Source organism: Notolepis coatsorum (assembly GCF_963971535.1).
Source record: "Notolepis coatsorum genome assembly, chromosome: 5".
NCBI lineage: Eukaryota > Metazoa > Chordata > Actinopteri > Aulopiformes > Paralepididae > Notolepis > Notolepis coatsorum.
The window spans coordinates 182,151,710-182,437,581 of NC_140169.1; the positions used below are offsets into that span (position 1 = coordinate 182,151,710).

The window sequence follows — 285,872 nt, forward strand, 5'->3', positions numbered from 1 at the left end:
AGCGAGCTAGCACTATACGTGCGTCGGGACACACCCACATCAATGAACAGGCTATTTAGACCTGTCATTGAATCCCCAAGGCGCCCAGGCGAACGACAAGAGGGGTGTGACACTTCCTAACTCCAACTCTTTTTTAATAGAAAAGAAGGAAGCACCAACAGTATGTATCCCAGTCTACACAGCCGGGGGTAAACATTTTTCACATTTTTACATCCCACCACCCTCCCATAGGAAGGAGACGGGAATCCCCAGAGAGACTTCCCACGCGAGCTGTACAGATCGAAAAGAATATATTGCACCTTGAGCCATGTAAAAAATTGGTTTTAGGGCTCTCCGGGGAAGAGGCACTGAACCCATACACACTCAATAATCGAATTGAATCGAATACATACACAATAGAATAGGACACCTTCTAGAGCGTCCACTCACCTTGACAATCTGAGGAGGAGGCTCTGTCCTCTGAAGGAGGCTCCCTCACATGGAAGGAGGAGTCCGAACTCACAGAAGGCCCGAATAGGCGCTTGGTGAGGAGGAGCCCTGACCACCCCCCGAAAACAGATCCATCACATGGACCTGAACAGCACACGGAAGTCCTACCAACAGAGACGCGCACGGTGACGTACTCTATGGCGGGGGAATTTCTGCGGTGCACACGCCCAATATTCCAGGCCGTGGGACCAGGAAACTCCCCCCCCCCCCCCTCGCCCCATAACGTGCCGAACCGCAACGTGACAGGAACCTTGAAGGACAGGGGGTGTACCCCTGACCAACAGAAAAAAGGGGGAGAGGAAAGGTTACCAGTTCACCCCTTTACGACCCCACACCCATGATACGATGTAATGACAAAAAGAGAGTATGACACAGTCATAGTCAGCTCTATGAAGCGTTTGACAGCTTCACACAGCGCATGAGCTAACCTGCTATCTGATTTTTACTAAGGAAAAAACACAGAATAGAGAGGGCTCTCTAAGAGCCCCGGTCCAAACTTACACATGTGCTTCTGTGGCCAGTCCAACCCAGTTGCAGGTCACATGACACACACAACCCATCATCACCTATAAAAAATGGCAAAAACACTCTACAGAGGAACGCCGTTTTTCATAATGAGAGAATACATAATTCTCGATTAGTATCGGCCACAGGCCTTGCTAAGCACACACGAAAGCGACCAAACAATCTTTTCTTTTAGGAAAATAAAGTTTCTCCAGCAGTCTTAGCACAACCTCAGCAATCAAGCTAAGGGTTACATCGCATCCCTACCACACAAAGACACAATGTAATGCAACAACATGTCTGATAGGAGGATGAAGAAGTCCCCAGGGAACCGGGGGGAAACACAATCCTCCTACTTTACCCTTAATACGGCCAGTTAAAACAGGAAAACCTGTTAATATGTGAACACACTGTTCATTGTCATTACAGGCTGAGAAAAGAATATTCTTTACTCATTTGTCACTAAGCATAGCTTTATAGGTTAGTTAACCCCCTTAGTTGTGAGTACACGGTACATATAAACACACATGATGTTTCTCAACACAACAAACCAGATCATTTTCACATCTGAAACAACAACCCGATTTGCACGGAGAAGCTAAATACCCAGTGACAAGACAATTCACACACAACTCGCGTCGTATCCTAAATGTAGTGCAGTAACACTCGTTTTGGAAAACATCGTTATTTACAAAACGTCGCCGCTCCAACCCGTCGCTACGGTCCCCTTTGTTGACGCAGGCTTTGCCGTCCTGGCCCAGGGCAGGTTCGACGAACATCCTCTGTCAAAGATGACGTCGTAGTCAAGAGTGTTTAAGGCGAGACACTGCAGGTGAATAGTCAAATATACTTTTTTTGTTGATTTTGAGATTTTGTTATATTTTGCTTCCTAAACATGTCTTCTATGAAACTAGTGACAATAAAACGTCAATAACACACATTTAGTTTGTTTATTTTACATCATTTTGCCTTATTGCATCCATAAATGTGCACATATTTAATGGGGAAGTGCCTCATTTGCATATATAAACATAAATTTCAGAAAACTTGCAATATATTTTTTCTTAATTTATATGTACATAACAAATTGGGAAAGTTTCATAGTGATATCTATTCAAATATTTGTTGCCTATTAGGGGGTACTACACTGTACTACACTGTTTGTAGCCTGTGTGTAGTTCTGTTCAGTTCAATAACATCATTATTATTATTATTATTATTATTATTATTATTATTATTATTATTATTATTCAGTTATCAGTCATGTGTTTAGGTTGTCTATTACTAATGGTTTGATTAGGTATTGTGTTTGTAAATATCTGTTTAAAAAAAAAAGTATGGCATTTTACAATACAGAACTTTGAAGGCGTTTTCCCAAAAAAAAATTTTAAGAGTTTTTCCTCATACTCTGAGCCAGAAATCTCCACTTCAGTAGCACTCACATACACCAAACCTTCCAGTTCTATTCATATCTATGTTCTGAAGGTATTTACAGAAGGGTTTGTTGATATCGCATTCATACCCTGATTTATATCACATTTTATTCCTAAAAACATGGCGAAATATGGAATTTTACCATAAAAATGGACTGAATGGAGTATTTTCTGATTTATGGAGTGATAAAAAGAGATATCCAAAATCCCCTCTGTAATAACCTTTGGCTCTAATATGTCAACAAAATGAAACTATAATTTTGAAAATGGCTTTATCCAATGTTCAGATTTCTGTCCTGGAATTATATGCAAATTAGTGCATATTTAAGTAGATCATGCCTCATTTGCATATTTAAACATACAATTTCAGAAAACTTGTAATACAAAAAAGTCTTGTCTTAATATAAGTAATCAACTGGGGAAGTTTCATTGTGATATCTATTAGTTAATTTTTTTACCCTATTCACCTGCAGTGTCTCCCCTTAAAACATGTTATAATCAAAGCACGTTCAACAGAGTAGCATTAAGCTAACGGCCGCTCCAACCGTCGGTCGCTACTGCCCCTGCCCGCGAGACGCAGAGCGAACGGCGCACGCGACCAGAGGGGAGCTCGCGGCGGCGCGCGAGGAGCCGGAGCTACCCCGCGCTGGGCCTTGGCCGATAGCAGCAAGCTAACGTTTCCTAGTGATCACAGCAGGCTAGCGCCGCAGCTAACAGCTGACTGGCTAACAGTAGGCCCAACCTATGTAGGCCACGCAGTGATCACAGCAGGCTAACGCCGCAGCTAACAGCTGACTGGCTAACCGTAAGCTAAGCAGCTATCACCTGAACTTGTACACAATGATATAACACTCACCCAGACAGGCCGCCGTTCTGAAACCCTCCTCACTTTTTAAGAGAAAAGAGAAACAAGATGTTAACACAGTTTTACAACGGTGATTTTACCCACACCCGATGGAGCCAGCACAATACCAACTGGCCTGTGTAGCTGACTTGAACACAGATCTTCCGCTATCGAACATCTATGCCCATATCTCCTCGTGAAGGAATACTCTCATTTGGATATGAAAGAAGGGGCATATTTAACCTGTCCTTAGAACAGGCTGTCATCCCCACCTGCCTGAAGAAGTCCACTATTATCCCTGTACCCAAAAAATCCAAGCCTGCTTGCCTCAACGACTACCGCCCTGTAGCTCTCACCTCCATAGCCATGAAGTTCTTTGAGAAGCTAGTAAAGGGCTACATCTGCTCCTCCCTCCCCATCAACATGGACCCCCTGCAATTTGCATACCGCCCCAACAGGTCCACGGAGGACGCCATATCCCATGTGCTGCACACAGCAGCATCACACCTGGACAAGAGGCAGGGGAACTATGTGAGAATGCTATTCATCGACTACAGCTCGGCATTCAATACCATAGTCCCCTCCATACTCATAGCCAAGCTCAGGGACCTGGGCTTGGGCTATGACCTCTGCCAGTGGGTCTTGGACTTCCTGACTGGCAGACCCCAGGTGGTGAGAGCAGGCAACTGCACCTCCTCATCCATCACCCTCAACATAGGGGCCCCCCAGGGCTGTGTTCTGAGTCCCCTCCTCTACTCCCTGTACACACACGACTGTGTGGCTCAGCGGAGTAGCAATACAATCGTCAAATTTGCTGACGACACAGTGGTGGTGGGCCTGATCTCTGCCAACGACGAGAGGGCCTACCTGGAAGAGGTCAAGGTCCTGGCGGGATGGTGCCAGGAAAACAGCCTCTCCCTGAACGTCAGCAAAACAAAGGAGATGATTGTGGACTTCAGGAGGTCGGGGGTCAAGGACTACAGCCCCCTCAGCATCGACGGGGCACCGGTTGAGAGAGTCAACAGCTTTAAGTACCTCAGAGCCTACATATCCGAGGACTTGACATGGACCACACACATTAACAGTGTTGTGAAGAAGGCACGACAACGCCTCTACTTCCTCAGGCGCCTAAGGAAGTTCCAAGTCAGCCAGAAGATCCTTAAGAACTTCTACTCATGTACAATAGAGAGCATCTTGACCGGCAACATCACCTCCTGGTTTGGGAATAGCACTGCACAAGACCAAAGCAGACTACAAAGAGTGACACGTTCAGCCGAACGCACAATTAATAATAATAATAATAAATCAAATTTATATAGCGCCTTTCATAGAACCCAAGGTCGCTTTACAATCAGGTCAAAAAAAAAATTGGAGGGGGGCTCCCCACCCTCCAGAACATTTACTACAAGCGTTGCAAGGGCAAGGCTAAGAGAATCATTAAAGACTCCAGCCACCCGAACAACTGCCTCTTTGAACTGCTGCGGTCAGGCAAGCGATACAGGAGTCTCAAGGCGAGCACAGAAAGACTCAGAAGAAGCTTCTATCCCCAGGCCATCAGGCTGCTAAACGAACAATGAATGAACACTACACAACAACAACCACCAAACGCACATAGCACACACATCCACACGCACACACTCACTTTAAACAAACACACTGTAGCACCCACTCCACACACTTATAGCACACACCCACTTTAAACAAACACACTGTAGCACCCACTCCCCACACTTTATATTTATGGATGAAGGATTGCACTACAACTCGTACACCTTACTGTAAATTGTACCTAAAATTGTACCTCATCCCATTTCTGCTTTGCACTAGATAGTACTGTACATTAGTACACTGCATAGTATTGTGTATTGTATATTATATGGTAACTCAGAACATTGTACATATGTCTATACCGAACACTGTGACCTCATTTTCTTCTTCTAAATTCATGCTATATTATGTTATTATGTTATTTGATACTATCTTGTCTAGCACAGTCTCTGGAGCGTAACAGTAAGAAGCATTTTGTATGAAAGTATTCTGTACTTCTGTATGACAACTATTAAAGAACTTGAACTTGCTACACGGTGACAGAGAGATATCCACTCGTCCAGAAAACACAGGGATCACCAGTGTTAATGGTCGCGGCCCACTAGTTAAAACTAAAATGGGCTTCAGACCAAGGTCTTCTGTCGCCTAAGAGGCTGAATAAAGGACCCTAGCCTGGGGCCGGTTTTCATAAACATTGTCAATTAGCCCCCATAGCACTAACAGACAAGTGGAGCCTGCCAGCCAAACATAACTCACCAACCCAGGAACCCACCGCTTCTCACAACAGCGGCGCGTCCTACAGCCCAGCTGTGCCTTTACCGCAACCAGCACACAGCAAGGACTGCAGTTGGAAAAGCATGTAGCGGCGCGAACTCCCAATACGAAAACCGGTGGAGGATTTTTAGAATGATCATCATCTTCCAGACACTCCAGTACGAAGACAATATCGCCGTATTTTCTCGAAAATAGTGAGAGAGAAAATAAAGATATGATGTCAACGTATCCTTGCTTTCCAACTCTTCTCCTACCATCACATCACTTCAAGTGTGGGGATCTACCGAGGCACTTCCTTGTGGTGAAAGCGAGAAGGAGGCGAGTGGGTGGCCCCACCCCTGCTTATATGGGTAAGCTGATAGGGGTGTGGTCAGACAAATATTGGGATTAAAGGTACATTGTGGTCTTTATTCAGTGCGTGTGCACGTGTGCGAGGACAGTGCAGAGAGTGACGCCGAGCGAGAGCTAATACGATACAGAACCACTGCCCTTTGCTGTTCCTCAGCAGGTCCTAATATACTCCTCAGTGAGATGCAAGGCATCCCTGCATCCAGTACTGCAGTGAACAGCACACTCCTCTTCGATGTGTGATTGATTGATTGATTGATTGATTGATTGATTGATTGGTTGATTGATTGCTTGATTGATTGATTGATTGAAAACGTTATTAACAGATTGCAGATGGGTAGGGTACAGTACAGTACAGCTCAATACATACAATTGTTAAGGGGATGCAGACCAGAGAAAGACTTTCGTCTTGTTTACATCAGGGTCCCCCATTTTCAATTAATCATAACATATATGACATACACAACATACAGACTGATAGACAGTAAAAAAAAAAGTGTCCAGAAAAGAGAGTATACATTTGACGTAGAAACTGTAGGCATTGGAGGAGGTTGGGTAGGATGGGGTGGGGTTGGGTGGGTGGGGGGGCGGGGGTTGGGTAGGGGATGGGTGGGGGACACTGTACATTGGAATATTGACAAAGCCATACTTGGTCATTTACTGTACATTGGAGGGGGTTGGGTTAGGACATTTGCAGGGGCCAGTTTCGAATTGCAGTCTCCCGTAGGTGTTCTTTGAGAGTGCTTTTGAAAGTGGGTAGTGATTCACATTTCTTTACAGCTTTGGGTAGGGCGTTCCACATTGATGTGGCATAATTGCGAAACGTGTTTAGTCCCTTGTTTGAGCCGAATCTGGGTTTAACCTTATTTGTGGAGCTCCCTCTGGTGTTGTGATCGTGGTATTCATTGACCTTTGGGAAGTATTTTGACATGTACATGGGTACCTTGGTCGTGTAGTGTATCTTGTAGACCAGGCCCATTGCAAGTTGCTGTACTCTGTCGTCTACTCTAAGCCATCCTAGGTGTATTTGGCACATTCCATAAACACATGTTGCACACCGTTTCTTCTGCCCCACATTCACACAGTCCATTCCATGCTTCCCAATGCGAGCCAGTCCCCCTGCTAGTCCACAGTGTCCAAACCTCAACCTTGTCATTATCACCTGTTCCCTTCTGCTGTTCCCCAGAGGGACGTTCCCTCCCCTAACATTATTCTGTAAACTGTAATAAAACCTTCCTCTCTTTTCTCCCTCCCATTCCTTCTGCCACCTCCTGGTAATCTCCTCCTTTATTTTACTGCGGTATTCTGATACCCCCAAGGCTAAGCCCACATCCGCCACCTCCTCCCTCCTCACTCCTCAGGGCCTCTTTGGCTGCCAAATCTGCAGCCTCGTTGCCCTCCACCCCCACATGGGCTGGAACCCATATGAACCCCACTTCGATTCCTGCCCGTTCTGCTCTATACAATGCAGTCAGCAGTTCGCAGATGAGATTCGGCCTGACCCGTGACCTCCCACCCTGCAGAGCCATCAGCGCAGCCGCAGAGTCCGAGCAGATAATCACCTGCTGTGGCCTCACCCAATTTACTGCACATAATAAGGCCACTACTTCTGATGGACGTCAGAGCGTCTGGGGCTTTTGTTTATTTTGGTTCCAGAAATTACATGTAATCAAAATGGGGGGGGGGGATTCTAGACTCTCCTATCTCCTAGTCAAGATGATTGCCTAAATTAAATAGTTATCTCACTGCTTGGGATAGATAGCTAGGTTATCAGCTTTATAGTTGGTCCGGAAATGTTCGTTTGTTAGAGAAAAATAGAGTATGCTTCCAAGCAACACCCAAAAATAAGCCTTCAATCAAAAATGGGAGTTGCGCTTCAGATAGTCTAGTGTAGTTCCCTCAGCTCTCCCTGGTCATTGTCGAAAGTGTGTACGCTTCAGTTTAGATCAGATTCGGTGTTGATGAATGATTTGCGGATTTGATTGAAAACTGAAAATTGTCCTGGTCTCCACCAGTAGATGGTGGTAGAGATACATTATTCCACCACTGTTGCCACTTGCCAGATAAGGTCCCACAATCTAATCATCAATGTAGTTAGACCAGGCTTGTTAAGGCCATGTGGTCTTCCCTGAAACTTTTGTGATTAAACGAAAATGACTAATAATATAATCTGATAATTATATTGAAATAAAAAAAAAGGCCTTCCAACAGCTTGGTTGAAGCCACTGTGCACGTCACTCTTTCATACAATCAAAATCCATAATGTGAAAGACCCTTTTCATGTATTCAAAATGTTGGGGTCAATAGAAATATCTATCCATGGGGTCACCTGCAAGAAAAGGATGGGGAACCCAAGGGGAGAAACTGACTATAGGAGCCTATGTGTCCCAGAGCTTCTGATTGTAGTCCAGCAACATTCATCATTTTGGCTGGGAGAAATTATGGATTAGTTTGTAAAGTCAAAATTAGCCATCCCGGGGGTGTGTCTTTTAAACAGTATTTATCAGGTAACTATATTAACTCTTTTTTCATGAAACCAACTGACCATGATGAACTATTCAACATTATCATGAAGATGAAGGACACTTGCACAGCCGGTGCTGATGGAATATGCAGCAAAATCCTAATAGCCATAGCCAATATTATAGTCAGACCACTCGCTCACTGTATTAATTTGTCCTTACTACATGGTGTGGTGCCAAAAAACATCAAAATTGGGAGAATAATACCCATATATAAATCAGGTGACAAAAATAGTATTAATAATTACCGTCCAATATCCGTGTTACCAGCTCTATCCAAAGTGTATGAGAGAGTTGTGTACAATAGATTAAGCGAATACACTACCAAGCTAAATATACTCACCAATTCACAATACGGCTTTAGGAAAAAGAGAACAACATACATGGCAATATTAGACCTCATTGAAAAAATACATGATGCCATTGATCAGGGTGATTGTGGGGTGGGCGTTTTCTTGGATTTATCAAAGGCCTTTGACACCATTGACTTCACTATTCTACTTGGGAAACTACACCATTATGGCATAAGGGGTCTGGCTCTCAACTGGTTCAGTAGCTATTTACATGGTAGGCAACAGTACATCGATATAAACAATCACAAATCAATAAAAATGGACATCAAATATGGGGTCCCCCAGGGGTCAATTCTAGGGCCTTTACTATTTATTCTCTATATAAATGACTTTGTCAACTCATCTGAACTTCTGCACAAAGTAATATTCGCTGATGACACTAATTTGTTTCTGTCACATAAAAATCCACTCGAGCTACAAGATCTACTCAACACAGAACTACAAAAAGTGGACACCTGGTTTAAATGCAACAAATTATCACTTAATCTTAGCAAAACAAACTTTATTGTCTTCCACTCAAATGGATGTGCACACATCACATGTGCATAAAAATAAATGGAAAGGAGCTGTCAAGAGTGGTGTCCACAAAATTCCTGGGGGTCGGCATCGATGAGTCACTCAAATTCAAATGCCACATAAAATATCTACAAACAAAACTGTCCAAATATGTTGGCTTATTCTGCAAAATACGTAATTTTCTTCCCTTGCCTGTCCTTCTCACTTTATACAAAACCTTGTATGAACCCCTCATTAATTACTGTAATGGCATATGGTGCAACACATACCCCAGCCATCTCAAGAAACTAGAAAGCTTACAAAAGAGGGTACTACGAGTGCTGTCATGGTCCGGGTATAGAGCGCCCTCAAAGCCTAGAGGCTAGCTGAATTTAACATTCATCAAAATGCATCAATTATGTATCAAGTTGTCAACAACATGAATCACAGACTGTCTGAGCTTGTCCCAGTCTGCCAACCACTGCACATCCACAACACAAGAAATAAGCATCTTATATTTGGCAAGAGGAGAAGGCTCAATTGTGCTAGCCTAAGCATAGCATGCAGGGGTCCACAGATCTGGAACAGGCTTGACGAAAATCTGAAAATGACAAAAACCTTTAAAACATTTAAAAAATCACTGAAAGAGGAACTGCTTAAATCATATCTCTAATTAAAATTATAACTTAGGAATACAATTGTCTGTATTATGTATCTCTGTTATATGTCAGTTAGTAGGTAGGTGTGTAAACCTACCCACGTTGTATGTTTTGTTTTGTTTTGTTTTGTTTTTTGTTTATTGTTTTGTTGTTTATATTCTGTTTATATCTGTGTTCAGGCTCCCTCCAAAAGCTTTAAATAGCTTCTTGGGAGACCTGGCACATGCACACAATTGCGACATTGTTATATCACATGAGGATACTTACATGTAATGTATCGTGTGTGTGTGTGAATAAATTCATTCATTCATTCACAAAATGTATTATTTACTAGTACAACCCTTACTTACGTACTTATTGTACTTATGGTATGCCTATTCTTATGTTTGCATGTTCTATGTTGCACTACTTTTATTGTCTTTTATACCTGTTCTTATGTCTGCATAAATACATTGTTTTTATTCTGTCGACTGTGCTGATTTTATGTTCATTTTGTGCTACTTGCTGTGGGGCACTTTGGGCTGCGGTCCATGTGTGAAGGGTGCTACAGTATATAGATGGAGTTGTTATTGTTTATTATTATTATATTATAAAGAATGTATGCATTGAAATGTCTGTAAGTCTCGAAGACATTGAAAATGAGGGTGACCTCAATTGTCCTTTTTGAGAATAAACAAAGTTTTGAATTAATTAATGAATAATACTTCTACTGCAAGCCAATATTTAGGCAACTATTTGCAGGACTTGCTTCTTATGTTTTTGTTGTGTATAGGGCTACAAGATGGAGTGAAACAGTTAAATCCATAGATATTATGTCATACTGTGTCATTCAAGGGCAAACATAGGCCACAGAATTAACAAACAATAGAGGCCTTGCATGAAATGTTTATGTAGTGCTCTGTCTTCCAGCATGGCTACCTGTAACATAGCAACCATTGTTTTGTACATGGCAGTGGAAGAGACAACGCTTGCTATCTGCACAACAACGGTTGCTATGTGTTGATATGATAAATATATCAACAGTTGCAGTCAGAGGAATTGTATGCATGTCCAAAACCATTCCACAGGTGCAGGATACAAAATGTTAAAGCTGCATAAGAATATCTGCACACTGTATATTATGCTCCCATATTGATTTTACGCTTAATGCACCTGACGAAGACCTTTCAGGTGGCAACGTGTGATTACATTATTCTTGAATGCAAATATATCAACATAAACATACTATTTTGGTGTCTTATTACTGGATCTTGTAAACAGGTCACGGTGGAACAGTAATGCCATGCTTTTCCAGTGTTTTACCTACTCTACCTGCAGCAGAGAAATTAGGTGTTTTCTTTTGAAAGTAAGTTCTATTTCATTATGGCTCCGCTCAGCATCAGTTGCATATATCTCGCTTCAGTGGATATACACTGAATAAATTTCAAAATGTCCCTTTACATACCAACATACCATGATCATTCTGTGTAACCTCCACCGGCTTTTCGTATTAGGGGCTCGCGCCGCTGACATGCTCCCCAACTGCAGTCCTCCTGTGCTGCGGCTGGATGGGTTTGGCCCTCCGGCCATGCAGCTGGACTGTGGGAAGCACCGACTGTTGTGAGGAAGCGGTGGCTTCCAGGGTGGGGTACGTACTGTTTGCTTGCGAGCTCTGGTTGTCTGTTGATGCTGTGGGGGTTAGCTGACAATTTTACGAACGCCGGCCCCAGATTGGGGTCCTCTGCTCGGCTTCTTAAACGGCGGATCTTGGTCTGAAGCCCATGATGGTCAACTAGTGGGCCGCGACAGAGGCCTGGTTAAAACCCGGGATTCTCTGAACAAGCGGATGCTTCTCTGTCCCGTGCAGGCCCCATCTTTCACTTGAGTGGAAGTACACCCTAAACGAGGAAATGTGGGCATGGATGTTCGTTATCGGAAGATCCATGTTCAAGTCGGCTGCAGCCCAGATGGGAATTGTGCTGGCTTCGCTGTATGTCTGGTAAAATCACTGTTGTAAACTGTGTTGACATTTCTTTTTCTCTTCTCTCTTAAAGATGAGGAGGGTTTCAGATGACGGCCTGTCTGGAGTGTGGCTTGTTATGTCGTTGTGTACAGTTCAGGTGATAGCTGCTTAGCTTGCGTGCTAGTTGTGGCCTACCTGTTAGCCAGTCAGCTGTTAGCTGCGGCGCTAGCCCGTTGTGTCACTAGGCTAGGAAACGTTAGCTTGTTGCTATCAGTCGAGAGCGGCTGTTAGCTTAATGCTACACTGATGAACGTTGCTATGACTATAACATGCCTTAAACACTCTGACTACGACGTCATTTTTGACAGAGGATGTTAGTCGAACCTACACCGGGAGCCCTGCCAGCGAGGACTGCGTCAACATGGAGAAACGTAGCGGCTGGGTGGCGCAGCGTCGCCAACACGGGAGATGCCGTGTTCGACTTCAGTGTCCCGTTAACCAGATTGCAGTTCTCTCGGCCTGCGCTCAGGGTAGGAGTCCCGACCGGACTTTAAACACTTCTTCTTTCCTTCCCTTCTAAATGTTTTGTAATAACGATGTTTTCCAAAACATGTGTTGCTGCAATACATTGAGGATACGACGCGTGTTGTGTGTGAATTGTCTTGTCACTGGTATAGCTTCTCTCTCCATAGAAATCGGCGTTGTTGTTTACATGTGTAAAAATGATCTGGTTAGTTGTGACGAGAACATGTGTGTTCATGTAACGTTTGTAACGTGGGTGAACTCACAACTAAGGGGGTTAATTAACCTGTGAAGCTATGCTTAGTGACATGTGATTGAGGAATGAATTCTTTCTCAGCCTGTGATGACAATGAACAGTGTGTTCACATATTAACAGGGTTACCTGTTCAACTTGGTTGTATCAAGGGCAAGGTAGGAGAGGTGATCCCCCCGGTTTCCCTGGGGCTTCCCCCCCTCCTCTCAGACATGTTGGTTACAATATATTGTGTCACTGTGTTTGTGGGGATACGATGTATCCCTCAGCTTAATTGCTGGGGTTGTGCTTTCCGCTTGAGAAACAATTTTTTCCTAAAGAAAAGATTGTTTGGTCACTTATCATGTGTGCTTAGCAAGGCCTGTGGCCAATACATAATAGAGGATTCTGTCTTCTCTCGTTATGAAAAACGGCGTTCCTCTGTAGTAGGAGTGTACTGTGCCATTTTTTGTTGTGATGAAGGGTTGTGTGTGTCTTTGTGATCTACAACTGAGTTAGGTTTGGTCCACAGAAGCACATATGTAAGTCTGGACCGGGGCTCTTAAAGGGGCCCTCTCTGTTCTATGTTTTTTCCTTGGTAAAACTCAGGTAGCAGGATTAGTACATGAGCTATGTGAGGCTGTTAGATGCCTCATGTAGCATGCTATGACTGTGTCATGCTCTATTTGTCATTACATCGTATCATGGGTGAGGGGTCGTAAAGGGGTGAACTGGTAATCCTTTCCTCCCCTTTTCTGATTGGTCAGGGGTTAAAACCTCCTGTCCTTCAAGGTTCCTGTCACGTTGCTGTTCGGCACGTTACAGGGTAAGAGGGGGGGGGGGGGAGTTTCCTGGTCCCACGCCCTGGAAGATTGGGCGTGTGCACCGCGGAAATTCCCCCGCCATAGAGTACGTCACTGAGCACGTCTCTAGTGGTAAGACTTCCGTGGGTTGTTCAGGTCCATGTTATGGATCTGTTTCAGGGAGTTGTCAGAGCTCCTCCTCACGAAGCTCCTCCTCAAAGAGAAGTGCCTTCTGTGAGTTCGGACTCTCCTTCCCAGTGAGGGAGCCTCCTCAGAGATCAGAGCCTCCTCCTCAGATTGTCAAGGTGAGTAGAACTTCAAAAAGGAGTTCTGCTCTATTGTGTGTGTATTCGTTTCAATTCGATTATTGAGTGTGTATTGGTTCAGTGCCTCCTCCTCGGAGAACCCTAACCCAAGTGTTACATAGCTCAATGTTGCAATATATCTTTTCAATCTGTACAGCTCGCATGGGAAGTCTCTCTGGGGATTCCCGTCTCCTCCCTGTAGAGAGGGTGGTGGGATGTAGAAATGAAAATAATTTTTACCCTCAGCCGCATCACATGGGATTCATGTCAATCTGTGTTTCTTTCTTTTTTAATAAAAAGAGGGAAGAACATGAAGCACGACGGCTCCATGTCGTTCTCCCAGGCGACTTGGAGGAACAATGTCTGGTGTCTTGTTAGACTATCCATTGATGTGTTTGGGTCTCGACGCGTACATAAGTGCTGGCTCTGGGTGTTTCTTTTTTTTTTGTGACCAACTTTTTATTTTGTCTTTTTTTAAAACAAGTTCAGAGGAAAGACATTCACATCAGCATTTCATATTAATTCACACAGTGGCATAAAAAGTGTCTTTTCAGTATAGATTGTCCGTCAGTATATTCATATACTGTGTAGCCTGCCTGTTGCAGTTGTGACAGTCTTTTCCTCCCTTCTGGCGGTCCTGTGGCTGCGAGACAGCCCATGTCACTTCTTAACCCCACTCCCAGCCGCCCGGGTTTGCATAGACATTTTAGGAGAGGGGGAAACCTTGATGCATACATGAATAGGATACTCTTAATTAGAAAATAAATCATAATTATGTTTGTTAGATAACCAAGTAATAGGGAAAAATACAATACAATTTAGAAACAACCACAACAAATTATAGCAGTAAACAGAAAAGGAAAAGATAAATGGAAAAGATAAATGGAAACAACAGCAACATGATTTTTGTTCATTCTCTGGTGTCAAGGTACAAGTGTTCAACCTAGTGGAGTACTGATTTTACCTTCTGGGCCGCAGTAAGTAATATTTGGATCGATTCTGTCCTTGCTCCCTGTGCTCTAGCACTGGATGCCTCTAATCTCAATACTTCGTAGCTCTGGGTGTTTCTGATGGGAATCACGCATGAGGCTGGTGCGCCTTGGTTGCTTGTTATTAAAACAGCGTTTTTATAGAGCAACTGGGATGGAGTTTTGTCTCTTCCGAGCGCCAGTTTACTAGGTTGTCTCGACGAATTCTCGTTCATATCTGGGGGATGTTAACGGAATAGATCTGAACATAGGTAGAGGGGTCTCACGCCCTTGGGGTGGGCCACTGAGCACGGTCCAAATGGGACCGTCTGGGTGGCGCCCTCTTTTCATGTTTTAGATCAACATGCATACCTACCCCCTCTCCTGGAGTGGGCATGTCGGCGTGGTTAGGGCACGGGACTGGTTCTGGTTGCGCTGGTCCAGGTCAGTTAACCCGTTGTCTGCCGGGGACGCAGATCTGCTGTTCTGGTACCCTGAGGGACTTGTGCTTTTTTCGGGGGGAAAAATGCCGGGTCGGCCCGGGTGTCACAGGGTTAGGCGTTATGGAGACCCTTTGTTGGGTACATGTTGTACTCTGCGCTATTGTAATGGCTTACGGCCATACCAACCTGAACACGCCCGATCTCGTCCAATCTCGGAAGCTAAGCAGGTTCGGTCCTGGTTAGTACCTGGTTGGGAGACCGCCTGGGAACACCAAGTGCAGTACGCTTAGGGCTGGTTCTCCATTCTTTTCGCTCCTCTCTCACGCATGGCGAAGAGGGGGCTGTTGGGGTGGTCTTTTGGACCTCCTCTGGTAACCCTGTGTGCTTCCCGAGCCGCCGGGCCCGGTCCGAAGTAATGTTTGGTAGACCCGTAGGCCTGAAATAACCCCTTTTTGAAAACTGAAACACTTGTACTGCGGTATAGCCAGTGTATACTCGCAGGTGTGTTTTGGAGTTTTTTCTTGATGGGTTATAGGAACAACCACCGCATGTGGTACCAAGAGGGTGGTTGATTCCCTGGTGTGTTGGAGCAGAGTTACCCGGTTGAGTGTGCCCCTGCATGTTCATGACGTCTGCCAATCGTGTCAGCCTTCTCTGCCTCGACCCCTCTGGGTCGGGGTTTTTTGGTGGAGGCTTTGTCATGGTGTGCAACAATGCCAGCATACGCCCCTTTCGCCGGGGGGGCTGTTTTCAGTTGACCCCTTTGGCGCCTGTCTCGTCCGCAGTGCTCCAGGCTCAAGTTACAGCCTGCTGCCTGGTTTCCCCGGTGCGCTGCCTGCTTCCGTTGGTTAACCTTTTTTGAGTGCTTTACGGCCATGCTGACTGCCTGTGTTACAGGGTCAGTGTGCCAGGCGGTGTACTATTGGGGGGAAAGGGCCCGCTCTTGGAGGGGCCCTATCCGAATACGCTGGCGATGTGGGGGGCGGTGTCACTAAGTGACCGCCTGGTGGGGTCTTGATGCCTGGCATCATTGACCTCTCCGGGCCCCCCTTTTTTCCAGGGGATCCAGTCCCTTCAGTGGGTCTGGGTCTTCCTTCGTGCTCCGCTGCTACGGCCTTGCCACGGGGTCGAGTTTGCTCTTGACCCCGTGATTTTGGGGGCAGTAACGAGGGTTGTTCCTTCCGTTTGTTCCCTGGTGGCATGCGGGTTGTGCGTGTGCGTAGTCGTGGGGTCAAGCCACGATCTGCTCACCCTGTGCATTGAGTTGCTTGAGTTCCTCTTCGCACGGTCGGATCCGTCTCCTTCCCGTAAGCCTCCAATAGGGAGGGTATCCTCCATTAGGGAGGGTCGGAGGGCTCGGTCCTCCCCGGTCTGATGGTTGTGGGGGGCCTCAGCGGGGTACATTTGTCGAGCTTTGGCTCCCGCTCAGCTCCTGTTATGCAACTGATGCTGAGCGGAGCCATAATGAAATAGAACGTAAGGTTATGTATATAACCAAGTTCTATGAATTATGGTGACGCTCAGCATCAGGACGCCGCTGCGGCCCTTGATCTTTCATTGTGGTGAAATTTGTTGGGAAGGAGATCAGTGTGTGGCCCCACCCCTGCTTATGTAGGCAGCAGATGGGGGTGTGGTCAGACGGATGTTGGTATGTAAAGGGTCATTTTGAAATGTATTCAGTGTATATCCACTGAAGCGAGATATATGCAACTGATGCTGAGCGTCACCATAATTCATAGAACTTGGTTATATACATAACCTTACATTACCAATGATTACGGGCAGCCATGCTGGACAAAATATAACTACATAAACATTCTGTGCAAGGCCTCTATTCCCCAACGTTTAATTCAAACCACCAGGAGGTGATTTAATATGAAAATGAGAATGCAACTAAATGAAAGGGCCAAACTGTGATGTTTCTGACCATATCAAAAAGCTTTTTTGAACTGTTACAAACATTACCAACAGAACACATTTTACAGCCAAAAAAATAAATAAAAATAAAAATGTCCCCCACATTTTTTTGTATCTAGTGTACAGTCCACATATCAAGAGCCCAATCAACTAGAGCATGGAAACCATTGCTCCATTGCTACTTATTATCTTTGTTTATGTTTGGATCACTGATTAGGTCTTTAAGCGGCTCAAAATGACTGCAGGCTAACCTAGTTCATACAACACACAATGAGGGCAATAGTTTATGTTTCATTTGTTGTGCTTTTCGTTATGTGACACTTGCACAAGCAGTGCAAGAGTTCAGGTCATCCACCCCTGTTCCACGTTGCAAACAGAGCAACACCAGAAGCGGGCCACTGCTGAACAACCTTTTTCTTGTTCCCCCCTGCACACCCAGATCACTGAGACCTGGATTCACAGGGCTTACGTAACACTTCCAGTCTATCAGAATGTGTCTCAAAGCTGTTAGTCATGAGCGTGACTTGGCTGGCTGTTTGCTCTGTAGTCTAGGAAACCACATGAATGTAAATGTGGCTTATCTTCAGTTGCATATCTTCATATTTCATTGCTCAGTCTGACTCTCTATGCAGTGCACCGGTTTTGGGGAATACGGTAGTTCAACTACTGTACAATGTTCTTGAACTATTAGTTGAACTACATTTTAATGAGACTATTATATCATAATTAACCTTATTATGAATACTTTTTAACATGTCTTTTTTACTGACCAGACACTTACAGTATCATGACAGTTTTTAACCTCTGTACTTGATTCTATATATTTCTTACTCTGTTGTGTTTTTAGCAGTGGCGGAAGAAGTACACCATTCCTTTACTTAAGTAAAAGATAAATGAGTACTCTGATAAAAGTAAAAGTCCTCCATTCAAATTCTACTTAAATAGGTGGCTGGGTGGCGCAGCGGACTAGGCGCTCGTCACCAACGCGAGAGGTATCGAATCCGGCTGTCAGCGTTTCAATTGGCAGAGTCAGTGGGAGAGAAGCCGGTGGGTGGTAATCTGATCGTTGTAAACAGCGACTCCTACAGGTCGGTCAGGGCGCCTGCACAGCAACAACCAGAAAGTGGAGGTGGGAATTGGCATGACGACTAAATTGGGATGGGAGAAAAACACAGAAAAACAGGAGGAGAAAAAGTGGATAAAAAAAATCTACTTAAATAAAAGTAGAGATGTATTTGCTATTGAATGTATTTAAGTATCTAAAGTAAAAGTATGCATTCCACAGTACATGACGTTTGTGTATTCCAGTGCTTGGGAGCATTCAATTATTGATCCATTGACCTCTAAAGGTCATTTTAAAGTGCTATGTGGTCCGGTTATGCTGCTCTGATTAAAGGTTAGGTTAAAGTGGTACAGTATGTGGTCCGGTTATGCTGCTCTGATTAAAAGTTAGGTTAAAGTGGTATGTGGTCCAGTTATGCTGCTCTGATGAAAGGTTATGTTATATTATCATACTTGGCCATCGCGTCCCGCTCTTTAAGCCTATCGAGATATACCTCATCTCATGTACCTATTGTACTCCATCAACGGAAAAAAAAAGTACACCTACACCTGCCGGGTCCCGCCCCTATGGAGGCGTAGCCTATAAGACAGTAGGCATGGTCACCAAACACTCTTCCTCTATTTTCGTTTCCATCATAACGGTTGCAGTGCACCTTATGTAAACTAGTTGTTATGAAAAGATTAGAGAAATTGCGTAATGTTGAATGCTTACCGGAGGTTTGCTTACCCCTGGCATCTTCGAGGCATGTTTCAGCGACACGTCGGGCCTGTGTTGATGTTTCCTCCTCTGACGGCAGCAGACCAAGGGGCAGCGTACAAGTTTTGGCTATCGAGCCGGCTTGTACAAAGGTAGGCCCTGTGTCATCAGGCATTAATGTTGGTATTGGTAATGCTGTGGAGTATGTTTCGGAGCCAGGGCCGGGGTGGCTTGGTGAACGTTCCACTGCAGTGGAAGATTTCCTGGCGATCCTGGAGCACGCTGCTAAGGCTAATGCTACTAATGCTACTGCTAATGCTAATGTTGATGCTGAAATGGGTTGTTGTTCTAATAATCCCCGCCGCGGGACATTGCCGCTTTTCCCTCCTCTTGCCCGCTTTATTGATGAAGGTCAGTCGGTTGCTAATGTGGGGGGTTTCGCTGAGTCCTATTTACCTTTTTTACGGGTAAACGGGCTAACAACAGGGTGCAGGCCGGGTGTACCGTGGCTACGTAGCCAGGTAGCTTTGTTCCTGTGCCCCGGCGGGGATGAACGATGTCCCACCCGGCCGATGCTTGAGAGCGAATCGGCTCGGAGGGTGGCAGTATGGACGGATGAGTGGTATACTGCTGCAGGATGGTTTGTAGCGGCGGCCAGTGTTATGGCTCAGCTGGCTAGTTTCCTAACCACATTGGCGTCGGGTCCAGCCGACATTGTAAACATGTTGCATGTTTGTGGTGTTATAGAGATCTTGACTCAGTCGCAAGCTATAAATGCGGGGAGGATTAGGATGCTATCAACGTTTGTTGTTAGGCATGTTTGGTTGGAGCACTCTCCTCTTGGGGAAGAGGATAGGTTTTCACTCCTAACGACTCCTTTTTCCACGGAAAGACTTTTTGGTCGTTCTGTGGAGGCGCAGGCGGTTGTTGATCTGGGTCCTACACCGCCTCACGCTGTGCAGCCAGAGGTGGGAGCACGGTCTCGTCAACGACTGTGGCGAGGCCCTCGACAGGCGGCCATGTTTCCCCCGCCAGTGGTGCCCTGGGCGGAGAGTCAACAGGGTTCCACAAGGCCGACAGCCTTGGCGACCGAGGGATCGGCCATTTTGGGTGAATTCGGCTTGGATAAAACAAGCCGTCGTCACTTTGCCGTGAGCAGCCCGCTCCCCGTTCAATCCTCTCTCTGTTACCCACGGAAGCGGGGCTCTGATCGTTTTCCTTTGGCTGCGGGCCGCGAACCTTCTTTGAAGCGCATGCAGCCCCATTCTTCACTTCTCATGGGGACAGGGGCTGACACCCAGTTGATGGCTGAGCCTGGGTCTGTCCGTGAGAATGTTGTGCTGCCGCGTGGCTCCTGCACCACACGTTGTGTGATGGATGAGCCTGGTGTTACAGCTGCCACTAGCTACAGTGGTCAGCAGGGGGACTCGAGGCCTCTTCTGTTGAATGCACAGCAAGGGTTACCCCGGCCTCGCCTTCGCCAGGCGGGGTATCACGCTGATGTCTCCCACTCCCGTGAGAGCGGCAGTGGTCTGCAAAGAAGAGGCGAGCGTGATTTGGGTGGTAGCAATATCACTGCAGGGCTTCGGCGTGTAGGAGCCCATGGGGTCCTCATGCCTTGCGTGTCTAGCTGCGGAACAACTCCTCAGCATGCGCTAGAGGGGTGTTCAGGGGGGGGTGTGTGTCAACCAGTTTGATGACAGCTTCTCCCGTATCAAACCGGCCCTTTCTGTCGGGGTCCCCCCTTGGGTGCGTCGCACAGCGGGAGGGACCGGGCCAACTATCTACTGTTCCTTGCGGCCCAGCGTCAGTTGACGGCGGGTGCGCTGTGGGATTATTTTCACATATGGCGACAAGAATGCCGTTTGGAGGGGTGGATAGAGAGAACGTTGAGGGAGGGGCTTGTTTTGCAGTTCGCACAACCCCACCCTCCGTTCTCAGGTTTGGTGCCGACCCTATTGTCAGGGTCAGAAGCAGTGACAGCCCTGGCCGACGAGATCCAATCTCTGTTGGCGAAGCAGGCTGTCGTCGTGGTTCCGAGAGAGGATGCGATGTCAGGCGTCTACTCCCGTTAGTTTACCCAGGAAAACAGGGGGGGCAGACCTATACTGGATCTGTCCGCGTTCAATCGGTTGATTGTAGCGAGACCGTTCAGGATGTTGACCGTCAAACTCCTTCTGCTTGCTGTCAGAAGGGGAGACTGGTTCACCTCCATAGACCTGAAGGATGCGTATTTTCACATCCCGTTTTTCCCTCCTCACAGGAAGTTCCTACGGTTCCTGTTTCAGGGCGTAGCGTACGAGTACCAGAGGCTGCCGTTTGGCTATTCTCTGGCTCCCCGCACATTCACCAAGTGCGTGGCGACTGCGCTGGAGCCTCTACGTCGTCGGGGGATACGGGTTCTATTCTATCTCGACGACATTCTACTCCTCAGTCGTTCGGAGGAGGTTGCCAGGTCTCATACCAGGCTGGTGGTGGAATTCCTCACCAGGCTGGGTTTTGCTGTGAATTGGAAGAAGAGTACACCTCTTCCCAGTCAACAGGTGGAGTACTTGGGCTTGACGTTGAGGTCGAGGCCCATGATTGTAACCCTCTCGGAGCAGCGCCGGGTGTCTATCATTCGCACGCTCTGGGGTTTCCGTCTGGGAGGGACGGTCACGGCGCTGCAAGTGATGCGTCTGCTCGGTATGATGGCATCTGCTCACATGGTGGTTCCTTTTGGCCTCCTCTTCATGAGGAGGATACAGAGGTGGTTTTTCTCTATGAGAATAGATCCAGTGAGGGACAAATGGAAACGGTTGACGGTTCCTTTGTCGATATGGGGAGATCTCGCCCATTGGAAGAGGCTGGGTATCCTCACCATTGGGGTCCCCATGGGCAGCAGGCGCTCACACGTCACGGTCTTCACCGACGCATCTCTCACGGGTTGGGGAGGGACGTGTCGGACCCACCCAGTGGGGGGCAGCTGGACGGAGGTTCATGCTGGCCCGTCTACCCCGCACATCAATGTGTTGGAATTGAAGGCGGTCCTTCTGGTCCTCAAACGGTTCGACCACCTGGTGGTAGGCGAGCACGTTTTGGTCAGGACAGACAGTATGACGGCAGCGGCGTATATCAACAGGCAGGGTGGGACTCGTTCCATCCGCCTGCTCCGGGCGGCGGTCGAACTTTGGCTATGGGCATCTCGCAGGCTGCGCAGTCTGAGGGCGCTCCACATCCCTGGTGCAGAGAATATAGGCGCGGATATGATGTCTCGGGGTGGTCCTCGTTACGACGAGTGGGAACTCCGCCCCGACATAGTCAGACAGATCTGGGATCGGTTCGGGAAGGCCTCGGTAGATCTGTTTGCGAGCCGACGCTCTCACAAGTGCCCCTTGTGGTTCTCGGTCAGTCGAGCAGATCATCCCCCCTTGGGGGTGGATGCCTTCTCGACCTTTCCATGGCCGCCCGGTCTTCTGTACGCCTTTCCTCCTGTACAGCTGTTGGGTCAGCTGTTGGAGCGGATACGGAGGGAGCGCAGGACGGTGATCCTGGTCGCGCCGGACCGGGGCACGGCAGTGTGGTTCCCGGTCTTGATCCAGCTTCTGGTCGCTCCTCCTTGGGTTATTCCTTGGTCGGCGACGGCCCTCTCGCAGCACAACGGGTCACTGTTCCAGTACCCGATGTTGGGCCAACGCCTGTTGGTGTGGCTGGTGGGAGGGTAAGTCTGGAGAGGATGGACCCTTCTGTGGTTGATACCATCCGGAATGCACATGCTCCCTCCACTGTCGCGCTTTACGCGGGCAGATGGCGTATGTTCCAAGAGTGGTGTAAGGCGGGGGGCCGGGACCCAATCTCCTGCCCCCTGGATGCTGTCCTGGGTTATCTCCAGTCTCTCCTTGGTAGACTGTCGGCTTCGACGGTGAGGGTATATGCGGCGGCTATATCCTCCTATCATGAGGGGTTTGAGGGGAATGTCTTGTTCAGCCACCCTCTTGTGAAGCATTTCCTGCTTGGCGCTCGACGCGTTAAGCCGGTGCAACGCTCTTTGGCTCCGACTTGGGATCTTCAATTGGTCCTCGGTCGGTTGTCCTTGGCCCCGTTTGAGCCGCTCGAGCAGGCGCCGTTGGGACAGCTGTCTTTCAAGACCACGTTCCTGCTGGCTGTCACCTCCGCTAAACGCGTGAGTGAGCTCTGTGCTCTTTCGGTACGTCCAGAGTGCCTGTCTTTTCGGGCCGATTGCGGTGCCACTCTGTGACCTAATCCTGCTTTCATGCCTAAGAATATCCGGGGTTCCTTCCGCTCCAGGGATATTGTGGTTCAGGCGTTTCGTCCTCTTCCTCACACTAGTGAGTTAGATACGGGCCTTCACCTGTCATGTCCGGTCCGTGCTTTGGGAATTTACCTCAGCCGTACTCAGGACTTCAGGGTTACCGATCAGCTTTTTGTCTGTCACGGTGGTTCTCGTGCCGGTAAGGCACTGTCGAAACAGCGCCTGTCCCATTGGTTGTGCGAGGGCATTGCCCTCTGCTACACGTTGGCTGGGCAGGATCACCCTGGGGGCGTCAGGGTGCACTCCACTCGTGGGGTGGCTGCCTCTGCCACTCTCCTGGGTGGGGCCTCGGTGGAGGACATCTGTGCTGCAGCTTCATGGTCCTCCCCGGGTCCCTTTGTAAGGTTTTACCTCATGGACATGACCGGGGGTTCTGTCTCCCAGGCGGTTCTGGGGTCTGTGGCCTTTCCTGCTTCCCGTCCTTTGGTAGGGTAGCAGGAGTGTGTGGGTATGGGCCATAGTGTGTTAGGTCACACGTGGTTCCGCCTGTGCTGTGTGTTCAAGGGGTTCTAGTTCCCTCTTGCTCACACTCAGGTGGAGTTGACTGCGCCCCCCCCTTCATTAGGAAGGATGGGGTGACGGGGCTCCCCAAACCCCTTGATGTGGGCTTACGGGTCCTCAGGCGGTGCATCTGTCGGGCCTCGCGTCCGCTCTAACCCATATCTCGATAGGCTTAAAGAGCGGGACACGATGGCCAAGTACGATAATATAACGTAATTATATGAGTACTGGCTAAGCGTCCCGGAGTTCCCTTTTGAGGGATCTTTTACTGGAAACGGGATTTTTGGCGAGGAAGAGTGTTTGGTGACCATGCCTACTGTCTTATAGGCTACGCCTCCATAGGGGCGGGACCCGGCAGGTGTAGGTGTACTTTTTTTTTTCGTTGATGGAGTACAATAGGTACATGAGATGAGGTATATCTCGATAGGCTTAAAGAGCGGGACGCTTAGCCAGTACTCATATAACTAGGTTATATACATAACCTTACGTTATAGAGTGGTATGTGGTCCGGTTATGCTGCTCTGGTTAAAGATCATGTTAAAGTGGTATATGGTCCAGTTATGCTGCTCTGACAGGCTTCAAATGTGAAAGTATATAATCTTCATAGATTTATGCCATGTTTTCTATGCAAAATATTTTTCTTCAAAGTAACCAGTAACTGATGGGTTCAAATAAATGTAGTGGAGTAAAAAGTACAATATTTCCTTTGAAATGTAGTGGAGTAAAAGTATAAAGTTCCCTAAAATGAATATACTCACGTAAAGTACAAGTAGCTCGAAACTTTACTTAAGTACAGTACTTAGTTAAGTAAAAATACTTAGTTACTTTCCACCACTGGTTTTTAGACCATTTTTAGCAGCAGACGGGATATCTATATTTTCATTTCTAATACTTGGCCTATATGTATGCGTCTTTTATTTGTTTTGTTTATGTCTTGTTCTTTCTTTTGTGGTATTGTGAGAGGTACTTTATGTCACACTGATAAGTCAAATTCCATTATGTCCATTATGATGCATTTGGCGAATAAAATTGATTCTGACTCTGATTTAGCAGTTGTTAAGGAATTTTACCCATTTACCCAGCATTTACCAAAAACTATGCTGATTTATTTTGCACATAATCTCACACACATCCAACAAATAGAGAGTAAATTAGTTTAGTGAATAATGGCCACCAGTGATGTGACAATCAGGGACATTGAATCCTTGTGTTGTATTAATTACAGCTCAAGTAAATTAAGATATCAGTACCTATAAAATAAGGTATTGCTATTAATTAATCTATATTGTGTAATGGTGCTGTAATTAACACAATACAATAACTGTCAAACTAAATTAATGTGTGCAAAACTGTTTTATCTTTGGTGAAGTGCCCCTTTAAGAATGTAATTTAATATGTTCTTCCTGTGCCCCAGGTGTGAGGGTTCGGTGTGGTATAAAAGAGGAGACCCCAAATGCAAGAACATGAGCAGAGAGAGAAGATGCTGAGACGACGGGATGAAGTGAACAGGCTTTTACTGAGCAGTTTGCAAGCAACAATGGTTTACAAAACAAAACGGTTACGAACTGCAAAAACAATACTCAGCAATGCTGGAAAAATAAGGACTAAGAGAGGAACAGACTCACGGGGAAATACAGGTGACAAAGTGAGTATGTGACCGAACACAACTGTGGTAAACAAATCAATGGCACGACAATGAATGTGAGGAACGGGCAGCTCTATATACTGCCCGTGATTACCAATAAGTGCCAGCTGGTATAAGGTCTGGCATGGCCAAGGCTGGAGAACACAAGGCATAGTAAAACAAAACTCACATCATTAATAAAAGCATGTGTAAAGGAATATCTAAAAGGAAAACATATGTAAAAGAACAACCCTTAAAGGAAACATATGTAAAGATGTTAACACTAATAAAAACATGTGTAAAGGGATGAGCCTTAAAGGAAACACATGTAAAGTATCAACACTTACAGAAAACATATGTAAAAGAGATGAACCTTTAAAGGAAACATATGAAAAGACCAAACGGGGCCAAGGACAACCGACCGAGGACCAATTGAAGATCCCAAGTCGGAGCCAAAGAGCGTTGCACCGGCTTAACGCGTCGAGCGCCAAGCAGGAAACGCTTCACAAGTGTTATGGTTTGTAACCGACCCCAATCGCACAACACAAGACAGGTATGAGAGTAAGCCAAAACAGGGCAAATATTTATTAAAGAACAAAAAGCGGCACAGTCCCTTTAAGGGAAAACACAAAAACACTAGAGTCAAGGAAATATGGAAAATGCGGCACTGTGCCTTTAAGAGGCGAACAGGCTAAGGGACTAAGGCTAAGGGCCAGGGCTAAGGACCAGGGCTAAGTGTCAGGGCCAGGACCAGGGGCACTGGAGAGGGGGACAGGGACAGAGGCCCGGAGAGGCGGGCTGGAGACAGGGACAGAGAACAGGGTTAAGGCCTTGGACAGGGCGAGGGCCAGAGCTGCTTACAGGGATGAGGACAGGGTTCCGACGGCGGAGGCCTGGCACGGGAACAGGGGCCCGACGGTGGAGGCCTGGCACGGGAACAGGGGCCCGACGGCGGAGGCCTGGCACAGGGACAGGGGCCCGACGGCGGGGGCCTGGCACGGGAATCCTCCTCCTCCTCTTCGGATGCTGCAGACGGGCAGCGCAGAACAAAGGGGGTCCCAGGGAACCGGGATGGGAACACGCCGTCCTCCCGTGGAATACTAGGGAGCGACGACGAGCCTCACCCCCAGGAACGAGGATCACGAAGAGACGCCTTCCTCCCGTGGAATCGGGAGCGATGACGAGCCGGCTTGACGTCTGGAGTGGGAACACTGGAAAACCTCCCGTAGAGAATTAGAGAGCGAAGACGGTGTCCCACTCCAGGCAAACGGCAACAGGTGGTGATGGCTGGCACGTCGTCTCACGCCGGAGACGCGGCAGGTGATGGTAACGTACAGGATGGTAACGTACAGAACTCCATGAACACAGAGTGTACACAGATACAGATACAGAACGAACACAGAGTCCAGAACACAGAACGACCCGACCAGGACTGGAGGGGAGTCTGCAACCTATGTACTCTCCCGAGGTGATTGCAAACTCCCAACAGGTGCGTGAAGGTAGAGGATCAAGGATGTCCAAGGGTGGGGGCTGGTGAAGAGTAGAGGAGAGTAAATCATCGCAAGGGTGGGGGCTGATGAGGAGAGTAGACAGGGAAAACACAGGAAAAGGTCCAGGGACAGGCGAATCCTCACAACAAGAGGGTGGCTGAACAAGTCCAATATCTGGAGCTGCTGCGTTTGGCCACCAGAGGGTGGCAGAAAACCACTGTTCATATTGTTTGGACAGGATCCCTGGCTGGGACCAAGACACCAGGACTGTCCGATCAGTAGGTATGAACATTATAAGATGGATAAGACAAGATGAGATGGATCTTTAACCGGAGAAGCATGCAACAGGAAAAGGACAGGTACAGGCAGGATGATAAGAATACATAATAATACTATAAGAATAATAATATAGTAATAATAATAATAAAGATGACTTCTTTGCTGCTGCTACAGTATATGGGGTAGGCGGCTCATTTTCACGCTCCAGGGACCCCTCAACAGCTGTGCCTGGCTGCTTGTCATTTTCCTGACCCCCACACCTCTCTGGCCTTCCTTTGAGTTTGTCCTTGTAGCTGTCCATGGCTGCTCTAAGTTCCTTATTGAGCTCATTTTGGACAGCTTTAGTCCCTGCAGTGTCCCTTCATGAAAGCCCTCACAGTCATGCATGAGTCTGGTCTCTTTTGAATGGAAACATTCTGAACTTTCTTCCACAACAGGAGAATACTCACTCTGAGTGCTAATGTAATAGAGTTAGAGGTTTGAACACACTAAAATAAAAGTTTTGGTTACTCACGTTTTGTTTACTTGTTGCCAGATGCCTGTTTTTGAGTTCCAGCTGAGAGGTATAGGAGCTGGAAAACATAACGGTTCCATAGAGTCTTATCTACAGTACAGATCCAAGGTTTATAACAATCCCATGTGAAATTTGTGTTTTACAGATGTTATTGTAATCCTTGTAGGCCTATCGGTAATAATTTGTCCAAAATGGCAGACCGCTCATTCATTTGGACGGCGAGTGAGAAATTCTTCTCTCCTTTTACCATAGGAATCTGCCATCATGTAAGATACCATTAGCTCCAGAATTGCATTGGCTACAAAAACATTTATTGAATCGTTTATTGATTAGAATGGATAACACATATACATTTGAACAGGTATACATATCGGCCCACCATTTACCAATAGGATTAAAAACAAACACAATAAAGCCATAGGCTTGTTTCCATTGCGGTCCTTCATCATTGGTGTCCGTGGAGTTATGTACTGGTGTGTGGACATGGGTGTTTGTAGTGTCTGTGTGTCAGGATGTGTAAAAAGAGAAACCATGGTCAGAGTCTGTGGATATGCATGGGTGGGCCCGCCACGCCAATAATACATGCATACATACATTAATATTCCATTTTATAAACAATAAAAGAACAAAAAGGAAGGACACATATTAGAAACCCTTTGTTCACTACTCCCAGCTTCTGCTACTTATGATCTACCTCTTTATAGCTGATTTAAAAGTGGAGAAGGGGCTTATGGACTTCAACTCCATTGGTAGGCTATTCCATAGTACTGATGCTGAATATAGAAATGAGTTTTGGCCTATTTTTCTATTACATGTTACTGGGACGATGTCTGTAGGGCTCCCCCTGGTGGCATGTCCGTGTACACCCCTAACCCTATTAAAATATCCACTAAGGTACTGAGGAACAGTATTCCCGAGTATCTTGTGTACCATGTTGAGTTTTAATTGAGAGACCCTCTCCTCAACCCTCATGGTGACTTTTCCGTTCAGCAGCCGAAACCGGACTTGGTCACTTGTCCGAAACCGACGCTCGTCGGCCTTGTAACCCGAGATTGGAAGCATGTAATAGGTTGAGTAGGGAGTCAATCGAACGGTGGCCATTTTAGCTTTCCAACGATGTGTAGTTTGATCTGCAAAAATACAGCGCTAGGCCGACAGACGAAGGCAAAATGCAGCGGAAAAGGGCTTATTATTGGGAAAGCAGCATACCTTTTTACAGAGGAGTCCATCGATGTCCTCACCATGAACCCTTGAACCCCCGTTGTTCTGAAGCACCACATATCTGGTTGTGGCTGGCTGCCTCCTGATAACAGGCCTGTATGTTGGTACAAGCTTGATTAGGTTGTGGTCTGATGTGGAGCTGTATATGCATCATTAAAGGTGACATGTACTGCTATTCCTAGCACTATTTGGGGAACTTTACACAATTCCTGTTAGTCTATTGAAGACATCTGTTTTTTTTTCAAAAAAATTCATTGTTTTATATTTCTAATCAAGTACTCAAAACCATCATTTTCCAGCTTCAAGATTTCAGGCTGTTATGGCCTGGCTCCGCCCATAAGCACTTTGAGTGACAGTCAGCCCACACAGCGACTGGTAGACAGAGAGAGATAGAGAGAGAGAGAAAGAGAGAGGGGGGGTGGGAGAGAGAGAGAGAGAGAGAGAGAGAGAGAGAGAGAGAGAGAGAGAGAGGGGGGGGTGGGAGAGAGGGAGAGAGAGAGAGAGAGAGAGAGAGAGAGAGAGAGAGAGAGAGAGAGAGAGAGAGCTTCTTCCAGAGCGAAACCCGACACCTCTGCACACACTCCGGAGGGAAAGAGAGAGAGAGAGAGAGAGAGAGAGAGAGAGAGAGAGAGAGAGAGAGAGAGAGAGAGAGAGAGAGAGAGAGAGAGAGAGAGAGAGAGAGAGAGAAGAGAGAGAGAGAGAGAGAGAGAGGGAGAGAGAGAGAGGGGGGGGTGGGAGAGAGAGAGAGAGAAAGAGAGAGAGAGAGAGAGAGAGAGAGAGAGAGAGAGAGAGAGAGAGAGAGAGAGAGAGAGAGCTTCTTCCAGAGCGAAACCCGACACCTCAACTTGTGGGCCTCCCTTCCTCCCCCCCAAGTGCTCCCTCTCTCTCCATCTCTCTCTCCCTCTCTCCCTCCAGAGCGCACGCAGAGGCGTCGGGCCCCACTCCGCCTCGCAGCATGAGGAAGTGGCTTCCACTCGCTGTCTAGTCTAGGTAGAATGGGGGCGGGCATTAGCTCCAACCACAGAGCCAATCGCATCACTGTGCGCTACCCAGCGTCCGAATGACGTGACTCAGTCGTTCAAATCAAAATGGCCTGATTTACTGGAGGAGGAAAGGGGCTGAGCTGAATCAGAGCAATCCGCCAATATGGTATTTAGACACGAAAACACATTGATACGAACTCCTATTACTATAATACAATGCTAGAGACTGAAAAATTACATTTATAGTACATGTCACCTTTAACGTTTGCATACAGCAGGTCCATCACTTGGATGTAAACTCTGGGGCTGTTACACTGTATTTGATAAATACTATTCCTTTTTTTTAGCACCAGTTTTTTTCCCCAGTTGTTCTCTTCCTCCTCATCCTCCTCATCATCTAGCCAGTTATGCACTGAGTAATTGCTTGCTTTCAAGCTGTTGGACCAGATGCCACTCGGGATGGAAGTAGTTTAAAGACATAATGAGTAGTTTCAGCCTAGTTTCAGCCTCTAGATGTCACTAGAGCACCACCAAAAACAATGGCTAAAATGTAATTATTTTACGTTTTATTATTTGATGATAAAACTTTCAAACTAGGAATTGCATGTCAAATATGACTCAGGATCTAGCAATAGAACAAGCCGCCATTTTCTTTTTGAAAACAGGAGCAGAGGACCACGGACTGCCCACTACTAGCAGCGTGTTTATCCAATCAGCACTGCATTCCATGTAGGGGAATAGCAAGTAGAGAGGAGGTAGTGCACTTTCAAACAGGCTGAAACACAATTTTTTGATGTTTACTAATAAAACTTTCAAACAGGCTGAAACATAATTATTTGATGAGTGCACACACAAGTAAGTACACTTGCTGCGCAAAGGTTGAAGCCCAGAAACATCCCAACATAATAGAAAGGGAAAAAATCCAGGCAGAGGGAGGGGTTTCTGCAGGTAAACACACCATCACACACTTGTAGTTGGTCTTAAGTGATGATTGAGCGGGATTAATGGGTTTTAAGTGACGATTGAGAGGGATTAGTGGGTTTTAAGTGACGATTGAGAGGGATTATGTTTGTATGAGTCTATACATTGTTTATTTGGATGACCTTACCAAACCTCACCTCAACCTCACTCACGTCCTTGCTTAGACCTCACATCAACCCCCACTCATGTCCTCACTAAGACCTCAACCTCGCTCATGTCCTAACTTGGACATGCATACTAAATAATTCGAAAATGAAACATTGTAAGTGTAACCATGGCCTTAGACCTCACATCAACCCCGCTCACACCCTCGTTTAGACCTCACCTCAACCCTGCTCGTATTCCTCACTTAGACCTCAACCCGCTTGTATTCCTCACTTAGACCTCAACCTCACTCGTGTCCTCACTTACAAGATACAAGATACAAGATTCCTTTATTGCCACACAACCAGGTTGGTGGTATTCTTGATCGGTACAGAGTGTAATAGCTCTACAATACATGAAACTGGAACATAGATACAAATGGATACAAGACACAATAAATACATAAATACAGCACAGCACGACACAGTACAACATAAACACACAGAAGAATCTAGTCCATCAGGTCAGGAGCTTGGTTAGTGTAGGGGTGGGAGGGGGAGAGGGGGGCCAAGGGAGTTCAGGGTCCGAATGGCGGTTGGGAAGAAGCTATCCTTGAAGCGGGTGGTTTTTGAAAAGATGGACTTGAAGCGCCTACCTGAGGGCAGGGGCTGAAACTGTTATGGTTTGAAACCGACCCCAAACGCGAACGGCACAGAGAGAGTTGTTTCAGAGTTAGCCAAAATCAAGGGCGTGTTTATTTACTGAGTAACAAGAATGAATTAGGTGGTGAACAGAACAAACTGGGAAACAGGCATGTGAGGAATGTTTGCTGCTCTGCAGCTTCTCCCAGAAGGTGATGTTGTGGAATTTGTCCGTGACGTCTGAGCCGCTCTGCAGATCCTCCCAGCATATACTCCGGATGGAAGCGGAGAGGGAGAGAGAGAATCCGAGTTAGCTCAGCGCACAATTGAAACTGACAGGTGACTGGTGAGGTGAATTGTCCAAACAAATAATCCAAGTGACAGATCTTCGGTGTGAAACACACAGTGAGCAGCAGGGACGTGCACAAGACTTTAGAAAGGCAGGTGCCTGAAATCATAAGAGGGCATTAATTAGTAAATGTAATGCGAGCGCGCGCAGCGCGCGAGCCCGATTTTTGGGGTTAATACAAGTATATCATGGTACATTCAGTTTCACCGATAGATGTCACCAAAACTACAGTGTCCCTTTAATAACACAATATGCGCTCCAGACCAACAGCTGCGAGAGAGAGAGAGAGAGAGAGAGAGAGAGAGAGAGAGAGAGAGAGAGAGAGAGAGAGAGAGAGCTGCGTGATTTTCCTGCAGCAGCAGACAGGGAGGGGCTGGCGACGTGTTTCACGAAAATATACAGTGCACTGCAAACCCGACATTTTATTTTGTTGGGCAAATACCTTACCTGATGTGTACTCTTGCTTTGTTTTAGTTGAAATAGTAACTGTAAAAAAAGAGGTCTCGACTCGAGTGTGAGGGCACTGTGAGCTCAACAACAGCTGGATATCAATTTCCTGTTCAGTGCACTGCTGGCCCTGCGCGGTTTACATGTTGGCTGGAAGGACCTATTATTTACGAGAGGGGTGGCATTTCTCTCTCTTTCTTTACCTAATATTTAGATTCTATCGTGACATCTTTCATTTGGAAGGGCAGGGCAGTATATATATATATGTGCAACTGTAAAAAAAAAAAAAAGAGGGTGGCATAAAAAGGGCACTTTCTAATGAGAAATGAAAAAGGCAGGTGCCCGGGCACCCCTTCACCCCTATGTATGCACGTGCCTGGTGAGCAGTGTCCAGAGTGAAAACAATTAGGTAATCCAAACGTGTAATTCCAACTGACAAAAAGGTGAGAACAGTATGAACAAAAACAGGATCTCTTCGGTGCTTTACAAACACACAAAAAACGATAGATCCAAAAGACTGTTTACAAAAACTCACCAGAGCGCAACGCGTAAAGCGGGCAGATCAAACGAGGCGGCCGCTTCGTAACGGGGAAGCAGGTTCTCCAAACGGAATATTTCTCGAGAGTCCTGGGAAGCAACAGAACAGGGAAAGCAGCGACGGGAAGGAACAGGCAAATGCAGGGAATGTTTCAAAACGATCCAACATCAATATTAGGGAGATCAGGGTATTTAAAGCCACGGGGCGCTTAATGACAAGCTGTGACAGCTGCGGGATGAAATTGATCATTGCTCCAGAAGCGTGTGGTTGGGAGAGCACCAATCAAACGGCATCTTACAGGAAAGAAGCGTGAGGCGCGGAATGCAATTAATTTAATAAAATACCTTAAAGGAACAGAGCGAGTGGGTGGGCAGCGGACAAAACCTCACAGAAACAGGGGGTGTGAGGGGTCCTTAGCAATTTTTTCTGGACCGGGTGGTTGTGCGTGAGGTGAAGATGGACTCCAGGGAAGGGAAGGTCACATCCTATGATTTTGGAGGCCTTGTTGATGATGCGCTGAAGTTTTTTAATGGAGAGTTTTTGTGCAGAACCGTACCAGACTGTCAAGTCAAGTCAAGTCAAGAGTTTTAATTGTCACGGCATACAGGTATACAATGAAATGCGGGTGGTCTTGCCCGCAACGATGTGCAATACAGTGGTACATATAATAGAATCATAAGAAGGAAACAACATTGTGCAGTAACAGGTAGCAGGTAACATGGAGTGACATCTCGGTATCTGTACATAGTTATTTACAGAGCATGTGGGACATGCTAGTTAGCTTTGGTAGTGCAATACACTGTTCCTGTTATTCTAATTTAAAGTGTCCTTTCCTTTGGCCATAAGTGTGCGTGTGTGCGACATGAGTGGTGTGATTGAAGAGGTAAGTATGCTTTCTATGATGGTAGTATAGAATTGGACCAGCAGGTGGCGTTTGACCCTGTACTTCCTCAGTTGCCTGAGGAAGTACAGGCACTGCTGGGCCTTTTTTGTGATGGAGGTGAAGTTGGTGTCCTATTTTAAGTTATTGTTGATGAGGGTGCCGAGGAATTTGAGTGAGTCCATCAGAGTTATGGATTGGTCAGAGATTGATAGTGGGAGTTTGTGTGTTTTGTTGGTAGATCTGAAATCGATGGCTATTTCTGTAGTTTTGGAGGTGTTGAGCAGGAGGTTGTTGATGGAGCACCATCTCGCTGCTCTGTCCACCTCTCGCCGGTATGAGGTCTCGTCGTTGTCTGTGATCAGGCCGAGGATGGTGGTGTCGTCTGCATATTTAATGATTTTTACTGAGCTGTCCAGGGAGATGAGTTGGTTGGTGTAGATGGAGAAGAGCCAGGGGGAAAGGATTCAGCCCTGTGGGGCACCAGTGCTGAGTGTCAGGGAGCGGGATGTGAGATTGTTCACCTTGACTTTTTGGGTTCTCTTGTTGAGGAAGTCAAGAATCCAGTAGTTTACGGCCGGGTTGATGTTCATGTCCTGAAGCTTGGAGAAGAGTTTATTGGGGGAGATGGTGTTAAAGGCTGAACTAAAGTCGATAAACAGGATGTGTGCGTATGTGTTGGGGGTTTCTAGGTGTAGGAGTGTGTGGTGGAGTACTAGGCTAATGGCGTCCTCTACTGACCTGTTGGCACTGTAGGCGAATTGATATGGGTCTAGTTGAGATGATATGGCGTTTTTACGTAATCTAGGACCAGGTGCTCAAATGATTTCATTGCCGTAGATGTGAGTGCTATGGGTCTGTAGTCATTGTGGCAGGTTATTTTGGTGGATTTTGGGACTGGAATGATAGTGGACTGTTTAAAACACTGCAGGACTGAACATTGGCTTAGTGATGTGTTGTAGATGTCGGTGAATACAGGGGCTAGCTGGTCAGCACAGTAGCTAAGTACTGCAGGGGACAGATGGTCAGGCCCGGCTGCTTTCCTTTTATTACTTTTTTTGAAGACCGGCCTCAATTTGTCCTCCTGGATGGTGAAAGGGGGAGAGAGGAGGGGGGGCCGAGGTGGGGGGCAGGGGGGGTGGTGCTGTGAGTGACATTATCGAACCTTGCATAGAATTGATTGAGTTTGTCAGGGAGGTCAGGGTCTTCATCTGCTGCTAGGGGGGGGGGGCGTGCTTTGTAGTTTGTCATCTGTTGGAGATTTTTCCAGACTGCTTTGGGGTTATTGTCATTGAATATGTTTTCCAGTTTTGTTGAGTGGTTTGATTTTGCCTTCCTGATAGCAGACTGGAGTTCATATTTGGCTGATTTATATGCTTCCTTGTCACCACTGAGAAATGCAATGTTTTTCTTTTTGCAGAGTGCTGCTAAATCCTTGTTGAACCAAGGTTTGCTGTTGCCGAATGACCTAACGGTTTTGGTAGGGATACACAGCTCCACACAAAACCAGATGTATGACGTCACTGTTGTTGTGAATTCGTCCAGTGAGCTACACGTGGATCTGAAGGTGTCCCACAGAGTACACTAGAAAAACAGCCTCTGAAGGTTTCGACTGCTTCGGGGGAGCAGTTTTCACGAGTTTTTACCACGGATTTAATGGTTTTAAGTTGTTGTCTGTATGATGGGATGAAGAGCAACATGGCATGGTCAGATTTTCCCAGCGGAGCTCTCGGGAATGCACTTAAACCTCATTTCAACCTCCCTCACGTCCTCACTTAGACCTCAACCTCGCTCACGTCCTCACTTAGACCTCACCTCAACCTCATTCATGTCCTCACTTAGACCTTAACCACGCTTGTGTCCTCACTTAGACTTCAACCTCACTCACATCCTTGTTTAGACAAGTCAAGAGTCAAGAGTTTTAATTGTCACGGCATACAAGTATACAATGAAATGCGTGTGGTCTTGCCCGCGACGATGTGCAATACAGTGGTACAACATATAATAGAATCCAATAAAAAAACAACATTGTGCAATAAACAGGTAACATGGTGTGACATCTCTGTATCTGTACATAGTATTTACAGAGCATATAGGACATGCTAGGTAGCTTTAGTAGTGCAATACACTGTTCCTGTTGTTATACTAATTTAAAGTGGCCTTTCCTCTTGGCCATAAGTGTGCGTGTGTGCGGCGTGAGTGTGTGCCCGCTCGTGTTAAAGTGGCTGCTAGTGTGTGAGCGTGCACAGCGTGCGTGTCGTGTGTGTGCTCGTGTGTGCTTGTGTGTGGATAGTTCAGTGTTCTGTGGCACTCAATGTTCATTGTTCAAGGCTCAGATGGCCTGGGGGAAGAAGCTGAGCCTAAGCCTCTCCGTCCTAGTAGCTGGGGTTCGCAGGCGTCTGCCTGACCTCAGCAGCTGGAACAGGCTGTTATTGGGGTGGTGGGGGTCTTTCATTATTCTGCAGGCTCTGGATTTGCACCTCTTGTTGTATAGAACCTGCAGGGGAGGTAGCGCAATACCCGTGGTACGCTCGGCTGAGCGCACCACTCTCTGTAGGGCCTTCTTGTCCTGTGCCGTGCTGTTTCCATACCAGGCAGTGATGTTTCCGGTCAAGATGCTCTCTACAGCTCCTGAGTAGAAGGACTGGAGTATCTTCCCCGATACTCTGAACTTCCTTAACTGTCTCAGGTGGTAGAGGCGCTGCTTCGCTTTCTTTACTACTGTGTCTATGTGTGTTGACCATGTCAGATCCTCTGAGATGTGGACCCCCAGGTACTTAAAGCTGCTCACCCTGTCCACGGTAGCCCCGTTAATCATCAGTGGTGTGTGTGTCTCCTGCTGTCCTCTCCTATAATCCACGATCAGCTCCTTGGTTTTACCAATGTTCAGGAGCAGGCTGTTGTCCTGGCACCAGCGTTCCAGTACCTCAACCTCCTCCCGGTAGGCCTTCTCGTCGTTGTCCGAGATCAGCCCCACCACCACCGTGTCGTCTGCGAACTTCACTATGGAGTTGGAGCTGAACTTGGCCACACAATCGTGTGTGTAGAGTGAGTACAGCAGGGGGCTTAGAACACAGCCCTGGGGGGACCCGATGCTCAGGGTGATGGTGTTGGAGGTCTGACCCCCCACCCTGACCGCCTGGGGTCTTTTACTCAGAAAGTCCAGTACCCAGGCGCTCAGGGCGGAGCTCAGACCCAGCTCGATCAGCTTGTCCACCAGTCTGGTGGGGACTATGGTGTTGAACGCTGAGCTGTAGTCAATGAACAACAGTCTCACATAGCCCCCCTTCTGACGGTCAAGGTGGGAGAGAGTGCTGTGCAGTACCTGGGAGACCGCGTCGTCAGTGGACCTGTTTGTCCTGTATGCAAATTGCATAGGGTCCATATCACTGGGGAGGGAGGCACAAATGTGGTCCTTGACCAGCCTCTCGAAACATTTCATGACCACAGAGGTGAGTGCCACCGGTCTGTAGTCATTTGGACATGTTGGGGAGGGTTTCTTCGGTACAGGGATGATGGTAGACATCTTGAAGCAGGCAGGGACCACTGACTCCGCCAGGGATTGATTAAATATGGCGGTGAACACCGGGGCAAGCTGGTTGGCACAGGACTTAAGTATGCGTCCTGTTATACCATCTGGGCCAGCAGCCTTCCTGGTGTTCACCTGCATAAATGCTCTTCTCACACTGTGTTCCGACAACGAGAGAGCGCCCCCGCCCCCCCGCGGTTGCCCCCCCCCCCCCTCCACAACAGCCGGCTCGCCAGTGACGTCACTAGCCAGAGGGCTAGCGGCGACACTGTCTACACCGAACCGAGCGTAGAAGGAGTTGAGTTTGTCCGCCATTGAGGGGGCGCTGACTTTGTAGTCAGTTATTGTCTTCAGTCCCCACCACAAGCCTCTTGTGTCGTTTTGTGCCATTTGTGTCTCCAGTTTATCAGCATATGTCCTCTTAGCAAGTTTAACAGCCTTGCGCAGAGTGTAGACTGAAGCCTTGTACTCTTCCATATTTCCTGACTCTCTGCCCAGGTTATAAGCCGTGGTGCGAGAGTTCAGGGCTGCTCTAATAGTACAGTCCACCCAAGGTTTCTGGTTTGGGAAAACCTGCACCTTTTTCGTGAGGACAATACTGTCAGCTACTGTTGTTATGTAGCTCACAACGGTATCAGCGTACTCGCTGACGTCACTGGCGCTTCCTTGAAACATATCCCAGTCCGTGTCTGTGAGCGCATCCTGGAGCGTGGCCTCTGATTTTTGTCTCACGTGACACGACGGCGTCACGTGATCTTTGTTTGTATGCAGGGATTAAAAAAATGGAGTCGTGATCGCTCGCGCTTGCAGCACCCATCAATGGCGGAGCCGCTACAGCTTCGTAGCCGGCTCTGAACGGGGTGTAACAATGGTCGAGTGTGTTCCTCCCCCTCGTGGAGCAGGCGATGTGCTGAAAAAAGGACGGCATCACTTTCTTCAGATTCGCGTGGTTGAAATCACCAGCCACTATCATCGCGGTGTCCGGATGTTTGATCTGTTGTCTGTTGAGGTGGTTGTGTAATTCCACCAGCGCTTTGCCAGTATTTGCCTGTGGGGGTATATATACGACGGACAGGATGACCGCGGTAAACTCACGGGTAGGTGGAACGGACGGCACAGGATTGAGAGATGTTCCATATCTGGGGAGCATGAACTTGAGAGGACATGTACTTCTTAGACCTCACCTCAACCCCGCTCGCATCCTCACTTAGATCTCAACCTCGCTCACGTCCTCAGTTAGACCTTAACCTCACTCACGTCCTCCCTTAGACCTCAACCTCACTCACGTCCTCACTTAAATCTTAACCTCACTCACGTCCTCCCTTAGACCTCAACCTCACTCACGTCCTCACTTAGATCTTAACCTCACTCACGTCCTCCCTTAGACCTCAACCTCACTCACGTCCTCACTTAGACCTCAACCTCACTCACGTCCTCACTTAGACCTCAACCTCACTCACGTCCTCCCTTAGACCTCAACCTCACTCACGTCCTCACTTAGATCTTAACCTCACTCACGTTCTCCCTTAGACCTCAACCTCACTCACGTCCTCACTTAGATCTTAACCTCACTCACGTCCTCCCTTAGACCTCAACCTCACTCACGTCCTCACTTAGACCTCAACCTCACTCATGTCCTCACTTAGACCTCAACCTCACTCACGTCCTCACTTAGACCTCAACCTCACTCACGTCCTCACTTAGACCTCAACCTCACTCACGTCCTCACTTAGACCTCAACCTCACTCACGTCCTCACTTAGACCTCAACCTCCCTCATGTCCTCACTTAGACCTCAACCTCACTCACGTCCTCACTTAGACCTCAACCTCACTCATGTCCTCACTTAGACCTCAACCTCACTCACGTCCTCACTTAGACCTCAACCTCACTCACGTCCTCACTTAGACCTCAACCTCACTCATGTCCTCACTTAGACCTCAACCTCACTCATGTCCTCACTTAGACCTCAACCTCACTCACGTCCTCACTTAAGGCGCTCCCATAGTCCAGCAGACTGTACACAGAGCAGACTCCGCGGAGGTCCGCGCGGACTCTTGAGCTTTGATCTCAGCGGACAGCAGACCCACAGGTGGGAAGCTCCTATTTTCTGACGCGCGGACATCCGCGCCGCTGACTTGGTGTCACACAAAACGCTGCTCGGCGTTTTGGTTGACATCGAACTGCATTTAATGTGACGCCGATCTGCATTTTACTCTGAACACTCGCTCTGTGCCAAGAGAGATGTTTGAATGGCTTTTCTAAATGAAGTGTGTAAAATTGCCAGTTTTATTTCGAAATATTGGAAACGGAGATAACATAGAATGTTATCTCCGTTTCCAATATTTTGAAATAAAACTGGTGCTTTTATTTCATGCAATGCGTGTCTTTTCAGCACCACGCGCTGTCCACCTCAAGCCTATACGGTACATTGCATCTCGCTGCCTATATACCTGTTATTCAAGTGCGTAAAACTGCCCGTTTTATTATCGAAATATTGGAAACGGAGATAACATACTCTTTATTTTGACATCGGATGACGACGACATGACAGAAGTTGAACAGCGTGGGGACAATTGTGTAAACTGCCGCGTGACATGTAGGAAATTGGTCCGCGGAGGTCCGCTCGACTATGAAGGCTCAAAGAGTCCGCGCGGACCTCCGCGGGGTCTGCTCTGTGTACAGTCTGCTGGACTATGGGAGCGCCTTTAGACCTCAACCTCACTCATGTCCTCACTTAGACCTCAACCTCACTCATGTCCTCACTTAGACCTCAACCTCACTCATGTCCTCACTTAGACCTCAACCTCACTCATGTCCTCACTTAGACCTCAACCTCACTCATGTCTTCACTTAGACCGCAACCTCACTCACGCCCTCGTTTAGACCTCAACCTCACTCACGTCCTCACTTAGACCTCAACCTCACTCACGTCCTCACTTAGACCTCAACCTCACTCACGTCCTCACTTAGTGTCCCTCAGTGGGAAATGTAACCATCTCGGTCATGAGTATTATATTACTATAGTACTATGAAAATCTTTCAATTGTGCAGGTCCTTGGCTAATTGTCAACCGAGTATCCACCAACTGTGTGCCAAATCAGATGAGAAATGTGTGGGTTATCACGGTTACAGACATACGTACATTTCACACACAGACACTAGTGATTACAATATAGGCGTAAATTACATAGAAAGAAAGTTTCACAAGCCTTGCAAAGGTATGAATTGTCACAAAACGGTGACGCCCTATGCATACTATAAGCATTTATATGCATTCTCTTCTCTCTCTCTCTCTCTCTCTCTCTCTCTCTCTCTCTCTCTCTCTCTCTCTCTCTCTCTCTCTCTCTCTCTCTCTCTCTCTCTCTCTCTCTCTCTCTCTCTCTCTCTCTCTCTCTCACACACATAAACACACCCACACAAATTGACAGTACACACACACATACTTGCAGACATGCGTGCACACACACGGACAGGAACCAAAGTAATTAGTGAATAATGTACAGTCCAGTAAAATAACAATACACCACATTCATGGTCTCACGATTGAAGCCCCGCAAGGCCAGTCCAGGGATTTGGCAAATATGTTCCTGCCAAATTTTCCCTGGTTTTTATGGCAGGTTTATGTTACTTTTCTACAGCTATGAGCAGCTTTAACCGTGCCAATGGGGAGGCAATTTGCCTGCTTTGTTTATCATTAAAACAACTTGAAAACCATAGTAACAAAAATTGGTTTTCTGGTCGGGTACTACTCTACCCCTACATCTTAAAATCACAAGTGAGGCTTCTGAAATAATGTGCTTAATTTTGATCTTGTACGGTAACAAAGAAACATGTTTGCATATTTATTTGAGTTTTTTTTGGCGGATGGAATCGTAATCTATTCTTTATTTTCTGCTAATGTACTACATTGTTCATTTTTACACACTTGTTATGATGACGTCGTATATCTTTCTACAAACGCTCATCTAGAAGAAAGACGTGGGGAGATGTCAATACTCCCTCAGCCCTCAGCCCTCAGCCCTGACCGCGATCACGGTTTCCTCCCCTCCCCACACAGAAGCAATTGCCACGGTTAGCAAATAACACCAGCCCTTCAACTCACCGACCGCAGCAGTGCAAATGAACAGAAACCATGAGCCTCGCGGGGACAGTTAATACGACCCGATGTTAATGGAGCAGCGGTTGGCTGGCTGTATAACGGGCCCAAGTGTTGCATCTCAAACTGCTATAAAACTGCCTTTCCATCCGTCTCACACCGCGGCCGTCCCGTGGGACAGGTATGTCGCCTTCTCTCTGGCCGCGGCCGACCGTCCGCTTGCTTAGAAGCCGGTCTGCATTCCAGACTGGGACAAATTCTGGGTGACATCACTTGGGCGAGATGACTGAATACCTGGTGAAAATACCTGGAGATGACTGAATACCCAGGTCATCAGGATACTCAATGACTCTATGCAATACTAAGCCACCCATCTACATTCATCATTGCACATCCACATGCACACACTCACTTTAAACACTCACCTTTAACATTTACTTTACTTTAAACACTTTTTAACACTACACCATATTGTTGTCTGTTTATTACAAAAAGATATGTAGGCCTACTTACATCCGTCTCATTTTTGCATTAAAAAAACGTTTGCATCTTGTAACTCATTGTCTGTATTTTGTACTTTAGGTTGTACTTTAGTTTATTGTATATATTGTATATTTTGTATTGTGTTTATATTTGATTATTTTGACCTTTTTACTGTATGAAGCACATTCTCAATGGGCTCATAAAGAACCAAGCATTTAACTGTAATGTACATGTACTTTATACATGACAAATAAAACAACAGTGTCAGGAATATTATGGGTTGGATTCCCCATGCAGAACAGATCGCTAAATGCTGTCGCGTCCCTGGCGAAGACGGACAGGAGCACCTGGATTGGTCCCCGGGCGCGGCCCACGCCGTGTCTGCTCCTGGCTGCCCTTGGGAGGAAGGACGACGGGATGGGAAAAGTGACATTTCATCGGCGACTCAGTGCATGTGTGTGTTCCTGCGGGTCACCCATCTCGCATGTGTGTGTTAATCTGCATGACAAATAAAGACTTCTTCTTCATCATACCCAAGCGGCTCTGCATGGACAACAAATTTGCCATGAGCATCTATCAAGTCTGCGATCATTTACAGCATTTAATTATGCATCTTTTCGTACTCCTCCTAAGTTGTTGATCCGATTCTCACAAAACCTGCTGTGTGGCATCTAAGTCCTCAAATGTGTCATTTAGATATAGATATAGATATAGATATTTACTTATATGGTTCCGTGGATTCAGCCTGCTGCAGGAATAAAGGACCACACTGTAAAAAAACATAATCCTGTCAAAGTGATGAAACGGCAGCGGCAGAAAGCAGTGTTTTATTCAATCAGCTGGAGGAAGAGGAGGTGCAATAAAGCCTCACAAGGTCGCCTGTGTCTTGGCCGTAAACTCCTGCCAGGTCGAATAAACCCCATGCTTCGAATCCAGACAGAATCTGTAAAGAAAGACAATGAACTATGGTGTTGATAGCCATGCACCGGTGGCTGTCACGCAGGAATGTACCATGGCTATATAAACAAACGTGTAATGAATGAAACCCATGGGAACAGCTGCGCTGAGCTCCACTGCAACCTCACGGCAAATTTCTGAGGGCAGGCCAGGCAGCCGCCATGTTTCCATGCTCCCCCGCACTGTCAGAGGAACACACTTTGTGGCTGTGTTGTTGCTCTGTTACACGTGGGAAGCCTAGTCATCATGAGCAGGGGGTTGGGGAGTAAGGGATTACTGTACATTACTTCGATTACAGTAATCAGATTACAAGAAAATATAATTATTATATTATATCAATCATTATTATATTAATTAAAGAATAAATTAGTTACTGTAAAAAGAAAAGAAAAAAGAAGAAGAATAATAAACATCACAGAGGAAAAAAAAGGTGATCCTCTCGAACAGAGCATGTTTCTGTGATGCTTCTGTCTCGTGTGAGTGAACAAATCATTGTCACAAAGCCTTTGTAACGGTTTTAATGATTGTATTTGGTGTCCATGTACTGTGTTTGTCCATGTACTATAATTCCATGTCTGTAAAGTGCTTTGAGATACCTTATGTAAGGCACTATATAAAATAAATGTATTATTATTATTATTAAACCATAACTGACAACTGACCATACCAAATAAAAAATTGTGAAATCGTGTTTTTTGAAGACGTTTGCCATCAGTTCCATGTTTACATGGATTCATTGTAACAACTGACAATTGTTTAACATCTCCTATCCAGTCTCCGCTGGATATATATTTATATATATATATCATATATATTATTATTAAAAATGTTATATACACCAAGAACAATTTTTTTTATTTTTTTTATTATTATTATTATTATTATTATTATTATTATTATTATTATTATTATTATTATTATTATTATTATTATTATTATTATTATTATTATTATTATTATTATTATTATTATTATTATTATTATTATTATTATTATTATTATTATTATTATTATTATTATTATTATTATTATTATTATTATTATTATTATTATTATTATTATTATTATTATTATTATTATTATTATTATTATTATTATTATTATTATTATTATTATTATTATTATTATTATTATTATTATTATTATTATTATTATTATTATTATTATTATTATTATATATTTTTTCCAATTGTCTTTTGCATTTTTGTTATTTATTTGAATGTCTACTTTCTTGATTTTAATATTATTTTTCTAAATGTATATGTTGTATGTCCTCTCCAACAGTAACTCCATGTTCATGTTATTATGCCTCTGCAGAATTCTGTATCTGGTATTGTATGCAAGGCCAAGTTCATTATCTACATTGGCCTATATTACAGTAATTGGAATACAATTATTGTTCAACTGGATCTTCTATAGATTTACATACAACATAACTGAGAGTGATCCAATTAGATTACTTAATTTGACTATTCCAGCTGATTACATTACTGATTACTGTAATGTAGTGGATTAGAGTTTGAAACCTTCCCAACATTGGACATCGGACTGGCACGTGTGTGAGAGGACTGGTAGCTGACTCATTGGGGAATGGGTGATGGTTAGCAAGGTCCTGGCAACATGAACTGGGCAAAGAACATTACACTTGTAGATAATACACTCACACGCAACCTCATAAACAAACATATTAGATTAGATTAAAATGTATTGTCATTACAGTACAAGTACAGTACAACGAAAAGAGGTTTGGCATCCAACCAGAGTGCAATTGTAACAGTAAAGTGCAATAGTAATATACAATGTACAGGTGATTAAACTGGGTGTAAAATATATAAATTAGTATTACTGAGTAATAGTGCTAATCAGATGTATGTACAGTATATAGTTGTAGTATTCATATGTACATTAATATGTACATGTAATGTGCACACACACACTGAGATGTATACACATACACATTCATATGCATACATACACTACAGTACACACACACATACATGAATAATTCAGTTATTTCCACACACTATTTCCTTGCCTTTCCCCATTGAAAGATGCTTTTTAAAAGGTTACTGCAAATAGCCTCTACAGGTAGTAGAGGTGCCATACCTGAAAAACAGGAGACTGTGGAGTGTTGCAATATTGAACACGTCCTCAGAATCAGTCTCTCTTTCTTCTCTTGCACTATTTATTCTGCTGATAGTTGATATACGTGACCCAAGGGCAGAATGCATGGTTTCACAGCGGCAGAGGCAAGGCACGGCTGTCGGCTTCCATGTATAGGATTAGATCTTGACAACCTCTCAATCAGCCAACAATCATATTTCCAGGCTGGAAGAGGACTGGTTTATGAGATCATCTGGATCTTGTGCAACATTGGTCTGTCGTGAGAGCGCGGGGACATGATAGACAGTTGCTATGAGAAAGTGGCAGTGCACTGTGCTCTAGATAAACACTGATGTTCACAGAGGAGAGAAGGGAATGCTGGGAGTGTGAATGGTATCTATGTCTACAATAGGCGACACCTATTGTGGTATGGTGTGGTGTGATATGGTGTGATGTGGTGTGGTGTGATGTGGTGTGGTGTGGCGTGATGTGGTGTGGTGATGGTGAGGTGAGGTGTGGTGTGGTGAGGTGAGGTGATGTGTGGTGTGGTGTGGTGTGGTGTGGTGAGGTGAGGTGAGGTGTGGTGTGGTGAGGTGAGGTGAGGTGTGGTGTGGTGTGGTGTGGTGAGGTGAGGTGAGGTGAGGTGAGGTGAGGTGTGGTGAGGTGTGGTGTGGTGAGGTGTGGTGTGGTGAGGTGTATTGTGGTGTGGTGAGGTGTGGTGTGGTGTGGTGAGGTGTGGTGTGGTGAGGTGTATTGTGGTGTGGTGAGGTGTGGTGTGGTGTGGTGAGGTGTGGTGTGGTGAGGTGTATTGTGGTGTGGTGAGGTGTGGTGTGGTGAGGTGTGGTGTGGTGTGGTGAGGTGTGGTGTGGTGAGGTGTGGTGTGAGGTGGTGTGGTGTGGTGTGGTGAGGTGTGGTGTGGTGTGGTGAGGTGTATTGTGGTGTGGTGTGGTGTGGTGTGATATGGTGTGGTGTGGTGAGGTGTGGTGTGGTGAGGTGTGGTGTGGTGTGGTGTGGTGAGGTGTGGTGTGGTGAGGTGTGGTGTGGTGTGATGTGGTGTGGTGTGGTGTGGCGTGATGTGGTGTGGTGAGGTGAGGTGTGGTGTGGTGAGGTGAGGTGTGGTGTGGTGTGGTGTGGTGAGGTGAGGTGAGGTGTGGTGAGGTGAGGTGTGGTGAGGTGTGGTGTGAGGTGGTGTGGTGTGGTGTGGTGTGGTGAGGTGAGGTGTGGTGTGGTGTGGTGAGGTGTATTGTGGTGTGGTGTGGTGGTGTGGTGTGGTGTGATATGGTGTGGTGTGGTGAGGTGAGGTGTGGTGTGGTGTGGTGAGGTGTGGTGTGGTGTGGTGTGGTGTGGCGTGATGTGGTGTGGTGATGGTGAGGGGAGGTGTGGTGTGGTGAGGTGAGGTGAGGTGTGGTGAGGTGAGGTGAGGTGAGGTGAGGTGAGGTGAGGTGAGGTGTGGTGAGGTGAGGTGAGGTGTGGTGTGGTGAGGTGAGGTGAGGTGTGGTGAGGTGAGGTGAGGTGAGGTGAGGTGAGGTGAGGTGTGGTGTGGTGAGGTGAGGTGAGGTGAGGTGTGGTGAGGTGAGGTGAGGTGTGGTGAGGTGAGGTGTGGTGTGGTGTGAGGTGTGGTGTGGTGAGGTGAGGTGAGGTGTGGTGTGGTGAGGTGAGGTGTGGTGAGGTGAGGTGTGGTGTGGTGTGAGGTGAGGTGTGGTGAGGTGAGGTGAGGTGTGGTGTGGTGAGGTGAGGTGAGGTGAGGTGTGGTGAGGTGAGGTGAGGTGTGGTGAGGTGAGGTGTGGTGTGGTGTGAGGTGTGGTGTGGTGAGGTGTGGTGAGGTGAGGTGAGGTGTGGTGTGGTGTGGTATGGTGAGGTGTGGTGTGGTGTGGTGAGGTGAGGTGTGGTGTGGTGTGGTGAGGTGTGGTGAGGTGTGGTGTGGTGAGGTGAGGTGTGGTGTGGTGTGGTGAGGTGTGGTGTGGTGAGGTGAGGTGTGGTGTGGTGGTGTGGTGTGTGGTGTGAGGTGGTGAGGTGAGGTGTATTGTGGTGTGGTGTGGTGAGGTGTGGTGTGGTGTGGTGTGGTGAGGTGTGGTGAGGTGTGGTGTGGTATGGTGTGGTGTGGTGAGGTGTGGTGTGGTGTGGTGAGGTGTATTGTGGTGTGGTGAGGTGAGGTGAGGTGAGGTGAGGTGTGGTGTGGTGTGGTGAGGTGAGGTGTGGTGAGGTGTGGTGTGGTGTGGTGAGGTGTGGTGTGGTGTGGTGGTGTGGTGTGGTGAGGTGTATTGTGGTGTGGTGTGGTGTGGTGTGATGTGGTGTGGTGTGGTGTGGTGTGGCGTGATGTGGTGAGGTGAGGTGTGGGGTGGTGAGGTGAGGTGTGGTGTGGTGTGGTGTGGTGTGGTGTGGTGAGGTGAGGTGAGGTGAGGTGAGGTGGGGTGTGGTGAGGTGTGGTGTGGTGTGGTGAGGTGAGGTGTGGTGAGGTGTGGTGTGGTGAGGTGTATTGTGGTGTGGTGTGGTGGTGTGGTGAGGTGTGGTGTGGTGAGGGGAGGTGGGATGTGGTGAGGTGTGGTGTGGTGTGGTGAGGTGTGGTGAGGTGAGGTGTGGTGTATTGTGGTGTGGTGAGGTGAGGTGTGGTGAGGTGTGGTGTGGTGTGGTGTTGTGTGGTGAGGTGAGGTGTGGTGTGGTGTGGTGAGGTGAGGTGAGGTGTGGTGTGGTGAGGTGTGGTGAGGTGAGGTGTGGTGTGGTGTGGTATGGTGAGGTGTGGTGTGGTGTGGTGTGGTGAGGTGAGGTGAGGTGAGGTGTGGTGTGGTGAGGTGTGGTGTGGTGTGGTGAGGTGTGGTGTGGTGAGGTGAGGTGTGGTGTGGTGTGGTGGTGTGGTGTGTGGTGTGAGGTGGTGAGGTGAGGTGTATTGTGGTGGTGTGGTGTGGTGAGGTGTGGTGTGGTGGTGTGGTGTGTGGTGTGGTGTGGTGTGGTGGTGTGGTGTGTGGTGTGAGGTGGTGAGGTGAGGTGTATTGTGGTGGTGTGGTGTGTGGTGTGGTGTGGTGTGGTGTGGTGAGGTGTGGTGTGGTGGTGTGGTGTGGTGTGTGGTGTGGTGTGGTGAGGTGTGGTGGTGTGTGGTGTGGTGAGGTGTGGTGAGGTGTATTGTGATATGGTGTGGTGTGGTGAGGTGTGGTGTGGTGAGGTGAGGTGTGGTGTGGTGAGGTGTGGTGTGGTGAGCTGTATTGTGGTGTGGTGAGGTGTGGTGAGGTGAGGTGTGGTGTATTGTGGTGAGGTCAGGTGTGGTGTGGTGTGGTGTGGTGTGGTGAGGTGAGGTGTGGTGAGGTGAGGTGTGGTGAGGTGAGCTGTATTGTGGTGTGGTGTGGTGTGGTGAGGTGAGCTGTATTGTATTGTGGTGTGGTGTGGTGAGGTGAGGTGTATTGTGGTGTGGTGGGGTGGGGTGTGGTAAGGTGAGGTGTATTGTGGTGTGGTGTGGTGTGGTGTGGTGTGGTGGGGTGTGGTGTGGTGAGGTGAGGTGTATTGTGGTGTGGTGTGATAAGGCCGCAGCATGCCTATAGATTATATCACCATAGTCCAAGACTGATAAGTAAACTGCTTCCACAATTCTTGTCTCATCACATTCATTTCTATCCAAACCAATACTAGCTAATCCTTTTAAGAGCAAGTGATGATCGACTGTATCAAAAGCTTTTGACAGATCAATAAAGAGGTCAGCACAGTGTTTCCTCTTTTCTGTACAGTATGCTGATATTATATCATTAGTAACTATGAGATGGCTGATAATGTGCTATGGTTGGCTCTGAATCCAGATTGGTGTGGGCTTAGTATTAAGTGATTTGAAAGAAAGGACTTCAATTGATTATTCACTCAAGATTCCGGACTAAGCAGGGTAACTTAGAGATAAGACAGTAATTATTTAAATAATCTCTAACACCACCTTTATGCAACAGAATCACATGGGCATTTCCAAACACTAGGAAATCGTCCCATTGAAATATAAATGTAAAAAATATGCGTCAATTGCTCAGTAATTAAAGCAGCCAGTTTTAGAAAAAAAAATAGTCCAAATGATCCTCACCGGTAGAGGTCCTGGGATCTATGGATTGGAGTGTCTAATACTTCATCATGTGAAAAGGGACAAAGTGAGAATTGCGGGGTGTGATCCACAGGACTCACACAATCAGTGTCTATATCAATATTAACATCAACAGAAAGAAGTCCGATATTATTCTCTATCAAAACAGCTGCCCAGCAACTGCAAAGTGCTTATCAATTGCAAGACCAATTTAATTCTGTCTAGAAATAACACAACCGTCAACACTAATATGAGCGGATAGTGAATTAGAGGTCTTGTTTTTCTTTAAGTTAACTGCTTTTTCAAAACTGAGCCGGGTTTGTGTCGAAACTTGTAATTAGATCTAAATAGTAAACAGATTTAGCTTTTCTCATAGCTGTGGTCCATCTGTTTCTGAGCTGTTTGAAGGCAACCAGTGATGGGGATCACCTGAGCATCTAGCATGCAACCAGGCCTTATTCCTGTCATTAAACAGAGCTATCAGCGCATGTGAGAACCAGGGTGTTATTCGATCTTTAATTCTGAGTCTCAGGAGCATGTTTATCGAGGTCACGGGTCACTTTAACAACGGTGGACTCCGCTGTGCAGTGGATATTGCTATGGATAATATCATTCATGAAAGCTTGTTCATTCAAATATTTTTAAATCTGAGCTCATGAAAATTGAATGTGGGGTATCGCAAAGTTCGGTTTTGGGGCCCAAACTCGTTATTTTATATATTAATGATATTTGTGATGTTTCAAAACTATTACAGTTTGTCTTGTTTGTTGATGATACCAATCTTTTTGCCTCTGGAAATAATTTAAAGGAACTAGCTGAATATATTGTGTATGAAATGACAAAGGTAAAGAAATGGTTTGATGTAAATAAGCTATCACTGAATCTGAAAAAAATGAAATTTATGATTTTTGGCAATCGAAAACTAGATGAAAATATAGTACTGACCATAGATGGAGTTGATATAGAGAGAGTTAATGAATTTCGTTTTCTTGGTGTGATTATGGATGATAAATTAACATGGAAATCGCACATAGCACACGTTAAAAAAAAGATGTCCAAGAGTATTTTTGTTATGAATAAAGTAAAGGATGTGTTAGAGTATGAGGCAATGAGAACACTCTACTGTTCACTCATCTCACCTTATATCAGTTATTGTGTTGAAGTATGGGGGAATACTTATGAGACCAATATAAAACCATTATACTACAGAAGAGGGCTGTAAGAATCACACAAAGTGAGTTATCGAGAAAACACAAATACATTATTTATTAAATCTAGAATAATTTAACTTGAAGACATGGTTAAGTTTCAAACAATGTTAATTATGTTTAGGGCAAGAAATAATATGCTGCCAGAAAAACTACAAAATCTTTTTCATTTAGAAAGTGAGTTTAGTAGGAGAAAATACAATTTTAAACATCAGTTTGCACGTACCACACTTAAACAGATGTGTCCTTCAGTTATTGGTGTAAAGTTGTGGAATTCTCTCCATAGCGAGCTTAAGGGATGTAATAGTGTTTATCAATTCAATTATAAAAAAAAAAATGTAGTCAGTATGAAAATCAAATGTGATCTTAATAGTGAGATTTTTATTATTTTTTTTCTCTTTCTTTTATTCATTATTCTTTATTATTATTATTATTATTATTATTATTATTATTATTATTATTATTATTATTATTATTATTATTATTATTATTATTATTATTATTATTATTATTATTATTATTATTATTATTATTATTATTATTATTATTATTATTATTATTATTATTATTATTATTATTAAAATTGTTCTTGTTTAACTGTGGATTGTGTGTTTTTTGTATAATGGTATAAATTATTATTTGTGTAAATTAGGTTGTACGCCGACCATTAAGTAAATACTTGTTTAGTTTAGGAATAAGGGGCAGGTAACTATAAGATTTATTCTTCTTCCTGCTCCTTTTGTCCATGGAATGATATTTATGATTGTGTAATGAAGAAACTCTGATTGTATGATTCCATGTGGCAAATAAAAACTCTGAACTGAACTGAAATTGTGTGACCTAGTTGTTTTTTTCCGCACTCCACACATGCAGTATAGGACAGTGATCACAGTGGCTCAGGAGGTAGAGTAGTTGTCTGGTAGTTGGAAGGTTCCCGCTCCTCCCGGGCAGCGTGTCGAAGTTTCCTTGAGCAAGACACTTAACCCCTAATTGCTCCAGATGAGCAGGTTGGCACCTTGCATGGTTGCCTCCACCATCGGTGTGTGAATGTGTAAGTGAATGGGTGAATGTGAGGAACAAAATTGTAAAGCGCTTTAGATAAAAGCGCTATGTAAATGCACTATTTACGATTACTTTTTACTAGTGCTGTCAGGCGATAAAAAAAATGTATCTAATTAATTACAGGATTTGTAATTAATTAATCTAATTAATCGCATTTTAATCACATAACCATTTTAGGCCTGATATTCTATAATCATATTTCAAATTGCATGTGTCCGGATGGCAGAATTCACTACTGTATCTACAAAACCTTCTGTTTAATCATCTTCCATTTATTCATTTGCTTAGATTTTTCAGGTCTGGTCAATTTTAGCATGGTGTTATTCACAGTCAAAGATAAAAAAAAATTGAATTGATATTCTCATTTGGTTCATTACAATTTACTCAAGCCTAGTAACAGACACAGTATTTCTGACACTGGGAATACATTCCCTGAGATCCATAGATGTCCCTAGAATCAGATACCAAGAACATGCAAATGGACCATATTAAAAAAAAGTCTGTAAATGTATGTTAACAGAATTCGGCTATAGGGCGACAATAATGTGGTCAATAGGCATGGTTTCTATCTTGAGCCTGAACTGGCGTGGTTTCTTTTTATTCACATGGAAAGAGCAGCAGTAACGTACATGTTCTTCTCTCACTGAGAGACATTGGGGGAGAGAACGAAGTGGGAGTATACCTTTGCTTTTATACTCGCCACAAGGTGGAGTACCTGGGTGGCTCCGCCTAGAGCGCCCTCTAGTGGGAACAGATATATATGCAACTAGACAGTCACTGGTGGAGACAATTATATATGCAGGTAAACAGTCACTAGTGTAAACAGCCATATGTACAGTTAGACAGTTACTAACAATCCTACACAGAGCCTCTGATCTCAACACTCCCACTTAGGTTGCATTAGCATACTGGCTGACTTCTGGGAAAAATATTTAACAAAGGAAATAATATAATCCCAAAAACATCCATAGGGTATGACAGTCAATATCTTCACATTAAACATGACGTTTGCAAATCCCTTAAATTTGTATTTGAAACAGGCTCTCTCATAGTATCTATTACTCTGTCGTCCATTGGACAGTAAACCGGTGTCATTCTTTCTTATCTGATGACATACCTGATGAGATGATATTATTTATAATGACATGTTTACATCTATATTGACATATTGGGTTCCTAGTAATCACAATGGTCCCCTGGTTGTCCTCATAAACAACAGTCTCCATATATACACAATGTTCATAATTTTAAACGGTTTTGACAGAACGCCCATTCTTCAAAAACACCATATTCGGTATAGAGGATACATTTCAATTACCTACTGCATTTTAAGCAATACCTTCATAACCTTATCTTCATCACTTCGAGCAGTTGCTCTAGATAAACACATTTTGCATTGTCATAGCTAGAAACATATACTCAACTCCACAGGCTGATAGTATCACTGTAGGGCTACATCTGCTCCTCCCTCCCCATCAACCTGGACCCCCTGCAATTTGCATACCGCCCCAACAGGTCCACAGAGGACGCCATAGCCCATGTGCTGCACACAGCAGCATCACACCTGGACAAGAGGAAGGGGAACTATGTGAGAATGCTATTCATCGACTACAGCTCGGCATTCAATACCATAGTCCCCTCCAAACTCATAGCCAAGCTCAGGGACCTGGGCTTGAACTATGACCTCTGCCAGTGGGTCTTGGACTTCCTGACGGGCAGACCCCAGGTGGTGAGAGCAGGCAACTGCACCTCCTCATCCATCACCCTCAACATAGGGGCCCCCCAGGGCTGTGTTCTGAGTCCCCTCCTCTACTCCCTGTACACACACGACTGTGTGGCTCAGCGGAGTAACAACACAATCATCAAATTAGCTGACGACACAGTAGTGGTGGGCCTGATCTCTGCAAACGACGAGAGGGCCTACCTGGAAGAGGTCAAGGTCCTGGCGGGATGGTGCCAGGAGAACAGCCTCTCCCTGAACGTCAGCAAAACAAAGGAGATGATTGTGGACTTTAGGAGGTCGGGGGTCAAGGACTACAGCCCCCTCAGCATCGACGGGGCACCGGTTGAGAGAGTGAACAGTTTTAAGTACCTCGGAGCCCACATATCCGAGGACTTGACATGGACCACACACATTGACAGTGTTGTGAAGAAGGCACGACAACGCCTCTACTTCCTCAGGCGCCTAAGGAAGTTCCAAGTCAGTCAGAAGATCCTTAAGAACTTCTACTCATGTACAATAGAGAGCATCCTGACTGGCAACATCACCTCCTGGTTTGGGAATAGCACTGCACAAGACCGAAGCAGACTACAAAGAGTGACACATTCAGCCAAACGGACAATTGGAGGGGGGCTCCCCACCAGGGGTAAGGCTAAGACAATCATCAAGGACTCCAGCCACCCGAACAACTGCCTCTTTGAACTGCTGCGGTCAGGCAAGCGATACCGGAGTCTCAAGGCGAGCACAGAAAGACTCAGAAGAAGCTTCTATCCCCAGGCCATCAGGCTGCTCAACGAACAATAAACACTATACAACAACCATCAAATGCACACATCCACACGCACACACATCCACACGCACACACTCACTTTAAACAAACAACACACTGCAGCACCCACTCTCCACACTTTAGATCACCTAAACACACTTTATATTTATTGGTAAAGGATTTGCACTACAACTCGTACACCTTACTGTAAATTGTACCTAAATTGTACCTCATCCCATTTCTGCTTTGCACTATATAGTATTGTATATTAGTACACTGCATAGTATATTGTATATTATATGGTAACTCAGTTACTTCTATTCTGCATCGAACATTGTACATATGTCTGTACTGAACACTGTGACGTCTATTTTTTACTTCTATTTTACATGCTACTATTTTATTTCATACTTATCTTGTCTAGCACAGTCTCTGGAGCGTAACAGTAAGAAGCATTTTTGTACTTCTGTATGACAACTATTAAAGAACTTGAACTTGAACTTGGCTCTAAGCCCTTAAACCTTTGTTGTCTTTTCTGAAACACCGCTGTCCGTCTGCAGCACCTCTGGGATAACGAAAAACATATTTTTGACATAGTTCAATGATTCTCTGTGGGGTCAACAAAAATACTATGACACTCTTACTCACTACAGAACATAGGTCAGGGTGAGTACAGGTTGTCCAACAGAATGAAGCTACCCACAGTTTATCTATACATTTCTTTCTTCAGTCAAAAACATCTCAGGACCTTTTCCCACATATCTCATCTGGGATATTTTTACACAGTTGGCAGACTGTTCGAAGTCCATACCTATAAAATGGTTTAACCTGCCTAGGTCTTTCTTTTGTGGTCTGGAGCGATGATCAAATCCTCCACTTCTGTATTTTAAACATAGATCTTCTTTTGTATTTAAACATTGAATCACCTCTGTACTTTAACATTGTAAACCACCCACCTCTGTACTTAAACATGGGGTTAAACATAAGATCCATTTCAGTATTTTAAACCTGGTAACTCATCCACCTCTGTACTTAAACATGGGACCAAACATATGGCTCATTTCTTCAGCATTTAATACATTTTCTATGAACCATTCTTTGTATTTACCGTGGTCTTCAGTACCCTCCTGGATCGAATACAACCATTTCCCTCCCACTGTCTGTCTGTCCTCTGGTAACTTGGTTGAATACACCCATTTTCCTCCCACTGTATGTCTGCCCTCTTCGGGGGACAATGTGGCCTCCTTAAAGGTCGGGTTTACCCCACTGACTACCCTGTAGTAGTACTCAACGGGGGTAGGTGTATTGTCCTCCTCGTCACTCCCTTTCCTGGCATAGTCTGGCAGATATTCTGGGGGTTTGTGTTCCCTTGGGGAATACCTCCCACTGCTTGGGGCACTTGACGTCACCCTCAGGTGCTCCTCGTCATCGCCCTCTGGGGGTTGTTGATTTGATTTTGATTTTTTGATTTTATTACGGATCCCCATTAGCTGGTGCCATGGCAACCAGCTAATCTTCCTGGGGTCCACACAAAAAACATACAAAAACAATTATTGCAAAACAGAATTATTAAAAGCCAGTACTCAACATACAATACACAATGAAACTAACAATTAAGATAGCTAAAATTACATGCAAGCAAAGAAACAGAAAACAAAAAAAACAAAACAAAACAAAATACAAAATACAGTGTTAAATACAATTTAAGATTGTTTTTTAAATTGAGTATTTTTAAGAATTGCTTTTAGAATGCTCATCAATGTTACTAATTATTAAAAGCCAGTACTCAACATACAATACACAATGAAACTAACTGTCTGTCTGCACAACTGTACTAAGTACACTGGGGTGATGTGTTTCTGTTTCTACACACCTTGCTCTGGAGTCCAGCTCTGGCTCCTCTGTCTGTGTCTCGCTCTCACAGGTTGTCTTTGTGACAAACTTGACTAGCATGTGTTTCTGCACTCTCCCGTTACCGGGGTGATAAACTAGGAAAGCAGGACTTCCTCTGTCGTGTCCTACAAAAAATCCTTTTACATCCTTGGACTTGGGTTTTCCCCTGTCCTGCAGGTACGCATAACACACTGATCCAAATCGGTGCATTCTGGCTAGATTACACTTCTTTCCTGTCAACGCTGTATACGGGGTGAATGAATGAATGAATTAATGAATGAATTAATGAATTAATGAATTAATGAATGAATGAAAACTTTATTTAACAGATTGCAGAATGGGTACAATACAGTACGGCTCAATACATACAATTGTTAAGGGGATGCAGACCTGAGAAAGACGTTTGTCTTGTTTCCATCAGGGTCCCCCATTTTCAATTCATATAGGGTGGTGCCCGAGTGCTTATTAAAGCACCTGTTTCTGGTGTAAGCGGCTTCTTGCACAGCATAATGCCACAGGCTCTTTGGTAAGTTACTATCTGCTAGCTTACACCTAGCCATTTCGAAAAGGGTGTGCCATTCCCTCTCTGCCACCCCGCTCTGGTGTGTGGGATATGGACGTGACGTCTCGTGTCTTATCTTATACCTTCTCAACAGTGATTGGAACTCTCTGTTTGTGAACTCGGTTTCGTGGTCGGACCTCAAACATCTTACTGTACCATAAGGGGCTACGTCTGCCAGGAATTTTTCTGTGGCCTGGAGTGTGTCACTCTTTTCTTTGATAAAGTAAACAAACACTGCCCCTGTACACACGTCTGTAAAAGACTGTACATATCTAAAACATCCTATGGACTCGTTGCTTACTGGGCCTGCTAGGTCCATGTCAACTAGTGCAAGTGGTACCCTTACTCTGTCTGTGGGATTTCTGTATCTCGGTTGGGTAAACTTCCCCATTTTGCACATTGCACAATTTTTGTCAGGTCTACGCTTCTCCCCTTCAATGTGCATGCCCTCTGACACTCCTTGCAGTTTCAGTAAATCCTCGTAATTACAATGACCCATAATCTCGTGCCATGTCTGAATATTGTGACGGGCCGTCCCGCTACACACATCATCATTATCATTACACTGGTCGTTGTCATTACACTCCGTTTTCAGATCAAATATTCTCTGGTACATCTTTATGTCAAACCGGGTACCGTCAGGTTCTACAAGAAAATGTTTACCTTTATCGAAGAATACCTTGGCGCTGCTTGCAGTAGCAGCTATTACAGAGAATAGTCCTTGTGGGAACGATGGTACGTATAGAGCAGACCTGGGCATTGTACGGCTCGCGGGCCGGATACGGGCCGCGGGATGATTCTGACCGGCCCGCGAAAGATTACATGATAATATATATATATATATATATATATATATATATATATATTTTTTTTCATGTCAACGTTCACACGCACAATATACGCTTACCTAGGATTTGACTTGATTCAACAACAAAGCAGTCGGGGCAAGCCGAAAACGGTCGAAAGTGTGGTTATTTGAAGTTTGGATTTCTTTTTTCACAACTGAGGTAGGTAGATAAAAAATTTTGAGACTAAAGTACAGAAAAAAGGTACCGTTGGGTACCGATATCGATTCACAGGCACCGGTACCGTATCGCTTCAAATGTGAACGGTACCCATCCCTACTGAACACACAACTGCAAGGCAAGGGCATTTTTGCTCATGAAATGCATAGCCATGTGAAAGCCTTCATGACAAAGTTGCAATTAATTTCAAGGCAACTAGGCAGCAACAATCTCAAACACATGAAAACCCTGAAAGAAGTCAAACCATCAGCTGATCACCGGCACAGGTACTCATCCATGTTGGGAGCACTGCATGATGAATTTTCAAGGCGTTTTCAAGATTTCAAAAAGGTTGAGGATGAAATGCAGCTGGTTTCCTCTCCCTTTACCTGCAGTGTTGATAGTGCACCCACTGATTGACCTCATTGACCTGCAGTCTGATTCACTACTGAAAGAGCACTTTAAGTCAGCATCACTGCTAGAGTTCTACTCTGCTCTCAAGGAGGAGAACTTTCCAAACATGAGGAGACATGCTCAGAAGATGTTGGTTCTCTTTGGATCCACCTGTGAACAGACATTCTCAGTCATGACGTTTACCAAGTCCAGGTACAGATCCTCTCTCACTGATGAACATCTGGCAGCTGTGCTTCGCATCTCCACCTCAGACATGCAACCTGACTTTGATGGACTTGTTAAAGCTCAACAGAGACTGGATTTATCACACTGAATAAAAAAAAAAAGAGCTGAAGAACACTAAAATGTGGAAATATAACAAGTGAAATGGGACACTTGATATTTTTTTTTCTTTTTTTTGCACAGTTCTGAAAACATTAAATGTTTAATATAGGCATGTAAAGTAAAAAAGGCTACTGAGACACTTTTCTTTACACAGTTCAGTGACATGTCTTGTTTATTTTGGCTATAAGATGATGTGATGTCTTTAGAAAGCTAAGAAAATCCTTGTTTCAATAGTATATGAAACTCAAAATAATAACTTTATTTGTATAGCACTTTTTCACACATGCCCGTTGTTATTAATGTTTCACATTTTGTTTATCATTTTGGAAATAAATTCTATTTGAATAAATGATATTTTTGAAAGCTAACCTCACCTTTTAATAGCCAAATAATAACATACACTCTTACCAGGGGTCAAAACAATGCCATTTACTGCTTTTTATATAGAAATAAAATGTATATTATGCATAATTGAGTTTGGAATTTTGGCCCGGCCCTCCAACATATTTTCAGTTGCTCATTCGGCCCCCCGGGAAAAATAATTGCCCACCCCTGGTATAGAGCGTTCTTTAGCGTCACCGTACGCCGGCGCCCCTTGCTGTCCGTGAGGCATACCTGTGCGTCTCCCCTCTCTTGTGCCAATCCGTAAATGCGTCTACTGTCCGCCAGCTCCATGCAGTGCCTCTCCGGGTGGAAAGTGTTGTCAAAGTTTTTGAACCGACCCCTGTCGTTGATGACATGGGACGACACTCCAAAAGCGCAGTCTTCTTGTCCCGTTATCCTCCGGGCATCGTCTCGACTCGCCTCACGTCGATCGTCGCCGCCATCGATTCTCCGGGCGTCGTCTCGATTCATCTCACGACGATAGTCGCCGCCGTCGTGTCCGCTGTCGTCATCCTGTCCACAGCCGTTATCTTGTCCGTAGTCGCCATTTTGTCCGTGGCCTCCGTCTCATCTGTAGTCGCCATTTTGTCCGTGGCCTTCGTTTCGTCTGTAGCCGCCATTTTGTCCGTGGCCTTCGCCTCGTCTGTAGCTGCCATTTTGTCCGTGGCCTCCGTCTCATTCATGGCCGTCGTCTCGTCCGTAGCCGCCATCTTGTCCATGCGCGTATCGCACGCTCTGGTTGTGTTTCTTCATGCACGCTCTGTCTGTGTGCCCCGTGGATTTGCAGAAGCTACACCAGACAGTCTTTGTGCATTCGCTTCTCCGATGGCCTTTATCTCCGCATCGCCAACGCGCCAGTTCCGTCGTGGTCCTGGTTCTCTCTCTTGCCGTCGCTCGGGCCTTTAGCACCCTCTCCCCCTCCTCCGCGGCGGCTGGGTGGGTGTCTTCTGAGGCCTCAAAGTTCCTTAACTTAGCCTTGAATTGTCCCAACGTAATGTCCGTTGAACCGTGTGTTACCAGGAGTGTGAACGGTTTGTACAGCTCCGGTAGTCCTCTCATTATCATCGCCATCATTAGCCCATCGCTTGGTGCTTCTACGGCACTCCTCAGTGGCGTCGTGATTTGCTCTGCTCTGTTGACGTATTCGGTCACGGTTTCGGTGGTCCCCTTCCTCAGGCCCGTTAGTGCTGTGTAGAGGGCCACGACTCTGGGTCTTCCTTGCCCGATGAAATGCTCTCTCAATACCGCCAGGCTTTCTCGGCCTCTGTCTTTAGTGTCGCGGAATATCAGCCCCAGGCTGGTGTCGTCGAGCATCGGCGCTAACTCACAGTACGCGCTTGCGTTCCGCTGGTCGTCCAGGGCTTGCTCTTCCGCTGTCAGTTCTCCGGTGGGGGCCCCCAGGATCGTCTCCTTCAGCCCCGCCCCGTGCATGCAGCACAGCATGTGCTCTTCCCAGAGCTCGTAGTTCTCTGCTTTTCCATTGAATGTCGGCCATTTGCCTCTTCTCTTGTTTTCCATCCTCTTCGTTAATGGTATGCTTAGCTTTCGCTCTTGTTGGCCTATCCACGCGGTGCTCCCAGCACTATCCTAGCCTATACTTCAGCTAAGCTTGCTACAGTACCTCCACTATTTCGCACCAGCGTTATCTGGGCCCATAACCTGTTAACAGAATTCGGCTATAGGGCGACAATAATGTGGTCAAGAGGCATGGTTTCTATCTTGAGCCTGAACTGGCGTGGTTTCTTTTTATTCACATGGAAAGAGCAGCAGTAACGTACATGTTCTTCTCTCACTGAGAGACATTGGGGGAGAGAACGAAATGGGAGTATACCTTTGCTTTTATACTTGCCTCAAGGTAGAGTACCTGGTGGGAACAGATATATATGCAACTAGACAGTCACTGGTGGAGACAATTATATATGCAGGTAAACAGTTACTAGTGTAAACAGCCATATGTACAGTTAGACAGTTACTAACAATCCTACACAGAGCCTCTGATCTCAACAATGTATATTCTATGTTATTATGGAATGAATGATTTAAAAAATAAAAATAAAATTTAAAATTCTTATTAATTTTGAGTTAATTTTCATAACGTGATAATTTGCTGTGTCATTAATTAATCTAATTCACACGATAAACTGACAGCCCTACTTTTTACTATTCAGTATAGACCTGTCAGTGTTCCCATTATATCTAAAGTGGTAGAGAAAGTGGTTGTCAATTTTCCACTTGAACATTGGTCATCATCCCCTTCATCCAATATAGTTTGGATATATTATTCAAAGGAAACTTTTATTTTGTAGAGGAAATTAAAACATGCTGGACAAAGGATGGTTATAGCCCTATGCATTGATCTGAAGAAAGCTTTTAATGTAGTCTACCATAGTGTTTTATCTAAAATGATCAACTCTATCATAACACATCAGCAAATACAATGAATAATACTTGAATAATAGACAACACTGTACTAATCAATGGACATCTATCCTCATTTTCAGAGTGCTCTATTGGGGTTTCACAAGGTTCTATCTTAGGCCCACTTTTGTTCAGCGTATGTAGATGACACTGTCATCTATGATACGCTAAATCAAACTACATCCTTACTCACGTTATTAACAATGGAAGAAATAGTGGACTGGCTGAATCATTCTTGTCCGACACTTGTATCCAAAACTGTTCGTATGTTTTTCTCCATCTGAAGTAAAAGTGACACTATTTGAAATCAAATGAGTACAGATGCAGCACTGTTGTACATGCACTCTGATACTCTCACATATCTGTCATACTGTGTCACACCTTGGTCTCAGGCAAATAATACAACAATACAACCAATTCATAATTTATATAAACAAACACTAAAGGTAACGGATCATACAAAATTGTATTCCTACCACCATTGCAATATTATTCCGAAATATAATACAGTTTGTAACAACTTGCAATATTGGCACAAGGCCAACAAGAGCTTCCGCTAGAGGGGACTGTTACGTCAAATCTCAGCCCACAAAGTTTAGCCAGACTGCCTTCTCACGTTGTGGAACACCTCGCCGACTACTATCAGAGAGTGCAGCACATTAAGAAACTTCTAAATCTTGCTTAAAAGAAACTGTCTGAAAGAAAACCAGTATTGCAGTCATTAGAGTTCTGTATCATAATGGCTCCGCTCGGCATCACTACTGCACTGTACCTCGCACGTGCACGCGCACTGAATAAAGACCACAATGCACCTTTATATCCCAATATTCGTCTGACTACACCCCTATCAGCTTACCTACATAAGCAGGGGTGGGGCCACATACTCGCCTCCTTCTTCGCTTTCACCACAAGGAAGTGCCTTCGGTAGATCCCCACTTGACGATGTTGTTAGTAGGAGAAAGTTGGAAAACAAGAGATACGTTGACATCATCATTCTCTCACTATTTTTCGAGAAAATACGGCGATATTGTCTTCGTACTGGAGTGTCTGGAAGATGATGATCATTCTACACCTCTGCCGGTTTTTTCGTATTGGGAGTTCACGCAGCTACATGCCTCCCAACTGCAGTCCTCCTTGCTGCGGCTGGATGGGGTAAAACCCTCCAGCGACACAGCTGGACTGTAGGACGCACCGCTGTTGTGAGAAGCGGTGGGTTCCAGGTTTGGTGAGTAATGTTTGCTTGCGAGCACCACTTGTCTGTTAGTGCTATGGGGGCTAGCTGACAATGTTTACGAAAACTGGCCCCAGATTAGGGTCCTTTGTTCAGCCTTTTTAGGCGACGGCGGAGGATCTTGGTTTGAAGCCCATTATAGTAACTAGTGGGCCACGACCAGTAGAACTGGTGATCCCAGGATCTCTGGACGCGTGGGTACTTCTCTGTCACCGTATAGGCCCGTCTTTCATATGCAAATGAGAGTATACCCTAAACGAGGAAATGTGGGCATGGATGATCGTTATCGGAAAATCCATGTTCAAGTCGGCTACAGCCCAGATGGGACTTGTGCTGGCTCCGCCGGATGTATGGTAAAATCACTGTTGTAAAACTGTGTTAACATCTCGTTTCTCTTCTCTCTTAAAAGGTGAGGAGGGTTTCAGAACGGCGGCCTGTCTGAGTGTGGCTTGTTATATCGTTGTGTACAAGTTCAGGTGATAGCTGCTTAGCTTGCGTGCTAGTTGTGGCCTACCTGTTAGCCAGTCAGCTGTTAGCTGCAGGCGCTAGCCTGTTGTGTCACTAGGCTAGGTAACGTTAGCTTGCTGCTATCGGCCGAGAGCGGCCGTTAGCTTAATGCTACACTGTTGAACATTCTGAGACTATAACATGCTTTAAACACTCTGACTACGACGTCATCTTTGACAGAGGATGTTAGTCGAACCTACCCTGAGGCCGGCCGGCGGGATGGAGCGGCGACGCTGCCCATGTCGACAACACAGGAATGCTGTGTTTACTATCGGTGCCTTGTTAGAGACTGCAGTTTCGCTTGATCTGCGCTCACGGTAGGAAGGGTCTTGACCAGACCTTGAACACTTCTTCTTTCTTTCCCTTCTAAATGTTTTGTAAATAACGATGTTTTCCAAAACGAGTGTTGCTGCACTACATTTAGGATACGATGCGAGTTATGTGTGAATTGTCTTGTCACTGGTATTTAGCTTCTCCATGCAAATCGGGTTGTTTGTTACAGATGTGAAAATTATCTGGTTTGTTGTGTTGAGAAACATCATGTGTGTTTATGTACCGTGTACTCACAACTAAGGGGGTTAAACTAACCTATAAAGCTATGCTTAGTGACATATGAGTGAAGAATGAATTCTTTTCTCAGCCTGTAATGACAATGAACAGTGTGTTCACATATTAACAGGTTACCTGTTCGACAGGCCGTATTAAGGGTAAAGTAGGAGGGGTGTTTTCCCCCCGGTTCCCTGGGGACTTCCTCACCCTCCTCTCAGACATGTTGTTACAATATATTGTGTCACTGTGTGGTGGGATACGATGTAACCCTTAGCTTGATTGCTGAGGTTGTGCTAAAACTGGTTGAGGAACTGTATTTTCCTAAAAGAAAAGATTGTTTGGTCACTTTTCGTGTGTGCTTAGCAAGGCCTGTGGCCGATACTAATCGAGAATTATGTATTCTCTCATTATGAAAAACGGCGTTCCTCTGTAGCGTGTTTTTGCCATTTTTTGTAGGTGATAATGGGTTGTGTGTGTCGTGTGACCTACAACTGGTTTGGGTTGGCCACAGAAGCACATGTGTAAGTCTGGTACCGGGGCTCTTGAGAGGGCCCTCTCTATTCTGTGTTTTTTCCTTAGTAAAAATCAGATAGCAGGTTAGCACATGCGCTGTGTGAAGCTGTTAGACGCTTCATGGAGCTGACTATGACTGCCTCATACTCTTTTTTGTCATTACATGGGTGTGGGGTCGTAAAGGGGTGAACTGGTAATCCTTTTCTCCCCTTCTTTGATGGGCAGGGGTTAAAACCTCCTGTCCTTCAAGGTTCCTGTCACGTTGCTGTTCGGCACGTTACAGGGTAAGAGGGGGGGGGGGTTTCCTGCTCCCACGCCCTGGAATATTGGGCGTGTGCACCGCAGAAATTCCCCCGCCATAGAGTACGTCACTGTGCGCGTCTCTGTTGGTAGGACTTCCGTGAGCTGTTCGGGTCCATATGATGGATCTGCTTCGGGGGGTGGTCAGGGCTCCTCCTCACGAAGCTCCTGTTCGGGCCTTCTGTGAGTTAGGACTCTCCTTCCATGTGAGGGAGCCTCCTCAGAGTGCAGAGCCTCCTCCTCAGATTGTCAAGGTGAGTGGAACCTCAAAAAGGAGTCCTACTCTATTGTGTGTGTATTCGATTCGATTCGATTGAGTGTAAGGGTTCAGTGCCTCCTCCCCGGAGAGCCCTAAAACCAAAATGTTACATGGCTCAAGGTTGCAATATGTTCTTTTCAATCTGTACAGCTCGCGTGGGAAGTCTCTCTGGGGATTTGCGTCTCCTCCCTATGGGAGGGTGGTGGGATGTAAAAATGTAAAAAAAAATTACCCCCGGCTGTGTAGACTGGGATACATGCTGTTGGTGCTTCCTTCTTTTCTATTAAAAAGAGTTGGAGTTAGGAAGCATCACACCCCTCTTGTCGTTCCCCTGGGCACCTTGGGGATTCAATGACAGGTCTAAATAGCCTGTTCATTGATGTGGTTGTGTCCCGACGCACGCATAGTGCTAGCTCGGGGTGTTCTGTTGAAGACCAGGCGAATGACTGGCACGCCTTGGTTTCTTGAGGTTAAAACAGCGTTTTTATAAAGCAACTGGGATGGAGGTTTTTCCTCTTCCGACGACCTGTGTTGGTTGTCGACGGATTCTCGTTCATATCTGGGGGATGATGACGGAATGGATCTGAACATATGTAGAGGGGTCTCACGCCCTGGGGGTGGGCCACCGGGCGCGGTTTGCACCGAACGTCTGGGTGGCGCCTTCTTTTCATGTTTAAGATCAACACGCATATCTGCCCCTTCTCCTGGAGTAGGCATGTCGGCGTGGTTAGGGCACAGGACTGGTTCTGGTCACGCTGGTCCGGATCAGTTAAACCCGTTGTCCACCGGGGATGCAGATCTGCTGTTCTGGTACCCTGAGGGACTTGGGCTTTTTTCAGGGGGAAAAATGCCAGGTCGGTCCGGGTGTCACAGGGTTAAGCGCTATGGAGACCCTGGTTGGGTACATTTTGTACTCTGCACTGTCGTATTGGCTTACGGCCATGCCAACCTGTACACGCTCGATCTCGTCAGATCTCGGCCGCTACGCAGGTTGGTCTTGGTTAGTACTTGGTTGGGAGACCGCCTGGGAATACCAAGTACGGTGTGCTTGGGGCTGGTTCTCCATTCTTTTCGCTCCTCTCTCACGCATGGCGAAGAGGGGCCTGTTGGGGTGGTCTTTGACCTCCTCTGGTGACCCTGTGCTTCCCGTATCGCCAGGCCCGGTCCGAAGTAATGTTTCGTCGACCCGTAGGCCTGGGATAACCCTTTTTTGAAAACTGAAACACTTGTACTGCGGTATAGCCAGTGTGTACCCGCAGGTGTGTTTTGGAGTTTTTTCTTGAGGGGTTATAGGAATAACCACCGCATTGGGTAACGACAAGGTGGTTGATTCCCTGGTGTGTTGGAGCAGTGTCAACTCCCGGGTTACCCGGTTGAGGGTTCCCCTGCACGTTCATGACGTCTGCCAATCATGTCAGCCTTCTCTGCCTCAACCCCTCTGGGTGGGTTTTTTTTAAATGGAGGCTTGGTCATGCAACAACGCCAGCATACGCCCCTTCCGCCGGGGGGGCTGTTCTCAGCTAACTCCTTTGGCGCCTGTCTCGTCCGCAGTGCTCCAGGCTCAGGTTACAGCCTGTTGCCTGGTTTTCCCCGGTGCGCTGCCTGCTTCCGTTGGTTAACCTTTTTTGTGTGCTTACGGCCATGCTGACTGCCTGTTCTGCAGGGTCAGTGTGCCAGGCGGTGTGCTATTGGGGGGAAAGGGCCGCTCTTGGAGGGGCCTTATCCGAATACGCTGGCGATGTGGGGGGCGGTGTCACTAAGTGACCGCCTGGTGGGGTCTTGATGCCTGGCGTCATTGACCTCTCCGGGCCCCCGTTTTCCAGGGGATCCAGTCCCTTCAGTGGGTCTGGGTCTTCCTTCGCGCTCCGCTGCTACGGCCTTGCCACGGGGTTGGGTTTGCTCTTGACCCCGTGATTCTGGGGGCAGTAACGAGGTTGTTCCCTCCGTTCGTTCCCGAGTGGCATGCGGGTTGTGCGTGTGTGTAGTCGTGGGGTCAGGCCACTGTCTGCTCACCCTGTGCGTTGAGTTGCTTGAGTGCCTCTTCGCACGGTCGGGTCCGTCGCCCTCCCGGGAACCTCCAATAGGGGGGGTGCCCTCCATTAGGGGGGGTCGGGGGGGCTCGGTTCTCCCTGATCTGATGGTTGTGGGGGGCCTCAGCGGGGTGTATTTGTCGGCCGATGGCTCTCGCTCTGCCTCCCTTGTGCAGTAGTGATGCCGAGCGGAGCCATTATGATACAGAACGATAGGTTATGACTATAACCAAGTTCTGTTAATAATGGTGACGCTCGGCATCAGACGCCGCTGCTGCCCTTGATCTCACCTTTTGGTGAAAGCTTGGGAAGGAGGCGAGTATGTGGCCCCACCCCTGCTTATGTAGGTAAGCTGATAGGGGTGTGGCGTGTGGTCAGACGAATATTGGGATATAAAGGTGCATTGTGGTCTTTATTCAGTGCGCGTGCACGTGCGAGGTACAGTGCAGTAGTGATGCCGAGCGTCACCATTATTAACAGAACTTGGTTATAGTCGTAAAACGTATAATCGTTTTCTGTAGGCCTGCCAAAATTATATGGCTTAGGCCTATTTATGTTGGATTACTTTGTAATGTTTTGATACTATGTAGGCCTACTGAAATGACATGGCTCAGACCTATTTGTTTGTTTTACGTATCTTCACCCTACGGGTTTAATTGTGTAATATTTTGTATTGTATTTTGATTATGCATTATTGCCCCGCAATGTAATGTCACTATAGCCTGTTCGTTTTCATTCTGTTCCAAATCGTGTGACACTGATGCCTCCTGTCCAGGAATTACAGATGGAAATGAGCTTATACTGTAGCTATATCTGGTGCAATATCTTTATTGTGCATTGTCCCGGTTAAATAAACAAATAAAATACATAAGATAAGGAGTAGCTCGGTATCCAGCATGAGGCACTGAGGAAGGACTCTACCCTTCGACAACATCATCAATGAGCAGGAAATAGAGTTTAAAGTGTACCATTTAAACCATTGTGATGCTTAGTTTACTGTGACCTATTGTAATGTCATGGCCTAAAGATCCTGATTGTGATAGGATTCCGTGACGTCAAGGTACAAGACAATCAGGTGACATGTTTCTCTCTCTTAAAGGCCAACCTTCACGTTGTATTTTTGTTCAATAAACAATGTGGACTAGGCCAACGGTGACTTTCATGAAGAAGGGAAAAAAAAGTATTGAAATTGACCCAGTTTTAGCGTTTTTATCAAACATTTTGTCTGCCCAACACAATCACCACGCACATGGATATTTTAATCAATGGTTCATAACGTGCATGTGTAATCGAAATGATCTCGTCACAACAGGTGCAGGGCACCAGGGGGCTCACCAGGGGGCACTGAAAGTCACACACAGCTAGTGGCAGGCACTGCAGGCAGAGAGCCTTGCTACCATAGATATATGCTTGCTACTACTAGCCGAATGAAAATGTATCTGTTTCACCTAACACTATTGCTCCGTGATTATAGCCATCCATCTCTAAAGCTAACCACTATTTGTAAAAGCCACAACCACGTTACCATATTTGTAATAATGTAAATCATTGTGTCGTTGTACACATATTGTGTTTATAACGTTAGTAGCTAACATAGCTTAGCTTGGTAGCTATTGTGCTAACAACATATCCCGACATCCGGCTCGCTGGCCGGCATGAACGGCCGACCCAAAATGGTTCTCTCCTCTCTGTACACCCCGTCCCCACGGGTACCCTGCCGGGGGGCCCATGGACGCGACAACGGCGGCAGCCGTAGGGTGCTCGAGCCCGTAAAGGCTAGTGGTACACGATAGCTATGAGCTAACTAACGCTACAGGCTCAAACACCCTACGGCCGCCGCTGTTGTCGCGTCCACAAGCTCCTCCGCAGGACACCCGCGAGGACGGGGGCACACAAAGAGGAGAGAACCACCCGCAGGGACGGCGGAGCTGTAGTGGTCCCGACTGTAGCAGGGACGGCGGAGCTATAGGCTAACTGTGATGCACCGAGTGGGCCACCATTGATCTAGTACTATGACCCGGACGGGCAAGGCATACGTTTCCTGAAGTGACGTCACGGCCGTGCTAGCGTCTGATAAGCTTTTAGATTCGGCTCATTAATATGCACCTGTAGTGACGTCGGCGTTTGATAAGCTTTTTTGATTTGCGCGTGTGTAACGGGTGTAAAACTCACTCCCCAGAGGCATCCAAACTGAGCGCTTAGGAGGGAATTCCTTTCTTGGCGCAGCGGTTTGTGATGTCGCCCGCAGTGCGGACGCCTGGGGTTCGACTCCCACTCAAGGCATGGTCGAATTCGTGGCAGGGGCGAGTTGTCTCTGTTACACGTGCATGTTATTCGTGCGTGGACCTTTTTAACTCTTTCGAAGTGGCATTGTCCGGTGTCAAATGGAAAAAAATAAATAATGAAATTATATACCAATGATGTAAACTACCCATAATTGATCAGTAGGGTTTAACCTGGATGTTGGGCTTTAAAGGAGAGTGGGCAGCCAGAGGGATACAGAGCAGCCAAGACATACATCAGACCCTGTCAGGGTTCCATCCCAGGGGTACATGGTCTTAACCTCAGTGGTTCTCAACCTGTGGTACGCGTACCACCAGTGGTACTGGGGCCCCCTGCTGGTGGCACTTGAAAAAATATATATATTAAATGTTTTGCAGTCAGGCAGTGTTAATTTTGGCAGCTATTTTCATTTTAGTTTTAGTCTTAGTCATGTGTCAAGTGCTCCTTTTTCGTTTTCATCATATTTAGTCATCTTCATTTATTTTTCGTTTAGTCAGTTTTAGTCAACTAAATGTCTGACTGAGCATTTTAGTCTTAGTCAGTTTTTGTCTCAATTTTGTCTTTTTTGTTTTAGTCTAGATTTAGTCGACGAAAATGACATTTTTGTCTATTTTTAGTTAATGGAAAAAAACTTGTCAGAAGTCAGAAATAGTCAACATGGAACATTTTCTAATTTAAATTGCGTATTTATTTTTTAACCTAGGGGAATCTGAGTCGGCGGCACAAGTGATACACAGGAATATGTTGGTGTAGACATGGTCCAATGTATTGTTGCTCCTACAGTATATGTTGGTGTAGACATGGTCCAATGTATTGTTGCTCCTACAGTATAATGTTGGTGTAGACATGGTCCAATGTATGCATCAAAGAGAGCATTACGGATGTAGTGACGTTGTTTCTGACCAGAGAGACGACGCTGAACTCTGTCTGTCTTCTGTTTGCTGTGTCTTTCCTTTCTCTCTGCCATGTCTGTCCTCTCTCTGCTGTGTCTGTCCTCTCTGTCATGTCTGTCCTCTCTCTCTGTTCATGCAAAACCCTACCACCTCCCTACCTCATCTTCTCAAAGTAATAGATGATTTTGGCAATCTATCAGGATTTAAGATAAACTGGCCAAAATCGGCCTTCCTTCCACTTAATGTGACTGCGAAGGCTACCACCCTCCCAGCAAATATACCCATGGTAGAACACTTTAGATGTCTTGGAGTTGAAATATTCCCCACTATAAGCCAAACGGTGAAGTATAATTATTCCGGATTGCTAGATAGGATCACAAATGACTTTGGCAGGTGGTCAATAAGATGAATGTTTTACCCAGAATTAACTTCTTCAGCTCGATGTTGCCGTTACCCCCCCCCCCCCCCCTGTTGGTTACTGGCAAAAATTACACTCCGCAGCATATATACATTTATTTAGAACAACAAACGTCCACGAATAAAAAGATCCACTGCACAGAGAAATAAAGCCGACGTGGGTTTAGCCTTTCCAGACTTCAACTATTACTTTAAAGCGTTCTCTTTAAGACCACTGATCACCTGGTTTGATTCTCAAGCATCGGTATCCTGGAGACCATTAGAGGAGAACATAGTGGCACCACATAGACTGCAGGATATAGTGTACACCAACTTATCAATTAAGCAATGCAACTTGAGATTTGGCCCTCTTATTACACATGTGATCCGGATATGGCGTGACACACAAAAAGTGTACTAACCACCATAAATTGCACAGTCATTCTCCCCTATTTAATAACAATTTACTCCTTATTGCACAACAACCTATCAGATATCCTAGATGGGAAAAGAAAGGCATACATTGGGGGATATCTTCAATGACCATGGTTTCTGCAGTTATCAAGATATATTTAACAAATTTAACCTCACCAGTTCCAAATTTTTTCTATCTACAATTAAGAGCAGCTTTGAGGGCTCACGGAGTCCCATTAAATATTCCACTTGAGCACCACAGATTTCACAAATTATTTTATGACAAGGAGACATCGAGAGGCTTCGTCTCTGACTTTTATCGTCACTTACTTACGTCCTCATATGAGGTCCTTCCCCTAGACTCGGTTTGGAGGAAGGATATCCCAAACTTGGAAGTAGATTTTGATTGGGATGCAGTCTGGGCAAACGTTCGGCTATCATCACGCAACCCAGATCACCAACAGATGAATCTCAATTTTGTTCATAGGACTTACCTGACTCCTAGACGTTTGCACCTAATGGGTCTCAGACAAGACTCTTGATGCTCATTGTGTTCAAACGGTGCTCTTGGTACATATATGCATATGTATTGGGAATGCCGTCCTGTTAAGATTTTCTGGGAAAAAGTAACCACTCAATTATCAGAATTTTTATCTCTGACCATACCTACACTGCCTTCTGTATTGTTGTTGAATGATGTTTCTCAGTTATCAACCTCTGTACATGTAAAGAGACTAATTTTGGCCGGTCTTACGGCTGCGTCACGCTGGATTCAACCGGATAAAATGTGCCGGAAGGTATGGGTTTTTACTAGGGATGCTCGATATTGGCTTTTTTACCGATACCAATATACCGATATTGTCCAAGTCTTAATTTCCGATACCGATATCAACCGATACCGATATATGCAGGGTTCCCCCCCCCCCCCCCCCCCCAAAAATTAATAATTTCAGGTAATTAACATTACATATCTCTTGTTGTGGAATTAACACAACATTATGCATACTTTTGACAATAAATAAAATCAGAATTTGTTCTTACTTGCTCGCCTGGGTAAATAAAGGTTATAGAAATGTAAAAAAATAAATAAAAAACAGTTATTTTGAAAACCGATACAGATATTTTCCGATATCACATTTTAATGCCGATATCGGACATCCCTAGTTTTTACCTATCTTGATGTGATTTATCTAGAGATATCCACTGCGCGAATTTTAGGTGTTAATGAAGCCAGTATAGCAGTCTGGGTAGCTGTGGTGGAGAAGATAAAGGGCAGCATATAAACTTGTAATTTTCTGATGTTAAATGAAATAGTGGATGTATAGTCCAAGTGGGGGTCCTGAGGGGGGGGGGGGGGGGGGGGGAAGGAAAGAGCGAGGAAGAGCGAGCAAGAGCACATGTATTGTATTTATTATTTTTATGTCTTTTAATCTACATTCATTTTGATTTAATTACGGGACTGTCATTGTTGATATTATTATTTCTGTCATTGTCCTGTGATTTATCATTGATTATTACTGTTACTGTATTGTTTGTCTAGTTTCATGTTAAAAAAGGGAAAATTAAAAACATTTGTTAAAAAAAAAACATTCTCTTTTGAGACTCCGCCTCAGACTCTTATCATTTGGCACTAAAAGCTAAACATTGTCACCGGTATGGCTGTCTGCATTATGTCATTAATTGTGTGCGAGAGGTCGATCAGTTAGCCACATTAGCGTGAGCTAGCTTAGCCACTAGCTAACGCAAGCTAGATGGAAATACAAACAATGTAACGTTACTGGTGAATAAGTGATTTACCTTGGAATACTCCTTTGCCAACTTGATGTACTTTGCTTGCAGGTCTGCAGCTGGATTATGAATAGTCCCAACTTTAGCCAAGGTAATGTTCAGCTAAAACTAGCTTTTCAAATAGCTCCAGCTAATGCTAATAACATAGCTCCCCGTCACACTGCTCTACTCGGGACGATGGCATTAAGAAAAGTTATAATAATTTTGTCTCGTCTTGTTTTAGTCAACAATATCAACATACATGAAGAGAAATTTCGTCCTGGTTTTTGTAAATTACATTTTTGTGTCCTCAGTGGTCAACAATATTTAATAAACTATTTAGTCTCGTTAGCGTGACATGGTCTTCAATAACGTGACGTCACGTCTCGTTGTCGTCATGAAAAAAACCTTCGTTGACGAACATCTTTCGTCATCAATTTAGTCAACAAAATTAACACTGCAGTCAGGCCACTGAACTTAGAAGCGGGCCAGGCCAGTGTTTCTAGTTGCGGCGGTGCAATAGTTATATAAGTGTTGAACAACCAGGAGATCGCTGTGACAGAGAGTAATGCAGTCTAAACAGTCATAAATCTTTTATTCAACTTCAGCCCCAGATTTCAATTTTTTTTTGTAATGTCAGATAATTAATTAAATACTCCCCCTTTTCTGAAAATAGTTGTTAAATCTGACATTACGGACTTCCGGTTTGCGACGTTCTGGTGAGCAGCCACATGGAAGAGCTCCCGGTCAATGAATATCAAAAAAAGGAAGTAAAACAATTCAAAATGAAATAAAAAGTGAAGATTCGAGGACAAAAGAAAGAAGGAAGAATGAACACGAGGACAAATGAAAGAAAAGCAACCCCAGATGAAGTAAATACACTGATGGAAAAAACTCAACACGAGGCAATGATGCAACAGGTAGAACAAGCTAGCGGGACGCTGAATGTCAATGCAGAGAAGCTACAGGCTAACATACAAACTAGCTTACAAGCTAACATAGAGGCTAACCAGGCCACCACGCAGTTTGGATTAGGAGCAATGCGGAGCATACAATGTAACACTGAAAAATCCAACGGAGGTGGCAATGAAGCGTCGGAGCTATGTAGAAATAAAGAAAATTTTGAAAAAGAAAGGAACCAGGTCCCGACAACGTGCAGGAGGCGTGAGGGACACGGCGCGGAGAGGATGGAAGGTGCCGGGAGGGGAAGGAGAGAGGCCTACGGCCTAGGGCGGCCTACGCTGACGCAGAGGATGGAGAGGGCGTGCAGGTGGACCAGAACCGAGAGATGAGGACGAGGAGAGGAGGACGGGAGGAGGAAAAGAGGGGACCTGAACCGATTCAAAGCAGATCAACTATGAAGAACAACAAAGGGACACGAGAAAAGGGGCATGAAGGGACACAGTGATCCAAGGAAAGACTAAATCAACGTGGAAGAGTACCCAATACAAACATACACACGGGGGACCTGGGGATGAGAATAGACACAACAGAGGAAAGATAATTGAACAGTTACCCCAAGTAGTATAAAACTATAACACCAGAATTTAGAATAATTAACACTATGATTTACAATACACACGTTATAGACAAATGATTTGAAATGTATTTTAAAAAAAAGGGACACGCTGATTAGGAAACATATTGAGGAATAATACACGATGGACTGGTATGAAGGAACTACAGGATTACACGTGACACACAATACAAATGAACATGTGCATAAGAAAGACAAATTCAGATCATTGACCGGGAGCTCTGAGGCCATCCACAGAACGAATGTTGGACTTATATAGTGCGCACTTCGCCACTAGGGGGAGCCCTCTCACTAGGAGAGCCACTACTCCTCACCGTTCCAATGGGAAACAGAGGGATACGACTAAGATCCTCTAACACCATGGGAGTGCCAAATGTTGTATTTTTTCTTTGAGTTATGTTAGAATTTGAGTTATGATAGAATAGCAGTTACTTTAAATGTGCACATGGACATTTGTGAAGAACAAGAATTCAAAAATGTTGGACATGAAGAGAGGCTTGGAGAATCTCCATTGGGGGGTATCTCCGTCACTAGGGGGAGGGGCTTCTCCAATAGGAGAGCTGATTCCCCTCCAAACCGCCAACGGGGACAAAAAGTGCTAACCATATAGCTTATTTTATTTTCATTACATTTTTTCTTATGGTGTTGTCAGTTTTATTTTTTTTAAGTCATGTCAGCATAAATGTATATAGTGATATCGGTGACATGGGAGGTACAGAGGTGGGCAGGCTGAGTTCAGTGGGGGGGAATGTCGAGGGGAGGGGCCATCGTTCCGGCGTGTTATGGGTTCGGTATGGGTGGGGTGGGGTTTCCTGGGGCCCTCGACCGCCGTGGCCTGGGCAGTCTGGTCGCCGGGCTGGGGGGACACCGGGCTTGGGGTTGCGGGGGGTCGGGGGCCCATTGAGGCGTGGTGCTTTGGCCTTCTGCGGGCCGGGGCTTGGGGTTCTCGTGGGCCGGGGACCTGGGGGTCGGGCGGGGCGGGTGGGGGCTCTGGGTGCTCGGCTCCGCGCATGGTGGACCAGAATATGGGGGTGCTCTGTTTCTCGGGGAGGAGGGCGGGAGGGAGGGGTTTCTCTTATGGGGGTCAGAGCGGCTGAGCTTTGCCCGGTGGGGTCTTGTGTGTTGCGGGGTCGGTGTGCGGGGGGTGGGGCTCTCGGTGAAATGGGAGGTATAGTGGGCTTGGCTCAGTGGGGGGGAGTCTCGGTCCCTCCCCTCTACTGGGCCTGGCCCAATTACAGTTTTTCTCAATTGCTTTGGTGCATTTCTCTGATCAGAATTAAAGTTCTCATAACTGTTAGTTCAACCTCCACAACATTTTGTCATTTGTGCACATCATAGTAGCAGTTTCTCATTCCTCCGAACAAATTGCAAATGCTTTTGGACATGCATCAATTGCTTTCATACAATTCTCTGCTGTTTTATAACATTATCATTTGCTTATGTCATGTCAGTCAAAATGAACTATACTCATGACTGCTGAATAGTCATTCCCTATAAAACTAATAGTCCTCATTTCATTGATTGAGTCATTACATACAACATTTTTGAACTAGTTGTCAAAATCTATCAATCCCGGCCTCACAATGGCTGAGGCTGGTCAAATGGTGCAGCCAAATGTTGAGAGAACCACTGTAAATTAAATTACTGTATTCAAACATTTCGTTGGGAGAGCAGGTGTGTATACTCGACAGTAATTCAGCACTAAACAATCTGCACTGCACTACTGCCATTGTGTCATACATGAAGCTTGCAGTGGGACAAGAACTTGTCACTTTTTACATTTTACATTTAGACAGCTTTACTGCAGCACAGATTTACTGTATTGTAGTGTACAGTAGTGTTACAGTAAATATTTGCCATATTTACAGTATGGTACTGTACTGCATTATTTTACAAGTGGGAAGCACTGTTATTGTACACTACAGTAATATGGGTTACTGTAAAGCAGTATATCTCATGTTTGCTGTACATTACTGTAATTTTATTCTGCACCACATAGGATTGCAAGACAACCTCACAGAGGTGGAAGAGGGCCCCTTTTTAAACACAGACACTGATAAGAGGGGTAGGTGGAGACTGAATACCTCAACCAGTGCTGTACAACACAAGACTAGTCTAGGGATGCTCGATATTGGCTTTTTTACCGATATACCGATACCGATATATGCAGGGTTTCCCCCCCAAAAATGGAATAATTTCAGGTAATTAACATTACATATCTCTTGTTGTGGAATTAACACAACATTATGCATACTTTTGACAATAAATAAAATTTGAATTTGTTCTTACTTGCTTGCCTGGGTAAATAAATGTTATAGAAATGTAAAAAAATAAATAAAAAACAGTTATTTTGAAAACCGATACTGTAACTGAGGGGTACAATTCCCTGACTGTATTGATAAGTATGGTATCATTAAACCACTACCGCTTTATGTACTTTAACTACTGGCCATACAGTACACGATATCTAAATATGATGAACACTTTCCACAATGAAATCGGTTCCAGTCAAAGGTAATAATCAAATATTTAATGGAGCAAAAGTTACATAGAATATTTATCTTACATTTATCATTTGAATGCACTTGTAAGGCAAATGAGTACTCGTAGGCAAATCAACACTGAATGTCCAATCTCTGGTTACGCAGGAAGCAAGTATACAACCTGGCTCTTAGGGAATTATATCTATGGTACACTTAATGATATAGCGGGATATTCTGGAGGGGATCCTCCCGGTTGTAAGCCGGTAGGGGGGTAGGAGAGCCGTCGGTAGTAGACCGTCTGGTCAACGATATCTATGGAGACTTCAAGTACAGAAGACAGTGCAATAGACTCTTGATCCGCAGATGAATACACCTTGGTTCTCTTGTAGGCTGTAGCTCCACAATGAAGAAGAAGCTAGGCGACCTCAGTCTCTCTGAGCGCCGACTCAACTTGACTCCTCTCGGGGGTAAATCCAACACTCACAGGCGTCGGCGATTATCCGCTCCACAAATCACAGTACCAAAGCAAATATATATTCCAGCCGCATAGGGCTCAGCAGTCGTCGGGTAGGTAATCCAGTGTACATGTCCCTCGGTCCTCGCCTAGATCTCCTCGGATGAAAGCGCCATGTGGTCGGCCCAACCTGGATAAGACTCTAGATAACACGAGGAAGCGTTGGAGATGCTGGTCACTTTAGAACTCTAACCGCACGATGCACCATACACGATAGACTATTATTACTTGATAGAAATACGTCGCACTCGACGGTACAGTGCCAAACTCTGACAATTCAGTTATTAATTCGCACGAGGTCTCAATGCTATTCTAAGGCCAAACAGGCCATACTTCACCGCACGTCGTATCGTGGGTGAGGCTTCACGTTCTGTTACTAAGTTGGGAAGAAGGGTAAGGGACTTCTACATTTACTTGCGCCATATTTATATGCACGGTGAACAAATAGTGCCACTCTCATTTCGGTAGCCGTATCCCTGAGCGGAGCCGGGGCTAGTACGGACATGTCTCGTCGGTACCTTTGAACTTGACGCCAGGGGCTGGTCCCCTGGCGCCTGGTCCTTTGTCCAATAAGAGAATGAACTATTATGGGCTATAGTAGGCTAAAGGGATATTCCGTGCATATGTACAAGGAATATACAAGGGATATCAAACGACATACAAATACTATTCAATATATATCCATAAATAAATATATATATTCGGTTTAATCTGATCCTTCGTAACAGATACAGATATTTTCCGATATCACATTTTAATGCCGATATCGGACATCCCTAGTTTTTACCTATCTTGATGTGATTTATCTAGAGATATCCACTGCACGAATTTTAGGTGTTAATGAAGCCAGTATAGCAGTCTGGGTAGCTGTGGTGGAGAAGATAAAGGGCAGCATATAAACTTGTAATTTTCTGATGTTAAATGAAATAGTGGATGTATAGTCCAAGTGGGGGTCCTGAGGGGGGGAGGGGGGGGGGGGGGGGGGGGAGGAAAGAGCGAGGAAGAGCGAGCAAGAGCACATGTATTGTATTTATTATTTTTATGTCTTTTAATCTACATTCATTTTGATTTAATTACGGGACTGTCATTATTGATATTATTATTTCTGTCATTGTCCTGTGATTTATCATTGATTATTACTGTTACTGTATTGTTTGTCTAGTTTCATGTTAAAAAAGGGAAAATTAAAAACATTTGTTAAAAAAAAAACATTCTCTTTTGAGACTCCGCCTCAGACTCTTATCATTTGGCACTAAAAGCTAAACATTGTCACCGGTATGGCTGTCTGCATTATGTCATTAATTGTGTGCGAGAGGTCGATCAGTTAGCCACATTAGCGTGAGCTAGCTTAGCCACTAGCTAACGCAAGCTAGATGGAAATACAAACAATGTAACGTTACTGGTGAATAAGTGATTTACCTTGGAATACTCCTTTGCCAACTTGATGTACTTTGCTTGCAGGTCTGCAGCTGGATTATGAATAGTCCCAACTTTAGCCAAGGTAACGTTCAGCTAAAACTAGCTTTTCAAATAGCTCCAGCTAATGCTAATAACATAGCTCCCCGTCACACTGCTCTACTCGGGACGATGGCATTAAGAAAAGTTATAATTATTTTGTCTCGTCTTGTTTTAGTCAACAATATCAACATACATGAAGAGAAATTTCGTCCTGGTTTTTGTAAATTACATTTTTGTGTCCTCAGTTGTGGTCAACAATATTTAATAAACTATTTAGTCTCGTTAGCGTGACATGGTCTTCAATAACGTGACGTCACGTCTCGTTGTCGTCATGAAAAAAACCTTTGTTGACGAACATCTTTCGTCATCAATTTAGTCAACAAAATTAACACTGCAGTCCAGGCCACTGAACTTAGAAGCGGGCCAGGCCAGTGTTTCTAGTTGCGGCGGTGCAATAGTTATATAAGTGTTGAACAACCAGGAGATTGCTGTGACAGAGAGTAATGCAGTCTAAACAGTCATAAATCTTTTATTCAACTTCAGCCCCAGATTTCAATTTTTTTTTGTAATGTCAGATAATTAATTAAATACTCCCCCTTTTCTGAAAATAGTTGTTAAATCTGACATTACGGACTTCCGGTTTGCGACGTTCTGGTGAGCAGCCACATGGAAGAGCTCCCGGTCAATGAATATCAAAAAAAGGAAGTAAAACAATTCAAAATGAAATAAAAAGTGAAGATTCGAGGACAAAAGAAAGAAGGAAGAATGAACACGAGGACAAATGAAAGAAAAGCAACCCCAGATGAAGTAAATACACTGATGGAAAAAACTCAACACGAGGCAATGATGCAACAGGTAGAACAAGCTAGCGGGACGCTGAATGTCAATGCAGAGAAGCTACAGGCTAACATACAAACTAGCTTACAAGCTAACATAGAGGCTAACCAGGCCACCACGCAGTTTGGATTAGGAGCAATGCAGAGCATACAATGTAACACTGAAAAATCCAACGGAGGTGGCAATGAAGCGTCGGAGCTATGTAGAAATAAAGACAATTTTGAAAAAGAAAGGAACCAGGTCCCGACAACGTGCAGGAGGCGTGAGGGACACGGCGCGGAGAGGATGGAAGGTGCCGGGAGGGGAAGGAGAGAGGCCTACGGCCTAGGGCGGCCTACGCTGACGCAGAGGATGGAGAGGGCGTGCAGGTGGACCAGAACCGAGAGATGAGGACGAGGAGAGGAGGACGGGAGGAGGAAAAGAGGGGACCTGAACCGATTCAAAGCAGATCAACTATGAAGAACAACAAAGGGACACGAGAAAAGGGGCATGAAGGGACACAGTGATCCAAGGAAAGACTAAATCAACGTGGAAGAGTACCCAATACAAACATACACACGGGGGACCTGGGGATGAGAATAGACACAACAGAGGAAAGATAATTGAACAGTTACCCCAAGTAGTATAAAACTATAACACCAGAATTTAGAATAATTAACACTATGATTTACAATACACACGTTATAGACAAATGATTTGAAATGTATTTAAAAAAAAAAGGGACACGCTGATTAGGAAACATATTGAGGAATAATACACGATGGACTGGTATGAAGGAACTACAGGATTACACGTGACACACAATACAAATGAACATGTGCATAAGAAAGACAAATTCAGATCATTGACCGGGAGCTCTGAGGCCATCCACAGAACGAATGTTGGACTTATATAGTGCGCACTTCGTCACTAGGGGGAGCCCTCTCACTAGGAGAGCCACTACTCCTCACCGTTCCAATGGGAAACAGAGGGATACGACTAAGATCCTCTAACACCATGGGAGTGCCAAATGTTGTATTTTTTCTTTGAGTTATGTTAGAATTTGAGTTATGATAGAATAGCAGTTACTTTAAATGTGCACATGGACATTTGTGAAGAACAAGAATTCAAAAATGTTGGACATGAAGAGAGGCTTGGAGAATCTCCATTGGGGGGTATCTCCGTCACTAGGGGGAGGGGCTTCTCCAATAGGAGAGCTGATTCCCCTCCAAACCGCCAACGGGGACAAAAAGTGCTAACCATATAGCTTATTTTATTTTCATTACATTTTTTCTTATGGTGTTGTCAGTTTTATTTTTTTTAAGTCATGTCAGCATAAATGTATATAGTGATATCGGTGACATGGGAGGTACAGAGGTGGGCAGGCTGAGTTCAGTGGGGGGGAATGTCGAGGGGAGGGGCCATCGTTCCGGCGTGTTATGGGTTCGGTATGGGTGGGGTGGGGTTTCCTGGGGCCCTCGACCGCCGTGGCCTGGGCAGTCTGGTCGCCGGGCTGGGGGGACACCGGGCTTGGGGTTGCGGGGGGTCGGGGGCCCATTGAGGCGTGGTGCTTTGGCCTTCTGCGGGCCGGGGCTTGGGGTTCTCGTGGGCCGGGGACCTGGGGGTCGGGCGGGGCGGGTGGGGGCTCTGGGTGCTCGGCTCCGCGCATGGTGGACCAGAATATGGGGGTGCTCTGTTTCTCGGGGAGGAGGGCGGGAGGGAGGGGTTTCTCTTATGGGGGTCAGAGCGGCTGAGCTTTGCCCGGTGGGGTCTTGTGTGTTGCGGGGTCGGTGTGCGGGGGGTGGGGCTCTCGGTGAAATGGGAGGTATAGTGGGCTTGGCTCAGTGGGGGGGAGTCTCGGTCCCTCCCCTCTACTGGGCCTGGCCCAATTACAGTTTTTCTCAATTGCTTTGGTGCATTTCTCTGATCAGAATTAAAGTTCTCATAACTGTTAGTTCAACCTCCACAACATTTTGTCATTTGTGCACATCATAGTAGCAGTTTCTCATTCCTCCGAACAAATTGCAAATGCTTTTGGACATGCATCAATTGCTTTCATACAATTCTCTGCTGTTTTATAACATTATCATTTGCTTATGTCATGTCAGTCAAAATGAACTATACTCATGACTGCTGAATAGTCATTCCCTATAAAACTAATAGTCCTCATTTCATTGATTGAGTCATTACATACAACATTTTTGAACTAGTTGTCAAAATCTATCAATCCCGGCCTCACAATGGCTGAGGCTGGTCAAATGGTGCAGCCAAATGTTGAGAGAACCACTGTAAATTAAATTACTGTATTCAAACATTTCGTTGGGAGAGCAGGTGTGTATACTCGACAGTAATTCAGCACTAAACAATCTGCACTGCACTACTGCCATTGTGTCATACATGAAGCTTGCAGTGGGACAAGAACTTGTCACTTTTTACATTTTACATTTAGACAGCTTTACTGCAGCACAGATTTACTGTATTGTAGTGTACAGTAGTGTTACAGTAAATATTTGCCATATTTACAGTATGGTACTGTACTGCATTATTTTACAAGTGGGAAGCACTGTTATTGTACACTACAGTAATATGGGTTACTGTAAAGCAGTATATCTCATGTTTGCTGTACATTACTGTAATTTTATTCTGCACCACATAGGATTGCAAGACAACCTCACAGAGGTGGAAGAGGGCCCCTTTTTAAACACAGACACTGATAAGAGGGGTAGGTGGAGACTGAATACCTCAACCAGTGCTGTACAACACAAGACTAGTCTAGGGATGCTCGATATTGGCTTTTTTACCGATATACCGATACCGATATATGCAGGGTTTCCCCCCCCAAAAATGGAATAATTTCAGGTAATTAACATTACATATCTCTTGTTGTGGAATTAACACAACATTATGCATACTTTTGACAATAAATAAAATGCGTAGTTCATACATATATTCCACAGTTGGGTCCTTTTCTCTTTTATAATGTGGCTGGGACAAGTATTCTCAGATGTATGACTGGAATAGGTAAGGTCAGCATAACATGAGATAATAAATGAGATAAAATAGTAAAATTATAAACTTGTTGTGACCTATTTTGGTCATAGGGTCAATAAATGAAAAGAAATATAAAATAGTAAACACATGAGATACACAATTTAAAGGAATGAATAAATGAGATAATTTGGTGAAATATAAAATAAACAATTAAAGGAATGAAAGTAAATATAAAATGAATTAATAAATGAGATTGAATATGGTGAAATATAAAATAAACAAAGTAAATATAAAATGAATGTAATATAAAATACATAATTAAAGATAAAATGAGTTATTATTTGAATGTCAGTATTTATACAGTGTGGGTTAAGATCTATGTGTATTTTTAGGGTTGTGAATATCGCCCCTTTTACTTTTTACTTGATGGCAACACCTTTTACTTTAGTATATACACTGTCATCTGGCTATGACCATCAGGTCAATGGTAAAATATAAAAGCATTTAAAGGTTGGCAAACAGATATAAACGTGAATGAAAGAAATGAAAAGAAATATAAAATGAATTAAAATAGTAAACAATGAGATAAAATGGTAAAATATACATCATTTAAAGGTTGGATAAAGAAATGAAAAGAAATATAAAATGAATTAGAATAGTAAACAATGAGATAAAACGGTAAAAACATGAATGGAATAGGACTTAATGCAAATATGACCATCAGCTCAGTGAATGACACAATTTACAGGAATGTTAAAGAGAAATATAAAATGAATTAAAATAGTAAACAATGAGATAAAACGGTAAAATATACATCATTTAAAGGTTGGATAAAGAAATGAAAAGAAATATAAAATGAATTAGAATAGTAAACAATGAGATAAAACGGTAAAAACATGAATGGAATAGGACTTAATGCAAATATGACCATCAGCTCAGTGAATGACACAATTTACAGGAATGTTAAAGAGAAATATAAAATGAATTAAAATAGTAAACATTAGAGGTTCTGCATTGTGGATTCTAGTGCGTATCTGTGGAAGTATGGTGCAAGGGGGTTGGTGGGTTCGTTTTGCGTTTCTTCTCTCATGGTCGTGGCGATCATCATGGTTATCGGGGGGGGTTGGCTTGTGCAGAGTACTTTTGTGATGTATCCAACTCCGAATTTTATAGTATGCACACACACTACTAGGATAACAAATATTATTATTGCATACATAATGTACCGAACTACCACTGCTCCTATTGTACCAAGTTTCTCGGTCATCCAATCGGACATGGTATACGTTGGCGGGATGTGTGCGGCTCTGGAGATGTTGTGCAGGTGTTCAATGATGCTTGGTATAGTCATGTTGTCGTTTGCAGGTATGTAGACACAGCATTCTTGACCGATTAGTTTACATGTTCCTCCAGTACTAGATAGCAGGAAGTCCAGTGCTGCTCTGTTCTGCAATGTCATCAATCTGATTGATGTCAGTTCGTTGCTGACGAGTGACAGTCCTTCAGCATCTGTGTTGGCTAAGTCTTCTATCAGTGTGGATAGGTCTGCGATTTGATCTAGGGCTGACATCACACCATAGGAGGGGATTAGTGCTCTGAAAAAGTCGCATGTCTTGCAGGCCCGGTCATGTGTGTGGAAGTGATTTGCGTGGCGTGTCTTTCTAGTCAGTGGGTGTTGTGGTAGGGTCGGTGTCACTCTCATGGCTGGCACTAAATATCCTAATGCACATGTGCCTTTCCATCCGGGTGGAAGGGACGGGTAAGCTTGTGCGCCACATATCCAGTAGGTCCCAGGCGGTGCTGGTGTTGTCGTTCGTTGGGTGGTGGGGGTTTCTTTGGTTGTGGGTTTCAGTGGTGTCTTTACAGGGTGGATGTTGTCCCAGGGTGGTGTTAATCTTGGTTGGCGGATGGGGTAGATATTGTCTCTGGTCCGGGGGGATATCGTTCTTCGTTTGCGGGTCGCCTGGGGCACTTCACAATGTTCCAACACCCCGACATTCTTTCCCCAACCCTTTTGAGATACACATTCTGTAAACTTCACTGGGGTAATAGAAACTGGTATTCCATTTGTATCATGACTTTGTCGAATCTTCATGTTTGATTTTGTGCAGCTTTCAGCTGTCCCTGTGGACTTGTTTAGAGAGGCTTTGTGGCATTCTGTTAGTGGGAGGCCCATTAACGGAAAACCATCTTCGGTAGAATGGGGTATTAAGCCGCATACATAGCAATTTGATTGGTTAGCAAAATGTGCGACTGCTTGGCTTAGCTTTAAATATAGGTTGTTGCGGTGACTGTTAACATATCTTTTGGTGCGTTCAACTGCTTTCCCCTTACCGCCCTTAAACCCATTGATCCATGATTGAGGTTCGTCCAGTGTCGCCCACACAATGCATCCCGCTATGCCACATGCGATGATTAAGCAGTTCCAGTTGGTGGTCATTTTTCCTATTGTTATTGGTCTCATGGTAGATTTGCCCTTTTGCAGTGGGATGCGTGGATCCAGGATGCTTTTCCGTCGCACTTTACTGCCGTGTCCGTTACTAGCAGCACCTGAAATGGACCAGACCATCTGGGGTTTAGTTAACTTTTTCTTTTGAACACCATTATATATACATAGTCACCTGGGTTCAATCCATGACATGGTGTTGTTGGTGGTTGTGGTTGTGCCTGCCTCACTAAGGGGTGGAGCCTCTTCATCTGGGCACATAAAGCTTTGTAATAGTTAATAGCAATTTCGTCTGCTAGCAATAACTGGACTTGTGATAACGGGGGAAGCATTGTGGTTGGTGTCGACATTGGACGTCCAAATAATATCTCGTGAGGTGACAATCCTGTTCCTCTGTTTGGCATTGATCTCATTTGCATTAATACTAAGGGGAGGGCGTCGGGCCATTTAAGGCCTGTCTCTGTACATGTCTTAGCTAGACGGTTCTTGATGGTTGAGTTTTGTCTTTCTACCGCACCTGCACTTTCAGGGTGGTAGGGTGTGTGCAGGTGTATTTTCATGCCTAATGCGGTAGATAAGTTGTTTATCAGTTGTGCCGTAAAGTGCGTACCTCTGTCTGAATTTATGGAGTGTGGACACCCGAATCTTGGAATTATTTCTCTGACTAATACCTTAGCTACTGCTTGAGCGTCGTTGCGTCTGCATGGGAAGACTTCGACCCATTTAGAGAACATATCTACTAAGACTAGCGCGTACTGGTATCCCATGCTTTTTTCTAATTGGATGAAATCCATTTGGATGTTAACAAATGGTCCCCAAGGTGGTGGGTGGGCGCCACGTCTAGTCTTTATAGCTTTACCTATATTGTGTTGATTGCATACAACACATCTTGAGCAGTATTGGTGAGCTAAACTGGTGATACCTGGCGCGTGCCACTGTGAAGTGATACTGCCCACCATTGCGAATTTTGACACGTGGCTAAGTCCATGTGCTAATCTTACTAACAGGGGGAGGAGTTGTTTTGGAGCTACAACTCTACCGTCAGCATGTTTCCACATGCCGTCTGGCATTTTGGAACAACCTGCTGACGTCCATACTGGCCACTCAGATGTCGCCTCTGCCTGTAATGAAACGACATGATCAAAAGTGGGAGTATTATCATTGGCGATTGTGATAGCCATTTGTTTTACCAACAGGGAGGGGACGGTCGCTGCCCTTTTGGCACAGTGATCCGCTCTGGCGTTTCCCTTTGCAACCAGAGAAGGAGAAGAAGAATGTGCAACACATTTTACAACAGCCAATAGCTTAGGAAGTAAACACGCCTCTAGTAGGTTAGTGACTAATACAGCATGTTTGATGGGAATGCCTGATGTCTTAATGAACCCTCTGTGTTTCCATATTAATCCCACATTGTGCACTACATTGAACGCATAACTTGAGTCGGTGAAAATTGTAGCAGACTTACCCCTGGCCAACACGCACGCTCTCGTCAAAGGGAAGATCTCCGCTGCCTGTGCTGAACAATTATTAGGTAGTTTTGCACTTTCAATCATCACATGGTCATCAACAACAGCGTATCCAGCATTCAAATCACATCCATTAGTGTGTCTTGACGCGCTACCGTCAACATAATATACTAGATCACTGTTAACTAGTGGTGTTTGTTGTAAGTCGGCTCTGGGTGAGGTGACAGCTGAGATTGTATCAATACAGTTATGTGACATTTCGTTATCCTCATATAGGGGAACAAAATTTGCTGGGTTTATTGGCGGTGCACGTTTTATGGTCAAGTTTGGGTTTGCCAATAGGATCGCTGTGTATGTAGTGTGTCTGGATGCTGATAAGTGTTGTGTAGCTGCGTTTTGTAAAATAATACACACAGAATGTGGGACGTAGACTGTTACTGGATGTTCTAGAGTAATGTTGGCGCTTCTCGATACGCAGAACGCGGCTGCAGCAACTGACCGTAGACACGGAGCATACCCCAAGGCTACACTATCAAGTCTTTGTGAATAGTATGCTATTGGTCTCATCTTGTCGCAATTTCTCTGGGCTAGGATCCCTGTCGCATAGCCTTCTCTTTCTGCGGCAAAAAGTGAGAATTCCATACTGTAGTCTGGCATGCCAAGGCCGGGCGCTGTGGTTAAAGCTTCTTTCATTGCTTGGAACGCAAGTTGTAGTGTCGGAGTCCATGCGATCTGTTTGGGTTGGTCAGATAACGTTAGTGCACGAAGAGGCTGGTCTAATGCGGCGTAGTTGAACACGTGTTGGCGACAAAAATTAGCTGCTCCCAAAAATGATAGCATTTCTGTCTTTGATTTTGGATTGGGGCAGTTTTGCAGAGCTTGTACTCGGGTGTGGGATATTACCCGTTTCGAACCGTCGAGTGTGTGTCCCAGGTATTTTACTCTGGTTTTGCAAAACTGTAGTTTTGGCAATGACGCTTTGTGTCCTTTGTTTGCAAGGGCAGTCAATAGTATGACAGAGTCTGTGTGGCATGCTGCTTCACTTGGGGATGACAACAATAGGTCATCTATGAACATTAACAGTGTACTTCCGCCGGGGAACTGTATATCTTTTAGGTCGTCGTGCAAAGCTTGACTATACAATGTTCCTGATTCTGTGTATCCTTGTGGTGCTCTCGTCCACGTCAGTTGTTTACCATTAAATTCGAAAGCGAAAAGATATTGTGAGTCGGCATGGATTGGGAAACTAAAATATGCACTGGATAAATCCACTACTGTGTAATGTGTTGTTGTTGTGGGGATTAATGCCATTACTGTAGATGAATCAGAAACCAATGGGGTGATGGGGATCACGCATTGATTTATGGCTCTCAAGTCTTGTATAAATCGCCAATCACGTTTGTTAGCCTTTATAATGGGACAAATTGGTGTGTTGCAAGGACTTTCGCAGTGTTTTAAAATGCCTTGTGATAGCAGTGATTCTATTACTGGTGTTATTCCATCGATGGCTTCCTGTTTCAGCGGATACTGCTCAAGTTTGGGAGGGGTACAATCTGGTTTCAGTGTGACTCTGTGGGGGACTGCAGATGTCATTAGCCCGACTTCAGTGGAGTGTGATGCCCACAGTTTATGGGGTACCTTAGACAATGAAGTTTCAGGAAGGAAAACAGCGTGTGGGGGCTCTGGTATGCATATCAATGGCCCTTCAATCATGAATGGGGGTGTGGCTATTATGTATCCATCTTTCAATCTAGTTAAATTCCACCCATTTTTCATCTTAACAGTGTGGGAGGTAGCTGTTCTTTTGTCTGTCTGTAGTCTCTTCATCATGGGGGACAAGTCCTGTTCTCCTTCCGCCGTGTCGAATGCGATTGCTATGTGTGGGGTATAATCAGAGTCATGAATTGCCACTCTTTGAACTTCTGATAAGATTACTGTGGCTGCAATGCCCTCATGGGAGATGTATATTTCTGAGAATGCTGGAAACAGTGTGGTCTTACCAATGGATGATTTTACCTTTTCTATATATACTTTTGGTACGTCTGTATCCCATTTGGACGCTGTTACGTGGTGTTCGGCCAGGAACTTCATCTGTAAACACCTCGCGTTCACTCCTGTGTCGGCTTCTGTTATTTCTTTCAATGCTGTGGAAACAAACTCATTGATAGGATCATTATTTAATTTCCATCTGTATTCTATCACATTTCCCACTCGTTGTGACATCATCTGTTGCATTTCAATTCTTTCTCCCTTCTCTGGTAGCTGTAAAAAGACTCCATCTTGTGAGCAGTAAATGTTAGCGTTCATTTTACAAAGCAAATCTCGTCCACAAAGGTTAACTGCTACTTTAGATGTTAATAACAAAGAGTGTTCAGTTGAAAAAGAATCGCTAGTTGATTCTATTTTAACTGGTATAGACAAAGGGATTGTCTGTGGGACACCGCTTATCCCGACTGTTAATACAGACTGTCCAGACAAGGGTAATGCCATTGTGCTCTCATCAATTGATGATTGTGTGGCTCCGGTGTCTATCATGAAAGTAACTTCTTTGTTATTTATCATTAAGTTAATTTTGGGTTCCTCTTCGGGATTTGCTGTTAATATTTGCATAACATTCTCCAGACAGATCTTTTTTTCCTGTTGGCACCTCTATGCGACATTCGTCGCCTCGTCTCCTTTGAACGGATCCGCCATAGTGTAATCTGCATATGGTGGGGCGCTAGGATGGGGTTTGTGGGGCCTGCGTGAGTCTCTTTGCATATATTCCCCTTTGTTCCCATTGTTTCTATTCTCCTTTGGACAATAGAACGCCACATGGCCCTTTTGTTGGCAAATATGACATGTTACATGGGGACACTCCTGTATTCGGTGTCCTGGTTGATTGCAGTGGTAACATGTTTGTACCCCGTTCCTCTGTGGAGGCCCGTTTCGCGTGTTCCCACCCCCACCCCTTTGGTTGTTTCCCTGGGGGTAATAATTTCTAGCTGGATAGCAGTGTATTGTTTCCTCTTTTACCACCTCTGGTCGAGATACAAAGACTCCGATGTCTTTGATGACACGTTTCTTGTCGTGATGCTGTCGTTCTATATTGATGGCTGCGTTCTTAACGTTTGTAATAGGAGAGCTCTCCCAATCTAACTGGACGGCTTTCAAATGTTTTCCAACGTGTGGTAGGAGGCCGTTAACTAAATAGGATACCTGGATTGCGAGTCCCTCGTCTGCCGTTAATCCGCTGTTCGCGGCCCAAGCCGCTTTGAATTTACTGTAAAACGCATCGACTGTTTCAGACTCGTTTTGAACGCAAGCTGTGATATTTGACATGCATGCATTTCGCCTTGCCAAACCTTGTACCGCGGCTGTTATCGCAGTAATACACTGTTCTCTAGTGTTGTTTTCACTCCAGACATCACTGCTTGGAATAGCCATTTGCGTTGAGACGCTGTGATATTTATTTCCTAGACATCCCAACATTAGCTGTTTCATGTCCCTAGGGGTCGGGCTATAGCAATGGCATATTAAATCCAATTGTTCGATAAAACCCATTGGGTCTCTGTCGGGTTTGGGAAATTGTTCAACGAGTCCTTTTAATTCTGTCGGTGACCATGGTCGGTAAACTGTAGCGTTTACATTTTCGCCTAGTGGGACAATCCTCATAGGATATGTGCTGGTCGGTTTCTCGGATCTAGTGACCATTTGTGATGGTTCCGGAGGCGTTTTAACCTTTTCTATTTTATTCGCTGGTGGTGACGGCGGTTGCACTGTTGGTGAACTGTCCTGTGTTCTAGCAGGTCTATTGTTCCTTGATGGTCCTGCTTCTACATTTTCTCTTTCGTCTGGGTTCCTATCTAAAACCACATGTGCGTCTCTGTTAAACGTCACTCTTGTGGATATGTCATCGTCTGAATCGTCTTCTACCACGCTTGCGGTCAGGCTTGGATATAGGCCTTTAACATTTTTGATATTGGGCCTTGTGTTACTTTCTCTGTCTTTTCCGTTGTCAAGCGTTTTAGTTTGAGACTGCGTTATAATACTTTTTTCCGCCTCTTCTTTTAAACGTGTCATATTTCTCAAATCAATTTCACATTGCCACAAAACCAATGCATGTTCGATACGACTTTGTTTTCTCACGGTAAACGATCTGGCACGTTCACGGAAACTTTCGCGTACGCCTCTAAGTTTCCCGTTATGAAAACACCCTAGGACTGGCCAGTTGTTTTTTGTCCATTTTGACCACAATCCCAAATATTTTACAGCTATAGGTCCATATTTTGTTAGCATGAAGTCGCACGGAGAGTTGCCGGTAACGTCATTTTTGCTTAGTGAACGCCCCATGATACCAGCTATATGCCCCGCGTTGCCCTCGATGTAACGTCCCTGATATGATCAGACTGGTAAACAGTGAGGAGGAAAGAGAGAGAGAGAAATAGACAGACAGAGATAGACAGACAAAAAAACTAGAACATATGCCCTATTTTTAGTTATAACTAAATAATTGTATATAAGGTGGAGACCAGACACTCAATCTTATATATTTGGTATCTTAATTATAACTTATTTTATATACTTGGTATCTTAATTATAGCTTATTAACTGTAGCAATCTATATTGTTCTAGAGAACCAATTTAGGTATTCATTCAAGTCAAAGTTAATTTTTCAGGTCTGATTCTAAGATATATGTATTTCAGTTGTATACTGCTATACCTAATTTAGATGTTGAATCCTTATACATATTATTCCAATTACTTTATGTATCGTTATCACTATGTAATTTATAGCGCCGTTATCATTACCTATCGTGAAACCGGAAGTGGAACCAAAACTACAATTCCCAACCGGAAATCACTACCGGAAATCACTTTCCTGGCTTCCTTGTATAACGTATAACGTATAACGTTAACTCAATGCTTTGCGATATCAGCCGGTTCGTTCTTAACTCAATAAACACCTCAGCGGGTTATAATACTGTGCACACACAAACAAGACTCAAACAGACAAACAAACGAAAATACATAAAAGTTAACGTGTGTATATACCTGGTCTGTATTGGATCGCTGTTCGTTTAATCGCCCAGCACCCTGCTGCGATAAGGCATTTATACCCTTGATATACACTATACACCGTTATTAAAGCATAACGACCGAATCCTGAACTTCGAAATTTAATAGCGATATATTAGATTATATATACCTTTTAATCATAGTCTCGGTCCCTTCAACCAGCGATTAATGTCCCGTTAAATGTACATTTACGTACTGTCGAGGCACCGCCGGTTTCCTTCCCGCTCTCTGTATGATTAATTGATTAATTCAATCCAAATATATCGTTTTCAGGAATGGAAGAGGTTGTGAGCTTATTTTAAGGTTGTATCTATGAATATATATCGTTACTCTGTTAAATCTAATTAGATTATAACAGCTTCTCGGTCCTAGCGTCCCGCCTCTTTGCCACAAGAATCATAGAATAGTTTCTAAGAGAGTCGCGTTTTCCAATGATATCACTCTAATAAGCTCACGTATCTTCTTTTGTTGACAACCTTACTGTGTGCCTTAGCTTTTGGTCGGCTCCGACTCGACCAGGAATAGCACTTCAACCTATAGCAAATCCTACCAGAACCTCCTGATATAGGACCGGAGTACACGCGTTTCCCCCGTAACGAATCCCAATACAGCCCAGATATTCAACACACTTTATTCTATTGTCCAGCCATAGTCTCGAATATTAAAACACACAGTAAATGCTCACCTTGTGCAGAGAGAAGTGGGGATCACACCAATGTGTTCCAGATACCGGCCGGCCTAAACTAATCCTTTTCTCTCTACACCTGAGAACAGATCAGTCTGCACAAAATTCGAAATTCGCGACGCCAAATTGTAGGATAATAATAGTATTCAAATAGGAATAGAGTCAAATGACTTGCTCACTCAGAGGGTCCAGATAATAAGGTTTATTAACCAGATCAAATCAAATCATTACAACAATAGAGAATATGGCTGGAGATCTTACCTAAACAGACCAGCTCCGTCAGTCAGGTAAAAAGATCTAGTTCCCCAGTTGGGGGAGCAGTTAAGTACCAGGTGAACAATGGGGGGAGTGGGGGAAGGGGAGGGGAGGAAGGGGGCGTAGTTCATACATATGTAGCAGGGTGGATTATCCCTGCTTCGTGGGAACGGTTGCTGGCAGTCAGGAGGTAGCTGGACACAGCAGAACTCTGTCTGGCTGCACCCTCGTCTTTGGACCTGGGGCATCGACTGGAGGCTGGTAGTGTGAGTGGATGGGGCCCGGGATTTACCAACCTGGTCTGGTACTCTGGTCTTCCTTCCCTGTCGCAGGGCGGTCAGCAGTACTCCCCAACACGCTCCCACTCCTCCCAGTCGCTCCTTAGACCCTCCCACACCTCGTGACTGAATTGTAATCAAATACTCTGAGTTCCCCCCGCAAGCAGTACCCTCCCTCAATTACCCTAGAAACCTTACAATGAAAAGGGGAGAGTTGGGTAGGAAGGGGTTAACCATATATATACGTTACCCACACCAAAAGAGTTAATGCAGGGCACAGGAATGGACACGCACACAGAACCCCATTCAAGTCTTTATGTTAATTGTACTGTTCAGTTACAATTATTTAGTACTAGTGGCCAATTGGGCTGAAGTCCTACTATAGCCCCTGCTGTTCAACTCAATACCTCATAAACACGTATATTATGCACCCACCTCTGGGTTACTATCAAGGATAATATACTTCACTGTGTTTGACTCATCACCCACGTCTGGGTCTTCACCCTGTATAATACCTCAACAGGCTTTAATTATACGGCCAGAATAATACCTCAAAAGGCTTTAATTATAATGCACCAGGTCTGTAACTTCCCCCCCCAGGGAAGGGTTAATTGAATGGGAAAATATTAATACACACACATTGTATCACGCTCAAAGAAAAGGAAATAAAACCAAAAGTGTGGGCCCACAATTACCAAAACAAAAGCCCTATGCTAATGCCGGCATGTAATGTAATGTTTGGGGTCTGCAGTTAGCAACGTTAACTTCACCCGCAGGCCGCTCCACACTGTGTAAGGTGCAATAGATCCTGGGCGCCGAAGCCCTAATGTTTACTCTACCAAAATGGCGGCCGCGCCGCTCCACCACCGTCCTGGTGGCAAGATGGCGTCGAACACTCGCGTCGCAGGTGCTAGCAGGCGGAGCTATAGCAGAGAGGCAGTGCTGGCTGAGCTGGTGCTGGGCGAACTCTGCTGGTGGTAAAGAACTCCCCGTGTCCTGCAGGCAGCCTGGAGCAGGTGTGCTGCTGCTCTCCGGTGCAGACAGCTGTTGACGCCCGGGCAGACTGCTTGGATGTCCCGTACGTCTCTGGCACGCAGACTATACCGTCACTGTAACTAGGTATAACACGAGCAATGCTACTGTGATCCTTAGCCGCACGCTACCTATACCGCTCACTGTAACTAGGTATAACTCGACTCTTAGTGCCTGACTCTGCACTTAATGTTCATAATATCATAACACTGGTACTGCTAGGATATCGTATCCACTAGCCAGTACTTCCTATCACCCGTCACTGTTCCACGGGGCACTCCGGCATAAAGTCAGCAACGGGGCTATCCAGAGCCCCCCCGTTAGACGTGACTTCTCGTTGTCAAGTTCACTGCCGAAGAGAACGACTTCCGCTCGCCTCCTCCCTTTATCATCTCTCAGCTCTCTCCGCCACTCTCTGCCTGCTACTGCCCCCTGCTGGTCCCGCCTGCCAGTCACAAGGGGAGACGCACTGTAAAATATGAATCAATACTGTCATTTATGATCCGTATTCACACGCTCTTTGGACGGGGACTTTTGTGTCATTGTTCGTGTGAATCAATGACACTAGTTAGAATGTCTTTGTGTACAAAAAGGGATATAAACACAGTCAGCAGTTCTGAATAATATACCATATTTTCCAGACTGCTACACATATATTCCACAGAAGCCACAGAAGTTTAGACATTTTGAAAAATTGGAATCTGAAATTAGGAGATGGAATTGTCAGAAAATTGCTTAGATAATTTACATGTAATTTGGGACCGTTTTTTATGAAGGGGTGAGAAAACAGAACAACAACTTGCTAGAAAAGATAATAAACAAAAGTCCTGTGATGTAATGTGGCTCGGGAGGTAGAGCAGTCGTCTGGTAATCCGGCTCCTCCTGGGCAGCATGTCGAAGTGTTCTTGAGCAAGACACTTAACCCCTAATTTCTCCCGATGAACAGGTTGGCTCATTGCGTGGTTGCCTCCACCTTCAGTGTGAATGTGTAAAATGTGAGGCACAAATTGTAAAGTGCTTTGGATAAAAGCATTATATAAATGCAGCCATTTACCATTTAATGGTATTTAAGAAAAGTGAAACAATGGTTTCCTAAGCAAATTTTATAAACAAGGTCTGACAACCATTTTATAAAGAGCTATACACATCATCCTCCAATCTTTATAAAAAGCTATACACATCATCATCCAATTGTTATAAATAGCTATACACATTGTAGAGCATTGTGTTAGTCCGATACACAAGCTTGATACGTGACGGCCTCCGTACTACTCTGACGTCACTCAGGAAGTAAACACCGGTCAGGATAGCAGCAATACGACTAGGCTGTATCGTGTCATTCCCCTGTAAGCTGTCAGGATGGAGATAGGTGAGTTCCAATTGTTGTAGGCAATCACAGAGACGGAGAAGGTATACTCTTGAACAGGTTCGACTTTAATAGTAAAGAACACAAAGAGTAATACTAGGATACTATGCCAAGGCAAGAGAACGAGAGAAATAGATAAGGGAGCTTAGTGGTGGTCCAGAACAGGAACCGCCCGCGTTATCTCCGAACACCTAAAGTGAAGACCTGACAAATGACAAGCAGAGGAAAGGAATGTTATATAGCCACCAAATACCAACATTCCACACACACCCCTGTGACAGCCAATCAGAAGCCAACCCCTAATTGACAGCACTAAATGACAGGGAAAACAAGTGACAGTAACCAAGTGACAGATGACAGAGAAGGTGGGAGGTTCCCGACCGTAGTCAAGAACCAGAATCGTAACAGTACCCTCCCCCGACGAACGGCACCAGACGTTCACCTGGGGGCCTCGGGATTCAGCCGCCGGAAATCATCGATCAGGCTGGGATCTAAAATATCCCTTTGAGGCACCCAAGAACGCTCTTCTATCCCGTACCCCTGCCAATCCACCAAGAACTGAAACCCCCTACCCCTCCGCCTACAACCCAGTATCCTCTGCACCGTGTAAATGGGCTGACCACCCATAAACCGAGGCGGAGGAACCGTAGGCAGTGGCGGGGCCAAGGGCGATGAGAGGAACGGCTTCAACAGGGACACATGAAACGTCGGATGAACCCTCATAGAACTCGGAAGCCGTAGCCTGTAAGCCACAGGATTCACCCGACGTACCACCTTAAAGGGTCCTATAAAGCGAGGAGCCAGCTTCCTGGATCCCGGGTGGAAAGCCAAACCCGCTGCCCAGGACGGTAAACCGGAGCCGGACGACGCTTGCGGTTAGCCTGCCGCTGGGTACTAACCGAAACCTTCTGCAGCGCCGCCCGGACCCGCTTCCACGTCCTGCGGCAGCGAGCCACATGTGCCTGGGCCGAGGGCACCTCCGCCTCCTGCTCCTGCTCGGGAAACAAAGGAGGTTGAAAACCATACTGACACTGAAAGGGAGACATACCGGTAGAGGAGGAGAGGAGGGTATTATGCGCGTACTCAGCCCATGCCAACCTCCTACTCCACGTCAACGTAACATCTCCAGGTCCTGGTTGACGCGCTCCGTCTGCCCGTTCGACTGCGGATGAAACCCAGACGAAAGGCTGACGGAGGCGCCGAGACCGGCGGCAAACGCCTTCTAGAACCTGGAAGCGAACTGAGGACCCCGGTCCGACACGATATCCACCGGAAGCCCGTGGACCCGAAAGACATGCTGTATCACCAGATCAGCAGTCTCCTGGGCCGATGGAAGCTTGGGGAGAGGAACAAAATGAGCCGCCTTCGAGAACCGGTCCATCACCACCAAAATGGCGGTGAACCCGTCTGAAAGGGGGATATGTGCGACCAGGGCCGTTTAGGAATAGGAAGTGTAGGCAGGAACGCGTATCCCCCTCCACTGTCGGCCACCAGAACCTCCTACGGATAAATTCCAGCGTCCTGGTGGCCACAGGGTGGCTGGTGAGGGATGAGGCATGTGCCCACTGCAGCCCCCGGAGGGCCCCCGCCAGGATCGGGCTCCCGCGTCAGCGCCGACCTTACCACCTTATCTATGCCCCAAGACACGGGTGCCAAAATCAAGGCCGGTGGAATAATGGGATGGGGCTGCTCCTCCCGGCCAGGAAGATCAAACTGGCGCGATAACGCGTCAGGTTTGATATTCTTGGACCCGGGTCTATAGGAGATGGTAAATCGAAATCGTGTGAAGAATAATGCCCACCTGGCCTGGCGAGCGTTAAGGCGTTTAGCCCCTTGGATGTAAGCCAAGTTCTTATGATCGGTCCAAACAATGAAAGGATGTGCCGCCCCCTCCAACCAATGTCTCCATTCCTCCAGTGCCAATTTGATAGCCAACAACTCCCGATTACCCACGTCGTAGTTGCGCTCGGCTGATGACAGACGGCGAGAAAAAAAAGCACACGGGTGCACTTTCCCATCCTTTAAGCACCTCTGAGAGAGCACCCCCCCCCCCCCACAGCGATGTCAGAGGCATCCACCTCCACAATGAACGGAACCTCTGCATCGTGGCGGATCAATACAGGAGCGGATGTAAACCGACGCTTGAGATCGCAGAAGGCCGACTCTGCCCTAGGCGACCATTCAAAGCCAGGGAGAGAGGCCTTAGTGAGAGCTGTTAACGGATTGGCTAAGGCGCTAAAGTTGCGAATAAAGCGCCTGTAAAAATTTGCAAAGCCCAAAAAACGTTGTAACCCCTTGAGCGACGAAGGCCGTGGCCAGTCCAAGACTGCACTCACCTTGGCCGAATCCATGCGTAGATCACCCTTCATCAACACAAAGCCCAGGAAGGAAACGGTATCAGTGTGAAACACACACTTCTCAGCCTTAACGAATAGTTGATGCTTGAGGAGACGTCTAGCACCTCCCGAACATGCAGTTGGTGTTGCACCATATCGCGAGAAAAAATTAGGATATCATCTAGGTAAACAAACACCGACACCCCAATCAAGTCTTGCAGCACGTCGTTAACCAGGGCTTGGAAGACTGCCGGAGCATTAGCCAAACAAAAGGGCATGACCAAATACTCATAGTGACCATTGGGTGTATTAAATGCAGTCTTCCACTCGTCTCCTTCTCTAATCCTGACCAGATTGTATGCATTACGTAAGTCAAGTTTAGAAAAGACCTGTGCCCCCTGTAAGCACTCAAAGGCCGTGTCCATGAGAGGTAAAGGATATCGGTTCTTGATGGAAACGTCATTCAATCCCCTATAATCAATGCACGGGCGCTGATCCCCATCTTTTTTGTCAACAAAGAAGAAACCAGCGCCGGCCGGGGATGTGGAAGGACGTATGTGCCCCGCAAGCAATGCCTCCTCAATGTAGGTGTTCATGGCCAAGGTCTCGGGGCGTGAGAGAGAGAACATTCGCCCGCGAGGCGGGGAGGTACCGGGTAGAAGATTAATGGGACAGTCGTATGATCTATGAGGCGGTAGTGCTTTAGCACGCGTCTTGCTAAAAACGTCCGCCAGGTCCCAATAGATCTCAGGAACCCCTATCAAATCGGGATTAGAGGGTGGAACAGAATCTGCGACGCTCCCCACCACCCTGGAGAGAGAAGAAGGAGAAAAAAGAGAAGAGGGGAAGGGAGACAAGGGAGTGGACAAACTCTCGCCGACGACCGACTTCACGTCGACCTCCGTTGAGAGCTTGCCCGTGCTCCAATTAATATTCCGTATACATGAAGACAACCACGGATGACCCAACACCATAACAGAATAGGGGGAGACAATAACAAATAATTGAACCCACTCCCACCCCCCACCCGCCACCCGGATGTGCATAGGGACAGTACGTTGTGTGACGCTCCCACTGCCCAGGGGCTGACCGTCCAGGGCGTAGACAGGAATGGGAACCCCCAACTCTTCTACCGGGATTCCCCATTCTCTCACCAACCCCAAGTGAATGAAATTGCCCGCCGCCCCTGAGTCAATGAGAGCCTTCGTTCCCCTAACGTTACCCCCACAGTTAACCGCCACCTCCAGAAATGTACGTGAGTCAGATGGTAGTGCTGGGGTGAGCCCACCTGCTGGCGCCCTCTCGAGGCCCGGCGGAGCACCTCCCCTTCCCGACTGGCGCCGAGTTGAGCCAGCCTGTTCCCGACAGCTGCCGAAACGATGACCGGTGCGGCCGCACCGGAAGCAGCGTCGCTCCTCGATGAAGCGCCGCCGCTCATCGTCTGAGAGCGACAGCGCCCCAAGCTGCATGGATTCATCACCCAGTGGCCCACTCGTGTAATGCGGGAAGATGTCAACAACGGGAGGAGAAAGGACACGTACCTGGGTAGTATCTTCACGCTCCCTCTCTCTCTCCCGATGTCGGTTGTCCATCCGTATGGCGGTGTTGATGAGCGTTTCCAGCTGCTCAGGGATCTCACGCACGGAGAACTCGTCTCGCATCCGTGCGGAGAGTCCCTTGAGAAATAGGACCACACAAGGAATTTCCGGCCAAGCCGCCTCCCGAGCCACAATCCGAAATTCAATGGCGTATTCTAAGACCGTGCGGGAGCCCTGCCGGCAAGCGAGAAGCCGCCCACCGGCCTCGAAGACCGAGAGTACTCTGGAAGTGTCGAATACCCTTCTCAACTCCCTAATTTGGCCGTAGCCCAGGAGAGTGCTTGACCGGTGAGGAGGGTGATAATATATGCGACTTGTGCTCTGGAAGAGGGGAATGAGCGTGGCTGCAGCTGGAACACGAGTGAGCACTGGGTGATGAACTCCCTGCATCCCTCCGGTGCTCCCGCGTAGCGGCCTGGTGCAGGTAGCCGTGGCTCCTGGTTCCGATCCTGGTGCCCAAGAGCTCCCTGACTCTCCTCGGTGTTGAACGTGGTGTTGAACGCCGCCTCTCCTGCCGCCGTCTCACCCACCGTCGTCCTTACCCCCGCCACCTCGACTTGTGCCTGCCGGGCTGTGCTGAGCGCCGACTGCGCCGTCTCCTGCGACTCGCTGACGATCCCGCCCAGCCGAACCAACTCGGCGCTGACCAGATGTTGGTGTTCCTCCATGCGCTCCTGTGCACTCTTCTGTGCCTGGAGCATCTCAATGATTGCCTCCATGGAACTCTGATGGTCAGGTCTTCTGTCAGGATGGAGATAGGTGAGTTCCAATTGTTGTAGGCAATCACAGAGACGGAGAAGGTATACTCTTGAACAGGTTTGACTTTAACATTTACATTTACATTTAGTCATTTAGCTGACGCTTTTATCCAAAGCGACTTACAAGTTCTGTACGACAAGCCATCAGGAAGGGCACAACTCTATCAGCTGAGCAACAATGTTCATCAAAGTGTTGAGTGCTACAGTGTAGGTTAGTTTATTAGGACAAGTGCATGACAGTACGGTTAGTTAGGGTTAGATTTTTTTTTTTTTTTTTTTTTTTTTTAATTCAGATAATGGTTGAAGAAGTGCGTCTTTAGTCGACGGCGAAAGATTGGACGTGATTCGGCTGTCCTAACTGGGGTGGGTAGTTCATTCCACCATTGTGGGGCAAGGACTGAGAATAGGCGACTTCTCTTTGATGACCCTCCCGGAGCTTGGATAGGAGTAGGTCTGAGGCGGCCAGAAGATGCAGAGCGTAGGGGTCTTGAGGGTGTGTAGTTAGAGACCATTGACCGGAGGTAGGCGGGAGCGGTTCCCTTTGCCGCACGGTATGCTAGGTCGAGGGCCTTGAAGCGGATTCGTGCAGCAATGGGGAGCCAGTGCAGGTCCCTAAGAAGTGGGGTGACATGGGCCGACTTTGGTAGGTTTGAGATCAGGCGGGCCGCTGCGTTCTGAATGAGTTGAAGAGGCTTAGTGGCAGTGGCCGGGAGGCCAGCGAGCAGTGCATTGCAGTAGTCGAGGCGGGAGATGACTGTTGATTGGACGAGGAGTTGGGTGGCTTCTTTTGTCAGGAAGGGGCGTATCCTTCTGACGTTGCTCAGGAGGAATCGGCAGGTTCTGGTCGTCGCTGCGATGTGAGCAGAGAAGTTCAACTGGTCGTCGAGGACAACACCAAGGTTCTTGGCGGTCGGGGACGCAGTCACAGCTGCATTCTCGACTGTGATTGAAAGGTCGGTTAGGGGGGAGGATTTGGCCGGCAGGTGGAGCAATTCTGTTTTGCTTAGGTTCAGTTTGAGGTGGTTGGACGTCATCCAGGCTGAGATGTCGGACAGACAGGCCGAGATCCGCACAGAGACGTGGATATCTGAGGGAGGGAAGGAGAGGAAGAGTTGAGTATCGTCGGCATAACAATGGTATTTGGTACTATTTACTTTAATAGTAAAGAACACAAAGAGTAATACTAGGATACTATGCCAAGGCAAGAGAATGAGAGAAATAGATAATGGAGCTTAGTGGTGGTCCAGAACAGGAACCGCCCGCGTTATCTCCGAACGCCTAAAGTGAAGACCTGACAAATGACAAGCAGAGGAAAGGAATGTTATATAGCCACCAAATACCAACATTCCACACACACACCCGTGACAGCCAATCAGAAGCCAACCCCTAATTGACAGCACTAAATGACAGGGAAAACAAGTGACAGTAACCAAGTGACAGATGACAGAGAAGGTGGGAGGTTCCCGACCGTAGTCAAGAACCAGAATCGTAACAGTAAGCTATATATTAAATCACCATCTATGCTCACCTGCCTACCTCTCGTCTTTTCTACATGGTGTCAGACGTTGTGGACACAGTCGTCAACCCGCGTCCGAAAGTGAAAAGTGAAGGTTTAGGAGGTAGCCTATAACTAGGCTATATAACGTGCGAGAGACTCCCGCCAACCGGAGACTCACATTCAGCATGGCGGAAGGATTCCGCAAACCGGGTCCACTCGTGTTTGATAGCCACGTTGCAGAGAACTGGAGAATATTCAAGCAAGAGTATGATATATTCATTGCTGCCGCACACTATGACAAGCCGCCTCGCTCTTAAGCTTTCATCTTTCTAAACCTGACTGGCTCGGAAGCCATAGAGCGGGAACGGGCATTCGTATATGCAGCAGCCGGGCTCGATGGAGAAGAAATTGTTCCCGCACAATCAAGAGAAGACCCGGAGTGAGTTATGTAATCCACAAACAAACATCACAATGGAAAGGCACAAGTTTAATACAAGGAGCCAGAAACAAGATGAGACAATTGAAGCCTATGTCAGCGATTTAAAAATCAAAGCAAAGAGCTGTCGATTCGGAGATTTGCGCGAATAACTAATCAAAGATAGACTTGTGTGTGGCATAATGAATGATGGCATGAGAAAGCTACTACTCCGTCACAGCAAACTAACTTTAACCAAAGCAGTTGAGATATGTCAGATCCACGAAATGACAGAACAACACACTAAGACACTGGCTGCACCAAAGCAAAGCACAACCAACGTAGATAGCCTACGGCACAGGATGAAAGAATGTGTTTACAAGAAAAAGCCAAATACAGAGCATTCAACTCGGTCCATAGCCAGCTGCAGCAACTGTGGAGGCAGCCACGAGGCCAGACAAGAAAGGTGCCCTGCATTCGGCAAACAGTGTCACGGATGTGAGAAAATGAATCAGTTCAAGCAATACTGCAAATCCACTCCAGGAAGTCACAGAGACAATCAACAGCACCCATACAGAAAAAAGCACGCTGTGAACCAGATTGACAGAACAGTATCGTCAGGCGACAGCGACGATTCGTTCTACTGTGATGGGGTCACAGTAGCGACGGACACAGTCAATACTCTGGGATCACCAGCGACACAGAAGAGTGAAATATTCTGCAGAGTCCAGGTCCACGGAATCCCCGTCGAGCTCAAAGTGGACACCGGAGCCAAGTGCAACGTGATATCTCGCAAAACGTTCAACCAAGTGAAATACAAGGAGAGAGTGGATCGCTCCAGAACAGCGAGGCTGATTGCTTACGGAGGAAATTAAATATGCACCTTGGGGACAGCAACCCTAGCATGCTACTGTGGGATATTTGTGGATATCCTGATGAAGAATGTCTCAGTCAACCGAGGCTTGGATAATAACAAGGTTTATTAACCAAACAGATAGAATACATAGAGAGAATGGCTGAGGCTCTCGCCCCAGGTGATCAGCTGAAATTACCCAGGTAAGAAGCCTTGATTGTGGTCGGGAGGAGCCCTTTATAGTTCAACAAAGGGGGTGTGTGGTCCCATTTGATAGGTCAGATGGGGGGGAGGGGGTACAGGTTTGGGGACACAGGGGAGGGGGGTGATTCCACAGAGAGGGGGGGGGGGCACAGGTAAGGGGAACATATTTACATGAGGACATATTATACCACAATACTCACTTTTCTTTCTTATAATGTGGGTGAGATTAATGTATAATATACCAGGATTGTTTGGAACAGGTAAAAGTGGGGACCGATGTAATCCATCGGTTATCAGATAATGAAAAAAATAGAAAATAATTAAAATAATGAAAATGTTGGCCAATGTGTTCTGTTGGTTGGCCTAATAATTTAAACTAGTATTATTTATATACATGATTCATGACATGATCGACTGGACTGCGGTCTGTGTTATTTTGATATCAGAGATGTGGGAATAGATGTCACCCTTTTCTTTTATTAATCTCTCAAAATACCTATATCAATGAGTGGTCCTCATCTCTGATATCAAACAACAATTAACATAATCATTTGAAGCTATCGCTGTGCAAATATCTTGGCATATCTTCAGTCGTTCATGTCGTGACTCTGGGGAGCTAATGTGATCGTTGTGCATACAGGCATCGTAATAAACCAATTAAATACATGCACTGTCTGTGTGGTCAGAGTGCACAGGGTGAAAAAACAAAATTGTGTGCATAATTATTAGGAATAGGATTTACACATAAGGCTAATGTGTACAAAAACATTTTAACAACCGTTAACCTGGTGGTTAATAAAACTAACATGATTGATTATGGGAAACTGTTCAAAAATATATATATATATTTTTGCACGTTTTATGAAGATTCTTGATGAAATTACTTAGGATCCAGTTGTATTTACCCTGAGTTTGAGTGTCACTTTCATCTGTGATTGCCTCAGTTTTGTTGGTCTTTACTTAGAATCAGGCAATTTTCTCCATTTCTTCTCTATAAATGAGGAGATAAAACGTCTTATGCATCGCTTCTGTATGTAATTCTAGTGCATATACTATCAATGGTTCACCATACAAGTGCAAAACAACGTTACATGTCCTCTTCTATGAGAGAATAAAACAACTGATTCTTTCTTGTCTGACAATACAATTTTGTAACCTAAGTAATTCAAATGTGATGTAATGTGATCATGTGGTCACTTCTTCCTTCAGCAAAACATTTAGCTCATTATTACTAACCATTGTTAATGCTTTCTCATTGATTTCTTTTCATCACATCCCTAGTTCATCGTTTTGCAGATACATACAATTGTGTGAAAAGTTTCCTTCTTGTGAAGGTATTAATCTGAATGATGTTGCGTCGTTGTTGACAAGGTGTTCTCTGTCGGTCGTGTGGCAGGGCCAAACAGTAACACATACAAATTAAATAAATACATACAATAGACATTACCTTAGTGGCTAATGTGTCAAAATAAAATTGAAACCCGTTAACCTAGTGGTTAATATAAAAGGTGATTATGATAATCGTTATGCATTGTTCTGTGGTGCATACTATCAATGGTCAAAACAAACTTGGTGTCTTGGAACAATCCAACTGGTTCTGCCCTGTTTAACAATACCATTTTGCAATGTGACTCTGTGATCATTTCTCATTGTCATTATAAAATTGGTTAATGCAATCTTACTGATTGTATTTCATCATATTCCTAGTCAATAATTTTCCAGATACATATGAACTCTGTGAAACAGTTCTTGTTTGTGAATCTGACAGTTGCTGTGAAGTGTTGATCATCTGTTCTCGGTCTGTCGTGTGGCAGGGCCAATACATACATAACAATGTGGACAATGTGTGTTCAGAAGTATCTTGTTCCACAGGTCTCTGATGATGTCTCTTCTTGACGATGCAGTCGGGAACATTCACTGGTCGTCGTTCATTCAGAGGGGGCCTACAGGAGGTCGCCGTCCGCTCCCTGTGTACCTTGTCAAGGGTCACCGGTAGCAGTCAACTATAGTGGTCTTTTCCTGCAGCCTATGTTGTTCTCCACCACCATCACATGTCTGCCACTGTGCTCACGCTTGGCCCCTATCAGGCCTAGAGACATGGTGGTCAGGGCGTTCTTGAACGTGCTGTGTGGTGGTTGGTCCCCCCCGTTCCTCGTCATCGCGGTACTAGAGGGGCGAGGGGGCGGGCGTTTTTGAATGTGTTGTGCTGGTTTCGCTGTCCTCTCCTCGTCATTGCGGTACCACTTGATGGAGGGCGAGGGCCCGCCGGTGTAGTGGCTAGTCAGTAGGACGCTCTCTCTCACACGGATGACAATCTTGTCATGGGAATCCACCTTGATGGTCGGGGCTTGTGCAGGTGATGGGTTTGGTCTGCAGTGCCGGGGTGGAGGCCGTCAAAGGTTGATCTCCTCTTCGTCAGTGTCTCCTTGGTCAGTCTCCTTCGTGGTCCTCTGCTCCACTTTCTTGGGGATGTCTGTGGGCTGGGTTGGATGGTTCTCCCACGGTTGTTGTCGTCGCCTCTGGTTGTGTCCGCAGCTCCTTGGCGGCGTCCCTGGTAGTATGCTGTCGTGGGTCGCTCAGGTCACTGGGTTGTGTTCCTCTCTGTCTGGTCCTGCCGTCGTTCGTGGTTCAGGTCACGCGTCGTCTCACTCGTCCTGTCCTCTCACCAATTCGTGATCTGAGGGTGATAAACACTGCCTTAGAAAACTCCTCACATAAATGATTCAACGCCTTTCTGCTAAAGTGGAAAATCATTTTGGGATTAATTCAATTCATTGTAAATAAAATCACTTAATTGACAATAGGAAATGCAAACCAATTGCATTAGCAGTGATAAAATCACTTAATTGACAATAGGAAATGCAAGCCAATTGCATTAGCAGTGATTCCTTACGTCAAGAAGGTCACATTCACTACAATTTTATCAGATATTGTATCTAACTAGATCTTACAGCATTAGGCTTTAAATAAAATTGTAAATGAATGGCCAAGTCTTGAATCAGATAAAATAGCTATTTTTCTTCATAGTCTGTGATGTCAAATTTTAATTTGATCTTACCTCAGGATGCGTTGGCTGTACCTCAGGATACTTACCTCGCCACGACTTCTCTGGCGTTCTTCACATCTCAGTGTGGCTCATCATGGCATAGGGGGGAAAAAAACATAAAATCTAGACAGCCAGTTAATTTTGCATGAAAAGCAATCATTCGTTTTGTCATCTAACCCTAACTAACCTTACTGTCATGCATTTGTCCTAATAAACTAACCTACACTGTAGCACTCAACACGAATAAAACTAACCTACACTGTGGCACTCAACACTTTGATGAACATTGTTACTCAGCTGATAGAGTTGTGCCCTTTTTGATGTCTTGTCATACAGTGTCAGCTAAATGATCAATGTACGTGTATACCTTGTACATTTAGATAATTGTGTTTCAATTTTGTGGTTGATATTTTGCAGTCATGGAAATGTATTAGTTGTTAAAAGAATAGTCTAAGGAATAGTCATGCATGTTATTGGTTATAAACAGAGAATAGAAGGAGGGGATTGTAAGTAGTTGTTTTCATCATTAATCTTTCATCTCGGGCACTTCTCTAATTCATGTGCCTCTTGAAAAGAGATGATGAAAACGACTGGTTAGTTATTGTTAGTATGGGAGTTAGGTAGATTTTCATAACTGCAAATTCATCACCGGTGTCTAATTCATGTTAATTAAGTGGTTCTCTGTTGCCATCCACCGCCAGGTGAGTTCATCAAGTCTGTGGTCACGAGTGTAGGCATTTGCATTGCTTTGTCTCCCAAGTGTAAATCTGCATCTAAAGCAATACTTCTTACTATACTAAGTGGAGATACTAAGTTGAGTCTCTATAGGTGTGGTCAGACTGGCTATTTGCATTGTCTTTCACTCCACATCGTCCTCAGCTGGTTTGAGTGTTCAAATGTAGATTACTTTGGGGTCTCAATTTAAATGATTGTAGCTGGTCTCACTTTGTGTCTTGTCTGTGTTCAGATGCAAATCACTGGAGTTTCAACTTTTGTGATACAATGTGTTTACACCCATTCTGCATCTTGACCCAGAGCCAGATCTCTTGGTTGTCTGTAAATACAAACACATGTTAATTTCCCACTCTTTTCTTTTATTTTGGGTGAATCCTCTTTGACTGTCTGTGTGCTCAACTGTTTTGCATCTCGCCTCAGAGCCAGATCTGTAAATACAAACACATGTTAATTTTCCACTCTTTTCTAAGACCATCTGAGTGGGTTCTCCTTGATTGTCTGTGAGCTTAACAAAACATCAGCTATTTCTCATCCATCCCGTCCTAGGATGTAATGATAGTGTTATCATTTATCAATCATATCGCATATGTACACAAGCATCATATGAATGTGGAACCACACATTTTGAATCATGTTTAAAAATGTCTTACAATTGAAAGGGCTAGTTATCTTTCATTGGTTCTTTAGATAAACACATTAACTCAAATGAATATAACCTAAACATCTTACTTTTAAACATGATCTATGTTGTTTGTGCCCAAGTTAGTTAATGTGGACTATAATTCCTGTACTGCCGTATACTGGAAACCGGGAGTGTTTGTTTAACTCTCCGTTTTGGTCAGTATGGCCGGTACGCCCACAGATGTATTATAATTCTGAAACAGACATTGTAATTAGCTTTATGTGACTTATAATGTGTAAATTAAAGCAACATAAACACTCAAGTGATCTGAGATAGTTGTAATTTGCTTTAACTGATAGTTGTGTATATATACAGTTTCTACGTCAAATGACTCCCTTTTCTTGACTCCTTTTGTATCACAAAAAGTACTGAATTTGCAAATCTGGTATGTCATAAATGTACAGATGTAGCAGTACTGACTATCTGTCTGTCATGTATGTCATAATATGTTCTGATAAATTGAAAATGGGGGACCCTGATGTAAACAAATCTGGTATTGAAAATGGGGGACCCTGATGTAATTAAGCATTACATCACACGCAGGAGTGGTTTGTGACCAATAAACCATGCCTAGGGGTGGTTGTTAGGCCCGAGGCGCAGCCGAGGGTCGTTAGACCCCCCTAGGCATGGTTTATTGGTCACAAATCACGACTGCACGTGGTGTAAAGCTTTTATACAACTGCCAGATTCATCCAACCTTATTTCTATACAATAAACACACATTAATCGAAGATTTATTGAAAAAACCATCCGCCAGAAAAAGTAGTTCCCACAACTCCATGTGGAAGCAGCTTGAAGTGCATCCAACCAAACTAACACATCCAACTGTGTATTATTGGAATGATTGAGAGAAGTTGCCTCATGTGGAAGCAGCTTGAAGTGCATCCAACCAACTAACACATCCAACTGTGTATTATTGGAATGATTGATTGAAAATGTTATTACCAGATGCAGAATATAAAGTAGGTAAAACAAATTAAAACGTTTTCTTTGCCCTATAGGAAAAAAACGTTTTCTTCGCCCTATTTTTTTATTTATTTCTTTTAGCCTAAACTTAACCAGTTGGAAACCAGGGGTACAGTAATAAAATTAGCAATCAACCAATCAATCAATTCAATAGACCATGCTCACTTAAAACAGCGCTGCTTCTCTCTCAGTCTGACTCCCCCGCTGTTGCAGACAGGAGTGTGTGTGTGTGTGTGTGTGTGTGTGTGTGTGTGTGCGTGTGTGTGTGTGTGTGTCACAGTGTGTGTGTGTGTGTGTGTGTGTGTGTGTGTGTATGTGTGTGTGTGTGTGTGTGTGTGTGTGTATGTGTGTGTGTGTGTTTGTGGGTACGCCAGTGTCGGACAGTGAGAGTGAACGCTGCAGTGCAGTCAGTGGGGAGGAAGTAGAAATTTAAATCTATCAATTAATCAATCAAACAATCCGCGATTTTTCTTTTGTTCTAGATAGACTCAAGACCCATCAATTACATCATCCAACATTGTTTAAAGGGCTAACACATTCCCCTTGACAGAATCGCTTGATATTTAGTCGTTTAGTCGCCATTAACATATCCATTTGTAAAGATTATTGGCCACCTTCTTGTGATCCGGCGGAGTGATGTGATGTGGGTCGGTTGTGGGCGGGTCCTGGGCCAGCAGCGTGGATTGTTGCCAATAAAGACGTGTGAATGGCCAATCAGAATCGAGAAATTTGCATGCCGTTGTATAAACAAGACTAAAGTCTCTCTCTGGTCTGCATCCCCTTAACAATTGTGTATTGAGCTGTGCTGTATTGTACCCATTCTGTAATCTGTTAATAAAGTTTTCAATCAATCAATGCATCTATATTTATGATTTTCATACTCACCGGGGACAGCTGTTGGATCCGTTACGTGTCGTCAGCAACCCGCATCTCGCCACCGCAACTCAACATTTTCCAATAGCAGCGCGCACATACATATACAAATAAAACATATACTACACGTGGATTTCACGCACCCTTGGCCTTGGGCACATTACACTTTACGTTCGCTTATGGATAGTTTAATATAAAATAATAACTTCACGGCGCGCATAGCGTGACGTCATCGCTCCATGCGACGTTCGTGCGTTCTCATTCGCCTCGGAAATAACGCTTTGCAATTCATACAGTATTTTTCCCACGAGCTCTCAATAGCCTGGAATTCCTATACCAGCGTTTTGTTACCGAATGAACGCGCCTGTGCATATGTGAAACGTAAACAAACTGAAACGATAAAACTATACTTCCCCAAATGGCCGTTCCCGTGGGCCGGTGTTCTGCGGAATCCGGAAATTACTATCCTAGTTTGTTCCCGTGAACTGCACTTCAATGTTATTCTTTGTATAACGGTAACTCGTCTCTCAATGCTCGTCGCGCTATCCGCAGCCGGTTCTTGACTCAATAAAGCAACGCGACGGGTCCTATAATACTTGTGCACATACGAACGAGACTTAAACAGACAAACAAACAATAATACATATAAGTTAACGTGTGTGTATATCTGACTGTATTGGATCGCTGTACGTTTAGTCGGCCAACATCTGTTGCGACAAGGCATTTATACCCTTGATATATAACTACACATCGTTATTAAAATCATAACGACCGAACCTGACTTCGAAATTTACCAGCGATATATTAGATTATATATACCTTTTAATCATACTCTCGGCCTCTTAACCCGCGACTAACGTCCTGTTTAATGTACTTTCCGCGACTGATGTCCCGTTTAATGTACATTTACGTACTCCCGGGACATCGCGTAATCATGTACTAACTAGGACATCGCGTGATCATCTTCCCGCTATCTGTATTGATCAATTGGTTAATTTAATCCAAAATACATCGTTTTCAGGAATGGAAGAGATTGTGAGCTTAGTTTGAGGTTGAAACAATGAATATTATGACGCTACTCTGGTAATTTCTAATTATGATTCCATCAGCTTCTCGGTCCTACTTCCCGCCTCTTTGCAAAGGAATCACAGAACGTTTTTAACAGAGTAGCGTTTTCAAGGATATCACATCATAATAAGCTCACGTATCTTCTTTTGTTGCCTATATTTTTTAGTCTGCATCAGCTAGACTAGGGGTAGCAATCCAACACCCTGTACTGTGTGCCTTAGCTTTTGGTCGGCTCCGACTCGACCTGGAATAGCACTTCAACCTTTGTGCCTAAACTTTTGGGACTAGCACATATAACCCATCCTTTCAGAACCGCCTGATAAGGACCCAGGTGCACGCGCGCCCTGGTAACGATTCTCAATACAGATCAGATATATTAATGCACATTATTCTTACTCAGCCATGATCTCAATATTTGACAACATTCTGTAATATTCACCTGGCACAGAGAAAAGCGGGAAAGTTTTAATTCCTTTCCATAAATTTTTGGTCGACCAGTCTATATACTCACTTTTCTCTGTATAGATGAAACGATACAGCATGCCGGGAGGACGCAAAAAGTCCGTCACAAGTTCGTAGACGCCAATTGTGGGATATTTGTGGATATCCTGATGAAGAATGTCTCAGTCAACCGAGGCTTGGATAATAACAAGGTTTATTAACCAAACAGATAGAATACATAGAGAGAATGGCTGAGGCTCTCGCCCCAGGTGATCAGCTGAAATTACCCAGGTAAGAAGCCTTGATTGTGGTCGGGAGGAGCCCTTTATAGTTCAACAAAGGGGGTGTGTGGTCCCATTTGATAGGTCAGATGGGGGGGAGGGGGTACAGGTTTGGGGACACAGGGGAGGGGGGTGATTCCACAGAGAGGGGGGGGGGGCACAGGTAAGGGGAACATATTTACATGAGGACATATTATACCACACTACATAACAGATAAGTCCCACTCCCTACAGTTCCACATGGTGCAACAAGACGTTCAGACGCTGCTGGGTTTACAAGACAGCCTTAGCATGGGACTGGTCACACTCAGTAAGGAGATACACCAGCTACATCTGACAGACGAGGAACGTTTTTCACACAAGATGTTTTCGGACTATTCAGACCTCTTCAAAGACGAGGTGGGTAGGCTCCCCTACACCTACTCCATGAAAATTTACCGAGAGGCCACGCCTGTCGTCAGGCCACGCCTGTCGTCAGGCCACACCTGTCGTCAGGCCAGCATGCCGGATCCCAGTCGCTATGCGAGAGAAGGTCAAGATGGAACTGGACAGAATGGCACGCACAGGCATCATAACCCCAGTCTCAGAACCCACTGAGTGGGTATCTTCTATGGTAGCAACCCACAAGAAAAACTCAGACGACATACGCCTCTGCATTGATCCACGAGACCTAAACAAGGCGCTCAAACGCCCACATCACCCAATGCGCACTGTGGAGGAAGTAGCAGCGCATATGCCAAACTCAACCGTGTTCTCAACACTGGATGCCAAGATTTCCTTTTGGCAAATACCACTGGATCACAAATCATCGCTACTGACCACATTCAGCTCGCCATTCGGACAATTCCGTTTCCTCAGAATGCCCTTTGGTATAAGCAGCGGCAGTGAAGTCTTCCAACACACAATGGAGCAAATCTTCGCAGGATACCCCTGTGCAGTGATAGTCGATGACATCATCGTTGGAGGAAGCAGAGAGAAAGAGCATGACAAAAATCTCAAGAAAGTCCTCGACAGAGCATGTGAAGTCAACCTACGGCTCAACTCCAAGAAATGCAGGTTCAGACTGAAGGAAGTCGGGTATGTTGGACACCTGTTCACAAGTCAGGGTCTAAAGCCAGACCCATCAAAGACGCAAGCGATCAGCGAACTGCCTGCGCCAGAAGATGTAATGGCTCTGCAGTGGTTCCTCGGCATGGTAAACTACTTGGCCAGGTTCGTCCCAAACTTCAGTGAAATCTCAGCCCCCTTGCGACACCTAACGCACCATGACACGGAATGGTGTTGGTACAAGCAACACCAAGATGCATTCGACGCGCTGAAACAGTGTCTCTCAAACCCACCCACGCTGATGTACTAGGACGTCCGCAAGCCTGTCACACTCACGTGCGACGCTTCCCAGTATGGCCTAGGCGCGGCATGTCTACAGGACGGTGTCCCAATTGCTTATGCATCACCACCTTGACGGAGACGGAAAGGCGATACGCGCAGATTGAGAAGGAGCTTCTCGCAGTGGTGTTTGCGTGCTCCAAGTTAAACGACTATATATACGGAAAGCACATCCAAATCGAAACGGATCATCAACCGCTGGTCACCATCCTGTCAAAGCCCCTACACACGGCTCCAGCCAGACTGCAGCGTATAATGCTTAGACTCCAAAAGTACGATTTCGAGCTGAGGTACAAGAAGAGAAAGGACATGTATCTTGCGGACACGTTGTCACATGCTCCCAGACAAACCACAGACCGGCTTAGTGGTGAAAAGACAGACTTTGAGGTCATGGCAGTGAGACACATTTCCTCATCACGCCTGAACGAGCTCAAAGAACACACAGAAAGGGACCCAACCCTGCAGAAAATATGCAACATCATCAACCACGGATGGCCTGCGAGGGAGTCGACGCTGCCTGCAGAGGCTCGCCAATACTTTGCATTCAGAGATGAGCTCACAATCGACAATGGCGTCATCATGAAGGGCTCAAGAGCCGTCATTCCCAAATCACTGCAAATGGACTACATCACGATCCTGCACAGAGGCCACCCTGGCACAGAGTCAACCAAGCACAGGGCGAGGGACATTGTGTTTTGGCCTGCCATGGCAAAGGATATCGCGGAGAAAACGGCATCATGCCACGTCTGCAACAGCACAAAACAACACCAACAAAGGGAGCCACTCAAGCTGCATCCCATTCCAGACTTACCGTGGTCAACCGTGGCGACCGACATCTTCGAGTGGAATGGACGTCACGAGTGGAATGGACGTCACCACCTGGTGCTGGTCGACTCATACAGAGGTTGGTTCGAGGTGGACCTGCTGCGTGACATCACATCCAACACAGTGATAACAAAACTGAAAAGACACTTCGCTGTGCATGGAACTCCACACAAAGTGATATCGGACAACGGGGCCCAGTTCACAAACCAGCGCTTCAAGGAGTTCGCCTCGGCCTGGGACTTCGACCATGTGACCAGTAGCCCGGAGTTCCCGCAGGCGAATGGATTAGCGGAGAGAGCTGTGCGCAGCGCGAAGCAACTCATGGAGAGGTCCAGACGGGACGGAACAGACGTCTTCCTAAATCTGCTCAACCTCCGTAACGTTCCACGTGACCAGTCACTTGGGTCACCGGTTGAGCGGCTCATGTCAAGACAGACACGTACCACCCTACCCATCTGCAAGACACTACTGGTTCCTAAGGTGAAGGACAACAAGATGATCAAAGCACAGCTCGAGAAGAAACGCAGCGTTCAGCAGTCGTGCTATGACAGATCAAGCAGGCCCCTCCAGCCACTGGCCCAGGGACATGTAGTGAGGTTGCAGACTCCACATGGATTCGACCGGATGGGCACAATCAAGAGCATCTGTAAGGAACCAAGGTCCTATGTCGTGGAGTCAGAAGGAGGAGAGTACAGAAGGAACCGGAGACACCTTCTTCCCGTCTCGGAACCGGAACCGCCACAGGGTGACCTCAGCGACCCCTGCGACCCCAACATCACTCTCCAACCTCCGACTGGCCAACCCGAAGGCAACAGTCACCCCGTCACCGAGGAGGCAGACGCTCAACAACACGCCCGAATACAAGAGACTGTTCAAAAGACTCACCCGCACACTCAGTCTCCGCACATCTCACGGGCAGGCCGCGTCTGCAGGCCAAACAGTAGATATGTGTAGTGTTTGTCATAAGGACTGTTCAGAAAAAAAAATAGTAATGATGTTCATACTATACACCTGTTGTGTATTACCACTTGAAGTACAGTTAACATGTGGTTTGTTCAAATAGCCACATGCTAGATATTAGTAGTAATCACTTTCATTGCTTAATTTGTTATAGCCTACTAGCCTGTAGAGCATTGTTAGTATTTGCATTGGAGCACAACTTAAGAGGAAGGATGTAGAGCATTGTGTTAGTCCGATACACAAGCTTGATACGTGACGGCCTCCGTACTACTCTGACGTCACTCAGGAAGTAAACACCGGTCAGGATAGCAGCAATACGACTAGGCTGTATCGTGTCATTCCCCTGTAAGCTATATATTAAATCACCATCTATGCTCACCTGCCTACCTCTCATCTTTTCTACACACATCATCATCCAATTTTTATAAAGAGCTATACACGTCATCCTCCAATTTGTATAAAGAGCTGTACACATCCTCCTCCAATCTTTATGAAGCTGTACACAATCTTTATTCAGGATTATCTATCTTCTACTATCAATTTGTGAAATCGGGCCCTACTCAATCTGAATTCTAACTAAAGGTGTGTTGCAAGGTTCACTGTTGGGTCCTGTCCTTTTTACTATTTATATTAATGATATTGTTTCTTCTTTGAATGACTGTCATGTCCATTTGTATGTGGACAATACTATTGTGAACTATATCGCTGACACTGTTCAGTTGGCCATTAAGAACTTTCTTTTAATGCTCTTCAGGAAGGTTTTATCAATCTTAAATTAGTCCCCAATGCTAGTAAAACTAAATATATGCTGTTATCCAGAGCCAGAAATGTTGATTACGATGAAGTACATAAAGCAGTTCTATTATAAGCAGTTCTAACATTGAGAGAATCACTGAGTATAAATATCTTGGCAATGTTCATGTTCATGTTCCATGTGGATATTCTTGTTTCCAAGCTGCAACAGAAAATTGGCTTCCTGTACAGAAATACATCACGCTTTCCCATGATTAGTAGGAAGAGGATTGTTGAAGCTAATTTCTTATCAATTTTGGACTATGGTGATTTATAGGCATGCTGCATGCTGATTCAACTTTTTGAACCTCTGGACTCAGTCTATCATTCTGCCCTCAGATTTATTACTGTTGACAGATATGATACCCACCACTGTGTCCTTTATGAAAAGGTTGAATGGCCTTTTCTGCTTGAATGACATAACTATTAGTATTTGTTTATTTTTTAAAGCCCTTATTGGTCATCTCCCCATTACATCATAACACTGTTGGAATGGAATCTTGGAACCTATTCTACATGTTCAAATGACTGGCTGGTTCTTGGGGTTCCTCCAGTTTGCTCTGAATTTAGGTAAAACTGTCTTTTCCTTTGATGCCTCCAACACATAATAATAATAATAATAATAATAATAATAATAATAATAATAATAATAATAATAATAATAATAATAATAATAATAATAATAATAATAATAATAATAATAATAATAATAATAATAATAATAATAATAATAATAATAATAATAATAATAATAATAATAATAATAATAATAATAATAATAATAATAATAATAATAATAATAATAATAATAATAATAATAATAACAATAATAACAACAACAATAATAATAATAATAATAATAATAATAATAATAATAATAATAATAATAATAATAATAATAATAATAATAATAATAATAATAATAATAATAATAATAATAATAATAATAATAATAATAATAATAATAATAATGACTTGGATTTATATAGCGCTCTTCATGACACCCAGAGCGCTTCACAGAGTCCATTATTCGTTCATACACAGTCATACCGGTGGTGGTAAGCTACAATTGCAGCCAGAGCTGCCCTGAGGCAGACTCACGGAAGCGTGGCGAATAATCATCGCCTACGGCCCCTCCGACCACCACCAAAATTCATTCACATGCATACACATTCATATGAGGCAAGTAGGTTAAGTGTATTTCCCAAGGACACAACGGCGATGGGATGGACATGGGCTTGAGCGGGATTCAAACCATCAACCCTTCGATCATTGGACGACCCGCTCTACCCCTGAGCCAAAGCCGCCCCACATGGAATGCCCTCCAACTGACTTTGAAGTTGGAGGTTCTTCCTTCTCTTGCTGCATTTAAAAGTATGATCTCCGACAACTGTGTATCGACTTGTAACTGTCTTAACAGATTTGTATTGTTTATTCTTATTTTTGTGTCTATGAGTCTACTGATATCTGTATCTTGTTTTGTAAGCTTGTTGTCGCTGTGAATGAGGGTAAAGGTTTGAAATTAAAATTAAATATGGAGCTATACACATCATCCTCCAATCTTTATAAAGATCTATACACATCATCCTTCAATCTTTATAAAAAGCTATACACATCATCCTCCAATCTTTATAAAAGAGTTTTTTTTTTTTTATCCACTTTTTCTCCCATTTTCTATATTTTCTCCCATCCCAATTTCGTATCATCCAATTCAACCCTCCCCTGTCACGGACGCTGTTTCTTGCCTCCCACAAGCCGGCTGCAATGTGGACTAAGTCATACATAGCACAAGTCCCCTCCGGTACTTGAGGTAACAGCAGTTGCATCTTTTCACCTGCGCAGCTCGATCTCTCAGTGGCGAGGAGTAACGCGTGGGAGGCTCACGCTGCCCCTGACACTTCCTGATTCTACTGCGCAGGCGCACCAACCGACCTGTAAGAGTCGCTGTCCACAACGCCCGATCCCCACCCATCAGTTTCCCACCCCCTAATACGGCCAATGTGTATTAGTATGAACGACCAGCTAAACTGAAAGCAATGTGGAGCGCTGGGCTCGAACAGGCGAGCCCAGCGTCTCTGCATTCGTGGCGAGCGTCTTGCCCACTACGCCACGTAGCCGCCCATATCTTTATAAAAGAGTTATACACATCATCCTCCAATCTCAATCCTGTCCAGATAACGTAAGGTTATGTATATTTCATTTCATTTCAACCTTTATTTAAAATCGTAAGCATCTGAGGTTTCCCTCATTTACAGAAACGACGATTGTACAGTACATAATAAAAACAATATTCACATAAATTTAAACACCAGAGTAAAACAAATTAAAAACGTTTAAAAAATAATTTTAAAATATCAACTAAAACAGTTACAGGTAGTCACACAATGGTCTGAAATCATACATTTAAACATTCCAAGGGAAGGGAGAACCTCCAATTTTAGCGTGAGTTGAAGGACATTCCATGAGTTAGAGGCATCAAAGGAAAAGGCTGACTTCCCTAGCTCAGAACAAACTTGAGGGACCCTAAGAACCATCCAGTCATTCGATCGAGTTGAATAGGTTCCAATATTCCAATCTAACAGTGAGGAGATATAAACAGGTTGTTTACCAATAAGGGCTTTCAAAATAAATAAATACCAGTGTTTATTGCGCCTTTCTGCAAGAGAAGGCCAACCCACCCTATCATACAGGACACAATGGTGAGTATCATATCTGTCACCAGTTATAAATCTAAGAGCTGAGTGATATGCAGAATCCAGAGGTTTAAGAGTTGATGCCGCAGCATGCCTATAAATTACATCACCATAGTCCAAAACTGATAAGAAGACTGATTCCACAATTCTTTTTCTACTAAATAGAGGAAAATTGGATCTGTTTCTGTACAGGAAACCAATTTTCTGTCGCAGTTTAGTGGCAAGATTTTCCACAGGCCAAGATATTTATACTCAGTGACTCTCTCTATACAAGTTATAACCAAGTTCTGTGAGTTATGGTGCGCTCAGCACCAGTTGCACTGTACTTCACTTCGTGCACGAGCACTGAATAAAAAATTCCACCATGTACCTTTACATCCCAACATTCGTCTGGCCACACCCCCATCCGCTTACCTTCATAAGCAGGAGTGTGGTCACCTACTCGCCTCCTTCCCAAACTTTCACCATAAGGCGAGATCAAGGGCCCCAGCGGCGTCCTGGTGCTGAGCGCACCATAACTCACAGAACTTGGTTATATACATAACCTTACGTTCTGTTTCGTTATGGCTTCGCTCAGCACCAGTTGCACAACAGGAGCTGAGCGGGAGCCATAGCCCGACAAATGTACCCCGCTAAGGCCCCCCACAACCATCAGACCGGGGAGGACCGAGCCCCCGACCCTCCCTAATGGAGGATACCCCCCCTATTGGAGGCTTACGGGAGGGAGACGGATCCGACCGTGTGAAGAGGAACTCAAGCAACTCAACGCACAGGGTGAGCAGACCGTGGCTTGACCCCACGACTACACACACGCACAACCCGCATGCCACCCGGGAACGAACGGAAGGAACAACCGCGTTACTGCCCCCAAAATCACAGGGACAAGAGCAACCCAACCCCGTGGCAAGGCTGTAGCAGCGGAGCGCGAAGGAAGACCCAGACCCACCGAAGGGACTGGATCCCCTGGAAAAAGGGGGCCCGGAGAGGTCAATGACGCCAGGCGGTCACTTAGTGACACCGCCCCCCACATCGCCAGCGTATTCGGATAAGGCCCCTCCAAGAGCGGGCCCTTTCCCCCCAATAGCACACCGCCTGGCACACTGACCCTGCAGAACAGGCAGTCAGCATGGCCGTAAGCACTCAAAAAGGTTAACCAATGGAAGCAGGCAGCGCACCGGGGAAACCAGGCAGCAGGCTGTAACCTGAGCTTGGAGCACTGCGGACGAGACAGGCGACAAAGGAGTCAGCTGAAAACAGCCCCCCCGGCGGAAGGGGCGTATGCTGGCGTTGTTGATCACCATGACAAAGCCTCCATTAAAAAAAAACCACCCAGAGGGGTCGAGGCAGAGAAGGCTGACATGATTGGCAGACGTCATGAACGTGCAGGGGCACACTCAACCGGGTAACCCGGGAGTTGACTCTGCTCCAACACACCAGGGAATCAACCACCCTCTCGGTACAGACGGTGGTTGTTCCTATAACCCCTCAAGAAAAAACTCCAAAACACACCTGCGGGTATACACCGGCTATACCGCAGTACAAGCGTTTCAGTTTTCAAAAAAGGGTTATCCCAGGCCTACGGTATCAACGAAACTTTACTTCGGACCGGGCCCGGCGGCACGGGAAGCACAGGGTTACCAGAGGAGGTCCAAGACCACCCCAACAGCCCCCTCTTCGCCACGCGTGAGAGAGGAGCGAAAATAATGGAGAACCAGCCCTAAGCACACCGCACTTGGTATTCCCAGGCGGTATCCCAACCAAGTACTAACCAGGACCGAACCTGCTTAGCTACCGAGATCGGACGAGATCGGGCGTGTACAGGTTGGTATGGCCGTAAGCCATTACGATAGTGCAGAGTACAACATGTACCCAAAAAAGGGCCTCCATAACGCTTAACCCTGTGACACCCGGACCGACCCGGCATTTTTCCCCCCGAAAAAAGCACAAGTCCTTCAGGGTACCAGAACAGCAGATCTGCATCCCCGGCGGACAACGGGTTAACTGACCTGGACCAGCGCGACCAGACCAGTCCCGTGTCCTAACCACGCCGACATGCCCACTCCAGAAGAGGTATGCGTGTCGATCTAAAACATGAAAAGAGGGCGCCACCCAGACGGTCCCCATTTGGACCGTGCTCAGTGGCCCACCCCAAGGGCGTGAGACCCCTCTACCTATGTTCTGATCTATTCCGTTAACATCCCCCAGATATGAACGAGAATTCATCGAGACAACCTAGTAAACTGGCGCTCGGAAGAGACAAAACTATAAAACGCTGTTTTAACAAGCAACCAAGGCGCCCTTAGCCCCTGCGTGATTCTTTAACAGAAACACACCGAGCCAGCACTATGTATGCGTCGAGACCCAAACACATCAATGGATAGTCTAGCAAGACACCAAACATTGTTCCTCCAAGTCGCCTGGGAGAACGACACGGAGCCGTCGTGCTTCATGTACCTTCCTCTTTTTATCCAAAAAGGAAAGAAACACAGACTGACATGAATCCCACGTGACGCAGCTGAGGGTAAACTTTTTTTACATTTTTACATCCCACCACCCTCGCCATAGGGAGGAGACGGAAATCCCCAGAGAGACTTCCCACGCGAGCTGTATAGATTGAAAAGAATATATTGCAACATTGAGCTATTTAATATTTGGATTAGGGCTCTCAGAGGAGGAGGCACTGAACCAATACACACTCAATAATCGAATTGAATCGAATACACACACAATAGAGCAGAACTCCTTTTTGAAGTTCTACTCACCTTGACAATCTGATGAGGAGGCTCTGAACTCTGAGGAGGCTCCCTCACAGGGAAGGAGAGTCCGAACTCACAGAAGGCCCGAGGAGGAGCTTCGTGAGGAGGAGCTCTGACAACTCCCTGAAACAGATCCATAACATGGACCTGAACAACTCACGGAAGTCTTACCAACAGAGACGCGCACAGTGACGTACTCTATGGCCGGGGGAATTTCTTCTGTGCACACGCCCAATCTTCCAGGGCGTGGGACCAGGAAACTCCCCCCCCCCCCCCCCCCTCTTAACATGCCGAACAGCAACGTGACAGGAACCTTGAAGGACAGGAGGTTTTAACCCCTGACCAATCAGAAAAAGGGAGGAAAGGATTACCAGTTCACCCCTTTACGACCCCACACCCATGATACGATGTAATGACAAAAAAGAGCATGACACAGTCATAGTCTGCTACATGAAGTGTCTAACAGCTTCACACAGCTCATGTGCTAACCTGCTATCTGATTTTTACTAAGGAAAAAACACAGAATAGAGAGGGCCCCCTTTAAGAGCCCCGGTACCAGACTTACACATGTGCTTCTGTGGCCAAACCTAACCCAGTTGTAGATCACAAGACACACACAACCCTTCATCACAACAAAAAATGGCAAAGTACACTCTTGCTACAGAGGAACGCCGTTTTTCATAACGAGAGAATACAGAATCCTCGATTATGTATTGGCCACAGGCCTTGCTAAGCACACATGATAAGTGACCAAACAATCTTTTCTTTAGGAAAATATAGTTTCTCAAGCGGAAAGCACAACCCCAGCAATTAAGCTAAGGGTTACATCGTATCCCCACAAACACAGTGACACAATATATTGTAAACAACATGTCTGAGAGGAGGGTGGGGAAGCCCCAGGGAAACCGGGGGGATCACCCCTCCTTCCTTACCCTTGATACGGCCAAGTTGAACAGGTAACCCTGTTAATATGTGAACACACTGTTCATTGTCATTACAGGCTGAGAAAAAAATTCATTCCTCAATCACATGTCACTAAGCATAGCTTTATAGGTTAATTAACCCCCTTAGTTGTGAGTTCACGATACATGAACACACATGTTCTCATCACAACTAACCAGATAATTTTTACACATGTAAACAACAACCCGATTTCTATGAAGAGAGAAGCTATACCAGTGACAAGACAATTCACACACAACACGCGCCGTATCCTCAATGTATTGCAGCAACACACGTTTTGGAAAACATCGTTATTACAAAACATTTAGAAGGGAAGGAAAGAAGAAGTGTTTAAGGTCCGGTCGGGACCTTCCTACCCTGAGCGCCGGCCAAGAGAACTGCAATCTGGCTAACGGGGCACCGAAGTTGAACACAGCATCCCTGTGTTGACGACGAGGGTAACGTTGTTGCGCCACCCAGCCGCTACGTTTCTCCATGTTTGACGCAGTCCTCGCTGGCAGGGCTCCGGTGTAGGTTCGACTAACATCCTCTGTCAAAGATGACGTCGTAGTCAGAGTGTTTAAGGCATGTTATAGTCATAGAAAACGTTCAACAGTGTAGCATTAAGCTAACAGCCGTTCGACCGATAGCAACAAGCTAACGTTTACTTGCCTGGTAAACACAGCGAGCTAGCGCCGCAGCTAACAGCTGACTGGCTAACACAGTAGGCCACAACTAGCACGCAAGCTAAGCAGCTATCACCTGAACTGTACACAACGACATAACAAGCCACACTTCAGACAGACCGCTGTCCAAGTCCCTCCCCTAAGAGGGAAAAGAAAAAGAATGTCAGAACACAGTTTTCAACGGTGATCCAGACATGCAGCGGGGCCAGCACAGTTCCCATTTCGGGATGTAGCCGACTTTGAGCATGGAACTCCCGATAAAGAAGATCCTATGCCCACATTTCCTCGTTAGGGTATACTTTAATTTGTATATGAAAGATGGGGCCTGCACGGGACAGAGAAGCATCCGCTCGAGAATCCTGGGATCACCAGGTCCTGGTCGGGGCCCACTAGATTGACCATCATGGGCGTCAGACCAAGATCCTCCGACCGCCGTTTAAGCCGAGCAGAGGACCCCAGCCTGAAGTCGGCGTTTCGTAAATTGTCAGCTAACCCTCACAGCATCAACAACAACCAGAGCTTGCAAGCAAAACAGTACGTACCCAACCTGGAAACAACCGCTGCTCACAGCAGTCGGTGCTTCCCACAGTCCAGCTGTGTGGCCGGAGGGCAACCCCATCCAGCCGCAGCAAGGAGGACTGTAGCTGGGGAGCATGTCAGCGGCGTGAGCTCCTAATACGAAAAAGCCGTTGAAGGTCGGAATGACCATCATCTTCCAGACACTCCAGTAACGAAGACAATATCACCGTATTTTCTCGAAAATAGTGAGAGAGAAAATAAAGATATGATGTCAACGTATCTTCCCGTTCTTTTGTTTTCCAACTTTCTTCTACTAACAACCTCGTCAAGTGGGGATCTACCGAAGGCACTTCCTTGTGGTGAAAGTGAAGAAGGAGGCGAGTAGGTGACCACACTCCTGCTTATGAAGGTAAGCGGATGGGGGTGTGGCCAGACGAATGTTGGGATGTAAAGGTACATGGTGGAATTTTTTATTCAGTGCTCGTGCACGAAGTGAAGTACAGTGCAACTGGTGCTGAGCGAAGCCATAACGAAACAGAACTGCATTTCTTTCCAGCATGAAGGTGCCCCAATAACAGAGAATGAAAGAATGTCATGGCTGCTGTATTGTCCATTTGACTATAGGGAACTCATCCTGACCTTGATGGGTTTGGCCTAAAGGTAAGAAAAGCTGGCTATAGTGACAGGAAGGTTGTCGGTTGGATCCCCAGATTGACAGGGACAATCTGGGCTGGCTGGGGCTATGAATAATGCTCTCCCCTCCCTCAATGCCCTCAGTTGACATTCCCTTGAGCAAGACACATAATTCCCAATTACTCCGGTGGAGCTGCTCAGTGGTGAGTGGTATAGGGCAGCTGTGAATGTCTGTAACGGTGCGAGTGTGAAGGGCATTGCTGGAAAAGGGTATATAAAAGAAAGTTTAAAAGATAAAGAGGAGGGGCGCCCCAGTGGCAAACCATGTAACGCGCACGGCCAACCCGGGTTCGATTCCCGGACCCGCCGTTATTTGCCGAATGTCTTCCCCCCACTCTGTCTCCTGTTCCTCCTCTCTCTATCTCTCTCTCTCTACTGGACTGCCCAGTAGTAAAAAGCGATAAACGCTAAAAAATGTATCTTAAAAAAAATTTAAAATAAAAAAAGAGGCCTTAAAGTGGTCACCCGCAATATCCTCTATTTCTGTTTATATTCTCTCCATTTCAGAAGCCATGTGAACAGTAACTGTGAAAGGAATGTTCATTCACTACCATACATAGACTGATAAATGCACTAGCACTTTTTCCACATATCAGATCTCTCTTGACATAATGACACAGTGTTGGCCTATACATGTTTATATGAACATGTTTGAGATTATTATTAGAATATCATTGATTGAAATGTGGGACAGCATAGACCCCTCTCTTAGACCCGTAAATTGGATTAACCTTGATTGTAAAATATCAATAAAGATGTTGGCCCTATTGGATAAGGTTTTGTCTGATAATTGTGTCAAATTATAGGGAATACATAATGGGGGCTACAGGGACATTCACCTGGCCAGTATACAACAGCGAACACAGGTAGTATCTGCAGTACCTGCTGCATTGTATCTGGGAATGCACCATTGTTCAGTCTGGAGTAAAATCCTGAAGTATGTGTAATTAGCTTGGGATTGGGACAACATTGTATTTTCTCAGCCATGTGACAGAACCTACATACCTAAGATATCAAATGGTGAAGTTGAAGTTATCATGGTAGGCACCATTGCAGCTGCTATTCTTAGATATGGGAGAACACCCACGCCTGTCTAGACTTTAAATGCAACGACGAACCAGCTTCATAAGAGTGGTATGCTCAGTAGGATGAAATGTAGAAACAAAAGCAAATCCCAGCTGCTTGGGGTCGTTTTTGGATATGTAATGTGATAAGATAATAACATAATCTAGTCTTCATGTTTCACTGTCACATCAGTTTATACACCTTCTCTCTCTCTTTTTTTATTTTTTTTATGTTGTGTAATAAGGAGTTAGTGGTTTGGTTATGTGAACATTGATATTCGCATCTACCGAGCGAACTTTGAAAACAATGTATAATGAATTCCAACTCCAAATGTAGCACCCTGAAAATATGGCTATTATTCAGAAGTGCTGACTTGCCTTTTATCTCCCCTTTGTGCACAAAGACATGTTGACTAGTTTCCATTGATATTCTCACGAACAATGACACAGGCTCCTCCTTCTTCTACCGGCTGGAATATGGATTATAAACAGTATTACTGGATCATATTCTACCATCCTTTTCCCTGTGTGACTAGTTGGCGGTACCAGCAGGGGGCGGTGGCAGGCAGAGAGTGTACGAGAGAGAGGCAGGCAACGAGGAAGAGGGAATCACCTGGAGGTGGGGAGAACCGGAAGACCTCTTCAGCTTGGGATGTAGCCGTGAACGGTCGCAGCTACAACGGGAGGTGCTTTGGAATAGCCCCGTTAAAGAACCACCAGAGAGCCCTGCCGGAGCGAGCGACGGGTGACGAGACATACTTGCTAGTGACGGGTTATTCTAGAAGTATCCGTGATAGTGCGTGGGTAAGAGAAACTGAACCCAAAGACTAACGTCCATAGGTAGCGGGTTATAGTAGCAGTGTGACGGTATAAGTAGCATGCTGCTAACGGCTATATTGACTCCAGTGTACCCCGAGCGCGAGGCGCTGAAGAAGACCGGTGGTATAGTCAACCACGTTGCGCCACAGTATAACCGTGTAGCAGGTGGGCTGTTTGTGACCCAGAGAGTAGCTTCAGTGTAAGGTAGGGCAAGCGTATGGATGCGCGTCGACTCAGCGCCGGCCGACAACAACCAGCTTTCGCCGTCGTGTCAACGTCTGCCCTGCACCGGCGGTCGACAGCCTAGCACGGGAGTTCTTCCGTCCAGCAGAGGTCGCCATCATCCAGTACACGCTCTCAGCCAGCTACTGCCCCTCTGCTCCAGCCCCGCTTGCTAGCGCCCGCGACGAGAGCGTTCGACGCCATCTTGATACCTGGACGGTGGTGGCACGGCGAGGCCGCCATTTTGGTTGAGTACAATCGAGCATCAATGCTCCGGATCTATTACACAGTACACAGTGTGGTGCAGCCTACGGGCGAAGCTAATGGTTGCTAACTACAGTTCATAGGGGTACCCCATCAACATTACATGCCGGCATTAGCATAGGACTTTTGTTCTGGTACAGTGGGCCCACATTTTTTATTTCCTTTGAGTGTGATAACGTGTTTGCTCTTTAATAATATTTTCCCATCTAATTAACCCTTTCCCGGTGGGGAGGTTACAGACCGGGTGCATCATAAGTAAAGCCTTACGGAGGTATTAGTCTTGCCATATAATTAAAGCCTGATAGAGGTATTACACATGGTACTGACCCAGATGTGGGCGATGAGTCAAACACATTGAAGTATATTATCCCTGATACTAACCCAGAGGTGGGTGTGTAATATACGTGTCTATAAGGTATTGAGTTACACACGAAGCTATAGTAGGACTTCAGTCCATTTGACCACTCCTATTAAATCATTGTAACTGAACAGTACAACTAATATTAAACATTAGATGGGATTCTGTGTGCGTGTCTATTCCTGTGTCCAGTATTAACCATTTTGGTGTGGGTAACGTTACTACAATTAACCCCTTCCTACCCAACTCTCTCCTTTTCATTGTAAGGTTTCTAGTGGTCATCAAGGGAGGGTACTGCTTGCGGGAGGAACGAATCTATTTATGCTTATCAGTCACTAGGTGTGGGAGGGTTAACGGAGGTAATCAGGGAAGTGAGAGCGAGTTGGGGAGTACTGCTGACCGCCCCGGAGAGGCGAGGAAGACCAGAGTACCAGACCAGGTTGGTAAATCCCGGGCCCCATTCACTCCCACTACCGGGCCCCAGTTTGACGCTCCAGGCCCAAAGACGAGGGTGCAGTCAGATGGAGCTCTACTGTGTCCAGCTACCTTGTGACTGCCAGCAACCGTTCCCACAAAGCAGGGATAATCCACCCTGCTACACAAAGAAAAACTGTCCCATAGAACCATAGTCAAAATTATATTTCATTATCTTGGTTCCGCGAGGTCTTGCTCATCATTTGAAGATTTATTTGTATTCTTATAAAGTCTACTGTTAAATTCTCTCAGTTTTTCATATATTCAACTGCATATTGTTCGTGATATAATCGAACATCGATATATGGTTATGGTTGCTAATGCTACCCGTAGTGGTTGGCGAAGTGGGTCCAAAATCCATAATTCTCGCATGGAAAGCCAAAAGCTGAATTAGTAGATGTAACCTGGCATTATCTCAAAGTATCAAAGTCCATATGATGTCTAAAACAAAGATAAAGAAACAAACTGTTGAAGTTAGAGGTTCTATGTAGGATTGTTAGTAACTGTCTAACTGCATATATAACTGTTTCCACTAGAGGGCGCTCTAGGTGGAGCCACTCAAGATACCACCAGGTGGCGAGTATAAATAGAGATGTCTCCTCCCCCTCTACCTCTTTCTCCACCAGCCTCTCAGTGAGAGGAGAACTCATGTGCTGCTGCTCATACCATGTGAATGAATAAACCACGCCGTTTACAGGCTAAAGATAGAAACCATGCCTCTTGACCACATTATTGTCGCCCTATGAATGAATGAATGAAAACTTTATTTAACAGATTGCAGAATGGGTACAATACAGTACGGCTCAATACATACAATTGTTAAGGGGATGCAGACCTGAGAAAGACGTTTGTCTTGTTTCCATCAGGGTCCCCCATTTTCAATTCATATAGACATTTATGACATACATAACATACATGACATTTATGGCATAGGGACATATAGGTATTTAGTACTGATACATTTGTGACATAGGCGGTATTCAAATATACAGTACTGTTACCCCTAGATCCTGACAGAGTATATACATATGATGGGGAGGGGACTGTACATTAGGAGGGGGTGGGTGGGTGGGAGGGGAATATACATACGGCGGGGAGGGAATATATACATGCGGTGGGGAGGAGACTGTCTATTAGGAGGTGGTGGGGGTTTTGGGCATTTACGGTGGCCAGTTTCGAATTGCAGCCTCCCGTAGGTGCTCTTTAAGGGCGGTTTTGAATGTGGGCAGGGATTCACATTCCTTTACAGCTTTGGGTAGGGCGTTCCACATTGTTGTGGCATAATTGCGAAACGTGTTTAGTCCCTTGTTTGAGCCGAATCTGGGTTTAACATGATTTGTTGAGCTTCCTCTGGTGTAGTGGTTGTGGTATTCACTGACCTTTGGGAAGTATTTTGACATGTACATGGGCACCCCGGTCGTATAGTGTATCTTGTAGACCAGGCCCATTGCAAGTTGCTGTACTCTGTCGTCTACTCTAAGCCATCCTAGGTTGGCAAAGTGGGCAGGGGTGAGGTGGGTTCTGGGGTTCAGGTCAAGTAGTAGTCTGACCAGTTTGTTTTGTGATGTTTGTAATTTTGTTTTAAGCGCCTTTGAGGTGCTTTGGTACCATGAGGTGCACGCATAGTCATAGTACCCTTGAATGAGTGCTCCTGCCAGAGTCCTCAGGGTATTCTTGTTTACCAGAGAGGAGATCCGGTACAAGAATCTAGTTCGTTGGTTGACTTTTTTTATTACATTGGATGCCATTTTGTCACAGGAAAGATTTGCCGGATTCTGTCAACACAAACAAAACTAATTAAGTTTGCAACCATAGACAACCATACAGACATGCACTTTTTTTTTTTTTTTATGTATTCTAGCTGTCGCCTCGATGGTGTTTATAGTTTCCTTTACATTCATGATGACTCAAGAACAGCTTTATTTCTTATTATAGGGCAGGCTATTCAACGCAACAAGCGCGGTGCTCCAGCCTCTAGTCTAGCCAACAGTTCAGCCCACCTTAACAGACGCTCTCTGACTGTACATATAGGATTTCCTGAAAACGCCCCATGCCAGAAACGATAGGCCCACTTTACCTGCTGCGAAACCAGTCCCGAAAAAAAGGATCACTTTTCATTCAGTAATAACAAGTGACCCTGAATAGCGCTGTATTGTTTATTTTGGTTGACGGGACACAAGGTGACTTCAAAGGGAACAGATCGACGTGGAGGGGAATAACTCTGCAGAGAGACCATCTACCCAGTTCTGTTGAACAAGAAAACTTTCCAAAACGTCCACGAGCAGCACTTGTGGTTCAAAACCACACATCGATCACAAGGTCGATTGTGACCGCTTGGGATCTGTCAATGCGCGCAGCGGATCTATATTATAGCGCACTGAGCCCCACTTTCTAGTGATTTGATGGAAGAAGGGTCTGTAGCAAGGAGTGGATGTTACTTTTTTGTCATTGAACAACAATAGCTTAAGTGTCACCATGTTGGGTAACGCAGGGATTTATGCTGGCAAGAAGAGGAGGAAGCCTGTTCAGAAACCGTAAGTGCCCCATATTATTGATTCGGACTTTGTCAACTTGTTGTCTGTGTGTGTGTGTGTGTGTGTGAGAGAGAGAGAGAGAGAGAGAGAGAGAGAGAGAGAGAGAGAGAGAGAGAGAGAGAGAGAGAGAGAGAGAGAGAGAGAGAGAGAGAGACGTGCCTTATCCCATACGTGTTTAGTTTTAGACTGTCTAGGCATATATATCCCACTTTTGTGATCTAGATTGGAATGTATTAGTTATTCCTGTGCTATAACTATTTTAAGATGATTATATTATGAATGTTGAAAGATTTGGGCAAAACGACCCATTTAAAAAGTGTACACTAAACGTCGCCAACATATTCCAATAGCACTGTATTATTATTATTATTATTATTATTATTATTATTATTATTATTATTATTATTATTATTATTATTATTATTATTATTATTAGCATAATCATCATCACACCCCGATATGAAATGACGGGCCTTTTGTATGTATATATAGGCCTAATTCATATGTTGACCGTTTTATTATTTTATTTATTTATTTATTTATTTATTTATTTATTTATTTATTTATTTATTTATTTATTTATTTATTTATTTATTTATTTATTTATTTATTTATTTATTTATTTATTTATTTATTTATTTATTTATTTATTTATTTATGTGTATAAAAGTTGCCTGCAGACAGTCCAACTTTTATACAAAAAAAACGGCCAACATATAAATTACATACAAAGGCATGAAGCCCTGCAGACAGTCCAACTTGTATACCCCAGAAATAAATAAATAAAATAATAAAACGGTCAACATATGAATTAGACCTATACATACAAAAGGCATGAAGCCTGCAGACAGTCCAACTTTTATATACAGAAAAAAAAAAAAAAAAAAAAAAAAAACGGTCAACATATAAATGACTGTATAGCCATTATGACATATAAATGACTGTATAGGCCTACATACAAAGGCAGCATGAAGCCTGCAGACAGTCCAACTTGTATACCCCAGAAATAAATAAATAAAATAATAAAACGGCCAACATATGAATTAGACCTACATACAAAGGCATGAACCCTGCAGACAGTCCAACTTTTATATACAGACAAATTAAAAAATTTAAATAAAACGGTCAACATATAAATTACTGTATACAGGGGACCCTGATGGAAACAAGACAAACGTCTTTCTCAGGTCTGCATCCCCTTAACAATTGTATGTATTGAGCCGTACTGTATTGTACCCATTCTGCAATCTGTTAAATAAAGTTTTCATTCATTCATTCATTCATTCATTCATTCATTCACAGGCCTACATACAAAGGCATGAAGCCCTGCAGACAGTCCAACTTGTATACCCCAGAAATAAATAAATAAAATAATAAAACGGCCAACATATGAATGAGACCTACACAAAGGCGTGAAGCCTTGCAGACAGTCCAATTTTTATATACACAGAAATAAATAAAGCAAATCGTGGGGGTCTCTCTGCTAGTCGTGGGGTTTATATAAAGCTTGCTTGCTGTCTCCTTTGTTCGAGTCGAGAGCGCCTCCGTTTGCGCCGTCTGAGCAGAGCAGCAGCGCTCGTTGCGCCTCTCGGGTTTGTCTCGGGTTACCTTAAGAGCCTCTCTCCGTGTACAGTTCGGGTCTGGCAGGGAAACAGTACTCTTGCATTAATCACAATCAAGTTTGAGAGTCGGCTGCGCTCTCACGCGATGCTTCCAAGAGGGCGGGGGGGAGCGGGGGCTCGCTGGCCTGAAGTATGTTATTGTAATCTGATACGGTCTCTCTGCTCATTATGGGAACACTTCTGGGGCCCTCTTTGCTATTTTTTTCCCCTTTCTTCCACAGTCTAGCCTAATATTCTTTGACACGCACAGGCACAGGGGCGATCGCAAAGACATTATATAGGACAAAACTTTTGATTTTTTTTTTAATGACACATTTTACTTTATAGTTTTAATAAAAAGGTGGAGAAAACGCTTGCGAATCTCGCACACATTTTTTATTTCTTTTTGCTCCTATACATGTTGGTGCGCGTGCGTGCCCGTGCGCGCTTACGTGAGCGTAGCGTATGCGCGTGTGTCTGAGTTGTGTGTGTCTTTGAGATGTGTGTGTGTGCGCGCGCGCACGGGGGCGAGCGCGTGTGAACCCGTTCATATTGTATATATATGCTCTATGTCAAATATCTGCCCATTTGTATAGATATAGGTATACTTGTGTGATCTGGCACACACTCTTAAATAGACTGCTCCCAGTATAAAAGCCCAAAATAAAATGGTGGCCTGTGTACAGACGTCTCTATGTTTATGAAGATGTGGGATTGTGCAGTTCGGGCTGAGCTTTCCTGGACAGCCATCTGGGCTTGGCTGCACAAAGGCACCATTGAGACTGACTGTAAAAGGCTGTGGTCACTACATACATAGTGACTACATTCCTAGGGAGTTCTGTCTTACCCCCTGGTCCCCCTGTAAGCCTATAGGCTACACAGCTTTATTTATTTATTATTATGGCAACCTATTATCATTTTATATAGGTCTATAGCCTATACAGTTCTCTTTTGCCTGATCGTATGCCACTGTAATGTTCTGCTCATCAGATATTCGACATCCACCTTTACATTATACAGTATAGAGTTACAAAACATGTTTATTCATTATTTTAATGAAAATAAAGAGACTGCTAAGAACCTCTTTGTGGTCTGTTACGATCATTTACTTGTGATTTTATTACTGCACCTTAAGTTTGAGTCCCAAATCTCGTTGTATGCAAAAATAATGATTAATGACAATAAAGTACAATCTACAATAAATCATCAAGTTAGTTTCCCCTTCAGACGTGGTACTGAATCTATGATTGTTCGATGACTAATAACAACAAGGCCTGTAAATGTGCACAGGCCTTACTGTACCTGCATGGGGTATATACAGTTACTGTGGTGGGTATCTGTCCCATGCTTTTCTACATCTTCTTGTGATTACTGGGAGGGTACAGTCTGTGTGAAAATATGGCTTATTTATTTCCTAAGGCTCATTACAGCCTCTGCGGGGAAGGAACTTGTGGTAAGGTGTGTGTGTGTGTGTGTGTGTGTGTGTGTGTGTGTGTGTGTGTGTGTGTGTAATGTGTATGTGTGTGTGTGTGTGTGTGTGTGTGTGCGTGTGTGTGTGCGTGAGCATACGTGCTTGTGTGTGTGTGTGTGCGTGCATGCTTGTGTGTGTGTGTTAAATATTGATGAGAGAGAAACAACAGTAAGTGAACTGTCAGTTACAGTATTTCTTCAAGTATTGCAAAGCTCTATAATATGTTTTTCTGTCAAACATTATTTTTGGCTAACAGCAATGTAAAGCGATTAGTGGCTCTCTCTCTCACACTCACTTTCTCTCTCTTTCTCATTGCACGCACGCATGTGCACGCACACACGCACGCACGCACGCACGCACGCACGCACGCACGCACGCACACACACACACACACACACACACACACACACACACACACACACACACACACACACACACACACACACACACACACACACACACTCACACACACACAGACTTGTTGCTGATAGAGGCAGGGCAGAAAGCCAAAACAAACTTGCTGCACAATAACAAAGTAGCCCATTGTTCTTTGGTTGTCTCATCTACAGAGGGGGGCTTCACATGGACATTAACTATATGCAATTTGCCATTGTTACTTTAAGCTCAAGTTCTGCTTCAGCTACAGTCCCAAATGTCTGTATGTGAGTGGACTGAAAGTAGGGCTGGGCGATATGGCCTAAATATGATATCACGATATTTTCTGACCTTTCGGCGATACACGATACGCATCACAATGTTTTTCTTTTTTTCCCCAAACAATTCATTATGAGGCTTACCAAGACAGTATTTGAGTTTGCAAGCTAACATTAAAGACAAAATAAAATACCCATGCATTTAGCATTTTTATATTATATATTAGATTTAGATTATTGGATTATTAGATTATATATTGCATATATTTAGCAATGAGATATTATATGATTTAGATATGAAATATGATGAATTGAAAATGGGGGACCCTGATGTAAACAAGACGAAAGTCTTTCTCTGGTCTGCATCCTCCAGTCCAGTGATTCCCAACCTGGGGTCCGCGGACCCCTGGGGGTCCGCCAGGGGGCGCAGGGGGTCCGCCAGACCACAGATGATTTGAGTTTTTTTTTTTTTTTTTTATCATCAGAAGCATGAATAGTCTCTCCACTACAATAAAAAATAAAGATAAATAAATAAACATCTAGACATGATTTTTGAACGTTAACAGTAGGCTACCGGGTAGCCGCTAAAACGCGAATCAGTTGACTGTATCACTTTCTGTAGCTAGCCTAGCACGCTAGTTAACTTTCTCGGCTCGTCTGCAGTCAGCCGCCAGAGGCGAAAATGTGTGACAAACGAAAAGGAGATGACGGCAGCTCATCTGCAAAAAAAGTTAGGACCTACAGCAATCGCGAAAATTACATCACCATGGGCTTCACTGAGGGACCAGACAAACGACCGGAGTGTGTGATTTGTGGAGAAAAGTTGGCAAACTCGAGCCTGAAGCCCAGCAAGCTGAAGAGACATCAGGCGTCTAAGCACCCAGAAACCGTTGGGAAGGATCCAGACTTTTTTCGGAGGAAAGAACAGTCTCTCAAGGCGAACAAGCCTGTTGATGTTAGAGTAGCGTGGAGCAGGGGTGGCAGTGATTTACAGAAGGCTACCGAAGCCTCCTTTGAGTGTTCGCTTTTAATTGCAAAAGCAAAGAAACCGCACAATATTGGCAAACCAGCCTGCATCAAAATGGTTTAGAAACTGTGCGGCCCACAGGTGGCGGATAAACTAAAATCAGTACCACTCTCGAACAATGTAGTGAAAGACCGAATTGATAAGATGTCAAGTGATTGCGAGCAGCAGCTGTCAGAAAAGCTTAGAAAGGGTCCATTTGCCATACAACTTGATGAAACTACAACTGTCGCAGACAAGGCTGTGCTCATCGTTTATGTGCAATATATTGAAAATGAGGATCTGAACCAGGACATTCTCATGTCAGTCAACCTTACTACCACCACTCGAGGTGAGGATATTTTTACTGCAGTGGATTCTTACTTCATTCAACATAAATGCAAACCGTTCACCATTAGGGCCTGATTTGAGAGGATGAATACAGGATTTGAATATTGGCCAAAATTTTGAAATACATATGGTGCAAGATTAGATTTGTTGATTGAAGGCACAAGTCAAAGAAGCATAGTGGGTCTAATTATGATGCATATGCCTGTGTATAAGCAGTTTGTTATTAAAATGACAAAAAAAGGTATTAAACCCAGCTAGGACAGATTCTCTCTGCTACTGATTGGAATTTCCTGTCTCATATTTAGTTTAATTTGTTGCATTGATTTGTTCCATAAATGCAAACCGTTCACCATTAGGGACTGATTTGAGAGGATGAATACAGGATTTGAATATTGGCCAAACATTTTGAAATGCATATGGTGCAAGATGAGATTTGTTGATTGAAGGCACAAGTTAAAGAAGCATAGTGGGTCTAATTGTGATGCATATGCCTGTGTATAAGCAGTTTGTTATTAAAATGACAAAAAAAAGGTATTAAACCCAGCTAGGACAGATTCTCTCTGCTACTGATTGGAATTTCCTGTCTCATATTTAGTTTAATTTGTTGCATTGATTTGTTCCATAAATGCAAACCGTTCACCATTAGGGCCTGATTTGAGAGGATGAATACAGCATTTGAATATTGGCCAAACATTTTGAAATGCATATGGTGCAAGATGAGATTTGTTGATTGAAGGCACAAGTCAAAGAAGCATAGTGGGTCTAATTGTGATGCATATGCCTGTGTATAAGCAGTTTGTTATTAAAATGAAAAAAAAAAAAAAGTATTTTATGGTATCTTATTAGGAGGGGGTCCGCGAATTTCATCAGAGATGTTTGGGGGTCCCTGGGGGGGAAAAGGTTGGGAACCACTGCTCCAGTCCACTGTTGACTGTTGTTGTATTGAGCTGGGCCCCGTTCCCCGTACCTGGATAACTGAGTTAGCCGGATAACTTTCGGTCAAGTCTGACTTAAGCCGGACCTTCCTGTTCCCCGAAGCTGGATTGTCTAAATCACCATGACAACAGATCAAAAAGTTTGAGCCTGGTCGAGAGCAGGGTTTAAGTTCAAGTTAGCCGGATGAACCATCGCCACGCCCAAATGACAGCCCGTTTCCTGAAATTATTCCCACAGTCTATGATCTGCATTATACCATTCTGAATTACGTTTTTGTGCTCCATTCTTCCAGAGAGGCTTTTGAAATGTAAAATAGACCCAAAATGCTGATACTAAATTCACTTTGTCCTAAATAATGCACGTTATATACCGTGGCGCTCGCTCGGTGCGATGTACACATTATGTGGTTATTTTAACAACGCGCAGCATTGCAAATGTGAATCCCGCGGGGACATCCTTAATGATTGAAACCTATCGCTCGTTTGGCTCTGATTCCTTTCATATTCTCCGCTGTGGATGAGGAGCGAGGAAGGACAGGAGCGCCTGGATTTTGTTTCATTCAAGCATAAAATTGAAGTGCCTATGCGTGGATTGTGGATTTTGTGTGATATTATAACTGGGATTAAGATGTCTGATGAGATGCGCTGTTTGACGGATTTGAGAAATTGAATGAGCCGTTGACGTCACATTAATGAATGAGAATAAAGAGATGAAACTTCATTCAAAATAAAGAATATTCTAAACACGGGTCTCTCGTTCATTAATGTATAAACAATGAATTTATCCCATCTGGCACAGTGGCGCAGCGGTAGTGCTCAATCCTGGCAACCCGGCGACCGGTGTTCGAAACCCTGTGTTTCCAATATAATTTTTTGGAATATAATATTAATGATTATATACGCAGAAGTAGCCTAGTTTTAAGTTAAAATATTATAAATCTACATGCATTGAGGATGTCATTCTTTATATAGCTCTCAACGTGCACCAAATTGAATTATTCCTACATTGCAAAGAGAAGGAAAAGACTAGGTTTCGAACCCCGGTCGTCTGCGTGAAAGTCAAAAGAAGAACCCGTTACACCACAGTGGAGATAAGTAAAAGATCGACCATACATCAATCAATGGGTAAGAGAGCCGTATCGTTATTCTGTATAACAGTTTAACTAATTATTTTCGCTAGCAAGATCTCATTTGATTATTCAATCCAGCAGGCAAGTTTAAAGGAATATAATCTGATTGATTGAGGTAATGAGGGACTTAAAATTAGCCTATATATAACGCATTTAACTTGTCGGCGAGGCGATTGAGCCGTACTGCAATATGTTAATAAAGTTTTAAATCAATTAATCAATCAATGCCGCTAGAGAATCAGGATCTCTGCTATCAATACGTGCTGGCTTTTCAACTGGAGCGGCCGCGCGCACTTATCCTGGGTCTCAAGTCTGGTTTGAGTTAACGAGACTGAATCCACCTTCGAGGAACAGGAAAATCCCGGCTTCAAACATCGGGTTAACTGAATCTGGATAATGTGACTCTTGATCGACTTAGTTGAACCAGGTACGGGGAATAGGGCCCTGTACTGTATTGTACCCATGCTGCAATCTGTTAATAACGTTTTCATTCATTCAGACGGCAAACAGAATCATTTTGATTGACAGTCGCGTCTGCCAATTACGTCACACCGCTTCCACCCACCCTGCTGTTCTTAGCACCAATCGGCAAGCGCGTATTCATTTTTTACTTCCGCCATTGGAGAGCTCAATGACAACAACAATGGCAGCGGTAGCTCGCCGCGGCCGACGTTTAGCTTTTAGGTCCGCAGAATGACTAAACGACTGGAGGCATAATGATTTTACTGCAACGGATGTTATAATAAAAGCCTTTCCATACATCTGTCTGATTGAAAACTTTATTAACAGACCGCAGAATTGGCACAACTGAGTCAGCACGGGCTGAGATATGAACGACTAATGCTTGCTATATCTAGGTCGACCTCGGACGTTGCTATGTAAATACGCTGATGTTATTGAAAGTGTAACTATATAACGTTAATGCCACAAAACGAATGCCTTTGTTATCATAAGTAGTAACATTTGATGCAGTAGTGTGTGTGTGGGGCGGCGCTGTTCAAAAGTGTCAACGCGTGGACCAGATTGACGCAACACAAGCCTCTTGGGCAAAACATCACGATATCCACGATACGTTTAAAAAGTGTATCGTTAATGAACTGTACCCGATATTTATATAATATCGTCATATCGCCCAGCCCTAACTGAAAGCCATGTACAGCATAATAACACTTACTGATAACAACAACACTATTGACTTAAATTATAGGCTAGTTTTAGCAGGGCTATGTTTGCTCGTATACAAATAAGTGCAGTTGCTATGACAACTTTGATATAAAATGTCCCTCGTTCAGCAAGACGGCTTGTTACGCTGGAAAGATTCCGCAGATCAACTGATCAACATTACTATCGCTCGCTACCTCCCTCAGGACGTCGTTTAAAAAAAAAAGTCTCTCTGGACCTACCACGAAAAAAATTTAAGGAATTTGGAATGGACACATGTTTTCATTCCCTAGTTGATTGACTGCGCTCCTCATACAAGGGTTAACGCTAGGGTTGGTTGGGTACCGAACTCTGTACTTTTTTTTAAGTGTACCGACTGAATTACATCGGTACTACCGATTCACCATAGATCAATCGGTACCAAATTTCTGTACCTTTACATGTGTAACGGATGGTATCGTGAAGCGCAGTCACGAAGGGCAGGGGTGAGTAGCGGTGCTATGGGTTAAACTCACTCTCATCCTCAAAAGACACGTCGTAGACACGTTACAAAGCAGTGAGTTCACTTCTTGGTATATGTTGCCCGCGGTGTGGGAGACCCGGGTTCGAAACTCCCTCGGGCATTGAAGTTTGAGGTGACGATGTCACAACCGTTACACATGTTTAGTTATAAGAGTGTAATATACTAGACAAGAGGGAGCCTTTTCCACAAATATATATATACAGTATTACTGTCCCATCTCTTGGGTCTTTGGAAAGACCAGACAAGGTCAGAGGAGTTTACTGAGGATGGATACTGTTGATATTTAAAACATTCAAAAACATAATACATGATCACGCAATTTATTTTGTGTGGTGTGTTACAACAATTAATAACAAAAAAATTCTGAATAAATAACAATGTTGAAATTGAGAAGTCTGGATGTTTTCTTTTCTTTTTTTACAACTGAAATAAAATTCTTTGTAATTACAGAGAGAGTTAAGTACAGAAAAAAGGTACCGTCGGGTACGGAATTCCATCAACTGGTACTGGTACCAGTACAGTATCGGTTCAAATGCGAACGGTACCCAACCCTAGTTAACACTAGAAAACAGGTCACCTAAATGGAGGTTTTTAAATGTATTTGGTTTGTTTATGTTTTTAATATTTGTAAATATTGGAGGATAAACTGATATTCTCCTTATCCGCCCACTTTAACCATTGTTATTGCTTCTTTATTTCCGGTCGGCAACTTCATAGCAGAGACGCTAGAGACACTTCTCTATTGGTGTGGATATTCACAAACCCAATGAATACCAGTAACACGTCACACAAGCGTACACACAAAAGCACCATAGTGACTCTATAGTTTAGTTTATAGTTTTAGTTTATAGCTTATTTATACAGTTACGCATAGCATAGTTTACATAGAATATACGTTGTGTATTATGTTTAGTTTTATAGTTTAGTTTATAGTTTTAATTAATAGTTCATCGTTTATTTATAGCTTATTTCATTTATAGTTATAGTTTATATTCATAGTTTATATTTATAGTTATAGCTTATAGTTGTAGTTTGTATAGATAGAATATAAGTTGTCGTGTACTATGTTTACAAATTTACTACTGCTCATAACAAAGATATTGGTAAAGAAAAAGAACGCCTGGCATCATTCATTCGAAAACAGATGCTGAAGACTAATGTCCCTTCCTGGACACCGTGTCTCGCACACATGGCAAGTGGAAGTAGAAAATGGACAAACTGGCATCGTCCTTGTTGCCTAGAAACACAAGGCTGATGTCCTCATTTATGATTCACGGAGAAAAAAAATCGAAATGGCTTTTTATTTTTTAAATATTTTATTATACCCCACATTGATATCGTTAAAAGAAATCCTGGGTTGGGGTTTGGAGGAGAGAAACCTCCACAGGAGACTCTGAAAAAAGGACTGCTCTGACCGGGAGGAAGTGCTGAAGGTAAATCCATTGCCAGCCGTGAATCAGAGAGCTCAGGTGGAAGGAATGAGGTTCACCTCAGGACACAGAGAAGGAAGGAAACACGGAGAGCGGATATTGTGAAATAAAAGCATCTCTTGTTACAGCCTATTCCTCGGCTCGGTGTGTCTGTGATCATGTACTACATATTTTGGAGTTGTCCAAGGTCTGATTCTCTCTCACTATCTCTCACTATCTCTCACTATCTCTCTCTCTCTCTCTCTCTCTCTCTCTCTCTCTCTCTCTCTCTCTCTCTCCCCGTCTTTCTATTTTTGTCCCTTTCACCTGCTCTTCCTTCCTTTCTCTCACTTGTGCTCTCTCTCTCCCTCTCTCTCTCTCTCTCTCTCTCTCTCTCTCTCTCTCTCTCTCTCTCTCTCTCTCCTCTCTCTCTCTCTCTCTCTCTCTCTCTCTCTCTCTCCTCTCTCTCTCCTCTCTCTCTCTCTCTCTCTCTCTCTCTCTCTCTCTCTCTCTCTCTCTCTCTCTCTCTCTCTCTCTCTCTCTCTCTCTCTCCGTCTCTTTCTATTTTTGTCCCTTTCACCTGCTCTTCCTTCCTTTCTCTCACTTGTGCTCTCTCTCTCTCTCTCTCTCTCTCTCTCTCTCTCTCTCTCTCTCTCTCTCTCTCTCTCTCTCTCTCTCTCTCTTTCTCTTCTCTCTCGTCTAAAGGGCTTTTAAAACCGCACCTCTTTCTTTAGGTAGGCCACAGTACGTTTGTGAATAGATCATCTTGTCCGTATCGTACATGCATAGCATTTTAGTGTTTTTTGACCAGTAAGGCATCCTTCCACATTCTTATAGTAAAAAGCAGCTGTTGCGCCACCACCTCCACCACCACCACTCTACTTTTAGTAGATAAAAGCATGCCAGTGTCATTACAGCGCAGTGAACGCACCCTGCTGCAACATGAGGACGAGCTCTGGGTTCAAACCCGATATCTTTGATTTTCTAAATAGGCCACTCCAGAAAGCGATAGGGCAATGAGGTAAAGCCTCTCTCTCTCTCTCTCTCTCTCTCTCTCTCTCTCTCTCTCTCTCTCTCACTCTCTCATCTCTCTCTCTCCTCTCTCTCTCTCCAACAATGAGTGCCTGATGTCTGCGGCGAGGCCCCATGATGCATTGCAAGTCAAAAATGGGTCTGATACTGACTTTTGTCTCCCTTGGCATTTTTCGAAAGTGAGGTCACTCTTTCTCTCTCCATTTCTGGGAAGGTACCGCTCGGGTCTAAAGGCCCACAATTGAGTTACGGCTGTGTTCCCAGCAGACCATTCAACGGGGAGGAGAGAGGAAGAGAAAAAGAAATGTGCCTATCATCATCCACAGTTTCTGTAATGAGAAAGTGACTGACTTTGACTTCTTTAAGGGGGAGAGAGGTGGGGTTTTACAGTTTGAAAGAGAGGAAATTCCACCGCTGGAATTAAGTGCTCTGATGATATTTGACCTTCAGAAATTGTTGACACTGTGTCCTGATTTCCAAATAGGTTCCATTCCCTGCTTATTTTTCTCCGTCTTCGTTTCGTCGTCTTCTTCTTCTTCGTCTTTTTTCTTTTCTTTTCTTAAAAAAAATAAGCTATGTCAAGTATAGGAATACGTAATGTATTTTTTCCTCTGGTTTAGGTTGGATGATCAAAGACAAGGATATTCTCTTGAGAGTGTTAAGAGGCAAGCAAAAGAAAATGTGGTCGAACTAATACTTGGGTCAGTTGTTCCAATGGGGACTGCATTAAAGGGATAGTTTGGATTTATTTACATTAAGTGGCATGAAATATGTATTCAATGCATTAGCCATTAGCTCACTCACCAAGTCCCATGGTGGGAGTTCTGGCCCGGGCAGCTTAAGACAAGCAGCAGACGGGGTCTGGAGGGAGAAAGTGTGAATTCACACCACGACACGCAGACATATACGTTTTAACCATCCACAACAGAAGACACTGGGGCCTCCTGCATCTCCTGTGCTTGATGCTTCTCTCAGACCAACGTGACGTCTTGGAACAAGCCCCAGTGTGACGCAGTTAATACACACTGGGGCTCGTTCCAAGACATCATGTCAGTCTGAAGCATAGGAAACATGCAAGGCCCCGCTGTTCTCTGCTGTGGATGGTTAAAACTTTTATCTGCATGTCGAGCAGCAATTCTTGGTAGCTGACGTTAAACTCACATTGTTGGCAGCCGATGTTAGCTCTAACGGTAGCTAACAGCAAGAGAGGATGTGTTAAACACTTTGCATGGCGGGGCACTGTATTAGGAGGACTGAGTGACATCATTAATGTCGACGGTAATGATAGGGGCGACAGCGGCTCAGGAGGTAGAGTGGTCGTCTGGTAATCGGAAGGTTCCCGGCTCGATTCCGGCTCCTCCCCGGGCAATGTGACGAAGTGTCCTTGGGCAAGACCCTTAAAACCCTAACCTCTCCCGATTGTGCAGGTTGGCACCTTGAACGGTCGCCTCCGCCGTTGGTGTGTGAATGTGTGAGTGAATGGGTGTGAGGAACAAAAATTGTAAAGCGCTTTGGATAAAAGCACTATATAAATGCACAATTTACCACTGACCATTTATTACCTAGTACAAATACACCAGTGGTTCTGTTATCAGCTGGGCTAGGTGAGGCGTAAGTTGTGGTTTATAAGCGCTATATAAATGCAGTCCGTTTACCGTATTAATGGGGGCAGCCATACTTAACCCTTTCACTACCACACACACTACCAAAGGGTTAACCCTTGTGTTCTGAAGGTCCAGATTAACACTGAAAGTCTGCGTTTATTATTTTGTATAACTTATATATTGTTTATATATATAAGATATATATCTTCACGTCATCTGTTTACGTGCCAGTACTTATCATTCGCCTTTTGTACATGTCCCATTCTTAACGCCGTAGGCGCCAGCGCGCGCGCCCCTCTAGACATGTCCAGACATGCCCGGACAAACCCAGAGAGAGCGCATTGATCTGTATGGGTGAACAGGCTCAGTCCACAGGAAAACTAACAGAGTGAGAGAGAAGTAACGTTTGGCGCAGTTGTAAACAGGACGGCCAGGCAACGTATCGTTATAGAGAGCCGCACGGCTAATTAGATACAACCATAATATTGTCGAGCCATTATTGGCACAGTATAGTGACTTGTGTGAGCGAAGTAACGTTTAGAGACTTATAGTTGAACCCAGCGACGTTCTGGATCTAACTATTTATTGAAGACTTCTTGCGGGTTAGCTTTAAGTACAAACGGAGCTAACTAGCTATCAACCATGCCAACGGGCTTTTGGACTAATAGCTATTAATCCTGCCATCGGGCGCTAGGAATACAAGGACCGGTCCGTACGAGACCCTTTCCTCCCCAGCGACGACAGGATTATCCCACCAGTCTGCAGTTTCTCTGGAGTCGGAGCTCCAGAGAGAAGTACCGTCTCCATCTACCATCTTGCTTTTCCCTGTTCTGCGTGCTTCGTCTCAATCCACTCCATTCAGAGCTCCACCGGTCGGGTACCCGTAGCATAGGAACTATCGTTACCGCGGACATTGTGGCATTGATATTATAGTAGTAACTGGAGACCTGTGTTTATATTCAATGTATGTTTTTCTATTAATATTAAAGTGATTGTTTAACTCGGTTTCACTGTCCCCTCGCAGTTAATGGAGTGTCCGCCATTTTGTGCAACTATACTGTCTGGCTTATTAATATCTTTAGTAGTGGTCTAATCTAAACATTTAAATACAGTCAGGGTTGTGTAGCCCCTTAGCTACACCTTGCACTGCGACAATACAGACGGTTAACCCTTTCACTGCCACACGACAAAGGGTTAACGCTTTCACAGCCACACTACAGAAAGTTAACCCTTTCACTACCACACTAGTACGTAGTACAGACGGTTAACCGTGAAAGGTTAAAACCGTTCTGTGGTGTGGTAGTGAAAGGGTTAATACAGTCCTCTCTATCGTGGCAAAGGTTTGTTAAACACAGCTGCCACCTATATCCCCCACCTCCTGAACCTGAACCCCGTCCCCTGAGCGTGTCAAAAGCCCTGAGTCCAAGAGGTGGAATGCCACCGTGGCCTCTCTACCCAGCAGGTGTACAGTATGAGATTTGATCAGGCTGGGGGTTGGTGTCATTCCCACCTCTCGTTCCCCGCAGGCCCGGGGTTGGACTTGGGTTTCACCATGTGTGTCTGATTCGCAATTAATGACACATGTCTCTCCACCGAGGCTCGTAAAAAAGCTTGACTTTGGCCTTCAACAGGGGTGGTCTCTCTCTCTCTCAGCTGACTTCATCACACACACACACGCACGCGCACACGCACTCACACACACACACACACACACACACACACACACACACACACACACACACACACACACACACACACACACACACACACACACACACACACACACACACACACACACACACACACACACACACACACACACACACACACACACACACACACACACACACACACACACACCCTGATGCCCCTAAAGTGAAATACCACAGTGAACAAATAAAGCTTCTTTTGACACATAAAAGATTTTGGCACCATTTATAAGTAGCGTGTTATTAAGTGGGTCACGGTTGTTGTACTGTGTGTATTTTAAAGACTTTTGCTATGATTCTTCGTGTACGTCCAGTACTGTACTGCTATACCGAGGTGGAGTCTTTCAGAATCTTCAATCGTTCAAGTTGAACCTGATTTTCTTTTTTTATGAATGGAGATCATAGTTTTCTTGTGAATTATCACGTGTAAGTTGTAACTTATCAAGGAGCCCACATATTGTCCTCAGGCACGACATGGAGTTTTGAAGCTCTAGTAAAAAGGTATTCCTACAATCTCCTGCGGTGTCATGTTACAGTACAGTACAGCGCACGCGCGCTATAACAGCTGCAGTACAGGCCAGCGCTTTCTATGCTCAGCTCTTTGAAGCAGGCCATAGCTTTAGCCCCTGGCGCTTTTCAACTGTCTCGTCTGACTTGTATATCTCAGTAGGCTAATGATGCATGATGACTCAACGCAGGCCGCGGCGTCTGTTTATTAGTCACATTAGTCGTCTTCCCTGTGTGGGGTTTGAAGCGGGGGCGCGCCGTGATTTTAATCTCAGTACTATACCGTTCATGTTTTATTAGTGTGTGTGTCCTGAAGCACAGCACAGCGGGGCGCCATGCGCTGGCAAGGCTGGTTCCCCAGGCCTTGACCTGAGTCAGTCTTGGTTCATAAGATTTAAAGAGGTGCCTCTCTGAGGTCCACTCATTCTTAGCATCAGGGAAACATCTCAGCTGTTACCTGGAGGGGTTGGGTACCGTTCACATTTGAACGGTACCCAACGGTAACTCTCTCTGTAATAACAAAAAATAAAAGAAAATAAAGAAAATCCAAACTTTTCTCAATTTCAACATTGTTATTTATTTAGAACATTTTGTTATTAATTGTTGTACTGTAACACACCACTCGAAATAAATCGCATAATCATGTGTTGTGTTTTTAAACGTTTAAAATATCAACATTATCTGTCCATCCTCTGTAAATACTATCAAACTCCTCTGACTTCGTCTGGTCTTTCCAAAGACCCAAGAGATGGGACTGTAATATATAGGCTTACATTTGTGGAAAATGCTCCTTCTTGTTAGTATTAGTAGTGTACTGATGTAATTCAGTCAGTACCCTTAGTACAGAGTTCGGTACCCAACCCTAGTTACCTGCTACCTACACTAGTGTTGCAGGGGACTACACGCTTATGAAACTATAGCACATAATATATATTTGGCCCATTTAGTTCAATGTAGGTTCCCTTAATTGCACGCTCTTGAGATTGTAGGATACCACATGCAATATTTTTATTTCCTGTTGGTTTCTGATGTAAATACTAGCTACAGTATGTGACCTTGAATAACCTCCCACCCTCATAAAAGGCTAGGCAGGGTGGTCTAGAGGTAAAGAGGCTGACCATTAACTGAAAGGTCGCTGGTTCAATCCCCGGCACCGTTAGGAGCTTGTATTCCAGCTATTGTGACTGAAAGGTGACTGGTATTACAGTACATCTACGGTACAAGTGTCCTTGAGCAAGGCACTGAACACCCAAACTGCTCCAGGGGCACTGGACTGTAGATGACCCTGCGCTCTGACCTCACATGGACACGTGTGGGGGTCTGTGTGTATGTGTAACTAGGAAGGATATGCAAAAAGATATACATTGTACATGTACATTGAAAATAAAGTAATTTTCTTCTTCATCGTAGCCTACCTTCATGACCTTTCATTTGCTCTCAACACTTTGAAGATCTGACCAGTGTCCTTTCCCTTCTTCAGTAAGAAGCTTCCTGGCTCCGATGGAGTTATTAAGTCCAACCCCTCCAAGCGCCACCGGGATCGTCTCAACGGGGAGCTGGAGCGGCTCACAGACCTCCTGCCATTCCCAGAGGAGGTGCGGTCCCGTCTGGACAAACTGTCCGTGCTCCGGCTCAGCGTGGGTTACCTGAAGGTCAAGAGCTTCTTTAAAGGTGAGCTTCAGATCAAAGACCAGTCCAGGGGGTTTATCCTGCAGCATCGTCAATAGTCAGCATAATCTCAGCAAGTTATGAGGTTATTATGTTATACGTGTTACCACGTTGCAATGTGGCTAATCGCTTTACTGTATTGTACTACTTGCAGTAGTGAGTGAAGTTAAATTGATTGGGGGAGCTGGAGACATTAAAGGAGCTGTGTTATTATCATGTCTTCAGACTGACATGTTATGTATGTACTAAATGCGATCATGGCATAGAAGAGATTAAAGATCTAGAGAGTGTATTTTCTATCTACACAACAGTACACGCGATGCGGTCTCACAGCTGTATATATTAGCCTACGTCCACACCGCCGGTTAGATTGGCTCTGGCTCTGCGTGGTGGCGGCAGCAGCAGCACATCATCCTAGAGATTCTAATGCTAGGAAACGAGGCTCGTCGCTGAATCTCTAGGATGCCGCGCCGACGCCGTTGCCACCGCTTTTTCACTCTTGCGCCGCTCAAATGCGTTAACGTGGGGGCGGCGGCGGAATGAAAAGCAACTCGTTCCCGCGGCATTGTGGACCTATAGGCCTGGCCTGGTCTGTTTAGGTGGCGGTAAACATGTGGGAACAGTTAAAGAAGACCGCCTGACTTCAATGGCGTGGAACAGGACGCATCGTAAGTGCTCACCCATCCCATCTCGGTGCCGTGGCTCTACCTTAGCGGGAACAGATCATCAAAAGAGGCTTTTTGTTGTGGCGTGGATCTGGTAAAAAACAAAGTCTGTGGCACATTTGACCCCGATTCTGGTGATCCTAAACAAGAACATGTGTAACCACTTCTGAAAGTGCTATCATGCATTTCCTTGTTTTGTGGCTATTTTTAAAGTATTGTTGAACCACTCCATCCCCCTGTGGGCTGGCAGAGCCGCACGGACATCAAGATGCCGCATCTGAAAAGTCCCAAAAAATTTGCCCAGCCGCCGTGCCCTATCTCTCTCTCTGTTTGTTTAACCTGCTTCACTGAAATGTTCTGAGCCTCTGGGGCCTTTTCCCCCATACAGAGCAAACCACAAAAACCTGGTGGATAGATCACACAGTCCACCACGCAGTCCACTTGCTACCTTAAAACGAGAATAGCTAGGATTGTTGCTTTATCGTGCCGTAGATTTTAACGTTGGGACTCTTTTCCTCGAAAATGATCAAACAAGAATGGATCAAGGCTTGGTTAAAAAGAGTCATGTTGGCCTCAAGCTAGATGAATAAGCTAGATAGAGTTACAAAACTAAACGTCTTGTGTCTGGGAAAATATTAAAATATGCCTCGGTTTAGAGCCAATACTGGTAACTGTTAGGGGGGGGGGGCTTGGAACAGATACCAGGATGTTCATGACGATTCTTTCAGTAGATCCGAGGAACAAGGCTAATCGGGAATGCAAGGCATGCTTGAATCTGATTTGAGGAATGAGCTAAAGTTTCTCCACCCACTCCATTTTCACAACCCACAATAGCGGATATACTATACTAATATATCATATACTATTGTGTAGCCTGCCCTGCACAATATAACTAGATTATTTAACAAATCAGACCAAAAGAAAAAAATTGCTACCCATTTGTTTAACGTTTGGACCACGGATCGGGCCTCTTTAAGCGTACCGTAGGGACCATTTTGATCATTAGGCCAAATGTTAGATTCTAAATTACACAGAAGAAAAGTTGATGAGTTGTGTGTGAGTCATTCATGTGAAATCTGTCCACCGCCCACAACCTATCTGTGAGGTAAACAGACACTGTAGCCTAAATGTTGGCAGACAAGCAGCTGAGTAAGTTCCCTCTGCGCCTCTGGCTTTGGCGGCAATCTCTTTTGAGGTTATGTGTGTCTTTCCTGTTTCCTTTGTATGAAATAATTGTCGTTTGACGGCTGGACAGTGTATACAGCGTTTTAGCCGTAAAAGAACAAATTGCGCTAAATCAAACGTGCAAGGGCGGACTAAAAGATGTAAAGGTGTTGAAAGGGGGCAGGGCGCCGTTGAACACACATACACACACACAGACACACATTTACGAGCTGTTAGAACTGGTTTATTTAAAACCTCTTGCACACACACACACACACACACACACACACACACACACACACACACACACACACACACACACACACACACACACACACACACACACACACACACACACACACACACACACACACACACACACACACACACACACACACACTCTTGTTACGGAAAGTCCCATGACTGTGCGGCACAGACTTTGAGAATGAAGATCGTGTCACTGACTTTTGAATGAGGAAACGCAGCTTGTCTCCAGTCAGACGCGGTGACATTCCTAGACAGAGAAAGAGAGTGAGAGAGAGAGCGAGAGATAGAGAGAGTCCTTCTGCCTCCTCCCCAGAACACCTTTCACCTATTTCATCAATATAATTTACCACACAGGAGCGATAAGCGACAGTACTGACATAACACAGACCACACACACCTTCCAGACCATGTTCCTACATCACCTTTGTACTCCACATCTATACTATGACCTGGTGATTGATTCACACCTGTGATAAACAACGGTTAATTTGTCATTCAAATCCTTGAGACAAAGAACCATACAAGTACACAAAGGCGCCAACGTACAGTCTTTCACATAATTAGGTTGGAAAACGTTGTTCAAACTTAAAGGAACACGCCAACATTTTGGAAAATTAGCTTATATCGTCTTCTCCAGAGAGAGACAATAAGATACAGTAGATAGATACCAGTTTCCTCTCTGTGTGCGTTCAGTAGAAAGCTATCTGGCTGCACGGTAGCGCTAGCTTAGCACAATGAATGGAAGCGGACAGTGCCATTTAGCCTTCGGGAGAGTTGTTAGTTGGACAATGCCTAGGCTAACCCGGCACTGTCCACTTCCATTCATTGTGCTAAGCTAGGCTAATGTGCAGCCAGATAGCTTTCTACTGAACGCACAGAGAGGAAACTGGTATCTATCTTTTTGGCTCTCTCTGGAGAAGACGGTGAGCTAATTTCCCAAAATGTTGGCGTGTTCTTTTAAAGCGGATTTACACAGCGCTTCGTCTTTGTATTGATAGATGGAAGGATGGGATGATGAAGCTATGTCAGAGAGAGAGAGAGAGAGAGAGAGAAAGAGAGAGAGAGAGAGAGAGAGAGAGAGAGAGAGAGAGAGAGAGAGAGAGAGAGAGAGAGAGAGAGAGAGAGAGAGAGAGAGAGAGAGAGGTGTGTGTGTTGTGCTCCCCCGGGCGTCTGCGAGACGGCTCTGAATCACAAAGATAATACTGGTAGCTGGTAAACTGGCCTGCCAGGCACGAAGTTTCTCCCCCCACAGATTGTTTGATCCCTCATCCCTTCTTCCAGTTCCTCCTTCGTGGTTGAAGTGAAAGCCAATGATTCTCACTGACATGATGTACCCGGTACTTTTGATTTGATCTCTAGCAGCAGCACCCCTCCAACAAGTGTGTTGTACCTAGAAGCTGTTGCATTTTGATCAGTCTCAGCTTGTCTTGAGCTTCAAGGTTAACGAGGTACCTTTGAATAGAGCATAGACTGTTTGTATTAGTCAGCAGCTAAACGTCGGTATATTTGATTGTGGCTGGTAAGTTTGTCTACTGTGAAGACCGCACACTTCTCTCCTCCAGTAACGGATTTTTTTCACCTTGACCCTCCCTGAGTAAATGGGGGGAAATTGCATGCACCCTCCCTCTACCACACATTACGATGTTTTGTTATGTTCCCAGTGTTTCCACCAAAGTTAGCGCTGGAGAATAAAATAAAAGTCAATGATGGACTTTTCCAACCATTACATTTGCTCCTGGGGCCATTTGACATCAACAATTTAGCTATAGGCCTACGTCAAAGTGAGTGCACAGCTGCACAGTGTCGGCTATAAAAAACCCACAACGCAGGCATTCAAGAGAAAGCTATCAACTTGGGTATATAAATCAGTATGAATATTACCAGTATAAAAATAGGCTATCAAACACAGAGGAGGGACGCAGCACAGCAGAAGTGAAGTGGAAATGTTCACTCCCTAATTAATTTATGATCATTGTTGTCATATTATCTCAATAAGTAAAAAAAAATATTCCATCTGGCTTTCGATCAAATCATTCCACGACTACTGCTTTGACAAAACTTACAAAAGATATTTTCTGCATCAAATAATAACGGGTGCAATTTTCATTGATATGACTATATATCTGGTCGACCATTAGCTTATTTTAGATCAAATGTATTCTGTTGATGTGTCACATAGTGCTTTACTTATAAATTCCTATCTTCATAACAGATAACAATGTGTTGTCATACAAAGAAGGACATCTGATACATTAGTACAATAACGAGATGTGCCTCAAGGCTCAACTCTTGGTCCACTTATTTTTTCCATTTTATTAATGACCTCCCCTCGGTTTTGTTATGAATGTTGTATTCAGCTTTATAAGTATGATACGGTAATATACACATCTAAAAGTATTGTATTACATATTGAATCAGCTTTGCAGCCTCATTTTAATACCCTACAATACTGGCTCGCAGCTAATAAATTACTATTCAATACAACTAAATCTCACACTATGATCTTTGGTACTCGCCAAAGCATTAAATCTAAATCTAAAATGTATTCATGTGTTATTGCTTGTCTTGATGGTACACCACTGCAGAGAGTTGAGCACACCAGATACCTGGGCCTATGGCTTGACTCTGAACTCTCTTAAATGCCATATTAATTATATTGTTAAGAAGATTAACCTCAGTATTATTGGGGTGCTTTACCGATCTAGAAACTGCTTTCCATTTACTCTTAGACGGAAGCTTGTGTTACAACTCATTTTTACCAATATTGGAATATGCTGATGTTGTATTATATCCGACTGCATCCAAAACTCAACTTCTTCATCTCAATATGGTGATTAATAATAAACTATCCAGATTTGTTTGTGGCTGTCTGTTCATAACTCATCATTGCACAATGTATGAAACTCTCAAGTGGTCCTCTTCATCATAAGAAAACAGCGACATTGGCCGCCGTTTATTTTAAAATTTATACATTTCAATTACCCTCACTATGGTTAATGGTACTTTTCTCCTCTAATTATCAATTGGGACACTCTATACAGTAGGGCTGCAACTAATGACTAATTTGGTAGTCGACTAATCTGCCGATTATTTTTTCGATTAGTCGACTAATCGAAAACCAATGTAAACAACAACAACAACAACAAAAAAAAAAAAAAAAAAAGGATGTTTTTTTTTTTTTTTTTTTTTTTAAATTACCTATCTTTGTGAAAGTGGCTTCTCAGCTCTGGTCCAGCTGAAGACAGAGCAGAGGAACAGATTGGACATTGAGCATGACCTCAGAGTTGCTTGTCTACCATCACCCCAGACTTTGAGACTCTTGTCAGGACCAAACAACAACATCATAACATGATGATCCCATAGCAAATTAAAATAATGACTCATGAAACATTTGAATTTGGATCTTTAAGCCACTTTAAATGAAAATGTATTTGAAGAACAATACAGCAATCATTCATAACAAGATAAATAAATTAAATAATACAAATTAAAGTGGAAGTGTACTTTAAATAACTTTTGTTTGCTGTGTGTGAGAGGAGTCCGTGTGTGTGTATGTGTGTGTGTCTTACTCTGATCGCTGTGTGAGTGAGAGGAGTGTGTGTACTGTGTAATTTGTGTGTGTGTCTTACTCTGATCGCTGTGTGAGTGAGAGGTGTGTACTGTGTAATTTGTGTATGTGTGTGTGTCTTACTCTGATCGCTGTGTGTGAGTGAGAGGAGTGTGAATGTGTGTGTGTCTTACTCTGATCGCTGTGTGTGAGAGAGAGGAGTGTGAATGTGTGTGTGTCTTACTCTGATCGCTGTGTGTGAGTGAGAGGAGTGTGTATGTGTGTGTGTCTTACTCTGATCGCTGTGTGTGAGTGAGAGGAGTGTGTATGTGTGTGTCTTACTCTGATCGCTGTGTGTGAGTGAGAGGAGTGCGTGTGTAATGTATTGTGTGTCTAGTCTGATCATCATCTCCTGCAGGGGAACAATGTTTGCAATGTCCAAAATTTGCTATGGGATCATCATGTTATGATGTTGTCTGGAACCCTGAGAAGCCACTCTCACAAAGATAGGTAGTGCAAAAAAAAAAAAAAAAAAAATTAAAATTTTTTTTTTATTTTTTTTTGACTAATCGACGCAACAATTTCTCGTCGACGGTTTTTTATAATCGACGTCGTCGATTATGTCGACTAATCGTTGCAGCCCTACTATACAGCAATGGTTCTGTTCCTGGGCCCCGTTCCCCGTACCTGGATAACTGAGTTAGCCGGATAACTTTCGGTTAAGTCTGACTTAAGCCGGACTTTCCGGTTCCCCGTACCTGGATTGTCCAAATCACCATGACAACAGATCCAAAAGTTTGAGCCTGGTCGAAAGCAGGGTTTAAGTTCAAGTTAGCCGGATCAACCATCGCCACGCCCCCGCAAAGAAGTGACAGCCCGTTTCCTGAAATTATTCCCACAGTCTACGATCTGCATTATACCATTCTGAATTACGTTTTTGTGCTCCATTCTTCCAGAGGGGGCTTTTGAAATGTAAAATAGACCCAAAATGCTGATACTAAATTCACTTTGTCCTAAATAATGCACGTTATATATACCGTGGCGCTCGCTCGGTGCGATGTACACATTATGTGGTTATTCTAACAACGCGCAGCATTGCAAATGTGAATCCCGCGGGGATATTTTTAATGATTGAAACCTATCGCTCGTTTGGCTCTGATTCCTTTCATATTATCCGCTGTGGATGTTTAATGGAGCGCCTGGATTGTGTTTCATTCAAGCATAAAATTGAAGTGTCTATGCGTGGATTGTGGATCTTGTCTCGTTCATTAATGTATAAACAATGATTTTATCCCATCTGGCACAGTGGCTCAGCGGTAGTGCTCAATCCTGGCAACCCAGCGACCGGTGTTCGAAACCCTGTGTTTCCAATATAATTTTTTTGAATATAATATTAATGATTATACGCCAAAGTAGCCTAGTTTCAAGTTAAAATATTATAAATCTACATGCATTGAGGATGTCATTCTTTATATAGCTCTCAACGTGCACCAAATTGAATTATTCCTACATCGCAAAAAGAAGGGGAAGACCAGGTTTCGAACCCCGGTCGTCTGCGTGAAAGTCAAAAGAAGAACCCGTTACACCACAGTGGAGATAAGTAAAAGATCGACTATACATCAATCAATGGGAAGAGATCCGTATCGTTATTTTGTATAACAGTTTAACTAATTATTTTCGCTAGCAAGATCTCATTTGATTATTCAATCCAGCAGGCAAGTTCAAAGAAATATAATCTGATTGATTGAGGTAATGAGGGACTTAAAATTAGCCTATAGATAACGCATTTAACTCGTCGGCGAGGCGATTGAGCCGTACTGCAATATGTTACTAAAGTTTTAAATCAATTAATCAATCAATGCCGCTAGAGAATCAGGATCTCTGCTCTCGACACTTGCTGCCTTCTCGGCTGAGGCGGGCACGCGCACTTATCCCGGGTCTCAAGTCTGGCTTGAGTTAACGAGACTGAATCCACCTTCGAGGAACAGGAAAATCCCGGCTTCAAACATCGGGTTAACTGAATCTGGATAATGACATCTTGATCGACTTAGTTGAACCAGGTACGGGGAATGGGGCCCTGCAGTCTCTAGGTCAATAGCTAAGAAAGCCTCTATGTTTAAAGCTACCTATGATTGGAATAAAGTTGAGTTGAGTTGGTACTAGCATTTTTTCTGCCATTTAGTCAGACAGCTGGCCTGGCCCTCATGCTTGTCTGGTCTCATATGAGGCATTGAATTTTGCTTTGTACAATTAGCCAAATAGCAAAACAATCAGCCTGTTTTTGTTTACCAAATACATCAGAGCCTTCTGGTTGTTTCAAATGGTGTGAGGATGACATCAACATCACACCATTTGGTTTCAGTGAAAGATGAGAGGGAGAGAATCTGCATTAAATCAGCGATAAACGCGCGTTTGGAAAATAAACCAAAAAATAAATACAAAAGGAAACTATTTAAAGTAGCATGTCCCTCCCACCCCATAGTTAAAATAAAAAATACAAGTCCCTTCCCAGTGCTTCAAAATTGATTTACCCGTATTGTGCAGAAACAGAACCAGCTTCCTAAATGACAGCAGAAAGCGGGTCGTTGAAGCGGTTTTTCTATCTGTCCTGGATTATGGAGATGTGATTTATAGACATGCTGCTCCTTCCACTCTGAAACCTCTCTAGACACAGTCTATCATTCTACACATTGTATTACTGGTCATTAGGGCTGACCCCTATTAGTCGACTAATCGATCGAAAGGAGCCGTAGTCGACTGCTAACCACTTAGTCGAATGCAAAAAAACAAAAATATATATAATAATCTTTTTAATAATAATTGTTTTTATTTATTTATTTATAAAAATAAAATAAAAAGTATCATTCTTTCCAAAAGAAAAGAGGCCTAGAAGCGTGGCTAACGCTAATGGCACGCATACCAGAGGCTAACTGCCTAAGAAAACAGGCACAGAGGCACTGAAAGAGGATTTCATCCATCTAATGAACACACTAGACTAAACAAATATCAAGATGTATCCATCAGTGGACCAATTGCATGCTTTTGCAGAGGACAAGAAGCCTTCCGTCGACTCCTTCAGACATTAAGCACCCCCCCACAGCCCAAATGGAATGATAAAAAAAAAAATATATATATATATATATATATATATATATATTTTTTATTTTTTTTGTAAAAATGTCATAGTCGACTAATAGTCGACTATCGGCTAATTTCGGCCAATCAAAGTCGACTATCCAAATCCTTAGTCGGGGACAGCCCTACTGGTCAGATATGATACTCACCACTGCATCCTGTGTGATAAAGTGGGCTGGTCTTCTCTGGCAGAGAGGCGAAATTAACGTTGGTATCTGTTTATCTTTTTTTTTTTAAACTTAAATTTGTATTGAACACTTATAGACATACAACTCAACATATACAATAACATCAATAACACAACAGTACAATGATGTAGGCCCCTTGAACTCGGCTGCGCTCATCTTCCCAGACCCCCGCAAGAGGAACCTCCCACCCTCCCCCCCTAGAAACCGGGCTCCCCCGCATCCCAGGTCCGTCCCACACGGGGTCCAGCACTCAGCGACACGGGCATCTTGAATCTGATTGTAGAGGGGCGAGGGGCAATACTCCCCCCCACCGAGCCAAGCCCGCTACCTCCCATGCCACCAAGCCCCCTACCCCACGCACAACCAACCCACAACCCACGGGATCCCACTCTCCCGGGTCAAACCGCCTAAACGCTGACCCCCACCCCCCTGAGTTGAGCCCATTGGCGCCCCCCATATCTTAGGCCGCTGCGCCCGTAGCCGGGCCCCCATCGACACGGGTCCCTTGAATCAATTGGGCCAGGCCCAGTAGAGGAAAGGATAGGGGACTCCCCCCCACCGAGCCAAGCCCGCTATTCCCCATGCCCCCGAGAGCCCCACCCCACGCCCATCGGCCCCCCAACAGGTATCTGTTTATCTTTAAGGCCATGGGTCAAGAAATTACCACCTTTTATCACAACGTTGCTAGATGGGAACTACAGACTGCGCTTGGAAAGTCAGCCTTTTGTTTCAATGCCCCAGCTTTGTGGAATGGTCTTCAACTCTCACAAAAAATCAATACCCTGTTAACATATTTTTTGTTTAAAAACATAATTACAAATCTCCCTATTTCAGTCTGTGGCTGTTTTTAGTTTTCTTTTCCTTATCTTTATTTTGTGTTTTTATCCGTTTTAATATGCCTGTAAACATTCTCTACACCATTTTAAATTAGAGCTTGCTCTCAATGATAATTCAAGATTAAATAAAGATTGAATACTGTATATATATATATATAGTTTTGCTCATTGAACCAATGCCGATGAGTAGAAAATCACTGATATTGGCCGATATATCATACATCCCTATTATTTACTGTTTATAATAGGGCAGGTTTAAAAGGCAGGTAGTTACAAACTTGTTGGTAGACCAAAGGAAATTAGTCTCCTTTCCCCTAGTGTCTGATTGAAAATACATTGAATTGCCATGAGCATATTGGTTTTCTTTTAGAGCACTGCTATTAATTTGAACGTGGACCGCACATGTGGAACGTCAGTGGAATCAATGTAGTCCCTCTTTCAAACAGCGTCTTTGTTGTTCATAAAAGAGACTTGACAGCTACACCTCCTCCCGGCCTGCTCTCCTCCTCTTGGCACGCTGTGAGGTCAAAGGTCAGAACTCACAGAGTTCAGGGAGATATTCCCTACCTTCCTCTTTTCCAGCACACGGATCCTCCCCCCTCTTCTCCTCTCACGCCTCCTCCTTTTCCTTCTCTGCCCTTCCTTTTACCCCCCAGCTCTCTCAGGTCAAATGTCAAGTTCAACTCCGCAAAAACATCCCTTTTCAAAAATGGCGGTAGGCTGTTCACTCTTTGAAAGACTGAACATTCATCATCACACTTGTTTCAGTTACCATCTTTTCTACATTAAAATCACTCTCTCTCTCTCTCTCTCTCTCTCTCTCTCTCTCTCTCTCTCTCTCTCTCTCTCTCTCTCTCTCTCGCCATGTGCATTGTATCAGTCCATAAACAACACCTCCTTGTCAGTTAAACAGATTCAAGTGCAGCTCAGCTGTGAAACAGCATCGACAGCCCGAATACGCTGCAGTAGTTTAAAATCGATTTGGTCTTTGTATCAATTTACATGAATCCATTCACTCCGCTGTAGTAGATGCTGAAATGGCAGCTGCTGATGGACACGTATAGGAACGCACCACTACATCTGCACCAATATAAACAGCACTTTGTTTATTCATTCAATTAAAAACTCTCATTTATTTATTTCCTTTTCCATATTGTGGGAACAGGTGGAAGATGATACCACAAATGTATCTCCCATTCCGTAATGCCCCTCCATGTCCAAGTGTCAACTCATCTAGTTTTCAAACGACATGTCTGCGAATGGCATTTTTATGGGCATACACATCACATGTCATCCCTTTCGACCCTGTTCGCTCTGCCTGGTATGTGTGTTCCCTCTGCGGATGGGCTACACGGCGATGCGCATTTGCCAGTTCTAGCGGCTCATAGCAGCCGTGTCAGAGATGTCCTTGCGTGCCGTGGCATTTTAGGCCAACCGAGTCCTTTGAAGCCTGCCACAAAGGAGCCGGGTTGTATTATTGGTATGCTCATTCTCTGTCTGATATGAGTAAACAATGGAGTCAAAAGAAAAGGGTGGCGTGTATAAATTGGATGTGTATCACATTGCAGTGTCATGTGTTGGAGCATTGTCTTTCTGCCGCCTCTCTAAAGTAATTAAATATCTTTGATATGACCTCTCGTAAGGTCGCTTATTGTCCCCCTGCAGTGAGAGGCCGTGGATTCCAAGATACATGAGTGTAGGTTGGAGCCGGATCAAAGATGTCGTATTTATTGGAGGCTGTGATATTTCCTTTTGCGGTACAGACTCTTGTTGACATCATACATTACATTTACATTTAGTCATTTAGCTGACGCTTTTATCCAAAGCGACTTACAAGTTCTGTACGACAAGTCATCCGGAAGGGCACAACTCTATCAGTTGAGTAACAATGTTCATCAAGGTGTTGAGTGCTACAGTGTAGGTTAGTTTATTAGGACAAGTGCATGACGGTAAGGTTAGTTAGGGTTCGATTTTTATTTTTATTTTTTATTTCAGATAATGGTTGAAGAAGTGCGTCTTTAGTCGACCGCGAAAGATTGGACAGGTTTCGGCTGTCCTAACTGGGGTGGGTAGTTCATTCCACCATTGTGGGGCAAGGACTGAGAAAAGGCAGGTTCTCCTTGATGACCCTCCCGGAGCTCAGATAGGAGTGGGTCTGGGACGGCCAGAAGATGCAGAGCGTAGGTGTCTTGAGGGTGTGTAGTTAGAGACCATTGACTGGAGGTAGGCGGGAGCCGTTCCCTTTGCCGCACGGTATGCCAGGTCGAGGGCCTTGAAGCGGATTCGTGCAGCAATGGGGAGTCAGTGCAGGTCCCTAAGAAGTGAGGTGACATGGGCCGACTTCGGTAGGTTTGAGATCAGGCGGGCCGCTGCGTTCTGATTGAGTTGAAGAGGCTTGGTGGCAGTGGCCGGGAGGCCAGCAAGCAGTGCGTTGCAGTAGTCGAGACGGGAGATGACTGTTGATTGGACGAGGAGTTGGGTGGCTTCTTTTGTCAGCAGCTGGCGACAATACTTGAAGAGTTCTTATGTAAGAAGAACCTATAAATGGCATCCTTGAAAAACTGTTGTGAGTTACTGTTAAGACATGATAGTCCATTCTGAACCCTGAGTGAGTTTTGTCACAATAGCCATTATTGTTCATTAAAAATTCATTGCAAGTTCACGTTTTACAGCAGAAAGTCAAACACCAGTGCTGTCTTTTTACAGAGCCAGATAAATCAGTTAACAGCTAATCAGTGTGCAGTATAGTGTCGTCAAAAATATCGAAAAATCTATACATATCGATTCTGAATATTTAAAACGGTTTCAATACTCATTTCCCGAAATATCGATATTTAATTATTCATAAAAAAAGATTTTTTTTGTATAAGGAAGTTGCATTGTTCATTTCAATACCTGTAATAGTACAGTAGTCCACACACACACACACACCTGTGCATTCAGTTAAGTCGGAATATGACTGTAATACAAACAGTTCAGTTTGTCAGGTACATGCAACACAGATTACAGTGTTTACATCTGTCTGCTTGAGAAAATACCATGTTCTGCAATAAAAATGATTGATGTGAGATGAACAGTTATTTTAAAATGTGTGATCTAAAGATAAACAAAGGGTTTTAAAAGTGTTATATTTATCTTCTCTTATAGTACCAGAGAGAAGCTGAGGAGAATCAACCAGCAACAAAAGCAAATTTTCTTTTATTTCTTTTTAATAAAAAATGATTTTTTTTAACATTGTAAGATTGAACCTTTTTCCCCGTGGTATCGAAAATGGTATCGAATATCGATACTTTTCAAGGTATCGTATCGAAGTTCGAAATTACAGTATCGTAACAACACTAGTGCAGTATTCAAGTCAGGTGACACAATATGGCTGCTACCCTGAACGGCGCTGTCTGAAAGTGAATTGCATTGTAAATTTGTCTCAGTCATCTTTAACCCTTTCACTACCACACTATGGCAGGTTAACCCTGTCACTACCACGCTACAGAAGATATTATAGACTTTTTCAAATGAACACTTTTTTGTTGTATTATTACAACCTATGGGGGATAATATTGAGTTATTACAGGTGGTGCCCTATTACCAGTGCAAATGAAAAGGCTTACGAGGCAGTTCATCAATTACTTATTTTTTTCCACACTTGAGAGTCAAGTCATTATGTTGGGTTGAGATAAGTACTGGTTGTAGGTAGCTAGTTGAAGGTTATAGGTAGCTAGTTGACGGTTGTAGGTAGCTAGTTGAGGGTTATAGGTAGCTAGTTGAAGGTTATAGGTAGCCAGTTGAAGGTTGGAGGTAGCTAGTTGAAGGTTGTTTGAAGGTTCAAACAAGGGACTAAACACGTTTCGCAATTATGCCACATCAATGTGGAACGCCCTACCCAAAGCTGTAAAGGAATGTGAATCACTACCCACTTTCAAAAACACTCTAAAAAAACACCTACGGGAGACTGCAATTCGAAACTGGCCCCTGTAAAATCCTAACACAACCCCCTCCAATGTACAGTAAATTACCAAGTATGGTCTTGTCAATATTCCAATGTACAGTTTTGTTTGTATAGTTGTACAGTGTCCCCCACCCACCCCTCCTAACCAACCCCCCCCCCCCCCCCCCACTCCTGTCTGCTACAAGCCATTATCCCTTTGTGTGTGATTATTATTTTCTCACAGTAGTGTGTGTATATATATATATATGTGTGTGTGTGTGTGTGTGTTTGGCTAAAGTGGATAGAAAACACAGTACTTTGCAAAAGTCTTAGGCACCCAAGAGTTTTTATATAAATTGTCTTAGATGTAAATAAAAAAATGTATTAGTGTGTCAGTAGATTTCTCTTAGTACATTTTCATTTAATTATTTTTTAAAGCATCTTCATGGTTTAATAATGCAAACATATGTTGCAGGGACTTATTATAATCATCATATTGGCGTGACTGTATGCATCAAATGGTTAAATCAAGCATTTTTAAGTGCTTTAGAGGAAATGTCAAAATATCGCGATATATATATCGTGTTTCGTGATATGGCCAAAAAATATCGCGATATCACTTAGAGGCCATATCGCCCAGCCCTAAGTGAGCGACATTGAGTGGGCCGCGGAGGCAGCCTAATCTACTGCCAAAACCGATGCTTAAATTTGTGTGCTAGTAGTCGCAACGAACGGTAGAATTTCTGAGAATGTTTCTCGAGGAAAGAGAATAATACTATTGGCTAGGTGGTAGGCTATTGATTGCGTGTGTGGTTCAAACATTAAACTTCTATTCCTAAAAGAACACTAGCGACAGAGTTTTGTGAGGGTGTAGATGGTGCATGTTTTCTGTATGAATGATATTTACTATAGACCCGGGGAACATAGGACCCTTTTTATCGGGAGCGGGGAACATAGGACCCGGGGAACATAGATACACCCGTTGAAGGTTGTAGGTAGGTCAAACTAAGCAGGTTGAGATAAACCTGAAAGGCAGTCAGGCAGATGATACGACGACAACCATTAACTGCTTTCCATCCTCTTTGCGTTTGCTAAACAAGATAGCATCAGCAAGGTCCAATCTGAAGGGTTCTTCCAGTCAAAACATAAGCATGGGATGAGTTCTTCGAGTGGGAACATGCCTACAATTTTAGATAGCGATCCTGTAAATGGTTAGAGGAGGGAAAAAAAATAGCAAACAAAAGATATTTGGTGAGGTGCAAGTCACATTTTAAAGAGCTGTCAAATAAACGTTGTGCACACTTTTTTTCCCCCCCAGCCTTGAAATGATCCATCCGCTCCAGCGATTTCATCTTATTGGCCCCATAGCGCGACTTTACGAGGCAATATAGAGTATTTTGGAACACTCAAGGTTCACTGCTCATGACATATTTGTGTGACACTGTTAGAAATCTGAGAAAACTGTTGACTGCCTTTTCAAGTTCATTGAAAACATCCTGCGTCTGTTAGCGATTACAGCCCGACGAATGACGCCATATCTTTCACTATAATTCAGTGTATTCGTAATATCCGAAACATACACAGTGGAAACTTGCACCAACACTCGCAAAAGAGAGCACATGTGTTCAGATAACATAAAGTGTGAAAGAACCTGGAGTGAATACGAGTAAATAGAAATACTGGCAATTTCATGTATCTTTTTTTAGATACTGTATTGTGCCACAAGTATATGTGGATCTAACTAGTTGTGTACTCTGAAACGCTGTACCCTCTGAAAGATACCAATGGGGAGCAGTGAAACCTTCATGGAGTGTATGAACTGCCTTCATGCTCGTTCATTATTCAGCTGAGAGCAGCAACGGCCCACTGGCGCCAACGTCTGCTGTATGTCATCCTGTGTTTCTACCTGTTTCACAGGTCTTATGTTCTGTAAACAGTCTCTACTGCCTCAGGACCTGTTACGCTGGTCTGCCACTCTGCAGGAAGACAGAGGATTCTGTCTTTGGAAGTCTTGTTTGTTATAAAGTCGTGGAGAACCGATCATCAGGGCAGTTTCTTGAAGGATGTGTTTTGCTTTAAAGGTCCCTTTAAACCTCAGTATAATTCACCTGTCAACCCAATATCAACATCGTGGGTTGGAAAAAAAGGACATTTTACGGAGGTGACAGGTTTTTATTTTCGTTGATCGATTGCCTTTTGATCCTCCGTCCATGACTCGCGTTCCAGAATGTCGTCAGAATGCAAAATGACCATGAATGAAAGAGAGGTTTAATTGTGTTTTCATTTCCTCCAACTGTGTTTCGTGGAAGACTCGTGTTTTCACATCTCTCTCAACCACAGCAGTGTTCTTTTGTTCTTCACGCCCTGCAGATGGTCAAAGTTACCCCGCCAAGGTTTGTTTTGACACTTCCACAATTGGATTTATCGGCTCATTTAAAACCGAAATCAACTATTCTCCATTTCAGGTGTTGGAGGGATTTAAACGATTACAAGCATAGAAAATATATTAGTGTCTACACAGTATGTGAAGACCATGATCAACTACTACATGACCATTATTCACACAGTCGCCATTTTGCTCTTATGCCATTGCTCAGGTTGGGTTCCTGTGTCAATGAGGACCTTTTAGACTAATCAAGATGGAAAGTAAGCCAGAAACTATGATGCTATTTGTCAGTGAAGAAGAGTAAGAGAGCTGTGGAAGGTTTTAAAGACTTCACAGAGTTCTCTGGGTTTTCTCTCATGGGGTAGCGTAGAGGTCAGTTATGTTGCTTTGACCTTTTTCTGGTCTTTGCAGGAGCATAAATAATGACAGATGGTAAAGAATAAATCTCTAGTACCTGAAGCTCTAATCCAACCTCCCCCCACCCCCACCCCCTTGCTAACCACCAGTGCATCCAAAGCTCTGATTGGAGGGGCTACATTTAGAAAATTGATAGGGGCCAATGTCAATGTTTTTGCTTTCAAACTATTCCCGCACCAGCACAATGGTCTCCTTTGGAGGGTTTTGATTAACTGCCTGGAAAAAAAGATAAGGATCAGTATAGCAATATATGTGGGGCATGTCTGAGAGAGGGAGAGAGAGGGAGAGAGGGAGAGAGAGAGAGAGAGAGAGAGAGAGAGAGAGAGAGAGAGAGAGAGAGGGAGAGGGAGAGGGGGATAGAGAGAGAGAGAGAGGCTACACGAGGCAAGCTGCATCTTACTTTTGTCTTTTTTTGCGTGTGTGTGTTCATCCCAAACATCTGACAGCCCTAGCATTAGTTTGAGGCAGATACAAAAAAAAAAGGGTACAGACAGATGAGAATAGTCCACTGTGTGTGTTGAATGCAAATTTGATATCTCCTCCCGACCCAAACAGTGTATCGTGAATAGCGTATAATCACTGTTTATTTTCCTTTTAGAAGCCTCTGCTAGCCGCGGTTCGTTCTTCTGAGCGCTTCTTTTAGGTTACAGCAGGTTCTGATAGAACAGCGGAGTGTTCCACCCAAAAGCCATTTTCCTTTCTCCAAATGTCTAGATTACACTCTTGTCTGATACGAGGGAGGGGGGGGGGTTGGTGGATGGATGGGGGGGGGGGGGGCAAGGGGGGGTGATCTTTCCTGTTCCCTCAGGTCATGGAAGTAATGGTCGGCATTAATCAAATGAATGACAGGAGGATGAGCCTATGCCCTGTGTGGCCGAGCTGATTGGCTCTTGTCTGTCACCGGTACCTCCTTTTCCTGCGCATCTGCGTGAGAACAGAGATCTGTGTACAGGATCTGCTGGAACTAAATGTTTTCAAATCAAGATCATATTCCCTATGCATTGCTGGCATGCTTTTATTCCCCTCCCCCCTCCCCCCCCCCTCTCTCTCTCTCTCTCTCTCTCTCTCTCTCTCTCTCTCTGTGTGTGTGTGTGTGTGTGTGTGTGTGTGTGTGTGTGTGTGTGTGTGTGTGTGTGTGTGTGTGTGTGTGTGTGTGTGTGTGTGTGTGTGTGTGTGTGTGTGTGTGTGTGTGTGTGTGTGTGTGTGTGTGTGTGTGTGCGCGCGTGTGTGACTATGCATGTATGCGTCCATGTCTCTCTCTCTCTCTGTCTCTCTTTGGCAATCCCCCCAACTCCATGACGACTACAAAATGTCCTTCTCTCTCCTAACTAGTTTGACGCTCCAGTCTCCTCCAATTGAACTCCAGTGTTGGACTTACTGTAACTATTAATAGCTACTGTAGTAGCCTTCTTTTCAGTTCATCTTTGAAATCCCATCTACAGTATGTGTCAGCTTTAGCAGTTAGAAGCCTTTTTGACTACTGCAAGTTAAGTTACACAGGACCGGTTGTTTTGGAATATGTAACGTTCTACAGTACATGTCCTGTATTTCTGCTAAGGGCCCATATTGTGTATCTTTTCAACACTTTTATAGGACTTCCCAGAATCCATGGGACATGTTTGTTTTTGCAAAGAAAGTAGTCTAAATCTACCTCTTTCTTCCCATGTGTTCAACGTGCCGTTTTTGGTGGGTGGAGCAGACACCAATATTTTTTATGAATTACATACTTCCCCGCCTGGCTACCCCACGCCCAAGAGTACATTCTTTTTAATTTTGTTTTACTTTATAAACTGGGAAGTAATTAGGTAGGCAGAGTTCCTGGCTCCAAAAAGCACAGCTAATTGATTAATTAAAGCTTTAATTTATTGCTTTGGTCCCCCTTGTGACATCACCAAGGGCAAGAACTGCTTGTTTAGGCTTGTTAATCTGAAGATTTCAAGCCCTGGCCAACCAGCGAGAAGCAAACATTATGTCATTTTCCCCCAGCGCCCAAATAACATTTCAGACCGACTTCCAGATCCATATATAAACCCTTTTTCCATAATATGTCCGCTTTCCTGTAGTCATCTGAACACGCTCTGTTTCAGAAAGGGCTATTAGATGTTCCCTATGTTTTTCCTGAGCCAGATTGTCTGTGGAATAACTACGCTGCTCTCGGGGTCTTTGAATTTCACTTAATTAGATGATGCTGAAAAGATGTCCTTTTAAAAAGAATCCTTTAAAGGCTACCTCGCTCCCCGAATGACAATGGACTTTTGCCGGGAGTGAATCTCACATCAAAAGCTTGGTACATTTCACGAATCCTATAATGGCCTGGTTGAGAAAGGGGAAGCCACAGTTTGATGGTGGATAAGGGCCTCTATATGGGTGTCGGATTTCATAAGCACACTGTCTTGAAAAACAGTTTCCTGACCCGTCGGACATGTTGTAGAAGGGCTTATGAGATGGTGAAATGTTTGCCTTTTTTCTCTTGCCAAATACTATCTTCATCAAATATAAGTGGATACATTGGACTTTTTGGACTGTTTACAGAATGTTGAAAGGGAGCTCCAGTGTGTTTGCAGGGTATTCGGGACGTACAGTCTCTTGCACGTAGTAATGAGTCTGTTTTCCATGCTGTTGCTCAACTCAAAGCACCTGGATTCATTATGGCAGAACACATTATTGACAGGATTCAAACAATCGTGGAATATGGGTGAATGGATCGCTATGCTAAGCAAACATATACTGTAAACAACCGAGATGGGGAGTAACGCTTTTTTCCCTGACACACGCTTTCAATAGGACCCAACAAATCATGTGTGCTTAACACAAGGGCGGTGGTTCACTCCGCCTTGGCTCCTGTTCCGTTCCCTGTACTTTGGGAAGCGTGTGTGGCTGTGAATCCACTTTTTTTCTTTCTTTTCAAAGCTGTTTCAGAAAACGGTTGTTTTTTGTTTCAGAAAGAGAATTATGTAAAGTGTGTTTTTCGGATCGCTGGCTTATCTACATATTTTAGAGGAATGACAACTAAGCTTGGCGCGGGTAGTCGGAGTTACCAGTGTTCAGGCATCCATCGAGTACATTACTTGCCCACTGCCCCCACCGGTGTATGCTTTAAAAAAAAAAGTGTTTATAGAAATTAAAACCATTTCCTTCATTTTCGCATATCATATTCAATAAAAGATTTACTTGGAAAATACTAAGGGCTAAATCCACAAAGAATGGATTGCACGGAGCAAGTTGCACCCTTACTTACAATGCATTATGAATTGAAAATGGGGGACCCTGATGTAAACAAGACGAAAGTCTTTCTCTTGTCTGCATCCCCTTAACACTTGTGTGTATTGAGCCGTACTGTATTGTACCCATTCTGCAATCTGTTTATAAAACTTTCATTCAATCAATCAATCTGCACGGTGATTGATTGAATGAAAATCGCAGCACAGTTAGGTTTTACTCTCACTTTTAGAGCAGATTTAACTTCACATGAAGGAAAGAAAGAAGGCTCTATACTAGACTAGAGACGACACTAACGATGGCGGAGGATTTGGCAATTTGTCGGATTGAAGAGGAGCTCAGAGGACCAGTCCAGACCAGCAACAGTATGTTTGACTGGAGAGGAGCTCAGAGGACCAGTCCAGCCCAGCAACAGTATGTTTGACTGGAGAGGAGCTCGGAGGACCAGTCCAGCCCAGCAACAGTATGTTTGACTGGAGAGGAGCTCGGAGGACCAGTCCAGATCAGCAACAGTATGTTTGACTGGAGAGGAGCTCAGAGGACCAGTCCAGCCCAGCAACAGTATGTTTGACTGGAGAAGAGCTCGGAGGAACAGTCCAGATCAGCAACAGTATGTTTGACTGGAGAGGAGCTCGGAGGACCAGTCCAGATCAGCAACAGTATGTTTGACTGGAGAGGAGCTCAGAGGACCAGTCCAGACCAGCAACAGTATGTTTGACTGGAGAGGAGCTCGGAGGACCAGTCCAGACCAGCAACAGTATGTTTGACTGGAGAGGAGCTCGGAGGACCAGTCCAGACCAGCAACAGTATGTTTGACTGGAGAGGAGCTCGGAGGACCAGTCCAGCCCAGCAACAGTATGTTTGACTGGAGATGAGCTCAGAGGACCAGTCCAGACCAGCAACAGTATGTTTGACTGGAGATGAGCTCAGAGGACCAGTCCAGACCAGCAACAGTATGTTTGACTGGAGAGGAGCTCAGAGGACCAGTCCAGACCAGCAACAGTATGTTTGACTGGAGATGAGCTCAGAGGACCAGTCCAGACCAGCAACAGTATGTTTGACTGGAGAGGAGCTCAGAGGACCAGTCCAGCCCAGCAACAGTATGTTTGACTGGAGAGGAGCTCGGAGGACCAGTCCAGACCAGCAACAGTATGTTTGACTGGAGAGGAGCTCAGAGGACCAGTCCAGCCCAGCAACAGTATGTTTGACTGGAGAGGAGCTCAGAGAACCAGTCCAGACCAGCAACAGTATGTTTGACTGGAGAGGAGCTCGGAGGACCAGTCCAGACCAGCAACAGTATGTTTGACTGGAGAGGAGCTCAGAGAACCAATCCAGCCCAGCAACAGTATGTTTGACTGGAGAGGAGCTCAGAGGACCAGTCCACACCAGCAACAGTATGTTTGACTGGAGAGGAGCTCAGAGGACCAGTCCAGACCAGCAACAGTATGTCTGCACGATGCACACATGCAACGGCTGCTACAGTACATTGATCCGTCAATGAACGGATAGAAAATTGACAGAAGGTATTACTGTCCAATTGGTTTATATTTTTAAATGAGAAACTAACGTCAACTCTGTCCGTCCAACAAAAGGATACTCATCATTGAAAATGTATTAGAAACAGACGGAGACACAGCGGATCAATGTAGCCGCATAACGTTAAATATCAAAGTAAGCGTTCTACCGATATTGAGCATAATTTAGTCAAATGTCCGGTGTCACCGATAATACCGGTGTTGTCATGAGTTTATTAATCATGGGGAATTTCACATCACCATGGCAACACAAATTACATGTAATATATTATGGAAAGGTGTTTGATTTTTAATCATGAGCTGTTGTAAATCAAGCCAAAAGATGCATAGAATCAATAGTAGCATTGTGTGCAATCTGTTGAGCAACTTAAAGATGTGAGTGTATAATATAACGGTGGAATTTTTGGTCTGGGCTGTTGTTTCCTCCTGTCAGACTTTTCTTCTTCTTCTTTTTCGTGAGACCACACCAAAATAATACTTAGAAAAACAGTCCAGCCAACTATCTGGTCGTGTCGGGTGTTGATTGTATTAAAATCTTGGCACTGTGCCAAAAGACAGATTTTCTCATTGCTGCAGGACTGATCTAGCAGCCTGTGTACACACACACACACACACACACACACACACACACACACACACACACACACACACACACACACACACACACACACACACACACACACACACACACACACACACACACACACACACACACACGCGCACACACACACACACACACACACACACACACACACACACACACACACACACACACACACACACACACACACACCGTCCTCCCGCATGGGCCCCTAGGGCTTTTGTAAGCAATACCGACAAGAGCGCTTCCCTTATCTGAGCAGCCGCTGCAGGAAAACCCCAGGATGTAGCCTCTCCCCAGCCCACTCTAGTCACGCAACTTCTTTAGGGGAAAAGGGGCCCCAACCAGCCCCCCCCCCCCCCACCCGCCTCCTCTTGGCAAGAGCTCACACAGTGCTTACACAAACACTCAGACCCACACACACACAAACACGCAAATACACACATACAGCAGCACACAAATATGAAAGCACTGTCCTGTTAACACACAGGCATGCAACATATATATATATCTAGCAGCCTGTGTACACACACACACACACACACACACACACACATATATATATATATATATATATATATATATATATATATATATATATATATATATATATATATATATATATATATACTGTAAGGAGAGTCACAAGCACACATATACAACGCCGCCCTGAGACACATGAGAGACAAAGACACAAGCATAAATTACACACACACACACACACACACACACAAACAATCGAATATGCTTATGCACGCACGCATATACACACACTCATACACACACACACTGGACTGTGCAACAAGTATAGACAAACAAAGTCACATCAAAAAACTAAACTTCAAACAACATCAACACACAGGAACACACACACACAGACACACACCTACCATATTCAATCTCACACACACTTAAAAAACACACCACATATCAAGCCCCAAATCTGGACAATCAAACACACACACACACACACATACATACATACATACATACATACATACATACATACATACATACATACATACATACATACATACATACATACATACATACATACATACATACATACATACATACATACATACATACATACATACATACATACATACATACATACATACATACATACATACACACTCCTCTTTTTAAAAACGTTTTTTTTAATTTCCCCCAATGTTGGCGTGAGTGAGCGGGCCCCTTAGTGGCACGCTGTTTGTTTTCATTCTAGTTATTCGTTCCCAGTGGTGAATTGTGCATTGTGTTCTTTCTCCTCCCCTCTCTTTCCGTTGTTAACTGCTAGCGTTTATTACTCTTCTGACGCAGCAGCAACATCAGCATCGCCGCTCATGATCCATTACATAGTACACATTACATAGTACACATTACATAGTACACACAGTACACATAGTACACACAGTACACATAGTACACATACTACACACAGTACACATAGTACACACAGTACACATAGTAACACACAGTACACACAGTACACATAGTACACACTAGGGGTGGGGGGGGAAATCGATACGTAGTAGTATCGCGATACTTTGCGTGGCGATACTGTATCGATACAGGGACGCCAAGTATTGATATTTAATTATTTGTATAAGGAAGTTGCATTGTTCATTTCAATACCTGTAATAGTACAGTAGTCCACACACACATGTGCATTCAGTTAAGTTGGAATATGACTGTAATACAAACGGTTCAGTTTGTCAGGTACATGCAACACAGATTACAGTGTTTACATCTGTCTGCTTGAGAAAATACCATGTTCTGCAATAAAAATTATTGAAGTGAGATGAACAGACTGAACTTTATTTGATTAGATAAAACATGTTGACAGTTTTACTTTGCAGTTGAAAAAGATAATAAATGTAATTAAAAAAAATATATATATATATTTCGCAAAATATCGCGATACTATCGTATTGTGACGCAAGTATCACGATAGTATCGTATCGTGAGGTCTCTGGCGATTCCCACCCATAGTACACACAGTACACATAGTACACACTGTACTCACAGTACACATAATATAGTACGCTACACATTGTATTGCATAGTACACACAGTACAGCACAGTTTACATAGTGATAGTACACATACTGTAGTACTGCACAGTGTACATACTACAGCACTGTACACATAGTGCAGTACAGTACACATACACCGGAGTCTCATGGCAAGCACAGAGAGACTCAGGCCCTGTTTAGACGGAAATGCTAGCAGGTGAATCCGCAAAAATATTTTTTCGGATGTGCCTTTCGTTTATACGGAAACAGCGTTTTTACGGGGTGAAACCGCAAAAAAGTGAGACTACCTTCCAGGGTGGAATTCCTAGAAACGATAAACCTTTGCGCTAAACATCTAAACGAATCAGAGGCAGAGTAGGGCGGGTCTTCACAGCACGTCATGTGACATATGCGCCAATCGTGTGACAGCGGGGCTCTGTCGTTACAGCCTCGTCTGCACGGAGAATTCCATCCCAAAACGCTAGTCTAAACGCAAAATTGAAAGTGAGACCGCAAGACTACTTTTGCGGTTTCTGTTCAGACTCTCTCCGTCTAAACGTAGCCTCAGAAGGAGCTTCTATCCCCAGGCCATCAGGATGCTCAATGAACAATAACACTATGTAACAAACTATCAAATACACCCACAGCACACACATCCACACGTACATATTTACTTTAAATGGACAACTCACTGTAGCACTCACTTTAGACACTTAACACACTTTATGTTATTGGTAGGAGATTTGAACATCACCTCATACCTCATTGCACCTCACCACCACAAGGTGGCACCACAAGCTAAGCTATTGTATACAGGTGCAGCTTGATAAATAGAATATCGTGGAAAAGTTATTTTATTTCAGTAATTCAATTCAAAAAGTGAAACTCTCCTAGATTATAGATTCATTACACACAAAGTTAAATATTTCAAGCCTTTATTTGTTTACATTTTTATGATTATGTCTTACAGCTCATGAAAGCCCAAAATTCTGTATCACCAATACATTTGTTTAAATAGATGTATTTTTCTTTTGTATATAGAAATGTTCACTCAGTACTTGGTTGGGGCTCCTTTAAAAAAGAAATTATTTATTTATTTATTATTATTATTTTTTGTGATCTTTTTCCCCCTCCTTTTTCCTCCGTTTTTCTCCCATCCCAATGTTAGTCGTTATGCCAATTCCCAATCCCCTTCCTGGTCGCTGCACACCTACCCCCTACAGTCGGTCTGGGAGAGTGGAGGCTATCACATGCTTCCTCCGACATGTGTAGCCAATCAACCGCTTCTTTTCACCTGGCAGCGCGGACTCTCACTGAGAGGGTGTAACGTGTGGAAGGATCACACTACCCGCCTTAGATCCTTTCCTCGCTGAGCAGGCGCCCCGACCGAACTGTAGGAGTCGCTGTTTACGACCAGGACCCACCCACCGGCTTTCCCACCCTTGGTGGCGAGTGCCTTGCCCACTGCGCCACCCGGCCGCCCTTGGTTGGGGCTCCTTTTGCACGAATGACTGCATCAATGCGGCAAAATATATAGACTTTTCCACAATATTCTAATTTATTGAGCTGCACCTGTATTGTATATTGTTGTAACTCAGTTACCTTCTCAACTGCATTGTATATACTGTACTGTATATAGAGCTGCCGCGATTACCGCATTACCGCGGTATCGCTGTTACATCACGGCCACCGCAGAGTAGGCTGAATACCGCGTCACCGCTGTTTTTTATAATAATAATAATAAATTACCCTCCTCTCGTTGGGCTTGCGGCTCTGCAGATATACCCTACTCCACTATCGAGGTTCCAAGCGACCCTATTGGGTACCAGAAAAGTCACGTGAAACATTGCAGACCACTGATTGGTCAGAAGAGAGACGCGTCACACGTTGTAGCGTCATGCAGTGTGTTACCACCAATCGGCAAGCGCGTATTAGGTTTTTACTTCCTGAATGTCAGCACATCACAACACGGCTAATAACGTTAGCTTTAACTCTCCGCCGGAGTGGACTACCATCGCGCCTCAGGAGTACTAAACGAGACATAATGATTTTACTGTCTGCAACGAATGTTATAATAAAAGCCCTTCGTTCTATACACTTGTCTGATTGAAAACTTTATTAACAGACCGCAGAATAGGACAACTCAGCATGCTCTGAGCAAAGAAAGGAACTGAGATATGAATAGAGTATTGCTTGCTATGGTCCGGTAAATACGCTGATGTTATTGAACGATATGATGTCAATGCCACAAAACGAATGCCTTTATTATAAAGTAGTAACTTTATAGTAATAATAATAAGAAAGGGTCGGGGGGGTTAGGGGTAACCACCCCTGCCCGCGACACCGAGTGAACGGCGCAGGACCAGAGGGGAGACTTCGAATCCGTGTTTCACTTTCAATAACTAATGCGTGCTTGCCGAATCCCAAACAATATTCATGCTGCAAAGTCATCCTCTAAAGATAGACATTTAGACTAGAGGCAGGCTATATGCTATAAAGAGTAGACTACTACTAAAAAAAAAAATGCATTCAAACTTTTATTTTTTTATTTTTGTGTGCGTGCGGTAATAACCGCGCGGTAGGAGATATTTTGCAAATTTGTGCGGTAAGGAAATAATCAATACCGCGGCAGCTCTAACTGTATATATGTATATTGAACACTTTTGTTTTGTTTACACTTGTTTACGTACTTGACTTTCTATTTTATACTTATATTATACTTATCTCATACTATCTTTTTATTTGATCTAGCACACTCGCAGGAGCAAAACAGAAAGAAGCATTTCATACAAAATATTCTGTATTTCTGTATGGCAACTAATAAAGAAACTTGAACTTGAAACTTGAACATAGTAAATCACAGTACACATATTATAGCACAGTACACATGGTATAGCATAGTACAGCACAGTACACATAGTACAGCACAGTACACATAGTACAGCACAGTACACATAGTACAACACAGTACACATAGTACAGCACAGTACACATAGTACAACACAGTACACATAGTACAACACAGTACACATAGTACAACACAGTACATATAGTACACATAGTACAACACAGTACACAGAGTACAGCACAGTACACATAGTACAACACAGTACACATAGTACAGCACAGTACACATAGTACAACACAGTACACATAGTACAATACAGTACACATAGTACAACACAGTACACATAGTACACATAGTACAATACAGTACACATAGTACAACACAGTACACATAGTACAGCACAGTACACATAGTACAGCACAGTACACATAGTACACATAGTACAACACAGTACATATAGTACACATAGTACAACACAGTACACATAGTACAACACAGTACACATAGTACAGCACAGTACACATAGTACAACACAGTACACATAGTACAACACAGTACATATAGTACACATAGTACAACACAGTACACATAGTACAACACAGTACACATAGTACAGCACAGTACACATAGTACAGCACAGTACACATAGTACAACACAGTACACATAGTACAACACAGTACACATAGTACAGCACAGTACACATAGTACAGCACAGTACACATAGTACACATAGTACAACACAGTACACATAGTACAACACAGTACACATACTACAACACAGTACACATAGTACAACACAGTACACATAGTACAACACAGTACACATAGTACAACACAGTACACACAGTACACATAGTACAACACAGTACACATAGTACAGCACAGTACACATAGTACAGCACAGTACACATAGTACAGCACAGTACACATAGTACACATAGTACAACACAGTACACATAGTACAACACAGTACACATAGTACAGCACAGTACACATAGTACAACACAGTGACAGTACACATAGTACAACACAGTACACATACTACAACACAGTACACATAGTACACATAGTACAACACAGTACACATAGTACAACACATAGTACAACACATAGTACAACACAGTACACATAGTACAACACAGTACACATAGTACAACACAGTACACATAGTACAACACAGTACACATAGTACACATAGTACAACACAGTACACATAGTACAACACAGTACACATAGTACAGCACATTACACATAGTACAGCACAGTACACATAGTACAACACAGTACACATAGTACAGTTGTACATACTACAACACAGTACACATAGTACACATAGTACAACACAGTACACATAGTACAACACAGTACACATAGTACAACACATAGTACAACACATAGTACAACACAGTACAACACAGTACACATAGTACAACACAGTACACATAGTACAGCACAGTACACATAGTACAGCACAGTACACATAGTACAGCACAGTACACATAGTACAACACAGTACACATAGTACAACACAGTACACATAGTACAACACAGTACACATACTACAACACAGTACACATACTACAACACAGTACACATAGTACACATAGTACAACACAGTACACATAGTACAACACAGTACACATAGTACAACACATAGTACAACACATAGTACAACACAGTACACATAGTACAACACAGTACACATAGTACAACACAGTACACATAGTACAACACAGTACACATACTACAACACAGTACACATAGTACAACACAGTACACATAGTACAACACAGTACACAGTACAACACAGTACACATAGTACAACACATAGTACAACACATAGTACAACACAGTACACATAGTACAACACAGTACACATAGTACAACACAGTACACATACTACAACACAGTACACATAGTACACATAGTACAACACAGTACACATAGTACAACACAGTACACATATGATAAGTTCTCGCGCAAGCCTCGGTCAGATTGATAACCCAATAGCTCATTGGTCCGCATCTCAACATCAAGCAGCGTCCTGCGATGTCTGTGATGTCCAGGACTCAATGCATCCACAAACTGCAGGGGTTAAACCCGACCGACCTAAGCCTACACACGCACCACTCCGTCCCCTCCAGTCATCGGTCGATTGATTGGAGTTGCGGAGTATTTTTATTTTATTTTGCACTGAGAAGGACTTTTCCTATTCATATGATGTCCATTTCACTTATTCGGTTACACGTATTATCACTGTATGGCTTTACTTGATAATCACATTTATACAGAACCCACCTTTAGTCCATATACATATACATTTTTCTCCTTAGGCCTCCGTCTGGATAAAGCCACACTTCTAAAGTTTTTTACATCATAAATCAGGAACATTACGGGACCGAGTGGTTGTCGGCTGGTTAAAGGGTCGCTTCTAAAGTCTTTTCATCATAAATCAGAAAGCAATGGGTAAAGTTATAATGCAAAAAAAACATTTCAATGCTTACCAGTCGTCTTTCAGTTTTGGAAGAATGGAAGCAAACGGGTGTGTTCCAAAAGAAGATTGTTTTATTTTTTAACAGTATAAGATTACATTAAAGGCACAGTTTCATTTTTATAAGTACACAGGTTTCTGCTCACAATATATCAGAATTCAGTCATCTCCACAAAATCTCTCAAAAGTCTGCATCTCGAAGGAGCAACAGTCATTTTTATATTGATCCTGTATCATATTCCGATTGGTCTAAAAACAGTGATGTCACAGGGATGTCATTTCACTAGCAAACCAAAATACAATACGTAGTAAGGATGGACTCTCCTCCTCCTTTCACTTGCGTTACCTTTAGTTACCTAGTTTTTTAAGTATGAGAAAGTCCCTCCATTTTTCAGAACAAACAAAGGGTTAGCCTGTTAACCATGCGGTACCAGGCAGTACCGGGCGAGGCCATCCATGAGATTTCTTATCAAGACTCCTTAGAGTTTATAGCAGAGAATCTTCAGAGATGCCCTCCTCCAGAAAACAGTTTACACATCATATAGTATTATTCTCTACTGACAGTTAATTTTAAGCATGACATTATGAAAACTTTACTGTAAACATTTAACATTTAATTGTTATATAGTTTTAAGATTCTCTCTATCGTTTCAAGACTCTGTATAAGTTTATAACACAGGTGGCGCTTGTGGATTTGTGGCACACATGACGTGTGTTTCCTTTACTCTAAAACTTCACAACCTCAGCCTTTATCTCCCCTGGGGCCCCATCGCTTGCCATGTTATCAGCAAAAAGCAGGCCTGCTCTCAGAGGCAGAGGCCTCCCCCCCCCTCCTTCTGCTCTCCCCTGCATAAACAGAACAGGCGATTCATTCTTTAAGCTGAAGAGGTTAGACTCACACAATCCCTGTCTTCCAACCAGAGTTTAGTTTTAAAGTGTATAAAGAATATACAGGTCATATATATCGCTCCAATCCTATATAATAAACACATGTTTAACCTTTTACATCCCATAATTGACAGACAGAACAGGATGTCATTTAACCAGTGTCATTGTTTGGCTGTGACACTTTACACCCTCTCTGTCATCCTGGTCGGTCATTGTCCATTGTCAATTCCTTCTTCTCTACGCAGAAGCATATCATTGAATAATGAAGCATATAATTACATGTGAAAAATAGGTCTATACGGCTATATTGTTACATAAACAACAAAAAAAAAGGTAGAACAGAAATCACTGTTCACCCCCCTATATATTCACTGTCCTTTTTTAGAGAACAGGGCTTTGCTTTTTTTGATTATATTTTTACCAACATTTATTTTATTGATAAGGTGTGGTTGTATACTTGGCTGTCTTCCTAGTTTTCTTTGGCCTCTCATACTCCGCCCAGCCTCTGGTTGGTGGTGGTGAAGTACTTGGGACCTCTTGTCGTGACGCCCCGGGTCGAGAGGTCATCAATCTTGGGTCTTGCAGGCTGTGACCCTTTTCACCTCCCCTGACCTCTTGACTGACCACACTCCTGTGCTCGGTGGAGGGCTGGACTGGATAAATCTTCGGATCCCTCCGCGCCTGACGGATTCCGGACCAAGCCTCGATGCGAGACGCGCTCATTTTAGGGTAAAAAATCAAATCAACCCTAAAATATTCACAGCCCCTTCCCCAGGTCTCCACGGTGGCCCATGTCTTGCCGGCATGTGGGTCACCTACTCGGGTAACCGTGTAAATCTTCACCCAGGCCGGGAGAATTCCGGTCCAGTTGTCTCCTTCCAGAACATGGGCCCTACTCGCTCTCAATTCTGACGCTCCGCTCAAGAGGAAGAAATCCTCGAACGGAATCCTGGTGAAGGGGTCAGAGTAGGGTCTCCTCCCTGGTTTTATGCCCACTATCTCAGACCAACTGGCGGGCAACTTAAGCTCTTCATTCGTCATCATTCTTCCGTCTTCTGCATATAGCTGAGATCGCTGGCCGTCGTCTATTCCGTCCCATTTTCCTCTTTGGAGCGATATTCTCTTCAACCAGGTTGCTCCTAGGGTCAGAGACAGTGTAACCTCCGGTGATGTAATCGTAGTCGCTGGCGGGCCCTGGTCAGGCATTATTGGTGAAACCAGGCTTGGTGATGATGACACGAGGGTCGCTCTCCTAGGAACGTGGGGGTCACGATCCAAAATACCCAGTACGCTATCCCCATGTAGCATGAGTTTGTCTTGTAAGATGACGTATTCCGTAGCAGCCATCCTCCGTCAGTTGCTGTTGTGTCTATGTGTCTCTGTGTCTCTGACTAGTGTGCGAGAGAGAGAGAGCACTGATCCTTTTATCATCATTTCAGAAGAGGTGCCGTCATAGTTGAAGGCCACAGTCTTTTTTTTTTTCATAATTTACGCCCCTCCCCGTCCGGGGGAAGAGGCCCATATGACGTAGTAGATTTATTGCAATAATGACCCCTATTATCAAAATGCAGGGGAGAGCCCAACGCATAATCCCCAGAATGACCGTCCTGGCTGTCTGTATCATGGAGGCGGCAAAATTCCAAACATCTCCCACACCGTCCTTCACTGCCCCCCCTATGTCTTCAGCTGCACGCCCGATAATGGTACCCAGTACTATCGCAAATTGAGTTATGTCCCTCCGTTTGCTCCATTCGTCCACATGCGGCGCTCTATCCTGTGAACAGGATCCGTTTGTCATGTTGTTAGCATGTGAAAGGGGAAAAACACCATCCAGGTGGAATCCTCTTCCTGTCCATCCAAAATCTTGATTCAGCTTTCCTCCTGTTTCCAAATAAGCAGATATGGGTTTCCATGGGGATACAAAGTCAAACAGGGCCTTGCTACACCCCGTACAGGTGTTAAACAGATGTCGGTTGTTTCCCATTGTCTTAATAGCGTATGTACTGGAGGGACGAGATGGCGATTGCGGGGTCACGTGGCCGTGACTCTCCACACACACCCCCTCTGCCATCTTGGTACCTCTTGGGGTCATCTTGGTCATCTTGGGGTCACCCCCTCTGACCTCTTGGATCTCTCCCATAGTTTGAGGTAGGCTGAATTGTCACTTCTCGGGCGACCCCACGGGTCCCCGAGAATTGTAGCAGCAGTCCTCTATTGAAGTGTGGTTGGCCTGGTCGTGTGACCCTGTCCGTAGGCCTCGCAGGACACCACAGATACGGTCCACAAAGGACTCATTTCTTTTCTCTCTTTCAGGTCCATTCAGGGCTCTCGTCCACTGACTCCGGGGGACCTCCCCCCCCAGTCTAAGAATGCTCCTGGCCCGAAATAGGGCAGGTTCTGATCCTTCATAGAGCGTACAGCTCTCTCTGCCACCCCGTTAGTATTGGGCTGGTAGGGTACAGAGTATTGGGCCATTACACCCGCTTCCTCCAGTTGTTTCAGTCCTGCTCTCAGATACTGCTATTCGTCTCGATGGCACTGGTTCAGGTTTTGTCCCCCTTACCAGCGCACATTGTTCACAGGCCTTTCGGACTGTTGTTTCCGTCCATTTCCTTCTTGCACAGGGGGTCAACCCTGTATTGTGCCTGTCTCGGTCCAGACTGGGTAGTTAGTTACTGTTATGTCTGGTGTTAGCTCTGGCTAGTTAGCCTGCTGTAGACTCAGCTCCTGCTGATAACACCAGCCTGTATGATTACGCTGGTTCCACTTCCATCACAGTAGCAGGACTTATGCTCCTGCTAGCTTCTGGCTTGTTATCCCTCTATAGACTCGTAGAGTTTTCTACTTAAGTTTTGACTCTAAGTAAGCATTATGTTACTTCAAGTTCAAGTGACTGTTTAAGGCTCCCTCAGCCTTGGACTTTAAGGCTCCCTCGGCCTTATCTCCGCTTGCTGCTCTGGGGTTAGTTTCTCCCCCATGTTTTCCCCTGGATCTTGACCGGGGGTTCTTATTTCTCTTTCCATCATTTGGGCCATTGAAGCCCCTTTGGTGAGCTAGCGTCCCCTTGTGCTAGCTTCTCTTGAGCTATTACTCAATATGTTGAGTAATCAGAACTGTGTTCAGTTTCAGAGGTATTTAGCTCCCCATCCTGTTCAGGCTCAGACTCAGTTTCACCTGAAGGTGTCATCTGTGGCCTCGGGTTCTGATCCTTGATCTGAATGTCGCCATCCTCCTCTTCTGGGCCATAGAAAATGGAACAGTGCTCATATTTGATGTTTTTGGCCTTTAGGTACTCGTCTAGAGAGTTGAACGCCTCTATGTCAGTGGAGGGAGATACTCGTTTTGAGGTGGAGCCTGGCGCCTCATAAAGAGGAAGAATGACTACATCGTCCTCTTGGTTTTTTCCATTTCCAAACTCGTCCATGATAGTGTGTCGCAGTGTTCTTGAGCGAGACACATAACCCCTTACTGCCCCCGTTAAGCAGGTTGGCACCTTGCATGGCTGCCTCCGCCGTCTGTGTCTCTTAAGCCCTTGCTGGTTCCGGAAGCTCATGTAACACTGGTCACAGTAGTATGGTTTCTCTCATGTGTGTACCATGTAGTGTAGTGTAAGGTTACGCTTCGTCTTGAAGCTCTTCCCACACTGGTCATAGCAGTAAGGTTTCTCTTCTGTGTGTACCGTGTGGTGTTGTTTAAGTTCTGCCTTCGTCTTGAAGGTTTTCCCACACTGGTCACAGCAGTAAGGTTTCTCTTCTGTGTGTATTAGGTGGTGATGTTTAAGGTGAGCCTTCGTCTTGAAGCTCCTTCCACACTGGTCACAGCAGTAAGGTTTCTCTTCTGTGTGTACCGTGTGGTGTTGTTTAAGTTCTGCCTTCGTCTTGAAGGTCTTCCCACACTGGCCACAGCAGTAATGTTTCTCCCGTGTGTGTACCATGTGGTGAACTTTAAGCGCTGTCTTTCTCTTGAAGCTCATGTCACACTGGTCACAGCCGTAGGGTCTCCCTCCTGTGTGTACCAGGTGGTGACGTTTAAGATCTCCCTTTGTCTTGAAGGTCCTCTCACACTGGGCGCAACCGTAAGGTTTATGTTCTGTGTGTACCAGGTGGTGTTGTTTAAGTTCTGCCCTCGTCTTGAAGGTCTTCCCACACTGGTCACAGCAGTAAGGTTTCTCTTCTGTGTGTATTAGGTGGTGATGTTTAAGGTGAGCCTTCGTCTTGAAGCTCCTTCCACACTGGCCACAGCTGTAAGGTCTCTCTCGTGTGTGTACCGTACAGTGATTTTTAAGCTCTCCCTTCGTCTTGAAGGCCTTCTCACACTGGGCGCAACCGTAAGGTTTATGTTCTGTGTGTACCAGGTGGTGTTGTTTAAGTTCTGCCCTCGTCTTGAAGGTCTTCCCACACTGGTCACAGCAGTAAGGTTTCTCTCCTGTGCCAATTACTGCCTGCTGTACAGTCGGCAGCTCTGGGTATTGTGATTTGCTTGGTTCTGTGAATTCCTCACTTCCCGCAAACGTTTCAGGGGACTCCGGGTGTTCCTCCTGTTCTCCTAGGTAGTCCAGACCCAGGTCGGGTATGAAAACTCCCAATCCCTCATCCGAGGGTAATTCCTCGTCCTCTATGATGTGGGAATGATTGTGAGACATCGTGTTGTTACTGGCTCGTTAGCCGATGGTGAGCTAGTTAGCTTCCGTCTGGCTAGGGCCAGTTCATGGGTGTTAGCACTGGCTCGTTAGCCGATGGTGAGCTAGTTAGCTTCCGTCTGGCTAGGGCCAGTTCATGGGTGTTAGCACTGGCTCGTTAGCCGATGGTGAGCTAGTTAGCTTCCGTCTGGCTAGGGCCAGTTCATGGGTGTTAGCACTGGCTCGTTAGCCGATGGTGAGCTAGTCAGCTTCCATTCCTGTGAACGGCCGTTTTGGCAGCGTGTCACGTAGCCTTGGGCTAGGTAGCCATCCAGTTAGCATTCAGTTAGCTTGTGGCTAGTTAGCCTGCATTCCTGTGAACGGCCGTTTTGGCAGCGTGTCACGTAGCCTTGGGCTAGGTAGCCATCCAGTTAGCATTCAGTTAGCTTGTGGCTAGTTAGCCTGCATTCCTGTGAACGCGCCGTTTTGGCAGCGTGTCACGTAGCCTTGGGCTAGGTAGCCAATGGTGAGCTAGTTAGCTCTCGTCTGGCTAGGGCCAGTTCACTTCCTGTGGGCAAAGCACGAAATTGTTTTTTGCATTGTAACTCCCCCCAGAGCCTTCCAGTGAAGCGTGATTTTTTTTTTTTCCGTGAGTGAACTTTCACTGCAATCACAGAAAATATACTTTAAGTGTGATTCTTTCTTTGAGTAGAACCTTCTACGTTTTTGACTGTAAATAAACATTACGTTACTTTTTAGTCGTGAATAAACCTTTTACTGCAATCACAAAAATATACTTTAAGTGTGATTCTTTCTTTGAGTAGAACCTTCTACGTTTTTGACTGTAAATAAACATTACGTTACTTTTTAGTCGTGAGTAAACCTTTTACTGCAATCACAAAAATATACTTTAAGTGTGATTCTTTCTTTGAGTAGAACCTTCTACGTTTTTGACTGTAAATAAACATTACGTTACTTTTTAGTCGTGAGTAAACCTTTACTGCAATCACAAAAATATACTTTAAGTGTGATTCTTTCTTTGAGTAGAACCTTCTACGTTTTTGACTGTAAATAAACATTACGTTACTTTTTAGTCATGAGTAAACCTTTACTGCAATCACAAAAATATACTTTAAGTGTGATTCTTTCTTTGAGTAGAACCTTCTACTTTAGGTTTTGTCAAATCTGTAATTTAATTTTACTCCAGAGTCTTTTGACAGTAGTCCTGTTTTCTTCGGCCGTTTAGCACCTATTCAGTTAGTATAAATGCCCAACGCATAGGGACGCCATGATAAGTGCTCGCGCAAGCCTCGGTCAGATTGATAACCCAATAACTCATTGGTCCGCATCTCAACATCAAGCAGCGTCCTGCGATGTCTGTGATGTCCAGGACTCAATGCGTCCACAAACTGCAGGGGTTAAACCCGACCGACCTAAGCCTACACACGCACCACTCCGTCCCCTCCAGTCATCGGTCGATTGATTGGAGTTGCGGAGTATTTTTATTTTATTTTGCACTGAGAAGGACTTTTCCTATTCATATGATGTCCATTTCACTTATTCGGTTACACGTATTATCACTGTATGGCTTTACTTGATAATCACATTTATACAGAACCCACCTTTAGTCCATATACATATACATTTTTCTCCTTAGGCCTCCGTCTGGATAAAGCCACACTTCTAAAGTTTTTTACATCATAAATCAGGAACATTACGGGACCGAGTGGTTGTCGGCTGGTTAAAGGGTCACTTCTAAAGTCTTTTCATCATAAATCAGAAAGCAATGGGTAAAGTTATAATGCAAAAAAAACATTTCAATGCTTACCAGTCGTCTTTCAGTTTTGGAAGAATGGAAGCAAAAGGGTGTGTTCCAAAAGAAGATTGTTTTATTTTTTAACAGTATAAGATTACATTAAAGGCACAGTTTCATTTTTATATGTACACAGGTTTCTGCTCACAATATATCAGAATTCAGTCATCTCCACAAAATCTCTCAAAAGTCTGCCTCTCGAAGGAGCAACAGTCATTTTTATATTGATCCTGTATCATATTCCGATTGGTCTAAAAACAGTGATGTCACAGGGATGTCATTTCACTAGCAAACCAAAATACAATACGTAGTAAGGATGGACTCTCCTCCTCCTTTCACTTGCGTTACCTTTAGTTACCTAGTTTTTTAAGTATGAGAAAGTCCCTCCATTTTTCAGAACAAACAAAGGGTTAGCCTGTTAACCATGCGGTACCAGGCAGTACCGGGCGAGGCCATCCATGAGATTTCTTATCAAGACTCCTTAGAGTTTATAGCAGAGAATCTTCAGAGATGCCCTCCTCCAGAAAACAGTTTACACATCATATAGTATTATTCTCTACTGACAGTTAATTTTAAGCATGACATTATGAAAACTTTACTGTAAACATTTAACATTTAATTGTTATATAGTTTTAAGATTCTCTCTATCGTTTCAAGACTCTGTATAAGTTTATAACACAGGTGGCGCTTGTGGATTTGTGGCACACATGACGTGTGTTTCCTTTACTCTAAAACTTCACAACCTCAGCCTTTATCTCCCCTGGGGCCCCATCGCTTGCCATGTTATCAGCAAAAAGCAGGCCTGCTCTCAGAGGCAGAGGCCCCCCCCCCCTCCTTCTGCTCTCCCCTGCATAAACAGAACAGGCGATTCATTCTTTAAGCTGAAGAGGTTAGACTCACACAATCCCTGTCTTCCAACCAGAGTTTAGTTTTAAAGTGTATAAAGAATATACAGGTCATATATATCGCTCCAATCCTATATAATAAACACATGTTTAACCTTTTACATCCCATAATTGACAGACAGAACAGGATGTCATTTAACCAGTGTCATTGTTTGGCTGTGACACTTTACAACATAGTACAACACAGTACACATAGTACAACACAGTACACATAGTACAACACAGTACACATAGTACAACACAGTACACATAGTACAACACATAGTACAACACATAGTACAACACAGTACACATAGTACAACACAGTACACATACTACAACACAGTGCACATAGTACACATAGTACAACACAGTACACATAGTACAACACAGTACACATACTACAACACAGTACACATAGTACACATAGTACAACACAGTACACATAGTACAACACAGTACACATAGTACAACACAGTACACATACTACAACACAGTACACATAGTACGCATAGTACAACACAGTACACATAGTACAACACAGTACAAATAGTACAACACAGTACACATAGTACAACACAGTACACATAGTACAACACAGTACACATAGTACAACACAGTACACATAGTACACATAGTACAACACAGTACACATACTACAACACAGTACACATAGTACGCATAGTACAACACAGTACACATAGTACAACACAGTACACATAGTACAACACAGTACACACAGTACACATAGTACAACACAGTACACATACTACAACACAGTACACATAGTACGCATAGTACAACACAGTACACATAGTACAACACAGTACACATAGTACAACACAGTACACATAGTACAGCACAGTACACATAGTACAACACAGTACACATAGTACAGCACAGTACACATAGTACAACACAGTACACATAGTACAACACAGTACACATAGTACAGCACAGTACACATAGTACACATAGTACAACACAGTACATATAGTACAACACAGTACACATAGTACAACACAGTACACATAGTACAACACAGTACACATAGTACAACACATAGTACAACACATAGTACAACACAGTACACATAGTACAACACAGTACACATAGTACAACACAGTACACATAGTACAACACAATACACATACTACAACACAGTACACATAGTACACATAGTACAACACAGTACACATAGTACAACACAATACACATAGTACAACACAGTACACATAGTACACATAGTACAACACAGTACACATAGTACAACACATAGTACAACACATAGTACAACACAGTACACATAGTACAACACAGTACACATACTACAACACAGTACACATAGTACACATAGTACAACACAGTACACATAGTACAACACAGTATGCATACTACAACACAGTACACATAGTACACATAGTACAACACAGTACACATAGTACAACACAGTACACATAGTACAACACAGTACACATACTACAACACAGTACACATAGTACACATAGTACAACACAGTACACATAGTACAACACAGTACACATAGTACAACACAGTACACATAGTACAACACAGTACACATACTACAACACAGTACATATAGTACAACACAGTACACATAGTACAACACAGTACACATAGTACAACACAGTACACATAGTACACATAGGACAACACAGTACACATAGTACAACACAGTACACATAGTACAACACATAGTACAACACATAGTACAACACAGTACACATAGTACAACACAGTACACATAGTACAACACAGTACACATACTACAACACAGTACATATAGTACAACACAGTACACATAGTACAACACAGTACACATACTACAACACAGTACACATACTACAACACAGTACATATAGTACAACACAGTACACATAGTACAACACAGTACACATACTACAACACAGTACACATAGTACAACACAGTACACATACTACAACACAGTACACATACTACAATACAGTACATATAGTACAACACAGTACACATAGTACAACACAGTACACATACTACAACACAGTACACATACTACAACACAGTACATATAGTACAACACAGTACACATAGTACAACACAGTACACATAGTAGAACACAGTACACATACTACAACACAGTACACATAGTACAACACAGTACACATACTACAACACAGTACACATACTACAACACAGTACATATAGTACAACACAGTACACATACTACAACACAGTACACATAGTACAACACAGTACACATAGTACAAAACAGTACACATACTACAACACAGTACATATAGTACAACACAGTACACATAGTACAACACAGTACACATAGTACAACACAGTACACATAGTACACATAGTACAACACAGTACACATAGTACAACACAGTACACATAGTACAACACATAGTACAACACAGTACACATAGTACAACACAGTACACATAGTACAACACAGTACACATAGTACACATAGTACAACACAGTACACATACTACAACACAGTACTGTACACATAGTACAACACAGTACACATAGTACAACACAGTACACATACTACAACACAGTACACATAGTACAACACAGTACACATACTACAACACAGTACACATACTACAACACAGTACATATAGTACAACACAGTACACATAGTACAACACAGTACACATACTCCAACACAGTACACATACTACAACACAGTACATATAGTACAACACAGTACACATAGTACAACACAGTACACATAGTACAACACAGTACACATACTACAACACAGTACACATAGTACAACACAGTACACATACTACAACACAGTACACATACTACAACACAGTACATATAGTACAACACAGTACACATAGTACAACACAGTACACATACTACAACACAGTACACATACTACAACACAGTACATATAGTACAACACAGTACACATAGTACAACACAGTACACATAGTACAACACAGTACACATACTACAACACAGTAGTACAACACAGTACACATAGTACAACACAGTACACATACTACAACACATTACACATAGGACAACACAGTACACATACTACAACACAGTACACATACTACAACACAGTACATATAGTACAACACAGTACACATAGTACAACACAGTACACATACTACAACACAGTACACATAGTACAACACAGTACACATACTACAACACAGTACACATACTACAACACAGTACACATAGTACAACACAGTACACATACTACAACACAGTACACATACTACAACACAGTACACATACTACAATACAGTACATATAGTACAACACAGTACACATAGTACAACACAGTACACATACTACAACACAGTACACATAGTACAACACAGTACACATACTACAACACAGTACACATACTACAACACAGTACACATACTACAACACAGTACATATAGTACAACACAGTACACATAGTACAACACAGTACACATACTACAACACAGTACACATACTACAACACAGTACATATAGTACAACACAGTACACATACTACAACACAGTACACATACTACAACACAGTACATATAGTACAACACAGTACACATACTACAACACAGTACATATAGTACAACACAGTACACATACTACAACACAGTACACATACTACAACACAGTACACATAGTACAACACAGTACACACACTACAACACAGTACATATAGTACAACACAGTACATATACTACAACACAGTACACATACTACAACACAGTACACATACTACAACACAGTACACATAGTACAACACAGTACACATACTACAACACAGTACATATAGTACAACACAGTACACATACTACATCACAGTACATATAGTACAACACAGTACACATACTACAACACAGTACACATAGTACAACACAGTACACATACTACAACACAGTACACATAGTACAACACAGTACACATACTACAACACAGTACACATACTACAACACAGTACATATAGTACAACACAGTACACATAGTACAACACAGTACACATACTACAACACAGTACATATTGTACAACACAGTACACATACTACAACACAGTACACATACTACAACACAGTACACATAGTACAACACAGTACACATACTACAACACAGTACATATAGTACAACACAGTACACATACTACAACACAGTACACATACTACAACACAGTACATATTGTACAACACAGTACACATACTACAACACAGTACACATACTACAACACAGTACACATAGTACAACACAGTACACATACTACAACACAGTACATATAGTACAACACAGTACACATACTACAACACAGTACACATACTACAACACAGTACACATACTACAACACAGTACACATACTACAACACAGTACACATACTACAACACAGTACATATAGTACAACACAGTACACATACTACAACACAGTACATATTGTACAACACAGTACACATACTACAACACAGTACACATACTACAACACAGTACACATACTACAACACAGTACACATAGTACAACACAGTACACATAGTACAACACAGTACACATAGTACAACACAGTACACATAGTACAACACAGTACATATAGTACAACACAGTACACATACTACAACACAGTACATATAGTACAACACAGTACACATACTACAACACAGTACATATAGTACAACACAGTACACATACTACAACACAGTACACATAGTACAACACAGTACACATAGTACAACACAGTACACATAGTACAACACAGTACACATAGTACAACACAGTACATATACTACAACACAGTACACATACTACAACACAGTACACATACTACAACACAGTACACATAGTACACGGACACAGAGCCACGGCTGGGCTGCAGTGTAGCAGAGGTCAAGTCTAAATTCCTCCGACTTGAGGGAGGGAGTCAGCTGGAGGGGTCCCATGGCCCAACACACACACACACACACACACACACACACACACACACACACACACACACACACACACACACTCACACACACACACACACACACACACACACACACACACACACACACACACACACATAGGGTCAGGAGGAAAGGGATGTACCGACATCCTCTTTCATGGCTGTCCTTTGCTTATTGTAGAGTCCTTCTGTGGGATAGACGTGATTATGACCGTGATTATGGTGCAGTGTGGTAAAGTGTAAGACTCCAAGTAGCCACTGCAACACCACCAGACTGTAAAGACAACACTCTGCTTTGTGTCCGTCTGTCTGTCTGTCTCTACGCCTCCCTCTGCCCCCCCCCCTCATCCACCTCCCTCTCCCTGTCTCTTCTCCTATATATTTCTCTCCCCCTCTCTCTCTCTTTCTCCCTCTCACCCCCTCTCTCCTGTGGTCCTCCTGACAGTGAGGGGGCTTCTGGCTGCTCGCCTGGGAGTAAAAGATGCCTGTTATAAGTTGACATGCAACCTGGAGGGGTTTGTGAGGATTTGAGGGTATTAATGGTGTGTGTTTTGCACACTTGGCAGGAAGGAACGTTGTCGTGTTTGATATTCTGTTGTCTGGTTTGTTTTGTTTAGCATTGTTTTGTAATGTTTAGTTGAGTTTAGTTGAGTTTAGTTTTGTTTTTGTGTGTCAGTTTGCTCATGTTTTGTCTTGCTCTTTGTTTCTGTTGTGGTTTCAAATAGCATTTCATATATGACTTGGATTGTATCTAACTATAAAGGAAGGATTCTTCACTGTGTGTGTGTGTGTGTGTGCGTGCGCGCGTGTGTGTGTGTGTGTGTGTGTGTGTGTGTGTCTCTAAGTACATTTACATATATCGAGGGAATTTGGTGCCATTTGGCCAGATCTTGGTGCTATAACGCCAAACGTTTTGACCTGTAACTTTTGAACCATAACAGAATTCTGCGGTTCGAGACGATTCTATCCACGTAAGACGATTCATTTGCGTCTAGATAGATTTAGGAATTTGTTCAAATCCGTTTGTTTCCCCCACTACTACTCCTAATAGTGAAATAGTGTGACTAGTCATCACCAAACCATCTCTGGACAAAGCCAAAAAAAGTTCCTTTTTCAAGTTTTTATATTCCATACAGTTATGCTCTAGTTGGCTCTCAAAGCGTGCTCAAATGCTGTTGGCAGGGCATATCACCTGTATGTGTAGATATTGTTTCCATGACAAATTTGGTGCCATCTGGGCGGCCGGGTAGCGCAGCGGACTAAGCGTCTGTCTACCACCGCATAGACAGTGGGATCGAATCCAGCTGCGGTACCTCCGGCTTGGTCGGCCGTCCATACTGACACAATTGGCAGTGTCAGCGGGTGGGAAAGTCGTGGGGTGGGTCCTGGTTGTTGTAAACAGCGACTCCTACAGTTCGGTCGGGGCGCCTGCACAGCGAGGGAAGGACCTGGGGGAGGTAGTGTGACCTTCCACACGTTACACTCTCCCAGTGAGAGTCCGCGCTGCCAGGTGAAAAGAAGCGGTGGGCTGGGTACACATGTGTCGGAGGAAGCATGTGATAGTCTCCGCCCTCCCAGACCGACGGTAGAGTGCGCAACGACCAGGAAGGGGATTGGGAATTGGCATAACGACTAACATTGGGATGGGAAAAAAACAGAAAAAGGAGGGGGAAAAAGATAATACAAAAAAAATTATATTTGGTGCCATCTGGCCAATGGGTGGCGCTGTAGCATACTGTTTAAATAGACATTATGGCTCCTGTCTGTCCTTCATGTATCTTGAGAACCATTCATCCCATCGACGTCACACTTGGTGGGTGTGTTTCTGAGGGCCCAAGTAAGTGCAGAGTCGAATGTGATTGGATGTGATTGAGTTGATTGGATGCACGGATCTCAAACGCTTCAAGCCGCAAATACCGTGGTTTTTCAACAACACTGCAAATAGCACTTCAGGGGGTCAACCCATTCAACAGTCACACGTTACACACAGGCACAAGGTCCGGACTGGGGGCACGCTTTGAACGCAACGCTGAAAGCAGCACCAAGCCAAGCAATCTGACAAAACATTTTTGTCAGAAACATATTTTAGGTTCAACTTTAGGTAGAAAAGAGAACATTTTACGAGGAAACCGCCATTTAGTACATGCACCTTTTTTTCCAAGGTGTTTTCATACGCCCAAGAGTCGTTTGGTGCCGCAATTCTGAATGGCTTGTTTCAATAGGGAGGGTTCTTGTCACAGCTGAACTGCAGAGAGAAACTGCACTAGGTACATATTATTTCACAATTCCTCAATGTTGAGACAAACCCCTCATTGTGTAAAAACAATGCAAAACACATTTTTACAATAGGGGCCCTTTAACTTACAGTAAAGGAGTTTTTAAAATCCAAAAATTCTGTCTCGCTCTCTCTCTCTCTCCTCTCCCTCTCTCTGTGTCTGTGTGTCTCTCCCTCTCGTTCTCTCTCCCCCTCCTCCCCACCTCTCTCTATGTGTCTCAGTGTAAAGCTGCTGTGCAGGTCGTAGCCTGCTCCTCAACTGATGATGCACCGCTGCTCAGACATGAGGTTGAACAAAAGCTCCATTCATCTGTGGGGCTTTAGTCTCTTTGAACTTGTACAGAGATTGGGTGGGCTCAGGTGGGCTCTGTGTGTGTGTGTGTGTGTGTGTGTGTGTGTGTGTGTGTGTGTGTGTGTGTGTGTGTGTGTGTGTGTGTGTGTGTGTGTGTGTGTGTGTGTGTGTGTGTGTGTGTGTGTGTGTGTGTGTGTGTGTGTGTGTGTGTGTGTGTGTGTGTGTGTGTGTGTGTGTGTGTGTGTGTGTGTGTGTGTATGTTTATTTGTGTGTGTGTGTGTATGTGCGTGTGTGAGTGTCTGTCTGTGTGTCTCCATCTGCTTGTGTCTATCTGTCTATGTGTGTGTGCACTTGTGTCTCTATCTGTGTGTGTGTGTCTATCTACAGTATCTATGTGTTTGAATGTGTGTGTGTGTGTGTCTTATCTGTCTATTATATGTGTGTGCATAAGTCTATCTGTGTGTCTTATCTGTATGTGTGTCTGTGCATGTGTCTATCTTTGCGTCTGTGCATGTGTGTGTGTGTGTGTGTGTGCGTGCGTGCAGGGACCGAAACTAAAGCCTGCCGCCCGCCAGAGGCGGGCTGTTTTTACCTTTGGCGCATGACACTTAGAGGGCTGCCCGCCGTGTGGCGTGTAGACGTGTAGTTCATAACTTCATAACGATAGACCACTACACTTCCGCGTTACATTGAAATCAAGGAGGAGATTGCGGGGGGGTCAAATGAATGGATGTGGACGAGAGCCGTGATGGAAGTGGTTGCCGATACGGCTGTGGGGGTGCTAGAGACATGATCGAATAGACGTTTATGCGCCTCGCTCTCCTGAACACGGCGTGACCCATAACTAATCGATCAGAACTAAATCGGCAGAGAAAAAGCCCATTTTAAAGCACATATTCCGCATGGACATGCGCAGAGTGCCCATGGAGTCTGGACGACGCGCGATGACGCTCGAATGAATGTGGACTGTTCTATCAGAGGGGGGAGCTTCGGTGGCCAGCCGAACAGGATAATGAAAAAATGATCCCACTAAATGGCCAGACGCGTCTTGTGGCGACATCTACAATTACCTCATTGAGTCTCCAGGTAGACTAATGTTTATATAATTTAAGTGCAGCGGTCTGTAGCCACTTACATGACCATCGAAGCTCCCCCCTCTGATAGAACAGTCCACATTCATTCGAGCGTCATCTCGCGTCGTCCAGACTCCATGGGCACTCTGCGCATGTCCATGCGGAATATGTGCTTTAAAATGGGCTTTTTCTCTGCCGATTTAGTTCTGATCGATTAGTTATGGGTCACGCCGTGTTCAGGAGAGCGAGGCGCATAAACGTCTATTCGATCATGTCTCTAGCACCCCAACAGCCGTATCGGCAACCACTTACATCACGGCTCTCGTCCACATTCATTCATTTGACTCCCCCGCAATCTCCTCCCTGATTTCAGAATCCCGGAAGTGTTACGGTGGTCTATACTCTTGTGCGAGTACAGATTATAGCCGCTCGTCTTTTTTTTCTCCGCCGCGAGATCGTTAAAAAACTACAAGTCCCACATCGCACTAGGTCCAATCACAGTAGAGTGACGTGCAGGGGAGGAAATTAGGCCACTTTACTCGCCAAATGCGAGTATTTTTTACGTTTGGCGAGTGATTCATGAAGACCACTCGCCAGTCTGGCGAGTTGACAGTGCCACGAGAGCACTGCACAAGACCCGCGGACATATATAATGTTTAATAAAAGTTCCCGCAGTACTGGCCAACCCGCGGACATATATAATGTTTAATAAAAGTTCCCGCAGTACTGGCCAACCCGCGGACATATATAATGTTTAATAAAAGTTCCCGCAGTACTGGCCAACCCGCGGACATATATAATGTTTAATAAAAGTTCCTGCAGTACTGGCCAACCCGCGGACATATATAATGTTTAATAAAAGTTCCTGCAGTACTGGCCAACCCGCGGAAATATAGAATGTTGAATAAAAGTCCCGTGGTACTGGCCATCAGTCAAGGAAGCACTCGCAAACAGATAACGTTAAACACAGAAGATGGAAAACAGACAGACTGAGCAACGGGGAACTGCATCCAACCCTAGTACAACTCTCGAGTCCAAGGCAAGGACACATTTAAATTACAGAGTTGTATGTTAGTCTATTGCGCACCGGACTACGACGTAAGGTTAGACATTTTATTTCATGCTCAAATGAATGGCTTGCACATCGCAGTCACGAAAGGGGCTAGCTCAACCAGTGCACAACAGCAGACCAACCCAACTGACGTTACCACAACACTTGAGGTACTTCACAGCACTGTCGTAAGGCCACCGTGCCGTCTTAAAGGCACAGTGAACACTCGGATGCATACACAACATTGACGTGGCTTGACAACCGAGGTTCAAAGTTAACTTGATTGACTGATTGAAAACTTTATTAACAGATTGCAGAATGGGTACAATACAGTACGGCTCAATACACACAATTGTTAAGGGGATGCAGACCAGAGAAAGACTTTCGTCTTGTTTACATCAGGGTCCCCCATTTTCAATTCATCATAACATATGACATACAGATAGACAGTACTGCTACATCTATACATTTCACATCTATCTATCTATACACTTCACAACATACTTCGGTTTTTTTCTTTCACTGCCCAACCCAGTCCAACCCAGCATCTTTCACTGCCCAGTTCAGCCCAACCCAGTCCAGAATAGATCCCTCTTTCATGTTAATATGTGTTATGCTAATATTGTGAAGAGTAGAGACTGTTATTAATGTTTTATGCTAATAAATATTTTAAAGAGTAGAGACACGGTGTGATTATTACTATGATTGAAAATCAATTTAGACGAAGACATACAAAGAAGTAATTATCACAATTAGCGATTTTTTTTGGCTGGTAAAATATCAGTTTGTCTGGTAAAAAAAATCAGATACTCGCCAGTTGGCTGGTAAGCCAAAAAGTTAGTTTCCTCCCCTGGTGACGTGACTGGTTTCATGAGAAAAAAAGCAAATGACCAATCGGAAGCTATCATTTGGCTTGTTTACTTCCATCTGCTCTAGTCTATATCGGACCTGCAAGAGCTAACGTTACTGTTTAAACAATGACCCAGTCAACTATTCACTTTTAGTTTAATACATGACGAGGCATTGTCTTAACGGTATCTAGCTGGCTAGCTACTGATAGCTGCTGATATCAACAAATGCTCCAGCAATAGTCTACTCGAGTGCATAATACCTCCGGTCCCTCGTTAGCTAGCTTAGCTAGCTCACGTTGATCCATATGTCCCAGTAAACTAAATTGTCTTAACGTTATCTACCGGGCTAGCAGTAGCTACAGATAGCTCCTGATATCAATGTCTTATAACATTGATTGAATGCGTATTCTAGCTGAGGGCATGTTGAATGTGATTTGACAAAAGAACGGTAACGTTATAAATAGGTCCAGCTGCATCGCCGGAGAATCCTTGCATGCTGAATGTAGGGTCTAGCTGAATATAGGGTCTAGCTGCAGGGCCGGAGAATCCTTGCTGGAGCTGGAGGCTACTCAAGTATACACACAGACAGTGGAGCTGTTTGCAGATAGCAAGCATTTTGACTTATTGCGTGGTGGCGATGTCTCGCAGATAATACAACTACAAGTATGATTATATAATATATATTTTATTTAAAAAAAAAAATGTTATATAAAATATATATATATATTTTTTTAATCAAAAAAATGTTGGCAGGTAAGAAATATGCTTGGCGGGTAGACTCTTCCCATCTACCCGCCACTGGCCGGTGAGTCAAAAAGTTAATTTCGCTCCCTGCGTGCGTGCGTGCGTGCATGCGTATGTCACTTGGTTGTATTTACAGTCTTGGCAGCGCCCTCTAGTGGGAGTGGTATTGTATTGCGTATTGTATTGTGATGAAACACAGAGGAGAAGCAACTCTTATGTAGTCATTTACTAAAGAATTAAGTTAGATGTTAGACTCGTTATAAGCAGTGGTGCGTTATTGAAATCATCTGGGGTGACACGCACCACGTGCACGCGCGCTCCCTGCGCGTGCGCGCGCTCCCGCGAATGCGCATTTAATGTCCCCTCGCTTGGGCACAGACTAAAGACAGTGCCTAATTGCCTCTACGAATGGAATGTAACACGTCTTCACAACAAGGTTAGGTGTGAATGTGTCTGAGAACGTATTTAACACACCTGACGACCGGAGCTATTGATATGCAAATAGCGAGTGAGGTCCCACACCGTGGGACCCCGTCCCATGAACAACGCATACATTTACATTTACATTTAGTCATTTAGCTGACGCTTTTATCCAAAGCGACTTACAAGTTCTGTACGACAAGCCATCAGGAAGGGCACAACTCTATCAGCTGAGCAACAATGTTCATCAAAGTGTTGAGTGCTACAGTGTAGGTTAGTTTATTAGGACAAGTGCATGACAGTACGGTTAGTTAGGGTTTTTTTTTTTTTTTTTTTTTTTTTTTTTTTTTTTTTTAATTCAGGTAATGGTTGAAGAAGTGCGTCTTTAGTCGACGGCGAAAGATTGGACGTGATTCGGCTGTCCTAACTGGGGTGGGTAGTTCATTCCACCATTGTGGGGCAAGGACTGAGAATAGGCGACTTCTCTTTGATGACCCTCCCGGAGCTTGGATAGGAGTAGGTCTGAGGCGGCCAGAAGATGCAGAGCGTAGGGGTCTTGAGGGTGTGTAGTTAGAGACCATTGACCGGAGGTAGGCGGGAGCGGTTCCCTTTGCCGCACGGTATGCTAGGTCGAGGGCCTTGAAGCGGATTCGTGCAGCAATGGGGAGCCAGTGCAGGTCCCTAAGAAGTGGGGTGACATGGGCCGACTTCGGTAGGTTTGAGATCAGGCGGGCCGCTGCGTTCTGAATGAGTTGAAGAGGCTTAGTGGCAGTGGCCGGGAGGCCAGCGAGCAGTGCATTGCAGTAGTCGAGGCGGGAGATGACTGTTGATTGGACGAGGAGTTGGGTGGCTTCTTTTGTCAGGAAGGGGCGTATCCTTCTGACGTTGCTCAGGAGGAATCGGCAGGTTCTGGTCGTCGCTGCGATGTGAGCAGAGAAGTTCAACTGGTCGTCGAGGACAACACCAAGGTTCTTGGCGGTCGGGGACGCAGTCACAGCTGCATTCTCGACTGTGATTGAAAGGTCGGTTAGGGGGGAGGATTTGGCCGGCAGGTGGAGCAATTCTGTTTTGCTTAGGTTCAGTTTGAGGTGGTTGGACGTCATCCAGGCTGAGATGTCGGACAGACAGGCCGAGATCCGCACAGAGACGTGGATATCTGAGGGAGGGAAGGAGAGGAAGAGTTGAGTATCGTCGGCATAACAATGGTAGGAGAAGCCATGAGACGTGATAATGTTACCCAGTGATTTAGTGTAGAGGGAGAAGAGAAGGGGTCCTAAAACCGAGCCCTGGGGGACACCCGTCCGCAGGGGGCGGGTGGCCGACAGGGTCCCTCTCCATGACACTTGGTAGGAGCGGTCATTGAGGTATGATGACAGCCATGTCAGCGCAGAGCCAGCCACTCCCATTCCTGCGAGGGCCGCAAGGAGGATCTGGTGGTTGACTGTGTCGAAGGCTGCAGATAGATCTAGGAGAATCAGGACAGAGGAGAGGCCTTTCGCTTTTGCTAAGTGAAGTGCCTCTGTGACCGCAATGAGGGCTGTCTCTGTGGAGTGACCAGTCCTGAAGCCTGACTGATTAGGGTCTAGGAGGTCATTCTGTAAGAGATAAGTAGTAAGTTGGTTGGATACAGCACGTTCAAGTGTTTTAGAAAGGAAGGAGAGAAGAGAGACAGGACGGTAGTTGCCTATGACAGTAGGGTTCAGGGTTGGTTTTTTTATGAGCGGCGTGACTCTGGCTTGTTTTAGGGAGGTGGGGACCACCCCCGAGTTGAGTGAGGAGTTGATGGTTGCAGTTAGGAATGGGAGGATGTCTGGTGCTATGGTCTGGAGGAGTGGGGAGGGTAGCTGGTCCAGCTGGCAAGTAGTCGGACGGTTTGACGTTACCAGTGTCAGGGTCTCTGCTTCTGTAATGGGAGAGAAAGATGACAGAGTGAAGGATGAGGTTCTCGATTCAGCATTTGGAATGGGTGGGGGTTGGGAGAAGGAGCTGCGGATGTTCTCCACTTTTTCCTCAAAGAAGATCGCAAAGTCTTCGGCAGAGAAAGATGAGGGAGGGGGGGGTGGGGGGGGAGTGAGGAGGGAGGACATGGTAGCATGCAGTTTGCGAAGATTCTTGGCAGAGGCCTCGATCCTATGGTGGAAGAAAGAAGCTTTGGCATTAGTGATGGTTTTGGAGAATGTTAACAAGAGGTTGTGATATGTGTCGATGTCAGCAGTGAGGCGTGACTTTCTATACTTCCTTTCAGCTGCTCTCAGGACCTGTCTTTGTTCTCTCACTGGATCTGTCAGCCATGGACTGGGTGGGGAACGGCGGGCAGGTTTCTCAACGAGGGGACAGAGCTTGTCGAAGGAGGTTGCCAGGGCTGAAAGGAGGGTGGAGGTTGCCATCTCTGTGGAGAGAGCAGAGAAGGTGTCACTCAAAGGTAGAGCGGATAGTATGTCAGAGGAGAGGGTGGAGGGGGATAGGGAGGGCAGGTTGCGTCTGAGTGAGACTGTTTGAGTTGGGGTGAAGACCTTTCGGTTAAGCATGAGAGTTAGTGAGAAGGATATGAAGGAATGGTCAGATACATGTAGGGGAGTTACCGTGGTGTTAATGATGCTGGAGTTACGGGAAAATATGAGATCCAAGGAGTTGCCTGCTTTGTGGGTGGGAGGCATGGCAGTGGGAGTCAGGTCAAACGATTGTAGGAGGGAGACTACTATGACTGACTGAGATGAGTCAGGCAGGTTGAAGTCGCCCAGTAGAAGGAGAGGGGTACCATCTTCCGGTAAGGAGCTAAGAAGCATGTCCAGCTCATCTGTGAAGTGATCGAGCGGACCTGGAGGGCGGTAGAGTGTAACAATGGTGAGATTGAAAGGATTAGAGACAGATACTGCATGATATTCGAGAGAGGAGAGTGACAGTTCTGGGAGTGGTGTTACGTTTGTAGCCCATGAAGGAGATGTCATGAGGGCAGTGCCTCCACCCCGTCTGGAAGGTCGAGGTGTGTGAGTGAAGTTATAGTTTGTAGATAATGCTGCAGGTGTTGATGAGTTATTGGGGGTTATCCAGGTCTCAGTTAGAGCCAGGAGCTGCAGATTTAGACTATGGGCGTAGGCAGTAATGAAGTCAGCTTTCTTGACTGCTGATTGACAATTCCATAAGCCTCCCCGTACTGTGACAGGTGTATTAGTGGCTGTAGGAGGGTAGGAGAGATTAGCCGGGTTACTAGCAAACTGTCGTGGATGGGTAGAGTCAGTTCTGGAGGAGCAGATTGTGGATATAGGTATGAGACACATTGTATTGTCGAGAGTGGCAGGGAGGAAGTAGAGAAATAGCAGTGTGGGAGGGAAATATAGGATTATGGTGTACTTAGCACTGGGTGGATCGGTGGATCCCTCGGCGGTGAACTCCAGGATAACTCCTCCTCTTTGTCCCTCTTCGTTTCTCGACGCTTCGCTGACGCTACACCAGCAAGCCTTTAAATCACTATCACTAATTAGTGCTGTCTTAACACCTGGCCCTTAATGGGGGCACTTAACAAAACAAAATGGCCGTTTTAAACACGCCCCTTTAATCAAGTCAGCTGGTTCCTCACTTTTAAGATTCACTAATAAACTTAAAATGGCTTACCCTAGTTTTCAGTATAAAGCAATGTTTCTCAGTGAGAGTGTCCTGTCCTTCCTTAACAGAGCCCAGTACAGAGTGACTTCAACACAGTGTGGACCTCTGCTTTTAAACAGGGCAGGCTCTTAATGGCTCACTCAGCAAATCAGATGCTACTAGTAAACAGGAAACAGTCCCTTAATGGGGGCACTTAACTAAACAAAATGGCCGTTTTAAACACGCCCCTTTAATCAATGGTTATAAGTCCGAATTGACTATTGTCTAATGACAAACTACCACTTTGAAACCACAAACAAACTTGAGCGGATGTGTGGCACTGTGTTTTCATTTGGATGCAACAAAGCGGCATAGCTTCCCAAATTGGAACGACAACCTCACCACACCATGGAGGCGGTTGGCCATCCAGATAATAATGCTGAACAATGAGGCCAGTTTCAGTGGTCTAACCCTGAAGGGGGGGGCTCCGTTCACATCGGTAGAGGTGCAAAGTTCCGGCAAAGCCAAAATAAACAGTGTGCTGCCGAATGCCAGCTGTCATGCCTGGCACCTGGCCGGCACTCTCTGAAAATGCCAGACGCTCTCTCTCTTGCAGCAACAACAAAGTCACACACTCCCCGCTGACACCGGTCTGGGAGGTTCGTGTGCCACTAACAACACAAGCGCCCGATATCCCGGGCACCTCCTTGTAGAGGAAAGAAAAGAAGGTTTAGCTTTTTTGCAACAGTGGCTACGGCAAAGGTAGTCTTTTGTAGTCGCTCAGCGGTAGGTGGACATCAGAAGCGCTTTGGTTATAGGACACTTCAGTGGCTCAGGTACAGAGCGGTGTCGTTCTTCATAGTATCCCTCATCATCACTGGCTCTGAGACACAGCAAGTGAAAGAGAGGGGGATGGGGCTCTCGCTTTCAGGGAGCCTACAGTGGATAAGCCCCTAAATGTACTGGTTGACGTGTACAGAAAGAGGATTACTTTTTAAAAACTGGATTGAATCATGGTTCCTCGTTTAATTCTGTTGCACCAAACTTTAAACTAAAACTAAGCAGGGTTAAATTCAACTTTGTCTTAAATGTTTTCCTCTAAACCTAGATGAATCTTAATTCTTAACTCCAATATAAACTTTGATCAGGGATTAACTTCAAGCCGACAGTTGAGGTGGTTTCACTTTTCGAATGGCAGATTCTTTTTTTGACGTCACACTGATATCACCCAGGTTCGACTGCGCATGAGCGATGCAAAAAGCCAGCGGGAACGTCTGAAAACGTGCTGAAATCATGTCATGTTGTGCAGTGGGAGGCCAGAATTGAAAAATCTGACAAAGGTCTTACGTTTTACTGAATAGCATCAACTCGCATTCCTTTTAATGTTCAAGAGAGTTCCTCTGAGAAAGATGAGGGACAGACTCAGTCCAATTGAGTTTATGATGAAAAATATTATCAAAACCTTCTCTGCCAAGTCACGAGTTGACTGCCCATGCGTTGAACACCAAAAACGAGTATATTCGTTTTATGTTTAAAAAAATTATGATACTAGACAGTCCCCCTGACCTTCTGTATGGATTTTGTAACACTGTGATGACGATCGAATCCCGATAGGTGGCAGTCTCGCCTACTTTTTTTTTTTTTTATATATTATCTTTTTCCCCCCTTCTTTTTCCATTTTTCTCCCATCCCAATGTTAGTCGTTATGCCAATTCCCAATCCCCTTCCTGGTCGTTGTGCACTTTACCCCCTACTGTCAGTCCGGGAGGGCGGAGACTATCACATGCTTCTTCCGACACATGTGTACCCAGCCCACCGCTTCTTTTCACCTGGCAGCGCGGACTCTCACTGGGAGAGTGTAACGTGTGGAAGGTCACACTACCTCTCCTAAATCCTTCCCTTGCTGTGCAGGCGCCCCGACCGAACTGTAGGAGTCGCTGTTTACAACGACCAGGACCCACCCTCACCAGGTTTCCCACCCGCTAACACTGCCAATTGTGTTAGTATGGACGGTCGGCCAACCCGGAAGCACCACAGTTGGATTCGATCCCACTGTCTCTGTGGTGGTAGACAGACGCTTAGTCCGCTGCACTACCCGGCCGCCCTTCGCCTAACTTTTGAGTACATTTTTGAGCAAGGGGATGGCGCTTGATCAAGCAGCAGCTTATTGTCTTGCCAGGAACGGCAAATCAACTATTATTTGCATACTCATGTTCAGTCTATTCGCCCAGTATATTTGCGCTGACCCTTTGTACACAAGACAAGAGCTACTGGACATTGGTTCACATGTCGGATTACTGGATATTTCCATATTTTTCAATGGACCGAACGGGCACACCGGGTCTGTTTACATCGCCTCCCCGGACAAAGAGGCCTCGAGGGATCGAAAGCAGAGGCGGGGCCGCAGAGCTGGCGAGCGACTGAGGCTAGCTCTGGCTCCTCATAGTGCCACTCTTCCCAGCCTCCTTCTTGCAAATTCGCTGGCGCACAACATGGACAAGGTACTTTTATGGATTACAAATAGGAGGAGGCATGTGGTAGTTCTACACCCTCCCCAGGCCGACAGTGGGGCAATGCGTGCAACGACCAGGAAGGGAATTGACATAACAACTAAATTTGGATGGGTGAAAAAATACAGAAAAAGCCCAGAAATTAATTGTAGAAATACAAATAAAAAGAGAGTTCCTCTTAGAAAGACGAGGGACAGACTCGGTCCAATTGAGTTTATGATTAAAGATATTATCAAAACCTTCTCTGCCGAGTTGATTAAATGTAAGATTAGAATAGCTAGCTAACACTATAGGCAACAGAGCCTTATAATTTTTTTTATTTATTTTTTATTAAACAGAACACAACATAATACAGTGACAACAATAATACACAGGACATCACAGGACAGTACTTAAACAATAATAATCACAATAATGACGAGACAATTAGAAATAATAAATACAGAATATCAAAACTTAACTAATATTAATTAATAAATACTAAATACTAAATACAGAGTAAAAATAAAAACACCACAAACACCACAAAATACATTAGACATTTCCTCCCCTCCTCTCCCATTGAGGAATATTAACAGGTTTGTGCCCAACAAGTAGTTGCTGGTTATGAAAAATTGGAGAGTCGAGGTGCCATGGGCACTTAACAGCACAAGACCTCTCTACATTACGCCACGTTTGAATCACGTGGGATATGATCGGTCCATATCGTAATTGGCATTTTGATATAGGGGTATTGGAGTATACTACATCCTGTAATCTTTGTGGTGAGACCGCTGCTGCTTCTAAGGAACGCTAAGACACAGCAATTTCAGGGTCAAACCAGCTTATCAGGGGCCTCAGCGAGAAGGACCAGAAGTACAACTTAAAATCGGGGATTGCCAACTGCCCCCATCCTGTTTCCTATGTTGAGTGGTAGTTATTTTGATTCTCGGGCGTTTGTTATTCCAAATGAATTTAGATATCATAGTTTGAGTCTTGCGCCAGTGGTCTATTGGAGGGGGTAAGGGGAGCATTGAGCTAACTAAATGTATCCTAGGTAATATGTTCATTTTAATTATGGATGCTCGGGCCGGTAATGAGTTAGGAAGGCCTGACCATCTATTTAGATCTTGGTGTATTTTATTATATGTACCTGTGAAGTTATACTAACGCAGGAGATGCTGGGTTCGAGCCCAGCTCTCGGCGTTGCTACCAGCTTGGCTGGTCGTTCATACTAACACAATTGGCAGTGTTAGGGGTGGGAAAGCTGGTGGGTGGGGATCGGACGTTGTGGACAGCGACTCCTACAGGTCGGTTGGTGCGCCTGTACAGCAGAATCAGGAAGCAACGGGGGCAGCGTGAGCCTCCCACGCGTTACTCCTCGCCACTGAGAGATTGCGCTGTACAGGTGAAAAGATGCGATGGCTGCCTCCTCGTGTACCGGAGGGGACACGTGATGCAAGGCTTCGTCCACATTGCAGCCGACCAGTGGGAGGCATAGTCTAGCAACGTTCGAGACAGGGGAGGGGATAATTGAAGGGAGAATTGGCGAGGCGAAATTGAGATGGGATAAAAATAGAAAAAGGAGGAGAAAAAGTGGATAAAAAAATTATAAAAATTAAATACATAATAACCATATTGTGTAGGAAAAGTTTAGAAGCCTAGAGGCTTATCGAGAACTTCCCCTGTTTTGAAAAATCAAACATACAAAAATATACATATTATTTAAAAAAGACCAGTAATACATTCAAAAGATATGTGTTAATACAAACATACATACACATAGTACATACATGCATATATACTGCATACATAATAATACATAACCACCCACCCACCTCCCTACAAACCTACCCACCCACATAACCAAATGCATACCTACATGTATGACCTATTTATCTATCTACTACTTTTTGGATATGAGCATTTATTTGTAGTTTGCTTTAATTGTCCTTACTGTTGTCAATTACATGTAATCATCTCCTGAGATTATCTGCGGCTAATCAACCCTGAATAAATCCGGTTTGATCACAGTGTACCAGTACCATCATATACTTCTGCAGACAACGGGCTAGTACTTTGGCAAACATTTTAAGATCGGTCCCGAGAAGACTCAGGGGCCTATAGCTGCCACAGTCATTGGGGTCCTTGTCTTTTTTAAGTAATAAAGAGATCAAAGCCATATTAACATCTCTCGAAAATCCCCCCTGTTTAATGGCATGTTCAATTATCTCAAACAACAATGGGCCCAACTGGTCCCAGAATGCTAAGTATAACTCAGGTGGAATCCCATTCTAGCCTGGTGCTTTACCCCTCTGCATCTCAACAATTGTCTCCCTGAGTTCTACAAGAGTGATTGGTCTCCCCAATTCCCCAACCTCTTCCTTGGATAATTTTGGTATTTTAAGCAGGCCAATAAACGTTTCAAATTTGGAATGATCAAAGTTGACCTCTGAGCTATACAGTTGTGAATAGAATTCTCTAAGAGTGTCATTGATCATTTTTGAGTCACTCCTTGTTGTGTCCTGATTGAATAGATATCTGAAAATGTATCATTTGAGCGTATTTTCATTGCCAGTAAATGGCTTGGTTTGGAGCCATGCAAGTAATAATTTTGCCTTGTCCTATGTATTAAAAACTCAGAGTGTTGTCTAAGTATGGAGTTTATTTATTTTTTAACTATCCTGCATTGTGTTCATTGTAGTTAGTCTGCAGTGAGGCGTATAGGTCTGCGTATAGTGTTTCCAGTTTTTCTAGTTTTTTTAAACGAGATTTACGCAAATTGGAAGCGAAAAGTGTGACATGACTTCTAACAAAGCCCTTTACTGCATTCCACAGGACTCAGGAAAAATTACGCTAGTTTTTCTCTGAATTCTGTACAGAAATGTTTGTTTTTCAACAAGGACGAGTTAAAATGCCATCTGGGAGCTTTTGTGGAGAGTTTGCCAAACAATGCTATAAAATAAATGCCTTTGTGATCCGAGAGAGCCAGGGGAACCAATGAGACATTGAAATGAATGATCAAACAAATTAGGAGATATACGTAGAAGAAGAAGAAGAAGAAGAAGAAGAAGAAGAAGAAGAAGAAGAAGAAGAAGAAGAAGAAGAAGAAGAAGAAGAAGAAGAAGAAGAAGAAGAAGAAGAAGAAGAAGAAGAAGAAGAAGAAGAAGTCGATTCTAGAGAAGGTTTTGTGTCTGGCTGACAGGCAAGAGTAGTCCTTCAAAGTAGGATTGGTTATGCGCCACAGGTCTGTGAGCCCAGTGTCTTGGGCCCACATCCTAAGGGCATTAGATTATTTTTGATCATTATGTTTCCGAGGAGCCGGATCTATCCATCGTGGAGTCCCAGCACACATTGAAATCACCACCCACTATGACAGCGTATTCATTAAGTTCTAACATAATTTTGGTGATTGTTTTGTAAAACGCTGCATCAAATGTATTAGGGGCATATAACGCGATTAGTGCTATTTTCCTTCTGAGAATATTCAACCTTTGCCATTGTTATCCTCCCCTCTGTGTCCGACCATACGTCCAATACCCTGATATCTAGATTATGTCTCGTCACTATAGCGACTCCTTTTGTTTTGTTGCTGGCAGAGGATTAGGAAATTACATGATATTGTTGGTTCGCTAGCCTCGCTACATCAGCTATCATTAGATGCATCTCACTAAGAAGAGATATGTAAATGTCCCTTCTCTTTAATAAGCAAAGGACACTGATACGCTTATGTGGTGTGTTTAGCCCCCCTGTATTCCATATTAATGTATTCAATTTAGCCATGGTCGTATTTGTTTATAAAAACATACCAATGCAGCCAGGTTAGGGTTGGGGAATGCTCATCCCGAGGAGCCTGGACGGTCAATCCCATGATCTTGGAGGAGGAACAATTACACAAACACAGGACAATAACACAAAAAAACACAGAAATATGCAACAATACCCCCCCCCCCCCCCCCTTCTAATCTATACACTGATCCGTCAACCATAAGGATTGACCTCCTATACTTACCACATATTCTAGCCCTACTGACCCATCCACTACAGATAGTCCAGGGTTTCCCATTAATTACCTAGACTGTGGCGGCCCGCCACAGTTGTATAATGAACAAATTTTTTTATTTATTGGGCGGCTACGTGGTGCAGTGGGCAAGGCGCTCACCACGAATACTGGAGACGCTGGGTTCGCCTGTTCGAGCCCAGCGCTCCACATTGCTTTCAGTTTAGCTGGTCGTCCGTACTAATACACATTGGCAGTATTAGGGGGTGGGAAACTGATGGGTGGGGATCGGGCGTTGTGGACAGCGACTCCTACAGGTCGGTTGGTGCGCCTGCGCAGTAGAATCAGGAAGCGATGGGGGCGGCGCCCCTCCAAAGCGCAGACCCCTGACGCTGAAAGATCGCGCCGCGCAGGTGAAAAAGATGCGACTGCTGTTACCTCGAGTATTGGAGGGGACTCGTGCTATGTATGACTTACTCCACATTGCAGCTGGCTTGTGGGAGGCAAGAAACAGCATTCGAGACAGGGGAGGGTTGAATTGGATGATACGAAATTGGGATGGGAGAAGAAATTTTAAATGGGAGAAAAAGTGGATAAAAAAAATTGTATTTCTTTTTTTTTTACAATTTTTTAAATATAAAGTTTGTCAATAGGGATGTATCAGTAGTATTGGCAGTGGTAGTAGTCGTAATAGTAATCCACTATATTTTTTTATTTTCTAAAAAATAAACCAGTTCAGCACAGGTAACCACTTTTGCTTAATTTCTTTGATGGCTCAAATGTATGCTCTAGTCCAGTGGTTCCCAAACCTCTCCTCGAGACACCCCAGCCGTTCCATGTATTTGTTAAATTCCACCACCAGCACACCTGATTCAACTAATAAAGGGCTAGTTAAGTTGAATCAGGTGTGCTGGTGGTGGAATTTAACAAATACATTGAACGGCTGGGGTGCTTCGAGGAGAGGATTGGGAAGCACTAGTCTAGTCGATTTTGTGTTTTGAGCACAAAGTTCATCATAGATCTAGCCTCTTTATTTTGCTCTCAAAGTGCACCAGATTGATGCATTTAACTTTAAAATTTACACACAAAAAAAATCGTTTGGAGAATTTATATCAAAGATAAATTGGCTCAGAACCCATAAAGTTGGTTACCAGCTGGAACCCAAAACAATTGCAGGTCTTTCTTGCGAACCCAATGGCCACGTCATATTCTGCTGGTCGGAAAGAGAACGGAGAAGGCATGACATTTTGAAATCGCCAGGGGAAAAAAGAGCGTGCCGCTATTTTAATTGACTGTCATGCAAGGAACACTAAGTTCAATTAACATTAGTAATGTGTGCAATAAAAACCATGGGCCTTTTATGTTTCTCCCCCGACATTCCACGGCTTGTAAAACACAAAACACCCATCATTAATATTCATTAATAAAAAGCAAACATTTGCTTTTTCACCGCTCTCCAATATACATTACTATAAGGTTTCAACGCAAGACAACATGTTTTTTTTTTTTTTTTTTAAACTTTGGCCATTCCGCTGGCTCTTTTAGCGTTTATCGCTTTTTCTCTGGTCAAGTGTGACCGACAGAAACAGGTTGAATGGGGGTACATTAACATTTTACATTTAGTCATTTAGCTGACGCTTTTATCCAAAGCGACTTACAAGTTCTGTACGACAAGCCATCAGGAAGGGCACAACTCTATCAGCTGAGCAACAATGTTCATCAAAGTGTTGAGTGCTACAGTGTAGGTTAGTTTATTAGGACAAGTGCATGACAGTACGGTTAGTTAGGGTTAGATTTTTTTTTTTTTTTTTTTTTTTTTATTCAGATAATGGTTGAAGAAGTGCGTCTTTAGTCGACGGCGAAAGATTGGACGTGATTCGGCTGTCCTAACTGGGGTGGGTAGTTCATTCCACCATTGTGGGGCAAGGACTGAGAATAGGCGACTTCTCTTTGATGACCCTCCCGGAGCTTGGATAGGAGTAGGTCTGAGGCGGCCAGAAGATGCAGAGCGTAGGGGTCTTGAGGGTGTGTAGTTAGAGACCATTGACCGGAGGTAGGCGGGAGCGGTTCCCTTTGCTGCACGGTATGCTAGGTCGAGGGCCTTGAAGCGGATTCGTGCAGCAATGGGGAGCCAGTGCAGGTCCCTAAGAAGTGGGGTGACATGGGCCGACTTCGGTAGGTTTGAGATCAGGCGGGCCGCTGCGTTCTGAATGAGTTGAAGAGGCTTAGTGGCAGTGGCCGGGAGGCCAGCGAGCAGTGCATTGCAGTAGTCGAGGCGGGAGATGACTGTTGATTGGACGAGGAGTTGGGTGGCTTCTTTTGTCAGGAAGGGGCGGATCCTTCTGACATTGCTCAGGAGGAATCGGCAGGTTCTGGTCGTCGCTGCGATGTGAGCAGAGAAGTTCAACTGGTCGTCGAGGACAACACCAAGGTTCTTGGCGGTCGGGGACGCAGTCACAGCTGCATTCTCGACTGTGATTGAAAGGTCGGTTAGGGGGGAGGATTTGGCCGGCAGGTGGAGCAATTCTGTTTTGCTTAGGTTCAGTTTGAGGTGGTTGGACGTCATCCAGGCTGAGATGTCGGACAGACAGGCCGAGATCCGCTCAGAGACGTGGATATCTGAGGGAGGGAAGGAGAGGAAGAGTTGAGTATCGTCGGCATAACAATGGTAGGAGAAGCCATGAGACGTGATAATGTTACCCAGTGATTTAGTGTAGAGGGAGAAGAGAAGGGGTCCTAAAACCGAGCCCTGGGGGACACCCGTCCGCAGGGGGCGGGTGGCCGACAGGGTCCCTCTCCATGACACTTGGTATGAGCGGTCATTGAGGTATGATGACAGCCATGTCAGCGCAGAGCCAGCCACTCCCATTCCTGCGAGGGCCGCAAGGAGGATCTGGTGGTTGACTGTGTCGAAGGCTGCAGATAGATCTAGGAGAATCAGGACAGAGGAGAGGCCTTTCGCTTTTGCTAAGTGAAGTGCCTCTGTGACCGCAATGAGGGCTGTCTCTGTGGAGTGACCAGTCCTGAAGCCTGACTGATTAGGGTCTAGGAGGTCATTCTGTAGGAGATAAGCAGTAAGTTGGTTGGATACAGCACGTTCAAGTGTTTTAGAAAGGAAGGAGAGAAGAGAGACAGGACGGTAGTTGCCTATGACGGTAGGGTTCAGGGTTGGTTTTTTTATGAGCGGCGTGACTCTGGCTTGTTTTAGGGAGGTGGGGACCACCCCCGAGTTGAGTGAGGAGTTGATGGTTGCAGTTAGGAATGGGACGATGTCTGGTGCTATGGTCTGGAGGAGTGGGGAGGGTAGCTGGTCCAGCTGGCAAGTAGTCGGACGGTTCGACGTTACCAGTGTCAGGGTCTCTGCTTCTGTAATGGGAGAGAAAGATGACAGAGTGAAGGATGAGGTTCTCGATTCAGCATTTGGAATGGGTGGGGGTTGGGAGAAGGAGCTGCGGATGTTCTCCACTTTTTCCTCAAAGAAGATCGCAAAGTCTTCGGCAGAGAAAGATGAGGGAGGGGGGGGTGGGGGGGGAGTGAGGAGGGAGGACATGGTAGCATGCAGTTTGCGAAGATTCTTGGCAGAGGCCTCGATCCTATGGTGGAAGAAAGAAGCTTTGGCATTAGTGATGGTTTTGGAGAATGTTAACAAGAGGTTGTGATATGTGTCGATGTCAGCAGTGAGGCGTGACTTTCTATACTTCCTTTCAGCTGCTCTCAGGACCTGTCTTTGTTCTCTCACTGGATCTGTCAGCCATGGACTGGGTGGGGAACGGCGGGCAGGTTTCTCAACGAGGGGACAGAGCTTGTTGAAGGAGGTTGCAAGGGCTGAAAGGAGGGTGGAGGTTGCCATCTCTGTGGAGAGAGCAGAGAAGGTGTCACTCAAAGGTAGAGCGGATAGTATGTCAGAGGAGAGGGTGGAGGGGGATAGGGAGGGCAGGTTGCGTCTGAGTGAGACTGTTTGAGTTGGGGTGAAGACCTTTCGGTTAAGCATGAGAGTTAGTGAGAAGGATATGAAGGAATGGTCAGATACATGTAGGGGAGTTACCGTGGTGTTAATGATGCTGGAGTTACGGGAAAATATGAGATCCAAGGAGTTGCCTGCTTTGTGGGTGGGAGGCATGGGTACAGATGGGGGGAAGACACTCTGAGAAAGTTACGGCTTTGTCCGGGAATCGAACTTGCTACCCCAGATCCGTGACGAGCACGGTTGTCCCCGGCGCCGAAATAGCGCTCGAGGTACGCGGTGAGCTACTGGAGCTCCCAAGACAACATGTTTTCAACACACACTTAGCCACAGACTAAACACGCCAATAGCCACCATGACGGTGTCCGTCTGCGGATCTCCAGCATTGTGGCAGGTTTCTGTCCAGAACATGATTGATGGTCTTTTCTCTGCCGCACCATGATTCTCATTTAGTCGGTGGCAGCGCTTCAAACCGGCCGAGGCGGAGCGGAGCGGTCTCTCATGACATCATAGGTGCGCACACCAGTTGTTTTCACTCAGGAATCTCCAAATCCAACTCTGGTCGACTACAAGGGATGTAGACATGTTGCAATAGGAGCGTGAGGGGGGGGGGGGGGGGGGCAGAGGAGGATCTTATAGAGAGAGAGAGGGATTATTGTCTGTCTGTGGAATGACAGGAAGAGAGGGAGGGAGGAGGGGTAGGGTGTGCGGCGTGTGTGTGTGTGTTGTGTGTGTGTGTGTGTGTGTGTGTGTGTGTGTGTGTGTGTGTGTGTGTGTGTGTGTGTGTGTGTGTGTGTGTGTGTGTGTGTGTGTGTGTGTGAACTAGACACTGGGAGGTGAGATAGTGACAACGAAGAGCAAGTAAACCAGAGAAGTACAAGATGAAGTACAAGAATACATTTAAAAAAAAAAGTCATGATATGTTGACCATATTATGGTCAAAATATCATGACTTTTCTTTTTAAATGTATAATTTTTTTCTCCGTTTTTACAGTATAGCTATATGGTAATGTGTTTAGTGTGTGTGATGTGACATCTTTTTGATGTCTTTTCTTTTTTTGTAATGCAATTGCCATGGTATCAAATGGTCTATTTTCCGAAATCGTCTTAACACCGCTGCAAGAACCCACTATTGGATTAACATTATTTGTAAAAAATAAAAATAAAAAAAAGATTATGATAAATGTATACAGTACCATTGCGTGGATCCATGACTGTTACCTTTTAAAATACAGCATACCACCCAGCCCTAATAGGTCTATATTGCGAAGCGTGTGTTATGAGAGAGAGCGGAGGGGGTGTCAGCCAGCCAGACTGTGTGTGAGGAGGAAAGAGGCGCAGGGAGAGCAGAGAGACCGCCAGAGAGACCGCCAGAGGGTGGGGTGACTGAGCCAAGGTTGGGTGAAGGACAGAAACGTTGGCAGCTAACATGAAAGACCAAAAAAACACCCAAAAAAAAACAGGTGAAACAATGGACAATGGCTGTGCCATGTGTGTGGAGGAGAGGAGTGCTGAGGCAGTCGGTATTTCACTAAAAAGCCCCCCAAATTCAGTCCAACCGACTTAAGGACTTGGCGGAGGAGTGTTCTGAGCGGTTCTAAACTCAAAAAGGCCCAACCAGTGATCCAAACTCAGAACAAATGGCTAGCGACCACCAACGGAAAATAAGAAATAAGACTGGAGTTATGTATTTCATTCTCTAGTTGATTTGACTGAGCTCTTGATACGAGGACCTAACACTAGACAACAGCTTGATAAGTAGGGGGGCGACAGTGGCTCGAGAGGTAGAGCGGTCGTCTGGTAATCCGGAGGTTCCCGGTTCGAATCCCGCTTCTCTCCCAGGCATTGTGTCGAAGTGTCACTTAACCCCTAACTGCTCCCGATGAGCAGTTTGGCACCTTGCATGGTTGCCTCTACCATCGCTGAGTGAAGGAGTGTGAGGAACAAATTGTAAAACGTTTTTGGGTAAAAGCGCTATATAAATGCACCATTTACCATTTATAAGTTAAGAGTTTTTTTTTTATTCTTTTATATTTGCTGTATTTTGTGGTTGTAAAAGGTTAGTTTTTACATTGGTAACGTTTGTAAACACTGGGGTAGAAACAGATCAAATGAGTTAAGAAAGTTTCAAATAGGTTTCAAATTTCACTCTTCAAGAATGAATGTATAACATACCCCACGTTGATATGGTTGGGGGGAAATCATGCATTGGACCTTTAAGGGGGGGGGGGGGAGTGTAAAGCACTTTTGTGTGTAATAGTATTGCTTTCAGGATTGTGTGCTAATGTGTCCTGGTTTTATTCTCTCCCCTCCCTCCTTTACCTCTGCTGCCTTCTCTCTCTCCCTCTCTCTCTTTCTCTGCAGCAACCATGAAGAAAAACAGTGTCGTGTTTCCCGGTGGCAATGGGCTGAACATGAATGGGATGGACACTGCAGGCTTCTCCGAGGGGGAGTTCCTGCTCCAGGTATAGTTACCACTATTTTAAGGACGATGAGATGAGATGCAACAAGTATTGAAAACCAAAACCGCAGGCCGGAACAGTGGAATATCACTGCTAGATATTTGAATCCCTTGAGCCATATTTTGAGTTCATGTTCCAAGTTTTCAGATGAACAATGTTTTCCGAACCTAATTATCCAAAGGTGAGGTGGAGTGTTATGCATGGCCGTAGAAGAAGACCGTAGAGGTTTTGAAGTTGGCACGCTCTTACTCCCAAAGTAATTTGAGTTGACTCACAACTATAAACACGTGGACTGTCCAAAAACTGTATATGGTTCTCCTTCGTGTCTTTGGCTCTGTTTGTTAGTCAGTCTGTCTGTTAATCAACAGGATGTCTTGAACAGTAATGGCCAGATTGCCATAACATAATGTTCAGGCTCCCTAGCGGAAGACATCTTATTGATTTTTATGACCCCCACAACCTTTTCTCCAGCGCCACCATCAGGCCAAATTGAAAACCTATGGCCGGATGGCCACACAATTTGCTGTGAACATTCATGACCCCAAGAGGAAGAAACCTATTGATTTTGGCGACGCCATGACTTTTCCTCTAATGCCACAATCAGGGCGAAACAACACATTTGACGTAAGGACCTATGAAGTCCGCCATTTCTATTTTTCAGATACGAAGCAGCATCTCTATAGACCTGGGGAGTGTCACGTGATAGTTTATATATATATTTTTTTTTTTATCTTTTTCCCCCTCCTTTTTCCTCCGATTTTCTCCCCATCCCAATGTTAGTCGTTATGCCAATTCCCAATCCCCTTCCTGGTCGCTGCGCACTTACCCCCCACAGTCGGTCTGGGAGAGTGGAGGCTATTACGTGCTTCCTCCGACACACGTCTAGCCAATCAACCGCTTCTTTTCACCTGGCAGCGCGGACTCTCACTGAGAGGGTGTAACGTGTGGAAGGATCACACTACCCCCCTTAGATCCTATCCGCGCTGAGCAGGCGCCCCGACCGAACTGTAGGAGTCGCTGTTTACAATGACCCGGACCCACCCCGCCAGCTTTCCCACCCTCTAATACAGCCAATTGTATTAGTGTGAACGGCCAGCCAAGCTGGTGACAACGCCGGAGCTGTGAGCTGGACTGCGTTTTCATTTGTATTAAAAAAAGAAATAACAAGGCTTTAACATGACACAGGTACAATATTGGCTAGTAGCAGAGAACAGCAGAATGAGCCTGTAGTAACAATAATAACATTGAATTAAGTTTTTCAATGTTGTTGTCAAGCTAGCTTATGACTCTTTCTTTTTTTGTATTCTATTTATTTTTGGCCTTTTTCTGTATTTTTCACCCATCCCAATTGAGTCGTTATGCCAATTCCCTTCCTGGTGGTTGCGCACATTGCCCCACTGTCGGCCTGGAGAGGGTGTATAACTACCACATCCTCCGATACATGTGGAGTTGCCAGCTGCTTCTTTTCCCTTGACAGCGAGGAGTTTCACTGGGCGAACGTAACTCGTGCAGAGGTTCACGCTATTTCCCCAGATCCCCTCCCTGCTGAACAGGCACCCCCGACCGACCAGTAGGAGTCGCAGTTTACAACAACCAGGACACATACCCCACCGGCTTCCCACTCGCTAACACTGCCAATTGTGTTAGTAGGGATGACTGACCAAGCCGGAGGTACCGCTGACAGCTGGATTCGATCCCAGAGTCTCTGCGGTGGTAGGCGAGTGGAGTGCTTATGACTCTTTCTGACAGACAGCATGGTAACGGTTAGCTCTGATGAGAAAGCTCCAGGAGGCTTACTGCGTTCTGCACACACTACAACTTAATGCTTACTAGTGTTATTATACATTTTTCAAATAAACTATGTTTTGGTGGATTTCGGGAGACAAAACATAATTTTTCACTGTGGTGTTGAAAGGTGCACTCGATAGGTGTGCTAAACGCTGAAATAATTGTCTCCCATCCTGATGAAAATGCCTGTGGCATGTGCGCGTATGATGCGGTACACTTAAGAGTCCCAGTTTGGGGGGTTGAAAATATGGTCGCCCTATGTATACAGTCTGGAGTTGCTCCATTGAAGATGAATGGGAGATTTTGTGGACCCGCATTTATACCCAAATTAGCTTTATTCTACAGTATTTCTGAAACAGAAAATGTGCCCATATACACAGAACATACCCCAGGGAGTCTTCAGTGCCATCGATAATGTCTTTCCAAATTCATTGTCTATAGAGCAGCTTCAGGCTTTATACATGATGACATCATACATTTGCGTTTTAGTACTGTAGTTCTTTGATTTTGGAGAGGGTTGTTCATGTTCACTAATATCTCTGTACTGTCTTAGACCAGAGGAATAACAACAAGTACGAATTCTGATGTTGGGTGTAGTTCACCTTTGAAGCCTGCAGCGCTTCGCATCCATGACACTGTGTGTCCTTGTTCTTACAAACACCTAAATGTCAATCTTTCTTTCTTTAAAAAATGTTATAATTTTTTTTTGGCATTTTTATTGGCTAGACAGAGAGGAAGGATGGGAGAAGATGTGGGGAGGAGACATTCGGCAAATGTTGCCGGGTCCGGGAGTCGAACCCGGCCACCCTGTCGCCCCCTAAATGTCAATCTTTAAATGTATAATTTACATAGTATTGTGTCCTTTACATCAAATTTGATGAATGTGTTTGTCGTACAACAGTGTGACATGAGGTAGTATCACCATTGTTGATACATAAAACATGGATTTACAGCCTGGGCCTGAACTCATTCCCCGGCAACAACGAGTTTACTCGTTATTGGGCGCCATGCGTTGAACGCCAACAACGAGTAAACTCGTTATTTGGTAAGTTTTTCTTTTTTTCTGTAAGGACTATCTGACGTCAATTTCAGCTTGATCCAACAATGTTTTCATATCGATCCAGCTGATCAGCGTCTGTAGTGTTCAACACGAATGCCGTTACTGGCCATCAAAGCATACAAAAACAACCCCCTCCCCCTTTCATGCATTCATGACGAAACACAATACCTATTATATACATTTGATTTGGAAATAGTAGCGTGTCCAGGCAAGAAACACCAACGCTTATAGTAGAATACACGTAGCGCCCTATAACTCAGCTTTTCAGGAATTATCCCGGATCACTCCTAAACTATACTTATATTCACCATGGGATAACGCGCGAACCTATGCATGAAAAAATTATCTCTTTTTTGCATGTTCGACAGAAGAAAGTCACTGTCAAATGACTATAGTATTGTCTCCATAGCTATAATATAGAATATAGATATAGCTCTACAAACAAGGTGACGCACCCCTATATTTAAAGCGTGGCATAGCTAGAACGGGACAAGGCTAATCCCTGGCACTGAATGAGTTAAGACTGGCAATATAGGCACCTCTTGTTTTCTGTCATCTATCCAGTGAAATGTTGATTGTGAAAGTAAAGGCAATGTGGGGAGAGTATTGATTCACACATTCTTCTAGTTTACTGAATGGGTTGTGGTTTTAATATTACAATATATATGATGCGTTCTGTGTCAGAACACATTGACTCAGGTTCTGAAGCACCCACATGAGATGGTGACAAGGTTTTATTTGACCAGCATGTAATCCATGATAAATCATAATAACATGTCTCTACCGGTAGCGTGCGTATTTTTCTAAAAGTCACACCGGCTGATAGAATGAGAGTGGCAGATGACGCATGGATACAGATTCAGGCATTGTTTATTTACATGCTAATCTAAGGTGGATTAGAATTTATCCAAGCCCATCAGTATAGCAGGAAGTTATGGCAGGTGAAGCGGTTTGTCCTGGTGCTACTTGACGAGGCCCGGTCACGGCCGTATGAAGCTCGACAAAACCTGTGCTTCCTGGGCACTCTGGGCACTGTTTGCTCGCGCTCACATGTCAGGTACATTTTCACACTAAGCAGCGACTGCCGTGTTTGGCTTTCCTCTCACACCATTGAGCCTGTTGTGATCATCACTCAATGCACAGGCGGCCTGTGTGAGAAGCAACTGTTTTTGGCAAACTCTTGTATTGTAAACAGACTGCAGGATCTGCTACCTATTGAACAAAAATGTCTTCCTCAATATCGCTCCAATTGTTTGGGAGGTTACCTTTTGCAGTTCCGTTTTTTGGGAAGTTACCTTTTGTGGTTACACAGGCGGGGCCCACATGCACTTTGGCGACCTCTAGTGGCTCGGGTGTGCATATTTTTTAATACATTATATATATCGAATTAAAGCCCCATTTGTTGCCTGTCGATAGCCCTTTCAGGTGACAAAATCCTTCAGCGGTTCTCGAGTTACATGCCGATATGTGAGGCTTGCGCGAAGTACACGGTATTGCGCAAATACCACTCCAGACTCATGGGGCTCTAGTTCCGTCAATCATTTGGCGATCTCGAAAATTATTGGACAAGGTTGTAGCCAATGAGTGTGGCTTTTCAATGATATCCCACCTGGGGATGTACGAATCAGGTATCTAGGTGAGAAGTCACAAGCGAAAACAGGAAGAGAAAAACCCTAGACCTATGTTACTCTATTTCATTAGCACTAAAAGTGAATTCTCTTTATTGTATCAGAAACCTCAGAATGTCATCTTTCAAAAGAGATCAGACTCATGCATGTGCTATAAGTATAAAGTATAGTGTTTTGGTTTGCAAAATAAGTATGCAGTCCTCAAAAACGAAAACTAAAATGGCCGATTTTGTTAAGAGGTTAAAGCTACTACAAGGAGAATTTTCAACAATAATATATTATATAATATATCATTGTCAGATTGCTTGCTATACCTTGGTATAATTGCAGTAAACAAATGAGACCATTGCCGAAACAATTGGTAGCCTAATTCTCATGATGAGAGGTAATGAGATTTTGTTCCTGCCCCCTGCTGCTTGTTCCTGCCCCCTGGCATCCTCCCACATGGGCTTTGTTTTGGGGAAGAAGCTGCAGTAGGAGAGGGTGAACAGCCCCTTCTGATTGGAATGGATTCCTTTGCACAGTAACACCGTTCAGCAGAACTCCTGTGGATCTGACCTGGTGGCAGACAGTATAAAACACAAAACACAAAGGCTTCCAACAGACTCATCACACAATATAAAGGCAAAACAGAAGCTACCAACAGACTCATCACACAATATAAACGCAAAACAGAGGCTACCAACAGATTCATCACACAATATAAAGGCAAAACAGAGGCTACCAACAGACTCATCACACAATATAAAGGCAAAACAGAGGCTACCAACAGACTCATCACACAATATAAAGGCAAAACAGAGGCTACCAACAGACTCATCACACAATATAAAGGCAAAACAGAGGCTTCCAACAAACTCATCACACAAGTCTGTGTTTATATCTGTACCGTCTATGTCGACATGCGTGTGTACATATGAATGTATATTCTATTCTCCTTACAGGCACTAAATGGCTTTGTGACGGTGATCGCAGGAGACGGACTTGTGTTCTACTGCTCTTCCACTATCCAAGACTACTTGGGCTTCCATCAGGTAAGCACTTCATCAACACGCAATGAAATCAATCCATACATGTGCTCACCACATCTTCCCCAGTAATTTATTTGCGTAGTAAAAGTTAATTATTTTATGTCACGAAGACTGACGTTGAGTTATATGGCTGGGAGATATGTACGGTATACTGTCATGGAGCCTTGAGTTTTTACAATACCGATATCAACATATATACGTATATTTTTTTAAACGTCATCCAATATAGAGACTGCATGTTGCAGCAGTATTAACCCTTGCACTACCACGCCACAGAAGGTTAACCCTTTCACTACCACACCACAGAAGGTTAACCCGTTCACTACCACCCTACAGAAGGTTAAACCTTTCACTACCACACTACAGAAGGTTAACCCTTTCACTACCACACTACAGAAGGTTAACCCTTTCACTACCACACTACAGAAGGTTAACCCTTTCACTACCACACTACAGATGGTTCTATGACGTTAATGGTTTGCTCAGCACCTGTTCTGCACTGTACTTCACTTTGTGCACGTGCACTGAATAAAAAATTCCACCATGTACCTTTACATCCCAACATCCGTCTGACCACACCCCCTTCCGCTTACCTTCATAAGCAGGTGTGTGGTCACCTACTCGCCTCCTTCTTCACTTTCACCACAAGGAAGTGCCTTCGGTAGATCCCCACTTGACGAGGTTGTTAGTAGAAGAAAGTTGGAAAACAAGAGATACGTTGACATCATATCTTTATTTTCTCTCTCACTATTTTCGAGAAAATACGGCGATATTGTCTTCGTTACTGGAGTGTCTGGGTCATTCCGACCTTCAACGGTTTTTTCGTATTAGGAGCTCACGCCGCTGACATGCTTCCCAACTACAATCCTCCTTGCTGCGGCTGGATGGGGTAAAGACCCTCCAGCAACACAGCTGGACTGTAGGACGCACCGTCTGTTGTGAGAAGCGGTTTTTTCCAGGTTCGGTACGTACTGTTTTGCTTGCGAGCTCTGGTTGTTGTTGATGCTATGGGGGTTAGCTAACAATTTACGAAACGCCGACCCCAGGCTAGGGTCCTCTGCTCGGCTTAAAACGGCGGTCGGAGGATCTTGGTCTGAAGCCCATTATAGTCAACTAGTGGGCCGCGACCAGGAACTGGTGATCCCAGGATTCTCTGGACGAGCGATGCTTCTCTGTCCCGTGTAGGCCCCATCTTTCATATACAAATGAAAGTATACCCTAACGAGGAAATGTGGGCATAAGATCTTCTTTATCGGAAGTTCCATGCTCAAAGGGCCCCGTGTATGTCTGAATCACCGTTGACAACTGTGTTCTGACATTTCTTTTTCTTTTCCCTGTTAGGGGAGGGATTGGGACAGCGGCCTGTCTGAAGTGTAGCTTGTTATGTCATTGTATGCAGTTCAGGTGATAGCTGCTTAAGCTTGCGTGCTAGTTGTGGACTACTGTTTTAGCCAGTCAGCTGTTAGCTGCGCAGCTGTTAGCTGCGGCATTAGCTCGCTGTGTTTACCAGGCTGGTATATGTTAGCTTGTTGCTATCAGCCGAATGGCTGTTAGCTTAATGCTACACTGTTGAACGTTTTCTGTGACTATAAACATGCGTTAAACACTCTGATTACAACGTCATCTTTGACAGAGGATGTTAGTCGAACCTACCGGGAGCCCGGCCGGCGAGGACTGCGTCAACATGGAGAACTGTAGCGGCTGGGTGGCGCAGCGACGCTACCCTTGTCGTCAACACAGGAATGCTGTGTTTACCGTCGGTGCCCCGTTAGCCAGACTGCAGTTCGCTTGGCCTGCGCTCACGGTAGGAAGGTCCCGACCAGACCTTAAACACGTCTTCTTCCTTCCCTTCTAAATGTTTTGTAATAACGATGTTTTCCAAAACGGGTGTTGCTGCAATACATTGAGGATACGACGCGTGTTGTGTGTGAATTGTCTTGTCACTGGTATAGCTTCTTCTCCATACAAATCGGGTTGTTGTTACATGTGTAAAAATTATCTGGTTAGTTGTGTTGAGAACATCATGTGTGTTCATGTACCGTGTACTCACAACTAAGGGGGTTAATTAACCTATAAAGCTATGCTTAGTGACATATGAGTGAAGAATGAATTATTTTCTCAGCCTGTAATGACAATGAACAGTGTGTTCACATATTAAACAGGGTTACCTGTTCAACTGGGCCGTATCAAGGGTAAGGTAGGAGGGGTGATTCCCCTCGGTTCCCTGGGGCTTCCCCACCCTCCTCTCAGACATGTTGTTTACAATATATTGTGTCACTGTGTTTGTGGGGATACGATGTAACTAGGGATGTCCGATATTATCGGCCGACCGATATTATCGGCCGATATCAACAGTAAAATGTGATATCGGAAAATATCGGTATCAAAAAAAAAAAAAAAAAAAAAAAACAATAACAATATATAAAAAAAAATTACATTTATTTAACCTTTATTTACCCAGGCAAGCAAGTAAGAACCAATTCTTATTTTATTTATTGTCAAAAGTATGCATGTTGGTTTAATTCAACAACAAGAGATATGTAATGTTAATTTTAACTTTTTTAATGATAATATTTTGCACAGATAATGCTTACATTTAGAAAGCCTTTTGAATGCATCCAGTGAAATTATTAGTAACCTGAAATTATTCCGTTTTTTTGGGGGAAACCCTGCATATATCGGTATCGGTTGATATCGGTATCGGTATCAGAAATTAAGAGTTGGACAATATCGGAATATCGGTATCGGTAAAAAAGCCAATATCGAGCATCCCTAGATGTAACCCTTAGCTTTAGTTGCTGGGGTTGTGCTAACCACTTGAGAAACTATATTTTCCTAAAGAAAAGATTGTTTGGTCGCTTTTCGTGTGTGCTTAGCAAGGCCTGTGGCCGATACTAATCGAGGATTCTGTATTCTCTCGTTATCAAAAACGGCGTTCCTCTGTAGCAGGAGTGTACTTGCCATTTTTTGTTGTGATAAAGGGTTGTGTGTGTCTTGTGATCTACAACTGGGTTAGGTTGGCCACAGAAGCACATGTGTAAGTCTGGTACCGGGGCTCTTAAGGGAGCCCTCTCTATTCTGTGTTTTTTCCTTAGTAAAAATCAGATAGCAGGTTAGCACATGAGCTGTGTGAAGCTGTTAGACACTTCATGTAGCTGACTATGACTGTATCATGCTCTTTTTTGTCATTACATCGTATCATGGGTGTGGGGTCGTAAAGGGGTGAACTGGTAATCCTTACCTCCCCTTTTGATGGGCAGGGGTTAAAACCTCCTGTCCTTCAAGGTTCCTGTCACGTTGCTGTTCGGCACGTTACAGGGTAAGAGGGGGGGGGGGGGGAGTTTCCTGGTCCCACGCCCTGGAAAATTGGGCGTGTCCACCGCAGAAATTCACCCGCCATAGAGTACGTCACTGTGCGCGTCTCTGTTGGTAAGACTTCCGTGAGTTGTTCAGGTCCATATGATGGATCTGTTTCAGGGAGTGGTCAGGGCTCCTCCTCACGAAGCTCCTACTTGGGCCTTCTGTGAGTTCGGACTCTCCTTCCCTGTGAGGGAGCCTCCTCAGAGTTCAGAGCCTCCTCCTCGGATTGTCAAGATGAGTAGAACTTCAAAAAGGAGTCCTGCTCTATTGTGTGTGTATTTGATTAAATTCGATTATTGAGTGTGTATTGGTTCAGTGCCTCCTCCTCGGAGAGCCCTAACCCAAATTTTACATAGCTCAATGTTGCAATATATTCTTTTCAATCTATACAGCTCGCGTGGGAAGTCTCTCTGGGGATTTCCGTCTCCTCCCTATGGGAGGGTGGTGGGATGTAAAAATGTAAACAATTCTTACCCTCAGCTGCGTCACGAGGGATTCATGTCAGTCTGTGTTCTTTCTTTTTTGAATAAAAAGAGGAAGGTACATGAAGCACGACGGCTCCGTGTCGTTCTCCCAGGCGACTTGGAGGAACAATGTTTGGTGTCTTGCTAGACTATCCATTGATGTGTTTGGGTCTCGACTAGGGATGTCCCGATCGCCTTTTTTTGCTTCCGATCCGATCCCGAGCATGTGATTTTAAATATCTATCGATCCGATCGTTTCCGATCCGATCTTTCACATTAGTAATCAATTTTGACGCATTTGTCAGAAACTGGCAGAGCGAGACAAGCCCATATGTTGCCTATATCCGGGGCGCGAGCGCGGAGGCGTTTGTTATTACATTCACCCTGAGAAATGTGCTTCTGCTTCATATGAGAAATATTAAAAGTTTCAATATATGTTTGCACATTAGTATACATTCAGTGTTCGACTTACGTAATGGTCCATTCTGGTCTGAAACGCAGACGATAATCCTCAGTCACGTAACGTTATCCTCCAAAAGTTAGTCTGAAAACTTCGCCTCCAGCCGGCTGTCCTCCTTGCAAACATTGCAACTGGCTTGACTTTCTATTTTTAAATGCTTAGTTCCAAACCTCTGACATTAAGTCTAGCTGCTCAAGTCAGTGGATATTAACCGTGTTTCGGGAGCGACGTGTTGTTGTTGTTGTGGTCGAGCCGCATGTAGCGTGTAGCGTCTAAATTAAAGGGGTGTTTGTTGCAACGGTGAAAATTAAAGGGGAATGTGTTTGTTGTGGAAAATTATTCTGCTCTGTGTGACAATAAATACATTAATGATGATATATTATATGTAATTTAAAACCAAAACGAAGGCCTCCGTATGAGTTTAAGACGTGGACATGGTCATGTTTGTTGAATAAAATTTATCTTTTTTTGACTGCCGATTTTTATTATTATTTTTTCCCGATCCCCGATACTCTGAAAAGCACGTGATCGACGCCGATTCCGATCACGTGATCGGATCGGGACATCCCTAGTCTCGACGCATACATAGTGCTGGCTCAGTGTGTTTTCTGTTACAGAATCACACAGGGGCTAAGCGCGCCTTGGTTGCTTGTTAAAACAGCGTTTTTATAGGGCAACTGGGATGGAGTTTAGTCTCTTCCGAGCGCCAGTTACTAGGTTGTCTCGATGAATTCTCGTTCATATCTGGGGGATGTTAACGGAATAGATCAGAACATAGGTAGAGGGGTCTCACGCCCTTGGGGTGGGCCACTGAGCACGGTCCTAATGGGACCGTCTGGGTGGCGCCCTCTTTTCATGTTTTAGATCGACACGCATACCTACCCCCTCTCCTGGAGTGGGCATGTCGGCGTGGTTAGGACACGGGACTGGTCTGGTCACGCTGGTCCAGGTCAGTTAACCCGTTGTCCGCCGGGGATGCAGATCTGCTGTTCTGGTACCCTGAGGGACTTGTGCTTTTTTCGGGGGGAAAAATGCCGGGTCGGTCCGGGTGTCACAGGGTTAGGCGTTATGGAGACCCTATGTTGGGTACATGTTGTACTCTGCACTATCGTAATGGCTTACGGCCATACCAACCTGTCCACGCCCGATCTCGTCCGATCTCGGTAGCTAGAGCAGGTTCGGTCCTGGTTAGTACTTGGTTGGGAGACCACCTGGGAATACCAAGTGCGGTGTGCTTATGGCTGGTTCTCCATTATTTTCGCTCCTCTCTCACGCGTGGCGAAGAGAGGCCTGTTGGGGTGGTCTTGGACCTCCTCTGGTAATCCTGTGCTTCCCGTGCCACCAGGCCCGGTCCGAAGTAAAGTTTCGTTGATACCGGAGGCCTGGGATAACCCTTTTTTGAAAACTGAAACACTTGTACTGCGGTATAGCCAGTCAGGGCTGTACACTGCGATGATATCGTCGCGAATTGCCCCTTTAATTGGCCGTTGCGATTGGTAAATATTATCTGGGGGCGGGCTTGCGAGTAGTGCTTTCAAGCCTTGCATTCGCATTTCACTCCTAAATTATCCAAGGCGTGTGATGACGCGATGACGTCACTCACGCGAGCTGAGCAGTGAGCACTCAGCAGGTATGATCAGCGGGAACAATCGACTGAGACTCACTCTGATAGACTGGCTGATTTAGCTATGAAGAAAAGTAAAGTTAGTATTGTTTCATATTTTCGACGCGTTCGACCTCCTATAGTGAGCCGAACTGAACTGAACTCAGACACACGGAGAGAGCTGCGGCGTCTGCTGCTCCTCCTCCCTCCCGCACCCGTGGCTGTTGTAAACACTAGTCTCTAGTGGGACACTGGGACCTCGGTGAGCCTGCCAGCCGGCTAGCTACTGATAGCTATCAACAAATGCTCCAGTAAGTCTAGTAGTGCATGATAGCTCGTGTTAGCTTACTGTTCAAAACTAAACGTCCCATTAAACTAAATAGTTCAGATAGCTCCTGATATCAATGTCTTATAACACTGAGTCGATGCGTATTCGAGCTGAGGGCACGCTGAATATAGTCAATAGGGTCCAGCTGCAGCGCCGGAGAATCCTGGCCGTAGCTGGAGGCTACAGTATAGGGTCCAGCTGCAGCTCCGGGGAATCCTGGCCGTAGCTGGAGGCTACTCGAGTACACACAGACAGTGGAGCTGGTTGCATATAGCGAGCATTTAGACTTGTTGCGTGGTGGCGATGTCTCGCAGATAATACAACTACAAGTATGATTATATAATATATATATTTTATTAAAAGAAAATTATATAAAATAATTTTTTTTCTTTTTTTTTTTTTTATCAAAAACAATCGATATAAATAATGGTAAAATTGTTATTTAAAAATGTGCCCCTAAAAAATATTTTTTGCTTCTAAATTTCTCATTTAGGGGCAAGTGTGCCCCTAGTGAAAAAGCTTAGCGTACAGCCCTGCCAGTGTATACCCGCAGGTGTGTTTTGGAGTTTTTTCTTGAGGGGTTATAGGAACAACCACCGTCTGTACCGAGCGGGTGGTTGATTCCCTGGTGTGTTGGAGCAGAGTCAACTCCCGGGTTACCGGTTGAGTGTGCCCCTGCACGTTCATGACATCTGCCAATCATGTCAGCCTTCTCTGCCTCAACCCCTCTGGGTGGGTTTTTTTTAATGGAGGCTTTGTCATGGTGATCAACAACGCCAGCATACGCCCCTTCCGCCGGGGCGGCTGTTTTCAGCTGACTCCTTTGGCGCCTCTCTCGTCCGCAGTGCTCCAGGCTCAGGTTACAGCCTGTTGCCTGGTTTCCCCGGTGCGCTGCCTGCTTCCGTTGGTTAACCTTTTTGTGTGCTTACGGCCATGCTGACTGCCTGTTCTGCAGGGTCAGTGTGCCAGGCGGTGTGCTATTGGGAGGAAAGGGCCCGCTCTTGGAGGGGCCTTATCCGAATACGCTGGCGATGTGGGGGGCGGTGTCACTAAGTGACCACCTGGTGGGGTCTTGATGCCTGGCGTCATTGACCTCTCCGGGCCCCCGTTTTCCAGGGGATCCAGTCCCTTCAGTGGGTCTGGGTCTTCCTTCGCGCTCCGCTGCTCCGGCCTTGCCACGGGGTTGGGTTTGCTCTTAACCCCGTGATTTCTGGGGGCAGTAACGAGGTTGTTCCTTCCGTTCGTTCCCGGGTGGCATGCGGGTTGTGCGTGTGTGTAGTCGTGGGGCCAAGCCACGGTCTGCTCACCCTGTGCGTTGAGCAGGGGTGTAAAGTACTTGAGTAATTGTACTTCGTTACAATACTTAAGTACTGTTTTGGGGGATTTGTACTTTACTCAAGTATTATTAGGTTTGTATACTTTGTACTTTTACTCTTACATTTCAGAGAAAAAAAACATACTTTTTACTCCTTACATTTAAAATGCATACCTACAAAGTACAAATCTCACAGGTCCAACCATTTTAATTAGTATATTTTAATTGTTTATCTGGCCGAACTAACATTAATGTTATTAATCCTGCAACCGCAGGTAAACAGCCAACCAAATCCCCTCAATGTAAAATGAACCCGCCCATACCCATGCTGATTGGTCCTTGTGCAACACTAGAAAGCGGGGATCTTTGATTAAACACCTGCTATTAGAAGAATAGACAGTCAGTCCGCATTATGCTGTGGTTAATATTGTGATATTATTCAGGGTACTCCAGTATTCTGTCTTTAATATTGTGATATTATTCAGGGTACTCCAGTGTTCTGCCTTTAATATTGTGATATTATTCAGGATAATCCAGTATGCTGTGGTTAATATTATGATATTATTCAGGATACACCATTCTGTTTTTAATATTGTGATATTATTCATGCTGTGATGTGAATGCCGTCCATGTTAGTTTACCTTCAATGGAGAAGTGCATTCAATAATTTTATTGCAAAAAAAAGTGTCCTCTGTTCTTTCATTTCAGCATTGTCTATCGCAAAACACATTCCATTGTGGGCAGAGTGTATGCTTGGTTTCATTCCAGCCTTTCCTAAACACCAGCTGATGATTTCACTAATTGGCTCACCTCTTCAACTAACTCACCTGGTGCAATGTATAGTTAAAATGAAAACTGGGCCCACGATGGAATGAGTTTGAGACCCCTGTCTATCCCTTAAAAAAATTACTTTAACTTTTTAGTACTTAAGTACATTTAAAAGTAGGACTTTTTTACTTTTACTCAAGTGTCTTTTTAGCCAGATACTCTGACTTTTACTTGAGTGAGATTTTGAGACGGTACCCATACTTTCACTTAAGTATAATTTCTGGGTACTTTTTACACCCCTGGCGTTGAGTAGCTTGAGTGCCTCTTCGCACGGTCGGATCCGTCGCCCTCCCGTGAACCTCCAATAGGGGGGGTATCCTCCATTAGGGAGGGTCTGGGGGGCTCGGTCCTCCCCGGTCTGATGGTTGTGGGGGGGCTCAGGGGGGTACATTGGTCGGGCTATGGCTCCCGCTCAGCCCCTGTTGCAGAACAGGTGCTGAGCAATCCATTAACGTCATAGAACGGAAGGTTATGTATATAACCTAGTTCTATGAGTTAAATGGTGCGCTCAGCACCTGGACGCCGCTGCGGCCCTTGATCTCGCCTTGTGGTGAAAGTTTGGGAAGGAGGCGAGTAGGTGACCACACACCTGCTTATGAAGGTAAGCGGAAGGGGGTGTGGTCAGACGGATGTTGGGATGTAAAGGTACATGGTGGAATTTTTTATTCAGTGCACGTGCACGAAGTGAAGTACAGTGCAGAACAGGTGCTGAGCGCACCATTTAACTCATAGAACTAGGTTATATACATAACCTTCCGTTAACCTTGTCACAAAATATAAATACAAAAATACAAAACACAATATAAATATTTTTTTTTGTAAACAATGATGATGTTTTGGGATGCACAATTTGGTTTCACAAATGGAGAGTCTCTCTCCAAGGTAGAGTTTTGCCTATAAGATGATGTTGACAAGAAAGGCTCTATATACCATCAAAACTAAGAAACAATATTGTGTTGTGATATTTTGGCCATGTCGCCACCAGCCATATGTTTGAGTTCCAACTGGAGAGCATTGTGTTGTGGAAATGTGTGAGGTTCGCCTGTTCCCTGGACCTTTAATTCCCTGTCTTCCCACCCACTCGCTCCGTTCCTCTAAGGTACTTTGTTGTTTTATTGCATTCCCTGCCTCGCTCCGTTCCTTTAAGGTACTGTGAGGATTCTGTGTTGATTGGTCCGTGCCGAACACACACTTCTAAGTCAAGTATCAATTACCATCACGCACCTGATGTGTGTTCTAATTAGCGCCCCAGAGGGCTTTAAATACCTGGACTTCCCCTCCAGTCCTTGTCGGGTCGTTCCGTATCTTATCTGTATCTGTATGCTGGTTCTTCTCCGGCGTGAGACGAGGTGCCAGCCATCGCCACCTGTCGCCGTTTGCCTGGGGTGGGACACAGCCGGTGCGCTCTCTAATCCTCTACGGGAGGATGCGTCTCTCCGAGCGAGCGGCGCGCTCTTCAAGCCGACGCGCCCCACTCCAGACGTCTAGCTGGCGCGCTACTACTCCAGACGCACATCGCTCCCTATCCTACGGGGGGATGCGCGCTCTTCAAGCCGACGCGCCCCACTCCAGACGTCTAGCTGGCGCGTTACTACTCCAGACGCACATCGCTCCCTATCCTACGGGGGGATGCGCGCTCTTCAAGCCGACGCGCCCCACTCTAGACGTCTAGCTGGCGCGCTACTACTCCAGACGCACATCGCTCCCTATCCTACGGGGGGATGCGCGCTCTTCAAGCCGACGCGCCCCACTCCAGACGTCTAGCTGGCGCGCTACTACTCCAGACGCACATCGCTCCCTATCCTACGGGGGGATGCGCGCTCTTCAAGCCGACGCGCCCTACTCCAGACGTCTAGCTGGCGCGCTACTACTCCAGACGCACATCGCTCCCTATCCTACGGGGGGATGCGCGCTCTTCAAGCCGACGCGCCCCACTCCAGACGTCTAGCCGGCGCGCTACTACTCCAGACGCGCATCGCTTCCTAATCCTCTACGGGAGGACGCGTCTCTCCGAGCCGGCGCGCTCTTCAAGCCGACGCGCTCCACTCCAGACGTCTAGCCTGCGCGCTCCTACTCCATCCCTGTAAGCAGCTCTGTCCTCGCCCTGTCCAAGGCCTTAACCCTGTTTTCTCGTTCCCTGTCTCCAGCCCGCCTCCCCGGGCCTCTGTCCCTGTTCCCCTCTCCAGTGCCCCTGTTCCTGCCCTGTCCTTTGCCCTGGCCCTGTCCTTTAGCCTTAGCCCCTTAGCCTGCTCGCCTCTTAAAGGCACAGTGCCAATTTTCCCTAATTCTTGTTTCCAGTATTTTGTGTTCTCCCTTAAAGGGACAGTGCCGCTTTTTGTTTGTATTCAATAAATGCCCTGTTCTTGGCTTACTCTCATACCTGTCTTGTGTTGTGCGATTGGGGTCGGTTACAAACCATAACAGTACGACCCGACCCGTTGACGACCCCAGCCAGCACAGACAGTGTATGTTGAGTTTGTCCTTTGTTAGCCTGTTAGTCTCCCCTGTTAGCTTCCCTGTTACTCCCCTGTTAGCTTCCCTGTTAGCTCCCCTGTTTAGCCTGTTAGTCTCCCCTGTTAGCTTCCCTGTTAGCCTCGTTAGCTCCCCTGCAGCTTGCCAGGCCTCTACTACCAGCTTGGCCCCAGTCTGCTAGCTTAGCCCCGGCTGCTAGCACAGCCTCTATGTTAATGCAGCCCTTGCAGCTAGCATAGGCCCTGTAGCTAGCCATGCCCAGGCAGCTAACCCGGTCCCTCTGCATGGCCTCCACTTTTTGTGTAGCTTTCCCACTGCTAGGACTGCCCCTTCAGCTAGCAAGGTCAGTTTCCCCGCTGCTAGGACTGCCCTTTCAGCTAGCAAGGTCAGTTTTCCCCCACTGCTAGGACTGCCCCTTCAGCTAGCAAGGTCAGTTTTCTCCACTGCTAGGACTGCCCCTTCAGCTAGCAAGGTCAGTTTCCCCACTGCTAGGACTGCCCCTTCAGCTAGCAAGGTCAGTTTCCCCACAGCTAGGACTGCCCCTTCAGCTAGCAAGGTCAGTTTTCCCCACTGCTAGGACTGCCCCTTCAGCTAGCAAGGTCAGTTCCCCACAGCTAGGACTGTCCTTCCAGCTAGCTTGTTCTCTCATGCTGGTCCAGCCCTGTCTGCTAGCCTAGCTCCGGCAGCTAGCGCAGCCTCTATGTTAATGTAGCGGTACAGCTAGCATAGGCCCTGTAGCTAGCAGTGCCCTGGCAGCTTCCCTGTCCCTCTGCTAGCCCCACTTTTGGTGTAGCTTCCCCGCTAGCATGGCCCAATTTTTTGTTTGTTGCCTTGTTTATGTCCCCTGCCCCTCTGTCTGTATTTTTGGGTCGCCCGGTGGCTCCCGTGGAGGGGGGGGTACTGTGAGGTTCGCCTGTTCCCTGGACCTTTAATTCCCTGTCTTCCCACCCACTCGCTCCGTTCCTCTAAGGTACTTTGTTGTTTTATTGCATTCCCTGCCTCGCTCCGTTCCTTTAAGGTACTGTGAGGATTCTGTGTTGATTGGTCCGTGCCGAACACACACTTCTAAGTCAAGTATCAATTACCATCACGCACCTGATGTGTGTTCTAATTAGCGCCCCAGAGGGCTTTAAATACCTGGACTTCCCCTCCAGTCCTTGTCGGGTCGTTCCGTATCTTATCTGTATCTGTATGCTGGTTCTTCTCCGGCGTGAGACGAGGTGCCAGCCATCGCCACCTGTCGCCGTTTGCCTGGGGTGGGCTCTTCAAGCCGACGCGCCCCACTCCAGACGTCTAGCTGGCGCGCTACTACTCCAGACGCACATCGCTCCCTATCCTACGGGGGGATGCGCGCTCTTCAAGCCGACGCGCCCCACTCCAGACGTCTAGCTGGCACGCTACTACTCCAGACGCACATCGCTCCCTATCCTACGGGGGGTGCGCGCTCTTCAAGCCGACGCGCCCCACTCCAGACGTCTAGCTGGCGCGTTACTACTCCAGACGCACATCGCTCCCTATCCTACGGGGGGATGCGCGCTCTTCAAGCCGACACGCCCCACTCCAGACGTCTAGCTGGCGCGCTACTACTCCAGACGCACATCGCTCCCTATCCTACGGGGGGATGCGCGCTCTTCAAGCCGACGCGCCCCACTCCAGACGTCTAGCTGGCGCGCTACTACTCCAGACGCACATCGCTCCCTATCCTACGGGGGGATGCGCGCTCTTCAAGCCGACGCGCCCCACTCCAGACGTCTAGCCGGCGCGCTACTACAGACGCGCATCGCTTCCTAATCCTCTACGGGAGGATGCGTCTCTCCGAGCCGGCGCGCTCTCCGAGCCGGCGCGCTCTCCGAGCCGGCGCGCTCTTCAAGCCGACGTGCTCCACTCCAGACGTCTAGCCTGCGCGCTCCTACTCCATCCCTGTAAGCAGCTCTGTCCTCGCCCTGTCCAAGGCCTTAACCCTGTTTTCTCGTTCCCTGTCTCCAGCCCGCCTCCCCGGGCCTCTGTCCCTGTTCCCCTCTCCAGTGCCCCTGTTCCTGCCCTGTCCTTTGCCCTGGCCCTGTCCTTTAGCCTTAGCCCCTTAGCCTGCTCGCCTCTTAAAGGCACAGTGCCAATTTTCCCTAATTCTTGTTTCCAGTATTTTGTGTTCTCCCTTAAAGGGACAGTGCCGCTTTTTGTTTGTATTCAATAAATGCCCTGTTCTTGGCTTACTCTCATACCTGTCTTGTGTTGTGCGATTGGGGTCGGTTACAAACCATAACAAAATGGACGAGCAGGGAGCCGTGAGTGGCAGTAGATGAGCTGCAGGAGGCTTTTGTTAAATTCCACGTTCTGGATTGCTTGGTCCCTTTGAGAAGTTAACCCTTGAAGAACTAGCCAAGGCCAACATTTGTTCTTAATCAGGGCCCAACAAGGCCGTTGCCGAACAGCACAGCCCAGTACATAACTTAGGACGCGTCCAAATTTTCATTTGTCATCAAAGAGGCAAATGTGCGCCTCAACCACCTGTTTCCTAACCGAAATAGGCAGGTGTTGAGGGAAATGTCTTGTAGGAAATATGCCGTCGCGCTCGCTCTTCCTCTCTCTATTATAACAGGAGTATATCTTAATCATAGCTTATTTTCTTTGACAGACAAAAGGGAGATTCCACTGTTGTTTATACTCAGCGCTCCGCCATGAATATGTAATCTACTGTCCGTAGCACATGTGTTCCCCATTATCTAAACTTTCTTTCATTATCTCCAACTGCATCTGTACCGCTCCACAGTGCCCACCAGAAAAGTCTTAGGCAATAATGGGGCTACGCTTTCATCCTCTTGTCTTCTGTTGTCATGTACAGGATGCTATAAAACTTAAACCAGTGACTTACAACAACAAAAATGCAAGTGAGTTATGTTTTGAAGAACAAAACCTGACAACCCAACAGTAAATCTGTAAGATAGATGAAGACAGTAGATATGATTGCCATATGGCCTTGTTGTAATTAGTATCTACAACTACCATACTTTAGAATGCCCTCAAAATGGCTGACTTATACATTTTATTAGATAGCCCCTGTCACTATGCTGACAGCTAACTGTGACAATGGGGGTCAGTCTTGAGTCCAGCTCTAATGCCTTTTCTTTTTCTTTTTTCTTTCTCATAAAGCAGCTGTCACGGTTGGACTTTTGCTCTTGGCTCGTAATCCCATGTCATTATGTAGCAATGCTCTAATTATTACCCCTAACCTCTGAGACCAATCAAAACAGGCTTTTGCAATGTATATTTGCAATGTAAGAGCTACAGTGACAAGCAAACGATATGATTGTGATCCTGGCCATGGATAAGTGATCAGCTAATGTTCCTGGGGTTCACACCTGACATAACACATTACATGATAAACATTCAATTTAATTAGTATACATTAAATTACATCAATAAACATTAATATACAAATGCAAGGATTACGTTGATATAGAATTGAAAATAAATTACGTTCATATACAGTTCAAAGCCAGTCGACACTGAACATACATTTAGGTTAGAATGCTAATTAAAAATCAATAGATGATATCTAAAGAGAATGAGAATTACACAATTTGTATGAAGCGGAACATCTTTCTCATTATTTATTCCCTTTTTTTAATCGCACCAGATCTCCCGCCTGAATGTAGAAGGTAATATCTTCTTTAGTATAGTGGCAGAGAGGCTAGCAAACTAACTAGACAGGAATTGTTTAATAGATACCACAGTGCAGAAAGCTGGAATCCCAGGGTTTGCCGGAGGCATACTGTAGAACACACAAGTATGATACGGCACCAGATTCAAACAGCCAAAATAGAGAAAAAAGATTTACATGTGGTATTTTTAGACCTGGCAAATGCGTTTGGTTCGGTACCACATGGCCTTATCTGGAGTGTGTTTGATTTGGAGTGCCAGGGGTGATTGTAAACTTGGTGAAAGCATATTTCCAAGATATTATAATGTGTTTTAGTACTACAGATTTTACAACAGTGTGGCGGCTAGGTGGCGCAGTGGGCAAGGCGCTCGCCACCAACGCAGGAGATGCTGGGTTCGAGCCCAGCTCTCTGCGTTGCTACCAGCTTGGCTGGTCGTTCATACTAATACAATTGGCAGTATTAGGGGGTGGGAAGCTGGTGGGTGGGGATCGGATGTTGTGGACAGCGACTCCTACAGGTCGGTTGGTGCGCCTGCGCAGCAGAATCAGGAAGCAACGGGGGCGGCGTGTCCCTCCCACGCAGACCCTTGCCGCTGAGAGATCGTGCTGTGCAGGTGAAAAGATGCGACAGCTGCCTCCTCGTGTACCGGAGGGGACACGTGATGCAAGGCTTGGTCCACATTGCAGCCGACCTGTGGGAGGGTAGAATTGGACAGTACGAAAATGGGGAAAGGGGGAAAAATTGAAAAATGGGGAGAAAAAGTAGATAAAAAAAAAGAAGATTTTACAACAGCATAGGCAGAGGCTAGAGATAGGCATTATAGCAGACTGCACTGTTTCCCCACTAACATTCACAATGGCGATGGAAGTAATTATAAATGTTCCATTTCAGTCAAGGCCACACAGACGTGAAACAACATGTGGATTAAGTAGACTGTGGTTGCTTCTTGTCGTCTTGTCTCTACAGTCTGACGTGGTCCACCAGAGCGTGTTTGATCTTATCCACACGGATGACCGTCCCTTGTTCAGACAGCAGCTCCACTTTGCCCTCAACCCCAAACCGTTTGCCCAAGAGCAAGGTGCCGATGGTGAGTAGAGTAGCCCTGCCCTGGAGCCCAGTGAGCCGCGTGTCTTCCTTGACTAGGGGAGATTCCCCTTTGACTGACCGCTCGATTTTGGTTTCCCATGTGACGCCAGGTTAGAATCCAGGTCGATTACAAATAGAAGAGCAGGGATATATCGCACTTAGCCACTTTGTTAGTTAGTAAGCAAGCTCAAGCGTATTTGGTCAATCCCACCAATGGTTCAACAAATGCATTTCTGTGAATTCGTTTGGGCTTTGATATGAATCTGTCCAATGATTATCGTTCATATTTTCATTGAATCTTTTTATCTCTCACTTTTTTTCTTCCTATTTGCCATCTTCTCAAGTCCTGCCGATCAGCAGTGACACCTTGACATGTGACCCCAAGCAGCTGCCCCCGGAGAACTCCTCCTTCCTGGAGAGGAGCTTTGTGTGTCGCTTCCGCTGCCTCCTGGACAACTCCTCCGGCTTCCTGGTAGACATTTGGAGATTGGAACGAGATTTGAAGAGTTTATTTCCAAAAAAACGCCATATGTCCATTTTAGGATAGAACATTAATAGCTCATGTCCATTTCTCAATATTAGCAAAGTACTAGAAGTCTAGAACCTCTAGAATATAACTCTTTTTCTATTTTAATGTAAGGTTTTAAAAATCTTCGAATGGTTCATAATGTCATTTTGGAAACCAAACTCTTCACTTTGTATAATATGTGGATGCAAAGCATAGATGCGGCGAGCGAGCGGGTGAGCGATTGAGTGAGTGAGTGACTGACTGACATTGCCAGTCTATGAAGTGCTTCGCAATTAGAAAGCGAATATCCATTCATAAATGAAAGACAGATGACTCTTGATTCACGTGTACCTCAACCAGGCCATGAAGTTCCAAGGGAGACTGAAGTTCCTCCATGGCCAGAGCTTTATGAACGAGGATGGGACACACATCAAGCCCCAGTTGGCTCTGTTCTCCATTGCAACGCCCGTTCAAGCCCCCTCTATTCTGGAGATCCGGGCAAAGACGCTCCTCTTTCAAACCAAACACAAGCTGGACTTCACCCCTATGGGCATCGACACCAGGTGATGACTACATGGCCGTCAAAAAAACACCAAGAATAAACTCACATGCTGTTCATATAACAAATTGCTAATCTAAATTAGATTTATTTCCTAAGAAGGTGAACCATTATAGAGAAAATAAATAACTAAAATAAAAAAATAAACAAACGCTGTGTTGGTCCGTAGACCATCAGCAATTCCCCATGGGTACAAACACAGCTGATTTTTATATAAACTAATCAGTGTTAGTGTGGCCAGTACTGAAATCCACAAATTAAACCAATTACATACACATGTTAATTAATACAATGAAAGCATTTTATACAGATCCATTTAAATTTGTTAAAGCAATGTTCAGCCAAGAAAGTGGAGGGCAACTCAAAGCTTTAAAGCACGATATAGAGGAATATTTTTAAAAGGCCTACTCAGATACAGGAAAGAATAGAGAAATGGGCCTTCCTCCAGAGATTCCAACGTTAGGAGAGATAGAGTATATGATGGATATTAGGCCACCATGGTGGAAGGAAGTGGAAGCTGTAGTAATGCGTGCAAAGGCTTCTTCAGCCTGGTTGACCAGTACCAGGTTTATAAAAGTGTGCCTGATGAGGTTATTGAGAGTAGTATGGGAAAAACAGGTTATACTAAGAGCTTGGTGTAGAGCAGGAGGGATCCTAATTCCCAAGGAGAAAGAGTCCTCACTGTTAAAGCCAGTTTCAGACCATAACCCTCCTGAATGTAGAAGGTACAGTACTGTAAGATTGTATTTAGTATAGTGGCACAGAGGCTAGAAAACTACCTATAAAATAATTGTTTAATAGATACCACAATACAGAAAGCAGGAATCCCAGGGTTTGCCCGATGCATTGAACACACAAGTATGAAATGGCAATAAGTGCCAATATCAAAGGTAGAAATAAGAGGCTTGAGAGATTGTTTAATTTGTCTATTAGGATGGCTAGGAGTTCCTCTGTGTATTAATAGTGTGGCATTGTATTGGGAAAGGTATTATCCAGCTACCAGTAACGAGTCTAACAGAGGAGTTTAAGTGTGTGAAGGTGAGAACAGAGTTTCTTTAACTTTAATTTAACAAAGGACGGTGGGCCTAGGACTCAAGTTCAAGTTTCTCTATTAGTTGTCATACAAAAGTACAGAATACTTTTATATAAAATGCTCCTTTCTGTTTTGCTCCAGAGATTGTGCTAGATTAAAAAAAATAGATAAATATAAAATAAGTATAATAAGTATAAAATAGAAGTCAAGTACGTAGACAAAAGTGTTCAATATATACATATATACAATATACAATGCAGAGTAGAAAAGTAACTGAGTTACAATACAATACAGTACAATGCAGAAATGGGATGAGGTACAATTTAGGTACAATTTACAGTAAGGTGTAATGAGGTATGAGTTGTAGTGCAAATTCTTTACCAGTATGGAGTAAAGCTGGAGCTCACAACCATCCTCCTGCACCCACACCCCTAACCCTAAACCGGGTTCGTATCTGCAAGTCTTCAGTCAGATGCTAGTGTAAATTATATCTGAAAACTAACTTCATGTTGATGAAAGAGCTCTATAATGGGCCTCTATATGATGTCCACGAGTGCCCTTTTTAACTTTTCATTTAAATGTTGCAGGGGGAAGATTGTACTGGGTTATTCGGAGATCGAGTTGTGTATGAGGGGCTCCGGTTACCAGTTCGTCCATATGGCAGATATGATGCACTGTGCAGACAACCATCTCCGCAGTAGGTTGACCTCAGCTTTTTTTTTTTCAACGATTGTGAATTTTTTTAGTTATTGTGTTTATCTTTCATGTCTATTTTATTATCTATTCTATTTTATTCTGTTATTATTTGTATTTTTTGCACAATCGAAGTGGGCATGGCCAACTTAATTTCACTATATGTCTTGTATGTGATGAATAAACGTCTTGAATCTTGAATTTGCCCACGTCGCTTATCACTGATAATATAAACATTTCTGTCTTCTTTTCTTTGCAGTGATGAAAACGGGAGAGAGTGGCTTGACTGTTTTCAGGCTCCTGACTAAGGCAAATGTCTGGGTGTGGGTCCAATCCTGTGCCAAATTGATTTTTAAAAGTGGAAGACCCGACTTCATCATTGCACGCCAGAGAGCTTTAGTGTGAGTCTTTGATTCCTCAATATTACCTTTTTTATCTAGCTTTCTTTTTTCTTTTTTTATACTTTATTGTGTCAATAAATCACTCTACATTTAGAGTACACACACATATACATAGTCACACATACATGTATGCATACATACCTGTACATACGTAAATACACACACAAATGTACATACGTATATTGTAAATCTTGACACTTATTTTAATTTTTTTTACCCATCACCCATACAAAAACAAAAACAAAAACACATAGACAAAAGGGTGAGTACCAGTATAGATGTTACTGATCCTGGACTGGTAAACCTATCCATCCATCCATCCATAGTATACATCCAATATCCATCCCCACTCGTCCCCACATACATATACAAATAAAAGAAAAAAAGAAAAAGGGAAAAAGGATTTTCATTATAGGTGTAGGCCTATGGAATATTCCCCAACAATTGGGTAGTAGTTCAAACTGCTATCAAACTGCTACTACTACTCTAGTTTTCTATTACTGTTTCATGTTACTTAACTCCTCATCTCAACGCGTGATCTGTCTGTCGTCTAATACCTTTCCATAGTTTAAATAAACCCCATCTTTTTTCCACCATATTTTCATTCTTATTAATTTTGTAAGTTACCTTTTCCATACTATATGTCCTCTACAGTTTCTAGCCACTTGTTTACTTTGGGAGATTCAAGTTTTTTCCAAGCTCTTGTTATTTGCTTAAGTGCTGCAGCTCTCAAAATAAAAATAAAAAAGGTATAATTCTTCTTTTTGTAGGTTTTTGGGGCGTGTTCCTAACAGTTTTTTATCTAGCTTAATCATTCCATGATCTGCCACTGACCCTCTTCCCCTCCCGACCCCCTTTCAGTAACGCAGAGGGAGAGGAGCACCTTCGACAGAGGAGTCTGCAGCTCCCGTTCAGCTTCACCACAGGGGAGGCCGTGCTGTACGACTCTGGCATCTCTCTGGACGCCGCGCAGTTTCAGCCAGACGGCATCACCCCCGAAATCCCCAAGGGCCAGATGGATGTGGAACCCAAATCTCTGTTGGGCTGCATCCTGAAGCAGGACGCGGCCGTCTACACCCAGAACGTATCCGAGAATCAGCTGGCTGAGGATCAGGTGTTCATGGATAGCCGGGCCCTGGTCAACGTGGCCAGTAACTCCTGGCAGGCTCTGGGGTCTAGTTTCAATACTGACGGCTCTGTTTTAGTGAAGGAGGAGGGCGTCGATACAGTAGTGACCATGATCGATGCGCTGAGAAAGATGGCGCATGACGGGGACTTGTGTGCAGCGCTGCAGAACCTGGAGGTAGACGCCACAGAGCTGATGGAGTGGGAAAGCGCCCTGCAGAAACTGAGTCAGGACAATATCGCCAACAACACCAAGGCTGAACTGGACAGCATCCTCACTAACGACGTGTTCAACTACATGGAGAACGTTTTGTTCAAGCAGAGCGGGGAGGGCAATCTAAACGCCGGTCAGACCGGCTGCCTCGGAACTGTCAACAATAACCAGGGCGAGCGGTTCACCCAGGTGCTCCAACCCTCCAACGCGGGACTGTGTGAGCCCCAGCTGTTCCAGAGACACAGCTTTGACCACACTCCGGTCGACGGTCTCCGTGCCTGGCCCCAGGGTCCAAGCGGTGTACCAGTGAGTGTAGCGGTACAAGGCGCAGCACAGTCCAGTCGAGTACTATTGGACGGCACCTCAAAACTCTCCCATTTCAGTCCCCAGCTCCCTCCCATCGACGTGAACATCCCCTCCCTTCAGCAGCTGCAGCTACAGGACATTTTCAGCCCGTCAATAGAGCTTCCAGAGCTCAGTTTCCCAGCAACGTCGGGTCACAGTGGTTCAGTCACATTTGGATCCTGTGGGCAGGCACCTCTGAGCCACATGGGCCATCAGGGTATGCCTGGCCCCAAGCAGGCCAACTCCCTCCAGCAGTGCCCTCATAATGGCATACAAGCCCCGATGGCAGCAGGCGGGAAGCTGCACAGCTCTGTTCAGCGATTTAACAATGAAGCACCCAGTGTGGTGGACACTTTGCCGTCCCTGATTCCGTGCAATGGCTTCTCCTCCCCTATTAAATCCAGCGCAAATAATTCACCCAATCCCTTTCCCACTGCCTGCTCGCAAGGAAGCACCTCATTTCAAGCCCAAAGCAACCTTCAGCTTCAGCAATGGCCAGACAGTCAGCAGCAGAGGCTGCCCCCTGCCAGCATCACGCAGAACAGACACAAGCTCATGCCGGCGTGCCACAGCCAAGTCTCGGAGAGCCCAAGACTCCCTCCTGCTGGCCCCTGGCCACAGAACATCAACGGACTGAACCACGCTCAACAGGGGTGGCTGGCAGATGGCCAGCATGCTCCTCCCAGCAGCTGCATGTTTGAGAAGAGCTTGTTCCCCCTCCCTAATGGTAGCCACGTAGATAGCACCGAGCCCACTCCCTCCGTGTCCTCGTGCCAGAGGAGGAACGACGTTCCTCTGGATCAGAGTCCCCCACAAGGCTCCTGCTACTTCCAGTGGGGCGGCAGTGAGCCTGTGGTGGGCACGTCGGCCATCACGCAGGAGAACGCCAGCATCAGCCCCCAGTCCCACCCCCTCCTCCACAATAGGTCATCGCCGGAGGACATCCTAGCCATGCAACACTACCTGGGATGCAGCGAACAGAAACAGGTACACCCCCCCACCCCCCGCCCAATTCTTATACATACTTGGTCATGTTAAAGGGACATTCCTCCCTTTTTTTTTTTTTTATACTTTCTCTTTTTCCCCCTTTCTTTTTTTCTGTTTTTCTCCCATCCCAATGTTAGTCGTTATGCCAATTCCCAATCCCCTACCTGGTCGTTGCGTGCTCTGCCCCCTACCATCGGTCTGGGAGGGCGGAGACTATCACATGCTTCCTCCGACACATGTGTAGCCAATCCCCACTTCTTTTTCACCTGGCAGCGTGGACTCTCACTGGGGGAGTGTAACGTGTGGAGGACACTACCTCCCCCAGGATCCGACCTCGCTGTGCAGGCGCCCCGACCGATCTGTAGGAGTCGCTGTTTTACAACGACCGGGACCCGTGAATATTAAAGGCAACCAACTTGTGTTCAGCTTTTCGTTCAGCGTTTCTCTGATTGGCCACACGGCCAATCAATCAATCCACTAGCACACGCCCTTCGCGGCAAGAGAGACTCGAGAGACGCGGCGAGACGCGGCAGACGCGCATGCGCATGAGGCTCCCCCAGGTACTCTTGAGAGGAGCGCCCTTGTTGGTTAATGCCACTGGTGTTCTGTTGTGTGACTGTACTAAACTCTTCCACCATGCCCACATGACCGACATTTGACATACAGTACACCTCCTATCTATATTGGGATTATGTTTGGTCATGACAAAACAATAAAAATCGCTACTGTTAGTGCCACCACCCACTTCAATGACAGAGCTCTCATATTTGCGAATGCATAAACTATATCTTAAATTATGGCGATGTGTCTAATATGGCTGTCGCAAAGTCATTGATAAGCGACAGCCATATTAGACACATAGCCATAATTTAAGATATAGTTTATGCATTCGCAAAATATGAGCATAACTGTATGGGCTTTGTTTATACACGAGTGAATCTGGTAGTACAACGGTGCTGCTGCTGCTGGAGCTGAAGTGATGTACAGTGACGCGAAACATAATAATGTTACGCTTTCTAGTTCAGCGCATTTCATAACTGTATGGGCTTTGTTTATACACTAGTGAATCTGGTAGTACAACGGTGCTGCTGCTGCTGCTGCTGGAGCTGAAGTGATGTACAGTGACGCGAAACATAATAATGTTACGCTTTCTAGTTCAGCGCATTTCATAACTGTATGTGCTTTGTTTATACACTAGTGAATCTGGTAGTACAACGGTGCTGCTGCTGCTGCTGCTGGAGCTGAAGTGATGTACAGTGACGCGAAACATAATAATGTTACGCTTTCTAGTTCAGCGCATTTCATAACTGTATGGGCTTTGTTTATACACTAGTGAATCTGGTAGTACAACGGTGCTGCTGCTGCTGCTGCTGGAGCTGAAGTGATGTACAGTGACGCGAAACATAATAATGTTACGCTTTCTAGTTCAGCGCATTTCATAACTGTATGGGCTTTGTTTATACACGAGTGAATCTGGTGTACAGTGACGCGAAACATAATAACGTTACGCTTTCTAGTTCAGCGCATTTCATAGCGCTCCACTGCTACCGCAGCTGAACACAAGTTGGTTGACACAAGTTGGTTGCCCGCGCTTGCGCTCCTTGGATTTCATTTGGGACGTGGGACGACTGCGCTTGCCTGCGCGTGGGGGCGGGGGGGCGCGGCCAATCAGAGAAAAGCCGAACACAAGTTGGTTGCCTTTAATATTCACGCGACCGGGACCCACCCTCGCCGGGTTTTACTAACACTGCCAATTGTGTTAGTATGGACGGTCGGCCAACCCAGAAGCACCACAGCTGGATTCGATCCCACTGTCTCTGTGGTGGTGGGCAGACGCTTAGACCGCTGCGCCACCCGGCCGCCCATTCCACCCTTTTCAAGAGGCCTATTTGTTTGTTACAAACCGGGAGTCATTGTACTCCATTTGGAAATTTGGAGAAATATTTAAAGTAGAAAATTATTAGCATGTTGGCAACACTAGGCTGGTGGTTGTTAATGGGGGGTATTATAAAAAGTTATTATAGATTTTTGGATGGACCGAAATTACAAATCAGGTAGACTTATTCAAATGGGTTGAGCATCACTTTAAGTATATATCTAGACTTTGCTATTTAACCATACATCGCACCTGTTTCTTTTCTTTTCAACAGATCCCAACGCTCCCTGCTGAAAACAATACGTTGTTTTCCATGCCCCCTCTTGTCGAAGGAAATATGTACTTTCCAGACCAGACCCAAACTAATATTTGCAACTTCTGAAGATGCAGGAAAAACAAAACAGGTTTCCCTGTGAGGGAGAAACAAGAGGACAGAGAGAGAGCGAGAAGGTTGGAAAATAAAATAAACATAAATTGACTTTTAGCGCTTATACACAGACTTATGTACTTATCCTGATGGGACTCTCGTCATATTATTTTTGCATTGCATTGTCACATATGTTATTGATATGTCCCGTGTACTGTATAAAAGCAGTAAAATTGTATGTCTCAAGTGATAATGAAGTATAAAGCCACAAGTGCATTTATCATGATGGATCATGAGCTCGCTAGAGAGATTCTTTAAGAGTTTCTCCAAATTACCAAAGTTTTGATGAGGCAATCCACATCCAGATCATATATATATACCGGTATATATATTCCCATGGTTCAACCTGGGATATTCAGTTCCCAGGTTTCAATGCATAAAAAAGATAATATTTTCTATGAGTATACAAATATATAAGAGTTTCATTCCAAAATTAACAATGCACCATTTGAAAGATGTGACACCTACTCCTACGAGTTTATTGCTGGGGTAAAAGTAAAACTCAATATGTTATTGAAGTTATTTGCTATCGTAATATTTTTGCTAACAAACTAGTGCCATGTTTGCAGATGCAATCATCTGTTTGTTGTTTGCCTTTTTTGAGCAATGAATTATTGGGTAACTTTTTAGCGCCTCTATAACCAGCTACATCACTAACTCACGGCCATACGTTCATTAATTTACTCGATCACTAACGATTAGCCGCTCGGCTAAGTGGCGTCTCGCAGGTTCACTTTGTGTATTAAATTTTTTTTTTAAAGAGTTATCTTAGCATTTATGACACTGTGTCCTTGTTTCTAAATGGATATACTGTGTAACATTTTGGAATGAACCCCTTATATATGATTTACATTATTGTATAAATCTAATTTGCAAAACAATGTTATTATTTGTGTTTGCCTATATCTACAACATCATATTTTTTGTTTTGTTTTATTTGTGCATGCTCAGGTTTGTGCTTGCTCAGTAGAACATGAAGCAGTGTACAAAGAGAAGATGTAAAAAAAAAGAATAAAAAAAAAAAAGTAACTGGTTACAGCCTAAGGTCTGCTTTGGCTAAAGTAATTGTACTTTCAAACATGTACAGAATGTCATACTGTGTGCTTTGCAATGATACAGGTTCTAATCCTAATGGTATCCAAACTGCAATGCAATCTGACAATGTTGTATGTACTATATGGATACTTTTTCAGTGTAGCAATAGTATTCATCTTGTTTGTTTGTTTGTTTGTTTGTTTGTTTGTTTGTTTGTTTGTTTGTTTGTTGTTTATCCCTTTAAGGACCATACCAGTCTAATTTCGACTTCTCCCCAATACCAGAGATTGCCCCTGTCTTAAACAAAGTTTGTGCTCATAGGTGTATATGATGTAGGTAATTCACTCTTGTGAAAACCACTAAGTGATGTGTTTTTGCTAACGTCACTGTGTTCTAATGTCATTCAAATCCCCACGTGGCACTTTTGGTTTCAGTTTGTGGGTGCGCTTGTTTTATTAACTTCCAGGTGTTCCCAATTGATGCCCGGATCTGAATAGCTTACCGGTAGTTAGTATACTAATACAGTAACTTTATCAAAAATATACAACCTAGTGGTTTTCACAAGGGTGAGTTAGCTAAGCCTAGTGACTTTCACACAACGTTCAAGTCTCACAGATTTATTTCCCACCTTTTCAACATCAATGGCAGTGTGAATGGCATTTAGTAAGGTAGGCTGAGATCTGCTAAAGCACACCGTACACACCTATGAACACAACATTAGTTAAAGACGGGGGCAATCTACATAATAAGAAGTCAAAATTAGACCGGTATGGTCCCTTTAACAGTTATTTGATATTGTATAATCACACTGAGCCAAATACATACATTTTAACCCCACATTTTTGCTTAGGCTTTTATTGTTTATGAAACAGCTCAAAAGTATAACGCTCGGGTCCATTAAAGTATATATATATATGTGAGACTCTGGAGACCAAATGGCCTTAAAACAATCACAAACGACTTGACTGTAACATACAGGGGCCCAGACCAATTGACTCGACCCCATTGAGTCGGTCTCTCCAGAGGAGGGTCACTGAGGACACAGAGCTCCCTCCCTGGTTGTCTGACATGTTTGCTCACTGTGTTTGATGACGGGACGGGACAAAGCCAGCTCCTCTCCTCCTGTCCAGTCTTCTCTCTTAGTCTGCTCAAGCAAACAGCAAACTAAACGCCTTCAATGTGGAATTTATTAATATCGAAATTTCTACGACTGTGCCTTGTGATACTATATCCAGCCAATGCAGCATGGAATACCTGGGGCGAATGTTTAATATTCACGCCATGTTATGCTATTAGGTTCTGTGTTCATGTATCTCCTACGTTATATTGTGTTTTGTGATGTTTTTTTTTTTTTTTACAGAACTCTACAATATATATAGTCCACTTGTATTTAGCAAAGTATACATTAAAACTTATACTGTATACCATTATGTTGAAAATAACCACATTTTGGGCAATTGTTTAATTCCTTTTCATATTAAATATATTTGCAATGAGTTACCAAATGTGTATTTTATCAGTTAGTCATTGTGACCTGTGGCCCTTATAATGTACTAAATCACACATTGATAAACAAGCCTGAATACACATGATGAGTCTAGATTGAGTGGAAGAGAAGGGAAGCGTCTCGAGAAGCATAATTTTAATTTCCTTTCACCACTGTCGAGTAAAATAATAATTTCCGGCCACAAGAGGGCACACACACCACCATCCCCAACATCACCCCCTCCAATGGCTTATGTAAACACTGCAAGTGTATGCAAGGTAAAAGTATGTACTCGTGAGTGCTTACAAGGTGTCTTGATTTACGAGTCCACTCAGAGACTTGTTGGCACCTCTGTAGTACATTGAAATAGAGATTGGCACTAGACCTGGGAAGTATACAGAATATGAACGTACAGTATACCGTTATGGATCCATGCAAAGGTGTGGATTTTTACTATATCATCATCCATGATATATATATACATATTGTAATTTGATATATATATACATGCTGTATATTTTTAAGTTAATCAAACAAAGACTCCTTGCAGCAGTATTAAAAACCAAAAAAAATAAACCATTTTGAATGAAAGGACCATGACAACTGTAAGATAAAGATGTAAAAAATGATGTCTTATAACATTGTAATTTGTACTGGAAAACTATACCGTCACATAATGTTGTACCGGCAAAAGTCAGACAAATCTAATCATGATATTTTGGGCGTATTTCCCAGCCCTAATTGGCATTACTAAGGTGCTGGCGTAGAGAGTTGGTTGACTCAGACAGGATCCATCAAGTTCAAGGGAATGTGTAATGTTTTCATAAGGGCTGCAATCATAATTAGAACAATGAATGAATAGAAATTAGTTGATCACACCATCAGACATAAAAGGAGTCATTGTGATGAACACTACCAGACCTGGACAAGTAACCTCTTTTTAAATGTTCCTCTTCAGTGTGTTATCACTTTCTCCTACATCTTTCCTATTTTCTTTGGAGTCAAACTTGTCTGGATTGAAGCTTGCACCATTGAGTTATGGTGGCCATTAGGGGCCATGTGGTAGGGTAGGTATACTAAGTAGCATCTATCTATCTACACTATCTGCAACTTGTTCCTGTTTGCGGACGACTCAGCCCTGCTGGTCTCTGACAAGAACAAGTTACAGGTTGAAAAAGCCCTCAGCTCAGAACTAGGCAAAATCTGCATATGGCTCGCCGACAACAAACTATCATTACACATGGGCAAAACAGAGTCCATTCTCTTTGGTTCAAATAACAAACTCAGCAAGACCGACGGCTTCTCGGTTACAGTGGGTGACAATATTGTCATAAGGAAAGATGAAATTACCTACCTGGGTTCCATCCTAGAGGCTAATCTTTCCTGTGACAAAATGGCATCCAATGTAATAAAAAAAGTCAACCAACGAACTCGATTCTTGTACCGGATCTCCTCTCTGGTAAACAAGAATACCCTGAAGACTCTAGCAGGAGCACTCATTCAAGGGTACTACGACTATGCTTGCACCTTATGGTACCAAAGCACCTCAAAGGCACTAAAAAACAAATTACAAACATCCCAAAACAAGCTAGTCAGACTACTGCTTGACCTGACTCCTAGAACCCACCTCACCCCTGCCCACTTTGACAGCCTAGGATGGCTTAGAGTAGACGACAGAGTACAGCAACTTGCAATGGGCCTGGTCTACAAGATACACTACGCGACCAAGGTACCCATGTACATGTCAAAATACTTCCCAAAGGTCAGTGAATACCACGATCACAACACCAGAGGGAGCTCCACAAATCATGTTAAACCCAGATTCGGCTCAAACAAGGGACTAAACACGTTTCGCAATTATGCCACATCAATGTGGAACACCCTACCCAAAGCTGTAAAGGAATGTGAATCACTACCCACTTTCAAAAACACCTACGGGAGATTGCAATTCGAAACTGGCCCCTACAAATGTCCTAACCCAGTTGTACAGTAAATGGCCAAGTATGGCTTTGTCAGTATTCCAATGTACAGTGTGTGTGTCCCCCCCCCACCTCCAATGTACAGCCCCCACCCACCCACCCAACCTCCTCCAATGTACAGTTTCTATGTCAAATGTATATACACTCTTTTTCTGGACACTTTTGTATCACAAACAGTACTGTATTTGCAAATCTGATATGTCATAAATGTATAGATGTAGCAGCACTGTCTATCTGTATGTCATGTATGTCATATATGTTATGATTAATTGAAAATGGGGGACCCTGATGTAAACAAGACAAAAGTCTTTCTCTGGTCTGCATCCCCTTAACAATTGTATGTATTGAGCTGTACTGTACTGTACCCATTCTGCAATCTGTTAATAAACTTTTCAATCAATCAATCAAAACGTTGGGTTGTGGTGGCCATTAGGATTAGGGGCCATGTGGTAGGATAGGTAGCATCTATCTATCTACACGTTGGGTTGTGGTGGCCATTAGGGGCCATGTGGTAGGGTAGGTAGCATCTACAGTACAAGTTGGGTTGTGGTGGCCATCAGGGTCCATGTGGTAGGGTAGGTACTGTATTATCTATCTAATTTACATGTTGGGTTGTGGTGGCCATTAGGGTCCATGTGGTAGGGTAGGTACTGTATTATCTATCTAATTTACACGTTGGGTTGTGGTGACCATTGGGGGCCATGTGGTAGGATAGGTAGCATCTATCTATCTACACGTTGAGCGGAGAGGAGGAGCCTTGCTAAGCTCCAGGCCATCAGGGAAAACCCCTCCCACCCACTATACACAGACTTGGCTGACAGGAGGAGCATGTTCAGTGCTAGGCTCACACTCCCTAAATGTAGCACTGAACGGCACAGGAAGTCCTTCATTCCGACAGCCATCAGACTTTACAATGCATCACTGTGCCTCACTGCATCACTGAGCACAGAGTGACAGTTGCCATCTTCCTGGACTTTTACTTTTGAAACAACACTGTGCAATATTACACTTACTGTAGACTTCTTATTTGTGACTTTGTTCTGTCTAAATGTTTAATGTGAGCGATTTTTTGTGTCAAATGTCCCTCGGGATAATTAAAGTATTTCTATTCTATTCTATTAGGGGCCATGTGGTAGGGTAGGTAGCATCGGCATTGTCAATACCTGGAGCTCTCACAACGAGACATGGGTCTGTTGAAGTTAGCGATGCTGTTTGGGGGCCGTTATGGGCCATGTAATATACACTTGTAGTGTGTAGTATTTATAGGCATGTTAGACGTTATTTCAGCAATGGGGGGGGGGTTCTTTATTGAGCGTTTATCCTTATCATTAGGGCACAAGTGTCTTGTGTTTCATTATAAATATTCTCGTAAGATGAGGTATTGAGAATGCTGTTTCTGCAAAAGAGACATTTGCTAAAGATATTAGTTCATATTTTCTTCAAAGTCTGTTATGAAATGACATCCTTCAACTTTTTCCCCCAAACTGAATGGGGACTGAAGCCACAGTATAAAATGATAATTTGCAAAAACCACAGCCCTCAGAAATGTTCCAAACCTTTTTTTTTCTTTCTTGAATTGTTTCCAAAGTAAGCCAAAAGGCACTGCAAAAGACACTTTTCAAGGGTTGGCAAACAAAGGCCTCGCGTGCAAACATGATATTATACACAGCTGATTGTACGTTTTCTTTTCTGCCTATCCTCCTCATTCTAAGCACCACAGACTACGTTTGTCTCTTAACAGGGACCAGAGTAGAGCATTTGGGAGCGAGAGAGTCAATGTGGACAAAGCACTAACATAATGGGTTCATGAATCTAATCGTTTGTATAATTTTTGACTAATTTCAAAGAGTGAGGTGAATACTTTTAACTGGCCTAACAATGGGTTTTATATCGCGTTAAATGCCATTTGTTCTGCTTCATTTAGACCGTCACTCATTCAGACATGGGAGGGCATTAAAACTGAGGCCTTTGCCCTCTCACCGGCCACATAACACATTTATAGCCAATAATATAACTTTATGCCCCTTTTAAGACATCATGAGTAGTGAGTTTAGCCATTTGAAACCTCTCAAATGAACAAACTGCATAATCTAAGTTATACTGGCGTAAACTACTAACAAGTCGGTCGCAGTCAACCAGCATCTGCTAGCTAGAGGGTCTGACCCTTTAGTTCAGCTGGTTAGTGCGGCTGCCTGTGGATCCTAGGTTAAAATCCACTCGGTTACACTGGGTTGTGCTGAAATAACATTACAGGTCCCCCCCCCCCCCTCTCTCCGATGCAATAATTCAGTGGCCGTTATTTATTTTATATCACACAGAAATAGCAGGCATTGGGTGGACATCAAGCAAGTCTTCATGGGCATTCTCTCCCTCCCAGGCCAAACGGAACAACCTTGACTTCCAGATGAATGAGGGGGGGGGAGGGGCACAGCTTTGGAGCTTGGAAAACACATTCACAGCTGTGGTGATGTCATTCCCCTGAGATCCACTGTGTCTAAACAAACACAGAATCCCCCCCCCACACACACACACACAAACACACACACACAAACACACACACACACACACACACACTACCCTACCCCCGGGCATCGAGGAGGCAAAGGGCCCATGGGATTCCTGCCATCCATTTGGCTTTTTGTTGACGATAGGCAAACAACAACAAATACGCACATAAACAAACCGGTCTCCATTCGGTGAAATTCAAGTCAAAGTGAATGTTTATACACAGGCAGCATGTTTTTGTATTTGGCTATATATCCGCTAACGGTTGAGGTTACGAGAGTGTGTGAGAGAGAGAGGGGGGGGGGGGGGTGCTGTGTGTGTGTCTTGGTTTTGTCCTTGGAATGCAACAATCATAAAATAGCATTAGACCCGCCTAGAGGTATTATATTAATAACCACATGAGATAGCTCCACGTTGCTGACACAAGGCCTATAGCCACTAACTAAACTTAGAACTGAGCAGAATGGTTTGCCCTAATTCTTCCTATACTGTAAGTGCCGGGGGGTGGGTGGGGGGTCCTGTCTTTACAGGGGGGTGGGGGGTCCTGTCTTTACATTGACATCACGGGCAACTCCCTCCGGGCCTGGCGTGGTTACATGACATATATGTATAGTATGCATTTCCATAACTGTGGATAAAGAATCTTCCTTTGTCTATCCATCTATAGAACTAAAGATGATTATCTGGGCATTGATTGATTGATTGATTGATTGATTGATTGATTGATTGATTGATTGATTGAAAACTTTATTAACAGATTGCAGAATGGGTACAGTACAGTACAGCTCAATACACACAATTGTTAAGGGGATGCAGACTAGAGAAAGACTTTCGTCTTGTTTACATCAGGGTCCCCCATTTTCAATTCATCATAACATATATGACATACATGACATACAGATATAGACAGTACTGCTACATCTATACATTTATGACATGCCGCCAGATTTACAAATACAGTACTGTGATACAAGAGTTAAAAAAAAACAAAAAAGAGAGTATATACATTTGACGAAGAAACTGTACATTGGAGGAGGTGGGGGGGGGGGGGTTGGGTAGGTGGGGGTGGGGGGGGACTGTACATTGGAGGTGGGAGGGGTGGGGGGGGTGGATGGGTAGGCAGGGTGGGGGTAAAACAACCGTTGAATGTGATGAGATGTGCGCTGATGAGATGTACATCAGCTAAATAAATGGCTTTCAAGTGAGCAAATGAAGTTGGTCCAATACTTAAAGGTGCTGTAAGTGGTATTTATTTGTTAAAATAAGTGGTCTACATGTTAAAATAATAGCTCTACATTCCAACAGCCATCACTGCTATAGAGTGTTTGGTCAGTAACATGGGTCTCCCAGTCCCTCCCCGCTCTGCAGCAAACAGAAAACTTTATCCATATGGTCTGACAAAGATAAGAAATAAAGAACTAGTTTTAAGCAAATGTGTGCTTAAAAACAGGTAAAATAATCTGCCAGTGCAGTTAGCAAATTTGGCTTGGCAAGATTTCTTGAAATAATTACAACATATCTAGGGTTCTCTCTCCTGATTGGATAACATGGGAATGGGATACCAGAAAGAAATGTCTGTTTACTGCAGAGCGGAGGGACTGGGAGACACATGTTACTGACCAAACACTCTATATCAGTGATGGCAGAATCTAACACTTATTTGAACAAAAAATACCACTTCACAGCATCTTTAAGTGTGCTGTAAACCCAGTCTTCTTGTGCATTCCATGTACAGTATGTTGCTGTAGGTCTTGAGAGGGGGAAGAAAAATGTAAGTAGGCCTGTCTATGCATTACTATGGCATGCCGTGGTCAAAACATCATGGGGCTGCCTGGCTATAACATTGTAAAAGGAATTTTGAAACTAGGTTGTCGGCAGTATAAATGAATTCAGCAGCAAAAGTCTAACCTCTGACCCACATACAGCAAGGCCACTTAGGCTCAACATAAACCGCTACTCTCTCATCTCCACGCTGATTGGACGAAAGAACCCCAACGGGGGCGCGCAAGCATTGACGTGCTCGCCTGTGTTTCCAGGAGGATTTCTCGCGTGCCTGCGCAGACCTCTCGAGTTGCCTCCTATAATCTTATTGCGCGTGCTCGGACCCCGGCGTGGCCGCTAATAGAATGCGCGCGCCCGTTGCTCCTCGGACCTGACGCGCTAATTGGAAATATGTTTAGGTGTAGCACCGACGCCGATTATGAAAACTGAATACAAGTTATCGTTTGCAAAGTTTTTCGTAAATTAGTCTTTTTAAAAATACAATGGGCTGGAGCCTGGATAATATGCAAAACCCAGCAGGACTGCGCCACTCATAGTGCAATCATGGCACCGCAAATATAGATCACCGTCCCGTTCGATGGCGATTATTAACATTAAGGTTCGTTCTTTACAGACGTTTAGCCGTTGAGATGATTGATGACATAGCAACTTGATAACTATAACGTTATTAAAAAAAATTAAAGGGTCGAAGTCTGGCTTGACTTTGCAGCGATATGCATCCGTCTGTAGAATAATCTTTTCTCCCCGCAATTGAAGTTGCCTTTTTAAAACGAGGCAAAACATTCCTGATCAATATAGTTCATTCATTTTGGTGTTTTTTTCTTCTTCTGTATTTGGTACATTTTTGTAAACGTTTTTCATCCGGAGGATTCGAACATTTCTTGTGATGCTGAGGGAATTGGACGTCTAATAAATATCATATTTTTGGAGGAATCATCAGCCTATCATCATTATGTATGCCGGACGTAAAAGGAGAAAACCGGTCCAGAGAGCGTAAGTCCATTTTTATTTTTCTCTCAATCATCATATAAAGAAGCCTGTTTGCTGAAAAGAGAAAACATGTTCATCCCCATCTTCTCACAAGAGACGACATGTTGGCTATTCTCCTCCATCACACAGGACATTTAGCCCGATAATCCAGACACTTTTCTGGCTGTAAACAAGCCACATTTAGTCTTTATGGCCAAAGGTGCAGGAGTATATACATTGTATTGCATATTGCAAAGAAAAAATTGCATTGATACTCAAATGTGATTAGGCCTGTTTCTTAAATGCACACACAACACTGTCGAGTCGACAGGCCTTAATTGGCCACACGCACGTCCCTTCACAGATTCAAGTTATTTTCAGTCATCAGTCATCAAATCATCACTGAATGAAAAACTTGAACGGACGGAATGAAGCAGTGCATGGCTTTTAATTCGATTTTGTGTTTATATTCATGTAATTGTTCGGGTATGCATACTCACTATACTGTGATTGAATGAAAGGACTGCAGCAAATGAATTATAGGACTGCAAGGCTTCATCTTAAAAAGAACCAATTCATTGGCGTTTTCACCGTGTTGGGGATAATATGCCACCGGCATTGCCAGAAAAAAAATACTGAATGTGATTTATCGAAACGGTTTGATGGAAAACTCATATATAAAACTTTGATGGGCTGTAGGCCATTATGACCTCAATCAGTCTGCGCCATTTTATGTCAACACGCCCTTTGCTTCACTCGACGATGCAAACATATACCTCTTCCTTTCCAAGAGAGCAGGTGCACCTTGGTTGTATATGTTTGCTTCTATTTAGGAGTCAATTTTAGGCTAAAATTTGCTACAAATTCTGCCTGAACTTGAGTGCTGAATATAGCCAATAATAATTATGATAAACGAATAATTGCATTTATCTTGTATTTACTTATCTATTTATTTAGGGTGAAATAATAGTAATACGATTAAAAACGGAGCCAATAAGGACCCAAATACCTAATAATAATTATACCTAATAATAATAATAATAATAATAATAATAATAATAATAATAATAATAATAATAATAATAATAATAATAATAATAGCTAATAATATGCTAATGTTTATTCAAATATGATATACTGCTACATGAGAAAATGGGCTCAACAGGACCTATACTTTTAACCAACAATTTCATGGTTATAATTCTAAACATAATAATAAATAAATGTCTCAAATATGGGTTAGTTAGGCTACCATGGTGATGCTACTATACTTTTAAAACAATGTAGGCTATATATTTTTTAAACAATAGTGTTAGTTGGCAAAGATTGGGTTAATACACAATTTCAACATGCAGTGAGAACATTATAGCTTGCAATAAAACCAGGGAAATTAGTTAGTTGTAAATAATTGTGTCATATTATCATATTAGATTTATATGATGCAATATCCCTCAATATTTTCACGTGTTTACTATACCTAATATTTACTAACCCTAACCCTATTTTATCAGGCCTATATTATGGCATTGGTTTAGGCTCAACATTTCCATTTTAAATCCCTATTTATTTTATTCCCATCATCTAATTAAAGTCATGACATTTAATGAAGATTGACTGTATATATAGATGTATTTATTTACTGTTGGTAAAATATCCCATGTTAAAATGCCTTTAAAGGTTTTCCATGGCCATTCAAATCTATTTTAGAATCCCTAGGATTTTATTTGAAGTAAATTTATCATCCATTCATTTCACCTTTAGAAACCTTGGTGGTCAACTTGCCTTTATTAAATATTCGATTACTCACCTTAACATTGTGAGTGGGCTGCTTGTTTAAAGTAAAGAGGTGCGCTCAGTAGAGCACAAATCTCCACCAGGCGGCAGCCCATTTCTATATAGCGTTAGATGGGGCTTAGGTGTAGGGGGCAAACACATGGGCGGCGGGTGTATAAGGCTGGGGCAGGCTGTGCCTTCCCAGACCAGTCGACACATTATTTTTATTTATTAAAAAAGAAAAAAAGGGGGTTTTTAGCCTTTATTTTTTCCCCTGTGTACCTGTGTGTGTGGGGGGGGGGCTGGGGTCCGTCAATGGATAGGTGTGGTGACACTTAACATTCCAGACGGCCTGAATACACTGAAGACTGGCAGGAGCCCCCACCCACCCCCACCCACCCCCACTTCAAAACATGGTTAAAAAAGAACTTGTCAACAACATCCCTGCAGAACACCATATGCTTGCCTGTACCTAATATGTAGAATTATTGTTTGTTTGTACATTGTCTGTACATGTCTGATGTAAATATTTAGCATTTATATATAAATAATATTGGGCATACTGCAGAATTAGGCAGCAAACTAGGTCGCAAACATATAGACCAGTGAAAGCAGATCTCCCCACAGTAGTCATATTACACTATTACACTATTGCACTATTACACACTATATGCTGTTATACACTACTACACAATATTACACTATTAAAACACTATAAAACTGGGGAATGAGGCTCCAGTTGTGATTGTCCCCCATTGTAGCCACCCATTGAAGATCACAACTATAAGTATTGCAGCCAAACTGTATTGTGTACTGTGTAGGTTCATCATCTTTGATGGATGTATAGATTATTTAATTCGTATATTGTTTAAAACAATAAAGGTAAATGTTTTAACTTAATCTTTGAGAAAATAAATCTGTTTTATATTGTAATATATTACACACTATTACACTATTGGGTGGAATAAACCTTTAAACCTATTTGGGTGGAATAAACCGTAAACACTATTTGGGTGGAATCATCATCAAAGCTTTATTTTAAGCTTGTAGAATCATGAGTGATAAATCAATGATGAAGAGTTACAGTTAAAGGGGCACTTCACTGAAAAACTACGCTGATTTATTTTGCACATAATCTCACACATATCCCAAGGCTCTAAACTGTTTTGCACACATTCGTTTGACAGTTATTGAGAGTAGTGAGTTTGAATATCTCCTCCTGTGATGTCATCAGAGGACACTGAACCCTTGTGCAATGAAATGATGTAGATGAAGAAATAGAGATACGAATTGCAATAGGGGTTGCTATTTTTCATCTACACCTACAGCTATATAATTAACACAACACAAATGTTCAATGTCCTCTGATGACATCACAAGATAAAAAACAAATAAAGTTAGCTAAAACAGTTACAGACCAATACATAGTGATTAGTGATCATGGCTTTGAACTGTACATAGGTTGGAAGAGTATTGATCTTTAAAGTGCATTGAAGGTTGTTCCATGAGTCAGGAGCATCAACAGAAAAGGCAGACCTTCCAAGTTCAGAACAAGCTTGAGGAAACTTAAGCACAAGTCAATAATTTGAGCAACTTAGATAAGGTCCAAAGTTCCAATCCATGTTGTGATGTAAGATGGTAGCTTACCAATAAGGGCTTTGCAATGCATATGAACAAATACCAATGATTATTGTGCCTTTCTGCAAGAGAAGATCAACCAACCTTATACAGGAGACAATGGTGAGTATCACCTGTCAGCAGTAATGAATCTGAGGGCAAAGTGATAGACCAATAGTCAAGTGGTTTAAGAGTGGAAGAAGCTAAATGTCTATAAATTACAACACCATAGTCCAAAACTGATAAGAAAACTGCTCCAACAATCCTTTTCCTACTAATCAAAGGAAAGCTGGTTCTGTTTTTGTACGAGAAGCCCATTTTCGGTGACAGCTTACTGGGAAGGTTGTGTATATGGTATTTAAATGCACATTTCTAATTGAGCCAGATGCCAAGATATTTGTATGTGACTCTCTCAATGCTAGAACCACTCACAGTGGCTATGCACTCACAGTGGCTATATGCAAACCACTAAACTCAATATTTCTGGCTCTAGTAAACAGCATTAACTTTGTTTTACTTGCATTACGCACCAATTTAAGATTAACAAGCGCTTCCTGAAGGGCAATAAAGGAAGATTGCAAATTATCAATGGCCAGTTACAGATACACAATAGTGTCATCAGCATAAAGATGGACTTGACAATAATTCAAAGAAGAGACAATATCATTGATATAAATAGTGACGAGGACGAAATTAACGTTTAAAACGATTTTGGTGGAATAAACACCTCCCATAAGTCTCTATAATACACGATTCATGAGATATAAAAGGGGTGGGGCTTATTTCAATGGACAATGATGGAGATGAATGATTATTTTATGTATATACAACAATAGGTTCAGTATGGCATGTTGTAAACAGGTGCCAGAGAGCTGATTACCAGAAAACCTGTGTAGTATTGTCCTCTTGTGTAACGTAACGTGATACTGTGAATAATGTATACTCAGTAGATAGTAAATTATAACACTACCTTATGCATACTGCACCTTATGTGACACTGTGAATAATGTGAATTTTTTTTCTTCAGCTAGTTAGATAGTAAATTATATTGACCAAATTGACCTAATTGTTTACACTGCCTGTGTTGTTTTTACTACCTGTACCACCCCCCTTCCCCCATGCTGCTATGATGCCTGAATTACCCCAAGGGGATCAATAAAGGAATATCTTATCTTATCTTATCTTAATACTGAATATTTATTTAAATGGACAATAATGGAAATTAATTCAATTCGTTGACCGATCATACAAATATTCCAGAATCCAGGTCCTTGGCCTGTTGTCAGCCTATGTGTGACATTTTCAATTCAGCCCTGCAGTTTGCGAGATTAGCTGCAGACTCACACACACACTCGCTTCAGCCTGGTGGAGGAGGCGTAGCCTACAACACACTACATCAAAATATGGTGTTGTATCCAAAACACAGTCCTCAATCTGAGGATGCTATTTGTACATAACAAAAAAACAGCAAGTTCAGTATAGATACTCTTTATCCATTCCAGGACGAAGCAACCCCCAGCTGAGGGGGCCAAGTCAAACCCGTCCAAACGACACCGGGACCGACTGAACGGTGAACTGGAGAGACTGGCCAGTCTCTTACCCTTCCCAGATGAGGTGACGTCCAGTCTGGATAAACTCTCCATCCTCCGCCTTAGTGTCAGCTACCTACGAGCCAAGAACTTCTTCTCCGGTAAATTCACTTGCCAACCAACCATACTCTAGTGAATGTGCATTGAGTCATTACCACTTGGCTAATTATCGCAGGACTGAATGAGTACTGTCCCTTGGTGTTACAGTTTTAATCACGTGGTGAGTGCACACACACACACACGCACGCACGCACACACACACACACCCACACACACACACACAAAAACACACACACACACACACACACAGAATGGGAGAATGGCTTATAGTTTTTATAGTGTAACGTTTGTCTACTAGAGAGAGAGAGAGAGAGAGAAAGAGAGAGCCCCCCCCCCTTTCCTCACAACTGTTGAAGTTAGCAGCTAATGTTAGTTAGGTTTTTACCGCGCCATGGCCATACAGGAATGGCGAGGATGCAAAGCAAGCTAGATGCATTGGACCTACTGCTAACAGAGTTTTCACTGCACATAGGAACAGCGCGACTCACCAGAGGATTGTTGAGCGCAGGGCTGAAGAGCTAGAACTGAAGGTCCGCGCTGGTCTGTGTCCATCATGAAATGACAATTGTGTGTCATTGTAATTCTGATTATTTTCTAAATGGGCGGGTCTTATGTACCGAAATGTGGCACCGATTGATCTAATGTGAATCGGTACTCGGTAGCACCCAACGTAATTCGGTCGGTACCCATAAAAGTACATAGTTCGGTACCCAACCCTACTGACGAATGATAATGTTAATGTTTACATTGTACAGTGAACTATTTTCAAGTGAGAGATATGGCCATGTTAGTGTCTTCAGTGGGTAAATTGTACAACTAGATTGTAGCTAAGAATCTGTTAAATTTAAAGTGCATGGGTGACGGAGCTACAGAATCTGTTCAACTTAAAGTTCACAGGGCTACAGAATCTGTTCAACCTAAAGTGCACGGAGCTACAGAATCTGTTCAACCTAAAGTGCACGGAGCTACAGAATCTGTTCAACCTAAAGTGCACGGAGCTACAGAATCTGTTCAACCTAAAGTGCACGGAGCTACAGAATCTGTTCAACCTAAAGTGCACGGAGCTACAGAATCTGCATCCTCTTTAGTGTTTCTAGTGGTGGCCCCTTGTCAGTGATGTCTATCTGGGCTGAGCTACACGACTTTTAAAGGCCCTCAGTCACGCTCCAGTCCTCCAGACTATTGATGAGAATGTCACAACAGTAGAGCCCTCTCTCTCTCTCTCTCTCTCTCTCTCTCTCTCTCTCTCTCTCTCTCTCTCTCTCTCTCTCTCTCTCTCTCTCTCTCTCGCTCTCTCTCTCTCAAAGCTCATCGTATCAGCTGAGATGTGGAAACTGCTCCCACCTCTAGGATCGGCCCTCACTCCCATCGTTTCATCCTGGAGAGATATCTCATCCGGGGCGCATGTGCGACGTCGCTTTTCTATCGGGGCGAGAAGGAGCGCAAGCATTTGCCCCCCTGTCCATTAAAATGCTCTTCACACACTCCGTGCGCCGAATGGCAGGGAATCGAAAAAATCGCATGCCAGCGGAGGAGATGTGTGTGTAGCCCTCTCTCCTCCGTTGTTATTTTAGGCGATGATCTTTAAAGGCGAAATGCTGCAGTGCGGCCGGTGGATGCTCTCGAAGCATGAATAATTGAGAGAAACCCCGGAGTTTAAAGAATTTATGAAATGGAGGGAGAGCAATGTTTGTTTAAGACAGTGGCTTTTTGAAATGGCTGTTTGGGGTGAGACAGACAGGATACAGAGCTTGTGAAAATGAGTGTGTTTAGGAGGGGGGGGGGGGGGGGGTTGCAAATGCAGCATGTCTTTTTTATGTGTTTGTGTGTGCTGGGGAGGGGGTGCGGGGGGGGCACTGGGAGTTGAAGGCCCCAAGTATGAGGTTTCAAGGAAAATAAATCCTTAATATGAACAGCATTTACTTACCTATTACTACTTAAATAAATGCTTGTCCATTTTAATAGGATGTGTTACGTTCGCTACTTCACATTCGATAGCATATTATGGAGGTATTTGACGTCCCCCCCGGCCTGTCAGAATGTATTATTGATAGTGTATCTCTCCAGTGCTTATAGGTCAGTGCCTAGCCTATAGACAGGCCCTCCTGTCTAACTCCATTAGCCTACTTTCTGGACGGTCTCTAAAGAGCAGTGGGCCATACATTAAGGAAATGGCTCTTTGGGGACACTGCAGGGGGCCCTGCGGGCCCGTAGCCCCTGGCTGGCTCTGTGGCTCTGTGGCTGGCCAGCCATAATTTGTTGTATGTAAACACAGAGTTAATAGTGCTTATCAGGCTGAGATCAGTGGCATCCTGATTGTCTATGGAACGGTGGCTTATAGCTGCCTTACTGTACTTGTATCTGGATATGATCGCCAAGAGCCTCTGTGGACACCATTGTCATCACTTAAAATACTCTGCCTTTATCATGCTAATCCACCCATGTTTAAAAAAAAATATATATAATTATAATACAAATTTAAAATAATAATAATAATAGTAATAATACTCTGGATGTGAGGAAGAAGTGGTCAAATAGAGTGTTCTATCTTGTTGTTGTTGTTGTTGTTGTTGTTGTTGTTGTTGTTGTTGTTGTTGTTGTTGTTGTTGTTGTTTGGTACCTGTGGGAGTTGTATGACACAGTGTGTTTTGACTGTGTATGTAATTAAACATGTTGTAATAGGCGTTGAACAAAGCTGCGGCAGAGCCTTGGTAATCTGTCTAAACAGTATTATCCATCCAGCTGCCCTCTGGATCATCACAGCCTATACTGACATTCCTCCATGGCCAGCCTGAAGATGAGGGGCTAACCCCATAAAACCTTAAAACCCACAAGTCAGTAGGACTCTGGGTTTGGCCCAACTTCTCATCCATAAGCACCGGTTTCACAGCTGTTGTCTGTCTTTTTGGATCATTTGCAGCAGGGTTTAGTGGCGATTTCTTTCACCCCAAAATATTACATAATACTTACCTAAGCTACCGCTCAACTACAGTGATGATACTGTTCTAGTGAACTATGGAAGAAATATAGAATATGAAATATGGAAAGGAACGTCAAGTCATTGTTGTGACTCATGCAGAGATATGACCCCAAGTCAAGAGGCTGTGAGAGTCATGTAAAATGTGTTTTTCGTCTGTGCGTCACACTGCGCCGACGGCTTTGTGATGGCAGTGTATTCTGCCGGATCTACACGTGTTGCTGGTGACTTTGTAGAGCGTCGTTGTAACAATTCTGAACAACAAGGCCACTTCCACTGACGCCGGCAGCCTCTCCACGGCCCCCCATGATCATTAGTCATGGATAATTTGATGTGGAGAATCAATGTTACGCTTACTCGTGTCTTCTACAAGTCTCTTTCTGCTTTGTGTGTGCGCACGCGGGTGTGTGTGTGTGTGTGTGTGTGTGGGCTGGGGGGGGGGGGGGGGGGGGGGTGCGTTCTCCTGGATGTACCTTGTGGGATATTTGTAGATATCCTGATGAAGAATGTTCTCAGTCAACCGAGGCTTGGATAATAACAAGGGTTTATTAACCAAACAGATAGAATTACATAGAGAGAATGGCTGAGGGCTTCCCCCCAGGTGATCAGCTGAATTGACCCAGGTAAGAAGCCTTGATTGTGGTCGGGAGGAGATCTATATAGGTAACAAAGGGGGGGGGGGGGGGGTGTGGTCCCATTTGATAGGTCAGATGGGGGGGGGGGGGGGGTACAGGTTTGGAGAGAAAGGGGAGGGGAACGTCTTATTCCACAGAGAGGGGGGGGGCACAGGTAATGGGGACACAGGGGAGGGGAGTATATTTACATGAGGACAATATATTATACCACAACCTCCATCCAAATCAACGGCTCCCGTTCTGCTAAGTGGCAGTAATGCATAAAGTTCTGTGTTTCCGACCACCATTGAATCTCAAGTGAGGACGAAGCAGTGCTGTCTTCTGGGTAGAAAGAAGGTGGAATTTTCAGAACTCTGCCTCTAATGGTGCCGGTAGTCGTGGAAACACATTGATGCTGTGCTCTGTATATATAGGAACTGCCCCCTCTGGCTTTATTCTCATTGCTCTATGTTTGATCCCACATTCTGCAGCATCATTTGAATTCAGCCAATGGCAAGTGTCCTGATTTTTTTTTTTTTTTTACACAGTTTTTCTTTATTTTCCCTTTTCAACATGAAACAAGACAACACAATACAATAACAATACTAATAAACAAGACATCACAGGACAATAACAGTAATAATAATAATAATAATAATAATAATAATAATAATAATAATAATAATAATAATAATAATAATAATAATAATAATAATAATAATAATAATAATAATAATAATAATAATAATAATAATAATAATAACGACAATGACAAGACCATCAGTTAAATCAGAATAATGAAAAATAAAATAGTCATGTATAAATAAAATATATAAATGAATAAGAATATATATATATATATATAAGGCGTGATTACCTGAGCACCCATCATCTCCAGTATCGACAACCAAGGTCCCCACCCCGTGAGGACCCCAAATCCGGCGCCCCAGCGAACCAGAGCATCATGCCTCTTTAACACTCCGACTCACCAAGACCTCGAATCAGGGGCCCCCACCAGTCCGAGACCGCGTCTTGTTTGCTTTTCTCATATTTTTATATTCAGAGTTAATGATATTGTTTACACTGTTTATTTTTTCTCATACGTATTTTTATATATTTGGTATTATTATTATTATATATATTTTTTCAATTTCTTTTTATTTGAATAACAGGTGTACAGCAGATACATGTCCCACAGCACACGGCAATTATCTCACTGTCTGGTCCCTTCCCCCACCTGCGGCCAACAAAACTAAATTAAAATAAACAATAATAAATAATAACAACAATGACAACAACAACATCATTGTTATACAACAGACAGGCCTCTTACGCGTCTGTTGTACAACTTCTTCCACTAGGGAAAGACACCCCCAAAAAATACACAACCGGGGATAGACACCCCAAGACCCCCGGCCCCCACCCCTCCCCCAACCAAACAGCAAAACCACCAATCGACACGGCCAACGACAGCATGCGGATATATTCACATACCGCCACTAGCCGTATCAATCAACAGCCCCCCTGCTCAATCGAGAAAACAGCGGAGACCAAAGGTCCCGGAACATCCACCGCCGGCCACGCTCCTCCAAGGTCAATCTCTCCAATGGAAGAAGCTGGGATATCTGATCTTGAAACATCTCAAAAGTGGGCGAAGAGTCATTTTTCCAAAACAGGAGAATACATTTCTTGGCAAAGTATGTTATAACAATCAGCAGTCTATATATTTTTTGGATCCATCTGGATCTCTGGTCATTCATTTAGTAAGTAGGCACATGGAGACAAGTCAAATTCCGTTTCTAATACAGATTTTGTAAATGAATGAATACAATTCCAGAATCGTTTTAGTTTATCACAGTGCCAAAACATGTGTAGAAATTTTCCTTCGTTAGTTTTACATCTAGGACAGTTTATTGAATTATCTCTAGACATTTTATGCATTTTTATTGGAGTTAAATACAATTTATGGATAAATAAAAAATTAGCTTCTTTGATTTTGTTACTTGTAAATGGAAAGTGTATTCTATCACAAATATTTAGCCATGTATTTTCTTCAAATTTCATGGTTAGGTCTGTCTCCCAGATCCTCAACAAAGGCAAAAAAGATGAGTGACATTCTTTGGAGAAGATGTCATACAATTCACTAATTTTACCTTTAATTGTGGTCGATGACATTAGTATTTCTTCTATTTCATGTAATTCTAGTTTTAGTTTATTTTCTCTTGTATAATGTTTCGCATTTGTAAATATTTAAAGAAATCAGTATTTGGGATGGCATATTCTGTTCTTAAATCCATAAATGATTTTAACTGCATATTTGTGTGAAACAGGTCTTTGAATTGACTTATCCCCAACTGAGCCCATTTGAGTATATTAATTGATCTTAGATGTTTATCTAGATCAGGATTGTGATAGATAGGAGAGTATATGGAGGTACAATTGGTGATACCAAGTTTTTTTGAGCAGTCCTTCCAAGCACATAGTGTGTTAAAAACAGTGAAACAATTACCTATGTTTCTTATCTTTTTAAATTGTTTTATAAATATGAGAGAGTCCAATGGTAACGGGTCAACAAATTTAGCTTCTAGCTGAAACCACTGTGAGTCCCGTCTTCCCAACGACCATGACAGTACATTTCTTAATTGGGCTGACCAAAAATAATGTTGGAGATTGGGGAGACCTCCCATGGATTCTGGCTTCATAAGTGTCAATAACTTTATCCTAGGCATTTTGTTGCACCAAATACATTTTGAGATGGGTCTATTCATAGATTTGAAAAATTCTGTAGATAAGTAACATGGTAACATTTGAAAAAGGAAATTTAGTCTTGGAAGGACGTTCATTCTTATTACATTTATTCTTCCCAGCAGAGATAATGGGAGCGTGGACCATTTACACAAATCATTTTTAATCTTTTCTATAAGAGGACAATAGTTTTCCCTGTACAAGTTCTCTAGTTGCGGTGTAATGTTTATTCCCAAATATTTAAACCCTTCTGGAGACCAATTAAAAGGATATGTTTTATACATCGTTTCGGTTGGGGTCATATGCAGGAGACAAGCATTTGATTTATTAAAGTTTAACTTATATCCAGAGTATTTTCCAAATTGTTCTATTTCGTTATGTAAGTGTGATAAGGACTGTTCTGGATCTTTTATGTATAAAATAATGTCATCTGCGTATAAGGATATTTTATGTTCCTCCTTGTTCATTTTCAGTCCTTTAATGTTAATATTGTCTTGTACACATGACGCCAACAATTCAATCACCATCGCGAAGAGTGAACTCGACAGTGGGCATCCTTGTCTTGTCCCTCTCGTTAGTGCAAACAAATCAGAGGAAGCTCCATTGGTAATGACAGCTGCTTTAAGTGTCCTGAATATTACATGCATATTAAAATCTGCTTCATGTCTAAAAAAAAGGGCTTTAATCGGAATATTATTTAAAATTATGGTTAAATGTACACGTCAGTAGCACATGTTCATGATCTAAGCAGGAATATTGGTTATTTCCGTTGGATCTGATGTCGTCTCACTGGCCACACCCCTTGCCTTTCTGCCTCTGATAAAAGCAGGATATCTACAGTATGCTGCATGAGCCATTAGCAGCGATTTGATTGGCTCACAAGTAGTGATGCACAGAATATTGGTGACCATATCAGTGTGTGTGTGTGTGTGTGTGTGTGTGACCGTGTCCTGCTGATTCTGATTGTTGGGGCCCTGTGGGACTCAGTGCCTCACTTCACATGTCTCCTTTCAGCCCTTCTCACAGTTAGATGTCTTTGATGCTTTGCAATCCATTGATTCAAAGTGTTCTACAGGTGAGGATCATTTTGAGTATTTTTTTTTTTTATTAAATTGGCTGCACCAGCTTTCACTGAGCGGTTAACATATATTTTTAATCTCCATCTCTTCGGGTAGATTTCCTCTAGTTTGGAAATCTGCATGAGTGATTCCTTTGTATAAGTGTGATAGGGATAATTTAGATACTTGTCGTCCTATCTCCAGGTTACCTTGCCTATAGCTAAAGTCCTGGAAACCCTAGTGAATAATCAATTTAAGTTTCTCTTCAAATAACTCAGTACTTAGTTCTCATCAATCTGGGTTTAGAGCCAAACACAGTACTACATCAGCCATCACTCTGGTTACAACTTATATGATCTCAGCATTAGATAAGAAGAAACATTGTGCTGCCTCTTTGTAGATTTATCAAAAGCAATTGATACAGTTGAACACTACCTGCTTCTAAACAAGTATCTAACATTGGCTTGGATGGTCATTCCTGTGTCTGGTTTCAGGATTATCTATCTTCTACACTGTAAAAAAAATTATGTTTTTTCACGGGAAATTCACTGTATTATTTTACAGATTACTTTTGTTTTTATACTTTAAGTGTAAATGCCATAAAGATACAGTAAATTACCTTTTATCAAAATATTAACCATTAAATAAAGGTTGTAATCTGTAAATGTATTTGATTTTACTGTAATTTGACAGTAAGTATTTGGCAACTATTGATGCCAGACATTTACCGTTTTCTTGCAGCTTTTTTTCTTACAGTGTAGGTGTCAGTGTGTGTAGTTGGGTCAAGCCCAATCAGAATTTTTGTCCATAACTAAAGGTGTGCAGCAAGGTTCAGTTTTGGGTCCTGTCCTTTTTACAATGAATGAATGGATGAATGATTTTATTTCAGTCTTTTTTTTTTACAAAGCATAGTAGTAGAACTTCCAAAAAAATAAGAAATAAAATGACCGAAAAGGTGTAGGCTGAGGCCGAGGCTTATAATTGCCTACCCTTTTTACATTACACTATTTACACACAAAAAATATATACAAAAAAGAAACACAATTCAGTATACCATTTAGCAAAGGTTACAAACGTTTCATAGTTTTATGTACAAAACGTATCCACATTTATTTATGTTTTTTTATTTTATTTTTTTTATACTTAAAATGTTATATATATATATATATATATATATATATATATATATATATATATATATATATATATATATATATATATATATATGTTTTTCCCTTTGTCACTATTTGAACACAGCTATGTTATAGATAAAATATAACTAGGATAATAATGAGGTTTTATATTTATGTATCACCTTATATTTGAGTAATTTCTTAAAAGTATGTAGCGAACTACACATTTTTACTTCTTTGTCAAAGCAATCTACATTAATGATATTGTTTCTTCTTTGTACGGATGTCATGGCCATTTGTATACTGATGACACAATTGTGTACTGTATTGCTGATTCTGTACAGTTGGCCATTGAGAAATTGCAGCGTTCTTTTGATGCTCTTCAGGATGCCTTTGTTTATCTAAAATGTGTTATTAATGCTAGTAAGACTAAATGTATGTTGTTTTCAAGAGCCAGAAATATTAACTTTGATAATGTGCAGATATCTACTGTCAGTGGCTCTTGTATAGAGAGATTCACTGAGTATAAATATCTTGGCCTGTGGCTTGACGAGAAATTTACATTTAAATTCCATGTATATAATCTTACCTCTAAATTGCGACAGAAATTTGGTTTACTGTACATACACATATCCAATTTTCCTCTATTTAGTAGAAAAAGAATTGTTGAATCAGTCTTCTTATCAGTTTTGGATTATGGTTATTTTATTTATAGGCATGCTGCGGCATCAACTCTTAAACCTCTGGATCATGCATTTATTTATATATATTTTTGTATTCATTTCAGATATTCAAGTTTCAAGTTTCTCAAGTTTCTTTAATAGTTGTCATACAGAAGTACAGAATACTTTTATACAAAATGCTTCTTTCTGTTACGCTCCAGAGACTGTGCTAGACAAAAGATAAGTATGAAATAAAATAAGTATAGCAAGTAAAAAAGTAAAAAATAGAAGTCACGTACGTAGACACAAGTGTTCAGTATGTACATATGTACAATGTTCAATGCAGAATAGAAGTAACTGAGTTACCATACAATATACTATGCAATATACTAATATACAATATACTATATAGTGCAAAGCAGACATAGGATGAGGTACAATTTAGGTACAATTTACAGTAAGGTGTCCTGAGGTATGGTTTGTAGTGCAAATTATTTGCCAATAAATATAAAGTGTGTCTAGGTGTTCTAAAGTGTGTAGAGTGGGTGCTGCAGTGGGTTGTTTGTTTAAAGTGAGTGTGTGCGTGTGGATGTGTGTGCTGTGAGTGCATTTGATGGTTGTTGCATAGTGTTATTGTTCGTTGAGTAACCTGATGGCCTGGGGATAGAAGCTTCTTCTGAGTCTTTCTGTGCTTGCCATGAGACTCCGGTATTGCTTGCCTGACTGCAGCAGTTCAAAGAGGCAGTTGTTTGGGTGGCTGGAGTCCTTGATAATTCTCTTAGCCTTACCCCTGCACCGCTTGTTGTAAATGTTCTGGAGAGTGGGAAGCCCCCCTCCAATTGTGCGCTCGGCTGAACGGGCCACTCTCTGTAGTCTGCTACGGTCTTGTGCGGTGCTATTCCCAAACCAGGAGGTGATATTGCCAGTCAGGATGCTCTCTATTGTACATGAGTAGAAGTTCTTAAGGATCTTCTGACTGACTTGGAACTTCCTTAGGCGCCTGAGGAAGTAGAGGTACTTAAAACTGTTCACTCTCTCAACCGGTGCCCCGTCGATGCTGAGGGGGCTGTAGTCCCTGACCCCCGACCTCCTAAAGTCCACAATCATCTCCTTTGCTTTGCTGACGTTCAGGGAGAGGCAGTTCTCTTGGCACCATCCCGCCAGGACCTTGACCTCTTCCAGGTAGGCCCTCTCGTCGTTTGCAGAGATCAGGCCCACCACTACTGTGTCGTCAGCAAATTTGATGATTGTGTTGTTGTTCCGCTGAGCCACACAGTCATGTGTGTACAGGGAGTAGAGGAGGGGACTCAGAACACAGCCCTGGGGGGCCCCTATGTTGAGGGTGATGGATGAGGAGGTGCAGTTGCCTGCTCTCACCACCTGGGGTCTACCCGTCAGGAAGTCCAAGACCCACTGGCAGAGGTCATAGTTCAAGCCCAGGTCCCTGAGCTTGGCTATGAGTTTGGAGGGGACTATGGTATTGAATGCTGAGTTGTAGTCGATGAATAGCATACTCACATAGTTCCCCTGCCTCTTGTCCAGGTGTGATGCTGCTGTGTGCAGCACATGGGCTATGGCGTCCTCCGTGGACCTGTTGGGGCGGTATGCAAATTGCAGGGGGTCCAGGTTGATGGGGAGGGAGGAACAGATGTAGCCCTTCACTAGCTTCTCAAAGCACTTCATGGCTATGGAGGTGAGAGCTACAGGGCGGTAGTCGTTGAGGCAAACGGGCGTAGATCTTTTGGGTACAGCCTTGATATTGATTGAAGAAGTGTGTTTTTAGTCGACAGCGAAAGATTGACTGTCCTAACTGTGGTGGGAAGTTCGTTCCACCATTGTGGAGCCAGGACCGAGAATATATGTATAATATATACATATATAAATAGTATGTACAAAATGTTATTATTATAGAAATGTGTTTCATTTATACAGATCATGGTAAAGAAATCAACATCGGTAATATCAGTTATCAGCCATAGCAAATCTCAGCTCCTTACTGCCCAAGCTGGATTTGACTGGTTTGTCCTACTGTGTTTCCGCCCCTCTTACTAACACTACTTACTTACACTAACAATTTTCAGACCCATGGGACTTACGCAAGTGAGCTCTTCATTAAGGTCTGAACGGTAATTTGACTTACCGTGGTGATGTGTCGGCCATGCCACAATGAATTCCTGGCACTGTGATTACATTTAAGTACGTAAGAAAAATAAGATTTTGTGCCCCTCTCTGTACTAATAACAGATCTCCCAGCATAGCTCACACATGCCGGCTGTTCTAACCTTTACCATAAAAGCCCCTGTCTGATGGCACAACAACAGCCCGTTGCCTTGGTAACACACAGATAAATGAAGAAATGTTCTTGTTCCTGTAGATTAATGTAATCACAGCATCAGGCATGAGAGACAAGACACCACCACGTCACCATGGTAAGTCAAGTTGGCTTTATTGACGACCACATTCGCCAGCAAGTTACTTTTTCATTTCTCAATGTGCCACTTTTAGACCCAGTGGAGAGCTAGTTTGCATGCGTTCCATTGGTTTACTTTCAACGTGTCAAGCCAGAGGTAACCCTGTAGATAACCCTGACTTGGCACAAGTAAAAAAATATATAATAATTATAATAATAATCCATGTATACCTCTTATAGATCATAGAATGTCTAATACGGCATATACTGTAGCCTAAGACACATACTACATTTCAATATATCAGTGCATGAATGACCATTTCTAATAAATCTTAAAATTGGGGGAATGGTCCTTTTTATTGTGATTTTAGGTGTGTGTGTTGGGGTTGGGGGGGGGGGGGTCTCTATGTCACTGTTCACTTCTCTTCCCAGTGAAAGAGTGCCAGAGACAAGCTCTCAGGTAACATAACTAATCCAATAAGGGCTCTACTGGAATTCCAGGAACCATGTCTTTTGCCAGGAACTGAGAGACAGAGTTGGCCTTCGTTTCTTTCAGCTCGTTCCCTCAGTCATTATTTGCTCTGCACTTACTGTTCTGCTGGCGTTTAATGACCTAAACCCCTTAAATGGAGTCATGTGCTTTTTTTTGGTACGGTTGACTAAAGTAAGCAGGTTGCTGATGAGATTATTGCTGAATCTGACGTCGCAATTTTGTCACTTTTACTTTGCACATCGTCTGGAGGCTCCAGTGGTGAATGTAATGTGTTCCAATGCTGCTTGATGGAAAGGATCCCCCGGCTTTCAACACGTGATCTGTTGACGTCACGTGACTGCTGTGTGTAATATATCACTGCTATATTCATGTAAATTAAATTAACTTTCTGCCTTCAGAATGTTTCATAAGAAACACGCCTTCAGATATCATTACTTTACTACTCATTTAATCTATGTCCTTATAGACCTGTTTGCTGTTTACAAACATACCGTGCTCGAGCCAATCAGCAATACCAACTGAGTCACGTGACTAAGTTACCCCGGACCTGCGCGAGCTGATGCGCTAAAAGAATACGACGGGCCTCTATGGAGAAACCACGGCACTCCCCGGACTAAAAGTAGTTTCAAACGAAAACAGCTGGATGTAATTTTGCCAAATCAGCATGGCTGTGAATGTGAGTCTTTCACCTTTTACATGATCTAGCTTTGGTGTGGATTGATTGTTTAGATCGCTAGCATGGCTAACAAATGCAAATATATTGTAGTCTGCCCCGTTGTTCTGACCAGGATTACGCTCCTGTCTGCCCCGGTGATGCGTGCGCACACTGAGTCTGACGTATACGACGAACAGGTCTATACTGATATATGTTAGATTACTGCTTGCCCAGCCATATATGACAGACCCTCTCATGTATGTGGATTTACTGCCAGAGTATTACTTACAACATTTCGGTCGACCATATACAAATCTTGTAATATTCGTGGTCAATCTTTTGGCACATGGGTCTCCGAATGACATTAAGAATTTGTAACTCAACACAACTCTGTGAGATTTCTTCCAAAAAGCAGCGTATGAAGTGAGTGATGCTACATGGATCTTATGTGCAGGTTTGGGGAATGGGGGAAGGGTAATTATAATCCCATGATGGTATCATAGTGGAATGCATGTTGTTATTATAGTGCACTCAAGCCCTTTGCAAGCAGTGTACTGTAAATATAGATTGAGATTAGGATGAATAATCCCTTTGGATTGCAAGGGGATTCGTTTGGCTCAGGCGTTATATAGCCCGACATGCCCAGACTGATGTACAGTAGGAACTATGGGAATAATATGGAGTTGAAAACAAGTGTAGTCTGTTGCTTGAACATGCACTGTTGACACTCAACACTTGAGTATACCTTGAAGTGCAGTGCAAGCCATAACGAACAATGAATGACGTGGTAGGGAGAAGGGTAATTCATCTTTCACAAGTTTCCATATGGTGGACCGTTATCTATTGTAAAAGCGTCAGTTTAAAATGTCTGCCATAAATAGCTAGATGGCAAACATGGACTTGCAAATCACACATGTTATGCAACTCCCCTGTGGATCAGGACATAGAGATAGAGAATGAATTATGTTTGATTTGCAATGAAACTATAGCAGTGATGAAAGTGTATAATGTACAATGACACTGAAACCAAACCACAGACCTGCACGTCCTACACTGGTGCTGAGTGGGAAGAGAAAGTTAAGGTAGCTAGCCTGCTAGCTCAACAACAGTATTTTTCCTGTAGCTCAACTCATGACAGGGGAAACCTTTCTCAGATGGTGACTTCATAAAACAGTGCCTCAATAAAGTCGCAGGAATAATGTGCCTGGAAAAGATGCAAGAATTCAACAAGGTGAGCATGTGCAGAAACACAGTTGTGTGTCGAATCCAAGACTTGACGATCATTTTTGCATTACAGAGGAGCTGCTGAATTCGGAGACATACTCTATCGTTCTGATGTGCGCTGGCTTAGTCGCGGCTCCGTGCTGAAGCGGTTTTATTCCCTGAGATCAGAAATGTACCAGTTTTTTTTTTATCTATTTTTTTCTCCTCCTTTTTCTGTGATTTTTCTCCCCATCCCAATTTACCTCTCGTGCCAATTCTCCCTCCCCTGTCCTGATCGTTGCTCGCATATGCCCCCCACTGTAGGGAGGATAGAAGCCTTGCATCACATGTCCCCTCTGATACATGTGGAGGCAGCCTGTCACATCTTTTCACCTGCCAGCGTGGACTCTCATTTGGTGAGGAGTAACGTGTAGGAGGCTCACACTGCCCCCGCCATTTTTCCTGACTTTGCTGTGCAGGCGCCCCAACCGACCTGTAGGAGTCGCTGTTCACAACGACCAGACTACCACCCTTCGACTTCCCACCCGCTAACTCTGCCAATTGAGTTAGTATGACGGCCGGCCCAAGCCGGAGGCAACGCCGACAGCCGGATTCGAACCCGGTGTCTCTTGTGTTAGTGGCGAGCGCCTTGCCCACTGCGCCACTGTGAAGTCCTTTTGTTAACTTTAATAGTGGCCCAGCCTTTTGTATATGTGTGGCCCTCAGTGAAAAAAGTTTGGACACCCCTGTTGTAAACTGTCGTAAACTGTAAGAAAAGAAACACCAAAAAATCAATGTTTTTCCGACTTTGAAGCTCAAACGTACGTAGGTCGGAGACGACGTGTGTCCCACTTCCACCTCCAACCATAAACAAATGCAGCATTATATCGTTATTTTAGCTGGCAACCAACAACCAGGCTAACACAAACCATTGGTGAGATGGATGATGGCTTTTTGGCTCATGTCAGCAATACATTTGGTACCTACTTGAAGTCGATGAAATCCATAATGTATAGCTTCTTCTGAAATCAATTGACCGTGCTGCAATGCCAATTTACAGTTTGGTGGAAAGCCGACACATTATTTACTCTGTAAAGTATGCCATTTAAAATGTAACTAAGTACAATTCTTCAACAAAACATACCTAAGTAAAAAAAATATTAAAAAACAAAGCATTTTATGTTTCATCATTGCCTCATTTTTATCTCAACATTGAAAATGAGGGCTCACTCTTGCATCTCTGAGAATTAAATAAAAGTTTGGATGATGATGAAGCAACCTTGTTTTAATACAATTAATTTCCCCCCGATACATTGGCCGCGCCACAACATGGCACATTTAGAAACCGTGCACAGCTGGAGACATCTCCACCAATCACAACGCGGCCCGTTGACGTATCTGGAGTAGCCACGCCGTGCGCTGGTTCTCTGCGACTTGTGCTCCAGGATGCAGATTTGTTACATAAGGCTGTTGTGAAAGTATTGTGACATGTCATGATACTCGTTTGGCGATGCTACGTTCGGGGGACGGGGCTTTTTGGAAAATGCTCCAACCTCCCCTCCCCCTCCTTCCTGTAGGTCAGCTGCATGCAGATGAGAGGCGGAGCTATCCGGGCTAAATGATTGGCACTGGGTCATCCCTTCATGCGACCCCCCTCCCTGCCCTCTCTCCCTTTATCCCTCCCCCTGCCAGGCTAAGCTAAACCCCATCCCCCAGTCTGTTGTGGGGATAGTGCTTTGTGGAAACCTGCTAATCGGCAATGCCCCCCCACCACCACCACCACCCCCCCTGCTCCTACCCCGCCTAACTCCATCCTCCTTCTGCACCTCCCACCTCTATCAACAGCCTCTCGTAAGCAAATATGGGACCATGTGATCGAAAAACCTCGGGAGACACGAAAGCCGTATGGGGTGCGTGCCTTTGCCCTGCATTAGTGACCACGTGTTCATGTTCAGCTTGTGTGTGTGTGTGTGTGTTTGTGTGTGTGTGTGTGTGTTGCGTGCATCCATGTGTATGTCAGAGGATGTGGGGGTGTGTGCATTGCATGTTCATGCTCTGCAGTGTGTGGAAGGCAAGGGAGTTGAAATGTTCTATATTTACTCCCTCCCAGTCAGAAAGAAGGCCATTCACACACTGGTAGAATAATTACCACACACACACACACACACACACACACACACACACACACACACACACACACACACACACACACACACACACACACACACACACACACACACACACACACACACACACACACACACACACACACACACACACACACACACACACACACACACACACACACACACACACACACACACACACACACACACACACACACACACACACACACACACAAAAGCGTGCACACACACACACACACACACACCAATGTACTGTATGTGCATGCATGTGTATGTGCTGACATGCACATTACCCTCCCCTTGCCTCTACCTTTCTCGCTCTGATCTATGAGCACATCCTTTGCGCCTGCTTTTTTGGGGCTTGGTTTTGGATCTGCTTTCTTTGGGGCTTGGTTTTGGGTCTGCTTTCTTTGGGGCTGCTTTCTTTGGGGCTTGGTTTTGCGCCTGCTCTCTTTGGGGCTTGGCTTTGGTTTTGTGCCTGCTTTCTTTGGGGTTTGGTTTTGTGCCTGCTTTCTTTGGGGTTTGGTTTTGTGCCTGCTTTCTTTGGGGTTTGGTTTTGTGCCTGCTTTCTTTGAGGTTTGGTTTTGTGCCTGCTTTCTTTGGGGTTTGGTTTTGTGCCTGCTTTCTTTGAGGTTTGGTTTTGTGCCTGCTTTCTTTGGGTATTGGTTTTGCACCTGCTTTCTTTGGGGCTTGGCTTTGGTTTTGTGCCTGCTTTCTTTGGGGTTTGGTTTTGTGCCTGCTTTCTTTGGGGTTTGGTTTTGCGCCTGCTTTCTTTGGGGCTTTGCTTTGTGCCTGCTTTCTTTGGGGTTTGGTTTTTCGCCTGCTTTCTATGGAGTTTGGTTTTGCGCCTGCTTTCTTTGGGGTTTGGTTTTGTGCCTGCTTTCTTTGGGGTTTGGTTTTGTGCCTGCTTTCTTTGGGGTTTGGTTTTGTGCCTGCTTTCTTTGGGGCTTGGTTTTGCACCTGCTTTCTTTGGGGTTTGGTTTTGTGCCTGCTTTCTTTGGGGTTTGGTTTTGCGCCTGCTTTCTTTGGGGCTTGGTTTTGCACCTGCTTTCTTTGGGGTTTGGTTTTGCACCTGCTTTCTTTGGGGTTTGGTTTTGTGCCTGCTTTCTTTGGGGTTTGGTTTTGCACCAGCTTTCTTTAGGGCTTGGTTTGTGCCTGCTTTGTTTGGGGCTTGGTTTTGGGTTTTCTTGACTCCACCTCCCTTTACTCCTCAGCCAATCATCTGTGTCCTGTATGGATTATTTTTGGGTGGGGCCAATTCTCCAATAACCAATATAGACCCCATCTATTCCAGACTTCTAAAAGGGTTATTTCTGTCACGACGGCCCCATGGGGCTTAATATTTTCAAGGTTTATTTGTCACATACAAACAAGTGCAGCGCAGTGAAATGCCCCCCCCCCCCAACTTTGCATTGCATAAAAAAATAGAAGGACAAAGTTAATAATAATAATATATAAAAGAGTAAAACGCTCAATACAAACTCCTTAATGATAAAAAAAAATTATTTATAATTGTAACACTCGAAAAAGGAAAGCTCAGAGAGTGGATAAACCATTACATTTAAAAAAAAAAAACATCAAGGAGTCTCACTAAACTAGTGTGCAAATTAATGTTGTGCAAATTAATGTAGATGTCTCATACAGACACAGAGGAATGTACTATACAAGTATTATTCAGAGTCCTTATTCAGGATCCAGATGTCTTGGGGTTAGTGGTTATTGGCTTGCTGTCTAAATATAGCACCATGTCATGATTCAGATTCCTGCTTTTATCGTGCCGCATGAAGTGACAATGGAGTCATGGAATAAGTGGCATTCAGAAACATGCTAGTTCCAGCTACTGTGGAGCACTGATGTGACTGAAACATGCCAGTTCCAGCTACTGTGGAGCACTGATGTGACTGAAACATGCCAGTTCCAGCTACTGTGGAGCACTGATGTGACTGAAACATGCCAGTTCCAGCTACTGTGGAGCACTGATGTGACTGAAACATGCCAGTTCCAGCTACTGTGGAGCACTGATGTGACTGAAACATGCCAGCTCCAGCTACTGTGGAGCACTGATGTGATTGAAACATGCCAGTTCCAGCTACTGTGGAGCACTGATGTGACTGAAACATGCCAGTTCCAGCTACTGTCGAGCACTGATGTGACTGAAACATGCCAGTTCCAGCTACTGTCGAGCACTGATGTGACGGTTATTCTTCTCTGACGCCCAGCATATTATCATTGAATGAGATGTAATGAGAATACATTTTTAAAAATAACGTTGAAAAGAGACTTATATATAAATATATCCCTTTTATTTTGTATTGCCGATCTATCTTTGTTTGTTTCAGTGTAACCACAGATCAGGGCCCTGTTTCTCGTACCTGGTTCAACTAAGTCGATCAAGATGTCATTATCCAGATTCAGTTAACCCGATGTTCGAAGCCGGGATTTTCCTGTTCCTCGAAGGTGGATTCAGTCTCGTTAACTCGATTCAGACTTGAGACTCAGGCTAAGTGCGCGCGGCCGCTTTAGGTGAAAAGCCAGCACGTATCGATGGCAGAGATCCTGATTCTCTAACGGCATTGATTGATTAATTGATTTAAGACTTTATTGACAGATTGCAATACGGCTCAATCGCCTCGCCGACAAGTTAAATGCGTTATCTATAGGCTAATTCTAAGTCCCTCATTACCTCAATCAATCAGATTATATTTCTTTAAACTTGCCTGCTGGATTGAATAATCAAATGAGATCTTGCTAGCGAAAATAATTAGTTAAACTGTTATACAGAATTACGATACGGCTCTCTTACCCATTGATTGATGTATAGTCGATCTTTAACTAATCTCCAATGTGGTCTAACGGGTTGTTCTTTTGACTTTCACGCAGACGACCGGGGTTCGAGACCCTAGTCTTTTCCTTCTTTTTGCAATATAGGAATAATTCAATTTGGTGCACGTTGAGAGCTATATAAAGAATGACATCCTCAATGCATGTAGATTTATAATATTTTAACTTAAAACCAGGCTACTTTGGCGTATAATCATTAATATTATATTCAAAAAAATTATATTGGAAACACAGGGTTTTGAACACCGGTTGCTGGGTTGGCAGGCTTGAGCACTACCGCTGCGCCACTGGACCAGATGGGATACATTTATTGTTTATACATTAATGAACGAGAGACCCGTGTTTAGAATATTCTTTATTTTGAGTGAAGTTTTATTTCTTTATCCTCATTCATTAATGTGACGTCAACGGCTCATTCAATTTCTCAAATCCGTCAAACAGCGCATCTCATCAGACATCTTAATCCCAGTTACAATTAAAATAACCACGTCATAATGTGTACATCGCACAGAGCGAGCGCCACGGTATATATAACATGCATTATTTAGGACAAAGTGAATTTAGTATCAGCATTTTGGGTCTATTTTACATTTCAAAAGCCCCCTTTGGAAGAATGGAGCACAAAAACGTAATTCAGAATGGTATAATGCAGATCGTAGACTGTGGGAATAATTTCAGGAAACGGGCTGTCACTTTTTTGCGAGGGCGTGGCGATGGTTCAGGCTAACTTGAACTTAAACTCTGCTTTCGACCAGGCTCAAACTTTTGGATCTGTTGTCATGGTGATTTGGAAAATCCACGTACGGGGAATCGGAAAGTCCGGCTTAAGTCAGAATTACCCGAAAGTTATCCGGCTAACTCAGTTATCCAGGTACGAGGAACGGGGCCCAGGCCTCTTATTGTTGCTGCATTGCCTTACCCTCTTGTATACATGTTACTGTGTCCAGCATAGGCTAATTGTGGCCATGTCCAAATGCCATTTAATGAATCAGACCTGTGTTTCAAAGTCTGTATGGGCACCCATGGTCTATGATGATTAATTTCATTATTATTATTATTATTATTATTATTATTATTATTATTATTATTATTATTATTATTATTATTATTATTATTATTATTATTATTATTATTATTATTATTATTATTATTATTATTATTATTATTATTATTATTATTATTATTATTATTATTATTATTATTATTATTATTATTATTATTATTATTATTATTATTATTATTATTATTATTATTATTATTATTATTATTATTATTATTATTATTATTATTATTATTATTATTATTATTATTATTATTATTATTATTATAATCACCCACCCTGTTCAATCACCCTCATAGAAGAAAATAAATATTATAATAATTCCACACCAGACAATTGATATGGAAAAAAAGTTAATCTCATTGTGTACCCATTGAACTAGAATTTAATTTGGCCTGGCTTTAGGTAACATTTGAAGTCTTTTCACTGATTGGTTGCAAAAGTGTCCGTTAAGTCTCTTTTGGCAGGGTTCATTGTGTGTGTGTACGGGTGCCAGGATCACATGTAGGGATTGGACAGGCTAGAACATCCCCCTTAATCCTGTTGTAAATAGCAGGATGGGACAAATTGCAAATTGTCAAATATTTTATAAATATTTGCAGGGTCTGAAAATGTTTTTGGGTAAAGCCTCCCCCTGTGAGACAAAGCCGCTCCCAACCCCAATGCCCCATGGGCCTGGGTCTCTGTGAGGCATGGCAGGGGCCTCCATGATAAAGGCTTGGACCTGACCCAGCAATTGGTTTTGATAGCCTATCAGTGAGCTGGATGCAATCCTACCTGGAGGGGAGAGAACAGATGGTAGAGGTAAACGGTACTCTATCCCCCCCCCTCACAGTGAGCTGTGGTGTTCCACAAGGAAGCATACTAGGACCGCTACTCTTCCTAATTTATGCAAATGACATGTCGTCAGCCTGTGACTGCAACTTGTTCCTGTTTGCGGACGACTCAGCCCTGCTGGTCTCTGACAAGAACAAATTGCAGGTTGAAAAAACCCTCAGCACGGAACTAGGCAAAATCTGCATATGGCTCGCTGATAACAAACTATCATTACACATGGGCAAAACAGAGTCCATTCTCTTCGGTTCAAATAACAAACTCAGCAAGACCGACGGCTTCTCAGTTACAGTGGGTGACAATATTGTCACAAGGAAAGACGAAATTACCTACCTGGGTTCCATCCTAGAGGCAAATCTTTCCTGTGACAAAATGGCATCCAATGTAATAAAAAAAGTCAACCAACGAACTAGATTCTTGTACCGGATCTCCTCTCTGGTAAACAAGAATACCCTGAAGACTCTGGCAGGAGCACTCATTCAAGGGTACTATGACTATGCGTGCACCTCATGGTACCAAAGCACCTCAAAGGCGCTTAAAACAAAATTACAAACATCACAAAACAAACTGGTCAGACTACTACTTGACCTGAACCCCAGAACCCACCTCACCCCTGCCCACTTTGCCAACCTAGGATGGCTTAGAGTAGACGACAGAGTACAGCAACTTGCAATGGGCCTGGTCTACAAGATACACTATACGACCAGGGTGCCCATGTACATGTCAAAATACTTCCCAAAGGTCAGTGAATACCACAACCACTACACCAGAGGAAGCTCAACAAATCATGTTAAACCCAGATTCGGCTCAAACAAGGGACTAAACACGTTTCGCAATTATGCCACAACAATGTGGAACGCCCTACCCAAAGCTGTAAAGGAATGTGAATCCCTGCCCACATTCAAAACCGCCCTTAAAGAGCACCTACGGGAGGCTGCAATTCGAAACTGGCCACCGTAAATGCCCAAAACCCCCACCACCTCCTAATAGACAGTCTCCTCCCCACCGCATGTATATATTCCCTCCCCGCCGTATGTATATTTCCCTCCCACCCACCCACCCCCTCCTAATGTACAGTCCCCTCCCCATCATATGTATATACTCTGTCAGGATCTAGGGGTAACAGTACTGTATATTTGAATACCGCCTATGTCACAAATGTATCAGTACTAAATACCTATATGTCCCTATGCCATAAATGTCATGTATGTTGTGTATGTCATAAATGTCTATATGAATTGAAAATGGGGGACCCTGATGGAAACAAGACAAACGTCTTTCTCAGGTCTGCATCCCCTTAACAATTGTATGTATTGAGCCGTACTGTATTGTACCCATTCTGCAATCTGTTAAATAAAGTTTTCATTCATTCATTCATTCATTCATTCATTCATTCATTCATTCATTCATTCATTCATTCATTCACCCAAGCTGGCCTCTCTGGAGCAGTGTCCCAGGAGAGAAGGTGGATAGGGTGTCTAAGGCCGGAGCTAATTTTGCAGGTAGTAACATAAACTAGAGCCCCATCCCTCTACCCCACCCTCATCCCAAACACCCACTCTGAAGGCCACAACCCACACAATGATGAAGAGAGAGAGAAAAAACTGCGCTGCAGAGGGTTTGGGGGAGCACGGCCCATTCACAAAAAGCTGCCTAATTTTCAGGGTCAGCACTTGTTTGTCAGGTTTGCTTAATCAAATTCTCAACATGACACATAAGCAGTGGGTGGAGGTGGGGTCTGCAGTGGGTGGAGGTCTGATCAGAAGGGCTGTCTTAAATACTTCGAAGCTTCGAAGCTTCGTTCGATAGGCATGGGATTCGAATATGAAAAAGAAATTCTGAAAAAAAAAAGAAAAAAAAGTACTTTTTTTTTGGTGCAAAATCAACTCTGCCTCTCTTTGTTAATTACAACAAGCAATGCTGTTTGTTATTTAAGATGAGGTCGGACTCGGCACTGACAGATTTGTGTTCATTGTGCTGCTTTTATAAAGCCTCAAATGACGGCTTACAATATTTCATGAAAGCAAAGTGTTTCGTTTGTCTAAGATTTAAAAAGGTTTAAACTTTACAGCACTGACAAAGTTGAACAAAGTGCTGTACAAGTCCCACAACATAAAACATTTAATTTATATATATATATTTTATAATTAAAATCGAATCTCGGCCCCGAAGCTTTGAATTCCAAAAAAAAATGGGTCAGCCCTAGATCAAATGCTATGAGAAGAAACGCTAATGGAAAACACAAGATCCTCCTCAGCCATTGAATCCAGTGATGATAAAGCCTTCCCTATTGAAATATATGTACCGCAGAAGAACTGTCTGATAACTGATCAAAGATTTATATTTCTCTGATGACACATTAAGAACCTTAAGTAGACACGGCCTGATGATAATATAAGTAATGAAGGCTATATTCTCCCCATGGGAAATACACACACTGCCTGGGCACTATGCTATAGTGGCTTTGGATAGAGGTGGTGTCAGGCGCCGCCCTGCCCGTGTCATATTAGTTCAGTCTTGAGTTTTGATGTTTGTATTGCTTGTCGGCTAGTGACTCTGGAGGTCCATTATGCTAAGATAAGCGTGTTTGGCAAAGCCAAGCTGTTCTATTCAACATGAACGCGCCTGGGGATTGCCAGAGCGCTATTATGCCAGATGTATGTGATGGCAGTGGGGATGTACATTTTTCATTATGTACACTGCTGCCCACTGAAGCCTGATAACAAGATCTGCTCTTTGTCCTCTTCTGGTCGTCATTCAACAGTCTTCGTGTTGGCCCACTTTCTATGGATGGATAATGCTACTGTAGATGGGGTAGTTCTATTAATAAGAGTAGATATTAGGGTCAAATTCTGAACAATTGATGTGATTTAAAATGGGTGGAATTAGGTTTATGAGGTCGTTCAGAGTGTCTACTTTCAGGAATAAGAGTTACTTTATGCAAATTGAAAATTCCCACCAACGTCATTTCAACCATCCAAATGTAAGCTTGAAATGGCCAGTGAATTAATCTGTTATGTCTGTGATACTTTGGCCTGTTTGCTCTATAAGATTGAATTTTATGATATTTTGGCATTTTGTCGCTTCTCTTTTGACCAGCACGGTGCGCTTCAGGGCGGAAAGTATTTTGCATATCAAGAACCCAGCGTCTTTGGGTTCTTGAAAAGCTCTATATAAATTAAATGAATTATTATTATATCCTGTTTGCATACAGAGACATATTGTAGTGAACTGTTTAGGTGTTCGATAACGTCATCCAGGAAATGCTCACGTGAAACTTGTATAATAAGTTGATACACCTAGTGATCTATGCAGAGAAACAATTGTTTTTTTTCAGCGAATCTCTTTAGTTATAACAAGATTGTGTAAGGTAAGAAGTGTTGTGTTTATAGCTGAATTATTTATAATTACTATTATACTGTTTGGCAAAACAAGACGGCTGGTCTGGGCAGAAAGCTTTTTCTCACTACACTCTACATGCCCACTGGCAGTCTGTCTCTGAGGAAGGAAAGAATCCTAACCAGGACATGTTCTTTAAATTAGCTGTAGTAGTAGTAGTAGTAGTAGTAGTAGTAGTAGTAGTAGTAGTAGTAGTAGTAGTAGTAGTAGTAGTAGTAGTAGTAGTAGTAGTAGTAGTAGTAGTAGTAGTAGTAGTAGTAGTAGTAGTAGTAGTAGTAGTAGTAGTAGTAGTAGTAGTAGTAGTAGTAGTAGTAGTAGTAGTAGTAGTAGTAGTAGTAGTAGTAGTAGTCATTTTTTATTCAGTCATCACACACAATACAATATGCACAATCATTCCAAACTGTCAACGGTCTTTGATTTTGGCAGTACTTGTGATCAGTGTGTATCAGGTGCACTGTAACAGTTTATAAATGACACGTTCCTGTGGTTAACTGGTCCTTTATTTTGCGTAATCGTTTGTTCACTTTCTCTTGAGAGTGCTTGGGTGTCCTATGAACCCCAAACATGAACGATTTCCATTGGCCAATCAACAGTCTGCAGTATCGCATAGCAGCGCGGATGATACAGTACCTTTGGTACCCAGAGCGGTACCTGAAATCGGCACGGGTCCTGCGGCCCGACACGGTCAGTTGGCAGTGGAGAAAGCAAAACAAAGCAGGAGCAAGGATTAGGGCATGGCAACGTTTAGTTTAGTTTAGTTTAGTTTAGTTACTCTTCCTGGGGTCCACACAGAACAATATATAGATACACACACAAAGAAAAATACATGGTAACGGTAAGAGATAAAAAATATATATAATTATAATAATAATAATTATGATATGAGCATAGTCACATAGGGTAGAACTGTATATTGTATAGAAGTGTACATATGACTCATTGCCTTTTGTATTTTATCTTAGTATTTTTATCTATTTTATTTCTATTCTATTTTATTCTATTATTATTATTTGTATTTTTGCACAATCGAAGCGGGCATGGTCACCATCATTTCACTATATGTCTTGTGTATGTATGAGATGAATAAACCTCTTCAATCTTGAATCTTGAATCATCTAATTTACAATGAGAAAAAATTTCCAGAAATTGAAATGTAGACTTTACAAATTACGTTCAAAGAGAATTTAATGCTTGAGTCTAAATGGTCCTCACTTTACCTGGCCAAATTGCGATACATTGTGTTCTTATTGAAGATACAATTGTAGTTAAAGTAGCTTTAAAGGGCAATTCCACTTGTATTTGTAGAAAAGTTGCGGTAGCACTTTATAATAACACCCTGTTATAATACATTTATAAGGTATTTGTAGATAATGAACTAATCATGAACAAATCATTTATATACATTCGTAAATTATTATTAAATCATTTATAACTATATTTGTATAACATTTACAAATTAGTTCTCCATTATTTATAACTCATTATCAACATTGTTTGTACTTGATTTGTTCATCATTAAATAATGTTGTTTAATGTGTAGTAACACATTTGTAGACGCTTTGAAAAATGGATATGAAAAAACCATTTATTTGTTCATGTTCAACAAATGATTTGTTAAGACATTCATAAAACATCTATAAATCATTTGCAGATGCTATTGTGTGCCCTAATCTGAAGTGAAGCCTATTCATTATTAACAAATGTCTAATACAGTTAATTATTTGTTTACTTTTTCATCACCTGTTACAAATGTTGTAGACAGCTTTCGGATACACCCTTCTTTGTGACATCAAACAGTGACAGAATTAGGACTATAGATAAATGCAATTTTATTAACATATAAAATACATGTGCATGACATATAGTGTAACTGGGGGGCACTAGGACCCAGGAGTACCCTGAACAGGTAGAGTATCTAGAGAGGAAGTCTCACGCGAGTGAGACTTGACTTCACGTGTGTTGCCGTCTGTTTGAATTGAAGCACGATACATGCAGAACCAAGTTATCCGTGCTGCTCCTGCCCCACGCTTTTAATAAGGTATGAGCAGGTTAAACACCTTTTTTGTTGGTAAATCTATTCCATCATTTCCGACCTACAAACAACTCTTATATGTTGTGTAGACGTACTTGATGTGGTGGGCGCTAACATTACATTTGTTCCTAATGTGTGCTCAGTATATTGCGGTATGTGATGAACACAAGGGTAATAATTATTTGTATTTTCAGACTGTATAGGCGCCGATACAGCCTGAAAATACAAATAATTATTACTTTTGTGTGTCGTGTCATCATCACATACCGCAATATACTGAGCACTGAGCACACATTAGGAACAAATGTAACGTTAGCGCCCACCACATCAAGTACGTCTACACAACATATAAGAGTTGTTTGTAGGTCGGAAATGATGGAATAGATTTACCAACAAAAAAGGTGTTTAACCTGCTCATACCTTATTAAAAGCGTGGGGCAGGAGCAGCACGGATAACTTGGTTCTGCATGTATCGTGCTTCCATTCAAACAGACGGCAACACACGTGAAGTCAAGTCTCACTCGCGTGAGACTTCCTCTCTGGATACACTACCTGGCCAGGGTACTCCTGGGTCCTAGTGCCCCCCCAGTTACACTATATGTCATGCACATGTATTTTATATGTTATTAAAATTGCATTTATCTTTAGTCCTAATTCTGTCACTGTTTGATGTCACAAAGAAGGGTGTATCCGAAAGCTGTCTACAACATTTGTAACATGTGATGAAAAAGTAAACAAATAATTAACTGTATTAGACATTTGTTAATGATGAATGAATGAATGAATGAAAACTTTATTTAACAGATTGCAGAATGGGTACAATACAGTACGGCTCAATACATACAATTGTTAAGGGGATGCAGACCTGAGAAAGACGTTTGTCTTGTTTCCATCAGGGTCCCCCATTTTCAATTCATATAGACATATATGACATACATGACATACAGATAGTCAGTACTGCTACATCTATACATTTATGACATACCAGATTTGCAAATACAGTACTGTTTGTGATACAGAAGGAGTCAAGAAAAGGGAGTATATACATTTGACGTTGAAACTGTACATTGGAGGAGGTTGGGTGGGGGGGGTTGGGTACATTGGGATATTGACAACCATACTGGGTAATTTACATTGGAGGTGGTTGGGGGGGGGGGGGGGGGGGGCGGGGGGCACACTGTATAAACAAGTAACACTGTACATTGAGGGGGGGGGGGGGAGGAGACACTGTACAATCAAACACAATTGTACATTGAACTATTGACAAAACCATACTAGGTAAATGACTGTACATTGGAGGGGGTTGGGTTAGGATATTTACAGGGGCCAGTGTTGAATTGCAGTCTCCCGTAGGTGTCCCTTGAGAGAGGTTTTGAAAGTGGGTAGTGATCCACATTCCTTTACAGCTTTGGGTAGGGCGTTCCACATTGATGTGGCATAATTGCGAAACGTGTTTAGTCCCTTATTTGAGCCGAATCTGGGTTTAACATGATTTGTGGAGCTCCCTCTGGTGTTGTGATCGTGGTATTCACTGACCTTTGGGAAGTATTTTGACATGTACATGGGTACCTTGGTCGTGTAGTGTATCTTGTAGACCAGGCCCATTGCAAGTTGTTGTACTCTGTCGTCTACTCTAAGCCATCCTAGGTTGTCAAAGTGGGCAGGGGTGAGGTGGGTTCTAGGAGTAAGGTCAAGCAGTAGTCTGACCAGTTTGTTTTGAGATGTTTGTAATTTTGTTTTTAGCGCCTTTGAGGTGCTTTGGTACCATGAGGTGCAAGCATAGTCGTAGTACCCCTGAATGAGTGCTCCTGCCAGAGTCTTCAGGGTGTTCTTGTTTACCAGAGAGGAGATCCGGTACAAGAATCGAGTTCGTTGGTTGACTTTTTTTATTACATTGGATGCCATTTTGTCACAGGAGAGATTAGCCTCTAGGATGGAACCCAGGTAGGTAATTTCATCTTTCCTTGTGACAATATTGTCACCCACTGTAACTGAGAAGCCGTCGGTCTTGCTGAGTTTGTTATTTGAACCGAAGAGAATGGACTCTGTTTTGCCCATGTGTAATGATAGTTTGTTATCAGCGAGCCATATGCAGATTCTGCCTAGTTCCGAGCTGAGGGTTTTTTCAACCTGTAACTTGTTCTTGAATAGGCTTCACTTCAGATTAGGGCACACAATAGCATCTGCAAATGATTTATAGATGTTTTAGGAATGTCTTAACAAATCATTTGTTGAACATGAAAAATAAATGGAGATACAGTATAGTCTTTTTTTCATATCCATTTTTCAAAGCATCTACAAATGTGTTACTACACATTAAACAACATTATTTAATGATGAACAAATCAAGTATTGATAATGTTGACAATGTTGATAATGAGTTATTATAAATAATGTAGAACTAATCTGTAAATGTATACAAATATAGTTATAAATGATTTAATAATCATTTATGAATGTATATAAATGGTTTGTTCATGATTAGTTCATTCTCTACAAATACCTTATAAATGTATTATAACAGGGTGTAATTATAAAGTGCTACCAAAGTGGTTTTACTACAGTTTGTGACTCCTACCAAACACACACAAGGAGGAGAGGAGCTGAGCATTTATGTCTGGTTAAGGAGAGAGTGGCGAGAGAGAGTGGGAAGCTGATTGAGAGAGACAATCGAGGTATACGAAATTGAAATTACCCAACCAACGTAGTTCTTCTAAATTGAGTGAAGGTAGAGCTAAGCGTCATTATGACATCTGGCTCTACCAAATTAGCACCATCCTCTGCGGATGTTTCTGAGCAGAGATCGCTTTGGCCACATAGAGAGAATTAATCAGTTATGCCTCAATCTGGTAAATGAGTTTCATGTTGCTTTGCCGTTTCCCTTTAATGCAGCTTTAAGGACTACATGGCTGACCCTGATACAGTTGTCAAATGTGAATACATACAGTTATTTTTATCTTTAATTTATAGGATTTCATCTAATGAAAACAAAGGCTGCCCAACACACGGTGCTCCAGGCATATTCCCCCCCCCCCCCCCCCCCCCCCCCCCCCCCATGGATGCATCCCGCAGGCCACGTGAGAGGCAGCTCACTCGCTGACCTACTACAACGGCATCAATATTAACAGAGCTTAGCTTAGCAGTGGGCTAGTGAAACAGCTCTCAAGACTAGCTGCCATAATTCCATCGCGTCGTAGATATTCTATCACGCAATGTATGTCAACGCAGCATGAAGGACTGGCTCCAAGGCTTGAAGTACACGTTTGCTCTGATGCTCAAATAGCAAAAGCAAGGCCTACTCATGCATGCTGCCACTCCAGTACTGTGTGAGTGATATTTACAGACCATCTATCCTTGAGTACTCCACAACACATACACCTATATGTCACCGTACATTAAAGCTTTAGGAGATTATGTTGAGATTATGTTGTATGAATTACAATTTGTATTTATCAGGATAGGATCACTAGTGTTTTGCCCACCCCCATTTACAAATAAAGTATGTTGAGTTACTTTTGGCTACTTTTGAGATGTTTTCACCATAACGGCTAGTGTAGTAGTCCATCGAAAGCTGGTCTAAAGGTGTTGCTATGGAAATAAGGTCAGGGATGTCCAACCAAAGCTGTGTCTCGTGTGAGGGGACATGCCATGTCAGGCTCCCACACAAAGCCCATATGGCATCAAGTGTCTACTCCTGGCACTCCTAACATTGGCCTGCTCTGCCCCTCCCAATGTACTCCCCGTTAACCCTTCACAGACAACAAAGGAATTGACCTAGAACCCATTCAGCCAATCATGTCAAGACATCACCTCCGAGGTCAGGGGTCATCGTGGGTCACGGCACAGTGTTATTCCTGGGGTCAGAGATTAACATGGCCACTGCTCTCTTTCTCATGACATCATCAAGATTAAAAACCTTTCCCTGTTGTGTTACATTATTCGCCAGTTGCTATCGTTGACTGGGACTGATCTGGTGTCAGTATGTAACTTGATGATATGGTTTTGGAACTTGGTTGCACACTGTTTAATGTTGTGCTGTCTCAAACAAAAGAAAGAAAATAAAATAGTCTGTATAGCACCTCTCCCTGAGTTTTAAGTTAGGGTAGCTGATCCGTATCCACTTCCATTAATTTGGTCTAAGCTAGGCTAGCTTGCAGCCAGATAACTTTCTTCTGAACGCACAGAGGTATCGCCTTGTTGGACCCTGGAGAAGACGGCAAGCGCATTTCCCATAATGTTGACATGTTCCTTTAACAACCCAATTGGTGTAACGTTGCCTACCATCCCTACTGATTCAGCGTTCCAGCTCACTGTGTCAAAGTCCAACTAGCTACAAAAGCATACATGCTGCTCACAAGTGTACCAGGCACCAAACCACCCCCAGGGCAGAGTGTCTCTGGATCCTTGACCGTTCCAGAGCAGACTGATTTACCAGTGCATAGTACGACTGATGCGTTATTACCAGTGCATAGTACGACTGATGCATCATTACCAGTGCATAGTATAACTGATGTGTTATTAACAGTGCATAGTACGACTGATGCATTATTACCAGTGCATAGTATAACTGATGCATTATTACCAAGGCATAGTATGACTGATGTGTTATACCAAGGCATAGTATGACTATTGTGTTATTAACAGTGCATAGTATAACTGATGCATTATTAACTTATTACCAGTGCATAGTACGGCTGATACATTATTACCAGTGCATAGTATGACTGATGTGTTATTACCAGTGCATAGTATGACTGATATTTTAGGAGAGAGAGAGAGAGAGAGAGAGAGAGAGAGAGAGAGAGAGAGAGAGAGAGAGAGAGAGAGAGAGAGAGAGAGAGAGAGAGAGAGAGAGAGAGAGAGAGCGAAAGAGAGAGAGAGAGTGAAACCTACAGTATGATCAGAATAGTTATTCTAATACATTATCTTGGTCAGCTGTGTCTAGTCAACAGAATAACAGGGACATTAAGCTAATCTCCCCATTTTGACTGGAGACCCCTGGCTGTAACCCTCTCAAGGGTCTTCTTCTCAGACCCCACTTTTGGGAACCGACCCATTTCTCATCCTGTCCCTTCATTGCCCCTTCTCTCTGTGTCGCCCCTCAGCCTGATAAGTGATACGTGTCATATGCCTCCAGTACCAAGTGGGATGAGGCTGCTGATCTGCTCACAACATCTACCTGATTTGCCTGCTTCTTTGTAGATTGCTGTGTGACATTAGGCCCGGGGACGTGGCCGTGTAGAGGAATTTCTTTAGCTGCAAGGTTAGTCA

General features: G+C 44.1%; 1 protein-coding gene and 1 pseudogene across 2 annotated transcripts in view; both read left to right on the forward strand.

Moving 5' to 3' along the window:
• Positions 1–127,481: 127,481 nt before the first annotated feature.
• Positions 127,482–242,074, forward strand: LOC311229275 (aryl hydrocarbon receptor-like). Its single transcript, XM_084315343.1, has 11 exons — positions 127,482–127,948; positions 144,518–144,708; positions 210,196–210,296; positions 215,714–215,803; positions 231,256–231,376; positions 231,720–231,847; positions 232,244–232,446; positions 234,063–234,172; positions 234,428–234,569; positions 235,431–237,240; positions 239,391–242,074. Exons 1-11 carry the CDS (start codon positions 127,890–127,892, stop codon positions 239,496–239,498), a joined length of 3,063 nt encoding a protein of 1,020 aa, XP_084171469.1. The 5' UTR covers positions 127,482–127,889; the 3' UTR covers positions 239,499–242,074.
• Positions 242,075–249,282: 7,208 nt separating this feature from the next.
• Positions 249,283–285,872, forward strand: part of LOC311228477 (aryl hydrocarbon receptor-like) — a 91,803-nt pseudogene continuing 55,213 nt past the window's right edge. The window contains exons 1-3 of the transcript in view: positions 249,283–249,323; positions 254,192–254,379; positions 268,240–268,316. The product of the transcript in view is annotated as an aryl hydrocarbon receptor-like (transcript). The remainder of the gene's footprint in view (positions 249,324–254,191; positions 254,380–268,239; positions 268,317–285,872) is intronic.

Excerpts from the sequence above, each read along its gene's own strand:
- LOC311229275 (XM_084315343.1), top strand. The coding sequence starts at position 127,890 with ATGTTGGGTAACGCAGGGATTTATGCTGGCAAGAAGAGGAGGAAGCCT. Across the intron at positions 127,949-144,517 it reads AGGAAGCCTGTTCAGAAACC|TAAGAAGCTTCCTGGCTCCG; the intron begins GTAAGTGCCCCA and ends TCCCTTCTTCAG. Across the intron at positions 210,297-215,713 it reads AGGGGGAGTTCCTGCTCCAG|GCACTAAATGGCTTTGTGAC; the intron begins GTATAGTTACCA and ends TTCTCCTTACAG.